The 241,523-nt window shown below is 47.5% G+C and overlaps 9 protein-coding genes and 1 long non-coding RNA gene across 13 annotated transcripts; 4 read left to right on the top strand and 6 right to left on the bottom strand.

Annotated features, from left to right (window-relative positions):
- Positions 1-11,384: 11,384 nt before the first annotated feature.
- On the top strand, positions 11,385-15,540 carry LOC125323874 (visual system homeobox 1-like). The gene is given in 7 exon segments (XM_048299242.1): positions 11,385-11,640; positions 11,642-11,709; positions 11,711-11,760; positions 12,127-12,205; positions 12,468-12,591; positions 13,503-13,683; positions 14,310-15,540. Coding segments are annotated over 7 exon segments (1,020 nt in total). The 5' UTR covers positions 11,385-11,388; the 3' UTR covers positions 14,576-15,540.
- Positions 15,541-18,516: 2,976 nt separating this feature from the next.
- On the top strand, positions 18,517-33,007 carry PEX6 (peroxisomal biogenesis factor 6). The gene is given in 18 exon segments (XM_048299211.1): positions 18,517-19,365; positions 19,367-19,396; positions 19,473-19,633; positions 20,319-20,402; positions 21,058-21,160; positions 21,333-21,469; positions 21,547-21,658; positions 24,640-24,848; positions 25,005-25,197; positions 25,551-25,627; positions 25,736-25,868; positions 28,069-28,274; positions 28,358-28,419; positions 28,851-28,959; positions 29,681-29,797; positions 30,396-30,473; positions 31,924-32,063; positions 32,378-33,007. Coding segments are annotated over 18 exon segments (2,922 nt in total). The 5' UTR covers positions 18,517-18,531; the 3' UTR covers positions 32,515-33,007.
- Positions 33,008-34,320: 1,313 nt separating this feature from the next.
- On the bottom strand, positions 34,321-36,645 carry GNMT (glycine N-methyltransferase). The gene is made up of 6 exons (XM_048299248.1): positions 36,366-36,645; positions 36,074-36,201; positions 35,646-35,759; positions 34,990-35,132; positions 34,716-34,837; positions 34,321-34,626 (listed from the first exon to the last, which is right to left on the bottom strand). Exons 1-6 carry the CDS (start codon positions 36,569-36,571, stop codon positions 34,455-34,457), a joined length of 885 nt encoding a protein of 294 aa, XP_048155205.1. The 5' UTR covers positions 36,572-36,645; the 3' UTR covers positions 34,321-34,454.
- Positions 36,646-37,003: 358 nt separating this feature from the next.
- CNPY3 (canopy FGF signaling regulator 3) lies at positions 37,004-42,325 on the bottom strand. 2 transcript variants are annotated; one of them, XM_048299263.1, is made up of 8 exons: positions 42,259-42,325; positions 41,809-42,126; positions 41,531-41,566; positions 38,686-38,809; positions 38,452-38,548; positions 37,904-38,026; positions 37,603-37,720; positions 37,004-37,487 (listed from the first exon to the last, which is right to left on the bottom strand). In XM_048299263.1, exons 1-8 carry the CDS (start codon positions 42,308-42,310, stop codon positions 37,282-37,284), a joined length of 1,074 nt encoding a protein of 357 aa, XP_048155220.1. In that variant the 5' UTR covers positions 42,311-42,325; the 3' UTR covers positions 37,004-37,281. The 2 variants fall into 2 exon arrangements, with proteins under 2 accessions (XP_048155220.1, XP_048155219.1); XM_048299262.1 differs by lacking the exons at positions 41,531-41,566; positions 41,809-42,126; positions 42,259-42,325 and adding an exon at positions 40,521-40,648.
- A 488-nt stretch (positions 42,326-42,813) lies between these two features.
- Positions 42,814-56,886, bottom strand: POLR1B (RNA polymerase I subunit B). The gene is made up of 15 exons (XM_048299207.1): positions 56,749-56,886; positions 56,508-56,675; positions 54,496-54,642; positions 53,520-53,652; positions 52,368-52,504; positions 51,684-51,907; positions 50,788-50,959; positions 49,721-49,892; positions 48,641-48,922; positions 47,924-48,057; positions 47,313-47,483; positions 46,558-46,714; positions 45,745-45,941; positions 45,101-45,354; positions 42,814-44,284 (listed from the first exon to the last, which is right to left on the bottom strand). Exons 3-15 carry the CDS (start codon positions 54,613-54,615, stop codon positions 43,405-43,407), a joined length of 3,033 nt encoding a protein of 1,010 aa, XP_048155164.1. The 5' UTR covers positions 54,616-54,642; positions 56,508-56,675; positions 56,749-56,886; the 3' UTR covers positions 42,814-43,404.
- A 529-nt stretch (positions 56,887-57,415) lies between these two features.
- TTL (tubulin tyrosine ligase) lies at positions 57,416-73,379 on the bottom strand. The gene is made up of 7 exons (XM_048299241.1): positions 73,125-73,379; positions 69,325-69,403; positions 67,404-67,636; positions 64,167-64,302; positions 63,805-64,074; positions 62,763-62,906; positions 57,416-60,506 (listed from the first exon to the last, which is right to left on the bottom strand). Exons 1-7 carry the CDS (start codon positions 73,279-73,281, stop codon positions 60,389-60,391), a joined length of 1,137 nt encoding a protein of 378 aa, XP_048155198.1. The 5' UTR covers positions 73,282-73,379; the 3' UTR covers positions 57,416-60,388.
- Positions 73,380-73,611: 232 nt separating this feature from the next.
- LOC125323911 lies at positions 73,612-75,116 on the top strand. Its single transcript, XR_007202697.1, has 3 exons — positions 73,612-74,018; positions 74,093-74,242; positions 74,959-75,116. It is a non-coding gene; the product is annotated as an uncharacterized LOC125323911 (long non-coding RNA).
- Positions 75,117-75,292: 176 nt separating this feature from the next.
- On the bottom strand, positions 75,293-89,139 carry SLC22A7 (solute carrier family 22 member 7). The gene is made up of 10 exons (XM_048299272.1): positions 88,603-89,139; positions 86,062-86,165; positions 82,867-83,021; positions 81,323-81,491; positions 78,897-79,014; positions 78,200-78,309; positions 77,899-78,113; positions 77,313-77,421; positions 75,756-75,962; positions 75,293-75,579 (listed from the first exon to the last, which is right to left on the bottom strand). Exons 1-10 carry the CDS (start codon positions 88,978-88,980, stop codon positions 75,516-75,518), a joined length of 1,629 nt encoding a protein of 542 aa, XP_048155229.1. The 5' UTR covers positions 88,981-89,139; the 3' UTR covers positions 75,293-75,515.
- A 6,134-nt stretch (positions 89,140-95,273) lies between these two features.
- TTBK1 (tau tubulin kinase 1) lies at positions 95,274-204,333 on the bottom strand. Of its 3 annotated transcripts, none has more exons than XM_048299205.1 (15): positions 204,161-204,333; positions 187,584-187,742; positions 179,935-180,082; positions 165,671-165,744; positions 162,711-162,851; positions 161,334-161,438; positions 145,973-146,038; positions 144,407-144,499; positions 143,601-143,726; positions 137,828-137,982; positions 136,875-137,094; positions 133,291-133,466; positions 132,081-132,639; positions 103,396-104,999; positions 95,274-102,643 (listed from the first exon to the last, which is right to left on the bottom strand). In XM_048299205.1, exons 2-15 carry the CDS (start codon positions 187,689-187,691, stop codon positions 102,217-102,219), a joined length of 4,002 nt encoding a protein of 1,333 aa, XP_048155162.1. In that variant the 5' UTR covers positions 187,692-187,742; positions 204,161-204,333; the 3' UTR covers positions 95,274-102,216. The 3 variants fall into 3 exon arrangements, with proteins under 3 accessions (XP_048155162.1, XP_048155161.1, XP_048155163.1); XM_048299204.1 differs by lacking the exon at positions 204,161-204,333 and adding an exon at positions 203,745-203,808; XM_048299206.1 differs by lacking the exons at positions 161,334-161,438; positions 162,711-162,851; positions 165,671-165,744; ... (1 more) ...; positions 187,584-187,742; positions 204,161-204,333 and adding exons at positions 150,098-150,178; positions 159,777-159,925.
- A 6,074-nt stretch (positions 204,334-210,407) lies between these two features.
- Positions 210,408-240,924, top strand: ACSS1 (acyl-CoA synthetase short chain family member 1). The gene is made up of 14 exons (XM_048299218.1): positions 210,408-210,702; positions 213,817-213,913; positions 222,352-222,551; positions 223,658-223,833; positions 225,780-225,932; positions 227,566-227,713; positions 228,023-228,160; positions 228,746-228,838; positions 232,629-232,741; positions 233,128-233,254; positions 234,918-235,045; positions 236,515-236,578; positions 237,144-237,262; positions 238,650-240,924. Exons 1-14 carry the CDS (start codon positions 210,408-210,410, stop codon positions 238,821-238,823), a joined length of 2,025 nt encoding a protein of 674 aa, XP_048155175.1. The 3' UTR covers positions 238,824-240,924.
- Positions 240,925-241,523: the final 599 nt, after the last annotated feature.

The raw sequence follows: 241,523 nt of genomic DNA, 5'->3' as shown, positions 1-241,523 counted from the left end.
ACAAGCCCACTAAACACAGTATTTGGGCAGTATTTGTTCAGAAACAATAGCGTTAATTCCACTTTAACAAGTATTATCTGGAAAATCAATAATTAATGGTAACCCATTATCAACTTGTAATTTACCACAGAGATTAAGTTGGGGGAGAAGTGAAAGCGAGTGGGCAACCTGCTTTTACTTGACCTGTCAGGCTGATGGATTAGCAAGTAACAACAGGGCTTCATATTTTTTTAAAGGAGAGGTGGTAGAAATAAGTCAATTTTGGCCTCTTGCTGTTTGGCACCATCTTGCCCTCCTGCCTCCTCAAGCTTTGCAGAAGAGCTGCCTTGTGCAGCCAGGTCGCTGCAGCCGGGGGGGTGACATCTTCAGTGGCACTTGGTCCTGGAACAAAGCGGGGGGACATCACCCCCAAATCCACAGGATGCACAGAGAGAGGTGAACTGAGGAGGGGAGAAGGTGCTGTTTGTAGGTGGTGGGAGCATGTGCAGCAGCATCCCCTTGGCTTGGATTCCTACATGGGCATCCCACTCTTTGACATCTTTATGCAACTCCCAGCTTGCCAAAGTGCCCCTTACCACATTTCCTTCCTTGACTGACAGGACTTGTAGCAACATGTGGGAATGCACGTGAGCAGCTGGATTTTCCTCAGCCAGCTCCTCCCTCCCCCCTACCACATCAGCTCTGTTTGGGGAAAAAACCTTATTTGTCATCTGTGCAGCGCTGAGACTCAGATGCCGCCTGTATGTGTGTGGGTTGGAAGTGGTGTGCACGACTTGTCTCTGCAGTAGGTCATTGCAACAGATGCCAAAGAGATGATGGTTTTGTGAAGACAACATTCTTCCAGAGGATACAGATGTCCTGATCAAGGATCTGCGTATGTGCACATGTGCATCATTCTCTCAGGGCATCTCTGTGTGTGTTTGCTGAGGCCAGAGCAGGCTTTTAGAAGAGGGACAGTGCTAAATTTCAGGTGGACAGCGGTGAGCCACCACTTCCACCTTGCTGGTCTTCCCATCTTCTCCTTCTGGGCAGAGGCTTTTTCTTCCCAGAGTTGAGTTACCTGCCTGGTTTTGGGCAGAGTGGGATGCAGTCTGTGGGCTGTAGTTGTTTAAGAGAGTACAGGGAGGTGGGTTGAGGACAGTGGAAAGCAAGTAAGCCAGTGCTAGAGGGCTTGTGGAGGCCCTGGTGCAGCTGGACATGGCTGTGTAGCCACCCGCCGGTGGGATGCTCTCTGCCTTGCTCAAAGGCAATGGTCACAAATGACAAGCAGTGGCCTATGCATAGAAGAGAGGCAAGTGTGCAGGAACATATCACCTCTTTTAGCAGAGCTATAGCTGGAAATAGTGACCTCTTGGACTGGCCTCATGTTTCCCACCAAACCCACCCTCACCTTTTGTGTGGGTAAGGAACACCATGGCAGGATGAGAAGCCCCAGAGCTATACTTGTCCCTCTGTTTCCACTGGCTGCATCCTCTGTTTCTGAGCAGCCCTGACAGGGCAACTGGAAGGCTGATGTCCGGACACTGGCTGGACACAGCTGGCTCTGGGGCATAGTGTGCAGCAGGGTGGTGATGGGGGTTTCTTGAAGTCAGCAGGGCAGGATGCTCTCAGCAAAGGGAACAGATTGAAGGCAGATTGTGTGGCTGAAGTAGCACCGTGCTACATAGATAGGGAGTGGCTTCAGAAATGGCATTTAATCATTCAACATTAACACAAGACATCTGTCACCACCCTTGGCAGTGATGGTGCTACACAGCAAAACAATATGTTCTGGTGCTCCTAATCACAGGAAAAACACTACTTTTTTTGCAGAGAGTTCTTTTAGTGCCCGGCACAAATCCTTCTATTTTATTATAGCAATCCCAGCCAAATCCTCCAATAAATGGAGTTTTTATTAATGTGCAGCTGTTGAATGAGAAAAAAATAAAACTCAGAAATAAAAATGAATCCCTGAATAATCAGGCTGATCCCATGCAGTAAGAACAAACAGGCCGACCACATACTTACAGCTTTTTGGTATTATTTAAAAATATGGTCAGGGCTTTCCTTTCCCACTCTGTTTTTTTTTTTTTTACACAGACCTGATTAGATTTTGCTCGGGAAGATCCAAGCCACTTCTGTGAGCGAGAAATGCAGCAAGGAGTGAGAAGAGCTGGGATGAGGGTCACATCCAGTATATGTTTCTGATATTTGCCTGCTGCCATGGTCAGGAATTTGCTTTGGCTGGGGAAGAGAGTGGCAGGGTGGCATGGTGCCCAGGGCAGCTGGGGTTTGACTTCGCAATGAGGGATGTGTTTGCAAAAGAGAACTGACGAGAGTGTCAAAAAAAGCAGGGTGGAAAAAACTAAGCGACAAAAATCCTCTGACCATGGCAGCTCTCAGCAGAGGATGGTGTGGTTTCCTTTAACTAGCTTCAGTTTGGTGCCCTTTGCTTTGAATTCAAGCTTGCCAGGTGAAATGCCAATCAAAAGTGCTATTTTGCAGCTAAAAACAAAGGAAGACTGATCCCATGGTGATGTGGTGGGTGAGGCAGGTGCTGAGTTGAGGGAAAGAGCATTGCCCACCTTGCATTTAGCCCCAGGTCCTTTCCCTGTGCACATGTCCTGCCCTGCCAAAGCATCTGCAAGCTCTGTGTGATGAGTGGAGTGGCCTACCAGGAACAGAACAAATCTCCTTCCTTTATGCTCGCTCTTGCTGCTGGGAAATCTGGTTCAACCCTGCTCCACCCACGGCCCAGCCATGCAACCGCACGCGCGATGGAAGCTGGGCTAAAGCAGGTCCCAGGCTCCAGTCCAGCTGGCAATACAGCAACCTTCGAGGGCTGTTCCCTGATGGCTCCAGCTCAAAGGAGAGTGCTGAGTGAGCAGAGATGTAGGAGAATTGCTGGAGCTGCCATCAGGTGTGTGCAGGTGTATCCAGGTGGCTGAGATCTCTGACAGCTCCATGGGGGCCCACCTAGAGCTAAACCTCCAACAGGAGGGCAAAGCCAGCCTGGAAAGCACCCCCAGAGCCAACAGGGCTTTCATGCTACCCAAGACACTCTGAGGTTAGCTGTGGCCCTTGGAACAGTGCCTGTCACCAGAGCCAGACCCTGATCACCCAGGGGTGCAGCCTGGCTGATGTGAGGCAGGAGGGAATGTCCTGAGCAGATAGCACCCTGCCTACGAAATGGCACGACCATCTCTGCTATTCATTCTGATTAAATTCGAGCCAAAGTAAAGCCCTAATTCTTCTGATTAAAGCTTAGAAGTTAAGCTCTTTGGACAGGATGTGTGCCTTGCCCTGTGCTCTCCTAAACCACTTTGTCCATTCCACCACAAGACACTAATAATACACTCCTATATGTTTCTTCTCAAACACTCATGATGCCCAGCCCAGAGGGTGTATGATGTGCTGAGTCAGCCCACCACTTCTGTCTGAGTAGTGGTATTTATATGTGGTCACCTGGGTATTTTTGGAAGCAGGGAAGTAGAAGGAACTGCTCCAAGCAAAGCAGAGGTCCAGGTCTGCCAGGGTTCATCCTCTATGGATTGGGCTTTTCCTAGAGGAATTGCCCTGGGAGAGATGCCCCAACCCAGGCATGAGTTGGGGTGTTACACAAATGCTGTCTTACCTCAGGTGCTCTACAAGCACAGGATCAGCCCGCTGTCACCGCCCTGCAGAGAGTGTGTAAAAGGATACTAACGCGGTGAGTTATGGTGTCAGGGACAGGAGCAGATTTGTCACTGTTTTAGCCTCCATGAGTCGGTAGTTTACCCAGGGTAGCTCTGTTATGAAGCTTTACTTGAGTGCTCCGCTTGTCTGCTCTGCAGGACTTTCTGAGGATGTGGGATAGGGCTGTGGATGAGGCTCACCTGCATCGCACTTGCCTTTAAGGAGAAACTCCTGGCACCTGCTGGGAAGTCTGGTCCTGGACAAGACCTGGGCTGCTGTGATGTCAGCAGGGTCTGGGGACATATCCTTAGGGGCTCATACTTCACAGATGTTCAGCTTCTTGCGGGGAATCTAGGGAACTTCTATCTTGAACATCTTGCGTGGGGAAGCTCTCCCATCCTTTCCTCCTCTGCACCACAGCCAGAGGCACAGCCTGGTATTGTTTGTCACAGATCAATGCATTTACCCATGTGGAAAAATGTCATTACCACCAGGGCTCGGCTTTTCTTTCCCCTTGAACCGCCCCTGCTGTGCTGGTGAGAGGCTGGCTAATTGCCTCTTTTCTCAGGTTGCCCCTGGGGATGGCTGCCCCACAGCCTGCCACACAGCTCAGCTGCACTCTCAGGGCTTCCCCCAGCCACAAGGGCTGCTTTGCCAAACAAATGAACACTCAGACACTGTGCAGGACCATGGGGCTCTTTGTTACATCTCCTCCTGTGAGCTGAAGAAACAGAGAGGGTGTCACTTAAAAAGAGAGGGAAGGATGGTCCATGGGCTCCCAGCTAGGAGGGGAGATGCAGGTAACCTGCTTGTGTGTGCATCCTGCCGGGATGGCCCCCAAAATGGGACTGAGGCACAAATTTCCTGCCCTGGGCAGACAAGAGCAGAGGGAAGGGTATTGCCCAGGGTTTCTGCTGCCACTGCTGCGTGTTCACCTCTCAGGAGTCTGGGGAGTGCTTTGGCTGGAAGAGCTCTGCAGCAGCAGCAAAGGAGGCTGAGTTGGGAGATGCTGAAGGAAACCAGTGACCAGGCATCTTTTCCCCAGAGAAATTGGAAATTTTCTAGGTATCAAGCAACAGGAAATGAGAGCCTTCACTGCCATTTCCAAATAGGAAGAAAATACATTTGTTCTACCTTCAAAATCCATCGTAACCTCAAGCCAAAAGGGAAGACTGTAGACAATAATCCCACAAGGGAGAGGTTTATTTCTTCCTCTTATTACTTTTCCTCCTCTTTTTTTCCCCAGACTGTGACAATACCAATAATGTAAGTCCTATCTGAGATGATTAAATAATTATTCATTGTCAGCAACATTCAATCTGTTCATTTCATACAGCATGTTCCCTTTTGGCATCAAGGCCCACCTTGACTGTGAGGAATCCTGTCAAAGTGAAACCCAGGAGCTGGTAGAAAAGCTGGAATGTCCTCTGTGCTAAAATCTGTCCTTTATTATAGGAAAAATTAGTCCCACAAGAAAATTTTATGAGATTTACAACTAGGTGCTGCCAGTGTAAGAGAATAGAGAAGATGGTGTAGGAGTGATATCGATGAGAGCAAGGCTGAGCTATAAAAGGAGAACCAGGCAGGGGAAGTCCCCACGTGTTGAAAGCTGCCCTTTCTGCATCCAAAAAGAAAATTGCAGAATACAGTGTCAGAGCACAGAAAACACATCCCTGAGTGTGTGGAGGAAAGCTGGGCAGGAACAGCGTTCCTTCAGGGTCAAGTAAAATGGGTGAAGTGAGGTACAGGAACTCTATCTGTATTTCTCACACCAAATAATGTGGTTGCCTACAAAGATGAGATAGACAAGGACATGTATCTTCACTCTTCTGAGAAGGAGGACCCATGCACATGGATATATTTATGTTATTTTTCTCTTATTTCTGTAGGTCCTTTAGATGGTCTGTTTGGGACAAGATAGCTTGAGTAAAGGGTCATTTGCTTGTATGATGTCAGATGGGATCTGTGAGACTGCCACATGAGTCTTCAGGTGAAAGACCCTAGTTTAGGTCTCTTAGGAGTCCAGTTGTTAATGGGGGAGAGGGAGGACACTGTGAAACTCATTAATGACTTGTCTGGTCTGTCTGAAAATAAATGGAGACATTGGTTCGTGTTGGGAAGCCATGCTTCAAAATCTCCCTGCTCAGCTGCGGAGTGGAGATAGCTGGGAAAGCCCAGGTGCCATTTGTCACAGAAAGCCCAGGCCAGTGCTGAGAAAGGGATCTGGACCTCTTTGCACAGCCATAACCTCTGCATTCACCTGCAAGTAGAGGTGCCCCATTTGAGCACCTGTTTGCACTCAGGAGAGCCAGTCTAAAAAGCTGTATTAAGGGGAAGAGTGAGAGTAGTTGCCTGTTTGCTGGTGTCCCCTGCTTTAATTAGGTTAGTTTCTTTCATGGCAAGTGCTGTCATACCAAGCTGAAAAATCAATACCATATGGCACAGCGCTCAGATAGCAAACTTGGAGATTAATTAAAGGAGAAGTGCTTCTGTTGGGTCTCAGAGCATAGCAGCTATGATTAGGCATGGCTGAACTGGTTTGGAAATGCAAAGGCTGGGCAGCATCAGAGCTGAGCTGGATGCTCTGCCACTCTGGGGTCAGAACAAACTAAGATCTCCCTTTCTTTCCTCGCTGAAATCTCTGGTTTACATGTTTTCCTGGATTTTCCTGTGTCTTGCTTCCAGGCCAGGGGAGGTACGTGCGAAGGGAAGCATTGTTCTGGAAGGCTTCTGCTTGGTGAGGTGCTGGGTGTGAATGTGGAGAAGGTGCTGCCTGGGGGCTCACTGTACTCCTCGGCTGGGAGCTGCGAAAGCCATGGGAAGGAGAGGAGAGGAGAGGAGAGGAGAGGAGAGGAGAGGAGAGGAGAGGAGAGGAGAGGAGAGGAGAGGAGAAGAAGAAGGAGAGGAGAGGAGAGGAATCAGACTCCATCGCCTGGGAAGTTTCATTTCCAGGGCATGGACCAGAGTGGGACAATGTCTACATCTCTTTTGGGAGTTGCTGATTTAATGAGTGTGGCAGCTATTGTGTGTGTTTGGGACCCTCACAGCCGTTTTTCTTCTGCCGATACTTTCTTTTCTTTTCGGCTTTAATGAGTGTTTCTCTAATTGACTTGATGATTTCTGTTTAATTAGCACATTTTGGAGGAATGATCAAAAAATAATAAGATAAATTAATCAGACAAGCATAGTGCAAAGGAATAATAGTTCCTTTGTGGGGCTAATTGGAATGGACAGTCCATCGGCTAGTTTGGGGCTCCTCACAGTTGGATATTCCCAGCCTAGTTGTGCCTTGTGCCCAGAGCTTCCAAACACCCACATAGACCCAGCTTTGGTAGTCATTTCAATTAGCTTTAATGAGCTATGAATGAGCACCAAGGAGAACCGAGTCTGGGCCTGACCTGTTTTGCCATTGCTCAGATTTTGCTTAAGGCTGTGGAAGCGGAGTTCACCCAGAACCTACATTAGGTGCCAGGCCCTGGATAGCACCAGGCAGAGCATCTCCAGGGAGGGCTGTGTCCCAGCTCACACATCCTGTGTAGGACAGGAGGGGATTGCCCACAGGGATTTGAGATGGGCAGATAAATGGTACTAGAAAGCAACAAGTTTGGCAGAAGCAAGAAGGAGTGGAAGCAAGAAGCAGCAGTTGAAGGAGCAACCAGAATTCAGAGCTACAGCTGCTGTGATGTTCCATCTGGGTTTCTCCCTGAACACTCTGTCCCTCCTGTTCCCACCCATGCATACACCTCTGGAACAAGCCCCAGTCTCCTCTCTAGGAGCAGGAACACGGCTTTCCATGGGCTACATCACCTATAGCTCCTTGGAGATATACAGGGTGAGCTCTGCTTGCCCACTGACTGCCAGCCATGCCTCTAGTTGAGGATGTAGGTGTAGCACCTTGATGGCCATTTGTTTGCCCTGTGTTGGCTAGGAATTAATTAGGAGATGGGCTCCAGGCCGCTGTGACAGCTGTCTGCGTGCGGCACTTCCCAGCAGTTTGATTAAATCTGCGACACTCCAGATGTGAGCACCCTGTGCAGCGGCACATGGCTTGCTCTTAAACTCCACTTAAACCGTGACTGCTCTTCTGGTTTTAATCAAAGGCAAATGCCTTAAGACAGAAATCTGTGCAGAGGAATTAGTAAGGATGTCTCTGGGGTGTGTGGAGTGGGACATGGAAAGGACCCCCTGTGCCAAATTAGGGCTGACAACACTTGCAGTGAGCTGGGCTGGCGATGCTGCAGCACTGAGCAGGTGGTGCGTGGCCAGCTGCGGCTGCACTCACCCTGCAAACCCTCTGCTTCACCCACATCCAGTAGAGCTACAAACGAAGCACTTCCCACAGCCTGACAGCGCAGGGAGCACAGGTTCCCTGGTTCATTTAACCCGTTCATGCCACCTGTCTCTGCAAATCCGTCACCCCAAAATGGAGGGTACTTGGTCGCTACATATACCTATTCCCACCTGGCCAGGAGTGCACACACAATCCACCACCGAGCCCTGCTGCAGCCGGAGGAAAGTTTCACTGACTGCATTTCAAGGAGGAGGCTCATCTGTCACTTAGAGGTGGGGATTTAGCCTTGCAAAATACAGGTGTGACTGGCTGCAACACCTCCTCTTTGCTGCCTTCTCCCCTAGCTATGGCCTGTTTCCCAGTTCCTTTTCACCCACGCGTCAGAGGCAATGCTTTCTCAACAGCCATCACCTCCCCATATTCCCAGCAGGATGTAGAAGAGGTGGAAGAAAAGCCCTTTTTCTTCTGTCCACGCTTATTGAGGTTCCCACCCTTGCCAAATTGCCTGTGTTGCCATCAGCTGGCTGCTCACCCCGCTGCACTTCTGTGTCACCCTACACCTGTGCAAGGCCTGCCATGGCCACCAACAGGCTGGCTGAGCTTGCCATAAACAGCAAGGTGCCCAAGGGCTGTGGTGTCAGCATCATCCCTGGGGAGCAGGCTCCAACCTGTTCCCATGCCGGTGTGCCAGGAGCTGCTGCAGGTGCGGGGTGTGGAGCTGGGGGGGAGTACCAGCCTGTGACTGCTGGTGCAGGTACAATGGGTGGGTGTGCAGTAAGAGCTGGGCTTTTGGAAATGGGCTCTCCATCCAGCGTGGGGCACAGGAGCCTCTTCCACCCTGAGCTGCCTGAAACTGTCAGATGGTCCTTTATTATTGACCTGATTCATATCTAAACCAGGGAGGTGAAAGCTGTCTTATCCCATTAGTAATCCCCTAAACCAGGCCCTTCAATACCTTCTCCTTGCTACCCCCTCCTCATTGCTACAGCAGGTGGTTACAGGGTGAGTGCACATCCTTCGAGGGCTTTCCCTGAGCCCCAGGGTGAAGACAGGGACTCCAAAAACCCACCAAATGCTGGCTCTGGAGCAATCATTGGCTGAGGAGGGTCTGCCAAAATGCTGCACATATCTGTAATTCCCCAAGGACTTGCAAGGCTTGTTCCTGGGCTCTGAGTGGGACAGCTCCAGGCACTCATCCCATCACACATGCCCTCCATCCTGTAGGTCATGGCGGATGTCTGACATGGTGGTGGAACAGCCATGGGGAGGAGGGGACAACCTGGGGACTGTCCGACCTCGCTGTGTCTGTAGTCGTGCAAAGTGCAGCAGGGATGGGAGTGCTCCAGCATCAGCTGCAGGCACCACTCACCCCTCTCACCCCTGGGACATGGGACTGCACCGAGGCCGGGGTCTTGTGGCCTTGGGCTGCTCTGGTAGAGCCCCATGGAGATTCTGGCTGCTGGGGCACCTTGAGGCTGCTGGGCCGGCTGGCACAGGCACCCTGCCCATGGAGAGGGGGGGCAAACGCCAGGGAAATTAGAGCAAGGGGCGATGTTTGATGTTCTGCTCTTTAAGCGATTAATAATCTTTCGGCGTCGGAGAATCAGCTGAAAATCTTCCTTGGAAAATAATGAGCAGAGAAACATTTACTGATTAGTCTAATCCCAGCTAATCCTATCTGATGAGCATATATCAAGATATCCTTTAACTGATTTATTGTCCAAAGGACCGGTGGAGATGCCCCTCTTCACCATGGCTGAGGGAGCTGGGTGTGGCAGCAGGTGTGTCCCCACACCCCACTGTCCTGTCCCGGGAGCGGGTGTGTCCCCATTCCCCAGGGCACGGCCTCGGTCACCCTCCGCCCTGGGCAGCAGCGCCATATCCAGGCCACCTTGCCAGCATGGGGAGATTTAATCGCTATTTCCATTTCTGCATCTATCGGCTTTCTCTTGGGTTTGAGCTTTTATGTTTCATAAACTGATTAGGAGCAATTATACGTGCTTTATCCCCAAACTTTCCAAATGCCTAGGCCATATGCATATTTAAGGCTTCATCATCTCTCCCAACAGCTCAGCCTCAATGTAAACTGCTGAAATCAAGCTGATTCTGGGACAACATCAAAAATTAGGGTTTTAACCACTAATATCTGCTCGAACAGGAAATTTGTTGTGGGTGGTGGCCGGATTATGACTTCTAATTACTGTGGCAGATCCTCCCTGCCTAGCAGTGAAAGTCTCCTATTCCAGCAAAACTGCAGCACAACCACTCCGGAGAAGCGAAGATGCCCAAGGGGATCCCAGGGTGTTCTGTGCCTGGGCAGGGGCCAGCCCTGGGTGGGGATGCCCCAAGCATCCCTGCATCCTGAGCACAAGAGTACCCCGAGTTGGTGGCTTTGGAAGTGTGACCATCCTTCCACACCTCCCATTCCCCTCACACCCAGTTGCCTTTTTTGGTGCGAAGCACGATGGTCCAGAGGGTCCCCCCCGCCAGCCCCCAGCGCCGGCCACGGCAATTATCCTAAATGAAAGTTATTGTTCTGCTAATCCCGGGAACAGCTTGCGATGGGAGATTTGGGTCTTTCTTTAATAATGCAAAGTTAATGCGGAGTCCCCTTGTAATTATCTTTATCAGAAGGACCCTCGGTTAATCTGACTGTCCAATGAAGGCCTGGATCAGGCGGCCCGTGTAAGCCGGTTGTAAATCATTTCCATCAACAGATGAAGCGAAGGGGGAAAAAAATTGCAGCCCAGGTGCAAGAATCTGGGAGCAAAAGGAAGCACAGAGGCCAGGCACCTCGACATGGCCCCGGCCCCGGTGACAAGACACCTGGGGAGTCCTGCACAACAGCCCCTGCCTGTTCCCGTCCCTGTCTCTAGGGTGCTGAGCCCAGTGGCATGTCCCGTCTGGGATGTGGGGCTGAAGGGTCTTGGGCTGAAACGGGGGTCCTGGGGAGTGCACTGCCGGCCACCGGCAGAGGGGATATGGGGACACAGGGACATAGCAGGGGGTTCCTGGGAGGAGACCCAGAGGGGGAACCCGAGGGGATGTGAGGGGGATTTATGGGGGGGGAGGGGGGGGAGAACTGGGTGACCGGGCCGGGGCGGGACAAGCAGAGAGGGGGTCCTGGAGAGGATCTGAGCGAAACCGCAGGGGACCCGGCGGGGGGGGTGGTGAGGACCGAGGGGCGGGGGCCGAGGGGAACGGGGGGAGGGACGGCGAGAGGGGGTGGCGGGGGGACGGGCGGTGGCCTGGGAGGGCCGGGGGAGGGGCGCGGGGCCGGTGTGGGGGGGGGGGGGAATGACAGGGGCCGTTAATCCAGGGATTGGGAGCGCCCCCCCCGCCGGCCTGGAGTGTGATTGGAGCCGGGACCGGCGGCGGGACGATAAAAAGGGCGGCGGGCGGTGGTGGCCGGGCCGGGCCAGGCGGCGGCGGCGGCGGCGGCGATGCCGGGCCGGGCGGAGCCGTCGGGGGGACGCGCGGCGGCGGGGCCGGTGGCGGTGCCCGTACCGGTGACACCCGGGGCGGCGGCGCGGCCGGGAGGCGCGGGGCTGCGGGCCAAGGGCTTCGCCATCACCGACCTGCTGGGGCTGGAAGCCGAGCTGCAGCCGCCCCCCGGGCCCCCCCCGGCCGCCACTGCCGGTGGCTACGAGGGCGGCGGGGCGCTGGGGCTGGGGCTGGGGCTGCTGTGCGGCCTGGGGGGGGGCGGGCGCCCCGTGCCTGCTGCCCGCCCCGCTGCCGCTCCTGCCCGCCCGCGGCCCCCCGCCCGCCTCCCGGGCCGCCTCCGGCCGCCCGCCGCCACAAGGAGAACATCTCCGGTGAGCGGGGTCGGGGTCGAGGGTGGCCACTCAGGCGCGCACCGGGACCCCCGTGCGGAGCCGCTGCCGGGGCTGCCTCGCACTTGCGGCCGCGGCCAGCATCCTCCCGCCGGTGCGCGATCGGCTCCCGTGCTGCCCGTCCCGCCGGGATGCCGAGCCTCCGACCCTCCGGCAAGTGTGGGCTCCCACCCCCTGTCCCGGGATGGCATCAGCGGTGCGGCGCCTCGGGCTCGGCTGTGGGAGGGGATCCCTCCCTGCCCCGGGCCCGCTCCCCGCGGGCGGCTGGAACCGTGTTTGGGGAGCTGGGTTCGATTGCCCCGCTCTCGACGGGAACGTGACTCTTCCCCTCCCGCATGCTGCTGCCAGATGAGGACAGCCTGTCTGGGGACGCCAGCGACCTGAAGATGTCCACCGCCCAGATCAAGAGGAAGAAACGCCGGCACAGGTAGAGCCCGGGAGTCCGGCTGTCCCCGTTCTCACCTCCTCGCTGCTGCCACCATCCTCCCGCGCTGTTCCTCTGATCCCCAGGCTGGGGCGGTCGGGATCCCCAATGGGGATAAAGGGAGGAAAAGGAGGAAAGAGGAGGGCTGCAGCTGGGGTGGGGGGAGGATTTTCCGGAGGAAAACTTCAGCGTGGGGGATGCTGCCAGCCTCGCTGTTTGCCCAAGGGTCCGGACGGTGTGACAGGATGCTCTCTCCTCTCGGCAGGACGGTATTCACAGCTCACCAGCTGGAGGAGCTGGAGAAGGCTTTCAATGAAGCGCACTACCCCGACGTCTATGCCCGGGAGATGCTGGCTGTGAAGACGGAGCTGCCGGAGGACAGGATACAGGTAGGTGGCTGCAGCGGTCCTCTCTTCCGTAGAGTCTGCGGGCTGCCAGCATCCGGCCGTCTCCTCTGCTCTGTGGCAGTGAGTGCAGGTGGTGGGAACGTGGTTGCACTGAAAGGCTGCAGGGCGCCTGCCGGGAGGCTCAGCTTCTGCCCGCTGACATTGAACAGCCTCCAAATGGACATGCAGAACCAGGGGACTGAGCTGGCCCCAGCAGCTGCTCACTGCTGGCAACTTGGCTCTGGCCTCCCACCCAGGCAGGAGCTGGGAGCAATTCTGAGCTGCTGGGCCAAGCTGTGACACACGAGCTTGCTCGGTAGCTTGCCTCTTTGAGGGACACATGGCATTTTAGGGCCTGATCCTGCTCCCCTGTGGAACAGCTCAGTGGCTTAAGAATGAGGTGGTACTCTGGGAAGCAGCCTGGTTGTATCTACACCCCTCAAACCTTCAAATACAGAAAGGGGGTGGGAAGAGGGACCTGAGCACCTTCTGTCATCATTGGTCACTACATTATGGAGCCCTTTTCCTGGAGAGGTTGGTGCTTCATGGATCAGGCAGAGGCCCTGCGGGCAGGCAGGGCATAGGGTGACTTTGGCTGGGATCATCCTCCTGTGTCAGGATCAGCCTCATGTTAACATGTGCTCCCTCTCCCTCCCTTCCTCCCCTCTCTGACACCCACGTGTGTGCCCTCCCTCACACCCCTCCCCACACGCCACCCTGGCTGCCCTCCCGGTGCCGCCTGCGTGTCCACACCCTGTGTCCGCACACCCAAACCCCTCCACGCACCCCCACGGCCCACCTTTTGCCCTGGATGCACATTCCCCTGTTCCTGATGGGCCCTGGACACCCGGCCACGGGGGCTGTCCCCTCCCCAATCCCACCCGTCCGTGCTCTCCTGGCTGTTACCCCTGAAGGTTTGGTTTCAGAACCGAAGAGCCAAGTGGCGGAAGCGGGAGAAGTGCTGGGGCCGGAGCAGCGTGATGGCCGAGTATGGCCTCTATGGGGCCATGGTGAGGCATTCCATCCCTCTGCCCGAGTCCATCATCAACTCCGCCAAGAGTGGGCTCGTGGGATCCTGCGCCCCGTGGCTGCTGGGTGAGTGGGAACTTGGGGTGCTGCTGGGAGGATCACGGCTCAGCTTCTTTTTTCCATATGGCTGCCCTTGCCTTTTTCCAGAAAGGAATAGGGCCTCCCTGGCCCTGAGCTGTACACAGGCTGCCAAGTGCCCTGGGTTTTCCATTTCCTCCTTGAAAAGAACAGCTAGGAAAAGGAAATCCTTTTACTTCTGTGTCAGACAGGTGCCTGCACGTGGGTGGGTATTGCTCTGTAGTGCTAGCAGGCAGCCTGGGAGTTGCAAGGCATCTAAGAAGTCACCACCACCTGCCCCCAAACTGAAGGCAACATTAATGCTACCTCAGAGCTGCCCTCTGCTCATACACAGTCAAAATCCAGGTTGGAATGGGTCATTACAGCACACCTCTCCCTGTGAGCCGTCCCTGCTACAGGGGAGGTATGGACTAATTTTGCCACAAGCCATCCCCTCGAGCTGCAGAGAGCAGGTGGCAGGAGTCTGGGTCGGGAAAGGCTGGTAGCTAGAGAGTTTTCCTTGGGATGCAGGCAAGAACTGGAGGAAGCAGCAGTAATGCAGGAGGTGATTCTGAGCAGTCCCAGGCAGAAATAATCAACCAGTGCCCTTGGCTTTGCTCTCTCCCCTCTGCAAGGTATGCACAAAAAGTCCATGGAGGTAAGCAGGAAGGCAGAGAGCCAAGAGAAGCTGGCAGATGGCTGGCGAATGGAGCAGGAGGAGGAGGAACTCAAAGGGAAGCAGGCCAGTTCCCAGAAGGGCTCTGACAAGCTTGGGCCTGCAAAAGACTCGGAGGACACAGCCATCGACCTCTCCAGGACAGCCAAGCACGAGAAGAGGGGTGTGCTGAGGCAGTACATCAACGGGGACCCCCCCACAGAGCAGAACGACAGGGACCACTGAGCTTGGGCTGCCCCAGAGGAGGCCAGACCTCACAGTGTCCTGGCGAGATCATAATATTTATTGATTTATTGATATATATAATTTTTTTTTCTTAAATAACAGAACTTTTATCTGAATTCAGGGCATTTTAAAACTGGGCACACACATCCCCTTGTCCCCTCACTTTCAAGCTGTTCACTTCTCAGCAGAGCCAGGGTGGGCGGTGGCAGAGGAGTCCCAGCAGGGCCAAGAGCAGTGTGAGGATGGGAGCGCATTGTGGTCAGCACCGACTGCTGCTGGGGAGGAGCCTCCTTCCCCTCCGTGCTGGGACCACTTCCCCGGCTAGCCAGGAGCACAAAGAGGAGCAACACAATGCAAGTTGCTCTCTCCTCCAACACGCAGGTGCAAGGATGGTGCAGGAGTTTACAGACGCCTTCTCTGAGCGCTTCCGCCCCTGTGCAGCGCCTGTGTGCGAGTCCTTCCATGCTGAGCACACAATTCTTCCACCTCGAGGAGCAGCAGGGTTTTTAAACATGGTAGGGTTCATCCTCAAGCTGGTGTAACCTGACAGACAGGCAGGTTTATATTTCCTGAGGATCTGGCCTGCCGAAGCAGCCTTATCACTGGATTTACACTGTGTATCTTCCTTAACTCGTATTTGGGAGAAGGGGGTAAGGACGTTTTTGTTTATGCAATGATTTTGTACACTCTTGAATGTCACTTGCCACACTATGCATGAACAGATCTTTTTGAAAAGCAAGCCATAGTACCCTGGAGCAATTAAACAATTTTGTGAATTGACATAAGAAGATATTTTGTAATTGTCTGTAAAAAGTGTTAATGTCAGCGCTGTTTCTCAGTCGCCCTATATTTATGTCTAAAAGCACTTTAGTAATCTGGTTTTTTGAATGTGGCTCTTCCTGTATTGTCCACCATTTATTTATTACATATCCATAAATAAAATCGTGGTGTATCTTTGGTTTTCATGCTCTGCATTGCAATTTATACCTTCCTTTGACACCTCTCGTGGCAGTTGCTGAACTGGCCCACGCAGATGCCTCGACAGCTCTCCTGGAACACCTCCAGTTTCATCTACCAGCCAAAACATAACGGAAAATTATCAAAAGGTTTTATTAAAATCTGAGTAATTCCAATTTGGAAAGTTTCCTAATACAGCTCAGGGGGTGTGTGGCCAGGTACTGATGCTGTCACCTGGTCCTGCCTCTGCTGCTGGGCCTGGCTGCTTGCACAGAGGCAGCCACAGGCTGTGCTGGACAGGGGGAGAGTGGGGGGACAGTTCCTGGGAAGAGCAGAGCAGTAAGTGGCAGATTTCCTGCCTTTCCCCTCCTTTGCTCATCCAGACCCCCACCAGGCAGCCAGGGGGAGGGCTAGCATATGCATGGCAAATACAAGCTTTGAGCAAAAAAAAAAAAAAGTTTGCTGGGAGGGCTGTGGGGAGCACGGTTCAGGAAAGGACCAGCCAGGGCTTATTGCAGCAGCAATTAGGCTCACTGAGAGCCGAGACTTAGCACATTGGAGGTATAATCCTGCCTGAGCAGCATCTGCAAACCTTTTATTTGGGCTGTGCCACGCTGGCACTGGATGCTTGCAATCCTTTTTTTTTTGCTTTGGTCTGCCTGTGTGCAGATGGCCTGGCTCTTTGCCTTGTGCTGGCTGCAGTGCTGTGAGAGCGGGCACGTCCCCACCCCAAGTGCTACAAGGGGAGACACTGTAGTTCCAGCACGCACAGGGCGCCGACCACTGGCGCTCCTGGTAGTGCCTGGTGGGCTCCCAGCTCTCACCACACGCTGGGAAGGAGGAGCCAAGACGAGGGCTACTGGCCGGAGGCACTTTTCGCGTGCTAGGAAGTGACTGTGGGGTACAGATGCTGCCCAGGTTCAGCTCCTGGTGGCAGGGTCTGGTGATGCCCTCTCTGGAGTAGGGAGTCACTCGACTCTTGGCTACCTGCACTAACCCTGGCACAGAAGTGTTCGCTGTCCTCCAATGTCACTGCTTAGAGCAGCAATAGGAGTAGGGCAGCACGTTCTTGTTGTTGCTTCAGGTTTGATCCATCCTGAGATCAGTGGCAGCCAAACCCAGCCACGGCTCCTGCCAGTGCTGGCTCAGGCCTGGGCCAGTCACGAGAGTGTGAGAGGAGAAACCCTGATGTAAGGCACTGGCTGCCACCTGTGCACAACTCCGCTGCTGCCCATGTGAGACCCCACAGCCGTCCTGGTGACCACATCAGGGCCTGGCTGTCATGAGCTTCCCTCTATAAGGAGCCTTGGGGGTCCCTCAGCCACAAGTGCTGGGCTTGCTGAAGCAGGAGATTGCTTCTATGTGGCCCAGGCAAGAGAAGTCAGTAAATTCAAAGCCAGTGTTCAGCACATGCAGATCTTTTCACTCACTGGAAGCTGACTGTCAGGCACCCGTGGGTTGTGAGGAAGTGTTCCAGTGATGGGCCCAGAACAGAACTTGCAATGCGGGGCTGCATTGGCGGAAGCATCTCCGTGGTGCCATTTCTGTAGAGCTTTAGCAACATTAATTTCTAACTGTGTCATTTTGTTCTGGCCAAGCCTCCCAACCCGCAGGCGGGATTTTCAGACTGGGAGCTCAAGGAGCGAGTCCGAACGCTTTGTAAGCGCTCCCTCGTGTGGAGCGGGGCGATGGGACACGGTGAGCAGCCCAGGAACGAGAGAGGCCGGCTGGAGCCCTAGAGGCAACAAGCCTCACTCCTTCCCCTTACTCCCACAGACCCCGGCCGGGGCGTGTCTGGACGTCTGCTGCGGATAGAGAATTAAAGAATCCTGCGGGGTTTGTGTTTCATTACTCCCGTCTTGCATTCCCAACAGGCACTTGGTACAACGAGCAGTCTCTGGCAGAGGGCACCGGCGCTGACCGGAGCCTCTGACTTTCTCCAGACTGCACCAGGTACGGGCCAAGCTGTCCTGTGGTTCATCAAGCACAGCAGTGCCTGCTGGTTGAGGAACGGGATTGCTCCGCTCTGCACTGCGGCGGCCCCTCAAGCCCTGGGGGCAGTTTTGGGCACTGCAATGTAAGACAGATATTAAAACTATTAGAGAGCTTCCAAAGGAGGGTATCACGAAGATGGTGAAGGGTCCGGAGGGAAGCCGTGTGAGGAGCAGCTGAGGTCACTTGGTCTGTTCAGCCTGGAGGAGACTGAGGGGAGACCCCATCGCAGTCTGCAGCTTCCTCACGAGGTAAAAGCAGAGGGGCAGGCACTGATCTCTTCTCTCTGGTGACCAGTGACAGGACCCGAGGGAATGGCTGGAGTTGTGTCAGGGGAGGCTGAGGTTGGATATCAGGAAAAGGTTCTTCACCCAGAGGGTGCTTGGGCACTGGAACAGGCTCCCCAGGGCAGTGGTCACAGCACCAAGCCTGACAGGGCCCAACGAGGGTTTGGACAACGCTCTCGGGCATTCTCTGCGATTACTGGGGTTGTCCTGTGCAAAGACAGAAGTTGGACTTTGATGATCCTATGTGTCCCTTCCAACTCAGACTATTCTATGATTTCCTAGGTTAGTTCAGCACTAACACCAGTACAAGTCCATGCTTATAAACCAGGTGTACGTGTTCAGCCCACAAAAACTCCTCAGGCTGCCACTGGCGAGGGCACCGGTTCTGCTCCGAGTGCCACTTCCCAGCGATCCCACACTCTGCTGCGGTGAGGCTCGCGAGGCTCGCCGAGCAGCAAAAGCCTCGCCCGCCTTTCTTGTCCCGTTCCCCCTCTTTCCCACCTTCCGCAGGCTCTGGCTGCAGACTGCTGGAGCCTGGAGAGGACGGGGCGGGCGTCACCGGGGGCCGCTGCCGCCGGCACGGCTCGGAACGCGCGCCGGAGCGCAGCCTCTCGCGCACGGTCCGGGGCCGCTCTGCGCCGCCGCTCTGCGGCCACGGCGGGGCGGGGCGGCCACCGCGCTCCGCCCCGGCCCGCCCCCGCTCCCTGTGCCGGCGGCGCGATGGCGGTGGCCGTGGTGCGGCCGCTGGACGCGCCGCCGGCCGAGCTGTCGCCGGCCACGGCGCTGCTGCTGGCGCCGGCGGGGCTGTGCGCGGCGCTGCGCGGGCGGGGCGGCGCGCTGGTGCTGGCGGTGCGGCCGGCGGGGCGCGGCGGGGCGCAGCCGGTGCTGCTGAGCGCCGTGGCGCTGGAGGCGGGCGGGCGGCGCGGCGCGGAGCTGTGGCTGCGCGGGGCGCTGCTGCGGCGGCTGGGGCTGGCGGCCGGCCGGAGGGTGGCCGTGTGGCCCGTGCGGCGCCCGCCGGCGCTCGCCTGGGTGCTGCTGGGGGCGGCGGGCCGGGCGGGGAGGCTGGCGGGCGGCGCGGTGCTGGCGCGGCGGGGCGAGGCGCTGCCGGGGCCGGGCCCCGGGCCGGGCCCGCTGGTGCTGGAGGCGCGCCCGGCGCTCCAGGGGTTGCTGGGCAGCGGGACGCGCACCGCCCTCGCGCCCCCGCCGCCCGCCCCGCCGGGCGCCGCCCGCGGCCGCCCCCCGCCCGCCGCCGCGCCGCCCCTCGTCTCCCGCTTCGCCGCCGCCGCCGCCGGCCCGCGGCTGCGGGCGGTGCCCGGAGGGGCGGGCGGCGGCGGCGGCGGGGCGGAGGTGTGGGTGAGCCGGCGCGGGCTGCTGGCGCTGGGGCTGTTCCAGGGCGAGTGGGTGCGGGTGGGCGCGGAGGGGGCGGCCCGCGAGCACCTGGCGGCGCTGCTGGCCCGGCCGCCGCCCTGGGAGTACCCGCGGGCCGCCCGCCGCGGCCTGGCCGACGGCACCGCGCTGCTGGCCCCGGCCCTGGCCTTCAACCTGGGCTGCGACCCCCGCCGCCGCCGCCCAGCTCCGCCTGCAGGTGAGCCGGGGCCGGGCACCTTGGGCACCGGGCCGGCGGCAGCCGCGGCTCACGGTGCGCCCCGTGCCCTCCGCAGAGGTACGAAAGGACCGGCGCCGCGGATGGGAAGGGCAGCCGGTCCGTGCTGTCTGTGCCCCCGTTCGCCAAGGAGCTGCACCTGGAGATCGTCTGCTCGCCGGCCTACAGCACCCGGGGAAGTTACGACTGCGTGCTCTACAGGCACTTCGAAACACCGCGGTGAGCTGTGCGGGACGGACACTCGGGGCGGGCTCGTGAGATACACAGTGCGTGTGTGCCACATGCTGGGGATGCGCACATCCACACCCCCCGTGCAGGTGCTGTGTAGTTTTAGAATATCGTCTTGCATTATCCTATCACGAGTGTGCTCTGCTTGGACACAACGCTTTTTGTCCTGTCCTTCAGAAGACATCTTCAAGTCTCCTGCCTCATGATCCACCATCCAGTGCTGAGGGCTTGCAAGTGCTGCCCACAAGCCTCTATTGTGGGCCGTGTTTATAATCCCAGTTTTCAATTGAGTAGTCAGGAAACTGGATGCGTTGCCATCTCTTCTGACACCTGTGCCTGAGCATCTTTCATATGTCTGTCAAGGCTGTCTTTTGGAATTATCCCCAGCTGTTCCATAGATAAGGTGGAGATTTTGTCTGAATGAGACACTCTAATGACACTCCTCTTCTGTACCATTCCCAGAAGGCTTCCCTTAGTAGTCTGGATACGCCTGGTTCCATCCAGTGCATGCCAAATCTTTCAGTGGCTATTGATGGTTTTATTTACAGGCAGGGAGTGAGTCACTGCAAACAGTTACATTCTTTTTTTTGTAAAAACACTTGTGATGCAGGGTAGGGAGGGCACACCAGAAGGATTTACTGTCTTTGACTGGTGAAACTCTCTGGTTTTTTTGTAGGCTAGTCCAGGAGGGAGACATCCTGTGTGTTCCAACATTTGGAAATGCTGAATTTATAGAACTAAACGCAGACAAGTTCCTAAGGTAGGTGTCAACAAACTGTGGCTCTATTACTTGATACTTTTCCATGATTGACTGTCTTGAAATCAGACAGTTTATTCCATTCTGATCTGTCCCTGGATTTTAGTGTTTTATCTGTCTCTTAATATACTGGGTAGAGAGAAGTGTTTTTGTTGAATTATGGAGGGCTGCAGCTAAAAGGGAGGCCTCTGTTAGCTCAGTCGAATAGTCAGGAAGGCAAGAAAGGAAAAAAAGAGGCAGAGCAACTGATGGGGATAAAGAGTGAAGAGGAAGGGGTGGCCTGAGGACAGGCAGAGCCACATAAAGAAAGCAAAGTGGGAGCTGGACTTCTCAACTTACGACAAAAACCAAAACGTGAATGCAAGCCCTAGGTGTTCAGGTTAGAATAACTTTCTGTTTGGCCTCCAATTCTGCCTTTCCTGGTTTTGCTCATGTGGCTTTGGAACAGTTGTGCTAAATGGGAGAAGGTCCCCTTTGTACCAGGGTAAGGGTGTTCACAGTGGCATTCCCAACATTCACTCTGGCTGATCTTTGTAGATACTGCAAGAGGACAAGACTGTCTCTGCTTACGTGTGCTTTTCAGCTGTCTTCTTGTTGCCATTTATATTGCCTTCGAGATCTTGGCTCAGCAGTTTAGAGTGCTTGTTTTTTCCCTTAGGTGGCCAGAGCTTTATTTCAAGGTGAAGAAGATCGTAGGCGTGGTGGAAGGCGAGCAGTCTGAGGGTTACCTGGTGGACACCCAGAACACGTCTCTCTATCTGGTGAGATGTCGGCAGAGAGCAGAGAGAGGAGATTTGAGGCTGAGCTTGCACTGTGGATGATGGATGTACCTGTGGAGGCTCGTGCCTCCTGCCATTGGAAAATGACATTTCAGGACAGATTTTGTCACTTGACACCTGTCTTTACTTGGACGGTGTTTTTCCTTTCTCACAGGTGGGTTCAGCAAACAGCACTGTGCCATCTGCCCCAGCCTATAACAGCAGTGAGTTCTGGAGCAGTTTGTCTCCTGCGGGACTTTCCGATGTCGTGAAACAGCTCTGTGATGCTCTTCGGCCTCACCTGAACCGTCGGTGAGTTAGAATTCCTTGGAGTGTGCCCTGGAAGAGGTGGGACCATGGCCACAGGGAGAACTCCCTGTCTGTTACAGGGCCAGTGCACTGAGCGGCGTGGGCAGCGTTCTCCTCTCGGGGCCGAGCGGCAGCGGGAAGCTGATGGCTGTCAGAGCTGTGTGTAGCTGCCTCAACCTCCACCTCTTCAAGGTAATTCCTCCTGTGGCCAGTGGATTGGTGGATTTACAACAGAGAATTATGGAAATGTTTCTTAAGTCAGCCCTGCCAGCGTCCCTGCTGCAGCCGTGAGCCTACCCAGGAGCTGCTTCCATGTGCACATGCAGACAAAAGGAGTCTGAGTATGCTGAGTTTAGCAGCTCAAATATAAGCTTGAAGAGATATTTCCTCTGGAGTGTCCCCTCCAGTGCTCCAGAATCAGTAATTTAGAGATCTCGTTGTCCAGGGGGTTCATTTGTACCTTTCTTTGCTGCAAGTTGCTATTATTGCTGTCAGGCTGATGTACTTTACATGTACCACAACATGCAGTTGTGTTTCAGCAGACTAATGTTCTGTCATTGAGTTGATGCTATACCCTGGAGGATGGCAGGAACTAAAATATACTGAGGTAAATTGGAGAGGTGATGAGGGCAGGAATTGCTGTGGCATTGGGTGTTTGTTTTCAATTGTCCCTACATAGGGTGGGCAAAAGGCATGTTGGAAAGTGAGGCACAGATGATGCTGAGATCTTCTTCAGCTGAGTGGGAAAAGAAAAGAAGCCCTCGATTTCATGCTAGCACATGTACCAGACCTGGCTCAAAATCTCTTGGCATGTGAAAGAACTGCCTTTTAACTGTGTTTACATTCACCACCATCCCCCTGCCAAGAGTGGTGAAGTGGCAGGTGAAATTCACTGGAGCTGGGTTTATGTGGATGATTATATATTTCAAGCTGACTGTCAGTATTAAGAATTCAGTTTTATGTCAATGGCTCCACGAAAACTTGTGCTCTGCTCTCCATATGTGAAAAAAATCAGATCACATTTTATGAAACAAACTTGAGAGTAGGTGCCGTTGCTGTGCAAATCTGTGTCTTGACACAAGTTGAATATCATGCACAGTTCTGGTCTCCCCATCACAAAAGCATAAAACTGAGCTGGAAAAATTCAGAGAAGGACACTGGGGAAGATCAGGGTAGACCAGTTTCTGTGTGGAGATAAGCTGAATAAGTTCTTCAGCTTGAAAAATAAAGAATTTAGGGAGAGTTTGATGCAAGTTTTTACAAGATTTTTTTGAAAGAGTTTTTTCACAAGAGCTTGAGTGGCTGGCAGAGCATGGAAGGTGTTTGCATTTCTCTGTGCCAGCATGAGGCTTGGGACTGTCAGATGAAGCTAGTGGGAGCAGGCAGGCTAAAGGAGATGCTTCTCTGTGTAGGTAAGAGTATTTGGATGAGAAATCTACTGTTATTTCCACCTGACTGGAAAAATCCCTTTCATGGGAATTGTAGGTGCGTGGATGGCCCAAGTGAGGTCTAGCACCTGTCTCTGTCCAGCACAGACGATTCTGGGAACCAAGACAGTCTTCACTGACTTGTTAAAATTGCTATTTTCCTCCAGTATACCTCTCTTGTTCACTCTGATGGTCTGGGAGTATCCCACAAATGCTTTTATTTCCTTGAATCTGTAGAGTTACGTTTGCAAAAGTGAGAGGAGGTCATGTGTTGACTTTCCTAGGAAGACTTTCTGAAATTCTGAAAGGACATGGAAGAGGAAGAAAAATTGAAAGAATAGGGCTGGAAGGTTCCTCTTTTTGTGGAAGGAAATTGTGGGCTTGCTCCTTTTTTTGGTGGATATTTTTAGAGTAAACTCTTTTCCTATTATTTTCTCTCAAGTAAAGCTGTAACACTGGGTCAGTGGAGGAGGCAGATACTTGGCTCACTGCTGTGCAGCTCATCTGGACCCGATCCTTTGTGGTGCTGAGCTCTGACTTTCCTGCAGATGTGCCACAACTCTTGGGATCCAATGCACGATTGTAGGGATTTCACAGGACCTCCAGATCCATGTTTAGGATGTGTTTGAGAGCACTCTGTCAGGTGGCCTCGGGTTCTGGTGGGGTGTGTGTGCACAGCTACAGCTCTGGTTTCAGCGCTGTGTGCTGCTTTTAAAGACTAACACACTATTGAAGACAGCTATACTCTGTCCATCTTACTGCCCTACCCCACCTTAACACTCTCCCCTCCCTTTCTCACTGACTGCAGTGCTTACACTGCCACTGCACCTGCTGTTCCCTTTCTCAGGCTGTTGTGTCTGCCATCCCACCAGGACACAGTAATTCTTTCCCACTCTAATCTCCACCACTTGATGATAAACAGTTTTTTGTCCTTTCTCTCTGCCTTTTGGTACTTGCATACAGGTACTGCTGCCATTAGGCCTGCCACAACCCTAACTCCTGTTTTTTTTCTATAGTGCATGGAGCACAGGAGTTCCTCTGCTCTGTGTCCCTGTCCTTACCCTTTATGTCAGATCTTGAGCTGTTCTCCATGCTCCAGGCTACCTTTTCTGAGGATGAAACTCAGGGAATCCCGGAGATGGTTTGGCTCTCCCTGGACAACCTCAGCACCAGGAGGCAGCACTGCCTGTTCCCAGGCTGCTGTTCAAGGCTCACCAGTCACCCCTCCCCTTGGGTGACTTCATCAAGTGTTTGCTTTGTAAACAGTGTCTGGGCCTTCCGCCACCTATAACTTCCCCCCAAACACCCGTCACGTTTACCTTCCTCCTGCACTTTGAGCTTGTCCAGCACTGGTTGAGCAGTTTCCTGGGCCTCCTCCTCTACTCATTGCACTGTTCTGCAAGATATTTTGTTCTCCCTCTCTTCCACAGCTCTCACCTCCCTTCCAGCTTAGGTTGCTGAGCTGTGATATCCACGGTATCGATTCCTCTGGTCCCTCTGCCTCACCTTTTTCAGATAAGACCCTCCTGCCCACCTCACCTCTTGCAGAGAAGCAAGAAGCAGCCATTTATCCATGCCAAGGCATCCTGAATGTGCTTGTTTTTAATACGACCTGAATGTGTCTCTGGGAAATACCGAGTCTGATCTCCTCTGAGCTGTGAATTGCCTGTGGAAAGCTTTGTGGAATGTTGTCCTAGGCCCCCCAGCTGTCCATGTTGCAACTGTGTTGTGTGGTGTGTCTGGCAGGTGGATTGCGTCAGTTTGTGCAGTGACACCAGTGCAGCCACAGAGGAGAAAGTACAGGTGGCCTTCAGCCAGGCCCAGCAGTACCAGCCCTGTGTGCTCCTGCTGAAAGACATCGAGGTGCTTGGCAGAGACCGAGACGGGCTCAGAGAGGATGCCAGGGTCATTGCTACTCTGAGGCAGCTGCTCCTGGACAGAGACCCAGCACTGAGGTATGGACCCTGCACGTTTGCTGTGGGCATCTGAGGTAATTGCTTGCTTCTGCCAAAGGCCTAGCCATGGCAGAGTGAGTTGGCATTATGTGATGGCAATGCAAGAGGGTCCTTCCAGAGAGCTGAGACCGTGCACTGTCCCCTTTCTCTCAACAGCCACCCTGTCCTGGTGGTTGGCACAACCTGCAAGCCCCAGGATGTCCCGACAGACGTGCAGACTGCTTTCCTTCATGAGGTGAAGATCGAAGCCCCTTCAGAGGAGCAGAGGAGGTTGATGCTGAGCATGCTGACTGCCAGCCTGCCTCTGGGCAAAGAAGTGAGCCTGTCCAAGCTGGCCCGCAGGACTGCCGTGAGTGAAACCACAGCAGCATGTGGAGATGTGCAGGCTGGGACTGCTGGGCCAATCTCTCCTAGCTGGCCTTAGAGAAAGGGGGTAATTCCTACAGCCCTGTCAACTTATTCAGTGGTTAATCCTGGTGCTCAGACACCAGCTTTTAAATGCAGATTTCAGTGCCTACAGACTCCACACCTTTTGCAGAGGTGTTGGCTGATGTTCAGCTCTGTTGATAAAAAATAAAGCTAGAGCTTCTAACTAGAGGCTCAAGGAACAGCTCTGCAAGGAATTTTTCCCCATACTTTTTATGGCCTAGGTGTAGCTATGTTCAGGGACTGAACTGATGCTCTTTGTTTCCACATTCACAGGGATTTGTGCTGGGAGATTTCTGTGCCTTGCTGTCCCACAGCAGCCGGGCTGCTTGCACCCGTATCCAGGCCTTGAGGTAGCACAGGCAACAGGGCAAGGGGCAGGGAGGGCAGGGGCTGCAGCCAGCTTGATCATGCCAGTAGTGGGGCAGAGCCTGACTCCTTTCCTTTTCTTTCCTCACCAGTTTTCCAGGTGGACTGAGCGAAGAAGTGGAGAGGGATTTTTGCTCTGCTGGGTTCCCGGTGCTCGAGGAGGATTTTAGTGCTGCACTGGACCAGCTACATGATGCCCACTCGCAGGCAGTGGGAGCCCCAAAGGTGGGATGCTGGGGCACAAGGAGGGGGTGGGTTCTGCAGAACTCTTGGCTCAAGATGCCTGTTGCAGTTCTTGCAGGGCTATGCTCTGACATGTTGTTTCCTGCTCTGTCCTTCCATTTATTCCTCCAGCTTTCAGTGGGAAGCAGTCCTCTGGGCTTTCCGCCATTAATTTTCACCCTCTTGGCTTTTGAATTTGTCAGGGAAGCCCTTGCAGTGCTAATTGCAGACCAGTTAATTGGGTGGGGTGCAGCATTTTGAGGGGCAGAGGCTGCCTCACTGAGCTCTCCCCAGCCACCTGGCCTGAGGGAACAGAGAGGCTGTGGCACAGCCTGGTGAGGGAGTTTCTTCCTCACTTGATCCCTGGCCTTGGATGCTGCACTGATGCTGCTGAGCTGGCATGGCCTTTTGTGACAGGCAGTTTGAAGAGCTTGGGGGTTCTACAGGGAAAGTGACATGGAGAGTCTGAGAAAACCAGCAGTCAGCTTCTCAGGAGGGGTGGGATCTGTCTCTGGCAGCTTGGCACCCAAGGAAGCAGCTTTTGGGATGATGGGTTTGGCTGGGTAATGTGGTGTTGGGACCAAGCAAAGTGATCAGAACCTCTTTTCCGTGCCCATGAGTGCACACGCGCTCATCACAGGACAGGAAGCCTTGGCCTTGGAGCAGTTCCACTGGCACCTTCCCCAGCTGCCCACTTAATTCATGAAGTGAGCTCTGCTTTAAGGTGTTTGCCAAGTTTGCTGTAAGACAAATAACCTCAGAGCATGCTCAGCAGTGGGCTGTGTGAATGGGAGCTAATTTTATTTGTATTTCACATTCCTTTATTGATAGTAATTGGTTGTGGTCAGGAAGCCCATTAGCAGACCTGGATACTCTCAACATACATCGCTTTCAGTTCCCTGCTTGCACTTTCTGGTTAGTCACACATTTGTCTGCAGTTGCAGCCTGAGCCTTCTGGAGAGGATTGATTCCAAGCCTCCACTTGTTAACAGTGTCTGCACTGTGTCTTAGACTTACAATGTGCTCCCCTGAAAACAACCTTGCTGCAGTTTTCCAGCTCCTGTGCTGTCTGTAGAGCTCTTTCTAGCGAGGCAGGATAAGCAAAAGTGCAGAGGAGAGGGCAGTTCTTCCATTCATTGTCACTGCAGAAGGGCCTGTGACCTTTTGCTTTAAAAGTTCAGGGTTTTTTTCTGAAAATCCTTGTTTTGTTTGACCTGATTTTTCTGGTGATCTTGCTGGACAGCTAAAGAAATAAAATGAGGTAACATTGTCTCAAGTAGTGAAGGAAGGAGAGGCAAATTGGCTGAGGGGGAAGGAATTTTGCCCTAGCTTATTTTTAAACTCCCCACTTGTGCTGGCACCAGCAGCTGGGGGGAAGTGTTGTGGGGCTTTGCTTTCTCTGCATGTTCCCAGGAGAGCTGCTCTGACTCTCAGGAGGTTGTCATGCAGGCTGTGGCATTCCAGCTGTTCCTAAAGCCATGAGCAGAGCAGCAGCGTGCTCTGGGATAGTTTTTCTTAGCACAAAATAACCCAAGAGGCATTGGCTCACCCATCTCAGGTTTGGTGTCTTCTCTCTGTTCTCTGTGACCCCTCACATGTCTGCAGCTGACCCCATCCCTATCTATTTCTCGTGAGCATACATGGACTTTGTTCTTGCATCCCCCCATGCAGAAGCGGAGAGTGTTCCATACGCTGTCCCACAGGATGTCTGTCCCTCACATCCTCCTTGCCGTCACAGAGGTCCTGGCAGCCCAGGTTCTGTCCCTCTGCAAGGTGTGGAGCTCTTGCACCGTCTCACCCCCCAGGGGGACAAGGTGCCCTGAACACAAGTCACTCATAGTTGCAAGATCCAGATTTCTTTTTTTTTTTTAAATTTGTTGTTCTTTTGTATTTTTGCCTTCCCTCATGCATCCCAAAGGCTGTCTGCAGCAGGACTCTCTCCCCTCAAATCTGCAGGGAACCCTGGCAGATACTTCCCCTGGGGTGTTTTTGCTGACAGATGATATGAGGTGCAGTGGAGGATTGGAGACGAGGTGCACACTGTGAGTGCAGCATGCTTGGGGACGTGTTTGTACAGTTTGTTTTCTCCATTGCAAAGCTCAGAAGATGACAAATGTGGGTACTGGATACTAGAGCAAGAGCTGCCCAGACACGCTCGGGGCTCAGGGAGAAGTGCTGACAAGGGTTCTCGCTCTCTTGGCAGATCCCCTCAGTGTCCTGGCAGGATGTTGGTGGGCTGCAGGAGGTGAAGAAGGAGATCCTGGACACTATCCAGTTGCCCCTGGAGCACCCAGAGCTGCTGTCACTGGGTCTGTGCCGCTCTGGTCTGCTGCTGTACGGGCCTCCAGGGACAGGGAAGACCTTGCTGGCAAAAGCTGTGGCAACAACGTGCGCCATGACATTCCTTAGGTGAGAAGTGTGTGTGGGACTGACTTCCTCCTGGCAGGGGATGGGTGTCCTCTAACTGGCTTCCTCTTCTCCCTGCCCCACAGTGTGAAAGGGCCGGAGCTCATCAACATGTATGTTGGGCAAAGTGAGGAGAACGTGCGCAATGGTGAGGATGTGCATGCTGCTCCTGCAAGTGGGGAGATGGGGCTTTTCTGTAGTGCTGCAGGGAAGGAGGTAGTGCTTAAACCCCCCTTCCCAACTCCCACCCACAGCTCTCAGCAAGGGCTTGAACCCAGCTGTCTCCTACAGTGCCTTGCAGCAGCTTCCCTTCCTGCTCTCTCTGCTCCTGTTGCTCCTGTCCCTGGTGTTCCTGATGGGGCAGCAGCCCCTCAGAGATGCAGCTGAGCCTTGGGCCCCATCCTGCTAGGTGCTGCCTGTCCCTGTTCTGTTGGGCTGCTCAGGCAGGAGCAGTTGGTGGTGGTGATACAGTGGGCACGTGGTTTCCATCCACAGCTCTTCCCTGCTGGGAATGTAGCAGGTCCTGTTGCTGTTGACTGCTCCTGCAGGTCTTTCACCTTTTGTGCTGTCTCCTCACAGTGTTTGCCAGAGCCAGGGCAGCTGCTCCCTGCATTATCTTCTTTGATGAGCTGGATTCCCTGGCCCCGAGTCGTGGGAGAAGTGGAGATTCAGGGGGTGTCATGGACAGGTGAGTGAGCATCAGGCGTCCTTGGGAGAGCAGCATTCCTGCCTCAGCTGCAGGCAGTGCATGAGATTGCAGTGAAAGGCAGAGTCCATTCCACCCCTCATTTCTCTGTTTTCTCCCCTCTCTGCTCCCCTAAGCTCTCAGCACGGCCTGTCTCTTCTCTCTGAGCTTTAGTACTGCTGTTTGCATTGCCTCAGGTTCCCGATTGCCCAAGCTTGTTGTGCAAACATTTGGTTAAGACAGTCTCCTCCATCTGCTTCTGTGGCTGCCAAGTTGCCTTTGGCCTCTCCAAGGTCATCCTTCACACCCCTGCTGTGCTATCCTCCTATTAGCTGCCATTTCCCTGTGGTGGGAAACCTTTCAGCTGCTTCTGGTAGAAGCAAAGTATGTACAGCTCAGAGATACCCAGAAACAGGGTTATTTTCCCTAGGCCTCTACTGCTAAGCTGGCAGTCCCCATCCAGTCTTCCTCTTCTGAAGGACTGTCTGGGGTTTGGACTACTGTGCAGTGATCCCACGTGCTCACTGGCTGTACTAATGGAGAAGTCTGGATGGCTGTGTAAGGTGTGTGTGTAAGGGCTCTTCAGGGAAGAGAAATAGGAGCTGAAGTCCAAGAAATGGACCTGCCACTGGCCTCACTTCTTCATCTTTTCATTGGTGGCTGAGGGAGACACTGGGTGACTTGCCAAGGCCTAGTTGTAAGCATCCTGTCTTGCTCTCTGCAGAGTTGTCTCACAGCTCCTTGCAGAGCTCGATGGCCTTCATTCCTCCAGAGAGGTGTTCGTCATTGGAGCCACGAACAGGCCTGACCTCCTGGACCCAGCTCTGCTACGGCCAGGCAGGTATGTCACATCCTACCCTGCCTCACTCCAGGAGTTTCCCAGAGCTCGTCAGGCCATGGTGAGCAGGAATATGTCCCTACCATGTTACCCCTACAGAAATTGTTCATGAAGCCCCCTGGCCCTGGCTCAAAGGAAGCCAAGAGGTGGCTGGTGCCTGTGGCTGTAGCAGCAGCATAAGATACCACAGCTTGTTGCCCCCAGCACTGTGGTTACTGCCCCAGCAGCACACCAGGGCAATGAGGGACCTGCTGTTGCACCAAACTGGCAACAGGAATTGGTGCCCCGGGACCTCTTTTGCACAGCTGCCCCCCAGCCAGTCCTCAAGCCTGTGACTTGCTTGTCCTGGGGCAGGACTTTGTATCTGCTGTGTTTGGACCCTGTGTGGTTCCCGTCAGCCCGTTTCCCCAGCCTGCCACTGTCCCTCTGAAGAGCAGCCCTGCCCTCCAGCACATCAACTGCCTCAGGCTCCGTATCATCCACAAACTGGACAGCAAAAGGAGCTGTCCCAGGGCCACCCTTCAGCTCCTGGTGCACAGGGCTGAGCACTTGTGGCAGGTTTGCTGTGGCCTGTTCTCAGCTGTCTTCTCTCTGCTGACAGGTTTGACAAGCTGGTCTACGTGGGCATCAGCGAGGACCGGGAGTCGCAGCTGCAGGTGCTGAGCGCCGTCACCAGGAAGTGAGTGACCCTGTGCTCTTGCAGCAGCCTCCCACCACCCTCCAGGGGGTCACAGCCTTCCTGGGGCTGATGCTTAGTGTGCTCCCTCTTGGCTTCATGTCTGAGCTGTGGGGAGCACCTGAGGTCACTGAGCCACAGCCAATGGGTAGGGGAGGAGGACAGAGCAATTTCCAGAAGCAGAACTAGGACTGTTTTTTCTACAAGATGGGAGAAGCTCAGCCTGCCTGTCCAAGTGGAGGGATTGGTAGAGTTTTCCAGTCACTGTGCCCATATGCTCTTCTTAAGGAGCTCAGACAGATGCTAATGGTGCAGTGAGACCGCAGTGCAGCTGCAGGACAGGAAGCTCCCATTTGATTCCTGCAAGAATCAAATCAAACACCCCTGCTGTTTGCCAATCCAAGCGTGAAGGCAACTCCATTCATCTCATTGCCTCTCCTCCTATGGTGCTCAGGGGTGTTCAGGCTGTGATCTGTGTGTCTTCCCAATCACTGGTTGTGTGGGATCACTGAGCAGCAGGGTTTGGCTGCTTTTCCAGCTGCTCTGAGCTCCTGAGAGCATCTCTGGAGGGAGAAGAGCAGGCCCTGCAGTTCAGGTGCAGAGGTGCCACCCCCCACAGCTAGGTGAGTAGCTGAGACTGCCTGTGCAGGGACTCAGTCATGGATAGATGTGATCACCTCTGCCTGTGGCTGCAAGTTAGTAGGAGAGGTGAGTGTGTGGGCTGGCTGCAGGCAGCTTGTCACACCCTGTGTCTTGGCCACCATGCCCTCCAGCAGCTGCAGTCATGCTGAAGGAGGCTCGCTGTCTGCAGCGTGGCTCTGATGGGATGGTTTGGTGTTACAGTGGTTTGTACTGTCTGTCATTAAACATGCTCTCATCCAGCCCTGGCTGTAGTTTGTTCCCAGGCATGTGGAGCACTTAATTTATCTAGGTGAGAAGTCAAACACCAATTGCATAAACAGATGGTGTTCTAGAGAGTTCATCCTGCACCATGGCTCCAAGATTACTCCCTGCATCCTTTGTGCTTCCTAGCCTGCAACCAGAGAGGCCCAGAGAAGTTGTGGATGCCCTGTTCCTGGACATGTTCAAGGCCAGGCTGGATGGGGCTTGCAGCACCTTGTGGAAGGTGTCCCTGCATATGGCATGGGAGTTGAAACTGGATGACCTTTAAGATCCCTTCCAACCCAGACCATGCTGTGATTCAAAGTTTCCTTTGATCCTGCTTAGCAGGAGAGAGGATCTTGCTGCAGGGATGTTTCAAAGAAAGATGACTGTTGAATAAAACAATAAAGCAAACTCGTTAATTTTTTTTTTTTTTGAGCGTGCAGAGCACATTCCGGAAGTGGTTAAACATGGGTACTCTGCTTGTTCCTGCCCAGTCACACTGGCTGCCACAGCTCTCCTGGTCTGTTTTTTCTGTGGCTTTTACATCTGCATTTTTCTCTCTTGGCAGGTTTAAACTGGATCCTTCTGTGAATCTCACCACCATCCTAGAAAAATGCCCAGCTCAGCTGACAGGAGCAGACATCTACGCCCTGTGTTCAGATGCCATGATGTGTGCTGTCAAACGGAAGGTGGAGTGGATTGAGGAAGGTAGGAGCCCTGCCCTTACCTGTCCCAGGTGTTGGAGCAGCCCAGCACAGGGGCAGAGAGGAGAGTTACCACTGCTGGTAGCTGGGCTGTGTGAGAAGATCCTCAGCAGCTTTGGGACCACAGTGCTGGGCTCTGGGTTATTGGCAGGCAGGCAATTTCTGCAGATGTGGTCATCTCCACCTCCAGTGCTTGGCCCCAGGGGGAAGGAGAGAGAGACAGATTTTCCTCACAGTCTCTGATGGCTGGAGAGTGGGCTTTTGGATCTTGCCAGCTGCCCCTGTTCTCAGCCTTTTCCTGTTCTTTCCCTCATGCAGGGCTGGATACTGAGAAGTCTGCTCTGATCCTGACCATGGAAGACTTTCTGCAGGCTGCTGCCAGGTTGCAGCCATCAGTCTCTGAGCAGGAGCTGCTCAGGTACAGACTCATCCAGCAGAAGTTTGCAGCCTGCTAATGCTCAACAGAGCTGGGACTGGAGAACAGGCACAAACAGGCACCTGCCTGCTCCTCTCTGATGCCTCCCAGGCCCCCTTCCTTGGAGCTTGGGTGGAAATAGTGTCAGTGCAGTTTCCCAAGCCAAAGCCTGGTGGAACTGCTACTCTGTTCAGCCAGGAGGGTGGTGGGTTCTGTAAGGGTCCCTCACATGTCAGCGGTGCGTTGTGGCTGCCGGGAACATAGCAGGGTTCCTTGCAGGGACAAAGCCGAATCCCATGGTTGTGGGCAGTGTAGCAGTGTCTCCATGGGTGACAGGCCATTCATTGGTGGGGGAGCAAGGCTCAAACTGCACCTGTTTTGGCAGCAAGTGCAGGGCTGGAGGCTGCTGCTTGTTGGGTTGTCAGCCCCCAGTGAGAGGTGCTGGCCAGAGGGCAGCAGGACACAGGGCACTGCTGTTCCAGCTGGCCTGGGCTTGACATAGTCTCCGAATAAATACAGGTTTTCTAGCTCTAGGTGTTCACTGCCTGACCTCAAGTTGTTGCTTGCTGATGGTGTCTGTCAGCTCAGGAAGGTCTCTGCAAATATCTCTGTGGGCTGGGTGGTGCAGAGAAATCATTGTCCAGCAGGTAGAGAGGTGAGCACACCTGTGACCCAGGCTGGGGCCACTCTCATCCCGCCAGAATGGCTGGAGCCCATGGTGGATGAGGAGAGCCTGAGGGAGTGGGGCTTGCATAGCTGGGAGCTGAGCTCCCTCCGCAGAAGTAGCCCAGTTCTTGCTGGAGGCACTGGGTGACAGGACATGAGGCAATGGGAGCAAGTGGCAGCAAAGAAATTCCCATCGGATAAGAGGAAAAACTTGTCATGGGGAGAAGCTTCAGCCTTGGAAATACTCAAACCTTGCCTGGAGCAGCCTGGAGCTGCCCTGTCTGCACTAATTTGTGCTGAGCACTACTTGGCCCAGACCCACGGAGGTCCTGTCTCACCTCCCTCCGCAGCCTCACCACAGCTGTTGGTGGCATAGCGTATCCCCCGCTTCCCAGCCTTTTCCAAGGGTGCCAGACAAATAGCACTTGAGCTGTGTGTGGCAGCTCTTGTGGCCAGGTGCCTGCAGCTGCCCTCAGCCTCTGGCCAGCCCGAGAGATTGCTGGTGCCAGGTTTTGCCCCACCTGCTGTAGGCACTGAGCCTGCTGACAGCTGGATCCCTGGGCCAAGCGAGGCTGTGAGGGCCTGTTCCCCCCCAAGCTCCTCTGCTAAGGGCTGGTTCCACAGCAGCTTCTGGCATCCACGTGTGAATCCCCAGCTGGTGCATGCCTGGAGCCCTGTGGCTCTGGCGCTGGCGCCTGAGCGTGTTCAGGCAGGGCTATCCCTGACCGCACTGCTCCGTGCTGCTCGATCTGGGCACCACATCTTCCCCACTGCAGCCACTGCTGGAGCCTCCAGTGTGGAGCCTCCCCAGTCTGAAAGCCCCACTGTGGGGGTGGGTACCCCTGTGTGGGGCTGAGGAGTGTCAAGGAGTCAGCACCTGTTTGGGACGTGCATGTGAGAAAAGAAGTTCCAGCACACTCGCAGGAGCAGTGCTGCAGGGGTATGGCTGGGGTGTGCAGCCACCTGGGAGCCAGCTCATGCCTCCTCCTGCTTCAGGGGGGCCCCCAAGCCCCACACTGCTGGCACATCTGGCACCTGCAGCTGGGGACTTGGCAGGGAAGCTGTGCCTGCACCCATCCTGTGCTGCCCCCAGGCTGAGCACCTCCTTCCACAGAGTCCTGAGGAGGCTGTGGCTGTCCCCCTTGCCCCGTACCCATACAGGGACACACGGACCATGATCGCAGGTAGCTCTCACAAGTGTTCTTAATTAGGGGAGAGGACTCCCAGGTGCCTCTCAGCCATGTCCCCACCCCCTGCTTGGACCCACAGCTGCTTGCAGCTCTCAGCCACCACAGTCCCATCTCCGTAGCCTCCTCAGCCTGTCTTCTTCACAACGTGGATGAAGTAGCAGGGCACGTGGGCCTGTCCCGGTGTGTAGGGCTGGAAGTCGCCCAGGACGCTGTGCTGGCACTTTCCCTGGAAGGCACCTTTCAGCAGAGCTGTGAAGGCCTCCAGCCGGTGCGGGTAGTACGAGAGCCGAAACTTGCTGCAAGGAGGCAACGCTGGTGAGGCAGGGGGACAGTGGGGCACAGTGCCACCCCCCATGCCGGGAGCCACCTCTGCAGCCCTTCTCACCTCAGCTCCGGGTCTGCCCCTGCCTCAGTGGGGGGCACCTGCACCGTGTAGTCCAGGGTCACCATGTGTGCCTTGTTGTTTACCAGCAGCACTGAGGTGGTGATGTCCTTGGTCAAGTCGCTCTGGGAGACCACAGGAGGACATCTGTGTCCTGCAGGGACTCAGTGGCCCCCAGCCTGGGCACGATCCTGCTGCCTGCCCTGCCTGGCCGCCTTTGGGCCATGGGGCTGGGGCAAAGGGGATCAGGATGGGGCAGGGCCTGCCAGCCACCGACCTTGTAGTAGATGTTCTTGCCGGGTGGCGCGCAGCCCGTGGCCAGGATGTGATCGTAGTTGCGGTGGTCAATGACCAGGACACCCCCGGGCCGCACCATGCTGGCAATGTTCCTCAGGGCCAGCTTGTGGTCACTCTGGTCCCCTGGAGAGGAAACTATGGGGTCTCCAGGCACTGGCTGTACCCCATGGCACAGCCCATATGGCCTTATCTTACCCACACACATACTCACGCATACACAGAGACTTGCCCCCACCATCTTCCCCCGAATCTCAGCTTGGAGAACCCACAGCCCCACCCACGGCATGAGCTCAGGCATGTTCTCAGCCTCACTGGAGCAGAGCATGCCACGTGGGAGACCCACCACCCGACATTGTGGCACAACTCTGGGTGTGCCTCCAGCCTTGCCAGAGCTGTGACATTGATGCACACACCTCCACCATGACCATGGAACCCAGTGGGCCCGCTCATGTCACAGACTGGGGCAGTGGGGGCTCAGCTCCAGCCTCCCTGGAGATGTGCCATGAAACAGCAGCTCCATTGTGTGTAATCCCATCCCACTAATGACATGAGTTAGGACACGTTCTCAAGCCTGCTGGAAGACACTATGCACACGTGCATAGGTGCTCCCCCTCCTCTCTCCTGCCCCCAACTCACCTTTGAAGTCAGGCAGGTGTGCAAAGGAGTTCCCGAGGCAGATGACTGCATCAAAACCATCCCCTGGCTTCTCCAGGTCCTTCTCCAGCGTGAGCCAGTTGGCCTCCTCGATGACTGCAGCATATGGAAATGGATGAGGGCAGGGACACCCAACAGCCTCCCCTGCCCGCAAGACCCCATCCCAGCATCACCCAGCCCTTCCCAGGCCCCTGTGGGTGCTGGCTCTGGCCTCTAGCCAGCAGTCAGACAGGCCAGGACCATGGCTTGCCTTTGCCGAGCAGCTGGCACTGGCAGGTCCCCGCAGCAAGGCCACCTGGCCAGCAGCAGCCCCAGGTGAGGGGCCTGAGCACTGCGAGGGGCCGTGGACAGTACGCTGGGGTGGGGTGTCAGTGTTCGCAGGCCCCTCCCGGCCCCCACAGCCCCCGCACCCCATCGGTCGAAGGGCTCCTCCTTGCGCCGCTCCCAGCGCTCCTTCAGCGCGTACTTGAGCATCTTGTCGCTGGCGTCGACGCTGGTCACCTGGAAGCCCTCCTCGAGCAGCATGATGGAGTCCACCCTGGGGACACGGCTGTCAGCGGGGCCGGGGGCAGCTGAGGGGGCCGGGGAGGCTTGGAGGGAGGGGGGCACTGGGGACGGCCGGGGACAGCGAGGCCCCGAGTAGCCCCGGGCAGGGGGAAGGGACACCTGGGAGGCGGGCGGGAGCGGGGCGCGGGGCCTCACCCGGTGCCGCAGGCCACGTCGAGGACGGAGCGGCAGCGGTGCTGGCGGAGCAGCGCCAGGAGCCAGCTGCGGTACTCGGCGGTGCGGCCCCGCGTGTCCCCGATGTACAGCTGCCACACGCGGGCCGCCCGCCCGTCCGCGTACTGGTCCGGCAGCCCCTCCGCCGCCACCCCCAGCGACCGCGTCCGGTACACGCTGTCCACCATCCCGCCGCCGCCGCCGCCGCCGCCGCCACGGACACGGAGACCGACACGGAGACCGACACCGCCGCGGCGCCTCAGCCTCGCTGCGCCGCGCCCCCGCCGCGCCCCGCCCCCACGCCCCGCCCCCCGCTCCCACCAATCCCCGCCGCGTCCGCCCCCGCCGCCCCGCCAATCGCCGCTCGCGCCGCGCCCCTCCCGCCCCCGCGCCAGGCCACGCCCCCGGCGCGGCCCCGCCAATCCGCGGCGCCCGTCAGCGCTCGCGCCGCGCCCCTCACGGCCCCGGCCTTTGCCTCGGCGGGGTCAGGCCCCGGCCCGGCCCCCGGGCCCGCCCGCCCCTCACCGGCTTCCCCGGGGCGCGGGGCCGGGCCGGGCCGCAGCAGTGCTGGTCCCGCGCCCAGCAGCAGCAGAAGCAGGGCCGGCAGCGGTGGCGGCGACTCTGGGGAAAACGTCTTTATTTACAGTGCCGGCGGCGTGCGAGGAGCCGGCGGCGGGGCAGCACTCGCGGCCTCCCGGAGCTGGAGCCCCCGGCAGGGATGCGGCAGGGCTGGGTCCGCGGCTCCGTGACACTTAGTCACGGGATGGCACCCAGGCTGGCAAGGCGGGGCTAGGCGCTCCGGTCTCCGCCGGGTCACAAGTCCCTTTTCCTTTGGTACCCATAGGCACAGCGGGGTAAAACCCCGGAGCGGGCGGCCCCGGGGGCAGGGGCTGCGTGCCTACAGCTCATCAGCTGGGCTGTGGGTGAGCGGAGCCTGCTCCTGGACCCCCTCCAGGGCCTCCCCTGTGTCCGGAAGGCTGGCAGCTCCCTCACTCTCATCTTTCCGGCCTTTTTTCTTCTTCTTCCCGCTCTTTTTTTTGCTTTTCTTCTCCCCCACGCTTGCCAAGTCACCCTTCTTGCCAGTCCACTTCTCTGCCAGGCAGCCTAGGGAAGAGAGGGCTCTGATGGAGAGGTAGGGCTCCCCATGCTTTCGCAAGGCTCCCCTGCCCTCCCCAGCATTCCTGCATTATTTCAGCCCCTGGCAGCAGCCAGGACTTACTTGTGTCCTTTCCTTTTAGCACGTGGTTGGCACAGAGAAACTGGGAGAGATCCTCCGTCTGGTGGTGCCTGTACCAGTCCTCAATCACATCTTCATACTCCTCTACCAGCACGTCGCACTAGGGCAGAGAGGAGAGCCCAGCTCCAGATGTGCTGGTGTGGCAGGACCAGGGCCAGGCTCCTGCCACAGGTCCTGCCAACATCCTGCTCCCAGCAGTGCACCCCTGGACCCTCTCCCCTCCTCCACTCCAGCCCACAAGGTCATAGCAGCCACTGAGGGCCAATCCCGTGGGGCAGGGTACCTGCTTTTTGAGGTCAGCCACCTCAGCGGAGGTCTCGTTCCACAGCTCATAGGGGATATCCATCACCACCTTGACACCCTTGTGCACCAGGTTGTGCAGGGTTTCGAATGTCTCTGACATGCCCTGAGGGAGGGAGCAGCACTGCCCGGTGAGGTGGTGCTCCTCCTGCCGGGCTCCTACTCTCCCCTCCCAGTGTCAGCCACACAACCCTGCCCAGCAATGCAGGAACATGCAAGCCAGACAAAATCAGGATCCCATGGGCATCAGCGTTACCAGGGGGAAGTTCAAGTGGCAGCGAGTCCCCCTCTGCAAACGTGGTCCCAAACCCCAGAGGGAGACAGCCCCTCATTCCCTCCATGCAGGTGGGGGCCAGCTCACTGCCACCAGCAACAGCACCCCACATCTGGCTTGGGGGGCAGCGTGGCCTTGCATGCCAGGCACTGGCAGGGGATCCAGAGGATGGGAAGAATGAACCTGGTTTGTCTCTCTGGCAGTGCAGGGATGGGTGAGGCACATTTGGGAGCAGGAACTGTAGGAACGGCCCTCACCTTTGCGAATCTGTTACTGCCGCTCCGCTCCTTGTGCAGGTTGTAATCCAACAGCCGCTTGCAGATGTTCTCTGTCACCTCAATTAACCGGATGTCCCTGCATGGAGAGGGGGAAGGGCTCAGGCTTGGGCATGTCCCCCCCAGCAAGAGCCAGGGCACAGGGTGAGCCTTCCAAAGCCCCCAGCGCTGGGAGCAGCGACAGCAGCAGGAGACTCCTGTCCCACTCCCACTTACGACTGTGTGTACTTGACAGCAGAGCCCTTCCTGTCCAGGAAGCCGTACTTGGTGTCGATCACCTCCTTGGTCTTGCCGGTCTCCTCAAAGGCAGATTTCAGCTCCACGGCTACGTACTTGCACACTGTGAAAAGGAGAGAGCACAGGCGGCTTAGGGGGTGTCACTGTTCTGAGAGGCAGCATGACAGAACACCTGGGACAGCAGCAAGAATCCGCCCCAGGAACTGGGCACACCAAAGATGCTGCGAGCACAAAACACACCTTGGCCAAAGAAATAACCAGGAATGGCTCAGCTGCTTCCACTGGAGAACCCTTGAAGCAGGAACACCCAAACCAATGCTGCAGTGTAAACCAGCTGCTATGGCACAGCTGGGAAGTCAGACAGGCTCAGTTCGGCCTGCAGGTTTCCCCCCCCAGAAGCCTCTACCTCCCTGCCACAAGCTGCCACAAGCTGCTCTCTTTCTTTTGGAAGAGGACGGGGTCTTTTCGCAATGCAAGTCCCAGTGTGGCTCAGAGCTTCTCCTCATGATGACAGCACATCCCACCTGGTACTGGTTCTGTGCTCTCGGTGCTCTGGGGACACTGGGGCTGTGCTAGGGACCAAGCAGCTGGCAGGGCTCAGTGGGCTAGGTGACAGGACAAGGTGCTGGCTGCGAGCTCCAGCAGCACAACCTGGGGCTCTGCCTGCAGCAGAGACCACATCATCGACAGATTTAGAACACAGTGCATGGTTATTTTTATAAAACTAAAAAAAAAAAAGGCTTTATTTCTTCAGTAAAAAGAGCCCAACAGAGCTATAGAAACAGCAGGAGAAATATCTCAGGGGTTTACAAATGGGAATGTGGAGGGATGGCAGCCAAGCATGGTGTGGCATTCCTCCCCCAAAGATAAGGTCTCAGGAGGCTGGAGAAAGCTTTGTCCTGTGCTGTGGGGTCCTGTTTGTCTTCTTTGAGCTCCACTTCAGGAGAAGGGCGAAGCTCCAGCAGGAATGGTCTGACAGCAATGAGCCACTGTCTTCTCCCAGGCAATTATGTGAGTGGAGAGATGCCCCAGGCAGGAAGAGAGCGAGGTGGCTTCTCCAGAGCTCCCATGCACGTGTTGAGAAGCCCTGTGCACACCTCCTGCACAATCCTTCCTCCGCTGGCACCAGGGGCTGGAGGCGGCTGTGGCCATTTCTCAGGTGGGATGATGGTTCCTTCCTGCAGCCCCTTGGAACTCGGGCCTCAAGTCTGTCACCCTCCACACCACACCTGCTGCAGTGTCCCCACACATGCCAGGAGTGCTCACTGCCGAGTCCAGTTATCCAGATGCTTCCTGCAACTTTTGCTGTGCACTGACACAGGTTCCAAGCCTGGGCAGGAAGAGGAGCAGAGTGTGGTCAGTGCTTGCTCTGATGCTTCTCTGAGGTTACACTGGTGCCACAGCAGAGCTCGGACATCAGCATCTCCAGATCTGCTTCCCCGGCAGGGAAAGCTTTGCAAAGAGCTCCCTATTTCTTTATTTTCTCTTTGCTCTCCAGCTCCACACGTGCCTGCATAGCAAAGACAGAGGAAACCGCACCAGGCAGCAAATGTCCGTCGTGACCTACCCCGGACTGCCTGTGAACCAAGGGGATACTCAGGAAGCATCACGGAGACCGAACTGTAACGAGCATACACGACCAGTCCCAGCTACGAACCGGCAGGCGATCGGTGACTGCCGGGAACAGCGGTGCCCGCGGGCAGGAGGCGGGCAGAGGGGCAGCCCGTGGGGGCGCAGCCCCACACCAGCAACCCTCGACCCGAGCAGACAGCGGGCGGCGGCCGATCACCCCGGTCCCCCGAGGCCCCGCTTACCCTCGCACTTGCTGGGCAGTCGCACCCAGTCCGAGTCGTCGCCCCCCGCCAGCGCCGCCGCCATCAGCAGCATCAGCAACGCTGCCCCCGCCGCCGCCGCCATGACTCCGCTTCCGGGGCGCGCTCCCGCCCCGCCACGCCCGGTTACCATGGCGACCCCGCCGCGCCGGCCAATGCCGGAGGCGCGCGTGGCCGCGTGACCAATCCCCGCCGGCCGCCGCCAGCCAATCCCAGCAGCGCGCGGTGCCCGTAGCGCCGCCCCCGGGCGGTCCCGCCGAGCGCCCACGTGGGAAGGGCCCCACACGTGGCCGCGGCCGCCCCTCGGATTGCCCACACAGCACTCGGGGCCCCTCCCTTGCCTCGGGAATTCTGGAGACTTTCCCGCCCGAGGTACCTTGGGGTCCCTTCCCACCCAAACCAAGATTCCCATCCTGTACCTCCCCCAACCACCACTGGGTCTCCTCCCTCCTGCATCTGAGGGTCCTCTCTCCAGTCTCCAGAATATTTCCAGTGACTTCCACAACCCTAGGCCAAAACAGGAGGACTTACCCTTCGGGCAGGGGGATTTGCCCATGCCCTCAGCTCTGGGCAAGGAGGATGGAGGTGAAGACAGCATCAGAGAGCAAGACCTTCAGCAACACCACACGGACACCCATAAGCAGGGCTGCCAAGGCATGGGCTGGCGACACTGCAATGGAAGGGTGAGGTGATGCCTGCCACAGACACCCCACTGCTCCCCACATCCTCTCCAGGCCTGCCATGGGGCCATGTTCGGGCAGACTTGGGATCCTTACACATCCCAGAGACACCTCCTGTCACCCTCATGCTGTCCCTGAGGGCAGGCTGGCTCTGACCCAGTTTCCCCATTCTTCCCAGCAAGGTGAAGCTTCCCTTCCTCTTCCCCTGTCCCACTACACTGTGGAAAAGCCCATCCCAACCACCACATAGCCACTGCCAGGGCTTTCACCCTGGTACCTGATATTCCCACCAGGCAGGGGCCAGAGACTCACCAGCTGTGCTACACAGCTCTGCTGCCTCCTCGTTGCCTGTGGGATGAAAAGAGCAGCTGGGGAGGTGCTGGCAGCCCAGCACCAGGTGCATGGCAGGGCTGCCCACAAACCCCTTCCTGTGATCAGGAGAGCAACGTTTTCCTCTAGAGCCTCACACCTGCTCCCTGCTGGCCCAGAGGTCCTGCCGACCTCCCTCCTCGGGGACGACCAGTGCACCCACTAGGCTGGGCAGCAGTGGCCAAGGCAGGCAGAGGGGGTGGCAGCAGGGTCATTCATACCCGTGATGCGGATGGGGCTGGAGCTGTGGGATGGGGAGGTCCTGTTGGCCCCCACATGGCAGGCAAGTTCCCTCTCGCGTGGGGGGTCACTGTCACTGGAAAGGAGGGAGACGGAGCAGACGGTGCCACCATCCTCCTGGGAGGCCCCATAGGCAAAGGACTGCAGGACGCTACCATTCCCACCGGAGATCCAGACACCGTGGCCAGAGCTGGGGGCCAGGTCGCTCACCACACACACCACCAGCTGCCGGCGCTGCCCAGCCAGTACCATGCTCAGCGGCCGCGTCAGGGTAGGCAGCGGCACAGCTGCCCTGCCAGCTGAGGGAGACAGGGTTTAGGGGCACTGCATCCCCCACACATCCCAACCAGCACGGCTGTGCTCAGCCTTTCCCTCCAGCCTGGACGGCACCCGACCTTTCCACCTCCTGGGGCTGTCCCGGGGGTACTCACGGGGCAGGAGCGGTAGCAGAGCAGCAGCCAGCAGCACCGGGAGCAGCTCCATGGCGGCTGCAGCGTGTGGAGCTGCCAAGGGCTCAGTCCCCACCCGCAGCTCCACCTGCACCGCCCACCGCCGGGGCTGCGGGGCTGGAGCTGGCGCGGCGCTCCCCCGCCGGTGGTACGGCCCCGCTCCGCCCCGCCGGGGCCGCCGCTCCTTCCCGGCCGCGCCACGGAGCGAGTCCCGGCGCCGGGGGTGCTGCGGCCGGTGCGGGAACTGCCGGGGCCCCCGGGGACACCCCCACGGCCTCCCGCCCGCCGAGCCCCGGGAGCAGCCCCCGGCCCAGCACGGCGCTGCCGGCAGGTGAAGAAGAAACTACGAAAGAACTCTGGAGCCGCAGGGTACGGCTGCGCCCGGGGCACACGCTCTGCCCCCGCGCTGGCTGCGGTGGGCAGAGGGGAACGGAGGACGTCCGGAGAGGGCTGGCTCTGAGCGGGGCGGCAGCTGCTGGGGACTCAGGGGGAGGACGAACTCCAGTCTCACAGTATCCATGCTGCACATGCATGAGCCAGGCTGGAAATGCCTCTGCTTTATTCTTCTTCAGCCAAACAACCAACACAACCCCCAAACCCCAACACTGCTCGGCTTGGTGACACAACACTTCCAGGACACACCTGGCAGGCAACTTTGGTTACTTGCAGTCAAGGCTGCTGCTTCAGGCAGAACTTTGTGCCACCTTCTTTATGACTCAAGGCACATGTATTGAAATAAAAAAACCCAGAACATGTACAATAACTTTAACACAAACCCATCATTAAGGTATACGTTTTTCAAACAAAAAAAATCTTATCTTTTTGTGATTTCCAGCATTCACCTCATGCTGTTTTTTATGACCTCTTCATCCCTGCAGCAATATTACCTGATTTTCATACACATCTCAATAGCTGGTGATCCTTTAGGAAGTCCAAACAAAGTTCAACAGAGCCAAAATTTTTCCTTGCCCTACAGCTTGGCAACCACGCTGTTGCAATACAAACATCAAATTAATCTTGAATTCTTTTGAAGAACCTGAGAACTGACTTAACACCTGAAACTCGAGGACAAGGACAAGACTTGGTATGTGCCTCCTCCCTCCAAGCATCACCATGCCAAGGACCAAGCTACTCCACGCTGAGCTTTGTTTTTATGTTCATGGCTGCCAGCTCAGCCACAAAGTAGCGGAAGACATGGGGCACAGGGACAACCTCGATGGCATCCACCTCACTGCAGATGGAGCAGGAGTATCTCCTGCTGCTGGTCATGGAGGATTGGGACAGTTTCTCCAGCACAGGGGACATCATGCTGCCGCAGCTTGTGCACACGTAGGCTACAGAGCCATCGGAGCAGTTGAACAGGCGGTCCTGCAGCAGGAAGGATGTGCCGTGGGCCAGCAGAGCATCCCTCTCCATCTCGCCAAAGCGGATCCCACCTTCCACATTCCTCCCCTTGACAGGCTGGTTGGTGACAGCATCTCGGGGCCCCGTGGTCCTCACCTGGAACTTGTCGGAGACCATGTGGCGCAGGCGCTGGTAGTACACCACCCCCACGAAGATCTCTGCCTCCAGCTCCACCCCGCTGATGCCGCTGTACATCTTCTCCGTCCCAAAGAAGTTGTAGCCTGCGCTCACTAAAGTCTCACCAAAGTATTTCAGAGCAGACTTCTTCTCTGTGAAGGTGAAGGGAGTGGCATCATAGCAGACCCCGTGCAGGGCTGCCGACTTCCCTGCCATGCTCTCGATTAACATCCCAATGGTCATACGGGAGGGAAAGCCGTGCGGGTTGAAGAGGATGTCTGGAACCATCCCGTTCTCTGTGAAGGGCATGTCCTCGACAGGCCAGAGCTGGCTCAGGATACCTTTCTGTCCGTGACGGCTGGCAAATTTGTCTCCAACAGTGGGATTTCGGGGCACCCTCACAGTGATGCAAACCTTCTTGAACTTCCCGGTGCCACGGTCGTTGCTGCACACTCTAACGTTGTCCACAATGCCCACTTCCTTACTCCTGTGTAGGCGGACAATCACAGCAAAGGTGTCAGGTGTGCTAATAATTTTTAGTTTCAAAAGGAAAATGAAGCAAAAAACCTAAACCACTTATAAAGTGTCTTGGGACAGCTGAGAAACACCATTCTTCAAAGTACTACTCAGTAGTGAGGGAATTCAGACTATAATTAGGGCAAAGAAGTACAGACCCATCTTGCAACTGCTATTCAGCTGCCACTTTCAGATGATCAGCTAATGTGCCACCCATGGCTTAAAAATAAGATCATTTCAACCTGGTTCATCTGTATCACACTTTCTATCTGACAAACTGCATCCCACTGCCATTTCCTTTGTGTTAAGGCAGCAGCCCCTTTTCCTACCACCAATAAATTCACACCACACTGATGCGATCCCAAAATAAAGAATCCTCTTCAGTTCTTTAGTAGAGAGTGAAGTTGAGAGCAGACAGGGAAGGCAAAGACAAACTTTGCTAACAAGCGCCTTGCTCAGGTGTGTGCTCCTTCTCCAAATGAGCCCTCAGCCTGATATTCCATGTGCCAGGCATCTGCTGCAAGCTTAACTGTTATTGTGTCCACATGCAACCAGCACAGGCAATCACCAAAAAAAAAAAAATCCTCCTGGGATAAGCCAGCTCTGCAGCACACACTGGCTTAGAGAAGATGTGATACATGCCTGGGAGTCATCTACAGCATGAACTTCATGCTCTCTGTCAAGCCATGGACAGTATTACATGATAGGAAAAGGGAACATGTGCAGGAAAAGGGCCAACTCTCTCCCCACGGGGTGAGCAGAGCCAGGAGCAGCCAGCTGTACTTACGGATAGTACACAGTGAAGGTCTCCCCTGTGCTGAGGTTCATGAAGCTGTAGAAGGGGTCCCCAGGCTGCAGGATAGACCCAACAAAAGGCAGTCCATCAGCATCCAGCTTCTCCCCAACATTTGGATCACTAGGCCTGATGCCAAATACTAAATTATCGCCTGCCCTGCTGGCTTTAAGGGAAAGGTCAATGCTCTCCACCTTGATAACACTTCCATAAGCAAACCCTCTCTGCCAGGAAGATTTATTTACAATCTGAAAAGGAGAAACAAAAGCCTGTTAAAGACTTGCTAATAACTTCAAAAAAGAAAACATTTACAAAGGTAAGCATCAGATCAAATTGTCTTTTTGAAGCCTCCCAGTAGGTCATGGTTCCAAAAAGCTCAAGGTTCCTGTAACCCCAGTGTTTTTCAAAGCTGGAAGGCCACTGCCTTGGACAAAAGGAAGCTCTGCTCTACTCCCAGTACCTCCAGCATTGCCTGCTGTAACAACATTTAACCACTGTGCTGCTGAATCTGCCGAAAAAGTGTGAGGACCAGCAGAGGCAGAAAGTGGGGTTTTCTCAGCTGGGTACCACCCTTACTCCCAGTGCCCCACTCAAATTCCTTCACACGACAGCAGGACTTTTCCCTTCTGGTGGCTTACCATTGCATCTTCCATGTCATAGCCACTGTAGGAGATGACAGCCACGATGGAGTTGGTGCCGACAGGATAGCTGTCCATCCCATAATAGTCATACATGCTGGGCCTCACCAGAGGGCTCTGGGGGGTGTGCAGGTGGTACAGCTTGTTATCCGAGCGATCCTTGTAGTTGTAAACTGGAAACCCCATGGTCTGCTTTCCTGGAGGGAAGGAGGGAAACTTGGATTTATTCCTCCATGTATCTCATTAAGAAAAAAGCTGGAAATACTTAAAAATTTAGAGGGATTATCAATCTTAAACTCCTTGGAATTTAATAATTGCCCTAAGCCAGGCTATAATTTTTCTATGAACCACAATACTCAATTCCTTTCACAGCATTTCATAAGGACTACACCCAATTTTGTTTTGTTTTCTGCAGCTTTGTTTTCTTTTCTGCAATTTCAAAATCCCCAATAAGGTTGGTGTGGTGTTTCTGGTTTTGCTTACTTGGAGATTTTTTTTGTTTGTGGCTTTTTGTTTTGGTTTGGTTTTTTTTGGGGGGATATGTATGTCTTCTCCCCAGCGTCTCCCATAGGGAGGCACATGTTACATATTTCCAGGCCAAAAAGCATTTGCTTCTGCAGCATCAATATCCTGGCAAGGAAATTGAGTTTTGAACATATTCATTTTGCTACTTGCAGAAAAGTATGAGAAAGAGGTATTGTTTTAAGGATATCTTTCTGATAATACTGTCAGAAATTCAATATACTAGAGGTGTTAATGAGGTGTTAATCCCCTTGCCCAGGGACTTGCAGCATTGGGTACTACAGCACTTACCCATCTGGCACTGGTACATGTTCCGTGGGCTTTGGTTGTGGTCGGAGAAGGGAATGAGATTGGCCACCACGCTCAAAATGCTGTGAGGGAAGAGTTCCTGGTGAGTGGTCACTCCAGGCACCACCTCTGACTCCAGCGTGGCCACGTTCATGAAGATCTGCAAACATCAAATTGGATAATGCCTGTTCACTTCTTTCTTTTAAAGGGAAGGAAACAAAACAAAGTTGTCTCTGATGGCCTTCTATCCAGTCTATCAGTTTTAGCTGTGGTTGTTGTCTGCACCTTAGTGTATTAGCAGGGCAAATCAGACAGCTGATAAACCACCTCTCACAGATTAGCTGCAAGGAAAGAAAGCCTGAAATACAGAACTGCAGTAATGTGTCCTCCTTTCTGTCTCCCACTTTAATAGCTGCAAGTGGATGAGCTCCCTCCAGCATTCCACTGCTTGGCTGCCCATTTGGCGAACATGAGGTAACACAAGGTGACACAGCAGGCACAACACAGCAATCCTTGGCCTCCAATCTTCACAAAGTTAATACTGAGAGCAGATTTCAAGATGTCAAAAAGATCTCTGCTGCCCAGCTAAGACATTTACCAGAAATCAGTTTGCAGGAGTGAAAAACCCCCTTTTGTCACCTATTCCAGCTCTTCAACACAAGCTCCTTATGCCCCATCCTCAGCTCCTTTCACAAACATTTTCCAAACCCATTTGTGATGCCAGCTACCTCTGTAACAAGGAAATATGCAAATCCCACCTGTTCCAGAGTCCCAATCCATTCATTCCTTCCATAGGACAGGTTTCTGACAGGCCGCACCATCCGGCAAGGGTTAGTGAAAATGAACAACCCCGGATACAGGCTGGGTTTTCCTGTCATTGGGATAAGGACCACTTCTGCCCGTGCAGGGAATCTCTTCTCTTGTGTTATCTGTTGGTGCAAAGAAATAACAATCTAGAAACACAAACGAAGTTTAACTAAACTGCATCCACCTGGTCACACCATGAAAATGTCAACCACAAGTGTAGCCACCAATAAAAAGCCACAGAGGAAAGATCTTAGAAATACTTTTAGAAAAACCTCCACCAAAAAAAAGACAGAGTATGTCTTATCTTACTTTTTCCAAGAAAATGTTCCTTCAAAAATTATAACTTCATAAACCAACATGTGAAACATATGGATTAAAAAAAAAAAAACCAAACAGAAAAGCACACTCCAATACCAGTATACAGCCAAAGATAACTTACTGGGTCAGATTAAAAAAAAAAATAGAATAAATGTAAGCCTAAGAAGTTCCAAACATGCCTGCTTTTGACTGCTGCACGTTGAGGATGTTTAGCTAAGAAACAATTTCAAACAAGACAACAAACCTTGAAACGGCGGAGGGTTTGCGCAATCTCGGGAGCCAACTCCCGCTCTACCCAGCCCACCATGGAGCCATCCAACACAACTCTGTAGCACTCTGAGTAAGGCTGGCTTGGAGCTGCATCAACCGGGGTGACACCTGTGGGAAGAGGGGGTTGATGGAAGGAACAGGCAAAAAAAGCAAACAAAACGCAGAAGTTATTTCTGCTCAGTTCACACCAAGGAACTTTCTGAGACATCAAAAAATTCTTGGCAAAGTCGTAGACAGTTCAACAGGAAATAAAAAACATTTACAACTTAGAATGTCATTGCCCTCCCCATTTTTCTGACTGAAATAAGGATTCTCATTGTTGGGGTAATCACAAGCGAACTGCAGTGCAATCCAAGTCATTACAAAGTTACTGCTTAGTCCAGTTTCTCAGAGTTTGTGCTGTGCAATTCCTCATGCTTCAGTGAACATCCTCACTCTACAGCACACAGCTGAGAGATGCTGACATTGAATTCTGCAGTCCCCAAAAGGCTGACTGATGTGCCTGTACAAGCAGTGTGCTATTTATCACTAGGCAGAAGCACAGTAAGTACAGGTCAAACTTGATTTCACTTTCTCAAACGAACAGTGTGCTGAAATGCTGTGTGGAGAACCTTTCCCAGACATGGGGCTGCAGGGCAGGGAGGTAAGAAAGGAGAACACTTCACTAAACCACCAGGCCACTGAAACATACCCAGGGAACATAACAAAGGTGGAATGTCTGTCATGGGCACCATCTCTGTCACGATTTCACACAGAGCTGTCATGTGGTTCATCAGCCCGCAGGGCTCTCCGTCTGGCGTGTCCACAGGGCACAGGAAGCCCCAGGATTCGGGCAGCAGCTTGCGGACAGTCGTGGTTCTCATCTGGGAAAACGCTGCCCCTCTGTGTATGCAGCGGAAGTGGGAGAGGTAGCGGATGAAATTCAGCTTGTCCCCTACCACACAGAGACCACTGTCCTGCAACATGCCCAGCCCTAGGGAACAAAGGTGAGATTTATGTCAGGACCTCATCCAGCTTTAACAAATACAGGATGATGTTAGAAGACAGTTTCTTACTCTCCACTGACAAGCCCTAAAGATGCTCACACTGCATCCCAACAAGGGAGGTGCATGTGCACAGGCAACTCAGTGACCTGCAAGAGACCTAGAGACTTTAAATTCCAAGCTGTTCGTTTTACAAACACGTGGAAGTAACTGCCAGTAAATCAACTTGGAATTTGCTGCTGGTATGTTTTACCAAAATTCTGTAGGTTTTTAATCTAATTTCATTTTCTAGTGGGCACTCCATTACAATGCTGCCAGACCAGACACTTCAGGGAAGCATCAGATAAATCTGAATATACATCAGCAAAGCAGTTTCTCTCCATTTAAGCTCACACGACTAATGGGGCAGTTCTGATTAAAAAATGCCCCTTCTCTGTCTTACATTGTAGCTTCTAAGAAGAAATAAGCTTTGGGAAAACAAATCAAAATATAGTTGCTGTTTTGGACAATGCTAAATTTCATTTCAACTGTTTATCTGGGTAGAGGTTTTGCTTTCATAACTAACCTGTTCTATACCATGCACAATGCCTATGCTTGTGGAGGAATCTCATCTTTTTCCTCAACCACCCCTTTCTTCAAACCCCTTTTAGTAATTCAGTTACAGTGTGCAGTGTCTGCCTGCAAGCAGTTGTTTTCAGTTTTATAAAAGGAGCTGAGTTTTATGTTGATCCTCATTCTGTTTTACAGGAAAAAAAAAGAAAAAAGGCATCTTAAGCCTGCAGATTTACCTGTTTTAGACCGCAGGTTACCGGTTGCAAGCAGATACTCAAATGGCTTGGTGAAGTCTGGGGCCAGGCTGAATGCCTTCACCAGGCTGTCTGTATTTAGGCTGATATCTGCCTTTTCTGCTCTTTTCTCCAACACAAACCTAACAGATTGCAGCCAGGTTTCAAGCCTCTCCTACGGTTTAAAAGTGAGAGATTTAAAATTAAAACAGGAAAGGAAAGGCTCAGATTAGAACTTCAGTTCTAATCTAGCACATCAGTTGCACATGCTACAGAACTCCTCTGAAATTAGCAGGATGCACAACTTTTCAGGAACCGACAGTTCTTCAGTTTTATTTCCAACACTGACTTCATTCTATCAAGATGCTGATGGTAACATGTCAACACAGAACTGCAAGGAAAACACCCACCCAGCAGCTTGGCAACCACTTCCATCCAGAGCGGTGATGAGTCTGGCAAATGAAGTCCAATAACAGAATTTCATAAAGCACAAACAAAACCCAAAGCAGAAACTGCACCTATAAGCTGACCACAAGGATATATATATATATATATATATATATATATATATATATATACTGTGTCTACTGTATGCTTTTGACTATTTAGGATCTTAGAATTCAAAGAAAGGGATGGCTAACTCACTCTCCTGCTGATCTGACAGGCGAGGCAGGAAAGCAACTTTTTCTGGTTCCTGGTAGCTGTTCTACACAGCACTAAAATGCTTCCCCAAATTCACTTTCAAACCACTCACATAGTAGAGAGTTTATGACAGTCTTTCAACAAAACAATGCTAAAGAAAATTTTGGCTGAAGGGGAAAAGAAAGATTAAAGAATTATATAATAACTCAGGAAAGTATCTTATTTGGGGATGAGAACTACTATTCCACAGTGAATTTCATGGGACAGTCAAGCTTCTGAACAGGACTACTCTCCTCCCAGCATCCTAAAATAAGGTATTCCTATAAATTGAATTGGAATAGATTAGAAGTTAGCTGTTTAAGTCAGAAGCGTGTTACCAACTTTCTGATCCGTAAAGAAATTTAAAGATGCGGGAGCCATGACCTTACCTTTAAGAACATAAGGAAAAGCTGTCCTGGGGTGAGCACCTCGTGATTCATGAGACTGTCTGGGTTATCCTCCATGCACTCCCCTTTGGCAAAAGCATAGAGCTTCTGGGTCATCATACAGAGCTGGTAGAACTTTTCAGTTCTATTGGTCAGGTGAATGCAGATACAATTGCTGAAGTAAGAGAAAGAAGGAGGACAACTACTATGATCTCGTTGTGCTAGCTTCATGTTCTTCAAGTTTCTCCTAAATAACCGTAAACCTTTTTCTTTTTTTGATAAAAATCCTAACAGGGCAAGTAGAAGTAAACAACAAAACATTTCTGTTAACTCTATCAGTGTCCTGCCACAGAAACTCCAAATCTCCACTACTACCAAGCCATGTATGGAAAACTGTGGGCTGAGCAACACTCTAGCACAAACAAAAAAGGAAAACAGCACCTAATTCCTAAAGCTGGAGGAAAAGGAAACACCTACTTTACCAGAAAAATAAATTCTTTAGTTGAATGTCTGCCACACTGATAGCCTTAACACCAATTCTTCCATTGCTTTCTAACTTATTTTATGGAAGATTATTTTAAAGCATGTACTTTTCACCATTTTAAAAGATAAAAGTTATTCAGAGCTGACAGATTGTGTGAAACTGATAATAAACTTCAGTATTTCTGTTCAACAAATGGTGCCTCAAGCAGTCACAGAGCCAGATTTAACTTTCTCTTCCTCAAACTTCGTGTTCTTCATCACTGACATCACAAAAATCCCACCTAAATACTCACACCCTCTTGTCAAACCATTTTGGGACTATTTGTGTCAATCCATTAAAATACATTCCATCACAATACTCTCACATAAGCCTATAAATTCAACACAGTGACACTGGATCACACCCACATACAGACCTCAGAATGAAATCTGCAGCCTGTTCGTTGCTGTACCACTCAGGCAGGTTGAGTTTCACTCGGAAGCTCTTTCCCAGGTACTCCAGGACGTTTTGCTGTGTCAAGCAGCCGGCATCCACCACCGCTCTCATCATCTCAGTAACACAGTTCACATAAAAGGTGTCATCTTCCCTTCCTTTTACCAACTCTTCAAAAATCTGGTAGTCTGGGAAATTAACTAATGCCTGAGAGACAGAAGCGTATCAGATCAGAAGAATAAGGTCATAACAACATCTGTCTATAAAATACAGGTAAAGAACTAAGGCACCCCATGATTTAGGTTTTCAGTGCTCTGGAAATGCCCTTCCACAGTACAAACTGGAAAATGCTGTGGGGTTGAAATGCTTAGAGAGTAATGCAGGGGATATTCACACCCCGGTAATGATCTCCATCCAGACCATTCATTAGCAAAACCCCACAAAACCGTGAGAGTTTGACTTTCCCCTCATCTCGTCCCTGCAGACACTTCCTCTGCTGCAGACTGAGTGTTCCATTTCAGTGTTACACACTTTGGATGTCCTTTCTCCAACAGGAAAGCTGACTGAAAATACTTCAAGTGGAATTAGCTTCTTCTCATTACTTAAAAATACTTTGCAAAACTTCTGTATTTATTTAGTATAGAAAGCATAAACATTCACTGCTTACCTTCAGAGCAAATCCCAAGGGGAGGAAGAACAATTCTTTGTGAAAAATGAAATTCACCATGACACAGCCATTTTCCAAGTAGTGAAGGTTCATATTTATTGCAGTGTGCTCATCCTTGACACAGTGCATCACCACCCCTGCAAAAATCACAACACCAGCATGAGCTGCACAAAACCAAGTGGCTGCACCAGTGTGATGTGTCCAAGCAGGTGTGAGACAATTAATGAGAGAAACTTTGGCACTTGATGGCTGAGAACATGAGGCAGATGGCTCGCTTCAGTGCCACTTCAAATAAACACACCAGCTCAACTCAGCTCCTAGCCAAAAAGGGCAGTGTCTCAGGACAGCCAGCACACTTGCTGAGAGGCTTGGAAGATGCAGAAAGTTTTTTAGGAAAGGAAAGACCCAGGCCTCAACTATTGTTTGTAACCTCTGGTTGTAGGATAGAGTAACACACAAGTACTCTTCCTAACTGAGCTCCTATCTCTGTGTTTGGGTGGCAGTGCTGCAGCAGTTTTTCCTGGTCCTGCTCCACGCTATCCACTGCAAGACAAAGAAAAATAAAACAAAAAAAGGACTATCTAATCTGGCACTGCCTTGAAATAAACTAGTGTGGAACTACAGTGTGTGCTCAAGCACCATGTCCAGTCAAATCAGCAACTGGCAACACCTGACTTTAAAATGCTATTTAACATTTTCTGGCTTAATTCAATTTTAAACTGGTTTTGCTGAGTATACGAAGGGAAGATGCAGCCAAGAACCTAGTTTACTCTGCTTCATGTAAATTAAATCTGCCACCATGAAGTATGGACAAAATCAGTGAAACGAGTTCAGGGGATTACACTGACTTGTACTGAAGGTGGGGTTTTAGCTACACCTTCCACAGAACAAAAGGTGACAAGTACTGCAAGGCCTGGAATAAAACCTCCTCGCTCCCCATGGGCAGCTCAGACAGCTCCCACACGGCAAGCCCCTGCTTCTTGCTTGTACCATCATGCTGTGTTTACCCTTCATGCTTACATGCAGCAAAAAATATTAACATTAAACAAGAACTGTGACAAAACAAACTACCAAAATTCAGCTACAGATGGTCACTCCTGTTTGTCCTCAAGCAGGTGTCACCAGGATGCTGCAGGAAACTGCTGAGCTTACCGTACTCTGTGAAACCAGGGCCTCTGTTTTTCCACTTGTGTCTTGTCATCGCAAGAGGAAAGTTTCGCCTGGGCATAATCAGCATCCTGATTACTTTTTCTAAGCCATTGATTATAAAGTAGCCTCCCATTTCCTGGCAGGAGAATAAATATCATTTTAATATGCTTAGAAACTCAGAACCAGCATTTGGAGAAAAGAAAAAAATGCCTGTATTATCCAAGGAAACCAAACATTGAATGGGAAATAGCAAGACATGGTTCAGCACTGCTTTTGGAAAGGCTGCACTCCTTACCAGGGACTTAGGAAGTCTAAATGTAGCAGAGTGCAAGGAAAGTGATGTTCCACAATTTAAAGGAAGAAAAAATACCCCAAAAACCTTTGTGGTCAATGGAACATCTTTGAGTAACTGACATTAACTTTTTAAAATAAATGTTCTGAAGTTCTCATTTTGAGTTTATAAACCAGAGGGATCTTCAGAGCAAAAGATCTCTTTCTGGTCACATACAAGCTTACTTTTCTGATTTGCTTTTGTAGTTTGCTCTCTCTTTTTTAGTGAGTGCAAAATGCAGCACTAAATAATTCTGTATTCAATTATAGATAGCTAACATGCTACTGGGGAAAAAAAGCTGCAGAAGACAACAGGAAATGAAAATGTCTCTTTCAAAGCCTGTTCTCCAAATCTTTCTCTCCACAGAGTCCCCTTCACAGCACCCTCAGTTGCTGGGTAGCAGCTGACAGGTTCTATACCAAAGCTGTAGGTATTGGCACCAAACAGATCTCTGTATTCAACAACAGCCACGGCTGCAAACTTCTCAAGCTGCTTCATGGAGCCACCATAAACAGGGTGCATTCAGAGAAAATGGGAAGTCAAACTTGAAACAAAATATAAATGACCAAGCCCTGCAAAAAGAGGAGATGACCTGACAGACTGCTCAGGTGAAACACGGACTTTCCTGACCCACAAAATCCCCGTTACCTCTTCCTCCTCATGATGTTGCATAAGGTCTTGTGGAGAAAAACCATAGAGGTTGCACAATTTAGACTTCACCATGATTGGAATATGCCCTAGGGGCTGTTTGATAGTCCCTTGTGGCATGTCATTCACTGACCAGCTGATGTCAGCCTAAAACGATACAACACGAACAGGAAACAAGTTAAGTTACCCTTTTAATATTTCCTGCTAGATTAACCGTACCTTTCCCATAACCACAAGCAGTTGAACAGACTTCTATCAGTGTAAAATGGTAGCAATAATAAAAAGAAGAACCAGTAGACACATGCATAAAGATTACACTCTGGGAAACAGTCAACATGGGCTTACAGAATATCACACAAGTCTAGGGCTAGGTAAAGAAGCTGCTGGGTGAGTGAACAAGGTTGGTTTGGTCTCCTTTGCCTTTCAGACCCTTCAACAGAGCAGCCTAAATAAAAAAAAGCAGCCACAGGATAGGAAAGGAAACCTCAGAAGGTAACAGTTGAAAGTAGAAGAGAGCAAGTGCCCACTGAAAGGACATCCACACCACAGGCCTGACAAAATCTTTCCTAAGGTTTCTTCATTTAACACGTTCATGAGTGATCTGAAAACTGAGAAAGAAAATTTGTTAAGAAGTTCTGGCAGTGGGTCTGCAGGAAAACTGCGGGAGCAAACTAACTTTACATGCAGAATGACGGGCTTTGAAAGAGCTGCTGTCCTGCAGGAAAGAAACACCGGCACTGCAATATGAGAACGTGGGTTCAACACCTGGCAACAGCTAAAATGAGTAAATTGAGTCTTAGAAATTACTGGAAAAGGGAAGGGAAATGCTACTGTGCCCCTTTAAATCCACGGGGCATCCTTACACAGAGACTGCTGCAGTCTGGTCTGCACCTGAAGTGATGACTAAGGGTCTACAGCTGCTCAGCAGACTGGGGCTCACTTCTTACCCTGGGCCAGTAGGAACTGAGGGATGAAACTGAGGGAGGGATATGGAGCTAAAGCAGCACGGTGGAAACAGGGAATGATTACTCACTGTTTTCTGCTGTGCATGGGCAGGGAATGGGAGAGGTTAACCTGTCTCAGCACAAGGCACAGCAAACTGTTCTGTCCAACTGCTCCAAACATTCCAAAAATAATTAAAGACTGACAGTGGGGGAAAAAAAGAGATGGGAAATAATTCAGGTAAGAAAAATAAAAACATCCCTAGCTCAGGGAAATCTACGATCCACTGGGAATACAGCTATGAACAACCTGCACAGCCCCACTTTCATTTTCAGATAAGGTACTGCACTTAAGAGTGGCTTTTATCACGGTAAGGTGTGCAGCTTCAGACTAATAAACAAACAAACAAACAGAAAAAAGCAAGCGAGCAAAAAGCTGAAATTCCAAGCAAGCATTCCCTTGCACCAGGTGCCTGATGTAAGCAATCAGCTCAGATGCAACTACACAATTTTAGTAGAAAATAGCAATGTGCAATCTTTTCACAGTGCAAAGGAAAATATCTGCTGGGGATGCTTCCTCTCTAGGCAAATTTCAAAGCACTTCAGAAAATCCATGAACCTGTGAACAAGAGGGATTTATAGCTCTGGACTTCTATATGTGAGCAACGCTGCTTTTGGAACCTGGATTCCTGCAGAAACAAGATCTGGATGATGCTGCTGCCTGGGATGACATGGGTCTCCATCCATGGTCTTCCAAGTTGGCTGGCTGCTTGCAGGGAGAAATGTGACACGGAAAGAAGGGCAGTGGGGCCGGAACCACGACAAGCTTGATGTGTGGGGAAAAACAGTGAGGCCACACATCACCAACACCCCAGAACCCACGCGGGGCAGCGCTCCCTGAACCCCCCGTGAGACCGGCGAGCCGAGAAGCGGCCTTTAACTACAGCACAGGGCTCGGCCGGCTCCGCGGTCCGCGGCGTGGGGCCGCCCCGCCGGACGGGGACACGCGTGAGCGGGGCTCAGCCGGGGCAGGGACACGCGTGTGCGGGGCGGTGGGCCGCGGGCACTTACGGTGATCCTGCCGCGGTAGGTGCTGCGGAGCCCGCGGCACTCAGCCGGGAACACCCTCCTCTCCTGGCACACCGTCCCGGCCGGCACGGCGGGAGGGGCGATGGACACCCCAACCAGCGCCAGCGCCAGCCGGGTGTCCTTCAGCGCGAACTCCACCGGGGGCACATCCTGCAATGGCACCGGGTCAGCGCGGCGGGGACGCGGGAGGGCCCGGCCCCGCGCCTCCCGCCGCTCCCCGCACCTGCACGGCGCGATAGACGCCCTCGCTGACGGCGTAGTTGAAGGACTCGATGTGGGCGCTGGTGAGGTCGCGCTGGGTCGCGCCGCGCCGCGGCGGCCGCAGGCGGTGCGGGGCCGGGTGCGGGTCCAGCGCGGTGCCCGCCATGCCGCGCGCTCCTCCTCACGGCCAGCGGCGCGCACGGACCGCCGCGTGCCGGGCTCGCGCCGCCTCCCGCCGCGCCCCGCGCGTGCGCAGCGCGCCCGGCCCCGCCCCTTCCCGGCCGCTCCGGGGGCGCTTCCCCGCCGCCCCGAACCGCGCCCCGCCGCCACCCCGCTGCCCTGTCCCCCGGAGCTGCGCTCCTCCCGACGGGCACTCCCAGCACCGGGTGGCCCTCTGCATCCGTGTCACCCGTGTTCCTCCCTCCCTCCGCCCAGCCACGTGCGCCCCAAGAACAGGAGCCTGAACACCCGCCCAGCCCCATCACTCTCTGCCACTTCCGCACGCCTGGAATCCCGAACAACCCCGCTATTCCACAGCTCCCACCAGTGCCAGGACAGCCCAGGGGGCGAGGCCATTCCCGGGGTCCCGCACGGTGAGAGAGGGGGAACGCACCACAGGCACCCACGAGAAGCGTTCCCTGGGGACTTGGCACCCCAGGGACCCGCTGCGCCAAGGAAACACCACAGGCTGGGGGGTTTGCATGTTTTAATGATGGTTTAGGAGAGATGTGGATAGATGTGAGCTCACCGGAGAGCCGGGAGCTCAGGCATTCGGCAGCCCCACATGCACATGCTGACGTGAGAGCAGCTGGGCACACGACCCCGAGCCCGACGGGCAGCCAGCCGGCCAGTGCCCCGTGCACCCCACATCCTCCCAACACCAGGGTTTCCCAAGGGCTGCCACAGCAGACGCTGTCATGGAGCATGGTTATGAACGGCACAGAGTTGCTCTCCTGGGAGAGAGCTGCCCGTGTAGAACAAGAAATGCTGGGAGCAGGGACATGCAAGCAGTCCTGAAGGGCACTGGTCACAGTCACCTGGATGAAACCAGGGTTTGAGCCTTTCTTAAGACTTCTCCGGCATTCTCCATGGACTGTGGGCAGCCACCAGATTTCAGCAGAAGCACAACATGACTAACTTGTATGGAACAAGCCACGTGGGAGTTACCTGAAACCCAGAGTCCAGTGGGACCAGACCCTGCTGGACAACGCAGCCAGAACACCTGGGCCAGAAATTCTTCATGGATGACATGAAGGGATACAACTAAGACTAGAGACATTCTGCAATATGGTAGGTGTCTTCTGGAAACCCAGCAGTATCCTGGGTGAAAGCTCAGGAAAGAGAGTAAGACCTTTTCTATTGACCTTTTAGCTGAAATAAACTAGAAAACATTTATTGTTGTATATTCCTAAAAAAAGAAACAACCAAAAGTCTCACAGGGGCTTGTGAGCATCACTTGCAAGGTGCACCCATGGCTGCAATGCCCAGGCCTCAGCCACACACACATCCTCTACTCCACCTCACAGCTAATATTTTGGGCAAAACTTTAGGCACCGTGCTCTCTGTCCTTTATCATTTACCTTCTGTGCTTTACTTTGAGGGGCACTTTGAGAGAAGGTGGAAATTACACATTTTCCTCCAGAGGATGTTGCTTATTCCTGAAAAATTCAGCAGAGGATTAAAGTGTCCCTGAAACACTACCTCCCCCAAGCCCAGCTGGAAAGGCAGGGTATGAATAGCTGCATCGTCTGTGGTTGTGGCTCTACCACCAAGCATTATCTAAATTTCCCTTTTGAGGAGAAGGATGGGTCTAGCACCCCAGAAAACGAGCGTTTCTCAATTCACTGTGATGGGGAAAATCTTCTGTTCTCGTCTGCCTCGGAGCTTATGAGAGCCCAGCTGTGATCTCAGACACATCCTGGATGAGAGCAATTGCTCTGAGATCTTCCCACTGCTGGGCAAAAAAGGTGCGGTTTTTAAGCTCACCTAAGCTAACATGAAAATGTCAGTGGAGAGATGTGATGAACTTTGCAAGCTGAGTAACAACTCTAAACAGCCCACATTTTACCTTGGTGTGTTACCACCACACTTTACCTGGACTGCAGTGAAATTCTGACACCTCTGTGCTATCATAAGGTTAGAAAACACAACCAGTCCTTCCCCCCACACCCTTCTCCCTGCTTATCACCCAGTCCTTCCTGTTAGGATTGTTTGCTGCATGAAGAACTCTGAAACCTCCATCACAAGCAGAGGTGAGTACGCCAAAGTGCTAGGTTCTTCTGAGGAAGGCAGAAATTCCATTGCTTAATTCACTTCCCATTACATACAGGCAGCTTGTAATCTCCACAATGTCTTCTTGTTAGTTAGTTACAGGGAACAGGAACCAGTTTCTTTCCATGACCATCTCTCCCTGCCAGAGGGATGTGCTGGGCTCACACTGGAAATTCAGATACACTTCACAAGGTAGGAAACATGACAGGGATTTAGGTTATACTTGCAGCAGACGTTAGCTCTGAAATTCAGAGACCTCAAGGAATTTAACCTCTCCTTCCCCCCAAAGCACCTGATTTCCCAGATGTGTGGCAAACAGGAATCTCTCTCCTGGTCTACAAAACCTCACCCACCTTCCCCCTAGCTAAGATCAAGTTGTGGACTGTGTTCAGTGCAGAAGATTGCAGTATTTGTCAGACGGAGGAGAGTAAAATTGGCTGGATCAAATGGGATTTGGGTAGAAAGGTTTCAGGTTCAAGCCTCAAGTAAAATATGAAGGTGAAAGCTGAGAGAAGAGCCTAAATTCACTGCAGTGCCTCAGAAGAAACTGGGATCAGGTTTCTGCTACTTGAAACACTCAGCACAAAGTGATGCTGGAAATCCTACAGCCTGCCGGTGAGCTCCGAGGGGGTGTCTCTACCTCTTTTAAGCAGAATCCAACTGCCTCAGACTGGGACAGACATTGATTCAAATCTCAATACGAAAAGGGATAGCTATAAATAAAGAAAATCACCTTCCTTGCTTGGGTTAATTCACCACCTGCAGTTCAGCACCCTTTTGCCAGCCACTGCCTGGGTGTTCAGCCCACCAACTTGGAAAATAACCTAAGGAAACTGACTTCTTGGTGTTCCCAGTTTTAGGCACCCTGCGATGCCAGAGAGCTTGCTCCTTTCTATGTAACAGAGCAGGAACAAAGGAAAGGAGTCACCTATTTGGAGCCAAGCTAAGGCACTAATGATGCAGTAGGTGAGGAAAGAATAAACACAGCGGGAGGAGGACAACTCCATCGTTCTCTTCACTCGATTCCCTTAAAAAACCCAATGTTATCTCTATAGAAAAGGAGGAGCTAATCCAGCATTACAGTATCCCTGCTGGGGTTTCATATTAAGGTTGTTTTGTTGTTCTCCCAGAGAGATTTGTTTCAGGTATCAAAGTCACAGGAGCTGTTTCTAAAGTGGATTTTGGTGAATGCAGGCAGAGTTATCTGAGCAGCTCTGGCTCATCGCAGCTCTGTGAGGATGCCTGTTTTGTTGTTTTTCCCTGTGGTCTCCCAGAAAATATGAAGCCTGTCTCTATCACTTTTTGGCATGTTACTGAGATAAGCCACCAAACTGTGCTGACCCGGGGGGTGCAGTCTGTCCCTGTTCACAGCAGTGGCAGTTGTGTTGTCATCACAGCTTGATGAAGATCGATGATGACTGGCTCATCTTCTGCCCAGTGTCGTTGAGGGGGAAAACGCTGGAGATGGCTACATCCACAATTCCTTGGCAGAGCTCTGCATACAGCTTCCTAAGAGATGAGAGAGAGAGAGAGAATCAGATACCCAGGCAGGACAAACCAGCAGACCCCCGGCCAATTTTTATGTAGGAATGCATTTTCCCAGCAGGATCTACAAGATCCTATTCCCATTACAAGGAGTTTCAGGGTGGCAAACAGGAGGAGAGCAGTATCTATTCCACCTCCTCCCTGTTTACACCAAAAACTATCTTCTTTTTCCATGGTGATAATTCCCAATATTCACAAAGGACCACAAAACCCATTATCTATGTTTACAGTCAGGTCAGGCTTCTGAGCAGAGGCTCCACACCCTCAGGCCCCAGACTTGAGTCTCCACAAGATGCACAGGGGCAGAAAACATCTCAGGGCTCCCTGTACCAGTCTTCCAACTCAGGGAGTTAGGATTTACTGCACCAGACCCTGTTCACAAGGGAATGTCCCCAGAGGGGCTGCTCTGATGCATTCCTGGTTTGATGAAATGTGCTGGGGTGCAGCTGTACACATCAGCTTGTGACCAGGCACAGGGGCTTCACAGGACCCTCAGACATGTGGGATGTGTTTCACCATGGCACAGCTCGTGCACAGCAGGATTAGGGAGAAGAGAGACAAGGTGTTTGAGATGAGTTAACAACAGCTTCATTTTCTGCTGGAGGAAATACACGTGTAACCTCCCTGAATGCGCTGGCATCTGGGACATATTTAGTACCACAGGTGTTTTTCCCAGGATTAACAATGTCTTTTACTCCATGGCACTGGGGCTATGTGACAGTAAAATGTTTTTTCAGCTCCTGGGAATGTTATTGCTTTCAGCAGCCATTTTTTTCCCCTCTTTAAATGGAAGCTGCGTGATATGAGTGCTATAAATTAGAGTAACCCTGAACAGGAGAAGTCACAAATAGCCAAAATCTACCTCAGCTGCTTTCAATCTTCCAAGTGCCCAACAAAGCCCTTGCTCTTCCAAGAGGCACAAAACAAACAGGGCACTGCTGCAATCCAAATCCAGGAACAGCCAAATTCTACCCATACAGCAACACAGGGAGGTGCAAGGCAGTATTGCACCCTGATGCACACTGTGAACAGGGCATCCTGGACACAGAAAGCTCCCCAAGCTGTAGCCCTGAAAAGGCTGCTGAACAGGCTGCCTGGTAGGTTTGACCTGCATTTTTTGTCTCCTGCTAGTGATGATTTAATCTAATTTAATCAAATCTAATCTGATCAAATTCTAATGCAGTGGTGTATGGCCTGTTCTGTTTTGCTGGGGTTTTTTTTAATATGATACAGATGCTCACTTAGCAAAAATGTCTGGTCTCCTGCAGTCGTCTCAATCATGTAATACAGCACCTCCCACTGTGCCTACACAGAGATGTTCATGGCCAGGGCTGTTTGGCTGTTCCAGCTTCCCTGTGGCTGCTGGAAGAAGCTATAATCCAATCTCTGCGATACCAAAAGGGTTAATTCAATTTTTACTGTGCCTCTGAACTCTTAGCAGAGAAACAAAGCATGCAAAATCTGCTTTTCCACCAAGGACGGCTGGAAGATAAGAAGACATCTGGCTCAGGAATGCAGGCACAGCCAAAACAAGGACTGAATCTGGGAACCTGGGGAGGGTTTTTTGGTAATGGGCAAATTGTAATACATATGTAGTGACTGTATATAAGCAACCCACTTGTAAAATCACGTGAGCACATAAGGTCAGGAGTTATCCCTCGTGTGACCTGAATAAATGATGCCCTTCTTAACACTAAATTGGTGTTAAGGAGTCTTTATTCCAGTTTTCAGAGATTTGGTAACATCTGCAGCATCCACAGTGGGCACTGGGGTCCTACTGCCTGCAAATTTAGTCACTCACTTCCAGCTGCTGCCCTTAATGCTACCTACTCATTTAACACGTGTTCATACAAAGAGCAGCCACCAGTGGCTCCACAGGAGAGACTGAGAAACAATCTGACTCCCAAAGCATTGAATCTGCAAACATAACTTCAACCCAAGAGTAATAAAAATGACCCAAGTTGTATTCAAACCCATTTGTTAAAAACCCAGGTTAGTGCCCCATCTCATGTGGGAAAGAAGCTGGGGGATACCAAACACTGAGACAGGAGCAAAGAACCCAAACTGGCACTTGGAGCAGTGTCCAGTGTTAGCCTGAAAAACTCCCTTGCCGTTCACTTTCTTTCACCTTTTTCACTTGGAGCTGGGACATAGCCACATTTTGGGTGACACATGTGAATGGTAGCATCACAAGGGTATTCCAGAAGCTGATTTACTCACTGGGCACATGCTGGGGCCCCGTTGACTTCTATTAGCCAGACCTTCAGCTCCTCATCCACCATGAAGTCGAAGCCAAAGAGCTGGAAGCTCTGGTAGTGAAGATGCTTCGTGCTGATTGCAGGCTCTATACACATAAGGCAGCTTCTGTGAAGGGAAAAGCAGAAACTCAGGGTTAAGGCTGCTGTGGACACGTGCATTGCACAGTTAAGTGACAGGGGCTGCCCTGGAACTGCCCCAAATTACAAGTTATGTCCAACACATGCCATGGTAACCAGGTCTGTGCAAGTGAGATCCCATGACCACGTAAATCCACGTGGGGACACCCCTGAGTTTACTCACAAAGAGCTGGAGAGCAGCATCCTCCCTCACTACTGGGTCAGGCAAGCTGAGAAACACGATATGCAATGCCACAGAGGGCTGCAGCAGGTCCCCAGGGAATTGCCACTGCATGCTCATTTGCCTCCAAGTCCCTCAAAGGTTATGCCATGTCTTTTTAGTGCAATCAACAGCAATGGGGTACTTGCAAAGCAAGTTCCTTCAGGAAGGACTGCTTTGTCAAGACCTGGAATCTCTGCAGCACCAAGACCTCTCTCCAGGCACTTTCTATGCCCAGGAGGGAACTGGCATCGTGTGGACTGAGTAAGATGACCTAGGCAAAAGCCATGTGCTGCTGCTTGCTGATGGTGGGCGAAGAAGCATCCAGAGTCCAGACTTGAGTCCAGCTTTACTTCCCCTGTAGCCCCTTTTTTTAATCTCAACCTCTCCCAGCCCTGTCTTTTGACCTGCTCTCTTCCCTTTTCATTCCATCCTTCTCCAGCCACAGCTGGCAAAACACAGAGACATGGACACATACCATTGGGGCAACTGCACTCACGGAGGTGCCTTTTCATTGAGCAGTGACATGGGCGTATTTATGGCCTTATCTTAAATTTATGCAATTGAAACCCTTCCCTTCTTGGTCTGCCTGCTTCCCCAGCTGTGTCCACACACAATCCCTGTCCCTGAAGGGTTATGTTCTCCTTGGCAGCAGGCAGCTGGCTACCTTATTATGTGTTTGATTTGCAGTAAGATGCTATTCTCAAGAGTTGTGTTCAGGGCATCCATCAGATACTGGTTGAACTCCTCGAAGAACATTTCATTCCCTTCCTCATACCGCCCGTAGTTTTTGGAATATTCCTTCTGAATGCAGTGATTGGTCAAGTGGCAGGTTTTGTCCTGGAAATTAGCACTGTTATACGGTTCGGAAGAGGTCCGCAGGACACCCTCTCTGTAGAGGTAGATATTATATTGATGATCCACGAGAACCCAGCTCCTGGGGGACAGGAGAACAAACTCTAGTCTCAGTGGCTCAAAAACAAACAGCAATAAAAAGAAACCTGGTATTGCAAAGGCAGAAAGGGTTACCTGATGTCAAACTTGCGATGCCCTGGCTCTAAAAGTAGAGGATTCTCCAGGTATTTCTGAATCACATGCACTTGTCCCTGCTCATCGATGAAGTCCAGGAGCTCTGCAGCCTCCGAAGAAATCAGGATCCCTTCCCCTGGCACAGAAAGTTGAAGACAAAATTATGTAGAGGATCCTTCCACCTTTGTTGGAGTTTTTCAGGCCCCAAGTGGACTGTGGCTCATCAGCCCAAAAAGCAACATGCAAGAGCCTATGGCCCCAGGGTTGGCCTAAGCAATGTCACATTCACTCTGTGGGAACGAATCTGTGGAGGCATCTCTTTCTTACCATGCCACGGCTCTTTGGCTCCCCAGAAACCAGGCCTAATGCAAATGGGAATCAAGGGGATCTGATATGGCACGGCCTGCCCAGGGCACATCTGTAGGGGGGTGGCTGCTGAGGTGTGAGGAGATGCACAGCAGACAGAGACCTGGGCAAGCAGTGAGGCAGCTGCTTGGTTTGAGGGCATTTTGTTTTCTTTTATGTCTTTTTTTTCTTCCTATCTAGCTTGGCAGGAGTAGGAAAGTGTGGTGGTGTTTGTATGTAGCACTTGATGAATTCGGTTTTGTTTTTCTGTGGTTTTCAGCAGTTTATAGAGAACAGGGGGGTTGGCACATTTTCTGTAAAGATTTTTGCCTTTCTTTTTTATCTGGGGAGGAAAGTTTGTGGGTTTTTTTAACCTAGACTCAAGACTTTCTTTCCCTGTCTGGCTTCTCTGGCTGCCAGAGGCAGTCACACATGCACACTTGTGCAGTGTTGCCCTGCTCACTGAGTTCATTTATGTTATTATTAAAATCATTGCTGAATAAGGAAAAGTACTATTTTAAATTGTTCATCCATGTAGTCAGTGATCCTGCTGTGGAAGCTCTTCATTAAAAAAATGAACTGCACCTTTTAAATACTCCCACATTTTGGCTGAAGCTGTCACTGTTCATTTCTTGCAAGAGTCCCAATAGGAAAATTCTGTTGCAGAGCACTGAAGAGAGACCATTTTCCTTCTGGGATTTCATAAAGGAATAGCATGGTGCCATGAGGGATAAGCCAGCTCAGGTAGAGTTATCAAACACTCCTCTGGCACTATGCGCCTTGTTGAGGCACTCGTTAACTTTTTGGACCAAACTTGATGACTTAAGTCTTAATTTTGTGCTGAATGTTTTTGAGAAAAGACTGTGCAAAAAACCCCCACTCTTCGAGTGGGAACTGAAGGGATAATAGAGGTTTGGAGCACAGGCAGAGTTTGACAGGACCATCCCATGAAAAATGCTCCTAGCTATGACTTCTGAAGGTCGCTGCCAGCACGGCCCTGCAGGAACTCCCACTGCTCCATTCTCTGCTCAGCTTTCCAGCCCTACTGACCTCCCATTCATCCCAGTAGCCTCCACTGACAGGAAGTCTGTCCTCAAGGTCTTTTTCTCACCCATGCTCTATGCAGGGGGCAAGATTTTTTAGTCTCCTGATCAGAGCGGAGCAAGGCAGAACCTTGCACTGGCACAGCTTCAGGCTGTGTCCTGGGGGAAGGAGGGAAACAACATCCCTAAGGCAGTAAAGCCTCTGCAGTGGGGAGATCAGCAGGCACCAATTCCACGCTGGACAGATGGCAAACCAAGGGGAGGGTCAGTCTAACTGGGCACCCAGGCAGCAACCCAGTGAGGCAGCAAAGCAGCTTATGTGGGGCAGCTGTCCCTGCTCTCAAAGACAACACCAAAACCTCCAGCCACAGTTGCAAACTCTTAAAACGTTTGAGTCAGGGCATCCAAAACCTTTAAATTTCCTGTTACTGATGGATAACCAAGCCTCTCTTAGACCTGTCCCAAGACAGGGGCTGTGCCTGAGCTGTATATTTCTTGGAAATTAGCACCAACAAGCTTTCTTCATCAGAAGTAATCCCCAGACATGTAAAACTTCCCTCTAGAAGATATTACCATGAGACTCTGCTTTCCACTTCAATTTGCAGCAGCACACTGATGAATACAAAAGGCCACTCTGCTTAGTGCAGAAAAGATGAGATCACACTTGCATAAAGTATCTGAAGAGTCTGAACCTCCTCAGCCTGGAGCAGACCACAGCAACTGCCTTTTCAAATGCCCAGATGGGTTTTTTGCCAGTTTACCACACAGAAACACATTCCCAAACTGGCATAACAAAAGGACTCATCTGTCCTTTGTTCCTGATGAAAATACTCTTCCAATACTTCTTGGTGACTCAGCCAAGAGAGCAGAACAGAGAGAGAAGCCAGTGTGAAGGACAGTTTTATCACACAGCCTCCCTGCAACCAGTTCTGGCTTTCACATTCTCTTTTTGCAAGACTGTATCCAAAGTGACTCTGCAAATATGAGTAATACATGTGGACTTGTTCCCTTTGAAAAGACCAGGTCCTTCCTCAGGCTGGGCTCTGCTGCACACATGGCAAGGTAAGTTTTTAAATACCACCATTCTCATAATGTGCCCATGGTAACACCGTAACTGACAGAGAGCACACAGTTATCAAAGTACTGCCTCTATAGCTGTGTCCAGCTATCTCATAGCTCATTACTTCTGTAAAGTGAGTGATGGAATGATCCTGGAACAAGGAAGAACATATTACCACTTGGGTATCTATTGTCCTATTCAGATTAAATGGACAGACAGACACTGCATCGCTGGTCTTCGCTCTGGTACACTCCCCTGAGGTTTGGCTGCAATTTTGATGCACTGAGCTCGTGGCTGCTCAGCCAGTCTCTCGGTGTGACCATGGGCAGGCCACTGGCACCAGGCATCTGAGTCTGGTTGAAAGACAAGCAGGATTTCCACCCAGGAGAAGGCAAGCTTAGCTGCAGCATGGGGAGTTGGGCTCCTTGCCCTTGAAGGTTGCTGTCCTGCCTGTTGACCGCCTCCTTATATCCTGTTCTGCTCCCTCTAACCTGCTCTCCACATTCCCCTCACTTACTGGTCCCTGCTGCCTTCTTCCTGCAGCACTTTCCCACATTTTGAGGTGTATGTGTAGAGGAGCGCAGGCCCTTTCACTGCCATGCATGTTCTAGGTAGCACGTGCACACCACACTGCTTGTCGGGAACCCCGTGCTGGCTTGACTGGCATGCAGTTGGCGGGTGAAGCCCTTTACAGACAGACCAGCTTGGCTCAGCCAAACCCTGGGACTCTATGGATCATGTAAAGAATGAGGAATAAAGAGAAATAGCTCCTGATGCTGGAGAATGAACCTTTGGCACCAGCTGAAGACTTGGCGATCCACACGTTGCCTTCTTTGCCTTCCCGCCGCCTGTTGTAAGCTGCCAGGAACACTTCCCGCTCATCCGTCCTCGAGTTGTTTATGAGATGGTGAATTCCATTCTGTGCTGGAGCCACGGGGGTCTTCAAGTTTGTTGGGTAAATCACGTATGACTCAGGGAACCACGTGCAGGACTCCGATAGCTCAGGGCTTGTCTTGATTAGCCTGGGTAAAGAGAGAGAGGCTGTTAATCTGCAGAGTGTCCCCACATGCACGGGGATTGTTTAATAAGGAAAGATCATCATTAACTGGGCTCTTTTGCTCAATGATGAATGGCAGCTTACAGATAGTCTGTGCTAAACTATCCTATTTTCCTTAGACCCCTGAAATTAGGGTTTCCCTAAAGATATCACGGCAACCCCAGCCCACAGCGAAGCACTACTCTTAGAACCAGAACCTGCATGCTTTCATTGAACATTTTATTGATAGCATGGATATCATGAAACTAACAGCTGAGACGTTTTCATGCAACTAGAGCTTGTGGTGCATTCCCTGCATCATCTCTGCACAAGGGAATTGAGGAGGGGTGTTTGCTGACACGGCTCGGGGCAGGAAGGATGGTGTGATCATGACTGGCAAAAGGAAAGCCAGAGCAGTAATGCTCTGTGCTGGTGCTTAGCCCTTGATCCCATTCCCACTGGGAATGTCCCAGTTGTGTATGAAGACCACTGGGAACCCACAAACAGCTACATGTTTCACATCCCAAGGTGTCTGGGATCCCTCTGGCACATCTCTCCTACCAGTAATGTGTGGAGATGCCAGCAAATTCCTGTTAGCAGAGCGCAGGCCTGTTTTCTTTCAGAGCCAAGGGAGCTGCCTGCCTCTCCAAATGCCCGTGCTTTGCTTAAGGCCAGAAGTAGAGTTCATGAGGTGCCGACTCTTTCTGTGCATTTGTGCCTCTCTGCTGAGGTGGCAGTGAGTCAGTGGCACTCTGGGAGCTCTGGGGAATGTCATTTGTTGTCCTCTGGGTTCCTAAGTAGCTTGATGCACGGTTGACCCTTCAGTTAGAAAGGTCAGCCAAGCTGCAGGGTATAAAAACAGGTGTGCAAGTGCTTTTAGCACTCTAGGTAACAGGCTAAAGAGAAATCCAGCTGAGGAGCTCTGTAAGTGCTTGTTTAAAAATACTCCTCCACTTTCTGACAAACACCATCACCACGGCCAGGAAAGCAATTGGGAAGAGGCTCTTTGCAGGGGGAGGAGAGGCCTTGGATCAGCACATGCTGTCTGCAGGACTGCATCAGTGAGAGGCAGCACAGACTCTAATGGGCAATCAAATTGCTGAAGGAGACCAAGAGCTCTGACATGAAGATATTCTAGTGGGAGCAGAGTTTGCACAGGGACGAGGGTTATTTACAATGAAAGTTCATCCACATTTCCTCAGGAGATCCTGGCATGGCAGGTCATGCAGAAATAACTCCCAGACCTCTTCCTGGAGATGTCTCCAAGCATTTGTTTGACCAACAAATCTGATTAGCTAAAGGCACATTAGTGTCTCTTCTCTCTATGAAATAGAGAATAAAAGGAGAAGGTTTTAATTAAATGTCTACAAGGAAAAAGAGCAGCTATGTTTGGGTTTCTTTTTCCTCTAGACTTTGCTCCAATCTGATTCAATACACTCTGTGGTTTCAAGTAGATACAACTCAGTGGAAATGGCATTTCCCCTGAAGTCACAGAGAGGCCTTTGTGCACACAAACAGCTCTAGAGACCAGCCCGGGAGTCTGAAGGCAGCACATGCTAGGACACTCCCAGGGCAGCTGCTCTGTGAAATACCCTCCAAACAGGTTCGGCACTTGACAAGGGTTAGAAGAGAAGCTTCTGCCATGCCCATCTAACATTTCAGTGAATTTCTTACTTCACCAGAGATGCTTTGCGGCACAGCTTGTCTGCTCCCCTGTAGTAATTCACCAGCTGCACAAGTCCAGGTTCATGGCCTACGAAGGGGAAACAGAGGTCAGACAAACTCCTCAGTGAATAAAGGGAAAACAGCTGCTTGGTACAAAGGACCTGTGCAGTAGGGGAAAAAAAATGGAGGCTTGTTCCTTGCCCTGCATTACAGAAACAGGCTGTAAACTGGTACTGGCTCCTGTGGTTTCTTTCATTCAGTTACAAAAAGCCAGGTAGTTACCCATTTGTTTTTAATCTGACACATCCATATTGCAAAGGAAAATAATTCTTTCCTAATTCACACTGGGAACTGGCAGCACCACCCAGAAGCGTTCTCCATCTGCTGGTGTAAGTTTTTAAGAACCAAGATTTCAGTAACTCTTAAATACAAGTGGAGGATGCAGGGAAACACACCATGACACAAAGATCACAGCTTAGCAAAGGGCTTCTTTTTCTTTGTCACGTACAGCAAGATTCCCTCTTGGACCTGGTATCACAAAACACTGGGAAACCTTGAAAGACTTGGAGTCTTGCTTCTTTCTAGCAGTTTGCAACAAGACCCACTGGACACCTGGGGTGGGAAGGAACCTCTGGGAATCTCTGGTCCAACCTCTTGTTCAGTCAAAGTCTGAGTATCTCTAAAGATGGAGATCCTACTGCTTCTCTAAGTCCTTGTCCCAGTGCTTGGCTGCCAACCTGTGTCCCCTTGACTATCCTGATGGCCCCTGCTATAGTCACTCCTGGGTGTTTAAGCCTTTCTTGCACTGGGAAGTCCCAAACTGGCCCCAGTATCCCACTGTGGCCTCAGCAGTGCCACAAAGAGTGCTAAACAGATGGGTACCTCCTTACCAACACTGGACTTCACACCACAGTCTTCCTGCCTTCACCTTTTCACACTACAGAAACACTTGTGCTCAGCTGGAAGCTCTCTGGGAGGGACCAGAATCCTGAAAAAGGATTCAGAGTTTTACTTATCCTCCTTGGTGCTTGCCTGGGATAAAAGGCCTGGAGCAAACATCACCTTAAATACCAGGCAGCTGCAAGATCATAGAGAGTGAATATCTATTTTCAGCCTGAAAGTCACTTCCCTGACCTGGGTCACTTTTATTCACAGATCTTTAAATACAAGATAGCTGAAAACCATCCTGCAGAAAAGATCTGTAACTTCAGGCACTTCAATGTGCAGCCAGCATGGCTAGGTTTGTTTTTTTTTTTTTTTTTTTTTTTCCTGAAAAGAAAATAATAAAACCCCTCATATTTTCTTCTGTTTCCAGTTTATCCTGGGGAGACACATCCTCACTGGTTTCCTGAGCATCACCACGGAGCAGTGGGCTGCAATGTAGAGTCGGGTGGCCAGCAAACAGGGAGCACGAGGCAGGAAGGGAAACTTCTGGGGCATGTTGTAAGGTCTGTGCCATGCATTTAGTGGGGATTAAAAAGCTGCCAAGGCACTGACCAAAGTGGCAATCTTCTCCTGGCCAGCACAGCATAGAGCCCAGCACCCCCTGCTACATGAGGCCTCTGCAGCCTCTTCCTCCTTTCCATCCCCTCAGCACAAACTGCTTTTCTTCTGGACCCAGACACATCTTAAGGGTGCAATCCCCCAGGAATTAGGTTATCAGTGAGAGCTACAGAGGTCCCTGCAGCTAGGCAGAGACAGTGGTGCATGCTTAGAGTCCCCACTTCTCTCCGTGATCCAGCTTAGGCCCTAAGTAATGCAAATCCCTACAGTTCCCCGAATTAATGTCTGCTTCCACTGAGTAGAGCCCTTAGGAAAACCAAGCCAGCTTTGATGCAACAGTTGCTCAGGAAGACAAACCAGAGAAGATACAGCTTTTTGGAAAATGTACCAAAATAACCATGTTATTTTTGGTCTGAATCTACTGATTTCAGGCAACCAGTTCCTGCAATCGGAGGATGGTTTAAAGAAGCCAGAGCCAAAGCATGGTCCCTTCTCCACAGGTTATAGATGTGTCTTGGCTCTGAGAAATGGTTTGAGTTTTTGGGCATCCCATGGCAACACATGCTGAAAGGCTCAGTGAAGCCCTTCTATCACCCCAGGACACTTTTGGAGGATGGAAGGGGTTAGTTAGAGATGGCCACAAGACCACCATGGCTGGATGTGCTGTGCATGTTCATCAAAGAACTGCACTCGTTCTGCAGTGAGGCCTGATGCTCACAGGTCCTGCATGCTGGGCATGTTAAAGCACAGGTCTGCCTGCTGTGCCTGCTGCCAGCCCATGTGAGCATCCTCACTGCCTGAGCCTCTCCTGGCGCTTCCCTGCCTGCTGCAGACACCCCAGTGCTGGGAGGTGACCAGATGGCATTGCCATGTGATGGGGACTTTCCACTCACAAATGTGGAGGAGACAAGGGAGAGGTGCTGGAGCTGGTGACTTGCAAATCTGAAAGAGCAGCCAGAGATGAGTCTCTGCTGCAAGAAAGGGGCTGCAAAGCCATCCTGCACCAGAGCTGCTGGAGTGAGGGGGCTCGGCCTGTTCTGATGTTTCTCCAGCCAGAAGCAGTGCTGCAAAATCACCCCAGAAAGAAAGAAACCAGGACCGAGATGACAGTGCATCCCTGCTCCCCGCCACACCCTGCAACACTGCCAGTGCCTGGCTCGGCTCCCCCTGCTTATGGGCACTCTCCCTCCCTGCTCCTGGGCTCTGCACCATCCAGCGGGGCAGAGGGCCAGGGTGGCTGTGCCATGGGACAGGCTGTGCCGTGGGACAAACCTGCACAGGGCAGCTCCCAGAACCCTGCGTGTTGGCAGGGCGACAGTGGGGGCCAGGTAGCAGGGGAAAAGGTGGTAGGGCAGGGGGTGTATGGGGCCCTACATACACAGGGCCTCTGGAATTACCCACACCTTGCTCCAGGCAGGGACTAGTGCCATCACCCTCACCAAGCCCTGCAGAGGCACATCCCCACCAGCCTCAGCTCTGGAGTGAAGGTTTGAGCGTGCCCGGCTCAGTCCTGTTCTGCCTCCTGTGTCAAACAGCAGAAACACCCCCATAACACATAAGCTCAGCACCGCAGTGTCCCTGCTCAGCACCCGGCAGGGAATGACACTGGAACCACCGCGACCCCACAAGCGCACGCTGTTTGTCGGAAGCCCCCTGCAGTGGTGCAAACAGCCCCAAGGGCACTGCCGCAGGGCAAGGAAGGCACTCCGGGAAGCAGGGGCTCCACCCGGACGAGGGGCCGGGATCCTGAGGTCTGAAACTTGTCACAGGGGGGTCTCCGGGTGCCCCTTTCCCATCCCCGCCCCTCCCACTGCTGCACCACCGCTCAGGCCTCAAGCTGGGCGCGGGTGTTTTGGGGAGCACCGGTGAAATCACTCTCCGGGAGCTGGGGAAGGGGATCCTTCGAGGCCTGGCTGCCGTCAGCAGGGCCCGCAGAGAGCCCTGCCGGGCGTCAGGAGGCGGCTGCACAGAGATCCCGCAGTGCCTGAGCTTTGTTCGGGCGCCGGAGGTCGGGGTGGCCGCCGAGCCGCAGTGCCAAGGAGCCGCGGGTCGGGGAGTCCCGGGGACAGGGAGCCGCGGGGACAGCGGCAGGGCGGCGAGCGGGGCTGGCGGGCACCGCCTCCCGAACCGCGGGGGCTTTGCCGGGGCGCGCCCCGCCCGTGCCCACAGCGGTGGCGGAAGGCTGCGGCGACCCGCGGCGGGGGACACCGGGGACGGCAGGGCACAGTGGCAGCCACAGACCGAAGAGGACCAGGGAGAAGCCGGGCCCTGCTGCCGGCGGGGGCGGGCGCGGGGAGGACCCTTACCGAGCCTGCCGAAGGGGAGCCGGTTCCTCTCGCCCAGCATCAGGTTGAAGCGGGGGTTGTCCCTGCGGAGGCGCCGCCACTGCCCGCTGGCCAGCAGCAGCCGGCTCACCTCGGTGTACACGCTGCTGCCCTCGTCCCGCACCACGAAGGTGTACATGGTGGCGGGGCAGGGGGGAAGGGGCTCCCCGCCCTACCCCCGGCGGCTCATGGGGCCCCGCCGCAGCCCAGGCAGGGCCCTGCGCGGCCGCCGCCGCCGCCCGGCCCGGCTCCGCATGGCCGGGGCCGCCGCCCCCGCTCACCGCCCGACAGCCTGCCCAGGCGGGGACTGACCCGGAACCAGAACCGCCCTCCTGATCCCGGTCCTGATCCTGATCCGATTCCTGCTGCTCCTCCTCCCCGCCCCGTTACGCCGTGCAGCCGCCGGGGGCGGGGCCATGCGCGCCGGGCGCCCGCAGCGGGCCGGGCCTGCCGCCGCTCCCCGGTGCGGCACCGGCCGGGGTGTCCCCTGTCCCCCAGCCCAGGCTTGGTCCCTGCAGTGCTGCCCCCACCGCTCCCCTCCGGTGCTCAAGACCCGCGGGGGATGCTCACCCTCCCTCCCCGTGGGTCGCCGCCGCCGGGCTCGGACCGCCAGCCGTGGGTGTCGGTGCTGTGCACACGAGTCCCGGGGCTGCAGCTCAGCTCTGAGCCAGTCGATCTTCTTCTTCCTAACCCATTTGACTCTTCACTTCTTGTCTTCTCATACGTTACAACCCAATTTGGTCTTTCTGGATGTGAAAAGGTCTTCTTGTTTGTTACCATCACTTCTGTCTTCCTCACAAACAAACCTGCAGCAGACCAAAGATACCTCACAAATTGAAAACTTGGAAGTCAGATTTCGTCCCCACCACAAATCAGGTTTGTCTTAACAAACCTATCAGTAATGAAAATTCTTAGGTTTTGAGTTGGTTAATGTTCTGTTTTTCCTACAGTTACTGTATGAGTAATGACATCAGCATTGCATGCTCTAGCTGGTTGCAGTAAATCGTGATATATTTCCAAGAAATAAAGACCCTTTTGCTGAAGGAAACATAGATCGGTCACGACCTGCACATTGCCTTTTCTTTTTTTGACAGCACAAGGTAAGGTGTTAAGTGATTCATGGATGGAAAAAATTAATTTAAAAAATAGCTACTCTCTTATAGCAGCTAAAAAAATTCTCCAGGCAGCTTGTTTCTGCTAGGAGGTGCTCTTGAACCTGGGATTGGATGTGCCTCTGCATCTGTTTTCAGATGCATCCTCAGTGTGTGTTCTCACGGTGTTGTGCATGGTTTAGCTTAAAACACCTCACAGCCCAGGGAATCACAGAGCACCTGGGACTCAGATCCTGAAGCCATTCCCTCTTCCCAATTTGGGCACGTGCTGTTTATCAGGATTCCAAATTTATAGGAATTCCAGTTGATAGATAATTTGGTGGTTCATCTCTGTTGTTTACGTAATTAAGTGGAAGAGGCAAAGATATTCCATAAAGTTAAGATCAATGTATCAGACCAGTAAGCAGAATGGAGTCCAGTAATGAACTGCTCAATATTCCATGCAAAGTTTCCTGTAGCAAGGTGGATTTTGTGTTTGGGGTTTGGGGTTTTTTTTTGCTTTTGGGGTTTTTTTTTTGTGTTTTGTTTGGTTTTGTTTCTTTTTGTTTGTTTGTTTGTTTGGGTTTTTTTTTCTTGTTGGTTGGTTGGTTTTTTGGGTTTTTGGTTGTTATGTTTCATTTTGGTTTTTTCTATACCTTAAAGTATAGCTCTTGCATACACACTAGATTTAAATGGAAAACCTTTTTTCTTCTTTGTGTCTGTAGGGAAAATGCTTGCAGTTAACCCATTCTCAGTGGGATTCCTGCATGTCCTTTTTGCTGGCTTTGAGCTTCAGCGTGAAAATTGTCCGGACCTTTTCTAAAGACAAGAAATATTTGTAGCTACAGTTTATGGTTTAAAATAAACCATAAATTACCACCCAGCTGGATTTATTACAGCTTATTTGGGTTTGCATGATTCACACTCAGTATTTTTCTTGCTGCACTGTTTCTCGAGGTGTATAAACCAATGGACTGTAGTTTTTGGAAGGCTGTGCAGTGACATGAAAGGTCAAAATCCAACAAGGCCAAAGACTGGAAGAGCTTAGCACAAGGTGCCTTTATTTCCATACCCTGTTAGACCTCTGCATCCTTGCTGCTGGCCACACTCCAGAGTGGGTTAGCTCCTGCCAGCTGGTGTCCTGACCTGCCTCCTTCCTCCAGTGTCCTCAGTCCTACTTCCCTTGGGAGTGAGATTGGCGGGCAGTAAAGGCTCTTTCCCTGGCAGCTCAGAGCATGGCTCAGTTGTGCAGTCCTACACGGTGGCTGTCCCACGGGGTCCCTCACTTCAGCAGAGCCTGCAGTGGCACGCCCTCGGGAGCGCTGGCTTCTGGCGGCACTTTTACTCTGGAAGGGAAAGAATCATGTTTGGGCTGATGGACAGAAAAGCAGGAAGGCTGACAGCTGCACCGGGCTGTCCCTCCTTCCCCTGCCACCCACAGACGGGGAATGGCAGGCGGCAGAGAGGGATGTCCCCTCTCCTCGGCAGAATCCACGTGCAGGGCAGGACGGAGGTGACTCACTGTGGCTTCTCGATGTCCTCGATGCCCTCGGGAAGGCGCACGTTGAGCGTCTCCGGGAGCAGAAAGGCCACGGCGCCGCTGCACACCGCGACACCGCAGTATGTCACCTCGGGCAGGGACCGCCACGCCTCGTCCAGCAGGAACACCAGCGGGGCCAGGGCCCCTCCCAGCCGTGCCATGAAGGAGGTGTACCCCATCCCATTCTGCCTGGAAAGGTGCAGACCACCACGGGAAAGAGAGCGCTGCTTGTGTCATGTCAGACCTCTGCCCTTTCCCCCGCAATTCTCTCTAAGTGCTGAGGCTTTTTTCCCCCCCGGGTCTTTCCTCTGCCATTTTTTCCTTTTCTTTCTTAATATCTTCCTAAAATCATAATATTTCCCAGAGAGCAACTGTAGCTGCTGTGAGAAATAGATTCATGTCTATTATGAGAAAGGAACTGCAGTTCCACACTAAAAATACCTGCAGTAAAGTTGTTTCCCCCTTGAATATCAAAACCCTGGGAGCATTTTCTAATAGTAAGACTAGTGAGTCCTCTGACCTGCTTAGAGCAAATCTGAGTTCCTCCTTCTCCCAGGTACTTCTAGGCAGGTTGCATACACCAGAGATACCTGTGAGCACTTTTGGTCCAAGGAAGGAGACCTTGGAGAGGAGACCAGAAATAAGACCTGATTTTTGAGGGGATGGGTGGCATTTCACACTGATGACAAGGATCCCAGGACCTGCTTGTGCATATGCACAATGACTACTGCAGAAGGAACCAACAATTTTGTCTTTATCAATGTCTTTGAGCACGAAAGATACAAACTGATCCGGTATAAAAAGTAGCAGATCAGTGTGACCACTTTGGTTTAAATGTGAATCCTTCCCCACATGCAACAGACCTTTGAAAGCTAAAGGACTAAATGGCAGAGGAGGGTACTCCGGGCAGGGAGGGACAGAAGTGAAGTAAGCCACAAGGCCTGCTGTGATTCATGAGGGATTTTTCAGACTTGCACAGAGAAATCCCTCCACCAGACTCAGCTACATCCCAAACTATGCAGATGCTAAATCTGGTTTTGTGTTACCATTACCCAGGTATGTCAAGTAAGTTCTGGTTTTCCTCCCAAAAGGCTAGTTAATCCCTGCTTTAATATCATCTGATGTCCAAAAGACTATCAAACATGTGGTAGTATGTGTCCCTTGTAAAACTTGGTATTTCAAGTTATTATTTTCAGGTTCTTTTAACAGTTCCTGACAGATTATCACAGGGAATGAAGACTTTACTAAGCACAGGTGCTTTATGGAGTGCAAAGATCTTCCCACACAGAATGCTCCTCACCTTTCCATTCATCTTCCTGTCAGCACAACCTAGCCACCCACAACCCAGGTGAAAAAAAGGGTGGCTTTCTGCCGCTCTCTTGTGAGTATATAAGATCCCTAGAACCTGCTAGTTCCAGAGGCAAGGGGCCGCTGCTGCAATGTAGTCAACAGCACATCCTGCTGTGCTGATGTCCAAGGCCTGAGGGCAGCACCCCAGCCAGGCCCTGGGTGTGTGCTCAGGTGGGTGGCCTCTCTTACCTCAGAATGGTGGGGTAGAGCTCCGAGGTGTACAAGTAGACAGTGGTGAAGGCAGCTTCTGAGAAACCCTTGGCCATAATGGCCACTGCGGAACGCAGGGAGGTGAAGGCTGGGGGAAAGAAAAGGCATTCATGGCAATGAGCTGCCTCTAGGAAGAAGCTTCCAGGCGTAAGAAGGGAGAAGGTTCAGTGCTCTCACAAAACTGAGAGCTTCATAGCCCTGGAGCTGCTGTCTCCAAAGCCTGGATGTGTAAGTTTAGTAAGTATTAGCCCAAGTGGGAGCTGAAGTGATGATAGGATAGTCCTGACAGTTCCTGTTGGACAAGGTCTATAATTAAGACAGGCACTGTGCTTTGCCATCACTGGACCCTTTACCAGTCACTTCACAGTGACTGGACACCATCTCCTGTGACAAGATATTAAGGTTTGCTCACATTAGTGACCTTGTCTCATAGACACCCTTCAGGTGGAGGACTTCTCTACACAGAACTGCCTGTGGACAGATCTCTGGCTCTCCTTCTCCAGCATGGCACAAAATGGACCCCCCCACTTTAGCGAGTGCTGTGTAGAGCAGAAGAGCTTCTCACACTTAGGAATGACAATGTTGGCTCCTATGCAGAGTCCGGTCAGGATGAGCGTCCATGCCTGGCTCTGCCGCCGTCCAACTCGGTTCACCAGCACGTACATGACCATCTTGGCTGGGATCTCAATGATGCCGAAGACAAACTGGGAGAGGTAGATGTTGAGCCCAAAGCCAGTCAGGTTCATGCTCATGCCGTAATAAGAGAAGGCAACACCAAACCTGCAAGGAGCGGGTGGAGATGGGACTGAGGGAAATCCCTCTGGGAGCTGCAGGATGAATCCCCCCTGTGAAGTGACACCGCTTACCACACCACACCAGAACACAGAGAGATCTTCCTCAGGACTGGGGTCCTGAACAGGCTGATGTAGGAGTAACTCCCTCCCATGTTCTTGTCTGTTGCCATCCTTGTGAGGGTCTGGGAGAGATGGAAAGAAAGAAATAGCTCAGCTGCTGTACTTTTAGGATCCAGACATGAAACCCCGGACAGGCTGGGGCCTTTGCCTTCCCAGCTTCAGATCCACCTTGGATTTTCCATATATTCCCTTCGCAGAACAATTCCCTGAGCATACATTGTCAGAGGCATGTCTTCCCACAACTTTACAGGTTGCCTGCTATTTCAGACCTCTTTTTCTTCTCATGGCCCCTTCTTCCCTCTCACCCATGTGCCCCGTGTGGCAGAAAGGGCTGTAGAGAAATGGCAGATCATGGCACTGGGCAAGTCAGTGTTGGCCAGTTCACCCTCTTCCCCATGTGGCTGCCTGCTGTTGTATGAGGAGCTAACAGCGAGATGCATGCTTTGTTCTTAGGAGTGCATTCATTTAAAGGGTACTGAGCTGGTTCTTTATCTTTAGGAGTGAATTTCTGCTTTCTAGAGCAAAATGCCCACAGTGCCCCACAGACCACACTGCAGGCTAAGCATTGCTCCAGGTATCAAATAGAAGAAAAATAGAGAGAGACAAAGTGGGAAAAGAAGAACATGTGTCTGGATCTTCAGTTCCTTACCTCTGGTGAGACATCAAAGTCCTTCCTTCCATTTATTCTTGCACATCTGAGCAGGTGCCTGTGCACTTGCTTCACTTTGCCTTTGGCTATGAGCCACCGGGCAGACTCTGGGACCCACCTGCAGGTGAAGGAGATGAGACGACTCCTGTTGGAGCTGCATGGTTTCTGTCCCATGTACATGGCTCTGGAATCTTCTCCATGAGACTTCAACCTCAGCTAATGGTGCATGGGAAGAGTAGTGGGACGCTCTTTTGACATGTACGTGTTCTTCTACCCCTGAAGGCTGAGCTGGTTGAAGTTTCAAACTCTTATCAATTAAAACTGGCCCCAGGGAGTTTGTATTTACACATTTGTGCTTTCTGAGACTCTTTAAACATTGAAATTGTCAGATATTAAAAACTACAATGCAGAAAGGATTCAGTGAACTCTATACGTACTTTGTTAGTTGCTGAAATGATTTGGTTTTCACATTAATCAAAGCCTTACGCACATTGGAGTCTCCCACTGGAATAGTCTGAGACTAGATCCCTACAATCCAGTGTTTGTGATTCATGTGCCCTAAATCAGATTACAGTAAAACTAATGAGCAACTGTTGTCACTATTCAAGCAGGAATTGAAAATGATGTGTAGAGCAAAAATGTTTGGAGAACTGGTCTTGTTGAGAGTTTTCGTCTCCTTCCCACAAGCTTACAACCTTGGGAAGTATAAAGAAGGAAAAGTGGCATTTTGCACTTACTGCCTCTGTCTCTAGAGAGTAATTCCATGTCTTTTGGTTGTCTAATGCCTCCACTAAGTTCTGACATTGTGTCAATAATATCTACAGAGTGCTAAATTAGATTTTAATTCCGTACTTCAGAGACTTTCAATTTTCTGCAATCACTGACCTTATGAGTGCTTGAAGACTAGAGTATAATTTGTTGGAGAACTAATCTCCATGAAAGATATTAACATAAGAACAAAAATCAAACAGTTATGATGGAAAGGGTGGGTCCAAATGCATGTGTGAATTTCAGCACTTCCAAGGACTCCGTTTTTTATGGCTGGTTGTCCTAGAAAGAGAGCAAAACAACTGGAACTAAAAAAGTCAGCAGAACATGTATTTTAGTTGTGTTGGGCTTCATCAGTGAAATACCAGCAGTTACTCTTTGCCAGAAAGCTCTCATCACCAGTGGAAATGTACATTTTTCTTTAGCCATTGATTAACAACAGCACCGGTTCATATCCCATTTTTGTAAGGGTTGCTTGAGATTTTCCTGCTAGATCTGTGCAGGTATTTAACTTACTGCTTCATGCTGATGGACAGACACAGTAGGCAAGCAAATCAAAGTCTCCAGAAGCCTCTTTGACAGCAGCTGAAAGGCACTTTAGCATTTGGATATCACTCTTTCTGTGCAGTGATTATGCATGTAATTTTTGGACATATGTATCTAACAGATCAGAATTTATTCTGCAAGGTTTCCAGCTGCAGCTGCCTGTTACCCTGAGGGACATGTGTGTGGTTTCTGCAGTGGGATCCAGCACTGCTCTGGAGGAACAAAACAACCACCCTAAGGTGAAGAAGACACAGCCCCCCATTTCTGAATGTTCTCAGAGGGGCAGTTGTGGGAATACCTGATTACTTATATCAGCAGAAGACCTTTTTTCCCAGCCAGGAAATGGAGCTGCTTATTCAAAGGATGGTTTTAGACCATCAATAAATTGATGCAATTCACATTGCAGTCACACTGCCAGTGAATCAACTCTGTATTCTAGTTTGTATTACTATATGAAAAAAAAGAAGGAAAAAAAAATCAAAGTTTCTTTGATTAAATGAACCATCTCCCATTTTAAGGCTTAGGAGATGTCAAGTATTTCTTAAATAAGGCTACAGGGGGGAAATTGCCTATAGAAAGCAGGTGGTTTTTGTCCATCAGGATGGTTACACAGCTGGGAAAAGCCATGAGAAGTGCAGAGATAAATGAATCTGGCCTAGCCTGAAGGTGTCAGTGGCTTTCATGGAAAATTTGGTGCCCAAAGAATCCTTCCCAGTGAGGTGAGGACAGAGAATGGATAATTTTTTTATCTTGGGTTTACTAGGGATTGAAGCCTGGATCTGGTTGTGTGTTCCTTTATTGGAATCTCTTTTCTTGACTCTGAGCAGGGTCTGACAGAGCTGGCAGCACCAAATCCTGCTTCCTTGTGCTGCCACCTGTCATCCAAATGCCTCAGCCCTAGCCCTGCCTCCTCATTGTCCCGAAAACTGTGATGTGACCTTGGCTCCTGGCCTTGCTGGAGAGATGAAACCCAGGCCACTCCAGTTTTCCAGAGCTGCCATGGTTGGGCAATCCAGGTACAGGACACGGATGAGTCCTGCTCACCCTGAGGTTGCTGAGTGAAGCCTAAGATCAGCAGAGGAGGTAAATCCCCTCCTGGTGGCTGCACTCACCACAGGCAGACGATGCTCAGGAGACAAGGTCCTGTCACGGCCACCAGCAGCCAGTGCCACTCCCGCACCAGGTACGCTGCCAGGGCCAGCAGCATGTTCCCAACGCTCCAGAAAATGCTGGTCAGGATCCCGGTGAAGGTGCGGTGCTGGACATCCACCCACTCCATCCCTGGAAGAGGGAGGCAGCATTCAGCTGGGACACGCAGGACTTCTCCAGGAAGGGAGGGCCTGCAGGGCTGTTCAACAAGGGCAAAGCAAGGTAACGTCCCTGGTCTTCTCCTTCACAAAGTTCCCCTGTTTGGCCGATATTTGGAACATTTAAAATATTCAGCCACAGTTCTTGACCTCTTGCAAAGCCGTGAGCAACTAAAAGAAAACTTTAAGAAAGAAATACTGGACGTGTGTTAAGGAACAGTGCTAAAACCACTCTTGGTGATAGAGATTTTTTTTTTTATCCCGTTCAATAGCATTCAATTGGCCTTCACCAACCAGATTTTTCCCCCCCCAGCCATCTTGTCAGCACAATTTCCCATTTGTCCACTCGTTATTTCAGATTAAAGAAATACATTGAGAAGAATTGTTGTTCACATGGAATCCACCCAGAGTAGACAGTAGCACACGTGTAAAGCCAGATGGAAGTCTCCTTGTTTGTGTGTGTGAACTAAAAGCCAGTTTTCCTCCCAAGGTTTGGACATCTTGCTACGGTCTCTAACAATCAGAAAGCTCTGAGCTCTACTATGTCTTGCAGGAATCAACGTTTATAACAATAAACAAACACAGCAGGCCTTGGGATTTGTCAGGTCTTGTGTGGGCTTTTGCAGTATTGAAGCCATTTAAGCTTCATTTTGGCTAGATCTGCAAAAATCCCAGAAATTTCTGCTGCACCTGTAATGTGTTCTTGGGTACAACACTTCTTGCCCAGTATGTCCCAGCTCTATCTACAAAATCATCCAGTGGTTTACTGGATATCCTGTAATTTGGAGCTTGTTTTTGTTATATAATTACCTAAATCCTTCAGCTTCAGTTTTGCCTAGCTCTGTGTGATTTTTTTTTTTTTTTCTTCTTATTGTAAAATACACATTGGCAACTTAGGACAACTGTGAGCAAACTCGAACCTGGGGAAGTAGAAACACCCTGTAAATGACACACCATCCTCTCATGCTGAGGAGAGGGCAATGCTGCTGAATTGTCCTGACAGCGTGTGCTTGAAAGGTGGGAACTCTGTATCAGAGGAAAGGGGTGGAGACTTTGGAATGTGGCTTTTATTGTGTTACTGATGGTACTTAACAGGAATGGGGCATCTTGTTGCAACAGAAGTACTAACAAGTGGTTGTTGTGTTTTGAGTAGACTGTTGGAATATTAATTAGACTAACAGCAAATTGTAATTCTTGGATCCTTGCAAGAGGGGATATTCTGTAATTCGCACACGCAGCGATTTCCAGAGCCCTGTTCCTACTAACTCTGCCCTGCCTGGCAGACAAGTCCCTTCCCAACCACTGCCTGCCAGGAGTCCCTCTGGCAGCCACAAGCCCCCCACACTCACCCAAAGGCACGACAATCAGGGAGATGCCGCTCAGGGCCACCCCGGTGAGGGTCCGTGTGATGGCCAGCATTGTGTAGGACACGGAGGCGGCGCTCAGCATCCCAAAAACCACGGAGCACACGAGAGACAGCTGGAGCATGGTTTTCCGTCCGAACCTGCCACGAGCACAGGCTGGGTTACAGTGGCTGGAATCCTGGCACGGGAGCACGGTTTGAAATGGGCAAACCAGAGATTTTAGAGGAAAAATTAAAGGCTGCAACAGCCTGGAGAGGAGGAAATGGCTCTGGATCAAGCTGGTGCTACAGTGGTGCAAGCCCATTCAGAGCCTGCCCCATGAACGTTGGGTGTGGAAAGAGCAGCACTGCTCAGAACAACAAATCCGGCTCTCCTGGACAGCACCTGTTTAGGGCAGCTATTTAAGGACCCATTACTGGACTCTCTCAGCAAATGCACTCTACCTGCTAGGAAAACCAGGAGTGAGCTGGCAGGATTGAACTGCAGGATACAGGGAGGCTCCTAGAAATAATGCCATTAACATGGTGTTCAAAGAGAGTTGTAGGAGAGCACAATCTCTGAAAGACTGTACAATAAAAGGAGCAGACTGCACAAGCATAAAAATTAATAAAAAAGCCATTTTCATAAAAAAAACCCCAGTCTGGAAGTCTGCCAAAGCATCATTGAACCAATTCAGTACAAGGACAAGGTACAAAAAGAGTCTTTGGAGAAGAGCAGACAATACCAGAAACAATATATATGTATTTTTGCATACACATGTTCACAGTGAAAGGTTGCTGGAGGGTTTACCTGAGTAAAATTTGTCAGTAGAGTAGTTCTCAAATCCAAATATCTGTAATGGCTTAGAAAGATCTGAACCTGAACAGTAGCAAAATTCCAGGACCAGATGTTTTTTCCCCTGGACCACCAGAGATGAAATCTCTGCCTCACTGTCAGCACAAAGAAGGGGGATCTCATCTCTGTCAGAGAAAAGGAAGGTTGCTAATGGGAAGTCAACTTTAAAGAGGTGATAGGGGAGGTGTGGGGGGCGACATCTGAGGTTTAACCTAATGATTCCTAATTTTCCTCTTGCTTTCCTAGCCACTACTCATTGCTGTGTGGATGTTTGCCTAGAGCAAAACTGTGTTTATCAGTCATAATGCCAAAATCTTCCTAATGAGTAGCTGTGGTCAGCTCAGAGCCTCCATTTTAAATGAGAAGTTTAAATTGTTTCTCTACTTTAGACTAATCTGCCCTGAAATTTTGTTTTCTGATTCTCTTATCCAGTCACAGAGTCCTTTAGCTCCTTCTGCAAAGTCTCCACACTGGGACCTCATCTCTGCCAGATTCAGCATCACCTCCCCACTTGCTTCCTTCCCAGATTATTTATAAATGTGCTGAAAAGCACACAAGTCCAAGCACAGGCCCCTCCCTTGTCATAATGGAGCACTTGCATCTCCTCTCTCTTTCCTGGCTTTTAATTGATTATTTAGTCATGCTGAGAGCTTTCTTCTTCCCCTGGGGCAGCTCAGTTTCTTCAGGAGTGTTTGAGAAGGAGACTGAGACGGTCTCTCCTCTGCTGACATGCCTGTTGGTGAATGCACGGTCTCTCCTCTGCTGACATGCCTGTTGGTGAATGCAAAGAAATCCAGTACATTTGTAACTCTTGGATCTTTTGAAAACACCTGGCTGGTTCTTCACTGGTGCGTCCTACCTCCCCCTGGGGCTCTGGCTCCACCTTTCAGAGGAGTTTCTGCCAGTTTGGCTGGTGCAGACAGAGGTCAGGCTGCCTGGCATTCCTGAGATCTTATCTGGAGACCAGCTTAAAGCTTTTCTATCCCAAAGATGCTCCAGGATAACCACTCCCTGCTCCTGGGATTTAACTGGCATTCCTCTGGTTTATTTCTCTCTGCCGCCTTCAGTCAGCTTATTTCAAAGCTCCAGCTCCAACACCTGCCTCTACACATCCTCCCACTGTAAGCACAGACTCATTTATGTCTCACACTACAGTCTTTTGATTTCCAGATGCTCCTCTTATGCCTTGATCCTCTACTGGCTCTTCTCCCTCACAATCCATTTGTGAAACAGAATATTTTTCATCTTGATTGCTACCTTGTGAGACCATGTTTTCTGCCATGTTTTATCCTGCTCCTTTTCTTGATTCTGAATTTCTCTCCCTCCAGCTGTGCTATAAAACTATTGTAGATACAAAGCCAAGGCACACAGTTCGAAAATCAGCCAGGTGTCTTGGATCCTTGTAACAGTGTACCCAAACACCCCTGGGTAAAGATATGGATGTAAAAAATCCCATCTGCAGCACTAAAGTCTCTGGGTCCTTCACACCTCAGGTTCCCCTCCACAGTGATTTTGTAGCTTGCTGTACTCTAATTCCTCCCAGAGGAAGGAAATCAGGAGGCAGTTTCCCAAAAATGAATATTGTCCAGGGCATAGCACATCCCAATTGCGTGCCTGGACTCTCTATCCTCTGGTGGGATTCCTGGTCCTGCTGTTTGCAAAAATACTTAGTTTCTTAACTGATGCTCTTTCTAGGTTAGTACTTGGATTTCTTTTTTTTTGGGTTTATATTGTCACATCCCAACGTTTAACCAGAGAGAGCAGATTTGTTCCTGTTTTCTTCATTGCTTCTGCTTTTCCTTGAGGAATAAATACCTCCCTGCTTGTAAAGAACCTCCTTTACCCTGATTCTCTAGGAATGACAGAGTCAGATTTTGCTTGCTGGAGACTCTTGAACTATGGCAAACATTTGCTCTGAGCCCCTTTCTTGGGTGTCATTAGCCAATTTGTGTATAATTTGCAAGGAGTTAACTCTTTCAGGCTTTTTGTTCAGCTTTGTTCCAATCAGCTTTCTCCTTTTTTAGACAGTTTTTTTTCCTGAAACTGGTCTTTCAGGCTGGATTCTTTTGTTTTTCATTGTTCCTGCAGCAATTCTGACCACAGTCAGCAGTGCATCTGACTCCTAACCAAGGCCAGAGCTGCTTCTCTGATCCAGGAAGCATTTACTCCCTGCATTGCTTCCCAGTATGACTTGAATCCGATTTTCAATTGAGCGGCTGGATTCTCCCTTTACCATTGCCTTTTCTCCTTCCCCCACCTCTCTGATTGCCTACTGAAGGCCACATATTTGTGGAATTCTTTTTGTGAAACTGAGGCCCCAGAGGAGCAGCCTGGGAGGGGTCAAACCTGTCGGAAAGGTACCCAAACACCATGGCCCCCATCGTGACGCCGATGAAGAAGAAGGTTGCTGTTGCCTGGTTCAGCCCACGCTGCTCGCACACGAGGTCCCACTGAAACACAAGGTCAGAAGGACACTTAATGCCCTGCCCAGTCTCTGCTGCCTTCTCACACTCCTTCACTCCAGTGGTCAGACATTGTGTCTTGCAGTTTGTATCTGCCAAGTCTAATGGAGGGGTGAAATTCTGCACTAAACTGCACGTCCGACAGTGCCGGAGTCCTGGAAAATGGAAAGCTGCATCTTACAAAAGTCCCAGTTATCCCTCCCCACTGTGACAGCCTCTCTGTGAACACTTCATAGAATCACAGAGCTGTAGAATATGCTGAGTTGGAAGGGGCCCACCAAGATCATCGAGTCCAACTCCTGGCCCTGCACAAAACACCCCAAGGGTCACACCATGTGCCTGAGAGCATTGTCCAAAGGCTTCCTGAACTCTCTCAGGCTTGGTGCTGTGACCAGTGCCCTGGGGAGCCTGTTCCAGTGCCCAGCCACCCTCTGGGTGAAAAACCTTTTCCTGATATCCAACCTCAGCCTCCCCTGACACAACTCCAGCCATTCCCTCGGGTCCTGTCACTGGTCACCAGAGAGAAGAGATCAGTGCCTGCCCCTCTGCTTTTACCTCGTGAGGAAGCTGCAGACTGTGATGGGGTCTCCCCTCAGTCTCCTCCAGGCTGAACAGACCAAGTGACCTCAGCTGCTCCCCATACAGCTTCCTCTCCAGACCCTTCACCATCCTCATGGCCCTCCTTTGAATGCTATCCAACAGCTCAATGTCTTTTTCATATTGTGGTGCCCAAAAATGCCCCCAGGACTCGAGCTGAGGCCACCCCAGTGCAGAGCAGTGTGGGATAATCCCCTCCTTTGACTGGTTGGTGATGCTGTGCCTGATGTCTCCCGGGACACAGCTGGGCATCAGAAAACTTTCCTGGGTACCGCCCATGGAGAGCTCCCCTTTTTCTTCTCCTGACCTCTGCAAGATGTGCCCATCTGCAAGTCTCCCCCAGCTCCCTCTGTTGTGCCCCTGAGACTGCCCTGGTAAGCTGGGCATTTGCAGGGTGTCCCACTGCAGTGAGCTGTCACACCCCTCGGTGTGCACTAGGGAATGTTGTGTTGATAACCACTTTCTGTTGCCCTGACCAGTTTCCTTGGAAGTTGTCTGTGCAGGGAAGAAGCAGGGCAGAGGGGAAGTGAGGTCAAATACTTACTCTTAATGCTAACCTATTGATTTCTTACTGAGAAGTTGGTTTGGACATTCATCCTAGTTAAGTAAAATGAACATAATTTTACTTTCTTGGGAGCGCAAATATCACCAATCACTGCAGGATTAACAGAGTTATTTTTCTCTGTGTGCAAATGTGTCAAAATTTAATTTAATCATCAACCTGGACTAGCAGCCTCTCTGATGAGGCCAGACAGACCTTGAGCAACCTTTTGTGCTACAAAAGCAGGATTCCAGAGAAAGCCCTGGTCCCTTGAACAGGTCACAAGGCCACTGGCCCATGGGAGCAGCGCCATGGGGCTCCATGCTGCAGAGTACCTCCTCCTGGCCTTTCTCTTAGGACTGCTTCACATCTTTCTCCCTGAACCAGTGCAGAAATGAGGTACAGATGCAGTGCACACACAACCCTCACCTCTGTGCCTGATGAAAGCAGGAGTGGTTGGGAGGTGGGGAGGAAGCACTAAGACTTGTCCCTGCTCTCACTGAGACAGTCGGCTCTATCCAACCCAACTGTGCCCCTTTTGCCTGACCAAATTTTCCCTTCCCTGAGACCTTGTGTGATTTGGACTGTTTTCCAAGGAAAGTAAAGCATTAACACCCAGAGGTATCACTGCTAGCCCTGGAAAAGTGTTTCAGAAGGCGGGTGGTTAATATTTGATGGGCAGGGACTTTTTGCAGGTGCAAGGTTATGGCTGATTACGATCTCCATCTCAGTGGAAGACCCTCGGAGAGAATATTTGATTAGGCAGAGAGATATTGGTGGTAAGAGAAGAGCGGCAGCACAACCCTGGGGAGAAGAGGTGAAGATCAGTGAGGAGGGGTGGCCAAGGGAACAGAAGTTATAAAGTGTTTGGAAAACCAAGAAAGGAAGTCAAGAGCTCATATGAAACCCTGACAGGATGCAATCCTGTTCAAATGCCATGTGGCCCACACAGAGAAAATCTTATATCTGTGTCTTTCCCCTGTCACCTGACCCCCTCCTGAATCTCTCAATCATCTGGAGAAATTAAGATGATTACAATGAGAAATGTTGGCATCAATCTCAGCAAGATGAGATGCTCACAAAAATAATATTAATAAATGTTAGCTCCTAACAATGAGCTTCAGAGAGCTTCCCCCTCCCAGGACATCTTCTCTAAACAGGTCACGGCCACTGGTTTCAATGCACAGAGTCCTCTTTCATTCTGTGCACTCAGCAAACACCTCTCCATCTGCTCCTCAAAGCACAGAGCTAATTTCATTTTTGTCTGGATGACAGGCCAGGAATTACCTGGGTGGAGATGGTGGAGGTGAATTGTGAGTGGTCATAGACCCATCCGTGCTGGCAGTGCTGGATGATGGATTTGTTTTCTGGTTGCAGAGAGGAGTTGAGCAGCAGGTGAAACTGAGGCTGTGAGAACATCTCACAGGAGCTGAAAGTGCCATCAGGCTTCCGAGGGATGCTGATGAGCAGAACTTCCTCCATGGTGAGATTAACAAATGCCTCTTGGTGTGGAATTGCGCAGTGATGAGAGGGGGTAGCAGCAAGAAAATTGTGCAGCAGGAAATGCATGGGAAGGTTGATTCTTAGGAGGCAGAGGACAGCCAAAATCAAAATCTGGAACCTGCCAAAGCCCCCAATTTCCAGCAAGAGATCCTCAACTCTCATCTTTCCTGTGGAGTTTGCTCATTCAGAGCAGCTGTGTACCAAGGAGCAGCAACATGAGCTTGAAGAGCAGCCTCTATTCTTGGAGCTCAACTTCCCATGGCTTTTCATACAGCCACTTCTTTGGACTTTGAGACCTTGATGAAAGGTGTCAAAAGTCACAGTGAAATTCTCCACTTGGGGTATAGCCAAAGAAATTATCCTGTGTGCCCACAACACATCTCTTTCAAATGGATCCAGCACAAGGCACCTGCTCTTTTTGGAGTCCTTTCTTCCTGTTGTGGTTTTGGAGAGGGATATTAGGAAGGGAGGCTGTGTGGAGAGTACTGTGAGAGCACTCTCATTTCTCATGTGAAGGTCCCAGGTGCTGCACCAAACTCTGCCTGGTGTGAGCTGGTCACCAGCCAGACCTGCCAGACCATGACAGAGGCCTCCAGAAGAGCGAGGGTTTCCCACTGTGTCAGGACATCCAAGGACACCAAGCCTGGCTGCTGAGCACCAGCTAAGTGTGTTTTGGTGTGGTCTGTGTCAAGTCACGCCCTTGGAGCAGGGAGTGTAGAGAGGCTGAGAGGATGCCTGGAAGGGAGGTGTGTCTCAGGATGGATGCAAACAGGGAGGTGCCCTTTGGAGTGAAAAGGTGGGTGAAGGCCATCTGCTCACCCGTGCCCTGCAAAGAATGGAAAAAGTGAAAATGTTTCCCCACAAAGTCCCTTTCTCCATCTGGAAAGGTGTTTTCCCAGGACACAGGCAAGGAGTTGACGAGAGCTGCAGTGGTGGCACGCAGAGAGGCTGCACCTGTCACACTGGGGGCCATGACATACTCTGCAGGGTCCAGCCCTGTGCTGGGGTGCTCTGGGCACCGATGTGACAGCCAAAGGAGTGAATGTGCAGCCCCTGACAGGGCCACAGGTGCTGCTGGCACTGCTGCACAGGCTGGGGATGAGATTGGGGCAGTTAAATACAAAGCAGTGGGAGAAGGGGCTGAGTCCCTTCACACCCTCCTCGCACTTGGGGACAAGATATGAGCCTGCTTCCCTTGCAGCGAGTGCTCTGGACAGACCAGGCCCATGAGGATAACACATCCCAGAAGGTTGTGTCCTAAGCTCAGGGGGCAGAGCATCACCCAGCAGGCAGGGGCAGCACCCTCCAAAGGCTGCAGCTGAAGAAGTAGAGCAGTAGAGCTTCTGAGAGCTTGCTCTAAGTTGCCTCCCACTGCATTTTCGCACTCTGTACCTCTCTCCTCGCCATCTGTGCCCTCCCTCCTCCACCAGCCCTGCAAGTCTTGAGTGTTGGAAGGTGCTGATGCATCACCTCCAACCTTTCTCCAGGCTGTTGCCCCGGGACATGCTCTGCATTCAAGCAGCTCCAGTTTGGCCATTCACCATGAAAGCAGGGCAGTTTGGCATTGGGATGCAGGCACAGCAAGAGTCTGGGCACAGGGAAAGTTGGAAGTGGTGCTGGCTGCTGGGAGCTGCCTGTCTGCATTGCCTTGCCCTGCAGCCAAGGCCTGGGGAGAAGGGGTTGTAGAGCAGCAGGTAGGATGAGGAGATCCAAAAAAAGCTTTTCACAGGGCTCCTGCTGTGGCTGATGGCCCAGACCGGACATTGCTGAGATGTTAAGTGCTGTGAGGGCACTGAGCAGAAGAACACCACGACCTGTGACCTTAAGAGACCTTTCCCCTTTTCAGCAGCATACCTGGCCACCCATGTTTCACTAATGTGCTGCCCCAGTGCTTGGTATGAGCCATTTCAGTGCTCATCCCGGGACAGGCATGAAGGAAGCACACAGGAGTGAAGTAGGGACACCTGACAATGCTGTGCCTCCAGGGTTACAGTTTAAGCTGAAGTTGAACTAAAGGACAAATTATTTTTCTTCACCGCCAGTCTTGTAAGAGCAAGGAGAAGAAACTCTAACTGATGTGCTGCTGCATATTTAAACTGTAAACAGATCCAGCCTCCCCATCAGAAATGAGATTACAGATCATTGTTCTGCAACTCCTGGGGCTCTGCTGCTCATACTGCAGTGCTTAAAATGTACTTTGCTGTATTTCTTTTACCCAAATGTGCTCCTTTAACCAGTCACCAGCTGTAGTTAATGACCAACACATGTGCAAAGGCTGTGACTGACTTGACTGAATTAACAACTTGGTTAATTAGACCTGACTCAAACAGCTCGAGCATGCCTGGTGAGAGAAGTCAGACTCCTCTGCTGCTGCTGTCACACATAATGCTGGAAATAAGAGTCTATTTTTTACTTCACACGTGTACCCCTTTCTTTTGCAATCTTTCCTTCTCCTCCTTTTCAGGATGCCACCTACTTGTTGAGAGGGTTGGATTATTAAATTACTTGGTCACTAATGTGTTAGATTTTCTGTTTCCAGCAGTAATTTCCTAACACCTTCTATGGAGCTGTAACAGCCTGGATAGTGGAAGGACCAAAGGAACTGATTTGCTCCTTTAGCAACTGGAGCCACCCCACAGGTGTCTCAACTGCTGCAGAGTAGCTGGAGATCCAATCAGTTCTTGCAGGCTGGTGTTTAAATGATAATTTTCTCCTATGGGAAAGCTGCAGATCCTGAGATCCTCCCTTCTCTTCAAGTTACGCCTAAGTGCCATGAAAATCCATGTCCATCAGAGCCACTGAGATGGACTTGCTCCCAGAGAGCAGACGTGTCCCCTTCTCACTGCAGCTCAGTGCAGGCTCTGATGCCTGCAGGAGGGAGATGTGGCACACACGGGGAGGCTCCATTTTTTCTGTGATTTGTAAAGGCAGTTTAGACAGGGAGATCCTACAGAGCTGGTAGTGTCAGCTCAGGATTCCTGCAGTGTCAGTCTAAGGTGCACTGTGCTGCAGCAGCGCGTCCAAATGCTCTTGGCAGGATGTGTGCGCTCCAGATTTCGTAGCTCAGTTGAAGAAAGAGAGGGTGCAGCCAACAAAGAGGTCCTGGGGCTCCTGAAGGTCTTTGTTTAGTTACAGAAGAAAGTGAGTTTACGCCATTCTGACTTGGTGCCACATTAACAAGACTCTGCCTTCCATTGCTTGCAGTTTGCTTGAGTGCAGCTGTTTCACTTGACTGCACAAATGACAACTGTTTTGTAAGTAAACTGGTTCTGGCCAAAGCTTCTTTTCTTGCCTGTCATAAATACAAACACTGATTCTACCTTAGTGTGAAAGGACACAAGCCACTTCCATGTCTTTTGCTGTGTGTGATCATGGATCCACAGCCAGCACTTGCATGCTCCCTGCTTCCCAGACAGATCCCTCAGACCTGTCTCATGCCCCTTCTTACCGCTTCCACTATCTCATGGATCTATTTTCACCTCATTTTCTTCTAACCAGTGCTGTTGGGAAACTGTAGCAGGGCAGAGATTCAGCCCAAATTATTTGGCTGCATTTTACTGAGGAAAGGCAAATCCAAACTCCTCCTTCAGTCAGGGAAAGAAAGACACAGTGGGAATAGGAAGTCCAGGATCAAATGTTTTCAGGGTGAGATTCCATTTGATTAAATCAACTCTCACTTAGATGGGATAATCCTGTGTGAAGTAAAACATTGCCAGGGAACTCAAAACAAACCCACTGGTTCAGGGAGCAGCATGAGCAGGGAAGGATGACCCAGGAGCTGGGAAGACTCCAGCATTGGCCACGCCCTCCTCGACTGGGCACAGACCCAGAGTCTCAGCATGGCTGGCAGAGCCAGGGGTGGGACAGAGCTGATCAACAGCCCCAGACACAGCAAGAGGATGAACCAAGACCAGAGCCCCTCTAGAGAACCTGGTCTGGAGCAGGAGAAGGGCTGGAGAGAAAGCTACAAGGCAGGTGTAAGATCCATGCAGCACCCAGGGCAGGAGGCAGGAAGACGTCTAACACAGCTCAGATGGATGAGAGACACAGGCCTGAGCAGAAATGAGGTCCTGGGCCACAAGCAGAAGGTGCTTGGTGGCAGGTGCAGGGCAGCAACAGCCATTAGTGCCCTTGGGGCCCTGATGCCCTGAAGGGCCAGGGCTTTACATCAAAAACTCATGGAATGCTGCATGGCAAGCTCGGAGCAGGCTTTAGCACTGGCTGGAAGAGTGTTTTTGGAAAGCCTGTGCAGACAGTAAAGGTGTGGGAGTGAAAATACACACAGTCACACGCACTGAAAGTACAGACGGGGAGACGGTGAGAGTGGTTTGTAGGGAATTATTGAGTGGGTAAAGCGAGGTCCAATGCTCACCCTGACAGTGTTTCTCTGCCAATGTGCTTGTTAGGTCCCAACAGCTCCACAGCTCTATCCTGCATTTCCTCCCCTTCCCAATGAATTCCTCCCCAGAAGGAGTAAAGAAAAGCTGTGGAGTGTCCAGGGAAGCTGCTTTCACCATACAGCACCACACCTTCAGTGTTTGAACTTCTCTGCCTGCCTTCACTGATCACCTTCCTCCACTAATTACCTTGTTCCACCATTTTTCTCATTTAATCTAAGCATCTCCTATCTCCTATCTTGGGTGATCAAGACTACAGCTTTGATTTTTCTGCCCTGGGTTTGAATGGGGATCCTTTGCATTTTGCAGTTTCACCAATAACTGCAACTGACTCAGGTTTCCCTTGAATCAATAAGGAACTCACCCAATACTGCATCTCCAGTGTTAGCAAGAAACATGGGAAAGAGAGTAGGGCAGCTGGTGTTACTTTCCAGATGGTCTTGACTCCAACCTATTCCTTGTTTGAGGATGCAGTTTTTGTGATTACTCCTATGAGATGCACTGTCCCAAACTGGTTGCTTACTGACAGATTTCAAACTACATTTATGCTTTGGGTTAAAATGCCAGTGTAATATTAGAGGTCTCTTCCAGCCTGAATTATCCTATGAGCCTATGGACACTACGCCACAAGGTTTTGGGCTCCTTTAGCCTATTATCTTAAATCTGAGGCTTTACCTCACTGTTTCAAACATGAATTAGTGAATTTGAACAGCTGGACTCAATTGCATTATTTTCTTTCGACATTTTTTGTACATGATGAAACCTGTGTGGATGCTGTAAGTGTCTCGTGGTCTGCAGGTGCTCTCTGCAACCTGACACATTTTGGCAGATTCCTTGAAGTTACAGGCTTGAAGGACTTCTCACTGGCATGAGAAAGCATCCTTGGGTCCAGCTGACTCCAGAGCCCCACGGTGAGAGTCCATGGCAGCCTCCCTCTAACATTAGAAGGGTAGATGAATGTAAGGTTGGGAATAATAAGCATTTCCTTGCAGTGCAGGCTTCCACTGCAGTGCTGAGGCACTCTTGTGGCTTGCATTGTCTGCACTGGGGCTTTTCTTGTCTTGAAATACCTCAAGATGACTGCAGAAGAAACACCTCTGAGCCTAACAGTCTCTTTGGCTTTTCCAGATATAACAAAAGCTGCTCCGAGTAAAGATTCCGCCTTCTCCTGCAAACCTGTCTTTTCCTATTTTGTGAGGCTCTTCCAACATGAGCTATCTGTTTTAGTTTCTTCCTCCACTTGCCTTCTCACTTGACAAAGGCAGAGGCTGCACCCAGCACATTGTTCCTGACAAACCTGCCTTCCAGAGAACCTCTCATTTCACCATCCAGAAGTGGTGATGAAGCCCCTCTGGCAACCCCTCCTGCTGGCAGCTGATCCATGCAGCTCTGAAATACTTCTCAACTGCCCAGTTTATGCTGCTCAGTTTTAATTTTCATCTGCCTCTTCCTGACATAGGCTTTTAGGAGCTTTTACGTCCCAGTGTTTACTTTTATGATTTTGGATTCTATACTGGAGTCAAATGTGTTTTCTTTTGGCTATAGGAGAAAGAATAAAATCTGTCATCACAAGAACATCTTTCCAAGGGAGCAGTTATCTTTTATTCTTATCTGTTCCCTCTTCCACCACCCCATCCCAAAGCTGGATAATAAACTCTTATTACACACCCCTAGATGTGGTCAGCACACCATAGGCATGAGGTAACTTGAGCGTGGTAAAAGGAATGTTGTAAAAACTGTCCTCAGCTTAAACGTCACATGGTCGAAGAGTATTAAAAGTCAAACTATGCCAAGTTACTGGTTTGCTTTTGCTCCACTTCCCACATATTCATGTGCAGGTCCAGCATCTCTACAAATGTTACCTAAGTGTGGCATCTAGACTTTGCAATGCATATTTTTAAATTTTGTTGTTGTTGTTAGAAAATCAGGCTTTTCTCTCTGAGAAATGCTGTTTTGGGAATGGATGGCTGAGCCTGCTGCCTGCAGTGAGGTTGTAAACAAGGTTCATGGTGAAGGAATATGTCTTGCAACACCAATAAACGGGAGAAGACACCAATAAAAAGGTAGACAGGCTTTTAATGGCATGATCCAGAATCCCCTTTTAATAACAAATCTAATGACAACTGTGTCTGATATGAACAAGAAATGGCATAATAGTTTATTTTTTTTTGAGATGTGATCTGAAATTAAGACAAATGCCAGGTGGGTCTGTACACAGACAGGGCTTCTGTGATGCATGCCAGATTTTATGGCCAAGAAATTTGCCATGCAGTTGAACCAGACTGTGGTTCCTCAGTCGGAGTCCTACATTCTGTTTGCAGTGTGTAAACATTCTCCAGCTGCTTTCCTAAAGAATGCAAAGAAGATATGTAGAGAGATTTAGCCTTGGGATTCAGTCACATTTCCAGGCAGGCAGTACCACGGAGCGGAAGTCCTGTCTCCAGAGTGCGCCAGAGGCGAAGGAAAACATCGGTGCGCCAGGTACAACGTCTGAGTGTAGAGTCACATGCTATTGTGTTAAAAGGAGATATATAAAATTATCTGTGTTTCCAGCTCCGATTCCTGTCTGGAGAAGAAGCAGCAGGTCCCATAGCACAGCAGTCCTGCTGACACTGGTTTCACACGGGGTACCCCCACATCCTGCAGAGCTCATCCCACCCTTTGCAGGGATGGTCCCAAGCCTGTGCCATGCATTCCCAAGGAAACATCAGCTCCAGCCTCCTCCAGGGAACCTGTGCCAGAGCTCCCTGCGCTCCAGGCAGGGCAGGATGGGCCAAGCCAGAGGCAGAGCAGCCACTGAGGAGCACTGCGCTAACACCAGTCCCGCAGTATCCTCGCCAAAGCAGAGCTCTTGCCCCTGAGGCCCCTCTGGTTCAGGAGCTAAGAGCAGGAGGAGTTATTTTTTTGGTCCCTACCGGGAACCCAGCTCTGCTTTGGTAGCTCCCATCCTCCTTCAGAAGCACAGAGGGCATAGTGTTTACTTAAAATCTGCTCTCCAGCCATTTGCAGCTCCAGAAATAAAAGGGAAAATGTTCCTCCTTATGACCCAGAGCACTGGCCTGCATGGGGCATGGCCTGCTGCACAGGTTGGTGGCCAAGTCTGCCCCAGGCTCTGCAGAATCCAGGAGGGCTTCAACCCCCCAAGCAGAGAGGGACTGACCTGGAGGGAACAGACAGTGATTCTGAAGACAAGATTTACTAGAGGAGCTACATTAGGAATGAAGTGACAGGAGAGTGATGGTGTATAAATCACTGTCATTTCATGGGATTCTGGCTGTACTCGGGATCACAGCTCATCTCAGCCTGGAGGCAGAGCTAGTCCCTGACCTCACAAAGCTACCAACTCCAATGCTCATGGAGGTCTTAATGTCAGCTGGCTCTGCTGCCACTGCCAGCAGTGTCCCAGCCCCTTGGAATGCAGCACCTGCTGCTGCTGAAGAGCACAAGCACTGGAAGCTCTGCAGAGGACATCAGGAGCCAGCACAGTGAGCCACGGGCTCGCACCCAGCAGCCCAGTTACAGGCACACACCGCACGAGGAAAGGGCCTGAACAGCAGCCCAAGCTCTCTTCCTCATGTGGAGGTACAGGAGTAGCTGGCAAACAGGTGGAACCAAAGGTGCTTGCAAACTCTCAGGTGGTCCCCATGGGCTTTGGCAAACCAGCCTAACACTGCTGGAGCATGGGCATGTTTCAGTTCAGCCAGAAGAAACTCATTTGATATCGAACTCATTATGTCCACAATGGGACTTTTACTGTGTTCACAGGATTAATTTAACTGCAGGTGACCGATGTGTGGGGCAAGGCCTTATGTGGGCATTGGTGTCTGTGCACGTGGAATAGTGGTGGGATCATGCCACGGGTCGATAAACTATACAGAGAAGAAAGAAGTGTGCTGAGGGACCACTGAGCTGCTGCTGGAGCTACCCAGGCTATCAGTGATCATCTTCTTACATAGGATCTACAGTGAGAAAACACCTCTGTATTGGAAAGGAGAAATGTGAAAGATTTTCTTGCCCCAACACAACCTGCTTTGGATCAAAACATTTCACTGCCAAACTCTCAATGCTCGTGTTAGCCGGGCAGCCACATGAACAGCGATGCTCCAGATCCTGATCCGTGCCCCACAGAGCTGTGTGTCAGTCTGGCAGGTGTTGCAGGTCTGGTGGCAAGCAGGACAGCTGTCAGCCACCCAGGCTGGTGTCTTTTTGGCCCTGGCTCGTGCTCAGGCAGGTGGAGCTTCACAGCTGACATGCACTTTGGTAGAGTGGTACCCTGTTCCCCCATCCACATTCACTGCACACAGCAGTTAGCCCTGCACACATCAGAAGTCACAGATGAGACTTCTCTGAAGGTAGCAGGATCCTTTTAAACCTTTAGTCACTATATATAATGGTCACTACTTATATTGTTATAATAATATATATATATTATAATATTCTTTACTTAGAAAGGGCAAGCAAAGTCTCCTGCCTCTCACTGATTCCAAGCACAACTGACCCAGAGATATTTGCCACCGAAACACCTTCTGCACCAAGGCAAGCAGAAGTGCCTGTGCTGCCAACCAGACAAATCAGTTAAGCAGCTCCATCCGTATGTTTGAGCCTCTCCACAGTATCAGTCTGACTGGTGCCATCTGTCCTTTTTCTCCCTCTGCTCATATAATCCATTGCCACACTGGCTTAGTGCTGAGACCTGCCTTTCAGATTCCCCACTTGGCACATCCCTCCTGTATCCACGTTTCTTTGCAGGCAGCTCCTGGCCAGACAGCAACCATTGGCTCCTTTTCACCAGCCAGGGTGACATCTTCTTGGCTGGTGGGCAAGGCCCCTGCAGAGTGAGGACTCAGCACTACACCAGGCAGTCCCAAAGACTCTTGTAGTCCCAACACAGGTGAAAAAGACCTGTCTGTCCCTACCTGTGCAGATGAATGCACAGATGAAGGAACAGTGGCAGCCTGTCCCAGGAGTTCCCTCAAAATACACATGGGCACAACTCCCTACAGCTGGCCTGGACAGACCCTGCAGCAGACACTGATGGGGAAACACATAGTATCAGGCTGCTCGTAGAAACGCCCACAAACCCAAGAAAGTGCTGGGAAACCTGCTTCTCTTCCCCTGACCCCACACAGTTTTTTCATTCTTCCTAGGCATTTCATCTGCTCTGGTCAGCTCCCTCTTCTTCTCGATCTTCTCTTTGCAGTGAAGCAAGGACACAGCCACACACCCCCAGCAGTGTTCGAGCAGTCCTGTGTGTCCTCAAGGCTTGACAGAGCTTGCACATGACTCATAGCAGACAACAGCAGGGTCTTGCCTCTCCCACTTTTCTGGGATGTGACAGCCCACCATGTCCTGTGATGCCAGACTAGATCCTCTGGCGTTCCTCAACCACCTAACTTCTCCCTAACATCACAGGCCTCATTCCCTCTTGTCCTCAGACATGACCTCCCCTGTTTGCTCCAACTATGGCAGGTGCCTTTCCAACCTTCCTACAGGGCAGCAGAAGAAGAGAGGACCCAGAGGGGCTGTTGACCCTTCTGAGGGATTGTTTTCTCAGTAACACTAGCAGAGAGCACCCCTGCTGCCAGAAAATGCATCAAGAGACACACACGAGGAATGTGAAATTCTGTGTGTGCTGCTCCCCAGGATGGGAGCACCTCCATCCCAGAGGACATGACCCGGGAGCACCATGCTGTTGACACACTCTCCTGCTGCTCTCCATGCCAGGGACAGCCGGGAAGCAGGGCTGTGCAGGGGCAGGGAGTCTGGTAGCACAACCACGAGGAGAGATGACTCATGCTGGTCTCCCTCCGATCTCTGTGGACCCAGCTGCACCCTCAGTCCAGCCCTGTCAAACAACACTGTGAACAGAACAGCTGTATTTTCCACACTGGCCATCTTTCCCTGGCTTTCTGGAACCTGTGGGACCTGTCAGGTGGCTCTCCAGTATCTACCAGCTTTGGCATGTGGGTGGTACCAGGAACCTACTGCACCACAGAGATGATACCTTGGTGTCACCAGCATCCTGCCTGCTTCTTGTGGTTGGGTCATGGCAGAAAGACCTCTTAGAAGACAGCTTGGTTTCACAGAAACCTTTTAATAAGAAAAAGTCCCCACAGTCCCATGAAAGATTTCACTGGATGGTTGCTTCACAATTAAAAGCCTGCCCAATTTCTTCATCTGCTGTTCTCAGCTGCTCTGTCTTCCCAGCTTTCATGTGCCAGATGAAGACCACAGAACCACAGAATGGCTTGGGTTGGAAGGGACGTTAAAGATCATCCAGTTTTAGCCCCCCTGCCATGGGCAGGGACACCTTCCACTAGACCAGGAAGCTCAGGGCCCTGTCCAACCCGGCCTTGTCTCTGCCCTGGAGCTTCCTTCCTGACATAGGGCCACACAAAACTGTCCTTTAAACTTTTTCCTGAATAAGTACACTGATTGTGCTTTATTGGCTTCCCATGATGAGGCAGGTTTGCTAACCCTGTTAATAGTCCTGTAGTCCTTTTTCCAAGCTCTTTCAATGTAATTTTTGGCATGTGCATCTAAGACCTGGATAGAGCAGCTGGTAAAGGCTTCACAACCAAGTCTTATCATCTGAGCACTCTAAAATTAGTAGCCCTCCAATAAACTAAGAGGAGTCCCATTATGATTTATATTTCTGGAAAGAATCTGTCTTTGGGTTTAATCTGTTTTCTAGTTTCTAAACCTGCAGCACATACTTAGGTTCTAGTCTGACCCACACTTCAAACTCACAGAAAGTTATATTGCCACCAGAAGAAGTCATCACACTCTCTATCCTCTCCTTTTCCTGCAAATGGTGAACCAGAGTGATGAAATGAACCAGATGAAAACCAAACTGGCGAATCAGAGTGGTTCGTGTTGTGCTGGATCAGCATTTCCAGCCACTTTCTCCAACAGCTGCTGCAGTGTGAATGTGGTGGAACTGTGCAATGAAGCAGATGGAACTTGGAGGGATGTTGCTTTTGATGGCAACACTAGCTCAGTCCATCAGACCACAGCTGAGTTCCCTCTGAGTTCCCAGTGCTGCTCTGCAAAGATGAGGGCATGTTTTCAGGCTAGGCTGTGCTGCTTACTCGACCAGGGTGAACCACATCAATGGAAAACACTTTAAGCTAGGTGAAATAAATTCTTAGTGCTGGCAACACTGAGACTGTCATATAAAGAGGTAATTCCTTCCTCCTGTTTCTACACACTTCCCTGTTCAGGTGTGCAAGGAGTACCCTCTTCTCCCAGCCACCCTGTCACAGCTCTCATACTCCTTTCCAGGACTCCTGTAGATATGAACAACTTCAGGATTCCTTGAACTCGATGGCCATCAGTGTGACTGTTTGCATTCATATTCAAACAAATCAAGGTTATTACTGTTCAGATTCTGCTGTCAAGCTTTGTTGCCTGCAAACAGTAAATATTTGCAGGTAGTTGCAACTGCAGGAATGGGTGTACAGAGCAGCTGAGTTTTTGTTCTGCCTCATGCAAAGCCTCTTTTAGGCATGACAGTGGTTTGAAGCGCAAAGTATTTGGGTCTGGAGTGTATTCTCCTGTGAGGTGTGGGGAAAATTTTGCCTACTTCAAGATCTCATCAAGATTAGACAGGTATCAGTCCTTGCTCTCACTTTTAAGCCTTCCTAATTAGTCTGGGGGCTAAACAGCTGGTTGATTTAGCTCTAGCTGAGTGCTAAGCTTCTGCTCAGATAATATTACTTGAAGAGCACAGCCCTTGCTTTTATGTTCACATTGTCTGTCCTCAACGTGTGGCAGAGGTGAGCACCAAGGAAAAGACATAAACCCCACCTCTGCCACTCAGCCCACTGTCCCCTCAGAGAGAAATGCACAAGGTACCCATGGCATGGCAGCAAACCTCTCACTGCAAAGCAGCAGGTTTTGGGTATACTACAGGATAATAATTTCCCACCCTGCCATGTAGGGGAACATTAAACCACAGTGTCAAAATTCACAAACACCAAGAGCGTGACAATAAAACACAAGGAATTCAGGTGCAAGGGGCACCCAGGCTAAAGGCATCCAGTGACTATTCACATCTTCACAATGGAGCTGTGTTTGGTGGACTGTAGGTCTGTGGCACCAATCACACTCAGGCTGAGAGGACCCACCCTTGCTGGGAGATGTGGTGTCCACAGATCAGTTTGGTATTTGTGACAGAAGTGGCTGTACTGTGCTCCCTTCTACATTAAGTAGCAAGAGCTCTTGATTTCCCAGCAAGCTGCCAACACATCCCTACTTCCATGTAAGTACCCACCACGCAGGCACCTGCTGAAACAGCAGCAGTGTCTGAACAGCAATGCTAGACAGCCCCCTCTGTGGGACATACCAGAGCAGGTAGGAGCATCCAGCAAGACCTGCCTGACTCCTAATTCCCACCCGTAGAGACATCTCTGGAAAGAAGAGCCCTCTTCTCCTTGTCCCTTCTCTTATCTCAGCACACAAGGATGCATCCATCCTTCTTGAACAAGCTAGTGGCAATCCCTTGCTCACACAGGTGGTGGGAGGTGAGCCAACACTCGGTGATGGTGGTGACCAAGGCTGGTGTTTTCCCAGCAAGGAGAACGGAGGCAGCTGCCTGAAGGACAGGAGCCTCCCTCTTTAGCAAGCCTTGCTCTCATCACCTCTGCTCCTCTTTCCACAGCTGGACTCGGTGTTGAGGACTGGTATTGCTAACAGAGAGGGGAATCCCTGGGGAGGGAGGCAGGTCAGGCACTGGGCAGGCTGCCTGGGTCACGGATTGGTGCTGTGCGTTAGCAAGCGTGAGCTGCGGGCTGGGTGTCTCCCTTGAAAAGGCTCCGTGGCTCAGAGGCTGCCAGGCCCGTGGGAGCTGATTGCGGTGTGGGGTGAGAGTGAGTGAAGCATTCAAGTACAGCTACTGCTATACACTCGTGGGTCCAGCATGGAAGGCTGTGCTGCAGCATCTCAAGTGTATACTATATGCAGAAGTTACCCAGTCTGTTGGGCTCGCAGAAGAAGGTCATTATCTGGCAGCTGCCTTACTTTCCAGGGACACCTGCTTTCCTTTGGTTGCTGGACTTTGAGTCTGGGTTTTTCCTCTTTGTCGTTTTTTGGCCACGCCAGGAGATGGCAGGGAATCTCCTGTAGGCCCCGGGGCCTGAGCTGAGGGCTGAGGTCGGGGGGAAAGAGGAACTCTCTGAGGAGCAGTCCCTGGTTTATGCTGTCGGCAGGGAGAAGGACTTTCCCTCCGAGGCAGCAGCTGGCTTCTGGGGGAAGTACTGGGGTTCCTGGAAGGAAGGACAGGGCTCCGAGGGGATGCACCGCTGGACCTCTGCGAGCTGCTCCGCGGAGGAAGAGAAGTGGAACTTGGTGATGAAGGAAGCCGACTTTGTACCTGTGTTGTTCGGCCCTCGTATGGGACACTTCCAGCTGGTCTCTGTGTCTGAAGCCTGTAGGGGAAGAAAAGAGGGAGGATGAAGGGGAGTTTTGCAAGGGGCTTTTGGACTCCTGGCAGGATTGGCGTGAGTGCTGCCAGGCAGTTACAAGGAGTCTCCAGCACCAGGATAGCAGAACCTATGCTGTGAACCAGATGGGGCACTGGTTTTAACACCATCCTGTAATTCAATGCAGTTAACTGGTAAGTGTTTGCCCTGGTTCTCCAACACCCTCTGAGTCAATATGCAGGCAGGTATCTGGGACTCTTCTTAACATGCAGAATGGATGCAGCAACCTCTTCCAAGGCAGGAGATACAATTTGGGAATGTGGGCATGAGTTGGATTGCACCAGTTGGCCTCTGATGGTAACTGTGATGGGAGATAAACCAACTGAGGCAATCCCAGCTGGCAGTCGTGCTGCCCTTGCAGCTCTAATTGCAATAGTCAGGCCAGGTCCCCCTGCCGAGTCCTGGCTGTGCTGCAAAACTGGGAGCTCAACACTGGGGGCATCTGCTACTATCAGACCAAGTGAAAGGGCCTGTAAAAGGAAAGGTCTCAAAGCCAGGGCAAGCGAAGAGAGGCTTCAAAAAAAGAAGACAGAGAGGTGAGTATTTCACACACCTGCGAGCTGAAATGACTGTAGGAAACAAGGATGGACTATGCATTCAAGCTGAGTACAGGATGAAGTCATGGGAGGTGAGCAAAGGCCTGGCTGTGTCTCCTCAATAAACCCAGCTCTTTGCATTTCTCATCATTTTGGTCTTACCTGCAGGCAGCAGCTGCATCCTGCGGGGAGCCACACAGCCCTGCCATTGCAGTGGCCACGGAGCTCTCTGACCTCGCCACCTCCAGTGGCGTTTTCACCGGCACGATGGGACGAGGGATTCTGCTCCTTGTGCTTATGGCTCTCTCTTCTCTCCCCAGCAGTGCAACCTTTTTCTCTCCCTTCCGTGGGATGGAGTCGTCAGAGTCGTGGGTGTCCTCCTCAGAACCGGTGGCTGATAGGGTTTCGGAGGCTCGCCGCCGCTCGTCGCTGGAGGAGGCTGAGGAGGAGGCACCTGAGGCCAGCCGGAGGAGGCGGTTCTGTCTCTTCTCCATCACCAGGCGAGCCAGGTCGGGTTGCTTTGCCCTCTTATAAAGCCTTTCTTTGGCTGAGAGTGAAGTTGAAAGGTCTGAGCCAGTGTCCTCCTCAGAGAACAAAATGGGTATCCGACTTCTATACCTGGAGCCCAGCGGCCTCCTGGGGCCCTGCTGCGGCGTCTCAAGGAGGGTCTCTGCTCGCTTCAGGTGTTCTGTCGCTGATGCCGCCTTCTCGAGACCGGGCTCCCTTGTAGCCACCTTCTCAGGCTCTTCCAAATCCAGCGAGAGCGCTGCCTTGCCGGAGAGCTCCGGCTTGTCCTCAGGAAGTTTTGGCACGCCGTTGGGAAGGGCCGGCTGCTCCCCCACAGTCTCTGAGGTGGTCTCGACGTGATTGGCCGAAAGCGCGCAGCTCTCCGTCTCTGCCCCTTCCAGCCCGGAATGGATGCTTCCATTCTCCACCAGCACCAGGTTGTCCTCCAGCTCCTCCTCGATGATGACCTCCTCGAACTGCCCCAGGGGGCAGTACTCCTCGTGCCGCATCAGCTGCCCGCTGGAAGACATCACGTTTAGGTGGGTCTTCTCAGCAATGTGAACAAATGTGCGCTCAACTTTGGTAAACGGGGAGGAAGCTGTAGCCACTGCCATGGGAGGCTTTGGTTCAGATTTAAGGACTGAGGACAGGGTCCCTGGCTCAGACACATCCAACTGGCTCCCCATGGGCTGTGGCCGCTCGCTCTGAGGTGTCAGTGCAGCGAGAGTGCCCAGATCAACTTCTGGAGGTAAGTCTGTGGCCACTGGAGACTTTTTCAGATCACCTGGTGAAAACAGCACTAATGTTTTTGAGCCTTCCTCCAGCTCCAGGTCCCCGTCAGCAGTGGATGCTCGACCCTTGGACCCCTTCTGGTCATCAGCCAGGAGCGTGGATGGTGCACACTCCTGGCTGCGCTCCGTGCTCTTCTGACTCAGGTCGCTGCTGGAATCACTGTGCATGTCAATCTCATTGCCTTCCTCCTCCTCCTCCCCCTCATCTTGCTCATCTTCCTCCTCCTCGTAGTCTTCCTCATCTTCTTCCTCCTCCTCCTCCTCTTTTCCATTCATTTCCAGATAAGGTTCCAGAGGTTTGCAAGGAGCAGTCAAGACAATGTTTGAGAAATCAACTTTCTTTATCCGCTGGGATAACTTAGGCTTTTCCCAGTAGTTGCACATATCTTTTCTGAAGTCTTGGTAAGGCAAACTTAAAGGGACTGCCTTGGGCAGGCCATTCATTTCAAATGACTTCAGCATGTATGCCTGCAGGAAGACAAATGTGACATAAGAAGAGGGTGAGTTAGCATTCAGACACAGCATTGGCACAGAAGACATCAGGATCAACAGCAGCAGGAAGAATCCACGGAAAGCATCTAGTCCATCACACTTCCAAAATACATGCCTGAGCATCACTCCATCATCTGATTCATACAAACCTTAGGAAGGAGAGATTCACAGATACTTATGAATGAAGGAAAAAAAACGTGCCAAAGAAGTTCCTTTGTTAGCCGTCTTTAACCCAGACCTAAAAGAACCATTTTCAAGTAATTCCTCAGGATTTTTTCACATTTCCCAATCTTCTTCATATGTATTTATTTCAGTATTTATATATTTACACAGTTACTCCTTCCTTACTGGAACCACTTAGCAACTCTCTTTCATGCCCAGTGAACTCAAGGGGCACCTCTGGGCTAGATAAATTTCCTGATCACTTTCCATTACCACCCACCACTGTCCCTGGGGCAGTAACACTTGGAGCGCTTCTGTGTTCTCCTGGTGCATCATCCATCCCCCCTTCTGCCCCCACATCCCTTTAGCAACTCCTCATTCTGTCTCCTACAGGCTTCTGCTTCCACTAAAATCATCATCAAGTCATGAAAGATGGGACATAAAGTGTCATAACCAGACCCTGGGGTATCCAACCAGGAGAAGTGAAGGGCAGACAGGACAGGTGGTCGGGGCACTGTTTCTCCAGCAGCAGCCTGTGGCAGTAGCAGGCTGTGAAATGATTGCAAATGATCCTACAGAAAACCAGCAGCTCACATGCACACACTTGACCAAACAAGGCCAAAATAAATAGGAAATGCCTGTCAAGCATGGCCTGATTAACAATCAGTTGCAAATGAAAATCACATCAGTGGCACTCTGCAGAATGGATTTAAAACCAAATCATTTATAGCAAGCTTCTATTAGGGCTTGCAAACTGTAACCTCTCCGTAAACTCAACCAGTCAATAATGCATCACATGTTACCCTTGGAAAGTCCTAATCATGAACAGCAGGGCTCCAAACATCTGCATTTTCCAGAGGCATTTGACAGTGCCAGAGGATATTTAGGCTACACAACTAAATGTGCACGCACTTAACCACGTGAGCTCCAGAGCTGCCAACAGCTACCACATTCACCTGGCCATGGGAATGCATCTGTTTGTCTCTACTGGGGAGAAAAAGCCCTCAGTGGCTTTTCAGTCCAATGGCAAAATTAAAAATTGCGGTGAAAATCTGCATGTGCTGAGCCTGAAAAATGTAATATTTTTATGCTCCTGTACAACAGAGATATTTCAAATAGGTTGGTGGGCAGCAGCAAGCTGTTCTGCGTGGTGGTGAGTCGTTATCCAGTTAATATTTCTTTTTATGTCTTATAAATTAAAACACAGGCTGGTTTTGGCAATAGCTCTGGAATCTGAAGCTGCTTCTATTCTTTCATTAAAGAGAAGCCTGGCCCTGAAGATGGCCCTGTATTAGCCTGGTTTGGGTTTCCACTGATCCACTCTACCTTTTGTATCAGGATGGCAGGCGTGGAACATGGACTAGTAAGAGGTGCTTATCACCCTTTGCAAAGGAAATTACCCACTTGGCTTCCTCCCTCAGGCATTTCTTGGAAATAAGTCCATTCAACAGCGTAGGACTGGATTAGGCATGTTGGCTGAGTTTGGTTTTCCCAAGAAATACCTCCACAGTGTCCTAAACAAACAGATGCACTTCCCCAGTGGGACTGGGACCCGACCAAGATCTTGCCTTGTGCTGAGTCTCCCACTGGAAAGAGTTCCAGAACACCAACAACAGTTCCTCTGCCACTCTACCTCACCTCATTTTCTACATGCTGTGTTTGATGATGTAGATGGACAATTGCTGTTTTTCTTTGCATAGTGAAATATGCACCTGTGTAGACCTTCATATCTCTTCCCAGCCCTTGGCTTGTGTCATCTCTTCTGCTTTGTGGTCAAGGCAAGCTGAATCCTGTCCTGCAGAGTGCATCCTATACAGGCCAGAGACAGGTTTCTGTGCCCTGCAGTCTGCCTCACCAGCAGCCCTGTCTCCAGTAAACCCTCTTTCCTCAATAGCTTTTCCCTTGCAAGACATTGAAAGGTTTTCTGAGATGAGGTTGCACTAAGCAATATTGTATGACACGGAGATGGACCGCAGGATGTTGCTGTAAGGAAAATAGTAGTTCTTTATTTCTTTATTTCTTGGGCTCTGGTACCCCTTTGCTACCAGTGAGTCACGCTGTAGATAACTTTCTAACCCCCACATACTTCCACTCCTACAAATTCCTTGCAGTATTTAGTAAATGGACTGCCTTTCTGTCTGTCATTTCAATTTCTCCACGTATTTTCTACTTCCCTGTATGGACACTGCACCCTAAGCACAACAGTGACTGCTTTACTTCTACCTACCTTTGGGAGACTTGGACTGCTTAACCTGCTGCATGCAGTACCCCAAAACTACCAGAACACATTCCTTAAAGCAGCCCAAGACAGTCACTGCTTTGCCACTGTAAATGCACCATGGAGAAAGTCCAAATATCCAACTACAGGAAATTCTGCTGAACAAGGTGTTCCCAGTTTGAACCCCTCACTAGAGAAACTTGGGTCCTGTCTTGACAGTCATTATGTGTCTTTTGTACTACATCACACTCAGCTGCTCTAGGACTATTCCCCAAAGGCCAGAGAAGAACTTTTCTGTTCTGCTGTACTAATAGGGAGGAACTGAGGGAAGATGTCAGAAGATCAGAAGTGGAGAGGCTTAGCCTGTATCTTAAAACTGTAGAATAGAAAAGGTATAAGGAATCTCTGGAGGTCTCTGCTCCAACCACTCCTCAAAGCAGGACTAACTTAGAGCTGGCTGTGCTGGGCCATGTCCAGCTGAGTTTTAAGTATCTCCAAGGATGGAAATCCCACAACCTCTTTGGGGCCCTCTCATAGAGTTTGAAGCATGGTGAAAGAAGTGGGGGCTTGAGGATCTAATTCCTATAGCTAACTTTCCTTTCATGCAACTTTTATCCATAACATCTCATCCTTTCACTGTGCACCTCTGAGAAGAGTATGGCCTCTCCCTCCATCAGGCAGTTCAAGGAATAAATAAGGTGCTACACCAATCCTCTTTTAAAGGCAGAACAAACCCAGCTGTCCAAACCTCTCATGTCAGGTGTTTCTAGTTCCTGGTCATCTTGGCAGCCCTCTGTCAGGTTCACTCTGCTGTGAGCAGGAACTATGCCATGAGCTAAGGCAGCCACATTTTCCTGCCTCAGATCTCCACTCCTGACTCTCTCTCGACTTGTTGGTCACTTGTCCAGGAATGCCTGTGGCATTACATGTGTCTGAGCATGTGCTCCCCACAAAGTCTGCAAGTTTCACCTCTTTAACACTCTGTCTCTTAATAAAACCTGTCTTAGATCATTAACTAAGGTCAAACAGCTTGTGGGTGCTGTCCAAACAAACACTTTAGGACTTTACCTACTCTATGGTCAAACCTGGAAACTCCCAGATGGAACTCTGCGGAGTTTCACGACAGAAGGCAACAGGGTTACCAGAGATAGAAATAAAATCTGAAAGAATGTGGGACAGTTCAGGGTCTGCAAAACTTATCAACCCATTAGAAACATCAATACCACTGCCCTCTTCCAAGTCCATTAATGTCAAGGAGTGGCCCCCTACCAACAGCAGCACTCATGAGGACTGGTGATGAAAGATTTGGAAAAAAGAGGCATCACTTGCCTTATAATTCACCAGTGTGGCCAGTAAACAAACCAACAGTGGTATTTCATCATGGATTGTCAATAGTTTTTTGCCAATGCTGCAACTTTAACTGATGCAGTTCCAAACATTGTCAAGATGGTGACATTGCCACAGAGGTTGCTCATACTTGAATGGCTGCCCTAGATGTGAAGGACAAGCTTTTCATAATTCCCCTCCTCGACTATGTTTCCTTATCATTATTGCTTGACCTCTTTATGGACTACTGAGGAAAGGAAAATCATGGGAACGACGTAACTGCACATGAATGTACTGGAACTGTTAATAAGTGAACTGAGATTGTTCCAACAACTGTCACATACACCCAACTGACCTTACTCACATAGAATGGGGATTCAGTGGGCATGGGTCTCATTGTAATCTATGGCAAAAGGGGCCAGAACAGGTGGAGACACCACTGGAGTTTAGCTCCCACTCTTTCAGTGATATCAAAATGAGGTGCACCGATCTTGGAAAGGGTTGGTCTCCCTGTGAAACAGGCAGAACAGACAAAGAGAGGATAGAGTGTGATCAGGACCTTCCCACCTCCCAGATGTAGTTCATAAGGGTACAGTGTCACCTGCAGGCACTGCTTAGAAACTTACAGTGGTCTGTCTGTCTGGGAGCTATCAGGGGAACTATGAAAGAATGGTTCAGCACACGCCCCCTCCCACGGGAAATTCAGAGTTGCAATGGCTCACATTTCACAGCCATGATGGTTCAAGACTGGTCTAAAGAGGAAGAAATCTGATGGATATTCCACATTCCATGATATTCCCAAGCTAATGGTCCTGTCGAATGCTCCAAGGGGTTATGTTACTAGATGGAAGTTCAGGTCTTGCTTCAAATCTTAGGCTGCAGTTAATCCAAACTTTTGTATGGATACACACTATTAGTCAAAGCCCTGAGTGTTCACCTCCCTCAGTCTTCCAACTCACCAGTAACTTGGGAAATATTAACCATGGATTTGATCAAAACTTGGGAGATAATGTGAAAAACCCACACAAATCTGACTTGGGGAACCGAGGAAGGAAAATACATTGTGAAGTCGCCCAAGAACAATACACCCACACGGAACTGCAACACCACTAAGCCACCATTAATATTTGTGGTCCTAGGGAAGTGATTGATACGATTTATCATCATCCCCAGGACACACGTACTAATATACCATGAGGAATGCATATTCCAAGGGTACAGGGAGTGGCACAATGTGGTGTCTGGTCTTTTTTGACTAACAATGATACCAGGTCTGACATGATTTGTTCAGAGCTAAGCATACTCTTCTGAGGCATACCAAGTGGGTCAGCAGTGATGGAATATGGTCTGCTGAGGGACAGTGATGCCAACATGCACTGGGACTATTGACACTTTGTCCCCTTTGGAGGAAGCAGCCTCTTACAACAGTGGTGTGTGTGGACAAACCAAAAGGGAGTCACAAGACCAATGACAACACGTGTGTCCTGGATAACCCAAAAAATGTGTCTTGTATTCCGTATCTTTCCTATGCCAACCTGCTCAAGATTATCACTGTCCCTTTAAAAGACAGGGACAGGCACACTGTGCTCACTTTCTTGATTCTCTCCGGGCTGCCAAGAAAGTTGTCTGGGGCAGGTTCTCAAAGCCAGCACAAGGCAGAAGCCCTCTTTTGTTTTCTCTCTGGGTTTTAGAGAATTTCCTAACACCATTTTGGCTGCTCTTGCTGGAAGCAATAGCTGTTTCTGGAGCTGGGGAGGACGTTTTCCTTGGACCTTTTCACTGCTGCTGCCCAGGACGTCCTGGAAAGCCAGACCCCTTCTCTCTCCACGAGTTCCAGCTGCTGCCCCACTTCCAGTCGCCACTGCTGATGGAACTGCCACTGCCAGGAGCCCCTGTCGGGTGGTGTGGAGCTGACAACCTGGCAGCACTGACTCTTGGTTCTGAACTATATGAAATAGTCCTTCCAGGTTTTTTTTTGTTTTGTCCCTGTTCCCCGTTGGTCGATTTTTGGGGGAAGAGGGAGTTCTGTAAACACAAAGGCTCAGTTGTGTTGGGTTTTTTCTTTTCTTTGTCCTCTCCCTCAGCCATGTGGTTGGGAGAAGGAGGCTTCTCCACCAGCTTGTCTTTACCAACAAGATGTTTGTGACAACTGGACTTGTGGTGGGGTGGGCCCTGGAATCTATTTTTACACCCCAGCTGACAGCATTCCAAGACTGACTGATGTTATATAACCTTACCAGACAAATTAAAGCATTGACTAATGCAATTCGAGTGGGACTGGAGGAACTAAAGGAACAATTGGAGGCAACATCAAAAATGGCTTTGCAAAACAGACTAAAATTAGACTTTTATTATGGCCTGAAAATGGAATGTGTGGATGTGTGAGTCTGTCGAATGATACCTGCTCCATTCACATACCAAATGTAACTAAAGACCCGTATGAACAACTAGATCATATGAAGTATACAGCAAGAGCAAGCAGAGTTCTTGGAAGTAGTATGGAAAATGGACATTTAACGAGCTGCTGCATGGGTTAGGATTTTCACTTACTGGCTGGTTACAGAGCTTATCACTGTCTTTGTTATTAGTTTTTGTTGTAATTATTACATTTCGTGAATTATTATCAATGATAACTGAGGTAATGATCTGTCAGGTATGCATAAGATCTGTATAGATGGAAATGAAAGACGTGGAAGAGGAGGAAAAGGAATCACCCTAGAGAGATACCCCAAAAATCAATTATATGAAGTTAAATGAACCTTATGATGTCCCCTGTGGTCAAGAAAAAGAAATACACAGTCCATGATGTCCCTTAGTGTGAGACAATGTTATGGCTGTTGTTTGTGTGCCTGTGGCCATGGGGTGAATAACGTGATGAGTGCTAAGTGTTGGTTTAAGTCGGTGACAAACTGATGATGCTCATTGAAAAAAATGTGAGCTGGGCTCCTCACTGACCTTGCACATGGGTGGAGCAAGGTCAAACCACTGGATGTTGTCTGCAGTGAAGTGGAGGCCTCACAGCCCGATATTGTTTCAGTACCAGCCATAAGCCTCACTCCCCCTTCCCCCTCCACAAGAAGCTGTGTTATAACTCTGGTCCATTAAGAAGATTAGGATCCAGATTCTCTGGAGAAGGGCAGACAGCCCTGATTGCTGCCTCAGTAGGTGGAGGAGGACCAAAGTGATTATTTTACCTTTTGTATCAACTTTAAATTCTGACTGAAAGTAACCAAGACCCTCATTAAGCCTTATTTGCTTATTAACATTCACACCCCTCAGAACGCAAATGAAGAGAAAAGAGAACATGCCTTACATATATGACAACAGTGACCAAAATCCCACCTACGCCATGTGATTGTTCCACCCCTTTGGGAAAATTATTGTATAAAAGAAGGGGTGTATTGGGGCAAAGAAAAACCACCATGCATGAATCTGAATGGTGGAAGTCCTTACTTCACTTGGCCAAATCTATAGTATTGATACGTTGCGTTATTTGTGAATCTGTGATCTGTGAATTTGTGATGAAGTTCTTACTGAACACAATCAGACCCATAGTGTCAAGAACCACATTCTTTGTAAATCTGTGCTTGTTAAAGTTCTTCTTGAACACAGCTACACTCACACTGCTGAATTGGGAATAATCAGCAATTAAGCCCAGCCACACCCAGCCCCTCTGATCTCTGACGAGCTGCTGGACCTGGGGACAAGTGGGTTAATTTTCTGTCAAAATTGCTATACCATTCATGCCACATACAGTACAGAGTGGGCTCAGTGCCCTCCAGAAAAGCCTGCTCTCCTAAGCAGCTCTGTGCTGATATGGGGAGAAGGGAACAGTTTCCTGTGTGAGCCTAATCAATTTTCCCTTTTACTTTAGAATTTGGGATTTTTTTCTCTCCCATCTCCTGTAAGCAAAAACCAACCAGGTACAGGAAAAACCCCCTCACAATATTTATTTCATATAAATTCAGGAAATGATGCACTTTTATCTACTGTTCTGTTTCAGACTGTGCTCTAAACCATGGCATCACTGGATCCTTCTGCAGAGCTTGACAGATGTACATACCTGCCCCATACCAGCAGCCTGTCAGGGGCAAACCAAAACACACTTTGAAGCATGGAGAAGATGGGCTTTGGACCTTGCTAAAGGCAGATTCAGAAGAATCCCGCCTAGCCTTCCACAGAATTCCCAGGAGAAAAGGGGACTCACACACTGTACAACCCTCTGAGACCACAGCCTAATCCAGGCTCTTCCTCCCAGACCATCACCTGCCTGCACAAACTGCTCTCTGCCTTTGAGGAGCTGAAATCTTGTGATTCTTCTGCATGAGGGAAGTTTCCACCACCCTTTCCACAGGTATCCAAGCCTTCACATGCCTTGAATTGAAATCACAGTGTGGCCTTCCCAAAGTACATAAAACACACCTCTAACAGTCACATAACTTGGTTTCTAGTCCCAAATCTGTCTTAACTGCAAGTTTTTAGTGATCACATTTGTAAACAATAATGGACCTCTCACTGTTCTACCAGATCTCCTTCAGCTCCCTGCCCGGTGCTCCCATGTACCCAAGGATGAGCACGGGACACCTTCCCAGAGCAAAGGAAGTAGAAAAACAAAGAAAGAAATCAAATAAAAAACCCAGCCATCAACAAGATGCTGCCTTTGATTCTTTAATAAGGTTTTGGTAGTATACAAGCTTTTTTTGTTTGTTTGTTTTTTCTTTTTTTTTTTTTTTTTCCCGATTGTCTGGATTAACATACATGGATTTAAAAAAGGCACAAAATCCATTGCACAGCTTCTGTTTTGTTTGTTTTTGATGACATTGCCTGTTCATTGTGGTTTCAAGTGTAGGATTTTACAGTACTCTGCAGCATTTACAGCATGATCTACATACAGGTAATCAATGCATGCTTTTATACAGGAGACAGAATTCAAATTCTCTCTCAGTATTTCTTTATACACAATAATACAGTCTTTTTCTTCTGAAAAAAAAGCTTTAAATTGGTCTTGCATGCTTGGTATACCAGAAGAATTAGTGCAAGCATATATTACAGTGTTATTGCAGTACAAAAAGGGGTTGACCTTAGGCTCTAAAGGGATTAGATAAGGAAGAATAAAAAGACTCGAGGAAAACAAGCTTTGGATCCCTTTAGCCAACTACGTCCTTCCAAACGGATCCCTACACAGTACTGCCTTTAAAGCTACAGCAGGCTGCGTCCCCTCCATCTCCCTGCTGCCTTCCCCCTGAGACGAACTTCCACAGCTTCTGCAAACCTTCTGTCCCTAGCAGTCCATGAGGACTCCTGGCAGCTTGAGGAATCCCTCCTGCTGGACCTCTTAACACTGGAGACCTGCTTGAAAGGGACTGCACTGACATCCACTGCTTCAAGCAAACTCAAGTCCCAGCAGATGGAGTTTCTCAAGCAAACCAGGAAGCACAACAGGTTCCCTACGGCTTTTGTCTCCTCTCAGTAGCAATGACCACAGAAACCCACATTCACCTCCTACTCAAGCAGCAGCTGGTTAAATATGGTTTGGACTCTCCTGCTTAGCAGCAACAGAAGTCTAATAGGTGACAAAAGGTAATGCGAAGGAAGGATATGCTGGTCCCTGAGATTCTTCATGGGAGCTGAAAAGTCTGAGAAGCAGAAATCAAGTTCTCAACACAACGTTAATTGTTCCACTGGGAATGGGAAGAGGCCTTAGTCCTGAGAGATGCAGATGGCACACAGACAGCAAAAGCTGTAGTCCAGTCTTCCCTGTAACAGCTTTTATTTGGATACTATCAGGACCTTAGCATATCCTGGAAAGTGACATTATCCTCTGCCAACATAGACTAAGCTTGATCGGGACTGGGAGATCTGGCAGGATTGACAACAGTGAGTGGAAAAAACCCTAGAATCTGAGTTTCTGAAGCAGCTCTTCCTTCAAACCAGCATCAGATGAGGTAAAAGTAGCAGGGGCCTTAGAGCTGCCATGCTTACTTGCAGGATCTCCATGTTCCAAGAATCAGCACCATAAATGTTAGAGATGTTCTTCTATCCAGCATCTCACCATCAAATGCTCCACAGCCTTTTTCTTCATTCTTTTGACCAAGGTGAATAGGACAATCCAGTCCTGTGCTGGGTAAGTGCTCTGCTCCTCCCTGTTTGTGCTTTCATGTGTTAGGTTTGTGCCAGTTTTCCTAGCGTCTTGGATGGAAGCAAAAGCTCTGTAAAAGTGGAATGCCTGCCACTCAGCTTCCCAGCTCTGTACCCACCAGAGTCTCCAGCGAGAGCCAACGCAGAGCTCCCTGTCTGAGTGGACATGGGGACCACTTCATTTTTATCATTCATTAGAGACTCGGGAAATAGTGAGCAAGTGGAAGGAAATGATAATTCAAAAATTGTTCTAATCCCTAACTGTAAAGGCAACTTAATAGCAGCAAGAAAGAAGAAGAATATTCTGAAAGCTAAACATCTTCCTAAGTCATAAAAATAACCAGAAGTCAGCAGTGCTGAATAAGAACCTGATCTGGTGGGGGTTTTTCTAGAAAGGACCAAGCTGAAGGGGCAAGAGTCCCATGGAAATCCTCCTTATCTGACTTGTTCAGAGGAAATTTGCCATTACTGTGTTTCATGTTGCCAGATAATTAATTGCACTCATAATTAAACTGAGAAACTTGTTGGGAGTTGTTGGAGGAAACCCTGGGGATTTTTACGAGGCAAGTGCACTAGATGAGGTAACTCATTGAAACACTTTGCATATGAAAAAATAAAACCTTCGAACATAAAGCAATTTTCTTTTCAAACACTAGAAGACATGCAAGTGAATGTAAAATGGGGATTGCTTCCAATCCCCAGGTTACATGGTTAGCAGCTTGTTCAAAATGTACATTCATCATAACATCATTTTTTTCAATGGCAGGTGTGATACAAAGAAGTTGCAATACAGCAAATAACACTTAGAAACATTTCCCAGAAATTAATCTTTGCGCTGTCCCCTGGAACTACCAATGCAGGTTTGTTGTTATAGTCACCCAAACACAAAACAAATGGCATTAAAACACAACAAAAAAGCAAGGTAGTGTAGCGATGATCAGCCTTTACGTGTTTTATTTCATGTTTTAATATTACCCAAAATAGGTGTTTGCATACTATAAATTACGTCCCAAGTGCCAGCACTGTTCTCATCACCAGAATACTCTGCCACCAACTGACAGCAAAAGGAGAGATATGTATGTATGTTACAACACACTGAATTAAGAGACCTGGGCTGGGCCAGGTTGCTGAAATCTGACCTGCAGTATGCAGAGGAGGCCAGGTGTGCCACCTGAACCAGACACCATAAAGATACTTTCTGTAAGTGGTTGAGATTTGTTCTTTGCAACAGCCTTTTCAGCATTTGAGGGTGTGCAAAGTGGCCCACTACTGGCACAGAAACTCTTCTGTAAGGCAGGACCACGTGCAACCGTTCACATACCACGTGTGGGTCATGCACACACACAAACACACAGACAATCAGAAATGGAAACTCCAGCAAAAAGCATCACAACACCACCCTGGGGACAACAGTGAAATCAGGAAGCACATCTGGCTTACTTTGGTCAGCCCCTCCAGAAATTATCATCTCCTCCAGTCACTCTGGGGAGAGCTGGTAACTACAGGGAAGCAGGTCAAGAAGAAACCCCATCTTCTCAAGCTGAGAAATAATGGGGGCAATTTTTTCACCATAAACACTAACAGGATTTTAGGGGCTTGCAAATTATCCATGATTTTAAAGGCTTCAGACCTTGTCTGCTAGGAAATGCAATTTTATTTTTTTCAGCTAGCCTCTTGCAGCCCATCTGTTACTGCCAAGCAGAGCTAGACAAATACATGATAGCTATCTCCAAATTGTTCTTTCCCATTTTTACCAAAGGGAAACAAGAACAGGAAAAATAAAAATAAAAGCTTCTCTTTTGAGTAGATTGGGATAAAAGAGCCCTTTCTTATTCAATGTGAAAGTAGAAAAATGGTCTCAGCTTCAGGTAGAGTTCTGAGAGTGTCATGAATAAATTTCTAATGACAACCATTAATAAAATGTCTCATTCATATAACCCAGCAGTTGACAATACAAATAAATTCAGTCATTGACGCAGGACTGCGTCAGTTACTAAGTGCTGTAATACAAACACGACTGGATACCACAGAGACTCCGTGTAGCCTAAGGAAGAGATGCCAGACCCACTGGACAAACATGGTTGGTACCTGTCACCAATCCCTCCCGATAAGAAGTAGAAAATCTTCTATTTTCAAGAATAATCTTGTGCTGCTGTCAAGCTCTTAAAAGTTCCACATAGACATATCATGGAAGATTGATGGCGGTGTGAGAGGGAAGGACGTTAGAAAACAGGAAAAGGACTGAACACATCTTTCCGTGCTTTCTGACCTTCAGTCTCCTATTGTTGAGCTATTTTACAAGAGAGGAATGAACTAGCAATCGTTGTATTTTCTTGCCTTAATTTATTTACAAAGGATCACAGCACCAGATTCAAATAGTGCATTTTTACATGTGAGGAAGGGAAGTTCCTGGTGATCTGCAGTCAAAGAAATGCCTCCGTGATATTTGTTGTATTTGGTATATAGGTCCCACCCACTGTCCCGACGATTTACAGATCACCAAAAAACATTCAGCCTCCTGAAATTCCTTTTGTGCAACCAAACATCTGGCTTCATCCTGACATGTTCTGAAAAGGCTTTTCTTGTTCTGACTCCCCTATGTCAAACAGCAGGGAAGTGACTAATGGCAAAAATAAAGCACTTGGGAATCGTTTGGATTTAAGAGCCTATAGGAAGGTATGAAATACCACAGGTGTTTCTGAATAAACTCTGGAAAGGCTAAATTGAGGTGTTTGCTCTGGTTTCCCAGACTGCAGAAGGGTCTTTCTTACTGCAGAAGGCTTCTACTTACAAAACAAATCACCAAGACTGTTTCTGAATAAACTCTGGAAAGGCTAAATTGAGGTGTTTGCTCTGGTTTCCCAGACTGCAGAAGGGTCCTTCTGACTGCAGAAGGCTTCTACTACAAAACAAATCACCAAGACTCTCAGAAGAGGCTGCACACGTTGGGACAAAGTAGTCAGTGACAAAGATGGTACCAAAGCCTGGCAATGCTACTGAAACAAAAGACAAATGAGGTAGATAAACACTCCAAAGTAAAATCTTTGGAAGAAATGTTTGAAGCACAGAGCAGAGAAGTGTCCCAAATGACACTTGTTTTGTTTCTCATCTCAAGTGCTCACAGCCTAGGCAAGTTAGAAGAACTGTGTGTTCACTGGCTTTAGAGCCACTTTCGGAAAAGAAACAGCTGAGCTACTGAAGAGCCATTCAACCTCTGTGCCCCTGAATTGGCTGAGGAAGGTGCTGAAAACACCTCCGCTTATTATGGCTGATCAAGCAACAGGCCTCTTTCCAGAGGCTCTGTATCTAAAAAATATAGCAGAAAGGAAAGAAAGATTGTTGACTGGTTCTTAAAGGCATGCTGCTTTCTTGTGTAACACCTGGGTCTGGCTGCTCCAGAAGCAGCTGGGGAGAGTTGGGTGTCAAATGGAATTGAAGAAAAAACAAAGAGCTTGTTTAAAACAACAAGATACTTTGGCGGCCTAATGGCAGTGGCACAGGCTTGATAAGGGAAGAACAGTCATTATATGTGGCAAAGTAAAGAACACCAATCCCCAGGAAAGAATCCAGCAGTCCATGATACCTCCAGTTTAAGACAGGCAACAGGACGAAACACTGGTGTGTTGAAGTTTGCAGTTAATGAAGAGTGTCAGCTCTGTTGCACTTACAATTTCCCTCTACTGGCTGTTTGAAATACCCTATTTGATTTGAAACCTCCCCACTCTCCCAGCTCCTAGGTAGGAGAATGGGGACAGCAAATTTTGCCAGCCTAGAAAACATCCATTTGGAAGAACTTGCAGGTTTGCAACTGGAGTTGCGACGTTTTCTCACTCACAGAGACCTGGCACTGATTTAAGCAGAATTTAGAGACATGCTCACAGCAATAGAAACGGTGTTCAGCCAGCTACTTACATGGCTTGCAAACACAGATGGTACCTGTGTCTTAAGGGAAAGAGCACTGCCAGCTGTCTAAATTTAGCTGTTGATGCAGATAACGATTGGGCAGAGCTTGCTAAGTCCTAAGGATTCCCAGATTTGAAACTGTCTTGAAAATGGAAGGTATCTTCCATTCTCATTTTTGAAATCAAGCTGCCTTTAAACAGTGCGATCCTCACACAGATTCCATGTAGAGCTGAGACTGCTCCAGTTGCCAAAATGTGCCATTTTTTTCCAATTTCCTCCAAGGAAGTCAGAGGGAGGGAAGGCTCCTTTGCTGCTCAAAGTGCTATAGGGATTTTATGGCACACCACGAGCGATGCAATGCATAGGAAACCGATGCAGGAGGTATGCTCTGCAGATTCTTGGGAATGGCAAAGGCAGAAGGTAGTGCAGGTATCCAGGGATGCAATAACGATGTGAGGGATGAGATTCCATGAATGGCAATGGAGGTAAGCCACGGGGGCAGGTGAACGTGTGGAGTGGGACACACAGAGGCAACCAAGGCAGAGCAAAAAGACTTTGTCATACAGGGAAGAGATGGGAGAGGCAAATTGGAACAAAGAGGCAACTAGATCTAAGAGAACTTCTCAGTGAGGTGAAGGGGTTCTGCAGGTGAAGTCTACCAGCAGCTTGGGGCTATAGCCAACTGCTGCTGTTCTTGCATCCAGATTCAGATTTGAACAGAAGCTGGGTGGCAGCTGCTGAGCAATGTCTGTGCTTACAGAGCAATGAGGAGATCCCAATGAGCAATGAGGAGAACAATGAGGAGAACATCACCTGCCTTATCTCAATCCAGCCTGGAGGCCACTGTCCAAGTACAGCTTCTCCATCCTGGGGGGGGGGGGCGAGGGGGGGCCTGCAGCCTTGACCACCAGAATGCCCAAGTGGAGACACACAACAAGGAGGAGTGGTAGAACAAACAGGAGCAACTTCATGAAGAAGAGCTAGTGTAAGGATGGGGTTATATCACCCAATATGGCTGTTTTACAGGGCATTTCTATCTCACTTTCTCTCATCACTGCAACAAAAGAGACTTTAAATAGTGAAAGAGGTGGTGCACCACAACTCTTTCACATGCCTGCCCCCCTACAGTAGTAAAAAAGAATGGGAATGGTAGACAAGTTCAGGCTCACACCAGGGACTTTGTCATCATGGGGGTATCAAGAGGAGGCTCCTAATGCACACTGGCATCTGCAGACCTGCACCTGTGTCAGTGCAACTCATTTTCAGCCAACCCCCTCCCACCAAAACGGTCTCCCCTGAAAGTGAATGCACGCTGGCATAACCACATTTATCCAATGCTAGCTTAACCCAAGCATTTACATAACATTTGCACAGAAATCATATCTCACTAGCTCCTTCCTGAGGGAAGGAGGCTGAGGAGAGAGCAATAAATTGGAAACATCTCCCGTTCTGCATAGAAAGAAAGTGAAAGGAGCCAAGAGGCCAAGATATAAAAAGATGGCTTTTATATGTATATAAAAGTGATGAACATTTGCTCACTGAAGTAGATCATGAGATCCCAGCAACAGCTACCTGTCCTGATGCCAATGATCTCTGTGAGGGAGTGCTCATTTCCAATTTGGATTCTGAGGAGAACAAGTGCTATGTACAATGTATGTAAAAGAAGAGTACATCCCTCAGGATGCAAATCCTGTTCTTGGACCCTTCTGATGAACACAATTTGCCTAAGAGTGTGATGCTGAACGGGAATTTTATTTCACTAGTATTGATTCCCAATGGCTCATTCCATCTGAAGAACTAAAAAAACCCTACCAAACACAGAAGGACAAATAACTAGGGCAACTAACTTCTCAGCCCACAGACCCCGGACCAATTTTCATGTCAACAGCCTTCCATCAGTTGGGTTTTTTGCCAACTGATTTTGGACATATTTACATTTATAATTGCAGTCATTATAAATTAAACACAATAAATAAATGCAATATAAATGTAATCTACATAAGTTTTTTTAGAATTGCACCGCAACTAGTTTCAGTATTAATTTATTACATTTCCATATATATAAAAAAGATCTTTTCACATTTCTTTAATTTGCCAACTGTTCCTCAACAATACGTAGATTCCATAGTAATTAATACAGCATTAGATGAAGATGTTAAAAAACCCCTTCAAATTGGCTATTTTTAATACTTTTTGCATAATACTTTAACATCAGGATTCCAGCCATTAGCACCAATTAATTTTTTCAGAATTAAATTGTAAAAGACATACTGATCATGAAATAAGACCTCCCACAAAACCCAGGTGACAGCAACATGTCAAATTATTCTGGTATAGAACCCAAATTTGATGGTTTAACAGGATTGGTTTAGAAACCAGTATCCCACCTTACAGAGACTGAACAGCAAAAAATTCAGAGTCTTTTAATAATGTATTTCAGTGGTTTACCACACACACCTATGTCTTTAAAATGAGCATCTTGCTTCTAGGTTTACCTTTGCTACTTTATCTTCCAGCCCTTACACTCATTATCTTTGCCTGGCAGGTTAAAACCCCTCTTGCTCTCTTCAGGCAGGGACACCTAACAGCAATCACGTCACTTTTTAGTTTTGTATTTAATGACAGACTGCATTTCTTCCAGCTTATTCTACAAGGCAGGTTTTACAGAATCAAGCATTCTTGTACCACTTCTTCTCTTTTAGGTTTTGAAAATCTTTTACAAAAATTTCCGTACGAGACTTGGATATGATGTCTGGTAGTGATCTCACCACCACCAAATATCTCCCTCTGCTCACATCTTCCATTTTCCTGCTGACACACCAGAGAATGTATTTATTCCTTTTTGCTGTAGCAGCATAGTGAGAACTTAGATGCAGCTAATTACTTCACCTAACTCCCACCTCATTTTGGGAGACAGCACCTCCCAGGGCACAGTTTCTCTCATTCTGTACATGTGACTTACATCTTCCATACTCCAAACATGACCTTGTCCCTGGGTGCATGCAATCATTACTTTGAATGCAAGCAATTTATCAAGCAATTCAGATCCTTCTGCAGAGCCAGTCTGTCAGTAGTGTTTTATCAAACCACCCACCTTCTGTCACTGCAAACTTTCTCCTCAGTGATTTCTTTGTTCTTCTTGACAGCCACTAAAGGCATGGAATAGTGCTGAGCTAAGGGCAGGAGGTCAGGAGTCCTAATGAGAAACAGCCCCTCTTGTAAGAGATAGCAACATATAAACATATTTTGTTTGTCTAGTTGGCTTTCAATTTATTAATAATTTAAACTGGAAGAAAGTCTTATTGGAGTCTATATAAATCAACCATCTTTATAAACCAGATTTTTGAACTTACAAGAGCAGTATCAAGTTTATGTGAGCAGCATTATGATGAGTAGCATTAGATAGATCACTGACCTTTGAAATTTATGTATGGAGCTATTTATTGGCTAGTCATTGTTTTTGTCTGAACAAAGGGCTTAGAGTTTATAAATACCCAGTTATCCAGTTTGTTCCCTTTTCTGATGTGCAAAACTAAAGATTGGTTGATTTTTCTTTAAAAACAGAACAAGAGTAATTTTAATTCCTAAAATTGACCTTGAAAAATGAACATCAGTGCTTTGGATGCTATGAACAAAAATTATTAAGAGTTACTGATGTAAGTCTAGTGCTTTCACAAATTCCATTTTCTCTGGAATCTCTTGTTCCATTAAAGTCTCTATTGAAGTTGGAAAAAAATAACATCAGAGTAGAGTCTACTTAAGGAAATTATCCCTTCTCATGCCACTTTGAGAAGAGCAAAGCCTTGCTCTTTTTTGTATCTTGGTGCTTGACAAGGGAACTGCCAAATAGGATTAGGCTGCTGGTTAATTCAGCCCAAGTATTTTTGGCAACACCCAGTACCTTTTTAAAAAATAAAGCTCATGAACAAATTGCAGATAAAAATTTTGTCTGAAGAGTAAACTGTCCCATTCACACATATTCTTGGGACAAATCGAAAGAAATTGATGTCACTGATTCAAGAATGACTGTGGGAAGGGGCTGGTCATACCTGTGCCGAATCTCTCAAGGAGGGCATGTTGGCCCCTCCATCTCCATCCCTGCACCTCCCAGGATGCTCTGTCAGCGTGTCAGCCTGTCAGACCATGTCCTGCAGCATGCAGACATGCTGGGCCAGGTCCTAGGAACTTCAGGAAGCACCACTCACCCTGTCTGGGGCTGCACTATCTGGTCTTGCTTATGGGAGGGTGAATCTAATATTAAGGGAGCCTCAGGTAGGGCAGATGTACCTACAGAAAGCACTGCTTGGCAGGAATTGTTCATTGTAAGCCCACTGGAAACACCCTACCTATGCAGTGAGACCTCCATGTCACAACCTCCTTCCAACACCCACATGTACCCCAACCCATTCTCACATCTGTCTGAGCTTTCTACATGTTTTATTGCCTGTATCCTATGCTTGTATATTTTCTGCACAATGTTTTACTTTGGACTTGCACTTCCCTAGAGCCCTGAGCACCATCTGTGACCCCTTCTTCCTTAACCTTAACATCCATACTGCCTCTTCTCCCAGAAGAACAGACCAAAGGCTCATGGCAATAGAAGACAATTACTACATTCACTTAACTACAGAAAGTCTTCATACAGTCTGGTGTTTTACCCTGCAACTCTACTGAGAAGGGCAATATATTTCTGCAAACACAGGAAATAAGTCATACTTATGGCAACTTAAATTAACTTTGATCTCCCTTTTCCTTTGAGATTCACAGTTTTAGGGAAGGTTTTCATGGGCTCTCTATACCAGGAGCTGAGGCCACTTTATTTCTCAAATGAGATCTGTTATCACAGGCATTTCCAAGCAAGGCCAAGAAGCAGGACTGCTCTACCACTGAAAAGCTGCAGGTGCCTAAAATTTCTGGAATTTAAAAACAGCATAGTATATAGCTGGATCAGTAAGAAAATCTTTGCTATCCAACTTGACAGTCAGTGCCTCTGGGGGCAGGTAGGAAAATTTGGAGCAGCTTAGGAGTGGAGAGCAGACAAACAGTCTCACTGTCATGTAACAGAGGCACAGCCAGAGAGACAGAAATGTGTGGTCACTGTATGGAAACCAAACTGCAACAAAAGCAAGGGGATTTCCAAAGCCAAAGCAACAAAGAGATACATGATTGTAACTCCACAAGAGGGACAAACCTGAGGTCCTGCCTCAGGTGAGCTTTGAGTGGGAGTCTGCCTATATCTAGATGAAGTTAATCTGCCTACAGATTCGGCCCAGTGTAAGATACCAACAGAGATGCTTGAACCGCTTTGCTGAGGAAGGTAACGCTTGCTGATACCTCCACAGTCTCTCCATTCCAGTCATAACTTGACAACGTTTGCTGCTCGATTGCATGTGTTCAGTGAGGCAGCCCTGCACTTCCTACCCCGAGGCCGCAGGACACGCGAGCGAGTTTTTCAGATGAGCCCTGGCATCCACCTCTTTCACCCACCACACGTTCACCATCTGCATTCTCATCTTCGGCCTTGCTGCCGCCCCTCGCTCAGGCTGCTGGGAGGTTTAGAAAGGCAGATGTTTTCAGTCTCTGTGGGGTCTGGTTGCAGGGGCTTTGGAAGTTACAGTACCTTAGGCCAGTGTTGTCTGGGATTCAATATTGCATTAAGTGGTGACACATTTTGGGTGGGTGGGATCTATTATTGCATTATGGAGGCTGCTGCTTCCCTGAACAGGCTATGTTTTGTGTGTGAAGCGGGCCCACACCTGCTGGAGCTGGGACCTGGAAATGCGGAGGACGGAAGGCATGAGTCTGTGGTTTCCTGCCGTGAGGGGCATGTGCCTGCGGTGGGGCATGCGCACGGGGCTGCTCTCCGCCGAACGGCTGCGCTGTATGAAAGTGCCACCAACGTGAGGGTAGTGTTCTGTCTCCAGGGTTGAGGAGGAGAAAACGGAGGACGCCAGTCTTCTCAGGGGGCTGTACCTCGGGAGGGAGTGCTGAGAAGGCCTGTCCTCCTCCAACTGAAAAAGACCAAGAAGAGTGGAGGAAAAGGTGTCAGGCAAAGACTTGACTCGCCCCTGGTTTGTGATGCGCATGCTGCGGACATCTTCGCTGGCGGATGAAAAATGCTTTTGCTCTACACAGGGCCTTACTTACTGCTCTATGGATATCAGTTCCCAGGGATGCTATGGGCACCATGGAATCCTGTCATTACAGGGGGCCTGCCATGCTCTCCCCAGCCAGAGTGACACCAGGCTCTGCTACTCTGTCCCCTCCTCTGGCTCTTCAGGCCACATGCCTCACCTCTCTGTTCCACTGGCAGTGCTCATCTTGGCATGTCACTAGGCTATTCATGTATCTTGCACATAGGTAACAGTCAAACTCTGAACACATTTGGAAACCACATGGATGATAAAAGGTGAAACACCTAGCCCTAAAATGATTATGTGTATTTAAATGTGAGGGGTTCTCAGGGGCTCTTTCAACAAGTCTTATTAAAACTCACTCCAGGGATTTGAAAAAGCAAGTTTGGGGGCTGTTAGTAGACTTTTCTCACACTTACACTGCTGGCCTCCTGATACATTTTGATTGAGTGCCTGTAGGGGGAGTATTAACGCTTGCAGTTTTGGTAAGCAGTGGACAGACAGCAGCTGGAAAGGCAGGCAGAGTATAATTCTCCTTTCAGCGAGAAATTCAAAACACAGGGCCATGGGAGGACATAAGGAGAAGATGCACTCTTAGGTCCCTTTTCTGCTTCTGTAATCCTGGGATAGCCAGGAGAGGGAGGAAGTACACACACTGAGGACAGTTTGTGTCGGGATGAGATCACAGTCCCTACCTTCCCTTTATGCTCTGAATGGAAGAGAGAGGCATTACAGGAATGACTTCAGATCCTTCACCCTGAAAGTGCTAAGCCCTTCCTTCCCTTTCTACTTCTTTTATGAAACTAGCACTTTCACAAGGGTCAGCAGTCTCAATCTCCAGAACCGAACCTTTTTCCTGGAATCACTTTTTTCCTTTCAAATGCATTCCTTTCCTTGTGCTGCATTTCTTTTCAGGAAGTCTCTGCAGGTGAAATGTGGTAAGGTGATATTGGGGTTTTTTTAAGCCAAAACGGCTCTCCTTACCTTACTGGAGATGTTGCCCTTGCACTAGAGAAAGAGCTGAATGTCATCCAGTGTCATCTCTTTCCTGTCACCTTCAATATCTTTGCAGTGCTTTGAGGCAGATACCTTATCTTCAGAAGCGCCTGAGAGCTACTCAGTTCGTGGTTGGCATTAAATGTGAAAAGCAATTATTCACGGTCCTAAATGTACTGCATGTCACTGCATAGATCAGAGTCTCAGATAATAATAATGTAATGCTGTCATACAGAGTACTTGAGAGAGACAAATAAAATCTAGACAGCAGCTCTAATTTCTCATAAAGACAACCATCTCTTCTTTGCATAGATAGTGTAGAAATTCAGCCTTGGGTGTGCTATTTCCAAGCTGCACGGCTAAGCATTACTGGAATCTTTATTCCTAATTTTTGCTCCATGTTTGGGTTCAGCATATTGTATGATTTCCAAGGTATAGATCATCCCAATATGGTAAAGACTTCTCAGATCTCAAAGGATCACTCCAGCTACCCAGAGAGACCTCCTCTACAGCACAGGACCAAGGACCTTGCCCAGGCCATGAAGAAGCCATTACAACACCCCATCAGTAAGTGCACTTTGGTATTGCTGCCTCCAGGATGACGCTGAGCTTACAGATGTGCCACCTTTTTTCACTGATGCTCTAATGCTTAAATTATTCTGTCAATGCTAAAGGTGCTGCCCCCCTTCATCCCTTTGCAGCAATCAGGCTGGACCACCTACCATCAGGCCTATTCTGCTCTGTTTGGACAGGATCAGTAGGACACCTCGTATGTGAAGTCCCAGGAGAATGTGATGTAGATAGAACTCAATGTATTTTACAGATCTAAAATGTAATTAGGAATGTCTACTGAACTTAAGGTTTTGACTGCCATTACCTGATATATATCTATATCTATATATATATAAAAATATACAAAGAGCATATGTGAACATTACTTCTACTATCACCCTTTTGTGGACCCTTTATTCCTAACACATAGATGGACAGGGACACTGAATCCAAAGAGTGTAAGAGGCCAACCCTATGTTCATCCTTTTCCATCAGCTGACAAGCTCCTCTTCTCATGTGGAGTGAAGACAGAGGAGCTGACAGTCAAAGATCACATCATCTACAACAGGCATCAAATGCAGCTCAATGGGAATTAAACTGAGTGAGGAGCAGTGAGTCTTCCCCTCCTCTGCCAATGCCCATTTCTCACCATGAGAAATGGTCCCTCAGGTCCCCTCAGAGCAGCCCACAGACAATGCTGTAGAAAGGAAAGGAAACCAAGACACAAAGCACCTTTTCCCCTGCTGCCCTCTCAGGCTCAAGACACGGACAATTTAAAGCAAGTCCACTCACGGCATTCTCCTGGCTGTCAGAGAAAAGAGGCTGGAGATAGCATTGAGCAAGATGATTTTGAAGAGTGATTCTAACTACACAGCTGAATTGGTGAGGAAAAATATACTAGTGCCTCTTCACATTGGGACCTTTTCTAGCAGATGAACTCTTGGCTCTGGGAGATAAGACTGTAAGAGACAGCCTAAGCAAAATGCTCTCTGAACCCTGCAGAATATATTCAAGGATAGGTAAAGCAGAGTTAATATCATCTCCCACTTTCATTCTTCACTTCTCTTGTGGTTTTTAGATGTGACATCATTTGGACAGGCATGTTTCAGGCAGGCAAATCCCCAAACATTTTGCACAATGCCAACTGCACTAGCAGCAGGGGAGATTGAGAGTCAAGAAATACCTATGAGCACAGACCTATAGTCAGAAATAATTTCTAAAACTCACACATGTATGAACACTTGTAATTCTTGTCAGTGCAGAAGGCAGCAGTAAGTTGCCATCTCTGCCAATTATCAGGGAATTTATTCAGCGTTCTTAAGAACTTGACAGATTTTAAAATTATATTGCAAGGAATGGATTTAAATTATTTCCAGCAGTAACAGCAACCCTGTGTCAGGATTAATATGTAAACAGAAGTGCAGGTTCAATCTTTTATTCCAGTCATTCTTTATCTATTTCTATAGCTTTATCTGCACAGTAGTGCATAAAAAAAAGCTGAATCTTATTAGGACATCCCTGAAATGCATACATTAAAGTAAACCCTTAGAGCTCTGTTAAACAGATGTGCTGAGTGGTGCACATAGAGAATGGCTTGAACAGGACATAGTTTCTGTTCTCCCTTTATACCAGGTCTTCCCATGAGATCTGTGCTCCACTGCAGCCATTTTCTTGTCATCTGAAACTGGGAGATACCTAATATGTGAGAATATTTGGGTCAGAAACTCCCCCAGGCTATTCAGAGCCTCCTCTGTACTTGACTTTCCTCACAGCAGCATCTGATCATTCTGTGCTCTCTCTTACACCCAGAGAGTTTTAGTGAGGACAGCACCATCTCTCACATTTGAGCTACAATATTTGTCTTCTAAAAGACTGACATTTGAAGAAACATCTGAGTTCTAAATGAGGATAACTCAGGGAACAAAAGGCTGGTCAGCCTGGAAAGGACATGGAACAAATCCTCCTGGAAGAAGCCATTTCCAAACATGTGATGTATGAAGGGGAAATCATGTCTGATGAACCCAAGAGCTTCCTGTGCTGAGAGTCCTGGGTGGGAGGTTGTTGATCTTCACTTTACCAAGGTTTCTGACACTGTTTCCCATAACATCTTTATAGACAAAACAATGAAATATGGGCTAGATAAGTAGATAGTGAATTGGACTGAAAACTGGGTGGGCTTCTGGTCATAAAGTATCATGTTTGGAGAAAAAAATTCCAGTCATTAATGGTGTATCAAGGGGCTGATAATGCAGCCACTACTATTTAACAACTTAATCAGTGATCTGCATGACGGGACAGAGTGTACCTTCAGCAGATTCACAGATGACACAATACTGGGAGGAGTGGCTGACACACCAGAGGGTTGTGCCAACATTCAGAGGTGCTTGGATAGGCTGGTGAAATGGGAAAAAAGGAATTTCACTAAGTTCAATAAGGGGAAGTGTAAAGTCCTGCACGTGGGGAGGAACAGAACACGCTGGGGACCACCTGTTTTGGTGGCAGTTTGACAGAGAAGTACCCGGAGGTCCTGGTGGACTCTAAGCTGAACACAAGCCAGTAAGGTGCCTTTGTGGCAAAAAGGGCCAACAGCTCCTCAGGATGCATCAGGAGTGCAGCCAGCAGGCTGAGGGAGATGGTCCTTCCCCTCTGCTCAGCACTGGTGAGCCACACCTGGAGTGCTGTGCTCCAGTTGTGGGCTGCCCAGTGCAAGAGACACAGGGACACGCTGGAGATAGTCCAGCAAAGGGTCACAAAAATGATGAAGGGACTGGAAGACCTTCCATTTGAGGAAAGGCTGAGAGAGCTGGGACTGTTTAGTCTGGAGAAGGCTCAGGGGGATTCTTATCAACATTTATAAATACCTGATGGGAAGATGGATCCAGACTCTTCTTAGTGATGTCCAGTGAAAGTAAAAGAAGAAATGGACAGAAATTGAAATACAAGAAATTCCATTTAAACACAATAAGAAGTTTTTTACCATAACAGTGACTGAACACTGGAACAGGTTGCCCAGAGTGGTTGTGGAGTCTCCATCCTCAGAGATATTTTGATTGGACACTGTCCTGAGCAACCTGCTCTAGGTGATCCATCTTGGAGAAGAGGGTAGAACTAGATGATCTCTAGAGGTCTCTTCCAACCTCAGCCGTGCTGGGATTCTACGACAATCCAGAATTCACTGTCTTTCTGCCAGTTACAAGTGATGGCTCATAGACTGGAGCCAGAGATTGGAGAAACAGAAGGAAGCATTAGAGCAGGGATCCTCACTTGCTTTCAGTGAGTACTCTACTGACACCAAGGGATGATCACCAGTTTTTGGGACACCAGAATGAGGTCACAAATGGGTACAACAAAGCCTATGACTTCAGTCATGGTAGTTCAGCATTTAGTGAAATTTTTACCTATCTTATAGGCTCAGTTCATATTTAAAGATAAGGAAGATTTACTCACCTACACACACACACACACACACACATACACAACTTAATCACAGTTTTAATCAAACCCAGAGAAGCACAAGCATGAGCTACAGGAAACATCTGCCATTGCTAATGAGGCCTTCAGTATTTTCACTAGTTAAGTCCTTGGTCAACTTCTTATTAGTGTCCCAGCCATCTGTCCCTCCATATTTGCTGTACCTAAGGAAAACAGGTTTCTACTTTCCTTTAGGCACCAAGTCCCTTTGAGAGTTAATAGCTGGTTTTGTGACAGAAAATGGAAAAATATGAGTATCACTGCGCAGCTGCAGTGGCAACTGAAGGATCCAGACATCAAAGAAAGAACAACTAAATCCCAGTCAGCCAAAGAAGTCCAGTGTTGCTCTGTACGTACAAAGGTAGGCCATGGAGTTAATAGAGGGCATTTTAGAACACAGGAACAAAAAAAATGCAGTTTGCTGGAGAACAAAGGCTGCCTAAAATATTAGTAATAATCACCCCCAATCCCATTCATTTATCTTTTTTGCCTGCTTTTTAAGTATCACTGTGCAGTGATAGCAAGTCTTTGTGCTATCCAACTCCCCCAGTCATTTCACTCAGCAGTGCATGTACTCTGGCCAAAAAGGCCTTTCCAGCCTTCTTTAGCCTCACTAAATATGTCAGTGAAGTGTCCCTGCTGTTGTTTACAGCTGGTTCTTATCAGCTGGCTCTTACCATGTTCATTGCATCTTGCAGATCTTGCACTGACCAACCCCAAAAGTGTACAGACACACAAAATTCAGACATAGACCCTTCCAACTCTGCCAATCTTGCCTTATGCAATTTCTAGGTATCTGGGGCGTTCAACAAATTGGCTTTATACAGCAAACACCTCCACCTCGGAACCTTGCAACTGGAATGCAGTCTCTAAGAGAAGCATGTGCTGCCTCTGTTCCATGCTCAGCAGGACAGTCCCACTCGTGCCTGCTGTCAGCATTTCTATCCTTCCTGTAAATGCTGCAACCTCATACAACTTAGCAAGGAACACCTTGCCTGGTGATTTGCAAAGATTTGCTTTGATTCCTTTTACATAGATTCTTGTCTCATTCATGGTTTTCTTCTTGTACCTCTCTCAGGGATCCAGAGAAGAGAAGAATCTGGGCAAGACCTGAACAGAAGGATGTTCTTTTAATGTGCTCCAGTCCTGTGAACACTTCCTTGGAGAATAAGCTCAAGAGGGAAGCGGAAACAGAATTACCATCTTCCAGACAGGAACAAGCAGACTGCACAAATGTCTGTCATAGGAGGGTATCACTGTGTACACGACCCAAAACTTGCCTGCTCTTTGCTGTACTTATGGATCCCATGCGCATGAGAGATCTTCATCAACATATAAATACAAAAAACTCTTAGGGGAACAATTTGATTTTCTCTTGCACTGAACACTCTGGGACAGGCTTCTTCTGAGAAATGAAGATTAGATATGACAGGAACTCTGAGCCTGGTGTATCATATTTTTCCAGGCTAATAAATCTAATAAATCACCTCCCAGTAAGAACTGAACTGCTTTGTAGCATCAGAGGACGACAGGAAAAAAGCAAAACTGAAAGGAAAAAAGCCTTCTACAACTATATGGAAAAAACATGATAGGTAAAGAACATTTCTGTGAGTAAATACATGGTAACAGCAATGCCTCTCATTGAAGTAAGGTTGATGAGATGTATGTGCTGGCTACTCTGAGCTTTTTATTAGGTATTTAGAAGAAAGATTAATTTCAGGGAGTTATTTTATGATTTGCATTGCTGTGGGCCTGTGCAGTGCTGATGTGTGATAAGATGGCATTCTCTTGCCATACACTGCTGTTGCTGCTGAGAAGCTATGTGGAGAAGATTTGCTAACAACACCTCCATACAACTAAGCAGTTATTAACAAAATTCTGTGGGAGAGCATAAGAGGAGTGACTAGAGATACCCAGAATCACAGCTGTGCTCTCCTCTTGTCCCTGTACCAAAATGGCTGAAAGCTCTTCGTAACAGTGTGTCCTTAGAAGGACGTCACTGGCTATTGGGAACACTTCTAAAGTGTTCACAATACTTGCCAGCACTGTCAGAAGAGTTTTACAAGAGCATCCATGCTTGGAATCAAAGACTTCTCCAGCACAGCTGAGGTTTCCTAAGATGATGCTATGCTAGGCAACAAGGTACAGGGATCTTACCTGTCTCTGAGGACCAGTAGGTTCAGATTCTCGTCTCCTTTGTCGGAGAGCTGGTGCTGAATGTAAGGGGGAATGGGCTGGACTTCCTGTCTGCTGTTCATGTCTACTATCAGACACCGTTTGAGAAGGTCCTTCATGTCTATGGGAACTGTCCTCCTCAGTCACAGGCAGCATACCCCGACTTCGCCCATCATGAGTCTTCGGCCTGACTGCAGCATCTGCCCCCAGGCGCCTTCTCTCTTCCCCATCTTCAATAGGCCTTAGTTCCTCAGGCTCCTCATCCGTGGTTCCAGAGGTGCTTGGCTCAGCACCGGGGTGGAAGTCCTTCAGCTCTGTCTCCTTATCAATGATAACCCACTCCTTGCTGTCAAAGTCCTCCTCCTCTGCGAGCGGCACTGAGCGGAAAGCGTTGCTGAGGGCTTCGTGTTCCACGGACGCGGACACGTCCATCCTGCCGCTCGCCTGCCGGTCAGCCTGGCCAGTATCGATGGACAGCATCTGGGCTGGCTGCGAGGAGCACACGAGCCGTGATGGAGAGCCAGGGATATCCATTCGAGACCTAGAGACACAACAAGAAGCCATTAGAAACACATCAGGTTTGTGGTTAAAGACAGGGATCATAAGAGAAAGCCTGTATAGTCCTTCTCACTCATTTCTTGGTACACTTCAGAAAGACAGGCTTAAACAAAAATACTTCTTTAGAACCTACAATGGCATGAAGAAGTGCTTCATGATAGCCAATTCAGCATCTCTTTCCTTTGTAGACAGGATGATAGCCATTTTCCCCCAGCAACACCTTTCCCCTTTGTTAGGCTCTACTGGGTTGTGAAAAAAACCCCCAAACCATGTTCTGATCAGCGTTTCTCATTTAGCCTGCATCTGCTGCTTGCTTTGCTTCTCTGCCTATCTCAGAGGCCAGCAGCTTGCTGCAAAAGCCAGAGCGTCTGCTGCCCAGATTTTAGGACAACTGCAATGTGTTTTCAACAAGGATCATCCAAAAGCCTTGCAGACTCTTCTGGGGAAAGACCTCCATGTGTGAGACATCAAAATTTTTGACGATGAAAAGGGGAAGTAGAGGAGGAGGTGAACCAAAGGTCAATGTAGATAAAGTTGTGAGCATTGGCTCCTCATCTACTGATTAGGTTGGTCTCAATTGTCAATCCTCATGACTCTGCTAAAAGCAGCAGGAGGCTACAGAGGGTGAACAAACCTTCTTTCATGTGGATCTGCTTTTCCATCAGCTGTGGAAAGCCGTTCTGACTCGGGGCTGTTGACGCGGCGGTAGCGGAGGGAGCGCACTTGTGCGGTCGGGGACTCCGGAGGCACTCGGACAGGGGAACTGGGACACACCCCGTTTCTCTGCTCCTCTTCCACCATGCACTGAGTCTGGAGGGGGTAAACACAAAGAACTTCAAAGTTTGGCCAAAGACATTGATTTCCATCCTTCACTGTTGCCCTGGATTTTCTCCTAGGATACACTTTCAGCTGCATTTTCACAATCTACACAAGCAATGTCTGAAGGGATGCAGGGTCCCTCTGCCCTGGAAATCAGCTGGTATTAAAATAAGGTATGGATTTAAAATCAATTCAAATAGTTAAACATCTTTACGAGGTGGCCTATGCATTTCAATTACCCTGAGCATTGATCCAAAGGAGTTCTCACTGGTTAACCTAGTGTGTACACAAACCCTTACTGCCTATCCAAGATGTCTAAGAGCCTTGTTTGCCAACATTCATTTAGCAGAGTCCATGCATTACATTGCAACGTACAAACTTCTGCATCTGATACGACTAAGGCATCTCCTAATAACCAGAGTGGTTTGGTTTGTTTGTGTTTTTGTTTGTTTGTTTAAGACTTGGTCCTTTAAACAAAGTCTTCCATGACATCCAGTCAACCACAACATCTGTAAGAACTTTCCACAGACATGCAGGGAGCTGAACATGCTCATGGACACTCTATCTGTACATATTTCCTCTTTACATGGCCTTATTAAATTTGATTTTTTTAAATTTAGCAGCAGACAAAGGAGCAAAAGTAGATGACCAACACAGCTGTCCTCTGCCTTCCACAGTGCTGATTCTCCTTGGAAGAGAGGGGCAAATGCACAGAAGTAGAATGGTCCAAGGGCTACAGCAGCAGCACAAGATTTGCATTCAACACTGCGGTGTTGCCAGCCATGCAGCATCAGCTGCAACACACTGCCTCTGTGTGGGGATGTGTATGGAGAGCGCTCACCCTTCCCTGCTGCATGCCCCACATTCCCTTGTCCTCTATTAATGACAGACGGTCAGAACACAAGCAGCATCTCAGTAAAATGCTGCAGATGCAGACAGTTGCCTTTGTGCATGCAATGTAGACATGGCAAGTCAGTCAGTGCCCATAAATTAGCAGACCTAAACCACCCAAGCCGGAGATGGAATGCATAACTAAAGAGCTTTGCAGCTAGGGAGAGTGGAGGAGAACTTTCAAGCATTAGAGGAAAAGCAGAACAGATGATAATGATTTAATCTGTAATCCAGTCATGGCCAGGAGAAGGTCAGTGATACGGGAAGGTCAAAAGTGTTTGTGAATGGAGCAAAGTGCTGATGTAACTGTTGGGTAGCATCAACTTGGTAAGATTCAAGAGCAGAGAACTGGGGGATGGTGAGGGAGAACAGTGACAGCAAGCCCTGTCCTTAACAGAGAAATGGGAGAAGTGGGACAGAAGGAGGTCTGAATTGTGTACATAGAGAAGTAAGGATCATCTTAGAGAGTTATTAGAGAGAAAGAACATGACAAGATCCACTCATCCCCTAAATACAAAGAAAAAGACAGGGAGAGCCAGTTAATTCTAGTGCTACGAGACCAGAAGATGAAAGATGTGATGCTGTGGATAGCAGAAGGGTGTTTAAACACACCAGTGCCCTTGTGGTTCTGAAAGACACAACAGATGCCTCAGATTACAAGCAGAGGTAAAGATGTGCCCTCAGGTATCAAATCTGAAGCATCCTTTTTTTCTCCACGTGGTGACTGTTACTTAAATAAAAACCGATCCTCTCTCAGAGAACAGTCAGACTAAAGATAATAAGTCTAGCAAAGCAAAAGGACAGGCAAGAGACAAACTAAAGATAACAAGCCTCAGGGAGAGAAAGGACTTCAGCTTTGGAGAGCTTGCTGCCCTGGGCTTTGCTGCACAGCCTGCTGTGTAGCTACAGAACCTGTCAGAGCTGAAGTGCTGCCATGCTGAATAACTGCCTAAGCTCCTTTGGCAGCAACCTGACAACAAATAGCACAGTGCCTGGCAGGAGAGTCACCTGGCTGTCCTGTGGAGCTTCTAGAAACCTCTCCTGCCTTTAGCTGCTGTTATGACAGGACTTGTGAATGAGTTACCTAAGACATGACACACAACTAGCACGCACAAAGGACTTTCCTGTGCAAAGTCTGACTGAAGAGCATCAAGGCACCTGGTGGTAGAAATACAAAGAACAACACACTGAAGTTACTAGGATTTTTCTGTAATACTCTTTTTTTTAATGTATGCTGTGTGAACAGAACTGTCCTTCTCTATCAGGCTTTTCTTATTTCATATACCTTCAAATGAAAACTTCTGGGAATGCAGAGTTACCAGTGAGAGATGAAGAAGTAATTTGAACTTGGTTCATAATTTCTCAGCGTTGGGTAATGTCCCTACTAATGCTCCATAGCGATAACACATTGATCTGAATTATTTGCATTGGAGAATTTTAAGTAAATTAGATTAGATTATTTCTTGTCCATGCATAATGTTTTCTAATAAGACTAATGAGACTAATAAGGCTAGTGAAGATACCTCTATTGCTGAAATAAGGACTAACTTTGTACCAGTAGAGACTGAAGAGGATTCTGCCCCAGAAGACTGACAGATTTAACATGCCAATCTACAAATGACCATTAAAGACAGGTTTGTGACATCAATCTGATATGCCCTGACAACATTTTAAGTCTGACAAATGTTTCTCTGCTAACAGATTCTGTATGTATGTGATGACCTACCACTAATTTACTTGCAAAATGTAAATTAACCTGATTAATAAACTAACTGACAGATTCTTATACTTGACATTTATTATGGAATTAACCTTCACTGGGGACGCCTCCAAGAAATGAGGTAACATTTACAAGAAAGGACTGAGAAACACCTCAGAGATTATGAGGAAAATCAACTGAAGTATACATTTTATGTAAGCTAAAAAAGTTTAATATGATCTTGGAATGCAGAAATATGACAATATTAAGTAATGGTTTCTCTCACTCTTCACAGGGGTGAAACCATTGTTAGATGCTTATCATAGATTGTCCTATCCTTAGAAAGGAAAGTCAAAAAAAAGGAAGAAAAAAATGAGTGATGACTCAAGGTACAGAAATATATGTCTTATAAAGACATCTCTGATTACACTTATTTACCCTAGAAGCTGGAATACAAGAAAATTTTGGTTTATTAATTTCCAAGCCTGGGACATTTCTGATACTGTATCAGCTATGCAAGGACTAGAATTTCCTTGTTTGAAGTATCAAAATCCTAGATTGTAAAAAAGATTCACTTTAGCATTACTGGCCCCCAAAACGTCACTTGCATAAAGATCTAAATTAATCCCAATGGCCTTTACTCTGTGAAAAAATTGTTTGTAATTTCCCCTTTCCACAGGAAAATTCTTCAGTGTTTTTTGGGCTTACTACATAGGATGGTACATCAGTGGATCTGAATCCCTTCTAGCAGCCTATGAAACCATTGCCCTACATCCAACAGTCACAGGAGACAAGGAAATGTTGTTTACTTTGCTGATGCTGATCCTGAGTTTGTTGCGATTCACATCTGTCTCTTCCCAAACTTCACCCTCATTGAAAGCCGTGTTTGGAGCCTGACCAAGACCTTCCACTGGCCGACCTGACAGGATGGGAGGAGCATTCTCTTGATCACTCAAATGTTCACCCTGTAGGACATCCTCAGTGTTCTCACGGAGCAGGTCCCCAGGTACTGGAGTGACATTAACCACCCTGTGGAAGAGACAAGAAGAAAGGTAAAATTATCAGTATATAAAGAAGGAAGGCTATCACACTGCCCCACAGGAATTCCTTAGCAGCTTTTGGGGTATTAGCAAGTTGAAAAACAGGCATTCCAGCTTTATCCCAGATACGACATCCTGAATCAGAACAGGAGGATTCCATGTAACAAAAGTTACAATGACAGTGGGATGGATCAGTGAAAGCATCTTGGGACCCTTGATACACAGGTTGCAAGCTTCTTCTCAAGTGCCCCTCATACAATATTGAGCTGTGAAGAAACCTCCCCTTTTGCATGAGCAAATGAGGCTTACCAGGCCTTACAGCTTTTATCTTCTGTAACATTACTGGAGATTATTGGTAGCCCCTAACATCAGGCCCCCAAAAGCACCAAGACAGACCAGACAGACCAGTCGATCAGGCCTTATCAAGCCTTTTTTATCTGGACTCATCTCCACCTCTGAGCATCAATCAATGTACCTTTGCAGCAGCACATGAAACACACTGTAAACAGGTTGAGGAGCTGTGCTGGAGGTGTGAGCAGTGCATGCACTCAGCTGTACTCAGCTCACTATCCACCACCAAAGACATACACTAACATATAAAAAGTCAGATGAACTGGTGGCTGCCATGCAGCTCCAACTTCCGAGAATGATAATGGTCTTGAAACCTTTGAAAAAAGATCTGAGCTTGTCTACTGTCTGACTGCTGTAACTGCAACACTCACCCAAACATGGCTGCTGTTTGCCTGGTGTTCTGCTGTGGTGGAGTTGAAGTGCTAGTGGACAACAAGATATCTGTACCAGCCTTCTCCCAGTCAAAGGCTTCATTTTCAGTGATGCCCCTTTCTTTCATGCTGTTCTCAAAAACGGACATGATAAGCTGGAATAGATTTACAAGAACAATTTCTGGTAAGTAGGTGAGAGTGGCTCTCACCAAAAATATGAAGTACGTGCACAAGGACCAAGTGCATCTTATAATCTTCAGTTGAAAGCAAAACTTATAAAATTGCAACAGTTGTTTCTCAGGTTGGTTTTGGCTTCATAAGTGAAATTTCTCCAAACCTACGAAAGAAATGCATGCAACATTTTGATACTGATTGGATGAAATCTTGCAGTTAGCTTGTTACTGCAGCACTAAACCTGTAACTTCAGCTTTCCTCTAGATTAGACATACGCAGAACCGTACATTTCACATGCCGAGTTCAAGGGCTGCCAGAAGACAGAACAGGAAAAGGCAGTCCTAGGATGCAGACTCATTGCAGTGCCTGGCCCAAATATGGCTTAGTCAGGAGCCCTGCCTTGTGCTTAATGTGCACAATGTGGCCTGACACACTTGGCTGCCTAAGAAAATAAAATTCTAAAAAGGATGATACAATTTTCTTTATAAGATGGCAGGTACAAATACTCATGCTGATGTGCTTTATGCTTGTTGCTTTTCTAAGAACTGATATCCTCTAGGAGCAAATGAAACTACTGTCAATACTTCTCCATGCACCAATGCATCACCAGAGAAATCTGATGTTCTGCAGTCAAAGGGAAACTGGATGCTGTAGGCCACCAGAGCTGTGAGGTCCTGTATTTCTAATAAAATTATTCAGCTAAATAATGCAGAACTGACAGGATTCAGCCTGTCAGTTCTCCTCTACAGGAAGGGACAATGTGGTGGCAAATACATTTGGCTTATGGTATAGCATCAGCACTAAGTTATGAATAAAATTTACCATGAACAAACATTCTATTTGTATTTATATTCCAGTTCTGTTTGTCAGCATGATCAGAAGGACAGGAGAGCCTGCCATTACCTTCCACCAAACTACAGTAAAATGCCTATTTGCCGCTTTCAGGTGAGCCATCTTTTTCCTTCTTTTTGTGACCCAGAACCCTAGAATCAGGTGCTCTCCTCCTGTGGTAACACTACATTTGATTAACAGAATTCCCAGAGTTGGCTGTTAGTCAGACCAAGGCACAGGAAATTCTTAGGATTGTATTTGTTTTCTGACTGCTACTTTGGCAATGATTACTGTCAAGTATCTTTTAGAAATTAATATCCCCACATCCTCAAAGATGCCTTGCAAGAACCCCACACATTTGCAGACAGATGCCTTTATAAAAGCCAGACTGGCTTCTGTTCATTAGATCATCCTCACCCATCTGTCCACTAATCCCAGTCTTATCACAGCTTTTGATTCTTTGTGATGGACATGTCAGTGTCAGGGAGTGGTATCTTCAGCAGCTATTTAAAAATTGTTACTGCTTCTGCCATCTTCCATTCCTTTGACACTGAAAGAGTCTGAAGTAAGAAACCACATGATAAAATTAAAATTAGAAGTTCAGCTGTCTTATTTTTAGCATTCTTTCCAGGACCCACTCAGGCAAAACAACTTTTGTTACTTTCTGCTATAACTTACTCTGTAACTCTTGCACTTGACTTTGCAGGCCATTAGGGATATTACAGCCCTTCATGTACTCCCCGTAGGGTCTTTTTTCACAGGCTGAAGGATACTGGTGTCCTCATCTGCCATTATTCTCAAACTATTTAATGGACTTATTGAGTCTTCTCAGCTTTCTCTGAAACCTTTATAACTCCGATGAAAGGTCGAAGCTTTACAAGGAGAGAAGTGGAGTGGAAAACTGCACAGAAGAGTCCCTGCAATAACCACTGCTCCCAGAAAGCCATGCAAAGAATCACTGGATCCTGTCTAGGAATCCTCTACCTGCAGACCCAACATTAGGGATCAGAAGAGTTTCCACAGTCTCTGCAAGCCTTCCATACTGAGTTTCCTTCTGCTGGGCTGAGTATCAAAACTCACCAACTCTCTGAGTATCAAAATCACTAGTGGGATAAAGAAGGGGCCCAAGATGTTTCTCTATTAAAGATGTTAATGTCCATGAGGACATAAAGCTGAATTGCACATTATGTAGTAGCATGACGTGTTTTGGGCTGATGGCCCAGAGAACAAGAGAGAAGCAGCCAATGGGGCACAAATTACCCACTAAGCTGTCACAATACATCTTGTCCAATGCCTTCTCCTGGCCAAGGCTCAGGAAAGGAATCACAATCAATCCTGAAATATCACATATAAAAGGTACCCAAACAGCTACGGATTGTCCAGGCGCTCAAGCCTTGAATTCTTTGGGGCTTATCCCAGAAGATGAAATCTTTCAGCAAGTTGCTCTTGCTCAAGTTTCTAATCTGCACTGTAATCTACAACACAGTATTTAAGAATAAATACTAGGCACACCTCTTCAGTGGCAGGAGTCCCCTTTTGATAAAGGAACGATCCTGATTTGTGTTTGTAAGTCCTAGAAGAATTTCTATGGAGAAACACTAAGATTATGATGGAAGATATCCAGTAGCTTGCTGTTCTGTTTTCAACAGGAAGAGAGCTCATTTTATTCCCAATAGCTGGTGCAGTGCTGTGTTTTGCATTTAGGATGAGAACAGTGTTGATAACACGCTGATGTTTGGGCTGTTGCTCAGTTGTGCCTACCCTCATTCAAGGACTTTTCAGTGTCCCCTGCTCTGCTGGTGAGGAGCTGCACCAGAATCTGGGAGGGAGCACAGCTGGTACATCTGACCCAAACTGGCCAAAGGCATATTCCATACCACAGAATGTCATGCCCAGTATATAAACTGGGGAAAAGTTGGCTGGAAGGGACCATTTTCTCCCTGGAGACTGGCTGGGCATCAGGTAATTGTATTTTGTATCACTTTCTTTTCTTGGGTTTTATTTTTATCTCCTTTTTTTAAAGTTACAATTATGATTATTATATTCCAATTGTTTCAAATATTAAGTCACCTTTTATCTGAACCTGTGAGGTCTTTTTGTTTTTTGGTTTGCCTTTTTTTTGTTTGTTTGGGGTTTTATTGGTAGGTTTTTTTTTCCTGATTCTCCTCCCCATCCCACTGTGCAATGGGTACAGTGAGTGAGCAGCTGCCTGGTACACAGTTGCCAACTGGAAATAAACCACAACACTTGGTCAGCATGAGAGAACTCAAACCAGCACTTGTTGTTCACAGAGAGTCTTTCCCAACTGCTCTGACAATATCTGGTATTGATTGAATCTAAAGGAAGAGATCCATATAGGAAACTTACCTCCCCACACTTAGGATGTGTACAAGACAGCCATTCTCTCATATAACAACAACAGATCATCTTTCCTCGAGTGAAATGCAATTCACAATGCCCTTAGCTGAGAGAATAGGATGGGTTCCCAGGCAAAGGCACTCAAATTTCTATAATCTTCCAGGAGCAAAGATCATTATTACTTTTTGGATATTCATTGCAAAAAGTATGATCTCTGAGGAGAGAAGCCAGCCTCCTCCACAAGCACACCTGAAAGTATTCCTCTACCAGCTGTACTGTATGCAAGTGTAGTACAAAATATTTTCTACTACATCCTATCTGCACTTTTCCAGGGAAGAGGCATGTCTCTTGCTGTCAAATGAGTCAGAAAACCCCAAAATGCTGCTCTAACGCCCACATCCTCCTGCTGTGAAAGTGATAAAAGTTTGATCCTAACCTTGAACCAACACTGACAACAATCCATTAAAGAGACAGGGCTGATGTCTGAGGCCACAAGCCCAAGAAGTGCAAAACCACAGGGTATGACATCCATCATCTGACAGCTCAAGTCTATTTTCTTCTACCATCATTTTCCTCTCCTCTGCTTAGGCAAAACTTGTGCCATCTATCCATCAGAAAATAGTGATCTCTGGTCACACTTAGCTTCCAGTTACAGCCTGGTATCTCGCTCTTGTGACTTCACCTCAGGGGCCCAGAATTTGATAAAATTTCCACTCAGCATGACATGTGCTTAGGAGAATCTAAAATTTCAAATCCAATTCTGATTTTTAAATAAACTGTGACTTTATATATTAGTAAACACACTTTCCCAATTTCCTTTATTTCCCTGCGGGTCTGATACTGGTGACAATTTCAAATGGCCTCTGGTATAGTTTTTAATCTTTCAGAGTAATACATCCAGATAAGTCAACATAAAGACATCTCTGGAGCTGAGATGCCTGGAGAAGTTGCTGTCTGGAATCGGTCTGCAAGTCAAGCTAGAAGAATCAGTGTTAGGTGGCAAGCTGCAGATGCCAGACTTTTGTGGGGAGTTCCCTTTGGGAGGCTTCTTGCCCAAGCTGCACCTGCAAGGAACTGAAGGCAAAAAGGCAATTCACAGCTTCAGTCAAATGCCCTACTGTGAAAAAGCTGTTTGTGATTTGTACTGCCTGAATTCTGTCTGGAAACATCTTCCATTTCAGTCTCAAGGATGGCTTTCAGTACCATTAGGACACAATTATTTTAAACTGGAACAGAATATAGGAGCACGTAGGTTCAAAATGAGCTTTGGAAATCTCTAATCCAGCCATCTGCTCAAACCAGAGCTAATTAAAAGGCAGATCATATCTGTCATCCAGCCAATCCTTGGAAATCCCCAAGGATGGAAATTCCACAGCTTTTCTAAGTACCCATTTCGTATATAAGAACCCACACTCTGAATTGTTCCCCCCACCTTAGATTTAGTAATGATTTCCCTTACTGCCTCTATTCTCCCCACAGCTGTCCTTGAGGCAGTAAAAGACAGCAATCAGATCCCCTCTGACTTCTCTGTTCTAGAACAAACAAATCTAGCCCCCTCTGCATCTCATCAGTCCACCTCCATCCTTCTATAGCTCTCCCTCTTAGTGCCAAATGTTATTTTTCCACTGCACTATCCAGAAAGTATTTGCCTTTTCTTTTCCTTTTAATTTTTTAAAAATCTGTGGTTGCTATGCTACAATATGAACATGGCTAAACCACAAAGGCACTGTTAGAGAGAGTTTGTTGGAACACCCTCCCACCACTTTCCCACTCATTTGATGCACTATCAACAGGAGCAAGCACTCAGATAAGACTGCAGAGATCTGCTTATAAAATGTTGTTCCCATCACTCTGTCTTTAATGTACAGGGAAAACCACTGTGATTTAAAAAAAAAGCAATAGAGAATCAAGTTGCTTCAGTTCTGTTAAGTCTGAGTTACTCACATATAGGCTGATAGCAAACACTGAATGGGAGGAAAAACCCTATGTTAGACAAGTATTAAAGAAAGAGATAATAATGACCCAGGCCTACATAAGTCTGCAAGAAATCAAAGGGGTTGGTGTGCAATGGTGAGTTGTTGGTTTAGGGTCGTAGACCTTGGCACGCTGTGCTAAAATTCTGTCACATTTGGAGTATCTCAAAGTTTTTGTGTCTTAATGAAAGCCAAAAGTACTTTGTTGTTTGGGAAGAGCTATCTGGTGCAGAGCACAGGATTATTTTGGACAGGGTGGTAGAAGGAGATGAAGAAACTTTTGAGGTTTTGAAGAGTTGTACAGTCCAGCCTCTTTCTCCTGGTCCTAGGAAAAGTATTCCTCAGCCAGATATAAACACATTCATGGAAATGTTTAAAAATCTAAATGCCAATCTAGAGTGCCATGCGTCACACTGGTAACAAAGAAAGGCTCCCACCTGATAGTCTGGCTTGGTGAAGTAGTCTAGGCTTGCAATGTGATCCAGGAAAAGGTGGAACTCTGAAGGCATGTGTTTTAGCAGCATTCGGTGTTCATACTTTTCTTTTATCATGCCAACCTGCTCCTGGAAAAAAGCCAAACAAAAAAATATCTCAGAGCCAAGAATCTCTTCCATAGCTTTACATTTTTAAACATTTATCATTCCTGGAACACAGACTCTTTCTAGACCCAGCACAGTGTCTACACACTTCTCCTGTCTGCTGTCCAAAGCACAAGGAGGTTGAGCACCGCAGGCAGAGGTCAAAGGGGAATCTTGAGTCAGAAGCTTTCTGCACAGGTGACCTACTTCTTTCCAGGGATTTTATTCTTTAGCACAAAGTATTTCCAAGACAACATGAACACTTAGCTTTATTCTGTTTAACTTTCTAATTTCAAATCCCATTTGGCTTGTTTGGCACAGCAAGGCATTATCCTGCTGTCTTTCTAAAGGCTCTTTTTATTCGTCAAAAGGACAGCTTTCCACTTGTATTGTTTGCTTTGCATGAACAAAGTAAAAACCACTTGTTCAAATATGACTAACAATGTGCATAAAAAAAAAGTCTAATTACTCCAAATAGTAGGAAGCCCACCCTGTGTATCAGAACACACAAAAGTAGCTTAGCATCTTGCAGCAAGATCTGATGAAAAGGAGACTCTGGCTTTACTCCAGAAAAAAAGCCGCACTGAACTGCAGGAGGAATAATAAAGAGTCATAATAATTAAAACGTAGCACCCTCTCTTAAGCACAGACACCAGGTTTCCTACCTTATCTTTGATCTTTCTCCATGGAAGCTGACCAACGGCAAACTCCACCAACATGTAAAAGAGGGACCACAGATCATCGTGTCTACCCATCTCCTGGAGAAGAGAGAGACCAAGACTGAGGAGCAAAGTTCCACACTGCTCAGGGATCCAGGTGTACTCTCCAGATGAGCTACCTCATTTTAAAGGGCAGGAAGAGAAGTCATACTTCCCATTCAATGATTAAAGAAGTCAAATTAAAGGCTAAAGATGCATATTTATTAATGGGAAGCAGAGTAACCTAGATTAAGAAAAATCCCCAAACTGTATGTAGAACATATTTTTTATTAATATCTTTAAGCCTAAATAGCATTTGTACTCTTTTGCAAAAGACTCACCATCATGCACCACAACAATTTACAGATTTATAACATTTCCACATACAACTCTCCTCCTGGGCTAGTGAATGGGAAATTGAAAAACAGGGATAAAGGCTGAAATCGTCAAAGCACACGAATTCATTTTTGGTGCTCAACTTGCAATAGTTAGGATATGATTTCTCAAAATAGCCTGCATTATACAGCAATTTTTGTGTCTAAATATATATTCAGCTGATGCCAGCTACAGCTGGGCCTACTCAGCTCTTGCAAAAATTATACCTCAGGTTTCTTTGTGTCTCCCAAGAAACAGAAAGAATTCATGATGGCATTCAGCTGCCCTCCCCACATCACACTTTCCACCTTTTGTAGACAAAAATTTCCTCCTTTCCTAAAAAAACCTGACATTTCTCCATGTAGGTAATCCTACAATCTCATTTCAAGCAAGGCCAGAAACCTGGAGGTAATGCAGGAGGGCTCATAGTTTCCATCTGCCAGGCACTTAGCAGCAGAAACACAGAACTTAGAACCACAGAAGATGCTGAGTTGGAAGGGATCCATCAGGATCATTGACTCCAACTCCTGGCCCAGTGCAGGACACCCCAAGAATCATACCCTGTGCCTGAGAATATTGTCCAAACTTACTGTTTACTGTCTGCAAAGGAACACTACTGAAATAGGACAGAGGAGTGTTTTGAAAAGAATGTTAGATGAGCCTTCTAGAAGCATTTATAATGAAACAGGCCAGACACCATGTAAATCATGGCTCTTTTCAGGAAAAATAAACCTAGCTTTCACTAGGTGGCTCTTCACCTGATGACATGATGGTAATATTAAAAATTACAGATGAAGAATGGATTTGGGGACCTGGCACTTGGTAATTCCTGGCCAAGTTCTGCTAGAAACTATCAGCAAGCAGCCTGGCAGTTAGCCAGATTTCCCCTTCAGTGTGGTTTACTTTTGCCCTTAAAAAGTGTCTGGTAATGTAATAATTACAATTTTAAAGTCTGCCCACTAGAGAGGACCCAGTAACTGAAGCATAATTTTGATTTTACAGTCGACAGCCTTAACTACCTAATGGAAATCTTCTGATATACTAAACTTCTGTAGATAACAAACCAGAACTCACACCTCTTGCCCCTTTGCTCCTGAAAACAGATTTCTGAGGGGGAATTATCTTACTCATAACTCCTTATAACCCCAAAAGACTCACCCTGTTTTTGTGTGCATTCACGGAGGCATAGCGGACGGTTCCTCGGAAACCAGCAACATTACGAGGCTGGAGGGAGACAAGAGAAGCATCTCAGAAACAGAGCAGATGACTGAATCCCCTGTGCAGCCATCTCCTGAGAACTTCTTGTCTAAACTGCTATTTTGTATGCACCCAGGGGATACAAGGCTCTTACTGCTTCCTTGTGCTCTAGCAGCTAAACAGAGAGTGTTCTCCGATTCTGCATTTCTAGGAAAGCTCACACTACAGAGAAGGCAAGGTGGTTACAGTGCTGTGTTAGAACAGTAACAGTCCAGGCATAGAGATAAGAACATTAACCAGGATCAGATTTTCCTTTTTAAACTCCAGGTCAAGGGAAAAGCTAGTAAAGAAGTGCAAATGCAAAACCGAGTCATGAGTAACATGAGCTAAGCAAAGCCTGAAGGTGGCCTGTTCAGGATGGAAACAGGGATCACCTACTCTGACAGATGACCACACACATTTGCTGACACTGCTGGTCAGCATCAAAAAATTAGGAATCTCTGACTTCCAGAATTCTTGCTTTTTTTCCAGATTCTTCCCAGTATATCCTATCTTTATTTTCTCTTTTTCATGTCCTTGGGAAGTAAAGGCTTGATATAGTGGCTGTGGAAAGGCAGTCCTCCTGTGACTTATTTGTCCCATGTGGGGACTTTCTCTGCTTTGGAGGCTGAGCAACTGTTCCAACTCTTTCTACTGCTGCCTCCACAAGAACATTAGACCATGTGAGTTCACTTAATGCAGATGTCATTGTTCTGAAAAACTTGCATTTAAATAATGACATCCACCAAATTCTCTTAGCTGAACTAGAAGCACCAGAGTTAACGAGACTTAACAGCAGTGCTTTCAAAATTCTTGTGGTAAACCAGGTTCAGGCCCAGACTTCTTGCATCATAAGGCTAACCTTGGGTGAAGAACTAAACATACTCAAAATTAAGATCCTATTCCAGCAGAAAACCAGGCACATTAATAACAAGTTAATCAAGTAACTTGTCCCACAGAGGTCAGTGGATTCAGGTTTGTTCTTTCAGCTGTGCCTGTGCCTTCAGAACTAGACCTAAAATTCTGTACTTTTATTCTAGGGCACTCTTCTGTCACTTAATATGTACAATTCAGTTGCTTCATTTTGGATACACGGAAGTTGCTCTGAATTTCGATATTCTCAGAAAGAATAAAATTTCAAATTTTTTTTAACAAGTTCACCAACACCATGTGACATACCACACCTGCATGGTGTACAATGCAGCTCTTAAGTTACAATGACTCTAAGCAAAAAAAAAGCTGCAAGTCTATCTTACAACTCTTGTATGCTAATCAAATACTCCCCAAAGAGAACCCACATGCACATCCCATGCACTTAATGAAGCATTTAATCTTGCAGTGCACCAACTTGAGCTATAAGAGACTTATTTAGCAGCAGGTAATAGCAGAGATACTATACTTATCATCCTGTACCTCGTAGTTCTCAGAACTATGCAATTCAGGATTTCTACTGACAAAGAACTGCAAAATATTTTCCAGAATTCCAGAGAATTCACTGATGTGAGTTCCTGAAAAGCAGAGTACTGGCCACTGGAATACAGCCATCACCATAAATTGGCTCTACACACTCAAAAGCAAGAGAACATTCCTTTTTTCCATTATGAATGGATGACAGTGTGTTTGGATACTTTTCATGAGCCATAAGGGTGTATTGTGAGCAATTCTAACATGTAACCTGTAATGTTTTCAGAACAAAAATTATTCAATTTTTGCAGTCCGTGCAAGTACTGAACCAAGTACCACATGTGCTGGCTTCAGTATGTCAGCAATGTCTCTAAAAATTGTTTTAGATCAATACTTACTATTTCTAGCAGACAGGCTATCTGTGCAGTCTTTTATTAGATCTGTTCTGAAACCAAGCTGAAGCCAGGCAGCTTGCAAGTGTATTCCCCTCCTCTCTCAGAAGCAAAGCAAAAGCCCAGCTTTTGGTGCAGGCCTTTAGCATGCATCTGTCCCACAGCCAACATGACCGGCAGCTCCCGAGCAGTCCCACACCTGAACCCAGAAGATTGTCCCTCCACCCCTCTCTCATGTGGGACCTCAGGGAAGGGAGAACACTGCAATTGAGCACAACTTTGCAATTGCTTTGACAGGACCTTTAGTGTCCTTTGAACAAAACAGGCAGATGCTAACTGTGTAACACTGTCTTTTGCTCATAAAGGTTGCACCTCTTTTAACCATATTTGCCTGGCCTGCCAGTCACAAAGAATTGGTCACTGCAATCAAGTATTTTCTAGGCTGTGGAGATACCTTGTTTTCCATCCAAACAAACAGCTCCTCCCTGAGCATATGTTGTCACACATGCTGCATACCCAACTATTATTGACTTTTCTTCTGAATTCATAAACATTAGTTTTCCAGATGATTTCTTTACACACTTCATTTCTTCCAGTTAATAAACTTCATCCCACCACTGCACTGGTGAGCAGTGGAAAAGAGCCTGGATAAAGCATCCTTGTTGTCCAGACCAATCCACAATTGACACGGAATTGAAATTGCGACAGTTAGGAGCTTCAGACTGTGGAATCATATATAATCCAACTGATTTGAATACCCAAAATTATGAATATATAATAAGCTAGCAAGTTGAAATACAATTTTAAACCACAGACGTTTTTTAAATTTTTTTACACATCAGTATTTCTATAAAAAATGTTATAAAGTGTATCTCTTCTTTCATTGATACTGTGTCTACCACAAAGCTAAAGTACTTCATTACACAGCACTGCATTGTGTTAGAAGCTTGGTTTAAAATGAGTTTCAGCTTGGGAGACTGTCTTAGATCACTACCACAGAGCAAAACCTACACTCTGTGTTCCTTTCACTGCATTAGCAATGTAGACTACCTCACACACAGAGACAGAACTAGGTAACAAAATCCCATATGAAGTGGATGCATTTTCCAAACTGCATTCTTTTACACCCATCATTCTCCAGGTCAAACACTCATTTGTATTTCAAGTGCCAGCAGTGTCTCCCTCATGAGTCACACGAAGTCTGTCTTTCCTGCACACTCCCTTTTTATTTGAGGAGTGCTCATATTTCCTCATTAATTTGAATCCCTGCTCCTCACACCATGTTCACTCATAGAGATTAAAATTAATCCTTTTGCCTGACTGGCAAAAGGAAACTGGATATTTTGAACGTCCCAGTTTCCAGCTGCCTTCCTAAAAACTTGTATTTGGATGCCAGTACTTTGATCCTGCTGTTTCTTGTGACTGTGCTATTCTCATGACCATGACCATTGGTTCCTCCCCAGCTTTCTGAAAGCCTGTGCAGACACCTCATGAGATGCACCACCTTTGCCCCTGGCAGGCCAGCTGTCATCTAGGATCATTAACCCATCTCTCCTGGAATAAGGAAAAGGATTTTCAGCAGTATGAATGTAAAAAAAAAAAGTTAGCACGGATCAAAGAAAAGGTGGTAACAGGCGAGAGAAAATGCCACAGATCAAGGAAAGAATTTGGAGATATATCTTGGATAGAAATGGCTTGTTGGAAAGGTTGTGATAAGAAGGAAAAGTGAAAGAAAGCTTTAACTGAACTAAAAGGAAGTATCTCTGTGACCTCCAGGAACCTTCTGCTTCTTCAGACAGGCTCGTGAGGGAGATGCAGGAATATGTATCTTCACCTTTTCTGGTGGGGACAATATCCACACCTCTTACGTGCATTTTGACTTTTTAATTTAAACAGCAACATTTTGTAGAATCATTAATGACTGCATCATATTTTATACCCATGGAGAGTCAGAAATGAATAGAGGAAGCTGGAGACAGAAATGTAAGATGAGAAAACTTCCCTCCCCTTGCCTCTGAAACCACAGAACTGGCAAAATCACTCTGGCACCACCCAAGTATCTGCCAGCCCCTCAGGCAGAATCCCAAGTGTTCTAGGCCTTTGCATCACATTTAGGTAGCTGTCACGATCCTGCTGAAAAACAAACATATCATGAGGGGAAAAAAGAAAACCTGGTGTAATTTGGACTTCTATATATAACAAAAGCACAAACCAAAATGAAAACCCAGAAGCATGGTGATGGCTCACTCACAACTCATAGCAGAGATGGTTACGAGCAGCGGATGGGAAGCCAACGCATCAAACACAGCCTCAAAAGAAGAGCCCAAAAGAACTGTAAAACAGAGAGAAACCCAAAGAAAAACATGATAAAAAAAACAACAAAATGAGAAAAAAATTAAACAGAAATGAATTAAAAAACATTCAATATTGTATCCCAACAGAAACCTGTGTCTTGTTTAGCTGTTGCCATCTCCCATCACCCTTCCCAGGGCTGCTGGCCCGTCCTGTGCTGAGTTTCATTTAGACACGAAGGACATGAAGTGTTGCGTGACAAATCTGCGTGGTTTGTGAGTGCTCTGTAAGTGGTGAGAGGGGGCCCTCTAGGGAGAACCTTCCCCTGCCTGCATCTCACACCTAATAAGTGGAAAAACAAAGCTGAGAGCAGCCATGCAGACAGCCTTACCACAGGTCAGTTGTACACTTCTACTGTGACTTTCCTTCCTACAATTACCTGATGTGTACATCTCCCTTCTTCCCCTAAACAAACTGATCCAATAACCTGCAAGGGGATTTGCTGTCTCATCTCTTGCCCTTTTCATCCAGAGCAAGTTCTAACATCAGCATGTAAGTTCCTAAAAATCAACAGCAATGTCCCCTTTCCTATTTGAATTGTTATGGTTTCTCACCCAAAATATTTGCGTTTTTTCTGCAACCACCACCTTGCTTTCTCACAATCAATCTCCATACAAACAGTGGCTTGCCAACTTTACAGGTTTTACAGCTGCCAGCTTCAGGCATGTTCCCTTTCCCTGGTGACTGCTGCAGTGCTCCACTGCCTGTGGGGGGATGCAGAATGGTGGTTTGGGAGAGAGCAGGATGAAACTCAATGCTGCTTTTAGGCCACATAAGCAGTCATGTTATCTGTGAATGGCAAAGTAGAGAAATCTGAGGGACATCCTCATCAGAGGCAAGAACTAATATTATATTATATAACCTTAAAAGTCAATTCAGTGACCTGAGGAAAGACCCTGACTGAGAGATACTTATTCCAACAGAAATCAAGTAATCAAAAACAATCCACACAATGGAGTTTCTTATTTGAGTCTTACTGTTCCCCTTTCCTAAAAATGTGCAAATCCTAAGAATTCCATAAATTTTGCATGAAATTTAGTTCTGAGGAAGCTATTTAAGTCTCCTGCTATTCTTTCCAAAACAAAAGACATAAAGCAGTTGAGTTAAAACGCCATCGCTCCTACTTTACTTTAGGAGAGTTCAAAACTTCCAATGAATTTTAACATAATTAAAGACCACGATAATTCTGTCTTTCTAAACAGCATGCACCAACCATCTCATCACATGATTCCTGCACCTGAACTTGTGCTGAAGATGAGAGTGCCTTTCTCACAGTAGAAACAGGGCTAAGAATGAGCTTTTTTTTTAAGTCAAAAGCTTATTTCAGTTGTAATCCTATTATTCAGTTATCACGATTTTTAACAAGAGGACTTTGGCCTCAGAGCTGCACTTGTTTCTTACATGCGAGGTCCCATAAGGCAACAAGCAGCACAGAATATCCCCACAGAAAGAATGGGGAGTGCTAAGTAAGAAAGATAAGTTTTTAATCTGCTGTAACACAGCAGGGGAACTACTGAAATGGACATGTTTTGGAGTCACATCTCCTTTGGGATTTAGAGCTCAAAATGCTTTCCTGGAGCCAGATGGAGATGATGGTTGTTTTCTATCAAAAGGAAGAAGACAAAAGGCAGTTTTGGCAATCACTGAGATGCAGCACACTGAAGTTCAAACTTCCCCACCCTCTGAACAGACATGAAAGCCACACCTCCCTCCTTCCAGAGTACACTCTCATCCCTAAACCACAGGGTGTTTTGAGATGCAAGTTTAAGAACACACAGGTTGGAAAGGATACCTTTTGCACAGAAGATATGAATAATTATTACCAAGAGGGAGGAAGTGTATGACCTGGCAGCAAATGCACTTACCTGACTGAAGGGAGATCTGACCTGCAATCCAACTTGAATCCAACATTCACTTGCCTAGGGAGCAAAGCCTCTGTTCCCTCATCACTGGCCACAGTAAGAGCTTTATATTCCTCCCTTTGTTTTCCAGTGGGAAGAATAATCAGAGCTTCAAGTGGAATAGCAATGACCAGAAGGAATGACACATTCAGATGTAATGTATACCCCCCTGCAGCTTGGTAGTAAAAGCACTCAGAGATGGAAAATGGGATCTCAGTCCCCTGCAGGTATACATAAAATTTGAGCCCGAGTTGTCTTCCCTTTTCCCTCACCCCTCTAACAGCTGCTGTGTAAAATAAAACCAACAACAACCTGAGCAGATGACCTGAGGCAACCCTCATTGACTCTGGGGCTTCCAGGTGAGGAAAGCAAAGAAACAGCAACATGTAGCAAGATACCAGATTCCCTGCTTGCTAAGAGAGTTTCAAATCCATCACCTAGTCTGCTTTCCATACATTTAATTTCAAGAGCATGGGATTTCTGCAACTGTGATGTTTTAAACCAGAACATAATCTCCCTTCTCAAGTTCAAATTTGCTACTCCAAAAATGAAAGTAACAATGAGAACCTTAACGTAATTTTCATGATGATTTGTTTTATAACTAACCCATTCCCAGAGAAATTGCACTTCTATTGTATATTAAATGTGCAATATTTTTAAGACCTAGGTCCATTCTTCTTCCTTTTCCTCATGTCTGAACAAACATGACTATGCTGTGTTTTCAGCCTTTCCTGTGACTACTTTTTTACAATACAAAGGTTGAGACAAAAATTATGTTCCCTCCCAAGCTAATATAGTAATACAGCTCCACAAATCTGTTATTCTACTCCAAAATGTTAATTCCTTATGTAATACTACAGATTTACAAGTATTTCAAATACAAAGCAAGTATAAGGCTACTGGGCTTCTATGTTTGTATATTTGGGGTATTAGGATGTAGGAGTTCCTATCCTCTGTGTTATTTTACAGCTCATTTTTCAGTGGGGGAAAAACTACTCAGTAGAAAACCACATCATCATCTCCTCTTCTAATAGCTTGCTCACTGCAGCGAAGTTTATTTTTAATGCTATGCCCAGACATTTGGAAAATAAATACCTTTTTCTCAATTGGCTGACACATTTCTTAAGCCTTCCTCACGCTCTTCCGCATAGGCTGTGCACTGTCCTGCCTACACCATCGTCCCTGTGCCCACTGACTCCCAGAGCCGCCCTCGTGCATGTGCAGTCTCTCCAGCAAGGCACTGCAAACTACTGCAGTGCAGTCTGAGCCACAAGGAGATTGAGATCTAATCAATGAGCTGCAGCTGACTAAGCTAAAATAAAATGCTTGCTGAGCAGAACAGTCCCCTGTCATATCCTGCAATAAGGCTTCAGGAAAACATAGCCTCTATTTTCAAATAAATAATTAAGATCAAGCTGCTAAACCCTTGAACACTTTCAATTAATATTTGTGGAGCCACAGGGAATATGATTCTGAAGTCAAGGTGCCCCAGACAGAGGAAAGACACAATGCTTTCTGTACTGCATGTGACAAAACTGGCAGAGCTGAGCAACGATCAAGGAGCTCTTGTCCAAAACCTGACCTACATTAGCACAGAAGACCTTCATGACTCAGAACACCTCCATTACATAAGCATATGTTGTTCATCATCTGCATAATAATGTTTATGTTCATTTCCCCCTTCAAGTTCAAATTTTCTTCTCAGCCTTAGCTCTCCACATCAAACACATTCTGCTAGTCCAGCTCTCTGCTATAAAAATTAATGCAAGATGAAAAATTTGACCTGTGCACAAGCTAAAGAAGAAAATTCTACATATTTAAAAAACCAAAAATTTTTCAGTTCATTCCCTAGTTGCTTAAGTTCTGTTGTCTTAAGATATGCACTGACACTGACTGCTGATACTGCTGCATGGCAAAGGTGGGTTGTACAACCAGGATGTCACAGTGAATAAACCTGCTCACGTCTCTATCTGAACCACAGCAGAAGGTTGCAGCTAGGGGAAATAACAGTTAAAACCCTAAAAAAGATCATTGCATCCTGTAATATCAAATTTGTTACAAAAGGCCTTGGGATTCTCCACAAAATGGACTTTTTGGGTGGGAGGGAATAAGGGAAGGGGAGGAAATTGGGAACAAAAAACTGGACTTAGTTCTCAGAAGAGTATCCACCAAAACTGCAAGCACTTATTAATGGGCATTTTACAGACTTTAATAAAATTCCTTTCATTCATCTTGTGCATGTTACAGTCACAATCTTTTCAGTCCCTCAAACACGAGTTTGTCATTACTGTCTTCTGAATACTGCTTAGATCTGCAACACCTTTGAAACTGGATGGGTGGTATCTTATGCATCATCAACTGTTATCTCATCTAGATTTGTACAAAGGCACTAAAAAGGTGGTGTAGTTTTCATCGTCCTATTCCATACGGACCGTAACAATTGCATTACTGGCTCTCTTCATCTCTGGCAACCTGTCTCCAGTCCCAAAGAAGATGCTTCTGGATATCCTACAGGTAGGTCACAGAGGGGTGGGCAGATGCATTCTGTTTCATCTGGCATGTGCAGTACTCATTTTTAAAAGGCATAATGTTGGTTTAGACCCCACACACCAGAAGGAAAATCTGACACTCTCCTAAAGAACAAAATCAGCAGAAATGTAACTAGCTGGGCTAGCTACCTTTCTAATTAGGAAAAGTCTAGACAGCTTTTCTAAAGAAAAGTAGCATATCACCAACAGTGTTCTCTGCAGCATTTGTGCATACAGGCAAGGGCAAGCTAGTCCATACAGTACAGCTGAGCTTTCAAAAACATAAGCCCCTCAGAAGGTCCACACTACAAGAAATTGCACTGCAAAATACATTGCTCTCTCGTTTGAGTTGTGCCAGCTATAGTTGCCCTTTAAAAAGGCAATAAACAAGGAGTTTTGAAATCAGCCAAATTCAGAACATGATTTCCTTTATACCAAAGTTTAACTGCGAGGTTCGTTCTTGATGTTTAACAAAAACTTTGGCATGAAAAGCATGAAAATTTTGATTTAATTTTTCCTGCTCTTTATGGCATTTATAAGCAGCACAGTAAACTGCTAACTAACAGAGCTGTAGCAGCTGTGACAGCACTTAACAAAGCAAGGGTGTGAGGGAGCCCAGAAACTTTACTCAGGACCGTGTGGGTCTCACTGGACCTGCAGTAATGGTGGTGATGGGCCACAGGGCCTGGCTCCCCACATGAACAAGAGATCTACAGAATCTTCACAGAGCCTCTGGAAGGGAAAATCAAGAACCCTGCAATGCAAGGAAAAAAGGACGCTAGCAGTTAGCGCTCAAAGGAGTAACAGATGGATATTCCCAAGAGAAGGGAAAGCTGGCAGCAGAAGGGAGGCTCCTGCCCCACATGCAGATCTGCAGGTGCAGAATAGATTAAGCATCCTAGGAACTGGTGAGGAGGAACAAAACCTTGCCAGGGGAGCTATGTGAGCCTGAATCAAATGCCCATACAGGGAAGCAAAGGTGACTGATGATCACTGAAGATTCCTTCCTGCAGGAAATAGAAATCCCCATCTACTGACCTAATTCAACGTCTCAAGAGCTTTGTGGCTTGTTGGGAGCCTGGATATGGGATAATAAGGACAAATTGCCAAGTTTGTGTGGCCATCTGACTATTAACACTTGCAGCTACTTCATGGGAACACCAAAAGCACCTGGTTTTCAAGCAGCGACCTTGAGTATTCTAAGAGTGACTACAGACCTCGAGGCATGGGGATCTGCAGGTTTTCCTCCTAAATCCTGCCGGGGAGTGGGAGAAGCTTAGGTAGCAGAAGATGCATTGTGCAAGTCAACACCAGGCTGTCAAAGACAGGGCTTTGGCTTCTATGACCACCGGTCCCTCTTTGAGGAAAAAAAAACTGTTGGCACAAGAAGGGACCCATTTGACACAGTAGCAAGAGCATCTCTGCCAAGACTTTGCATCTCATCAAATGGCCCACTTCAAGTGCCTGTCCAAAACCACCAACACATGTGTAACAAACAGCAGCGGTTAGTGCTCTATGTGCCACTGCAAATCTATGATCTCACTGGGATTGTAGAGACTTGGTGGGACTGCTTGCATGGCTTGAGCGCTGCAATGAACAGCAAAAAAGGACTGGGAAGGCAAGCAGGTGCATTTTCACAGGAGTGGATTGAATGTACGAAGCTTTCCTTGGAGCAGGGGATGGGACAGTCACCACTGATGGGTAAGTGACCATTACAGGTAGCGTAATTAGTTGTAGGCACCTGTTACAGACTGCCTGACCAAGAATTAAAAATAGATGAAACATTCTTTACAAAACTGAAGGAAGCCTTGCAATTGCAAGCCCTGGGAGGCTTGAATTACTCCTATATCTACTGCTCCTGCACCTGTATGTTGCAGAGACAATACAGCAGGGTGAAGCAATACAGGAGTTTTTTGGTGAACATTGAGCAGAACCAAAAAAACAAGAAATGGAGGTTTGTAGTCATAACAGAAGGACAACACTGAAGAAAAGCAGTTTCCTGGGGGACCTGGTGGACAACAAGCTGTCCACGGGCCAGCAGTGTCCTGGGGGACAAGAAGGCCAATGGTATCCTGGGCTGCATTAGGAAGAGCATTGCCAGCCGGTTGAAGGAGGTGATCCTGCCCCTTTACCCAGCCCTGGTGAGGCACATCTGGAGTGCTGTGTCCAGTTCTGGGCTCCTCAGGACAAGAGAGACAAGGAGCTCCTGGAGAGGGTCCAGCAGAGGGTGGCAAACGATGAAGGGACTGGAGCCCCTCCCTTCTGAGGAAAGGCTGAGGGAGCTGGGCCTGTTCAGGCTGGAGAAGAGACACTGAGAGGGAACCTCATCCGTGTGTGTCAGTGTCTGCAGGGAGGGCTCAGAGGATGGACCAGGCTCTGCTCGGCGGTGCCGGGCAATGGGACAAGAGGCAGCGGGCAGGAACTGAGGCACGGGAAGTTCCACCTGACCATGAGGAAGAGGTTCCTCACTGAGCAGTGCCCGAGCACTGGGACAGATTGCCCAGAGAGGCTGTGGAGCCTCCCTCACTGGAGATGTTCAAGAACCATCTGGATGCAATCCTGGGCCATGTGCTCTGGGATGACCCTGCTTGAGCAGGAAGGCTGGATCAGATGCCCCACTGTGGTCCCTTTCAACTTTACCCACTCTGAATCTGTGCGTGATTCTTCTCTCCATGATCAGATCATGCACCCAAAGTTTGGAAGTCTCAGGTTCAAAAACTTCCTCTCCTACAGAAGTTCCTGCATTCTCACTTGATAGCAGAATACCACAAACACCATATATTTAAGCCACAGGTGGAATGTAAGCAGGCATATTGAAATCCCTCTCATTTAAGCTTTACACCTGTGCACAAAATTAAGATATATTCCATAGAGGGATGTTGGGAGACTCAGAGCACTGGAGAAGGCCCTGTTTACTGCGACTGAGTAATTTTTCCACTGTCTTTTTGTCAGAAAACGTAAGTCTTGAGCACCAAAAAATGTTACTAAGCTTAATGAACCAGGGATACTTTGTGAATTTATCACTGACAGTGCACCCTTGAGAAATGGAAAACTTCAGGTCAAACATACCTTTGTGAATACAGATGACATATCTTAACCACAATTTGCCACCTTTTAAACAGGAGAGAGTGTGGCTTAGAGAGGCAGGGAGGAGCATCAGAAATCAGCATCGCCTCTAGCAGTTCTGGCAAGCTGCCTGTCAGTTCCTTGCTCAGGAACTTGTCCTTGCAAGTGTTTGAAAACAAAACACACTGAAAAAATTATTTTTTGTCCACTAGCAGTCTATCCTGTTTTTCATAATGGCCAGAGTCCCCCTTGCTAGCCAGGATGTTGGCTGTGATCCAAATGCCAGAAATGCTGCTGGTAGCCAAAGAGCCTTTAGCCAGGCCCTAAGGAGCTCCCAGCACACCACGGACACCACATGGCTACAGGACCAATGCACATCTGCTCTGCCTGTCCAAAGGAGTAACTATCAAAGACTGACTTCTACAACCTGCAAAGAAATATCAAATAACGAGACTGTGGAGCACAACTGAGCTTCCCTGATTGCCAACAGAGGGGAAAAAAAGTTGCTAATGCTTCCTTACACACCTTCTGGCCCCAACCATCTTCTGTCTTTACAGAGCAATGTAAGTTCCTACAGACTGTTACCCAGCAGACTTTGTAACATGTGGCAATGGGCAAGCAGCAGAGGGGTGAGAGCATTCCTATGAAAGCAAATCCATATCACAACAGCTTTTCTCCAAGGACTAGCACTTGTGCTAATATTAGCATCCCACATAAGGGAGATCAGTTTTGTTTTCCTCGAAGCACAGGATAAACTCAGATTCAGAATAAATCTGGATTCAGTTACATCAAGTGGACCATAACCTTACAAATGCTGAGCTATCAAGTTAAACTGTCAAGTAGCCATCCTCCATACAGACATGGAAACCAAACCCATAACACACATCAAAGGCTCAGCAGAGTAACCTCTCCCTAGGAAAAAGCTGCTGGGATAGCCCTTAAAAGGAGGCCTGGGAAGCCAGAGTGGTGACAGCTGAGGATGGAGAAAACTAATGCTTAATGAAGATTATGCAGAGTAGAAATGATCCCCCCTCAAAGTTTTAATCAATCTCTAGAAAATTAGAGGCAAGCGGTAAGTTAAAAAAAAACCAAAAACCCAATAAATCCACAGCATCCTAAACACCTGGCTCATTATCTGTATTACTAGAAAGTCATTCAGAGTCTTTCTGAAATGGTGATAAATAAGATTGAAGCTCTGAATTTCAGAGGATATGAAAACAACTAATACTTTCATGGTATTATTCATAAAGTATGACAATGCTTCTGAAACTGTAGGAAACTGCAGAGAACCTACGTGAGCAGAAAACTTCCATTAAAAAACTGAGTATGACTGAAAGCAAAATCCAGACATGCTTCCAAAAAAGAGAGTGAGCCCCTTCCCTCACCTATCTTGTGTATTGTACCTCAGAACCAAACCACAGAAATACTAGGCTCAGGATGATTATGTTATAAATGTATTCTTCATGGATAAATGAATGGAAAGAGAATGGAGAGAAAAGAATTTACCTTACTGGCTTGAAATAGTCTCTTTGGTGAAATAAGTGATAAAGTTCTTATTTAAAAAAAACCAAACACAAAACCACCACAAAATTTCTCATTTCTCTTGCCTTCATACCACCCTACACCTCCATCTCCTTCCTAATCCTCAGTGCATTACTTGGGCAGCAATCACACTGTGCTTCTCCAGACAAATGCCTCGGTCCGATAAGTGGGACTCAAAGTGGTATCAGGCAGCAGGGACACAAAAGGACCAAACAGCCCAGTGACTACTGCATAATGTTAAAAGGCATTGAAGTGAATATTTATGAGGTTTTTTGCTGTATCATTTCTGTCAAAAAGCTTGACCCCCTGAAGTGTGGCATGGGAAAATAGGTACATTAGGTATATGAGACTTTACCCTGTATGATCCTCCCATATCCCAAACAAACGGAGACTTTTCACTACTTTCACGAGAGCATACTCCCACCCCCTGGGGATTGTATATATCTTTTTAGGAAAAGATCATATGTCATTCATCCTTCTATGAGACACATCTGTGGCAAGCAAGCAATCAACCACCAGATTGACCAGAACGAAGACCAACCTTCTCAGAGTCCTGCACTCTGACAAAGCCCCCGCTCACCCACACCAACCCAAGCAGGACATGGCTTGTATGACACAGCTGAAGAATCTTTTCCCCTGGAAAATGTCAAGGCTGGATGTAGAGCTGTTTCTAAAAACAGGGCCTGGGAGCAAAATAAAAGTGAAGTAATTTAAATTATGGTAAGAAAGGAACAAAATAGAGGATACAAAAGAAAAGACACTGGGAAAAATTAATTTCTTTAATTGTAAAGAAAGAACAATGTTCAAACAATGGGACTTGAAATACAGATGTAAACTATAATTACTTCATTAAGAAATGAAGAAATTTTGCAGAAAAACAACTGCCAGTTTCAGTCTGTAATGGACTTGAATTCTGACTGCAGAAAGAGGAACGGAGGGGGGCCACATTTTGTAAAGGGCAATATGGAGAAGGGTTATCCCCAAACTATAAAGCATTGATGAGGAAGTCCAGTAGTATGTAATGAGTGTCTTTCTAAGAATAAGATGCAGGCACAACCTTTGGAGCTGCTCCCAACTACAGGGAAAAAGAAAACTGAAAAGACTTACAAAAGAACAAAAAAAAAAAAAAAGAAGAAAAGAAAAAAAGAAAAATTCCTCAGCTATATTAATCTACTAAGGACACAAAATCTGCTCAGTAGCCTTTGCTTTTTTCCCACTGCCCAGCAATACCCGGCACCACAGAGTCTCTGTATTTAGCTAGCACATTATCAACATTTTCCAGAGCAACAATTATCTTGCAGATGGAAAAGGTGTGCAGACCAAAAGCTGTAAGCCTAGGATGATAAACAGAGAGATTGTATGAGCACTCTCTGCTTGCACTGTGTTCTAAAATACATCTAGGAACTCTCTGACAGATCCCAGAATATCTGAAGCTTTACACATCCTTATGAGTGACCCCAGATAACATTGTGCTGATAAAAGAACTGAAGATAAAACCCATATTACATGGCACAGAGAATGCCCCCTGCCCATACTTCCCCTCCAGGCAGGCACACTGAAATATCCCTGCTAGGAAATCTGGACAGAGTCAATAGACATAAAACCAAAGCCACAAAGGGTGAGAACAGCATTACAGGTTGCAGCTCACAGTAAGTTCAGCCTCAGAGATCAGGTCAGCCTCTAACTTCTAGGACACTTTTTTATAAAAAGCTTTAAGAATATACCAACCTGTTTCCCCAGATCACAGAGAACTGAACTAGACCAGTCCTCTGAGGCTACAGAAGTTACATGGCCAGCATTGGGCTCACCCTCTTTGTTAGTCAATATTGTACTCAGTAAGTATTGCAAGCCTGTGGAAAACATGATAATCCTAAAGGAAATAAAAAAAAAAAAAGCCACACATCTGGTAAGACAAAATCAAGCATCCCTTCTCAGATCCCCAACTCAGCTGAAGTCACCTGCTGCTTCTCACCTGGCAGAAAATGTAGCCCAGTATAAAGACCATGCACAACAACAACAAAACAAACAGAACCACAAAACCTTTCCATTCCTAATCAGTTGCAGAAATGGAAAAAAAACCTCCTTGAAATGTACTTACTGGTCGGACTTCCCCAGTAGTGTTGGTGTACTGCCGGGCCAGACCAAAGTCTAACATGTAGCACTTCCTGTATGTTGAAGGTAAGCGGCCCATGGCAAAGTTGGACTGGACAAAGAAGCAAAGAAAGAAAGTCAAATTGATGCCAGCAGCTTGGGTAAGGTGGCCATTTGTTGGCAAAACTTTATCATGCAGCTCCACATGCCTCTGGTGGAAACAAGTCAAAGAGATTAATTTTAAGATGCACCTTAAACATCATGATTAGAGAACCACTGCCTTGATGAAAAGTTCACTTCACAGATAAGAGACTGTGGAGTCTCAAAATTGCTAGAATTCACATTAGCTGAGCTAAATTTCAGCTGCTCTGAGAAAGAGCTACATTTAACACCACTAGCTCTGCAGTGAGAGCTCCATGACTTGCATAACAGGCTGGAGTTATTGTAGACAAATGCTTCTGTTCATGGTTTAGCTGCTAGCATGAATTATTCTGCCCTAACTCCCAGAATCTCCATTTACTGTATTGTATTGCCTAGATCTATCTGAACGTTCAGGCATATAGAAACCACCAGGCTTGGTTCTTAGTAAATAAACCAATAAAAAGCAAATGGAGCAGCTCATTTTTTTTTACCTCAATCTTAAAGTTCTATCCTTTACCATAATGGATGTCCACTAAAGGATTTGTAGCCAACCACATCAGTTACTGGTTTTCAGCTGAATCTGGTCAGCCAAAAGCAGCTGATTTTAAAAGGAGCAATGAGTTTGCTAGAAGGAAGCTGGTATCAGCTATGATGTAGCAACATATGTTCAGGTCAAGTAGTGAAGAGCTGTAGGAACAAGACTGGCTTCTACAACGAGACTTGGAATTACTGTGCTTTGCCCAAGCAGATGACCAACAACGTGACTGTGTTTCTGACAGCGGAAACTGTGCTCCAATTCTTTTGGCAATCACTCATACAGGATTAAGAGTATGATTTAGCTTAGTCAAACACATGAATTAGCATTTATTCAAGTGATGCATCACAGAACAAGACTTCCTTTCTGAACAACTTTTACGGTGATAATTGGCTGGACTCCAAAGGACCATTCAGAACTAGATTGCTTCATCATGGGATCTTGACTGGTGCAAGCACGACTGACAGCTACCAACCCACCATGGAGCAGCCTCTGCCAATAAAAGCTGGTTTGCTAAGCACTTAAAGGAAGGACAATACTATATTACTATTCTGTACCTCTAGGAAGTAGCCAGCATATCAGACAGTGGGAGTGTGCAAGGAGGCCTAAACGTATCTGCTGAGACCTGCCCATACTCAGACTGTCTTTACTGACTCAAGCAAAACAGACAGACATACAACCAAAAGGAAAATTTCCAAAACCACATACAGGCTTGATGTCACGATGCAGGAATCCCACAGAGTGAATGGCTTCTATTGATTCCAGAATCTGTTTGCCCAATCGCAGCGTTGTGCTCAGTGTGAAAGTCCCTCGAGGCTGACTCCTTCTGAGATCTGCAAGATTTCGGCCCTGAAACAGTCAATAAAACACTTAAACCATCACACAAAAGCAGAGCCTTTCACAGCTGTGAGTTCTAACATGTAACCCCAAAAAAGCAGACATGCTACTCAGAGCGGTGCTCACCTCATGTCTGCTTTATTTCTTGCATAAGATCTTCCAGCAGTCCATTTTAGCTTTTAAGTGATGCATTTGCTGATAAGATACCAGACTGTTATCTTGGGAAATCAGCTGGTCACTATTTGTGCAATAGGCACAGCATGGACAGCAAGCAGTGCCTCAGATTGTAGAGACCAGCATCTCCTTACTGTTAAACTCAGACCATACAGAAGCTGATTTAAGAACAACCTCTGACTGTTCTCTGAGCCATCCAGAGATTAAAGCAGTACAAATTCGATAAGCAGGTCATGATGCTGCAGTTTCATCAGAAACTTCCTAGCACACATTGTCTGGTTCACGCTCAAGCCAGCATTGTTGTGGCAACACCACAATGGGGAAAGTTGTCTATCAAGAGAATCATACCCAAAATCAGAAGAGGAGGATTTTTCCACTGACTTAATACTTATCAAAACAAATTGCTAATTTACCTCCAGTTAATTAAATTTCTGAGGAAAAACAAAAAGGCTACCAGCTATGCATGGAAATAAAGACAACTTAGGAAAGAAAAAGGAAAAAAGGGCAGAGTAAATGCAAGAAAAATCCCAGTCTTCTTTGATGTCTGTCATCTCAGTTTTGTCTATACGTCTTTAGCATTGTAAAGAGAAGCTACTAAAATGATTGTATTCCATGGCAAAGTGCTCTTCTAATCCACAGAACGAATGCATTTAGCAACTCATTAAAAACATTAGGAATAAGAGTCTGCTGTTTCAGAGAACATGCATCAAGAACAAAAGCTACAGGGACATGCTGTTCATTACTATGCTTTAGAGTCTCCTGATTCTGCTTCTGTGAAGACATCTATAGAAGACATCTATCATCTATAGAAGACCTATGCTTATAATATAAGTCCACATGAATTTGAACAAAATTCCCAACAGCAAATATATAAAAGATTCCAAACAGTTGAGGAGAAAACAGAGATTGCTCTCCAAATGCCATCTCTTCATCCACCCATTTCCAGTTCTCAAGTTATTTACAGACATTAAAGTGCCAGCTGGCTCATGTAGCATATGACAAGTCTCTCAAATTGTTTTGAGCCATGTTTCACTTCAGGCTCTGGACCCTTGAAGAATCACACCTGATACAGGCCAGCTCATAGATACAGTTCAGGCACAGCAGCCCACCCAGGTTTGCTCCTTAACATGAACAAAATCAAGCTAAATCACCTCTCTAGTGCTTAACTTCTTGAATTTCTGTGACACTTCACTAGAGGCAGCACAGCTTTGTCATCGCTATCCTGAAACATCCAAGTTACTGAACTGACAGCAGATCTTGCTTTCCACTGTAAAGCTGTTCCTTGAACACCAGCTCTCTTATCCAATGGTAACATGGAAAGCAAGACTCGTTTTTTTCAGGGCTGCACACTGAAATGTGCCATAAGTTTCCCCAGCTGCTACTGCTACCAGGAAAAGACACAAAATGAGCACTATTTTCCAAATAAACACTGTCAGGCTGATTACAGAACAGAGCAGATGCAATGAGTTGCAAAGCTTAAGAGTAGAAGCTGGTGACTGAAGAGAAATGGAGAACTGCAGTACACAACAGTCGAGGGACACATGATAAACCATGTCTCAGCAGGTCTTGAAGGAGAATTTTAGCCTGAAGAGTGATGGTGCAAAACTAGCTAAAAACTAGCTAATTTGCCTTGTATATCAGTGTCTTCATCTGCAAATAATGAAATTATTTTTAGCTCTGCCTACTCTACGAGCTCAGTTACATAGTCAAGAACAAACTAGAAAGAGAATCCATGCAGAAAAATTTTTTTCCAAGGTTAAGTCCCTTCTATCAGGCTTGGTAAGGACAGGATTGGGTAGAAGCCTTGTTCTTCCATGAGGTCCAGGCCAGCCCCTTCACGATTCATATTCACACTCACACTGCAGCAGCAGCAATAGCCAGGGTTGTTTAGAGAGCAAAAGGATTTTTTCTATCCATAACAGTAGTTGGGATGCCAACGGTACATAAAAGGCAAACCCAAGCACCAGGAGTTTACTGGTTTTATACAACTGTCTTGCAAAGCAGAACTACAAAAGAATCATAAGATTATTTTAAAGAAGTACTTGGATCTGCTGGTACCTGCTTTACTTCATCTACCCTGTCTAGCAGTGCAGTCACCGTGTAGTAGCTACCCAAGTATTTGCCCTTATTGACTTGGTATCAGCAGCGTTCAAACAGGAGTAAACACTTCCACAGCAGAAGCTGAGTTACTGCTGAGCTTGGGAGAGACAGAGGAGCCAGAGATCACGGCCTTTCACAGAGAAACTGTGCTGCTGCTGTGACACCGCTGCTCTCACTCTGAGCTCTGATACAAGACATATTTTGAATGCTGCATCACAGCTCAGCAGGAGGTATTTCAAAGAGCTGCCACTGCTGCACAACGCTGTGGGTTGCTCCTGGGAGCATTCTGAACTGAGTGCTTTCCCTCAGAAAACTGACAGAAAGGCATCTTAAACAGAAAAGCAGAGCTATGAAATATTTTAGCACATACTGACGACTGGAGCCATCCCAAGGGTTATCAGAGCAACACCACCCCTTCTCACTGTCTTCCATTCCATCCTCTTTCCGTGTCCAACCAAGTCTTTACACCACTGCTTGGCCTTATTCTCTCAGTGTAAATCCTTCTCAGTGATGCCATCTCTACTGGACAGATGGGAGAGGCGAAGAACAGAACTCACCTGAAGCTGCATGACCACATAATTAAACTTTTCATTTCTTCCACAGCCAATAAATCTGCAAACATGATCCTTCCCTGAAAAGAAACAGAAATGAAGAGAATAGAACATAAGATAACGACCTGTGATCATGATGTTCAGAAAAATGGTTTCTGATTCAGGGCTGGTACCCATAAAGTGGTATCAAGTAAGAAGTTTTGCATAACAAATTGAGCTCAGCTCATTACACCAACTTTATTCAGTACAAGCTGACTTGTACACACAACCACCACACTCACCTACTAGCACTGCTTACCCTGAAAGAGCTAATCTAATACTACCTTGACATGAACAAACCCTGACTTTAATAGTCAGAGACACCTGGAAAAGAAAGATGCTTATGGAAATACTCCATTGAAACATTAAAGCAATTTTGTAACAACAGAAGGAAAAAAATAGGGGCCATTCTGGGTCAAGTTTTGGCATGATATTAGTACAAACTACACCTGTTCAGGCAAAATCAAACTAACTCAGCTACCCCACAATACACAGCTGGTCCTCGGGGGGGGAGTGGAGGCTGTGGTTTCAGACCCTGACCTGTAATGGATTTGTGATAGTTTGCTCTCTGGATTCTCGGAAGGGGAAGGAAGAGGAATGAGTTCCCCTAATAGCAGACTGCTGATAACAGAGTAAAGGTTGATGTACATCACAATGGTGAATTCTTGGTTCCTGGTGGGGTTTCTAAGCAGGGAAGGGGGTGAGTATCATTGCATAACTTTACCCTATGTTTCTTTGTAGCACTTGAGCAAGGATGATTTGAATTAGTTTTTAAACCAAAGCTTATTATTTAATAATTAATTAATTCCCAATTTTAAACAAAAAAAGGGAAGAACGTGAACACAGAGTATTGAGTAACTGCACTGCCTGTAGCACCCTCAGTGCCCTGCTATTGCTGTCACTGTGTGCACCACAGGCCTGGGGCATCAGAAACTGCTGGGGACAGCAAGACATGACGGAATAGGGACGTGGAGAGCAGCAGGAGACAAAGGAAGGAGCAGCTTTCTCACTGGAGAACCAGAGCTTTGGCCAGAGCAGTACACATAGCTGTGGAACACGGAGCTACATCCCAGGACCCTCAGTAAGAGCATCAAGAGCCTTCAGGTCCCAGCAGCATCCCACACCAGAACAACCACACTCTCTCTCCTACCATAAGGAGATAAAAGAGCTGCTGGCAACCAGAACTGGAGGGATAGAGGCCCTAACTACTCCTTAATCCCTTTGGAAGAACAGGTTTAAAACAAACAAACAAACCAACCCCAGTTCTAGTATCCACCTGTATCTGGTTAGATGAAGAAGAAGGTTATGTATTTGCAGATCCTTCATGTCTCTGGCATGGACATTATCCAGTCTCAGGACTGAATGTGCAAGACCATGCCGAAACCATCAAGGAATGTCACAAGCCACCATACTTCAGGAAAAGATACTCAGAGATTAGGAAAGTATTCTCTTCAGTATGTGACAGAATCTTCTGAGTTGGAAGGGACCCACAAGGATCATCGAGTCCAACTCCTGGCCCTGCACAGGACGATCCTCAAGAGTCACACCATGTGCCTGAGAGCATTGTCTGAACACCTCTTCAGCCCTGTCAGGCTTGGTGCTGTGACCACTGCCCTGGGGAACCTGTTCCAGTGCCCAAGCACCCTCTGGGTGAAGAACCTTTTCCTGATATCCAACCTCAGCCTCCCCTGACACAACTCCAGCCATTCCCTTGGGTCCTGTCACTGGTCACCAGAGAGAAGAGATCAGTGCCTGCCCCTCTGCTTTTACCTCGTGAGGAAGCTGCAGACTGCGATGGGGTCTCCCCTCAGTCTCCTCCAGGCTGAACAGACCAAGCGACCTCAGCCGTTCCTCACACGGCTTCCCCTCAAGGCCCTTCACCATCTTCATTGCCTTCCTTTGGGCACTCCCGAACAGGTTTATATCTTTTTTCTATTGCAGTGCCCAAAACTGCCCCCAACACTCGAGGTGAGGCTGCCCCGGTGCAGAGCACTGGACAATCCCCTCCCTTGCCCTCCTGGCTGCCAGGGCACTGCTGACTCATGTTCAACTTGCCATGGACCAGGACTCCCAGGTCCCTCTCCAAGGCACTGCTCTCTGGCTTCTCATTCTCCAGTCTGTACATCCAGGGCTGCACCATCCCAGGTGCAGAATCTGCCACTTCCCCTTGTTGAACTTCCTATGGCTGGTGATTGCCCAGTCCTCTCATTTGTCCAGGTCTCTCTGCAGGGCCTCCCTGCCCTTGAGGGAGCCAACAGTGCCTCCCAGTTTTGTATCATTTGTGAACTTGCTTAGTATCCCCTCCAGTCCTGTGTCCAGGTCACTGATGAAGATATTGAAGAGCACAGGGCCAAGGATGGAGCCCTGTGGAAGCCCACTGGTGACAGGTCCCCAGTTTGATGTCCCCCCATTCACTGTAGACCTCTGTGCCCCACCCATGAGCCAGCTGCTCACCCATCACAGGATGTGTTTATCCAGCTGAGGAACGGACATTTTGTCCAGAGGATACTATGAGAGAAAGTATCAAAAGCTTTACTGAAACCCAAAAATATTACACCAACTATCTTCCCTTGATCAACTGGACAGGTTACCCTGTCATAAAGGAAATCAGGTTTGATAGGCAGGACTTGCCTCTCATGAAGCCATGCTGGCTGTGACCAATGATTGAGCTGTCTCTCAGGTGTTTTTCAATACCTCCCAGAACCATCTCCTCCATAACTTGACCAGGCACTGAAGTGAGACTGACAGGCCTGTAGTTTCTGGGGTCCTCCTTCTTTCCCTTCTTGAAAATCAGGACAATGTTCACCACCTTCCAGTCAACTGGGACCTCTCTGGATTCCCAAGACTATTCAAAAATTATTGAGAGAGGTTTTGCAATGACATCAGCCAGCTCTTTGAGGATTCTTAGATGAATCCGAGTAGGCCCCATAGATCTGTAGGGATCCAGCTGGAGCAGCAGATCCTGCACAATTTCAGGGTCAACTGGGAATTGATCATTCTCAAAGTCATGGTCCTCCAAGCTCAGGGCACTGAGACCCACTTGGTCCATCAGCCATGTTGAAGACAGAGGCAAAGAATGCATTAAGCACCTCTGCCTTGTCCACATCCTGTTTGTGAGGTGACTATCTCCATCCTGTAATGGGCTGATGTTATTTTTACACTGCCGACTGCCATTAATATATTTGAAAAAGCTTTTTTTCATTGTCCCCCACAATTCTGGCCAGCTTCAACTCCAGCTGAGCTTTGGCTGCATGAATTTTCTCCCTACAGTGGCAAGCAGCATCTCTGTATTTTTCCCATGTCACTGACCTTGCTCCCACTGGGCACAGGCTCTTCCTTGCTCCTGTTTCTCACATACCAGGCCCACGGCCTGTGTGTGCCTACAGATACTGGGTGCTGCTGGTTGACAAGCTCATTGCAAAATCAGTGTTGATTTTGACAGAGAGGTTTTTGGCTTTCTGAGGAAACCTCTTGAGATACTGTGTGGATATAGAACACGTCCTGGTGTGGGTATTACCAAGAAGGAACCACCAGGAAGCCTCAGCTGTCCCACCCACCTTCCTGCCACATGCCCCAATAGGGATGGCTGTGCTGCTTGCCAATGCGAAGGGACCCTCAGAGCCAGAGTTGTGGCTACGAAGTCAACACACCTGGATAACCTCAGAAAGAACCAGTTCAGTTTCTTTAGGAGCTCGTGCTACTCCTGTGCTTCAGCAAACTAGCCACCTACACAGGTTGCAAGTCCACACTCATCCCAGCCATGATTCACAGATTTGCACAGACACACTGTAGTCCCACTTTGCTTTGTTCGCCTTTCAGAGCACCAGGGGATGGATATTGAGGCAAAAGCCAAAAAGCAGTGACTGTTTCTAGTGACAGTGAGAGCTATTGTGTGGTAAAAAGGGTAAATTACTCATTTTTTGTACTTGCTTTTATTGTTTTAAATAATTGCAAAGCACGGACACCATGTGCTTTTTGTTGCTGCAAAACTACAGACAAGAACATTAAAATCCAACCCTCTGACAGGGAGAACTTGCCCACCTAAATCACTAATTTCAGTGAAACAGGAGGGGCAGTGTCTAATGATATGACTTAAGACACAACCTTGCTAATTTCTTACTGTCTCTTCTGATTTTGAGTGTATTTCTGAGATCTTTCTTTTTTTAAAATCAGTTTCCCCCATAACACTATTGTTTTCTGGATCGCAAAATTTTACAGAAAAAAAAAGCATTTTAGTTTTTATTATTTTTGAGAATTGTTTGCCTGTTTAGGATGACAGTGTGTTTCTGCTTACTATAATATTTGAAAATAATGAATTGACTGACAGTTCTTGATGACCTGCATCCCCAAACTGACTTCACTTTATACTGAATCCTCCTTTCCAGCTTAAAATGGGCTTGGACCTGACCTGTTGGTCTTGGGAATTTAGGCTCTCCCTGGAACAGCTCTGCCATGCACTGTTTTGCAACACAAGCAACACCAGGAAAACAGAAGAAAGGGGGTGAGGGAAAACTGTGCCCATTTCTGCATGAAACAAAAAGAATATAACAGAGTGTAGAGAAAGCAGGCCACAGTTAGACGTGGTCCATGTACAGCCAGCCAGTCATACAGGTGGGATAAATGCCTGCAGCACCCAACCCTCTGGGTCCTAGAGGCTTTCACTCCTTTGCCATCTAAAGGAGGCACCAGATTACAACTGTTTGCTCTCTTGGAACAGTTCATGCCATGCTGAAGTAGCAGATCGAGGCTGACAGTCAGGTGTGACTTTGGGATTCCTGCAGCTCAGTCCTGAGGCTGATCAGAATTATGAAGCACACAAGAACAATCGTGTTAATAACCTCCTGTGCAGACAGGATGATGGAACTGTCATACTTCCCTTAAAGGCAGCAGGAAATAGCCCTCTCTTCTCATACATGCCCTCCTCAAGCATGGAGATCATAGCACAGAGCAGAAAAGCATATTTTAAACCAGAAAAGAAAGAAGAGGGGAGTAGGAAAATGTTTTGTTTTTTTTTTTTTTTCAAGGTATATTTAGTATGGGAAGCCTCAGAACCATTTTACTGCACTGCCAGATGACACTTGCTCCTGTACTAGACTGCTCTGCTCAACAGCTGCCCAGATATTTCAGAGGGTCACAAGTTATACCATAGAAAATATTCTCTGTATCTGTATTTGTTTGTTACTAAAATAAAGGAAAGAACAGGGTAATAGATTTTAAAGAGTTTTGGCCTGTTAATTAACTAGCATTGGAGGAACACATCAGCCCAATGTTCATAAGCACTCACTGGAGGAAAGTTTCAGAGTATTTTATTTTATTCACAAGCATTTAGTTAAGGCAAAATTTTAATGTTCAGCCATAGAAAAACATTCTTTCTACTGTGGTCTTTTAACTACAATGAATATAATAATGTCCCATAATACAGGGTAAGAAATATTTCAGTCACTGAAATGGTCTTCATCATCCTTGTTCTGAAGAAACTTAAAAATTACAGTCAATAATTATGTTCTCATGTATAAAAACCCCTTCCACCCTTAGAGAGATATTCATCACCTTCTAGAGATACGATTAAAGTCCCCATTTGAATACTTCAAACCTTTCATTACATGAAAAGCTTTCATTACACAGCCCCTAAAAGAACCTAAATTATGATCCTTTTTTGAGTCTATTTTTTTCATATGGATCAATTTCCAACTGGCGGACACTAATATTCATTCCAATCTTCTACTCATTTAAGTTCTTAAACATTCCTAATGTATTTTCGATGCAGCAATGAAACTAATCAAATCAACACTAAGAAGGAAATATGTGAGATTATTGTTGCAACTTGAAGTTGGTTTTTTTGTAACAGATTCCATATTTCCTGTGTTTTCACCAGAAAACCATTAACCACTCTTCTCCACAAAGAAGTTAAAAAATTTATTTTTTAAATTTTATGCTAAAATTCTGTGATTCATCTCCATAGAGTAGCTGTCTCATTCCTATCAGTTCACCCAAAACACTGAAGTAACTTCTATTGCATGAATTATCATAGATCTCACAGCAATTGTTACTCTTATTACTGTTACCTTACCAATTGTTGCATTTTCTCCTGCACAAGACCAACACTGACACAACATCTCGAGTTCAGCACTGACCACCAGGATGGTGGCAGGGAAAGGAGAATGTAACACTAACAAAAAGAGCCAGACAACGGGGTTTGTTCAGCCTTTAGGAAGGCAATAGAAGGGACACTATCTGCTGGTCAGAGCTACCTAACACAAGAGTGCCAAGAAGATAGAGCCTGATGTTTCTCAGAGGTTTCAGCTGGGCTGGAGTTCATTTTACTCCTAATAGCTGGTACAGTGCTGTGTATTGTATTTAGGATGAGAATAATGTTGGTAACACAGGGATGTTTTGGCTGTTGCTTAGTAATGCCCACCCTAAGTCCAGTTTTCAGTATTCCCCTGCTCTGCCAGTGAGGAGCTGCACAAGAAGCCAGGAGAGAGCTGTGAGAGACAGCAAAGATTGATGTCTCAAGACATTTTGGGGTGCATGCCTGTGGGGAAAGGGAAGGTTGGGTCTTGCCCTGGCAGTGCACCCCTAGAGCCAGTATGCCAGCCTGGCAGAGCTGCCAGTCATTGTCACACTGGAGAAAATGCCCCACACCCCACCCCTGGAGCCCCTAACCAAGCTCCTGAGTGGCCAAATGACCAGAAGTCCCACCTGGGGGAAGGGCCCAGAAAGGCCAAGGGGTATTTAAGGCTGAACATGAGATGAGCACACGTCTTGACCCTAACTCCTCTCGGAGTTTCTATCAGCTGAACATCACTGGAACCCAGGAGTTGGTAGCTCCATGGGTCCTTTTCTATCTCTTTTCTGTCCTTCTCCTTCTTCTAATTCCCTCTTTTTGGTTAACTTAAAATCAAACGGGCTTAGAGTTTGTGAAGTTGAGTGGGCTAAGTCAATGCTTTGAGAAGTGTTTTGTGTTGATTGAATGCTGCTCTAAACCTTCTGCCAAAGTCCTCTGATTCTCTAAAGCTGCCAGTAAAATCTATTTTGTTGTTTTGACCTCTTGAGAAGATCTTGTCTGTGTTTCTCCCATGTGTCTGACACAAGAGTGCATGAACAACCCAGAGAGTTCTCTGGGGTCTTGCAGGGGCACAGCTGGAACAGCTGACCTGAATGGGCCAAAGGGATACTGCTCACCATGGAATATCACGCCTGGTATAAAAACTGGGGCAGGTTGGCCAGGAGCCACGGATGGCTGCTTGGGAATGTGGTGGGCATTGCTCAGAGGGTGGTGCATCACTTGCACTTTTTGGGTTTTATTTCTCCCTTTCATTTGTTATCTCCCTTTTCATTACTACTATTATTGTTCTTATTTCAATTAATAAACTGCTCTCATCTCACCCCATGGGTTTTACATTTTTTTCACTCCTCCCCACTCCGTAGGGGCAGGGGTGCTGAGTGAGCAGCTGTGTGGTACTTAGTGCCAGCTGGGGTTAACCCATGACAGAGGTACACAGAGAGGCACTGGGCATGAGCTGCAACGTGGGAAGTTCCTATTAGGTGTGATTTCTTCTTCCCCCACGAGGATGGTGAAGCCCTGGAACAGGGGCCCAGAGAAGCTGTAGGATCTCCATCTCTGGAGGTTATTCAAGATTTCACTGACAAAAGCCCAGAGCAACCAGATCTATTTCTTTTCTGCTTGGAGCATGAGGCTGTACTAGAGACCTCCAGAGGTCCTCCCTGCCAGCCTAAATTTTCTTCTGGATCTGTGTCACACTGACTTGGAAAAGCCCAAGTGCTTAGGTCACTAAGCACAACACAACTTGCTCAAGCACTTGGCACTGCTGGAGTCTCTATGATATGCCCAGCTGTTCACATGTAGCTGTACAATTGCTCTCACTGGTGTTCGGAAAGCTGCAGTTGTTTCTCAATGCTCTACAGTACAATGTACATTTTTGAGCTATCCTCTTCTTTATTTGCCTGTCAGTATCTGGTTTATCAGCTTATCACAGATTCTGTATTGTGGGGATATTGAATTCACTTCTGTACAAATATTGTAAAGAAATGGAGGATACATCAGGACTAGAAAATGAAATGAGAGTTATTTTCATCATCTTCTAACTTTACTTGGAAATGCTGCCTTTAGCTTGGCAGAGCTGGCTCACATGGGCTTCTTTCCTCTGCAGGTACCAAGTTTCACCTCTGGCCAGACAAACCAGCTGACTTCAGGGACTTGTCAACTCAGCTGGACAAAGGAATTTTGGACATGAAAGAAAACAAATTCTGTGCTGGAAGTAAGGCTTAAATAACTACACTACTCAATAGTCATCAGCTAGGATTTAACCAACTGGGTTAAGCTTGCTAGTGCTTCTGTAATAAATCAATGAACTACTGGACACAAAACCCCAAAGGCTTGTCACTGTCCCCTAATCAAACAGTAAAAGGTAAAACTGACTGAGCTTGCATGGCATAATTTCCTCTAGTTGTTTCCCAAGACTAACAACTTTAAGATGAATAAGTGATAATAGATCCCACACAGGTCAAAGCACAGTAAGTCTTAAAAAAAGTGTGGTTTAAATCCTTTTTCAGCCATCCCATGACCTTCCCCCACCGAACGGCACCACAGTTAGCACAGAAAACAAGTGTCCCAAATGCCAGTTCATTCAAACACTCCTACACATGGAAGAATGCAGTGCTGGATAGAGAAGCTCAAGTTACAGCAAGTCTGTAAATCTGCCACCCTGTGATGGCCTAAAAGCCTGCCAAGGGTAATGTACTCTGCTTTCTAGTCTTTGCATATAGCTTGCTTACATCAACCTAGCAAAATACTGTAGAAACACAAACTGTGTCCACAAAAGTAACAGAAACTGAATCACAGAGAGTTAAGACACCACTTTAACACAAAAACCTCACAAATGCAATAACAACAAAAACTAGGACTGGTGAGTAAGAAAAACAAGGTCCCTTTCCTTCCAATATTTTGCTAGGAAACTCTTATCTGTCCAACCCCTGGCAATAAAGAGGGAATGAGCAGCACAGACTTGCTTTACTATTTGCTGTAACAAAATCAGGTACTCAGAAACTACACTGCCTGTGACCAGGCTGCATCTTGCACAACTACTCAATATGCAGAAGATCTCTGCACTGCAGAATAAAATTAATCAGAGTCCTACACAATGAAACTGGTTACACTGAGAAGAAGGCATTTACAAAGAAAACACCACACTGAAGAGAGCTTAGGAACACCTGGCAGCCGAGTGAGATCAAACGCAAATACTTAGGGCCTTGTAGCCTCACACCAGGGCAACATTGCCACTGCAGATGAACAGAAAACAGTGCTCAGCACCAGAATAATCTGGCCATTTTAAATTACAATCTGCTAGGCTGCTCCAAAGAGAATCCCATCACAGGAGACTGAATGTTGTGGCCATATCCATATTTTAGAGAGCCTATGAACCAGAAGGCATACAAAGTGCACTGCTTGTGAGAGATCCTTTTGCAGTGCCCTGGTCTCACAAGACCCCAGGGTGCTCCCAGAGACACCTATCAAGAAGTGGGTAAGGACAGGGAGGATACTTTTGAATTCAAAGCATCTGCTTCTGAGCCTCACACAGCCCCAGCTGAGCATTAAGAGAGAACACAATTCCTGGTTTGCCACCTAAGATAGTTTCTATACCCCTCTCTGCAGAAGTCCACTGGATTTCATCACAGATACTGGTTTACAGTTTCTGCAATTAAGGTTGCTGTTAGAAAGGCAGACTGACAGACAGCCCAAGCCAAGCACCTCAAAAGCTATGCCAGAGCTGTTCTCACAGAGATGTAGCATTTTGATTAACCTCAAAGATCTCATAGACAGGAAACTGAGTCCAGACAGTACTAATGCTCCTTTGCCACCTGAATATTGCTCCACAGCAAATTCAGGGTTGGGGAAAAAATCACAGACAGAACAAGCAGGTTGCTGTCCGTTGGTATTTCAAAGGGTTAGAAAAGCATTGAAGAGATGGAAAAACATCTGCTCATCCAGACATGATAGTACTCTTCCTTCCATGTGTTCAATGATAGGAAGCCATCCTATTTTTTCTCCTCCTGATTCAAAAAACCAGGAGCCTCAGAGTCCTGGTTTATAAAAGCAATGAGGTTTTAAAGAAAGCCCCCATATTGCCTTAAATCATTACAACTACCACGTGTCACTGTTCCAAGAGTGGCTCTGGGTCATGTAAGGTTTTCTGAGCAAACAGACCATGAAGTTCTGTTTCAGGTGCACACCAAGTAATCCCCAAATCCTAAAGCAGAGTGAAAACTAACAAATGGACCCTCGGACAGGAGGGCAGATTAAAAAACCCAAAGCAAACTAATCCAAAGCAAAATGGCCTGAATCCATGAAGTTTATAATGTAAAACCCCCAAGCCATATCTGCTGGAGATGTATAGGCCTGAACAGCTGCTGCTACCCACTGATCTGCAGGTACTGTACTGCTCACTAATGGAGACATTGCTTAAGAGGCTGAGACACAGAAAACCCAACCAAAGCCTTTCTTGCTCTCTGAATATGCAAGTTACTAATTCACTTAGCCACACAGATCTTACTTCCATTTACTTTTTAATGCACATGACCCAAAGGCTTGTCTACACAGCAAAACACTGGTGAGTACAACTACACCAGCAACCTCCTCTGCTGGAAACAATCTGCAGGAAGTGTTTTGCCAGTGCAGCTTAGACTTGGTTTCAAAATCCTTGCCTGCAAAGTAGAAAATTCCAATAGGTTAAAATTGTGTGCAAATGGTACCATCACACACATCTTGCTTAAAGATAGTTTTACAGTAGTGACTAAGGTAATAAAATGAGGGCTTGGCACTAAAATAGAATTCTGTCGGAGAAGCTGTATTCATGCACAAGTTCACTGTGCAGATGTGCCCAAACTATCCCTGAAACAGTTTCTGAATTTGTTATTGGTTAAGATTTTCAACCCTAGTAGTGTAATTCTCTACTAGCTTCTCTAGGAGCAACAAGACAATGTAAGCCAAATAGTGCTTCACAAGGATTAAAATAAAAAGCTATCTTGTGATGCTCTGATTAGAATTGGCCAGAAAGAGTAGCACCAGACAGAATGTCTTGAGCCCTGCAAGTTCAGCCTGAACAAGGAAATATTCTACAGCAACTTTGTGAGACCAAAAGGTTTTGATTTTGACTAACACAGTCCACGGAAGGCGAGAAAAAGACAAAAATGTTGCTAAAACTTTTTGGGCAAAGATGCAACAACAGGACAACAGAGAGCTCCAGCTCATCACCTGCTTGAGCAAGAAACTCCATAAGGTGACTTCTCAATTGTGTTTTGCCCAAAGCATAAAAGGGCACCATTGCTGGTGTTTCACACATCCAAGACAATTAACAGATTTGGAAGTTTGGTCAGAAGATGATTTACGATCCCTCCAAGTAACGATGCAAGTTAGAAAGAACTTTGCCTTTGGGAAACATATTAATAACTAAACAGATACAGAAAAGGCACTATACAGCTAGAAAAATCAAATCAAGTATGAGCAGAACAGAATGACTCTACAGAGCAGGGGAGAGATACTGAAGTGGTAGTGATCTCACATAGCCAAGCTCAAGTATCTCAGAACCACTTGTATTGGAAGGGACCTCTTGAGACCATCTAGTCCATGCCCCTGTTCAAGCAGAGACAGCTAGAGCATGTTGTCCAGGATCACATCCAGCTGGGTTTTCAGTACATCCACGGACAGAGATACCATAATCTCTCTAGGTAACCTGTTCCAGCACGCGACCACCCTCACAGCAGAAAACTACACGTGGTGTTTATTAGAAAGTACAGAGACTCTATAGAAGAGTCAGTACCTGACTGTTACTCCAGCTGTTCTGTGTGGATTGCTGGTGCAGGAAGGACATTGTGAGGGACCTACCTGCAGCTATGTTCCCTATGTGGCTATCCCACAAACTGTCCAAGAAAGCCGAACTGTTGGCAACAGCCTGCAGTCCACACCAACCAGGAGCTACTGCACTCTAAGGTCAGGCTGTACCCAAACCAGGTCTGCAGTATGGGCCAATGGCCAACCTTCTCTATCCCAAACTCTGCCGAACTCCAGCAACTTGCAAGACTCTGTTCACAACCTCTGGAGAGAGCAGCAGCTCATTAGTGCTTTGAGGCTGGTGTGACACCTAAATAGAAAACAATAAAGCTGGACTATTTAAGAGGGACTGCAATTTTCAATTCTACCAGAAAAGTACAGAGGAATTTTAGACAACACTGTTCCCTTGATTTTCATCTGGAAATCCATGAACTGACTGTATCACCTATGGTAATACCACCAACTTACCCCACCCTCCAACTGCTGGAAAAAGACAGTATCTCCCTTTCTGAAATGTTTCTCACCTCTTTGCAACACTCACAGTGAAAACATACACAATACACGATTCCCCATGCTCTCAACCCAATTTCTTAATTTAACTTTATCATTTATTTCAGTAAAGCATTTGGGGATTAACCTTCAAACAAAAAAAGCTAAATTCCTCACAGAACAGCTTGATTTGTAAAAACATGGCTGAAGTAATGTGTCATTCTTACATGCAAGATAGCTGATGCACAGCCAATTCTGATTCTTCTGTCTTTTCTGTCCCTTCCCTGAATATTTACTAATTGCTTTGCCAAGGGGCTTTTCCTAGTTCCACACACCACCAGACCCTCTCCCCAGTTACCAGCATCATGCTATGCACAAATGTGGGTGTTTTTTCAAGCATTTGGTATTCTCAACAATCTTCCAGAAATAAACACATGTATCAGTCAACACCTTGTACATTTTCTGATGCTAGTCCTGGTTTGGTGATTTCAGGTCATGCTTTTCAAGCACTCCCTGCCCTGGATGCAGCACCTATTGGCAGTGGCCAGCATGACAGCACTGGCCAGCATGACAGCACTGTCTTTTGGTACTCTAAAATCTGTCATTCCACACAGTCATAACCTCACTCAATTCAGAGTAGTTTCAAATGCAACAACAAAATAAAAAAATCTCATTCACAGCCTTGCTTGCCCTCACTGCAGTGTTTTCAGACCTCAGACACCTGCTCTGCTGTCCTCTCGGAGTTTGTGTATCCAGGCCTTTCACAGATCAACAAGAGTCTCTATAATGACCTGGGCTGATTTCTCCTTTACAGAGCTCAGCTGCATTTATTACAACCCAGAGTATTCAAAAGAGGCCTTATCAGTCCTCCTCTTGGGAGAGCAGAAATGTGGAAAACAATTTGACCTTCAAAAATAATTCACTGGCTTTTACCTAGAGGCGATCTGTCACAAACATCGTGTAGCTCATTTCACAAGGCTTGCAACAGTCTCACCCTCAAATACAATCATCTCTCTGGAGATTTTGTACAAAGGCAAAGGTATAGACACAAGCATAGGGCCACAACACTATCTCTCAAGCATGAGCCCTAGTGATAAAGATATTACTCACTGCTTCAGCAGAAGGCATTTCCTCAGCCCAAGAAGGAATCCTGCAGAAAGGAACATCCCTTCAAATGTGTATTATACTACAAAACAGAAACTATACCTGGCAATAGCTGGCTTTGCCTTAACAAGGAAATCCATGCACAATGCCCTTCAGCCAACAGCAGTTCTCAACTCCTCGAAGGCAGATTTGGAAATTCCTTGCTTACATCCCTCCACAGCAATCTGTTTGGTAGAAGCCCCCGTCCTTCAGCCAGGAACAGCTGCATCAAGACACCTCCCTTGCACTCTAATTAAGAACAGGCACATCACTTCACACCTTGCCTTCAGGACAGTGAGGTACATGAAAAATTATCTAATAGTCAGTTTCCCTATACTTCCTATTATCCACTTTTTGCACTCCTCTACTAGACAACCACTTTACTTGGAGCCTCTGTCATGCTTACAGTGCTCCAGGTCCTCTGGGAGGCAACCTCATTTCTTAGCCAGATGCTGCTTCCTCTATTCCTTATTTTCTAATCAGTATCACTAGATTGCACAGACCAGTGTACCAATAGTTCAGTGTAAGTCTCCCCACTGTCCTTATACCCTGGCAGACAAAACAGTCCCTGTTGCTGGACCTCACTTGAATCGCAGAACATAACAACTTTCTCAGCTGGATGACTTAACATGACATCACATATAGATGGAAGTTGAAGAGAAAACTATAAAAACCACTTGCAACTTTGGATTCTGATTGTTAACATGCACAGTGACTTGAATCACTTCCAAAGGGCTTTTTGCCTTACCTTGCAGCTTTTTCAGGACAGCCACTTCCATCTTGAGAACCTGCTTGGGCTGCTGAGCTGATTCTACCTTCAAGGCCACATTCTCACGGGTCAGCAAATCCATCGCCTCATAGATCTCCCCAAAGCCACCTCCACCAATCTTCTTCAGCTGGAAAAGTACAAAGTGGTTTGGTACAACGTACACAAGAGGAAATATCAAGCTGCCTCTCAAAAAGCCAGCTCCTCGACTGTGTAGGGAGAACAAGCTCAGCTCCCAATCTGTGCTGTGCCTGAATCCCTTCACTGCACAGCCTGGCAAAAGTCCAGCTACCCACTTGACTGTGCTATGTATAAATTCTTTGCTGTTACAACAAAGAACAAGCCTACCAAGCAATGACAGGTGATACTTTTAAAAGCAAATGATAATGCCTATTGACTCCATGATGTTCTTGCCAAAATTCAAGGAAAGACCCTTCAAGGAGATAGCAGAACCACTGTCCAGAACATGGCAGATGCAAACTGTCATTCCCTCCTAACAAATACATCTCTGCAGTAAAACATAACCATGGTAGTTAAAACTAACCTTTCAAGAAATAAGTTAAATGAAGTTTGCATCACATTCAAAGGATTTTAAAAACAGAACAAAACATCCACTGGAATCTTTTACAAGATGCTTTACCTGCTCTGGTGGTAAAGTTACTTCAGTGTCACATCTCAAAGAACTGCCAACTGCATTACCTCAAAACTGGTGTACAAGCCACCAGTACAGCTTCATTTGCTCTCAGTCTCTTCTTCTTTTTAGTTTGAAACTCAACCAAATTATGCTTTTTGTGTCTCTAAGCAAAATTAAAGACTGTTTCACAATAGGATTCCACCACTTCAGTTGACATAAACTCAAAGCTAGAGATGTCTAAGTTTCATCATATTTGATATGTACCTTCTAGAGATAGATTGTCGGCCTGCCTGCTCTAGAGGAGCCACCCATTCAGGGGGCAAGTCAGGATCCTCTGCCTTTCCTGGAAGGTGATTCCTTGATCCTCCTCCTGCTGAGACTTGACAGCATATGTGCATATAGTTATATATAATCATGTATAATACAGACTCCTCATGTGTTGCAAGTGTAAATGTCTATGCAAGGACAATTATTTTATATTTGTTTCTCTTAGATATATTTAAAGCCTACTGTGCTGCCCCAGGAGGAAATTCAGGTTTACAGCAGAGATAGATATGGGCTCCCTTGATTTGCTTAGAACTTGTTCATTGAACCAAGCTGCAGCGCTTCCCTTAAGCATTTTTTGTTCCCTCTCAACAACTGCCCTGGAAGTCCTGAGTGCCGCTTCTTTCCAACAACAGCAGTAACACTTAGAGAGGAAATGAAGTTTTGGTCAGACAGATAGTTAAACATGGATTGTACACAATGTTTAATGAGGTTTAGATGATATTTTAGTGTCTTCTGTACCACCAAAGGCCAGTCCTGTGCATCTGTCCAGTTTGCTGAACAAAGGGCCCTGCCGACCAAGAGCAGGGTTTTTTCCTCCCAAAGGTGACCCACATAATTTGCTCTTCTGGCTCCCAGGTCAAGAAAAACAGGTCCACATGAAGAAGGCAGTTTTTTCCATATTAACAGCCTGACAGCCAGCCTTGTCTCTGAAGCTATTACTTGATAACCCTTTGAAAGTTGCTGTCCAGAGCAACCTCTTGTCATTTTTCCTCATGACCTTCCACAGGGCCAAACAGGCATATTCCCATAGTAAACAGCCCAATAACTAGGTCAGCACAGATTATTAATAAGTTATTACTGTGCAGCCCTACTTCCAGTTGGAAATTCACACTTAGCGAGCTGGCTATTAAAAATCTTTCTTTCAAAACAGTGCTGCATTCAGCATAGCAACAACACGTCAGCTAATACTTCAGGATTCATCACACAAGATCATCTGTTGTCTGATACACTCATGAGAAAGGAAAAGGGACAGTAAAAGCTACAGAAGGCAGAAAGGTAAGCTGGGATCTGGAGGGACTTTAAGGAAGATTAAAAAACTCCCAGTTAGAAAATGAGTAAGATAACAAGCAAAAGTCAACAGCAAAAAATACAACACAGCATAGGTGGGATGGAGAAAAAAATATAGGCTACCCAAACATCTCACTGGGTAGATTAATTCAAGAAATAGATCTGGGGAGAAATATTGCTGAGCCAGCACAGACACACACAACGATCCTTTTCCACTTATTTGCCCCAACAAATGCTCTGATGGTCCCACACAGTTGTCAAAATGCAAAGGTACTACAATATAAATGGAACAACACAGTGATATGACTAGGATAGGATCTGTAGGAAGGTCCAGTTGTGCATGATGCACAGTATAGAACACCTTGCTCTAGAGGCTCTCACTGAATTAGTTGGTTGTTCATTTTAGGAGTAAAAAAATGATCAGGAGTCTGGAAAAACTAAGGACAGGCTAGGACTGCTACCTCAGAAAAAGCAAAGGAATGTGTGCATCAGACAAGCAGGTTCAGGAAAAAAAGTACAATACTGGGACTGCACACCTGGCAAAACAGCCAAACTGGAGGACACATAAAAGCCTACAGAGAAACAAATGGGAGATAACACAAGATCAAGATTGGAGCTTCTGCTGAATCAGAAAACTGACTTTATATACACATTCCAGCCAATGGAGTGCTGTCAAAGCTGCCTTTGCTTCCTTGCATCCTTGCTCACACTCTTATGGAAATTATTCTCTGGTATACTTTTCCTGGCACACCAGATGGTACCATCTATTCAACATTACCACTAGCACCGCCATACTTCTTGATTTTTCGGCAACATCCAGAGGCCATCAGCAGCCATTTCCTTTCCTTTGTTCCAGAGCAAGTTGTTGTAAGTCAAGGTCTTGGCTGAGTTCAGGGGCTTATGACACATCCATTGCCTCACTGTCTGAGTGCTCTGTGGGAGTTCACTTTCTAAGGTGAACTCAGCACAGCCTTCTGTTGGACACAAAGGAGAGACGGGCACATACCACCCAAAAACCCCCAAGCCAGTAATGAAACTGCAAACACAAATTCAAGAAAGAGAATGAAACATCTAACTAGAATCACCTAAGTGGTAATCATGAGTCATTAGCCCATGTTAAGCCTCACTGCCCTGGGAATATTCTCTTCTGGTCCTGTTTCCTACCTTCTACCAGCCCACTTACTGTTAAGATTGGGATACAGACTGACAACACCAGCAGGATTCATTCCACCCAGCTGCACGAGCCTGTGTGTCAGCTGGGTGTCCACGCTGTGGAATCAAGTGAACAGTTCATCTGATCAAACAGGGAGGTATCTGGACTTGCACACAGACAATCAGTAGTTACACAGAACACAGATGGCTCCCTTTCAAGTCTCCTTTAAATATTCTGAAATATTTTGGATTTATCCTGAAAAAGAGTCTTGTAGCTCAATCTTTCAAAGCCTACTAAAAAAAACCCCAAAACAACAACAGCAACACACAGCCTTCTCACTAAGCAAAAATCAGTACTTTCAGACACAGTTCAAAAAACCAAGGCAACACACAACCCCAGTCAAAAATAGGCTTGAATACAAATTTAATCTTTTATTCCAGAAGCATATATGCCACCACTGCTCTAAACAAAATCTGCCTTCCAAGGATATTATATAAAGACTAGACCTTCCCAGGATAACATTCCAGGACCAAGGCAGGAGTGGTTCAGTGTCAGGATCGGTGGCAATACCAAGGAACAGGAATGTGTGCTCTAAATCCAGAGCAAAGGACCAAATGAAAAGCCAACAACCTTTAGTGAACTCAGCCAGGATCAAGGCTGTCATCCACAGGCTTCAAAGGTTTCACACGGTCAAACAGTGACACTGTGGCTGTCTTCTAGGAACACTTGTATAGCCAAGCCTGCAGCCCAACTCAATGGGCTACTTGATCCAGAAATGGCCAGTAGACCTCATCTGACTTAACAGCTGAGGAAGAGCTGACCTACGTTCACCAAACTCTCCAGAGCCCACTCAACTTGCTTAGGAGGATCTGATCTCAAAGGAAACGAACTCAGGTAAAACAGGCATGAACTGAGAAGCCAATCAAGAACTCAACCAGCCACATTCTGAATCATCTGAAGACCTGTCAAAGCCCACTTAAAGCAACTCAGAGTGAGACCAAAACAGGCCCCAAGTCTGACAAAGAACCTTCCTTATCCCAGGTTCCCTCTTGGAATCATAAATGGCCTTTGTGAGCACGACAAGGTAAAGAATCCATGGAAGTTTTGTGCAGTTTCCAGCAAGGTTTCCAAAATAAACAGGAGAGCTTCAGATCAAGAAGCTCAGAAACCTGAAAGAAAACAAAACATGGATTGCATCTAGCAAAAGAACATACACATGTACTCGAGTCATCACTTGTGTTTAAAGCTCAGTGCAGGAGCTGCCAGCTCTGTCTTGCTAATAAGTGTCAGTTGTGAATCCCCAGTAAAAGGCATTAATGTGAAATAAAGAGACACATCAATTCAGCTTTGACATCCATACCTAGTTCAAAGCAAGTACAAGTTACGTTTGACTTTGTTCCCTCCCCTGAACAAAGCTGTTCACATCATTCAGAGCACACGTGCATCAAGATCCTCTGAGGTCTCAGCAGAAGTCATGAGGTTCCAGTACTGTCTAAGTTTCATCTAGTCAAAGCATCAAAAACATCTGCAAGTAAAGAATGATGACTAAAAAGAATACTTCTAAATCTACAAATTTTGATAAAAACCATAAGCACACCCTGTCCATGTCTTTTTTCACAAAGAACAAAAATATTACTGCTGTCAGACAGCCAAACTTTACTGACTTCAAGTGACAGGAAAATGAACTACCAGCAGGCTAACTGCAGAGAACTAGCATCTCCATTTGTCAAAGCTTTGTCAGCCAGCAGAAAGGAGGAAAGGAGGAAAGGAATTCAAGGAATACATTACAGCAATCTAAAATTAGAAATCGGCTCAATAATGGAAGTATGCCAGCACTAAGAGCTACAAGGTTCAAGCTGATGCCCAGCCAGAGACAGTCAGAGACACTGGGAGGACAAATTACACAAAAGACCTTCTGGCAGTTGCACCCCAGCATCCCATAAATATGCCACACACCTGCTTGAGCAGGATCCATCACCCACAGCAAAGCTTGGACAATACAGCAGGCATGTTCTGGGTTAGATTCAGTAAGGTCTGTGACAAGAGGAAAAAATGCTACTCCTGACATTACAGCTGTATGTATGCTCACTTTAAGGTACAGTCCCCTTCTCCTCTGTCACTTGATCCTACGCTATTTCCTTGGGCCACCAGAAGTATTTTCAGTTTTTCCAGATTACTCCAAGCCCCTCACAGCTCGTGGTTCTGACTAGTCCCACACCAACTTAAAGCAAGGGGAAGGCACAGAAGGCCTGCCTGAAAGGAAAGGGTCTGCATTTTGCACTTTTTTGGGGGGGAGTGGGGGGGAAATGACTGTTCAATGAAGGCTCACAGTGCACAAGTCAGCTAGCGCATGGTCAAATTCCCAGCTCTACTCAGAGCTGCGGAAAAGGATTTCTCATTGCTATTTACAGCCTTTAGCAAGGCATTTCTCAGAGCCTTCAAGTGGGGCAATGACCTCACTGGAGTATTTAAGGCTACTGTGAGACATTATGAAACATAAAAGGTTATTCCTCTAGTTAGAGGTAGTTGTTGTTGACAATGCAGCTGCATATTTCTATCTTTTCTAAGGCAGAGTTAGTAGGTAGAGCTTCTAGCAGGCCCCAGTCACAGATTCCTGCAACAATGAAGCACTGAATCCCACACTTAGTGCCTCTACGAACTTCAAAATTGGTTTAAAATGTTCCCCTGAGAGCATCACTGAGCATATTTGAGACTTTATTTGGAGTTTTTGGTGCTTTTAAGAGCTCTGCTGTTGCCAAGAACAAAGTTACCTTGTTTAGACTTTGTTACAAAAATACTCCTATCATTTACAGAAGTTTTAGCACTCCTGTCAATGAACGAGAAACTTCAAGATTGACGAATAGGGAATGGTACGAGCCAAAGTTAGCCAAGGTAAAGGAGAACAGAGAATCCCAGAATCACAGAATTGTTAGGGTTGGAAGAGACCTCTGGAGATCACCTAGCCCAACCCCTCTGCCAAGACAGGGTCACCTAGAGCAGGTGACACAGGAACCCATCCAGGTGGGTTTGGAACATCTCCAGAGAGGGAGACTCCACTATCTCCCTGGGCAGCCTGTTCCAGGGCTCAGCCATCCTCAATATAAACGAGTTCTTCCTCATGTTAAGGAAGAACCAGTATTTAGCAATCATGCACCTGAAACAAAGGCATCAAGGAGAGCATAGAAATTCATCTTGGCAAAGAACATGCACCAATCTAACCAAATTTTAGGCTCTGGGAGAATTTCCATTTGTGCAAGGAGAGACAGATAAAAGCTGCAAACATTATTTTCTGAGACACTGGTGAGCACAGGGCACATTTCAAGTCCTATATGTCAGTTAACCTGCCCATGGATCATCTCTCCAAAACAGGTATATGTGCTCCAGTCCAGAGCTGCAGGAGCACAGCAAAGCTTTCCTTCAGCGTGACAGAAAGCTTTGGGAGGGGTAAAGGAGTTGTCTCCATTTTGGTGTCTAATCACAGAGAAAACTGAGCTTCTCCATCTGCTCTCAAGAAGCAAGGAGAATGAAGAACAGTTTGAATTGCTAAAATATAAATAGGCTGTTCAGCAAAAGGCCAGACAGAAAAGTGAAGGCTGTGGAGAAAGCTGGAACAAAGTGAAGAGAGACAGGCAGTGGGGAGCAACAAGAACAGAGCTCAGCTGAACTGCCTACGTCAACACAGAGATAAGGCACAAGCCAAGTCTAATGAAAGGATAAGGTTTTGTCTGAAGTGGGCCATTGAAAAATAACCTATCCACAGCCTGGAACTGAAGTGAATTCAGAGTCCCAAATTTGTTTAGTCCTCTGCTCTCCACATTCCACTGCAAAACTCACAGGGCCACTGTACCACAGCCAGTCAGCATAAAGAACAACTCAGCACTACTACTGCAAATCACTTATAGTTCAGACTAGTGAGGCTTCTGCTGCGAGTTTAATGATTCAGAGAGTGCTGATAATCCCAGTTAAAAATTGAGGCAATGGCACACATGGGATTTAAATGTTTTTTCAGCATTTGAAATGCAAATGCCAGTCCAGCTTGCACAACAGATGAGGTAAGAACTAAAACTCAACATATGATGATATCATTTTAAGTATCCTAATAAATTTACACAGAAGTTGAACCAGCTGGTTAATCATGGACTTTCTGACTCTTGAAGTAGCTGACATTCCAACCTGAAACATTTGGTTTTACCTTATTTTATTGTAATGCAATTTATTTATAGTCATGTCTGTAGTATTCTTTGCCACAGTAATTTGAAATCTAAGTTTCTTACTAAAAAAATTATTTGAGTGTGCTGCAACATTTCAATACTACCTAAAAATTCTTGGCAGGTTTAGTCTTCTGAAAATACCAGTCTAAAACCCTTCTTTCTGCAGTATCTTGCTAACATATCAAATCATACCACTCCGCTGTTGCTTGCCAGAGGCCAGGATTAAGTAGGGAAGTTGCTGTACTACTGCAGGAGGAGGAGGGAGTCTCTTTGGGCCATTAAAGCCAGAGCTACTCACCACTTTCCAGCGATCTTTGACCACATAGTTGGTCGGGAGAATGTCGACCTGTTCCCCTCCACCACTCATGTTTGGTTCGTCCTTGATGACTGCTGCTAGGCACTGCATTTGCCAGCCAGAGAGTATTTCAGTAGCTCCCAGTTTAAATGAGCCATTTATCTGGGGAAATAAAAGGGGCAGGGGGAATGAATGACAAAATTATTACAGGTCGCAGTATAAGTACATGCTGCATTTCCACAGGTTTTGTTTATGACTAAATCAGAACCACCCTCTTAGGAGAGAAGGCAAACTCACCTTGCAAACACCAGAGCTCATTCCATGCGTAACCTGACAGACACAACCGTACTCCAAGTCAGCAGCACAAACTGAAGGGTGACAATCACCAGCTACACCATGCAGGATTCCACTGCTCTTGGGCTTGACAGTCAAGAAGGCAAAGAGAACCTAACACCAAAATGTTGCAAAGGCTCTTATTGTTACCAAGCAAAGACGTCTTGCTTTAGCAGAGCAGCTGCTACCTCGGCAGCTTTTATGGCTTGCACTGGATGACATCCAACACAAATCAGAAAGGTTTGCCAGGTATTGCACTCAATAAGCCTAAAAAGTCTGAATAGGGTAGAAGGCCAGGGTTACAGACACATCACTGTAATGAAGAGCCAAGCAGAGAAGATGGGGATGGTTAGAAAAGGCTTCAGCCAGGTATAACTTAGTCATCCTCATACCCTACACGCAGTGCTAAAGATGATCAAATTAAAATACAGAGAGATAAGTTGTGCTTGTGGTGTTCATCTTGCTCCTTTTTCCTGCCTTTATATGGAGGTCCAGATAGCCTATGCTGATATTAATTTTAAGGGGTTTTTGTTATAAATGTTCTACAAGTACTTTCAGAAACACATTAACTCGGCTTTCCTAGAAGAAAATGAATGAGACAGGCCTAATAAAAGATCTTCTTTAGATATTCTACTGGCTTTAGAAGTAGGCCAGATCTTGGCAATCCTATTTTCCTTCCCCCAAAATATGAATATTTTCCTTTCTAAAACTGAGTGTTACTGTAGCACTCTGGTTGCAGACTTAGATTAACAACATAAATTCCAAATTTTTTAAAAAGGGTAGAGCTGGTCACTCAACCATCACACTTCTTCAGGTTCAAAAAAGGGAAAAAAGTTACCAGTTAATTATGAGCTCAAGTAGAGAAAAGAACTCATTCCCTAGCAATAAAAGGGCTGAGAGGGAAGGCTAGGAAGTGGCCAGCATGTAGTGTGCACAAGGAAGCAGCAGACAGAAGTATGTCAAAAGTGCAAGACAAAGGACGATCAAACAAAACATGAACAAAAGATCTCAAAGAGACCTTATAAAAATCTTCACAAAAGATGATTTCACTCCAGATATAGAAGATAACTACATGAAAAAAAAGAGCAGCAGACTAACTCAGCAAGAGGGCTGCTGAGAAATGTTCAATCCAACATCTGCTAAAGGACAATCAAAACGATAGAAGAGAAATAAGAAAAAACTGGGTATTAAAGAGATTCAGAAGAAAGGTGCTGCAAAATGTTCTGAATTCTCACTGAACGAGTCCTGCATCTGTATGGGGTAGCTGTGCTTTCAATCATCGGGTACTGAAGTAAGAAATTGGAAAGAGAAAATACCTGCTGTGTTTGGCAGCACAACATTTGTGCTGCTTCTTCTAATGAGCAGTGGAATGCCATTCCCAGGCTCCCTCATGCTCACCAGAACACCTGAACTGGCCATCTCTAAGCTATCAGTGGGTACTGAGCACACAACCTCCCCGCACATCACCGCAGGAGGCACAGGACAGAGAATGCCTGCAAAAATCTCCCTTAAAGTTGGCTTTTTGTCTGGTATTTAAAGAAAAATTAGCTAACTATAGACTGTCCCAAACTTCCAACATTACGAAAATACAAAACCCCCCGACATAAACACACAGAAATAAGTATCCCCTGCCTACTCTTGAAGGTCTCTTCACATCACTTTAGTGTAAGATTTCAGTCTGGTGACTCGTGCAGGAAAAGTTAATTCCAAGGAATAATTTTAGAGGAGAGACAGAGCATGAAAGCCCATGAGCACTCAAAGCCAGGCAAGGTACGATCGCTTTCCTTGGTGCACTATTCCACTTCCCTTTATCAAAATTTTAATACATATGTACAAAGATATCATGTCTGTTATTTAAAGGAATCTGGCTTTGAAATAGAATAAAATCCTCCTGGGCAGTACCACGAATAGCAGCCATTTGGCAATACGGAATTACAGAACTAAGTTTACAGATATGCTCTGGTATCGCCAGAGTAATTCTGCCAAGGCAAATGCCAATTTAATTATAGTCCAAAACAAATTCCAAGCTGTTTACGATCACAGTAGCAGCGCAAATCCATACTTTATTCCTGAGGCAGTATAAATACTGCAGAAACATGCTCAAGCCTAAGGGCCAAGCATTACCTACATCCATAGCCAGACCTAACATGTTAACCTAAGAACCCAGGAGCATCACAAGGGGCAAAAGAAGGAATGAAGCTGCCTTTGTGCAGAAACCATCAGCACATCTAAATTATGCTTTTAATTTATGCATTATTATAATCCCTTCTAAATTAATAAAATGTCATGTAAATATTGTTTGTCCACCATGAAAACCTGCAGCCAGCACTATGCCAGAGCTGACTTTGCTAACAGAAGGGAAGAGGCAAGAGATGGTCTGTGGAAGAGTGGTAAGGCACTACTTCTCCTCCCCAATATACAGCAGTGAGCATCATTTCTGCATGTTAAATGTTACCCAAGTGTCTTAAACCCAGACACTATACCACTCTCCTTACCTCTAAAATGTGTCAACCACTGAATGTCAAGAGACATAATTTAAAGTACAGTGACTGTGAAAACAAGAACTTTCAGTTTGTCTTTTCCTATAGGAAATGGACAGGATGTCAAGAAAGTCTTGTACCCCTGTCCCCACTTAAGTCATGCAAGGGAGTTGAGCAAGCCCAAGATACTCTAAAACTGCCTTCCTAGAAATAGCAAGTGAAGCACAAAAGAAAGCAGCTGAGAAATAAACAGTGACAACAGTAGGACCAAATTCCATCTCTTGGCCAACCTCAGCATGAAGAAGTGTGAAATCAGCTCTTCCATACTGCCATCTCCTTCAGCCAACTATATAAACTCCACAAACACATAAACTTTATAGTTTTATAAATTTAGTTTTGGCCTTCATAACAAAAGAAATGCAAAGCACCCCATGTTCACCAGTTCACTGGAAGTGGCATGAGCAGTCTGAAGAGTCATTTTATATGCTTTTCCAGCTTTTATTCTCTATCCTAGATATCCATTCTTTGCCAGCTTAGGTTGGGATACTGGCCTAGATGGACCTGTGGTATGACTCAGTATGGACCAAAGTGTGTTTTGGTGAGGTACTTTCAGCAGAAGGAGTGTATATATAATAAATAGGTCTCCTTTAGCCCTTCAAGGAGGTCAGAGAACAAAAAATAAAGAACTGATAGAAGAAGTCTCATATACACAGCCCAATCACCTATCTTACAAGGTTCTCTTTCATGCAAGCAAAATTTTAAACAGCTTTATTGGAAAAATTATTTCTTCATTTTACAGGATTATAGCACTCTTAAAATTAAACTTATAAATACCAAGCATGCCCTGTGGGAATTCCTAGTGAATAGATGAGATCTTTCCTATGTTGGCTTGCTTCAGTTTCAGCATACTATGGCTGGAGTGCTCAAAGTACAGCCACACTCACAAACATCAAGCTCAAAACCCATCAGACATGGGGTGGTTATTAAACAGCAGAACAAAGCTACGGAATTCTGTCTCTCACCACCTTACTAAGGGTCCTGGATAATCTTAAGTGTCTTAATCTCACTGTGGAGGAATTGCAATATCCCACTTTATTTCAGGACACATCCTTACCTCTGGAAGTCTACAAATTAGAGCAATTTAGACTGCTGTAACCCATGACCCTCTTTACTTGACCAAATTCCCTACCATGAACCACATCAGGAGCATGATCCACCTTAAGAGCAGACCCCAGAAGTGTTATGGAACGTTGATGTAAACTACAGCATTTTTTTGGGTGAGACAAAGTTGGATATCTGCAAAACCAAAAGAAGTAACCCAATGAATTGCAGTCTAGAAATCAGATCAATCTCCCTGTCCAATACCTGCATGGGAGGAACAATTTAAAAAACAGTTGTAAGAAGAATTTAAGCATAATTCAGCTGTTCCCAACAGGAACATGAATGAAACAGATGGGGTGGGGAATAAGATGAGAACATAAAAAGTAGGACTGAGAATGCTTAGAAGTAAGAAAACAAAAATGAGTGGAGTTTCCAAGTGCCAGTGCCCAGCAGCACTAGGGCTCAGTTAATGGCAGCAGTAGCTGCATGGACTCAGTGTCCCTCACTGCTTTTCCAACATCATCTCCTTCCAACACACAATACCAACTATAAAAATTAAATCACTCACATTGAAGCAAACAAAAAAACCCTTAAATCTTTGTATATATAAGTTGTACCATGCGCTAGCATTCTGCTATCAGGGTAGGAATGCGTATGACAGTACAGGAAAGAAGTTGATTTAAAAAAAAATGCAGTGCACTGGACTAAGAGCCCCTCAGCCCTGGAATACACCATACTCCCTGCTGAATTTGAAACAGCAATGAAAAACAAGCCATACACTGTTAAGGTAGCTCTCACAGCAGGAGCTTGTAGGGTTCTGAATTGTTCCTTGAAGACTCGTCTTCCTTCACTGGCTGCCCCTGCTGCAGCAAACCCTGCTTAGAGAGTAGGCTCAACTCCTGTCAGCTGCAGCCTAAAGTCTCCTCTGTGACATATTCTTCTCATAGGCACGGAAGGGCATCAGCCTTAGAAACTCTGGACTTGCTTTTCATAGCATTTCACTTCTGTAAAAATCGAAACATCTAAAGGTGAGGTTGCAAGATGCTGGGACTGTTTTTCATCTTTGAATGGTTTATGACCATTAAGGAGTGACTGGGAAAAACAAACAAAAAAAACTGCAATCAAGGCAGACTGCAATCAATCAAGGTCCAGATTCTCTCCTAACACGAGGCTGCACTGAGCAGAACATACATATTAAACATGATAACAGATGCACCTTGACAGCATTATTATGGCTACCCAGTTGCACAGCCAACTGAACTATCACTGCCTGCACAGTGAAAGTAACAGCACAGGACTTGAGGAAATCAAACAAAACCCCCAAACAAACAATACCACACTGCCAGAGACTGCATTCACACACATTACAGAGCAGTCAGACATACCAGTAATTTCTGTGCCAAACCCACCTATCTGCAGGGAGAATCAGCACAGGTAATTATGACAACAAATCATTAGGAACGCACACCAGATAAGCACGCCTACGCTGCCAGGGGTTTATGTGATCCTAATCCTCCCCAAACACAGCTCAGCAGTAAAGTAAAACAATGGGGAGCAGGAGAATTTGAAAGGAAAGTCTATTATCTTCCACCAATCTCCTTGACAGAGTTGCTCCAAATTTGAAACAAGCAGAACATTAAATCCAACACCAGGAAATCCCTCTGATATCATAACCAGCTCAACCTCTACTAATTTAACAGGCAAACATTATGGTTTGCCTACAATGAACATTTAACTGCAGCTTAAGTATATGTACCTGCAAAATCAATATAAATCACTACTGAAAAGCTTGAATAGTCTGCTGGCAGCCAAAACAAATATATCTGAATAAAAGCAAGTACTAAACAGAGGTTGTACTTATGATATCAGATTCAGCCTACACCTGACACACAGGGCTATGTTGTCATCACCTGATCCTGGACCAGAGTGCGACCAAATCCTCAGGTAATGCAAAATGTCCCATCAGGAATGTCCTCTCCCTTCTCTCTGCTTTTGTGCAGAGCCTGTTATTCCTGTTCCACCAAATGTAGCCATTCCAAGTCAGTTTTCAGAGTGGTCAACAGGACCTTCCTTGAGTCCTTATTCTTGGAGAACAGGATTTTATCTTGAAAAAACAACTCAGGCACACAGCAAACTGATAACATCTGTTGCTCAACGGTCTTGTTATAACCTATTATATCAGGTTATTAAAAGGCCCACAGCCTGAGATCAATCATTTTAAACCTCCATTCCAGAGAAAGCTGTGTTCATCTTACCCATTCAGAAATTTTTGATAGATGCAGTCACCATAATTACCAAGTATTAAATAAACTTGTCAAAAAGTTATTTAGAGTTTATGAACCTAACAGTAAGTTCTTGATGAGAGATTTCATAATATGATTCAAATTCTGGAAGACAGGATATTTTGCTAGGAAAATTCATGTATTTATAGATTTGCCATGCAGACTTCGTATTACCAAGCACTTTCATAATAAAAATTAGCCTAAGTGGGGCAACTGCCACTTGCTGCACTGATGTCATATCAGACTAAATGACACTAAATGGGACATTTTTTCAGTCTTCAAGCCCAGTGCTGATCACAACAGAGATTCTATTTGTTATTACACAGAATAGGTTTCCTGAGACTGACAAAAACATGACAAATCATGCCAACTGTTAGCCACTTAAATCATCCCCCTACAGCCCTTCTGTAACCATTTTCCCATTTATGTAAGGAACTCTTCCCTCTAGCTGGTGCATGCTCAGGGGAGCAGATTCATCCTTCCTCTGCTGCCTGCAAATCTACAGTTTCATTCTCTAATCTTCTATCTCATCCCTTTTTAGTTTACAGACAGCTTACCAAGGAAAATTTCCTGTCTGACCATTCAGGAACCACTCTGGGAGTCACACTGGCACCACTGGACTTTTGTGCCCTTACAGGCTGTGTTCCTCTTGTGCTCTTCATGCCCCTTGCACGTGCCTCTCAGTAAATGGGGATATTTGGTCTGGGGTCTTATCCGGTTTTATTTGAGTTCTACAGAGTCTCTGGATGAACCAGCCAGCCAGCCCTACATGTCCCCATGGCCTTTGATTGGCAAAGGGGTGGCACCAGTTCATGGCCCCTTGCCTGGGCCTCCAGACATTTCCTTCCTTCCAAGGCATTTCCTGCAGCTCCCACTGCAGCTGCACACCCAGCTACCCGCACCAGGTGTGTTCCTCAACAACTCTTCCTTTCTCTTAATTAAGTATACCTGCTAATGTAGTAAAAGGAAAAACAAAACAATTTTGAGGTGTTGAACCCCTGTCCTTCTACAACATTATTACAAATAACAAACTTAACAGAATTAAAACTTAACAAGATAGCCATAGGGTAGAGTCCAAGGTTATACATTCCCATGCACAAATACTTAAATGATTCCCAACACAAAATCATGAAGGATTCTCAGAAGCCAGTCATTTATCAACTGGTTGATCATCACTACTTGTTTGATGTGAGAATGGCATCTTCAATTTTCCTTACCAAAATCTTTAGCAGCAAACTAGGAACACAATAAAACAGTACATGGACCGCCCCACACAGGTTGTAATTTGGATTTCCTAAAGAATGCCTTAACTAACACTTCCCCTCCAGGCTGTATATAATATACCTGCATTTCAGGTGGAGTGGATGGATACCACTGAGCACACTTACTCTGCTCTTTGAACTCTTTGTACATATAGAAAACATACTGGGTCAAGTGTTCACATCCATCCAGTAAACTGGTCTTCACTGGGATTTAAGTTCCTGGTATAGCTAAACACCTTCCAAAGAGAGTTTGTGATTCTTTTTATGTTGCTACATAAATTCCTGGAGCCATCCGTACCCTTTGTACTTTGTTAGCCATTGCCTCTGTTCCCCCTTGGGCTTTATCTAAACCATCCAGGCAGAGGGATTAAATATTTCTTTGGCAGAATCGGTTTTACCTCAATTGTCCCTATTCCATCACCATTTTGGGTTGCTTCCCACTTTTCCCACTGTCTCTCTTCTTCTGTTGAGCAGTCCTTCTTACACAGTCCTGGGGTCTATCAAATTTGTCCTTTGCCTCTGGTCACTGCCGCAACAGCGCCATGTCCCAGAGGCTGCCTGGCCACAGCCTTTACAGCTGCTCTGGGGAGGGTAATTCCTACAGATTGCTGTAGTGCCTCTGGTGTGGGCTGGGAATGCATCCCAGCAATTTCTGCAGGTAACTGTACTGATTCTAGCAAATTGCGTATTTCCTCTCCACCACACACTCTCTTCCTTGCTGATATGAAAAATTCCCATTCTTTCCATAAGACTCTTGCTGCATGACCCAACCCAAAAGCACACCAAGAGTCCACACAGATGTCAACTCATTTTCCTCTGAAAATTGTTGGTGCAGCAACGCCGTAACAGCTCAAGCTGGTGCTTCTGAGGAAGAGCCTCCAACAAAGGAGTGTCTGGGATATTGCACCCTCACAGTCTGTGCACTGCTTCCCGTGGTGATATTTAGTCTATGCAAGAACATCCTAGAAAAACACACAAAAATATACAATAATTCTTGTACATGCAAGCATGGTCTGTTTAATTTCTTTCTGCACTGCTGTGTGAGTCAGTTTCCAAGGAACTAGGGTGTTGCCAAGATTATGGAGAGCTTTACAAGCTGGTCTGGACTGCCTCTATAAAAGCTATTTCCACGTGTGTCAAGGATGCCATCTATTCCACAACTGAGAGTACCTGCCTGCACTCTCCCAGAACATGCCAATAATTGCTTCCCATCCAGGAGTTTTCCTATCTGTGGAGTTAAGCAGCTCTATGACTGAGGCATGTGCCTTCTCATTCTGCAATTGGATTTTACACCAGCTTGTTGTGTCAGGGAAAAAAACCCTAAAAACCAACAAAATCCCCAATGCAAACAAACAAAAAACACACCAATAAAACCCCCAACAAAACTCTAAAATGTGATCTTCTGGACAGATTCATTGTCATAAACCACATTTATACTTTGATCCTTAACTCTCCAGTGCTATGCCAAGTAACTGGATTCTGAGAATTTCCTCTTACAGAACACATATGGTCAGAACTTGTTTCTATAAAAAAGTATCATGAACCTTATGCCGTATTTTAATGTAAAAATAACTTTCTATTCATAGCTGTAGTAACGTACTGGAAAAGTAAATTTTGTACATTACTTGGTCAATGCTCACAGCAATTTTTCAAACCTATCTCAACCTGCAATGAGTAATTGTGCATTCTGTGCTCAGCTTGCCAGAGTAAGCTGGCTCCTGGTGAATGCTTCTAATAATAAATACTCCACAGACAGAACAATTACTGGTTCAAGTCCAGCCTGGGATGTTTGGAAGGGGAAAAACCTATATAATCTCATCCCAATCAGAAATACAGGCAGCAAGGTTAAAGAAAATCTGTTTTGCAAAAGAAGCAACAAGCACACCAGAAATGCCAGCTTCTGAACTGCCACCAGACTTGAAAAGAGGCTGCAGGACCTATGCAACCAGATAGCTCTGAGCCCTGGGAACCAAATGGCTCCTGACATTTCCCTCACATAACTGTCACAAGAGTGACAAACTACTTGACTACCTGCCCTTTGCATTTTCACCTTTTACATTTTCTCTTTTGTCCTGTTGGCTCAATGGACAAAGCCCCATAAGCCTTGTCTCTGCTTGAGAAGCAACCACTCCTTATTTCTTCATAGAAATGGGGAACAGCAGAAAGGAAAAGTGCATCTTCAACAAAATGCTTCTGAATACAACCAAACTCACGCTCAGACATCTATGAATAAGCCACAGAGGTCATGCATACAGAGCAGAGCATTGCTGCAGAGAGAAGCACAAAAAAAAGGGAGGCAATTCTGTCCTTGCCTACTGGTGAGAGACAGTAGAGTCCAGTAATCCATGCCTCATGCCTACTAAAAATCCTGGATCAGAAAAAAAGGCTGGAAGGTGCCTTCCACTTGAAAACTAAACTCTCTAAAATGCACGGAACTTAGCCCACAGAAATCCCAAAAAGCAAGGAAATGTAGTGGAGAAGTACCTCCCCTCCCTATCATGAAAATTTAAGAAACTGAAGGGTTCTGCCTTTCCAGCTCATCTTCTGCTAGAAGGTGAAGCCTGACAACTACAAATTAGTTTTTCATTGGTATTTTTCTTAAGGACAGGATCTGAAACAAGAAAGATGGTGGATTTTCTTTTCAGACCAAGGTTGAGCACCTCTAAAAAGGCATGCTTTAGCTACTGTTAATTTTACTAAAAGCAAAAACACACCAAAAAAACCAAAAAAACCCAAAAGACCCCAACAAAAAAACCCCCAACAACAACAAAACAAAACAAACCCCAACAACAACAAAAAAAGCCAACACCCACCCCAAAATCATATTTTAGGTGCTTAGGTGCTAATGAATGAAAGGTGAGACTTTAATGGGAGCACTGTTACACTATTACCTACATTACCCCATAAATCCTACAAACCCCAGTGCTGGATCCACAGCTCCAGGTTCCTAATTAGCCAATCTAAAAATCTGCCTCAAATGAAAAGAAGCAGTTCCCCTTTCTCCTCCCAGCTTTGAACTGGGGTATGTAAGATTCCACCATGGGCTAGTCAGCCACCATGGGTTCAAGTGGTGACCTGTACTAGCAGAAAAACTATTCCTCTTCCTAATAAACAAGGGCATTTCCTTGGCTTAGAGCTTCCTGAATTGGTTCATTGTAGGCTCAGTCAAATGCAAGTGGCAGCACAATGGAGGAGCAGTACCTCAGATCCATTTCAGCCTCAGTCAAGCTGTGCTCTGTGTTTGTCTCCACAGCAGGAAGCTCTTGGCCTTCTGTGAGATCAAAGGATTCAGTCCCTTCTGCTTAAGAACACTGGAGTAACTCTGCCTGAGGCCACCTTTTTTTTCCCAAGGAAAACAAAACTTAAAAGAAACCAGTTAGTTTTGATTAAATTACTAGCACAACTCTGAGACTAGTAAATTTTAGAAGTCTAATGCAGCTAGATTCTGTTTAAATAATTCAAGCCATAATTAGACCACAAAGTCTAAGTCTCCTAATACAATGTCACCACAAAGGTGACTTCTGTTCTCTGGCTGAGGTGGTACAGGAAGCAAACAACAAGCAACTTTCATAAAATGAGGGAAACAAGCCAGACAATTTATTAGAGCGTCCAATCAAGAGGAGCACTGTGCTGATGCCTCTGAGAAGGTGAAAGTATCAGACAGCTACACCATACCCATATCCTTGTTTCAGTGAGCAGAATAGGTATCAAGAATTTAAACTGCATGTCGAGAAGCTATGGACCAGCCAGGGGCAGGAGTGGCAGAGCAGGTGCTGGGAGGCAGATTCTCACAAAGAACCACAGCTTCAGGGAAAAATGGGCTGAATTTTAGAAAAAAACACCACACACACACACACACACGCAGAGAAAGAGCAGTTTCAGGATTATAAGGTATTTAAATGAAACCCAGAAAACCAAAGAGATGCAACAGGTTTCAGAGGTAAGGTAGGGAATGAGGACGCATGGATTCAAGGGTGAACACGGAGCTACCCAGGCACGTTCTCCAGTGCTCCATGGAAAAGGTACACAGAAAAATGCCAGGTCACTCCAGGAGAGAAAGAGTACTACACACTACAAAATAAACAGACAGACTCATAGGAGATAAAGAAGTAATTTTGTATCAAGGCTAAATGGAAAAATGTAATAGTAAAGCTACCCCGTAAGACCAGATTAAAGCAGCAACAGTGATGTGCCATGTGAGAACAGATGGCCTGTGCCTTTAGGAAACAGGAGGCAATGGGGAACTTCAGTTTCCTCATGCAGATCAGCATTACCAAGATGAAATTTTAAATATAACTTACAAATAATTCCACTTTGTTGAACAGAAATGTATCACCTTTAAAAAAAACCAAAAGAACAAAAATTCTTTGGCCAGTGCAACTTCTACTTCGTTTTATTTCTGACTTACTGTGCCAACAGAAGGTTTTTAGAATAGATGTGTGCAAAAGAAGAAAACAGTACAAATGATTCCAAGTGATGATGTTTTTTCCCGATGATGTAAAAGAGATTAAGTAAATTCTTACAGATAAAATCTAGATATTTTCTACCCATATCTGACCAGCGGCCAGCCAGCCAGTCTGCTAAATGATGGACAGATAAGAAATTGAAAGACTGTTTGAAAGGAAGATCAGAAAGAAGATGCCAAGGATTTTTGGCTGCTGTTTATTTTGAAGAGCTCTGCAGAGGATCTAGAAAATCAGTCTTCCACAACAGACATGTTTAGAAAACTGAAGATTAAAAATTAAACTCAGTGGCAGGCAGAAGGGAGAAGCCCTGATTTATAGATCTATTAGGAAAGGCTAGGTGCTTTTAGGAAGACTCAACAAGCACACAGATATGTGTGGTATCAGGCCAAAGGCCTTAGAAATTAAGATGTTCCAGGATAAAACTAAAGTTCCTCTAAAACTAATAACTGGCTACAAGAGAGGAAAACACATAGGAATGCAGAGCTAGGTTTCACAACAGAGTGCTCTTAGCACACAGGTCACACCTTGTGTACATAGAAAATTATTCAGGCCAACAAATAAAAAGGCTGAAAAGCTGCATCCTGCACCACCACGGTGGTAAGGGGTGTAACCAGGGCAAGCACAGTGCGCCTGTCTTCTTAGCCTTTCCTTGAGCATCAGCTCTTGGTCACTGGTAGAGAAACGACTGGAGTGATCCGGGGGTTTGGCCTGAGCAGTCAAGTTTATGATCCTATAATCTAAACCTTTTCACCAGACATCAATGTCTCCTCATCTCTTTGTCTTTTCCCATGACTGGGAGGACACCAAAGCTTTGGACCCAGGCAGCTCCTGGGCTGACAGTGGCCTCACAACATCTCCTACTGCACAGACAGAGAGGAATCCACTTCCATCTGCCACAGCTGACACCAGCTCTCTTTCAGAAGGCTGGGATGCCTCATTTCTTCCAAGAGGAGATCTCTGCCCACAGGCATTCTCTGCTCTCCACTGCACCTATCCAGCTGGGGCCAGTGCAGGATCCAGTTTGTTCCTTTCATACTGCTCACCAAATTAAAGATGACACAGCTTGACACCAAAAGGAAAGGGCTTCCAAACACATCTTATTTGATCAGCTCTACAGTCCATCACGCTGTCAACATCTTCCTTCTCAACTACAAAAAAAAGCCTCTCCCATGTGTGCAACTCTTGAGTAGTGGAGAAGGCCCAACAGAAAACTCTGTGGAAGTGGGTAAGACCAAAAGGGGCCAAGGGACCGTGAATCCCATGAAAAAACCTACTGTGGCAGTTTTCTATTTTGCCCGTTGAGCCTAATATGTTGATGTACCCACCAGTCTCCAGAAAACCAGAACAGTTCACATGAAAAACCACTTGATACAATAATGTCCAAGCCACGTTGCTACTGCTAGCTTATTTTCCATATTTTTGGGGAGAACTGTTGTGGCCCTCAACAATGTGATATGCAGGTGCTGGGCACTGTTGTGGAGAAGACCATGGACTGGCCTGACCAACAAGGATTGCCACTGTCCAGTTTGGCCTGACCAACAAGGATTGCCACTGTCCAGTTCATAGCTGGGGAAACTCTCACATGCAAGGGAGTCTCCGTTTTCAGACGCACCACGTAAAAGTCACATCATCTCCCCCACTTCTCAAGTCTCATTCCTAAAGCTTCAATAAATACCCAACAGATTCTCCCACTCTTCCTCTGGACTAGGGAGGGAGGTCTCATAGCTGGTCTTCCTTATTCCTCCCTCTCAAAGCAATCTTAACATTTATTCCAATGGGATGGCGGCCCACAGTGACATTTAAGGGGATTTCATGACGTTTCAGAGGAATACACACTTTTTGGTTATTTTTACTGGAAGAAGGGGAGGGAAGCACTGGTTGTGTCCACTCTGTATCTTGCTCAGTAAACTAGCAGAGCTAGAACAGGTTTTTAGCAAATGCTTCCACAATCACACCAGCAAATATTGGGCTGTGCCTTGCAACGTTCAAAGTAGAAGATACCAACAAAGCCAACACGTCCTTAAAAATTAAGGAAGTTTACAAAGCTCTTGAGGATTTTATAAACACCTATTCCTCTATAAGGACCTATTTTCTGTCGTCTGCTCTGTTTTCAAAGTGAATCAATGTTACTGGAAGGTCACTATGGAGCTCTGGCAAACAAATCTAACCTAGGAACTTCCCAAGAAGAGGAGCCGCTCCCGAAGCATTTTTCTGGACCCTGCACATTAAGACTAAGGCAAAAAACTGAAAGGACACAATTGAAGAGGTGAGCACACAACAAGACCCACATGATAGGAGTGGGCTATCTGATAAGCTCTGATGTGTCAATCTTTCCATAAGAGAGAGCAAGAAATAGCATGAAGGGATTCCCACACTAAAGATATAGAAGAAAGTGGGATTTGGCTCTTCCTGGATCTGTCTGATCATTCCTGCTTTGAAAAACAAGTGTCACCCACTTCCCTTGGAGGAGAGCTCCAGGCTGCCTGATGCAGCATGGAAATACACCTGCCTTCACCAACAAACACTGGGAACGGAGAGGGAAGGAAATCCCCACACGGGCCACAAGCACCACTGCATTAGCACCAACCCTGGGGGATGATGGAATAGATTTCCTAGCACTGGAGCCACTCCCTTATGGAGGACCAACAGCATTGACAGGGATCTGGCTTTTTCCTTGAAGACTATTCCAAGAAAGAAAAAGTTAGGCAGGTGTCTCCAAGACTGACCCTGATAAAAGTGTCCTACAAGAGATTCCAGTGCTTTATTTCACCCAAGAAGAGGAACTTAGCCTGCTCCTGAAGGAATGAGATTACCACAAAGCACACAAAAGCACACAGCAGTAACAGCAGTGGATACCACGTACACCATTCATGAGCACAGCATCTCAAAAGTTTCTGATTCCACCTATATCACCACGAGGATGCTCCTTATGAGCTGGATGATCACTGGCACACAAAGGAAAAAAAGCCGAAACATTAAGACATCGTTCCTATTCTGGCCCTCTTTATACTCTCAGAAGAAGGCAGCACACTAAAATGTGGTGACACACTGACACTCATGAGACTGAACTGACGCTTTTTAGTCGGAGCACCTGTACAGGCACAGCACCTACAAACACTGCTGCTGAAGGAGCATTAGCACATCCTGTGGCACAACACAACACGAGGCTAGATTTCACTCACAGAAAGTCCCCAGGTTGAAAATCTCTGTTGTGACTCACTGAGAAGTTTGTTGCTAAAAGGCAACATTTTTAGTGACACTACAAAAAATCCGTATGAAATGGCAGAATTAGCAAACCTCTCCTTCTATCAATCAAACTACCTTGCAAGCCTAAGAAAATTCAAAGTAGATTTGGTTTGAACTGCTCAGAAACATGATACCAACAGGTATTGAAGTCCCCAGCCCCAAAACCCACTGTGGGTCTTGAACTTGTCATGCAAGTAGCTGTCAGAGTGACCAGGTCATTCTAGTGCTTCGTACAGCATTCTAGTTCCCTGTTAAATCCCAGATGCACGTCAAGGTCATGGTGTTCATCTCGAGAGTCCTCAGAGGGCCAGACCCTGGTCACCGGATACCTCCTCTCCCAGAATGCAGGGAAAGCACAATGACTATGGACGCATCCAGCGATGTCAACTTGGGCGCCACGAGCAGTACCGACACCACGGCAGGAGACTCTGAGCCCCAAAGCTTCAGGAGACATGACCACGCACACAGGAGCACCATTTCCACCCCGCCAAAGAGGAGGAACTCTCAGCCTCCTGCCTCAAACCCGAGCACCACGGAGTTATCCCAATGTAACGCGATAGAAGCGCTCCCTCCCCAGAGACCTCTATGGAGCGGGCTGGCTTTCCACATGCGGCTGGACAGGCAGCCGGTGGCCCCGGGCAGGGTGCCGTGCCCAGCCCCGAGCGGCACCTGGCCCCACTGAGGTGGCCGACACCCTCCGTGGGTTTCCCTGGAGCCCGGCCCGGCACAAGGCCGCGGGAGCCTTCGCACCTCGGTCCCCGCCCGGCACCGGGACCAGCGGCGGCGGCCCCCGGTACCACCCGACGGGGCCAATCCCTCCGGCGGAGCCTCCCAGGGCTCAGGGCGCCCCCGCCCCTGCCGTGCAGAGCGCAGGGAGGCCACGGCCCGCCCATCTCGCGGCGGCACCCCCGGGCATCGCCGCGACCCCCGGCCCGGGCAGGAGCGGCGCTGAGGGGCGGCCGCCGCCCGGGCCCCCGCCCTGCCCTGCCCTCACCTCGGGCCGTCCCGCCTCCCCCCGCCGAGGAGGTGGCCGCGTCCGCCCCTGCACTGCAGCTGCCGGCACGCCGCCCCCCCACTCCCCGCCGCCCCTCTCGGCAGTTGGTTCGCCCCACCCGGCCAACCTTCTCATTGGTGGCGCCGGGCCGTCACTCCGCCGCTGGCCCGCCCACCCCCGCGGGCACGCTGGGAACCCGAGTCCCGCGTGCGGGACTCTCTCCCTTCGGTGGAGACGCCGGGTGGGGCGGTAAACTACATCTCCCGCAGTGCCCCGCGCGCAGCCCCGGCGCGGCACGGCCCGGTGCGGTCCCCGCTCCCGCATCTCGCAGGCCGCCGGCGGGACGGTCCCTCCCTTCCTCCCTTCCCCGCCCGTGCCCGCCGCGGCCCGTCCTGGCCCGGTCCGGCCCGGCTCACCTGGCCCCGCCGCCGCCGGCGCTTCCCGCTGCGGCCGGCGCAGGCAGCGCATGCCCCACGCCCTTCAGTGCGGCTCCTCGGGCGCGGTGCCGCCGGCCCGGCGCGCTGCGGCTGCGGCTGTGGGACGGGCCGGCCCGGAGCGCATCCTCCCCCTCGGAGCCGCGGCGGGCGGCGGGATTCGCCCACAATGCACCGCGCGCCGCACCGACAGCATCAGCCTGACATCACCCGCGGGCCGTCCCCGCCCGGCCGGGCCCGCCCCGGGCCCGCCCCTCCTCCACCGGCACCGGGCACCGACTGGCGGCACATGCGGCTGGGCACCGCAACGCGCCGCGACTCCGGGTGCTGGGACTCGGCGTGGGACGGGGAACAGGACCGGCACGGCACTGCCCCGCCCTGGGACCGGGAACGGGACCGGCATCGGCCCTGCCAACGCGATCACGGGCCCTGCCAGGACGGGGATTGGTGCTCGTCTCTGCGCTGGTGGCATCAGCTCTGGCATCAGCAGCATGGCCCTGGGCACTGCACTGCCCTGGGACTGGGGCCAGCGCTGGCACAGTCTGCACAGGGCCGGGTGACTGCACTGTTGGGACCAAGGCCGGAGCCAGCACATCTGCCTGAGGCTGGGCATTGCATTGCACAGGGACTGGCAGCGTCACCACTATGGGCCTAGCACTGCCCTGAGCTGGCAGTGGAGTCAGCCCCAGCAGTGCTGGCCTGCAGCTTTTTACTCCAGTCCTCTGGGGCCAGGGCCAACAAGGGACTGGTGCACTCTGCTGCACTGCAAGTGGCAGCATCAGCAGAGTCTGGGCAGGACACTACACTGGGACCAGGACCAGCACCACCAGCACTGGCCTGGACACTGCACCATCAGGATCAGAATCATTCCCCATCCATACAGGGCCAGATCTTGCCCTGCCAGGGCTGGGAACAAGCCCAGCAGCTCATCAGCAGCACCCAGAAATGGCTCAGACAAGTGAGCCTGTCCCTGCATGCAGCTGAGCAGTGTGCCTGTCCCTGGGCAGTTTCCCTGTTCCCCTAACCTGAGGGGCACAGCTATGCCCCTGCTCCAGAGAGGTGCCATTCTTTCTCCCTGCTCCAGCTTGCTGCCAATCACATTGTACTTGAAGCACAGATAAACGTGGCTCCTACAGATGTGCTGTGCAATGCTCATGGCTGTGCCTTCTTGTCCCCTTTTCACTGCAAATCGCCCATATTCCAGCTGGTCCTCACACCTCTGTCCCAAACCCTGGATGGGCGCTGTTCTGTGCCTTATACACCTTCACAAAACACACTGCAAGAGACACTGCTGCCAGACCCTCCCTGCAACACACTGGTGCCTTCTCCCTGTGCCCATCAGAGTGGCCCAACCTGGTGTTGATCTATAGACGGAGGTTGCCATATGTCTCATGAGTGGGATGTCACACCAGCTTCCACAGGGCTGCAGTGCTCCCCAATCCCTTGTGGGACATATCTCCTAGCCAAGACTTTTCCCCACCACCAAAGCAGCCCCTTGGGGCCAGAGTGGTAACACAGGAGATGTTATGAAGATTAACAAACCTGCAGACATGCTTGTGCCCACCACAACCATGGCCACCCCCAGCTACTCAGATCAGGGTGAACAGGCCCCCACAATGTTCCTCCACTGGCTGGAGCCCCCTGCATTGAGGACTTGCTCAGTGGAAGCTTTCCACAGAGACTCCAGGGAATCTCCAGCCCTGTAGCAGCTCATCCTGGAGGTCCTAGGCTGTAAGACACTGGTAGTTGCACCCCATGCTGAGGTTCCTGTCATTCCAGGTATGTGACAGAGAGATGATTGGCAGTTGCCATGTGGGCTCTCCGTGCTGCCAGTCAAGACCCCATCACTTGTATTCCCAAGCACTGGTTCATGGTGCTGAGTCTGAGAGGAAAAGGAAGCGGGCAAACCAAGCTGAGGTGAGGGAACTGTTATTCCCCAAGAGGTCATCTTACTTCTCAGTATCCTTCAGATCTCTCTTTCACAGTGCTGGTGGAGCACCAAGCACAGACCCAGCAGCAGAATTGGATTGAGCAACAGTACCAGTCTGGAAGGGATAAAGGGTCTAATGCTGCAGCCTTCAGTCCACCCTCAGGTTGGGCAGCCCCAAATGCTGCCCAAGAGGAAGTCAGTGTGATGTGGAGATTCATCAGCAAGGACTTTCTGGAACAAAGCACATAGCAGACCCAGTGTGGGCTGCTGATGCAGGAGAGCAGCCAAATGGGGAAGGAAGTTCTGTGTTGATCAGTATCAGCAGCAGCACTGAATCCCCTTGCTTTGAAATACAGCCTTGAGCAGAAAACTCCTCAGAATGGGACAGCTGATGGCCTGGCCTGTATAAAAGCAGTCTAGTTTTCTGGATATTTTTAAGTATCGCTTTTCTCCCTTGTCACTCACTGGGAATTTATTTTTTTATTATAAATTCATAAGTGGAAGTGCAGCAAATCTATATTTTTCACACAGTTTTGACCTTTGTTTCAGGTGTGACCAGATGTGATCAGATCTGACAAAGATTCACGTCCCAGATTAGCTCAGGTACTCAGCTCCTTCAAACCTGCTGCAGTTCCCATTGCTTTGGACACAAGGTCCGTGCTGATCTGTCAAAGTGGCACCTGAAGAACTGCATTTTAGCTTTATTTCATCCTTGGTCTGAACTTCCCTCTAAGCCTGCTTTTCTGCCGATGGAGCTGAATGGGCTTAGAAACCTGCTGGAACAGTGTCTTGGTTTGAGACAAGTTTAGGAGGAAACGTCCTGTAATGAACATCTCCTTGTAAGAAGGCAGGTTTCAGCACTCCCTCCCCCACCAATACTAAAGGAATTTCCTGGATGAAAGTGAAAAAACCTGTTTATTTAACAAGCAGAGTGCTGGCAGGGCAAAGACAAAAAAGGAGTAATGTTAGATAATAAACCTCCTCGATGTGGAGAAAGCTGGTGGTTTTAGAGTTCTGTCTGTAGCTGGCTCGGCCCCTAAAGAGGTCTGAGGCTGGGATGCGACGTCCCCGCAGCCTCCCTGCTGATCCACGGGGTCCAATGATCTGGTTCTCTGATCGCAGATGGGGCGAACAGTTCCAGAAGAAGAAGTTCCAGAGGATTTCAGTATGCAGTCCTGGGAAAATTTCTTGCCTCAGCTAAGAGGCTGGCTAAAAGCAGGAAGGTGCTCCCTCGGCTCTGCAGCGGTGAGAATGCGGGGGAGTCTGTGTGAGTCCTTGAACACAAACCACGCTGAAGAATTCGCCTGGCTTCTCTCCCCCCTCTCCTGGACCCAGCTTAAAGCTATGGGACCCATTTCTGGGCATAAAGCAGATATAGGGAAATACAGAATTATCATAAAATCACCCCAAGACAAACAGCCACCTGGGAACATGTCCAATTTAATCTGCAGGCACAAATGTAGCTGAAAATGATCAAAAGATTTTATTAAAATCTGGGTTAATTGTGACTTGGGAGGATTTCTAACACAGACCAGCATGTACTTAGCTCTGTGGTGGTGTTTCTGCCTGGCCCTGGCTTTCTTTGTGGAGTCAGATATCAACTGTGTGCATACCATGTGAGAAGACCATTGGAAAGGACAGGAGCAGAACAGTGATAACCAAGAGACTGTCCTAGACTTCACAACCTTACTATTCTTCTTTTAGATCATTAAGGGACAAACAGAGGGATGAGCAATTGAGAAACATAACACCTCATTGGGTAAGTCTTTTCTATATTGACAGGAATCAAAGATGAGGCCAATAAGTAACTGCTGGTAGCAGTTAAGAATAAGAGTAGAAAGATGTGGAGTTGGTGGGGTTTGGTTCTGGTTTTGATTTTTTAATTTTTTTTTTTTTTGCTATAGCTCTGTCAGCAGACATCTGCAGCCAAACTCAGCCCCTACTCAACCCACTACTGGCATTGCTCATCAGTGCCTGCCATGATACCAGCACAGAAGACCCTTAATTCAGGCCAAGATCTGCAGCTATTCAGCAGCTGTGCCTATTACTTACTAAAATCTCCTGCAGGGCAGTGAGATCGCCTGGCTGGTCTGGGAGATTGTGCCAGGGGACTTGGCTGCATCAGGGAATGACTTCTTCTGCCCTGGCAGCCACAAGCCTTTGGAAGCTGCCACACAGAGGTGGCATTTTCAGATCACAGTCACCAGATTTCTCCAGAGCTGGGACTCCATAATGCCAGAGAGCCCTAAGAATGGAGAGAGATGCAGTGAATGCAGGAAGCAATTCTGTGACCTGTCTTCTATCCGGCACCAGCCTTTCCTGGCACACTCAAAATACTTAAGAACGAGAATTGCTGTAACAGCCCTTGGTTCTCAAAAAGTCAACAGCCTGATGCCAGCCTTCATTCACTTGTTCAGAAAGTCAGAGCTAGAACAAGTAGGCATTGCAAAATCTCAAGGACTCTTTCCCCCTCTCCTCAGCTCTTCTGGAGGCAAGAAAGGATATTTGGGATTGTGCTTGTTCTGCCCAGCAACCCATCTGAATGGGGTGATCAGGTGGCCTCCAGACTGGATTTGGGTTGTGTTGCTGCTGACCATGGTTATCTCTGAGGAAAAAGGCAGCCAAAACTTGAGAGTGGGGGATGTTTTGGTGAGTCATGAGCAAAACGGAACTTGCTGGTAGAAAAGGAAAATGAGTCTTGGTGGAAGAAAACCAGAGAAGGGCATCATTCCCAGATCTCAAGATCCACAAATGAAGCAGGTAAGCTTTAAGGCCAAATAATTTAAATTCTTGTTTTATTTTTTTGAGAACTCATTTGTTTGTTTTGTGAAAAGCATTCCTCAGAAATCCTGAAAGGGGTGGGATTTGCATATAATTCATCTTTGATAAAAAACTTTTGAGCAATCCTTGGGCAAACCAAGTGAAAGCTGAAGTGCTCTCCATGCCCCTGTCTGGCACCAGGTGGCACACCTGCTGCTGCTTGGAATTTAGGGCTTGGGCAAAGCAAAAAGCAACAGTCAAAACACAAGGAAGCAATATCGAACTACAGCAGCCATGTGCTAATGCCAGCTTTACAAGGAAATTAAAAGTGTATTTATTCTTGTTACCTATAAAACACAGTAGAAAAGTTCAGCCGTGTCAGAAAATCACACAAAAATCACACACAAAAAAGTGCCTGGTGATATTTTTAGAACAGAAAAACACTCTTTGTCTCTACCACAGCCAGAAGAAGTTTCATAGCATATAGAGTTATTTCAAGTTTTTAATTCTGAACATGAAATGTGCTTTGCCTACCCAAATCCTGGGAGTGAGTAGATTTGGTGCTCAGGTAGTTTGGCGCTTCTTAAGGATGCCCAGACCATGCCCCTCTGAGCTTTCAAACTCTGTGCTGGGAGGCTGGACCAAGCTGTCTAACAGAATTAGTTTATTCATGCCAGGAAAGAGCATGTCCCTGCTATGCACAATGAATAAGCTCTGCTACCTGCTGTAAAACCTCGCTACTCACTGTTGAGGGTTGCACCATGAAGCTGGGGTGAAATCTGGTCCCTAGATTAATATGGAGGAAGAAGTGTTGTGATACTAAAGCCAGGACTTCCATGCTGGGGTAATGATGGTGCTCGCAGGGCTGCCAAGCAACACGTGGATGTGTAGCCCACTTAGAGACACCCCATTTTGAGCAGAGGGGACAGGGTTATGACATCCGTGTTTATGGTGGTGTACGAAGGCAAAATGTGTTTGCCACCTGCCCACAAGCACAAGGACTGTCTGTGCATGAGGACCGTGCCACTGGCCATGTTCATTTTGTGCTCAGTGTCCGGGTGAGTGGTGATGGACACCGGCTGGAGGTAGGACAGGGTGCGTGTGTGTCGAGAGTTGCTTTTTATGTTTAAACGCCTGGCTGTACCTGGGCACCCGTGCTGTGGTGGCGAGGGTGTGAACAGGGGTGCAGGTGATATCCCCATAGAGGGAAGTGCTGGGTCTATCTCTCCAGGTGCAGGCGTATCTCTCGCGGTTTCTCCCGGGAGGGGCAGGATGTCCCTGGGTGCGGGGTGCCTGAGGGTGCGGGGTGCTCCCGTATGCGGGGAGTCCCTGGGCGCGGGATGCTCCCGGGGGTGCGGGGTGCGGAGTGTGCGGGGTGCGCGGGGTGTGCGGGGTGCGGCGCTCCCGGAGCCGCCCCGCCGGGGCAGCCCCTCCCCGCAGGCGGTCTCTCGCTCGCTCGCTCGCTCGCTCGCTCGGTCCCTCTCGCTCTCCCCGGTCCGGGCGGGCGCGGCGGGGACAGGGGCGCAGCGCTGTGTCCCCATGGCGCTGGCGGCCGCCCGAGCGCGGGCTCTGCGCGCCCTCAGCCGCCCGCGCCCCCCGGGCCGGCTGCCGGTGGCGGCCCGGTGCTGCTGCAGCCAGGCGGGGGCTCCCGGGGCGCTGCCGCCCGGCGGGTACCGGGCCTGGTGGGAGCGGGCGGCCCGCGACCCCGCCGGGTTCTGGGCGGACGTGGCGCGGGGGTGGCTGCTCTGGGACAGTCCCTTCCACACGGCCTGCCAGCCCGGCGACCCCGCTGGTTCCGCCCGCTGGTTCCTCGGCGGCCGCCTCAACGTCTCGGGTAAGGCGCCCCGGCGGGACCGCCCGCTGCTGCCTCCGGGATGCGCGGGAGGCGTCCCGCGGGGCAGAGTTTTCGCCAGCGCCCGACTTTGGGGGAGAAAGCGAGGATTTCGGTTGGGCGGCGCTGGGAGGAAACAAGCCAGGAGTTGCGAAATGCTGGAAACGGGGAGAAAATGCGAAGCCGGGATAACCCTGGCTAAGCCTCTTGCCCGGGCGCTGCCTCGCGGGCGGCAGCCTTTCGACCTGCGGAGATCGGCTGGGATGGCCAAGCTTGGGCTCTGCAGGCGGCGGGCGCGGGTGCTGCCCGGTCCCGGGGTGGCTCAGGATGCTCCACAGGTGGGGAACGGTCCCAGGCTTTCACGGCAGAAGGGAGTTTTTTTTTTTAAACGAAGATCTTGTTCTTTTCCTCCAACTTCACCACTCAACATGAAGCAAGAGTAAAATTTGCCGTGGCTGCCCTGACTGCTTTTGAGTTTTGTCCGGCCATATCTGCCTTAAAGGCTCTTGAGTGCTGCAGTTGTGCTTCATCCAGTGGGAGCGAGCTCCAGCCCCATCCACGGTGCCACTCAGCGGTGATGTCTTTTAACAGGGATGAATATTTCTGTCCTTCATTTCCCATTCCTGGAGAAGGCACCAGTTCAGAAGTGCAGTAACTGTAATATCTCTGGCCACTTTTTTTTTGACAGCAAAAGTGGAAACCCTCCCCAGGTCTTCCAGAGAACATAAGGAGTGTCTCCTCCCAAGGAATGATGCCCAGCAGTGGATCTCAAGCTTATGGACATGTATATACAGCCCTGCGTCCAGCACCCAGCAATCAGAGGATTTTGGCCAGGGTTTTGTTTTCATTATTTCCTGTTGAAAGGAAGATCTTGTCTGAGCACAGACTTTAGGGATCTATTTCCTCTGTAGAGTGGGATCAACACCTTCTTCTGGATCCCATGTCAGGTCTTTGACATCCAGATCTTGCTCAGCCTTGGGTCTGGTTCTTCAACAGACACTAAATGCCACTTAGTTTTCTTTGCATACGTAAAAGGAAGTCATAGGCCTTTGAAATGGACAGAATTAAACGGGTTTGCTGTTGCTGGTTTTCTTTTCAAGCATGGTGAAGGCAGTGCTTGGCCGCAGCCAAGTGGCTGTTTTTCTGTTATGAGGCTCTGGTTTTCTCCTTTCACCTCTTGATTCGACACTGGCTGCAGAAACATGGCAACAGTTCAGGTCCCTGATCCAGAACATCCTGTGTGCACGTCTCCCAGCACAGCTAAACCATGAGCAACTGAGTCATCTGATGCTTTTTGCTTGAGGCCCCTTGCAGTAGGATTTTGGGGACCTGTGAGCTTCAATGCTTTTGGATTTATTGCACTGTAACACTTGCTCAGGAGAATAACCTGGCAAACTACTGCATTTCCCACCAGGACACGTTCTCAGGAGCATGTCATACTGAGATGAATTGTTTCTGAGCATTGTCAAGGAAGAAAGAAAATGTATGGAGAAACCATTAGGGTGTAGTAGTAAGGGGAAGGTCACTAAATTCTATTTTGTAAAATGAGCAAAAGGCTCTTGTAAGCCTAAGATCAGGAAGGAAATAATAGCATTTGGCTCTAGTTCACCTGCCGGTTTGTACTGAGCTAAAGCTCCCCCTTGGCTCAGCCGGGGCTTTCTGCAGCAGAAATTCCCTCTGAAGGCCAGTGTGGCTGCTCACGAGTAAGAAAAGTTGCTTGAGCAACTTCATGTGATTCGATGTAGCATGGCACATTATGTGAGGGTGTAGCTGCCAGGAGCTTGGAGGTGGGAGTTGCTACTTGTTGTGGACCGAGCCACAGCAATGGACACAGGTAGAGGAAAGCAGTGCGTAACTGCTTAAAGCCTTCCCCATTAGAGCTTTTGTCCTCTTGTATCACATTAGGATGGCTTAAGAAATGGCTTTGTTTCCTTTATTTTTTATAGTACTGCTGCAGGGTTTTACATTAAAAGACTTTAAACAGCTGAAGAACGCTTTTTCAAATTTTCGAGACTAACACTTGGTCTTGTAATGAGGTGTGTTAAATTGTGAGGGATTTCTTTCTCTGTGCACCTTTAGGGGCTCATTCCCACACTGTGTGGTGGTGAGATGGTGTAATCACAGAACAGCCAAAACTACTACAGCACACAGCTTTTGTTGCACTTAATTTATCTGGAAAAATGAAATCCTTTCCCATCAGTATTAATATTTCCAGGAAATATGGTCTGAAATCCAGCAATTTTAAAAAAGGTTTTCTCTTGAGTTATACAGCAGTGTCCCTGACTAGTTGCCTATTGAAATAAAGTAATTGAAAGATTACAATGCAATAAGTAAGTGTCATATAGGCTTGGAATTAATACTTTACAAGGATGCTCTCTAACTATCAGGCAGGTTGCTATGGGACATGCAGGCAGGTTTCTTTTGTGGATTCTATAAATTTCTTCAGGTTGGTTGCTCTCCCTAAGTCCTCTACTTTAAGTTGTTGAGGGGGAGATGTGCACCTTTAAAAGGTAATTTTATACCTTTAAATTTTAGGAGGTGGAGTACACAGCCTGAGACATATTAGTCTTTCCCAGGAGTCTGGTAATTTGTAGATGTCTGAACTTTGGGTTTGCTGTTTTAGATATTTTCAGTTAGCTGAGATTCAGTTCTTTGTTATACCCTGGAATAAAAATGTTTCACATGAGCTTTAATTAGAAAATCCAAATGGTGCAGTGCTAAATATGCCAGCTGGGGAGAACTGTCCGAGTTCTGTAGTGAAATGCTGCTCTGGGGAGCAAAAACATCAAAAGGGTGTCTTGTCTTTGTGCTGCTGGGAGCAGGGGAAAGATTTGGGCTGGCTTAAGCTCAGCCAGTGGAGCTAAGCTGAGCTGAATTGGCCATGGCTTCTCATGAGTATCCATCTCTAAGGCAGCTGTGCCAGTTAAGTGCAGAATTTGTTGTATAGCTTTACTAGAGCTGCAGATGCTCTCAGTTCCTCTGTTATACATGTGCCTAGCAAATTAAACCTGATGTTTCATCTTCCACTTGCTTGCTGTTGCTCTCAGCCAAGCTAAGTTTACAAAGCACCTTTCATATGATCAGGCTTTGTTTAAACCTGTGGGGTTTTTTTTACAGTAAACTGCTTGGATCAGCACGTTGAAAAGTCTCCGAACAGAGTGGCTTTGATTTGGGAGAGAGATGAACCTGGGACTGCGGTGCATGTCACATACAGGTATGGCACCTTTTCACAATGCCTGGCAGTGTGGGGGAACAGGAAATGGGATTTTTTCACCTGACAGTTTCCTTTTTGCTTGTGGAAGATATGCATGGGAGAATTTCTGCGAGCAGCTTCTGGTTTCAGCAGAGCAGCAAATGTCTTGGTGCAAACATCTCGTGTCAACAGTTTGATACTGAGCCCTGGCTGAAGGAGATTTTAAGCTCCCCATGTTCCTCTTCCCCATCCTCAGCAGTTTAGAACAACCTTGAGGTTGCTCTGAGTGACACTGACTTGTAATTGATGCTACAGATTGTAGGGTTTGTTAGAATATGGCAGGTTTAAGCATATTTCTCTTCTCCTTGCTATATGCCCTCATTTAGGAGACAGTCCTGCCTTTTACATCACCTCTGTCTCTAGTGAGAGTTAAATGTTTCCCAGACTTGTATGTTCCTCAGTGCATGTTTTAGGGAGCCAAATGTTTGAGCTGCTGAATCTCTGGGAGCCAGATGTTTGATCTGCTGGATCAGAAAGCAGAGGAGATGTAGGAAGTCCTAGTATCAGACCTTTATAGAATGTTTTCTGGAACTTGTTGGGATTCCTAGAGCTCCTTGGGTCTGAATAGGTTCTGGTGGTCTGATTTCATCTCCAGAATCTGTTAAAGCTCCTGGAAACATTATTCATTGGAGTGAGGAAAGTGGTCAGCAGGGAGGAGTGGGTGTAAAAATAGCTTTGAAAGGTTAGTGCTCCATGCAACAGAAATAAACACTATCTGATATAAATCTGTGAAAGGAGTGCATTGGTTTTAACCTTGGTATTGTTACCTGACAGGGTGTTTAGGCCTGTTATGATATAAATATGGTTGTAATGAACTGGGTAGCTTGGCTAAGTGCTTTTGCTTTTTGCCATTCTGGTGGCAAACATGGAGATGGAACCAAAGGTTTCTACCAGAGTTTATGTATGGTGTGTTTTCCTCCCAGGTTTGTGCACTTTTACCTCTCTCTTTATGCCTCAGGCATGAAAACTAGGGGTAGGAGAGAGGTGACAATTGTGCTCAGATTATCCTGATAAGGGGAGCAGCCAAACAGATAGCACAGCCTCATTCAAGGCAACTCCAGCCTCCCCCTTAGGCTGCTATTTGAAATGTACTGAGCTGCTCCAGACACTCAAACATCTTATCTGCGATCTCTGGAGATAAGGGATGGCCCTTTTGAACAGCAACAGAACTGGTTTTTTTTCCTGGCCATGCCAAAATGCATTTGAAAGGTAGTGTATTTTCAGCCTGTGGAATTGTGATTGCTGTGACACAAAGACATGTAAACCACGTCTGAAAACTGAACCCTTCTTTGTGCAGCCTTACAGAGATACAGTACTTGGTACCAGAAGGGAGAACATCCAAGTGAAGGATGAGTTGGCAGCCTCTATTTTCAAACTTCTGCCTATCTTTGAGAGCCGTGTTTCTGTTTCTGCCTGATACTCTGGGTGAGATGTGACTGCATTTGAGTTGAGACTTTGGTCCTACCACGTGGTAAAACAGGTCACTTGGTTTTCTGCTTATCTCATTAAGCCAGGAATAGCTTTGTTGAAAACAGAAATACTGTATGAGTATTTTGCCTTTTCTGTGGTCTTTGGGCTGCATTTTTACAGGTTTTAAATGGGACAGGAAGCTTTCTCCACAGTGTGTTGGCAGTGACTTCTCTTTGAGACAGAGCTTAGTTGAAAACCTTTTGCAGTAGTCCTTATCTGAGCTAGAAATTTTGTGAGGGAAAGCATATCAGAGAAGGAAGTGGCCCAGGAGCTGGGATGCTGGTTGAGTAGTCCTTGGTGAGCCTCCTGTAGCACATCAGCCTCAGCATAAAGAGGGAATGAGAAGGATGCTGGACATAGCTGTGGCAGAAGAGAGATGCTCCTTTCCTTAGGATCTGGATGCGCTGTTAATGGATAGAAGCCTTAGAGTAAGGACTTGGCACTCTAGGAAGCCAAAGACTTTTTTTTGGGCACTGCTTTGGACCAGCTTTGAGTAAGGTTGTGGATTCTCAGCTGGGAGAGGGCTCTGCGGGACTTATGTGCAATGTACTGCAAGGCACCAGTTTTTTGCATTATCTACTTTGCAAAGCTTGCTGCTGTGAGCTGCTTCTCCTCAGAGATAAGTGACACAAGGAAAGATGCAGCTGCTGGCCTGGGTCCTCTGCCTTCTCCTCTGGGGAGTTGTCAGGGACAAGAAAACAGCTGAGTGCTGGCCTTGTTCCCATCACATCCTGCCAAGGAAGAAGATGGCTGTGCAGGAAAAGGGCTGGATCAGGCTTTCTCCTCCCTGAGGAAGGGAAAAGCCTTCATCAGTGGACATCCTCCATGCATTGGCAAGAAGCACAGCTGCACTGCAAAGTGCTGTCCCAGCTAGCTCATCCTTGGCAGAAATTAAAGCCTCAATTTGCCTCTGCTGTGGGCAAAGAGCTGGTGGGCTGTGCCACCATGTGCCTACATCCCTGTGCACGTGTGTCAGCAAGGTGGGTTCTGTCTGTGCAGCAGAGTTCAAGTGCTCTGTGCTGAGGGAAGAATCCAAACATCTGCTGATTGGCAAAGATACACAAAGCCATAGGTGAAACATTTCATTTTTTCACCAAGAGATGATGGCTGCTCTTAAAGCTCAGTTGTGATGATCTTTTTCACTGCTGAGTTTTGTCCTGTCTCTCTAGCAACTCAGCCTTTCAAGAAAAAAATTCCCTGGCCATTCTTGCTTTTTCCTCCATCTGGATTTCATTTCTATCAAGTAGAAATTTAGCTAAATTTAAAATTATCTCTGTTTTTGAATGGGAAGCCAAGAGACTTGTTTTTTTACTGCTTTATGACAACAGGGAATACAACCCTCCTGGGCTTTGGTGGCTGCAGTCAGCAAAGTGGGGACAGATCATGCAAATCCATTATCAAGAGGCTCTCTGGCTCTGCAGAGGCTAAACCACCAAACACTCCTTGATAGGGCCGTGGCTTAGGAGCAGGACTGTGCTGCTGTGAGCTGACAGCTGAATTTATTGTCAGAAGGGTCCAACCTGACTGGGAGTGTTTTGTCCTGCTCTGTGGATATCGTCAGGGCCCAGAGCCTTTGAAACCTTGCAGAGGAATTCCCCAGTGCACTGCTGAGCCTGGGTTTTTAAAGGCACTGTGTCTTATAAAAGCAGGTGGAGTTGGTGGCTGGAGCTGTTGGGTTGCAGCCTCTGTAAGTTCAACCACAGTAAGTGTTGAAGACAGCAGCTAAAGTTATGCCAGCCCTCCCCTTCTCTGACATGGAGTTATTCTCTCTGATGTTCCTTGGTTTTCCATGGTCTCTACAAGTCACCCACCTGTGACCCAGTGGATCTGCAAAATCTCATGGCTGTTGTCAATGGCAGCTATGGGAAGTGGGCAGCAGAATGCATTAGCTAACCTGTTTTTCAAAAGGGCTGCAGGTCTCAAAAGAAGGGTGATCACTTTGGTGCAGAAAACGTTGCTGTCAGAGGGAAAGTTCAAAATGCAAAGTAGAAAGTAGGGAGAGAGGAAAGCTAAAGGACCAGAAATTAGGGTCCTAGGTAGGTGGGAGAGAAGTGGTTGGACATCTTCATGAGCAGCATGACAGCCATGCCTTTAAAAAACCAACGGATTCCTCAGGCTGAGCTAAAATAGTTCAAATTATATCAGAGATCACAGTGAAGACTGTAGCTGGAAGCCATGATGGTACTTACCATTGGCAGCAAAACTCTTTTCCATCTTTCCAGAGTTGCCTTTTTAAGTTGAAGTTGCAAGTAAATCTTGCCCAGGCTTTCAGCTTTCCTCATCCAAGACAGCTCATGGATTTTTCACTTTCTCACCTGAAAAAGGTTGCAAGGGGTGTCCCTTGCCTTTAGTTCAGGATGTCTGCAGGAAGGCTGGGCAGTTGTGCTCTAATGCCCAGTTTGGTCACTTGACCTGAATTTTCAAACACTTTCAGCCTAATCCAAACTATAGTTCCAGGAAATAAACTGATTGCTGCAAGAAATACTCAACCCAGCATTTGTGCCATGACAGCAGAAGAACATGGCTTGGGCTAAGTCTCTAAAACAGATAGCTAAGTACCTAAAACAGGTACTGTCAAAGCCTGTATATGGCATTGAATGTAGTAAGAAAAACTTTAGAATAACTTTGCAAAATCCTGCTCCCCAAAGAAGGTCTTGATGCAATTTTTTTTTAATGTAAAAGGAACTGTCTTCCTTTGTTTAGAAAGCTGCAGGCTGTCTTGCTGTGGCAAAAGGTAACATCAGACTTACTGGAAAGCTGTTTCTGCAAAGCATCCCTGAAATGCGTCAGAGAAGTGCCACGTGGTGCTGATGGGTTTTACAGAAGTCGTTCCAGACACTGCACTGAGTGATGGGCTCTGGAAACACAGGCACAGCTTTATCTGGGGAGGGCTCTGGGAGAAATACGGTCTGTCAGTTCCTGAACAGAGATGTAAGGACAGGGAGAGGAGTGCTGTGTCTGTTAGATTAAACAGAAGGACTGGCCTGAACAATGATCTGCTGGCTCTGTTGGAGAGCCGGCCTTGTAGGTCTTGTGCTTAGAAGTGATGCTGTGGTAGCTGAGGAGATGCCTGCATAGAGAGTGATGAGTCTGGAAGACAACAGGCCCCAAGCCTTATTCATGGGCAGAATGAAAACACACCTTATATAGAGAGACACAAGAGTTAATTATTAGTTTTACCCTTAACACTCTAATCTTCTTACTCAAGTTCTAAATAATACAGAAAAAGAAAGAAATAGGTCCTGTTGGTTACCACTGATACCACATTTGTCCAGCAGCAGGACATTTTTCTGTGTTCATTAATGCACCTGCCATCTTCCTGGCTTGCTTTGTTTTAAATGCACAGACTGGATGTATTGCTCTTTCTCCTTTGCAAATGGTCTCCCCTTCTGGGTCCAGCTGGTTGCTGCTTCCCTGTTTCTCAGCTCTTGTCTGACACTTTACCCACTGGAGCAGTGTTCTGCTGTCCAGTTTGTTCTCTGACTTGCTCTCAGCTCTTACAGTTTGCTTTTGCAGAGGATCCTCAGACTGTTGTGCCATGAACTGACTCTGCGGTTTCTCATCTGTCTCTGTCAAGAGGGCTTGGGCACTTCCTTCTGCTTGCAGCACATTTCCTTCTCCTGCAGTGGCTCTGCTGAGATCCTCCTGCTGTCTGCCCTGCTTGCACAGAGGCAGCTGGGTGCCCTGGGACCCTCTGTGTGCCCCGTGGCTTTGTTCCTCTCCAGTGGCTATTCCTGCCCGCCTCTGCTGAGTGCAGTGCCCTGCTCTGAGGGGCTGCACTGAAATCCTTGGGAGTGCAGGCAGCTGGTGGATGTGCCTTGCTACCAACACACCTCACAGCCAACATTCCATGGCATTGCCCCTGTGTCAGGGGTGGGGCACTGCTGGGTTTGAGGGTTTCAGTTACTCTTGTGTGATGGAGGAACTACAATGCCAAGCTTGGCAGCAGTAGCACATGGGGAGGGCGATGATGGTTGTGGTTACCTCCTGCTCAGTTTGTTTAGGTGCAGTGACTCTGCAGGGTGCTTGTTCCTCCCCAGGATGTGTTTGGGTTAAGAACTGGCAATGTGTGACCTGCTGGCATGTACCAACTGCTCTGCCACTCTGGGGTCAGAACAAACTAAGATCTCCCTTTCTTTCCTCGCTGAAATCTCTGGTTTACATGTTTTCCTGGATTTTCCTGTGTCTTGCTTCCAGGCCAGGGGGGGGAGGTGCAAAGGGAAGCATTGTTCTGGAAGGCTTCTGCTTGGTGAGGTGGTGGGTGTGAATGTGGAGAAGGTGCTGCCTGGGGGCTCACTGTACTCCTCGGCTGGGAGCTGCGAAAGCCATGGGAAGGAGAGGAGAGGAGTTAGATAACAAAATGTGTTTGAAGGAGTGAGGGAGTCAAGGGAAGGCTTCCTGATGCAGCATTTCTGCTAACTCCCTTTCTTGAACTGGAGGGGAAGCCTGACTTGCTGCCACAGGAGCCAAGAGACATACCTGATGCTCAGGCATTCGTGGATTTCTTTGTTGGAATTCTTGGCTTCACCTTCTCCTTGCCTTTGTGTCCATTCCCTCATATGCTGCACCTCCAAGGCCTTTCTATCCCAGCATTTCAGCATACAAAGAAGAGGCAAATAGATCTGTGGGTAAAGACTGATCCATGCTGTCTGTCACCTTACTTATACACTCTCATTGAGCAAATGTTAAATTGGGGTTAATCATAAAAACCAATGAGAGCTTCTGCCACTGTGGTCACTGAGTCCTGAATAAGCAAGAGGAACAAGAAGAATCATGGAGTTGCTCAGAAAACACACTGGCATTTCTGTATAGGAGAAAGAGGCTGCAGCTCTGAAAGTACTTGAGTATTTCCCATTGCAGATAAGTAGTTTTCATTTTACTTTATCACAGCTGTCTCTCCGGGGCTTGTTTCCCTTTATGTGCTCTGCAGTTGAGCAGCTTAGTTTTGTTTTGCCTCTTTGTTATTTATCCACATTAAGATTTTTATTTAATGCAGCATCAGATGAATTCCAGGCCAGAAAATGTGGCCTTTTAGGACACGGCACCAAACCAATGGTTGGGTGGGAATTTGTTATTGCACAGAGTTGCTCAGTTCATGAACTCAGTAAAAGCAAAATAATAAATCTGACTGACTGTGCACTTCCATGGTCATGAGGGGCTTGGGAAGAGGTGTTCGATGCTGTGCTTTAGAGTTTAGGCTGATCTCTAACTATAAGGCATTAGGGGGAGTTCAGTCTGGGATGCAGCTGCTCCATCCCTGCTTTCTGCAGGCCTGTGGTCACTCTGCAGGGGCAGCTGTTACCAGCTACTGCCAGAGAGCAGGCACTGAACATGTCTGGCCACCTCTCCGAGTTCAGAAATAGACTGTTTACTTGATACTACAGGAAAAGTCTTAGAATAAATAATATTAAGTGCCGTCCCTTGGATTTGAGGCTCTTTTTCCTTGTCTTCTCTCTTGGTTTAAGACAAGTTAAGGGGTGGACACTCCAAAAATTAGTTATTCTCAGCCCATAGTTTTGGTAAGACATTTCCAAAGCAGAGCACTTCAGCTTTGCCTATTTCCAACTTGCAAGGGTTTAAAAAAAGGAACAAAATAATTTTTGATGAACCAGAAATAACTTTTCATTTTATTTGCAGCTCAGCCACCAGTTGAAAATTGGGGTTGTTTTGTAGCTATGGGCAGTTCTGGGAGAAAAGGACACATAAGATAAGGATTCATTCTTTACAGCTTATTAGGGAATACAGCCCACCAAAATTAATTTCTTTGTTAACAGTTATGGTGGTATAGTTTTCAGCCCCTAAGGGTTTGCAGGTTGCAGGTTGATGATGAACATGCTGGAGAGCAGAAGATGTCTCTCTTCTCTGGGCCTTGGTACTCAGAGAGTTGGTGAACACAGAGGACAATTGTAATTTCTGGCAGACTCTGCCAGTCTGCTCCTCGGAGCTGATGATTGGCACCAGAAGGAGTGCTCTGCTGCCCCTTGTGAGCACCTTGTGCTGCACCTCCTCCTTTGGCATGAGACCACTCCTCACCTGACACAGTACCCCTTGTTCCCAAAGCCCTTCTACTGCAGGAATACAGAGCTGTTCATGGCAGCATCTTGGTGCCAGGTGTACCTGCAATTGTGTTATCCCCTGTGCAGGCATCAGAATAAGGATATATGCAAGCACTTGCCCACAAAGTGCTTTTTCATTCCTTAGAGAAACGTTTTTGCTATTGTCACCATGTCACAGCAGTGAGTCCCGTGAAAAGAGCCTTTGTTCCTGTTCTCAGTGTTCCTTTCTCTGCAAGAGTGGCAGCAAGGCTGTTGGGCTGCAGGTGATCCAGCTTTGATGAGAATCTTGTAAAATCTGCCCCTTACACAAGTGTCTCCAGACTTCTCCTTTTCTTTCTTGTGCATGCAAATGTGTTGCTTACCCTTGCAATTTAAAGAGAAGCTCCTGGTTGCAGAGCACTTCCAGCTCTTGCCCGATGTAAACAGTGCTGGGAGTCCTTGGACAACACTTCCATTTAATCTTGTGTTTATCCCACTTGTGTTCCCAGTAGCTTCTGACTGAGCCTTGTGGGTAAAAAAGGCATCAGGTGTGGCTGAAATGAACCCTGACTCCTGGAGGCAGCACAACAGCCCCTGTCTTGCTGGCTGCTGTGGCCACATCACAGGCTGGCAGCTCCGGGCAGTGCCTGCAGCACTCTCACCTGTCCTTCTGCAGCAATCACCACTCCACCCTTTTCTCTCCTCTCCACAATAGCAGGAGCAGCCTGGCTACCACCATGCCCCAGGCCACCCTTCTTTAAGATGCCCTGTACTGCTGAGATGAGGTCCAGAGGTGATCATGATGCCTCACTCTGTCCAAGTTCCTCTTTTCTTTGCTCACCCCATGTAAAGCAGGTTGTGGAGTCACATGACAGCATTCCTTCTGTGCCGCAGGGAACTTCTGGATCTGACTTGCCGCCTTGCCAACACCCTGAAGAAATATGGGATCCAGAAAGGGGACAGGGTGGCCATCTATATGTCTGTGTCCCCTTTGTCGGTGGCAGCCATGCTGGCTTGTGCCAGGATCGGTGCTGTTCACACCGTGGTCTTCGCTGGATTCAGCGCTGAGTCCTTGGCTGGGAGAATCCTGGACTGTGAGTAGATGCAGACTGGGGAACAAACGCCTCTGTGACAGTGCTCCAAGGCATATCCCAACCCTTGATTTCTTGGTTCCTTCTCACCTAGCAGGACAGTTGACTCTCCCCTGCAGAGTGCAGTGAGGAGCCTTTTCCTGAGTGACATATGCAGTGTCCTCTGGCCTTAGAATACTTAATAAATTGCTTAACATTCAGTGTGCACCAGGTTATTGCTTGAGAGCGGTGAAGCTGGAAAGAAAACCAGAGCTTAGGGATAGGGCCTGATTTGTTCTTTTGCAGTATAATTGCAGTGTTTCTTTGATACTCTTGCACAGTACTAATTCTGCATTCTCAATTGTGATGCTGTGATTTATGTGTAGTACTGGAAGTGCTGGCAGCCTGCCCCGCTCTCTGAGCTCTTGTACCAGCAGACAGAGCTGTTCTCAGCCCCAAAGTACTTGTATAGTGTGATTAGGTAAAAAGTGGTGCTAAAAATAGCAACAGAAGAGAGAAATAGCCAGTGGCTCATGTCCTAGCAGTCACATCAGTTTCTTTGTGGCTAGTGTGAGGGAGTAAGTCTTACAGAAATTTTCATGCTTTTTTCTTCTTTCTAGTGGAATTAATCTGCAGAGAGCAAGTACACGGTTCAGTTATCCCTCACACAGGGAACTAGGAAGAAGCTGTTCTCCATGTCAGCTTTGCAAGGCAGGGATGGATGATTTCATTGCAGTGAGTGACACATAGGCTGGATGTTGGGAAAGACTTCCTCATGTTTGTGATAGACATTGGAGTGGACTGCTGGGGAAAGAGTAGAGTAGATGCAATTGGAGTGTTTTAGGAAGGTTGAAGGGATAGCTGTCAGAAGTGGTTTAGCTGAAGTGGACCCTGCCTTGAGGTGGGGGAGATAAACAACTTATGGAGGTCCCAGTTACCCTTAATCTCTTTGTGTCTCTGTGGGTTTTAAAGTATTTTCATCAGGGACACTGACTGGTTTTGACTGACAGCAGTTCTGAGTATTTGTCACACGTGTTGTCCTATACACCACCCCCAAAGTAATGAAAGTTGGGTGTGCTTACTGGCCTGGAAGACAGGCTGGCATGTCTGCTAATTCTTTCTCTTTTTAGCTGGATGCAAAGCAGTTATCACATACAACCAGGGAGTCAGGGGAGGCCGAATCATAGAGCTGAAGACAACTGTGGATGAAGCTGTGAAGAACTGTCCAAGCATCAAACATGTGTTTGTGGCTCAGAGGACAGATAACAAAGTCCAGATGGGTGACCGTGATATTCCCCTTGAAGAGGTATGTTGTTGTTGGATAACTGCTTTTAGGTCTGCATGTTGGCTAGGATAATCTTTCTCTCCATATGTGCCTTTGGGGCCTGAGTTCTGCTCCTTACAGCATCTGGATCTTCATCTTCAAATGGACTGCCTGTATTTACAGTCTGCTAGGATTGTGACTCAGAGCAGCTGAGTCTATGTCTGGTTTATCTCAATATGGGCAGGGCTATGCTGCTCCATTTCAGTAGTCCTGCAAACAGTGCTGAGATTTAGGAAGTGTTTCCTGAGACCCAGAGGTCACTGAGACCATTGTGGCCGTTGTTATTTCACCGTGTTCCGACGCTGTGTTATGGATTGCATGTGCACTCAGACTGGACACTGTTGAAAGGCAGTGCAGAAATGATGAAGTTCCTAGAGAGGCTTCATCCAGCCCGTGAACAGCGTTGTGGTTGCCCCATGGTGGGAGAACAGTGATGGCTTGGGACTATTTAGAGCCTGTGCTTCCTGGGGAAGAAAACAGCCATTGTTTTTATGTGTTTAGCTGGCGCACATGGGACTCCAGGCTAATGCAGAAGTAGTTTTATCAGTTTGCTGGCAATAGTAAACAGGAACTACTCATGCTAATAATGCCTGGAAAAAGCTAATTGCTGGCAAGATGATTGCTCAAGAGCCTCTGTGCTGGTCACATGAGATAGAAAGAAGTACTAGTGTTAGTTAAACAGAGAAGACAGGTTTTATTCAGAAATTGTCTTACTCCTTACTCCACAAAGGATGTTGTGATTATTTTGCTTAGTCTGCAAACAGCTTGACGTGCTTTAGTGATCCAAGAGCTGAGCTCATCCCACTGTCAGTTGTAGGGTCTGAAACAAAACAAGAATTAACTAGTTAATATTGTTAAAGATCCTTACTGTTCTTTACAGCAGCTGTACTTTCCAGCTCCTGTGCAATGGCTTATTGCAAAATTTAAGCTCATGTTGTAATGGAGCATATGAGGATTCCATCTTTGTTTCAAAAACTGGCAAGTCAGCCTGAATTGGCAGTGCTGAAATGTCATGAGAAATACCTGAGATGAGCAGCAGTGCTGTAACTCAGCGGCTAAGAATTACACCAGACTTTGTGAACTCTTTGTATTTTATTAAGCTTTGTTTGTCAGACACTTTTAAACAACTGGACCTACTGATGGTAGTGTTCACTTGTAAATACAGTGCGTTTACAGTGTATACTCATAAAAAGGCAGTACCAAGAAACTCCTCCAAGGAGCCGCCTAATAACTCTTGCAAGAAATCATTATTCATCAAGACACTACAGAGCTCGAGAGAAGCTCTGACCAAGCAGGACATTGCATCCTTCACTCCTGTGGTTCTGACTGTAGGGGTGAGGAGAGGATCTCACCCAGCTGGCCAAACAAGGGAGTATGAAGAGAGTGACAGAGGCAGGAGAATAAAGCACTCTTCTTCTCCTCGGTAGAAGAAATTAGAATTTGAGGATCACATGGACAGGACAGTCATCCATTGCTGGGGCCAGGGAAGGGAGATGAACACACAGTTTAACTGTAGCACTACAGATTTTAGAGGAAAAGGAAGGTACTAAGCAGTACCCAGTCAGCCTTGCTGCTGCTGTCAAGTGTTTGCAGCCACATTTTGGATTTCCACCAGCACCTTGCAAAGGCTTCAAATGTAAACAGCTATGACTTACCATTTTTTTTTCCTGAAATGTTATTTTATCTGGCCTGTTCTCCTTGACTTCTCTGCCCAGCAGAGGTACTGGTGGAAAGGTTAGATGCTATGCACCCACAGGAACCTTTTCACTAGGTGAGCCCATATAAGCTATGATAAATCCATGGACATTTATGAAGGGTGACAGCAATGGTGGCTCTTGTCTCTGGACACTGTTGCCATGCCTACAGAGTGTGATGGTTGGCTCTGTACAGCCAAAGTCTTTCTGTCATTGCCACCTTTTCTTTCTTAGGAGATGACCAAGGCAGATTCCGTCTGCACTCCAGAGAGCATGGACAGTGAAGACATGCTCTTCATGCTGTATACATCGGGCAGCACTGGGAAACCCAAAGGAATTGTTCACACCCAGGCTGGATACCTGCTGTACGCTGCTCTCACACACAAGGTAACTCAGCTGCCTCCTCTGGGAAAGGTTCACTTACCTTCCAGCAGTGCTAACAAGAGAGACCTGGATCAGGGAAAAGTGCTGTATTCTCTGCTTGCTGCCCAGTTGGCTTATTGGTTGTAAATAAGCTGGAAAATGCCTGAACTATGTAATTAATCTTCAGGATTTGTTCTGAGGAATATGATACTATGCAAACCTGAACCTAGAGTTATGAAAGCAAGGAAATGGCAGTGCTGCTCTTGCATTTAAAATGTGCCAATGCTGGCTGCCCAGAATTTGCAGCTGAGGAGATTCTGGTAAGTATCTTACTGGCATTGGTAATGTGGATATTATTGTAGTATTTTGCGTTGGGATGCTGGACTTTTTTATTTCAGAGAGGATCTGGACTCTTAAAACAGCCTCTTTGCATAGTACTTTTTGTGCGAAGAAAAAGAATTGTATTTCCTTATGGTTGCACTGCTGTTCTGCTTTTCTGGGTGATCAAGAGAAAATCTTTTAACCTCCTTTCTCTTGAAATGGAAAGAGTCAAGGCACTGCTTCTTGAAGCTTGTGGTCTGAGCTCTGGATATTAAAAGGTAACAGTGAAAAGAGGAGAGGACTGCGGTGAAAGATTTCCACCTGGCTTTAGTGGTATCACCCTGTTGGTAATCACACACAATTCATGTGAAGGTTTTCTTTCTTTAGGCTGACATGGTTGAATTTTTACAAGATTTGAATGTTTAAGTGTCAGACTTCTCTGTATGAAGAGCATTTGTTACGTCAGCTTTTCTAAGTGACAGCGTAAACTCCAAGGCATCTCTTTGTTAGTCCAGAAGGTAGATCTGCACCCTGGTGCATTTTCTCCACATGCAGAGTGCATGAGAGGGAAAGGCACTTGGAAAAGTAAGGTGGGAATTGTCTTTTCTAGGTGGAGGGATTAGCTGACCTGTGTGATCTCTGTGGTCTTTGCACATTCACCTGGGACACCCTTGTCACACACTCATGGGGTTTTTTTTTAGTTCTGATCCATACACTTGACTCCTTATGAGTCAGGACATCTTCACCGTATGGTAGAGGAGTTAGATTTCCATATCCAAGACAAGATAATGAGATCTCCAAGATCTTTATCTTGAATTTGATGAGCAAGGAGAGGGTAGCCTCTGGAAAGCAATGCACTTGTATAGAGAAGCTGATCAGCTAAGAATATTTCTCAGAAAATGTTTTATGGGCACCCATCAGTTCCTCCAGATCTCTCATGGAAATCTGTTGATATTGGTGAAGGGTCTGAGACTCTGTAGTCTGCAGTTTCCCTGTGACTCAGAATCAGCTCTCCCATGTGAACCACCTGGAGTAGGAAACCATAGGTATCTAAGGCTCTGAGCTTTGGTTGTAGCTTTGTTGCTCCAGCTGAGCAGCTGCTGGTACAGCTGTGCTTCCTGTATGTTTGCAAATGTGCTGGGAGCCTGGGGGCCCTGGTGCTGGTCCCTCTGACTCACTTCCTCACCTTGGGCTGGTCTTCGTGTGGCCGTGTCCCACACGCCTGGCGCCACTTGCCTCATGTGCTCTCCTGCTCCCATCTGGATGCCCAGTCCAGCACCTTTCCTTTGAGCACCTGCCAACAGGAAATCAGCTGGCCTTACGTTTATCTTTGCAGTATGTGTTTGACTACCAGCAAGGCGATGTTTTTGGCTGTGTGGCCGACATTGGCTGGATCACAGGACATAGCTATGTTGTGTATGGACCACTCTGCAATGGAGCCACCTCTGTCCTGTTTGAAAGCACTCCAGTGTACCCTGACCCAGGTGAGGAGGTGGTGGGAAAAGGTTTGGCTAGACATGGCAATGTGGCAGAAGAGGTTCAGAAACCTGTACAGTATGACCTGTCTGCTCAGGAGAGGTAAGCTCCATTGCTTTGGAACATGTGTATACAACACTCAGGAACATCTGTGAATCCGGGGTAGGGAAAAAAAAGCTGTCATTTCTTTTCCTCTGTACTCACAGTAGCAGCAGCTCCAGCTTTGGCTGTTAACCTTTCAGCTGAGTGTTTGCAGCGGTATGTCCGTGCTGGAAGGGTAAAAAGCCTTCCAGCTTTTTAAAAGTGTGATTTTGCAGGTCGTTACTGGGAAGTGGTGCAAAGGTTGAAAATTAATCAGTTTTATGGAGCACCTACAGCGATACGCCTGCTGCTGAATTATGGAGAAGAGTGGGTGAAGAAATATGACAGATCTTCCTTGAAGGTTTTGGGTTCAGGTAAGGGGCATGAAATCTTCATCTGAAAAAGACAAGGGGTTCTAGCTGGTGAAATGAAGATGCCCGAGGAGCTCAGCTGACCACATGGGATGTGGTTAGAAATAAGATGATAAAGCGGGCTCTGTGTCTGGCTATTCAAATATTTTCTCAGTGGAAGAAGCAACAAAATGACGTTTTGGGTCCATTGAACTTTTGTGTGATTGCCTGTTTCCTAGCTTATTTTGCAGGATCACATTCTTGGCTAAAAAGATTTATCTAATGGTAAAGGGCATCACTTTGAATTTTACTGGCATAGGTGACCCAAGCAGCATTTTCCTGCATTATTTTCTGTTCTGGAGGTTCTTACTACATGACCTGCATTGATTAGTTACTTTCAGTGATATTCATTGCTTGCCTTTTGGTCCTTCTGGAAAAAGTCAGTCCTCAGTTACATGAGTGCATCACAGTCCTTTGTGCATCACAGCAAAAGTGCTGGAAGCATTCTGCCTGGAGATCATGCGTTCAGCTTGTTGTACACCAAGAGGGAGAATGAACTGCCCGCAGTCTCTTGGGTCTCAGGTTGTTTTCTTTCTTGTTTTGGTCTAGTGGGAGAGCCCATCAACAAGGAAGCTTGGCAGTGGTTCTACCAGGTGGTGGGAGAAGGGCGCTGTACCCTTGTGGACACATGGTGGCAGACAGGTAAGAGGCAGCTTTGGGGGGCATGGGGGACCCTGGTCATTAACAGGTTGCTGGTAGGGAGAGAGGGATTAGCACATTTCAGTTTGATCTAACAAGTCTGTCAAAAAAACCCTCCTGGCATTTGGACCAGCTTTGAAAAGTCACTGGGGAGTTTCTGCACATAACAGCAATGTAACAATGTGTAAAAGCAATGGCAATGTTGGGTTTTTTGTTTTCCTCTAAATGTTCTTTGATATTTTGAGTGCTGGTAAATGCCAGTTGCTGCTAGAAATATGAGGCAGGGATTGAATTTCTGGGCAAAGCTGGCAATAGTAAGCTTGAATTGCAAAAATCATTTTCAGTTTATCCAGCTATACTGACCTTGTCATTGTCTTGTCATGCAAAAGCACTGAAAGCACCACATAGCCACAATCTATACTTAGGTGTGCTTTGTCTTCCTTCCTGGGAATGGTCAGAGGAGGATGGAAAACTAAGCTGTGTAGTCAAAGGGACCTTGTGCAACTGCTCTGGAAGATTGGAAAGGACAGAGTGAGAGAGACTTGCTGGCTGCCCATCAGGTGGCTGGAGGACAGTGGCTGTCACCCAGCAGGGCTGCTGGGGAGCACCTTCTCCCATGATTGAATTGATATTCCGTAGTTGCTTTGGCCCTGGACCTTTGATGCCTCAAAAAGGATGCACTTGTGTATTGGCAACATGCTTGGCCCATCTGTGTGCATTAGTTAAGGCTTGTTTGCCGTGTACAAGCTGCTGGACACAGTGACTGGCTGTCTCAGATCCCAGTCCAGCTGGAGCAGAGCTGGCCTCTGCCTCCTGGCCTCCCTAGCCAGCAACAGAGAGAGGCCACGTGCTGTACCCAGACTGGGGTTGTGCTGCCTGGTGGGGCCCTCTGCTAGAAGGAGTCCTGCAGCTCCTTCCTGGCTCCTTCCTCAGCACCCAGTCTTCTCTTTTCTGAGCACCAACACCCAGGAGTTGCTAAAGGTGCCTTGCAATATGTCCTTCTGAAGTTGTGAGATCCAGTTTGCCATGGAGACAGGAGCACAGCTGCTGGCATTCTGCCTCTGCTGAAAAATAGTCTTAAACTGCTATTGAGCAGAATATTCATTCCCTTTCCAGTCAAGCTGCTCCTGATTTCTTCCTTATTCCTGCTAGCAGGCTCTCTATCTCAGTGTGATGAATTTTCTTCTGGCACACAACCAAGTTCCATTTAATCCAGACCAGGCTTGCAGGCTCTTTTTTTCATTTTCAGATTTGAAATAAAACCACCTCAGAATTCAGAGCAGCAATGTTAACTGCTATCTACTTCAGCTACTGATCTCTTAAATCTTCTGGGTTCCTACATGCTGAGCAGAAGGAAAGCTGGCTGGCTAGGTCTTTCCTCATCATGCTTTCCTCCTCTCTGCTCTGAAAGAAAACACCATGGAGAAACAGTTGATTGCCGCACATTGACATAATTGAGAAGAATCCAGTTTTGCCCTAACATTTTTTGGTTGGTTTGTTAACCGGTGCATGTAGTGTTTGTGCTGTGTTGTCTATTTCCACCAAAGTACAGGGTTAGATGTTGTATTAAATTGTATTTCTCCTGGGATTTTGGAGCAACAACTGTCAGGTAAGAGGTAAAAAAACATTCCCTGTACAGTCTGCTAGAGCAGAGTGCTTGGTCTTACCTTGAACCAGGCATAGCTTTACAGGTAAACAGTCACCAGCTCCTGGAAGCATAATATAATGATAAATATTAATGACATTGATTTTAGTAGAAAGTGGAATCAATCTTTTTCCACAGTTGATGCTTTAATAAAGAGGAAGCCAAGTTAATCTTGGAAAGATTATATATGCCATTTGAACGTAAAAGGAGCGTGGGAAGAGATCACAGGAACAATGTGATGGATGCTGGCTGTGGTCCTGCAGTGTCACCTTTCCTATGCAATTTCAGTATAGCTGGTTAATTGTGCTGCTGTGTGCCGTGTCCTCCACGGGACACTGCTCTCTGGAGCAGCAACCTGTTGCCAGCTAATAAAGCCTGGCAGGCATCAGCTAATGGTGATTTAAGAATCTACTTTAAAGTTTTTGGATGAGGCAAATGAGTGAGAGAGCAATTATGAGAAACAATTGAAATAGTGTGGTGTGTGCAGATGAAAAATTCCTATGGCTCTTGCTGTTGAGACACCAGATTGTGATTGACAGTAACAGAACCAAAGCTGTGTTTGAGTTTTAGGTGTAGTTCTTCACGATGCAGAAAAGACACTAGGTATTTTCACTTTTGTCACTGATTTCACAAACAAAAGAACAGCCATGAACAGAAGCTGGTTTTGAAAGACATCTCTGAACAGACCCTGGAAGCTTTTGTTGTTTGCATCATCTCACATCAATTTAGACTGGCCTGGTGCTTCTGAAACAGATTCCCCCCAAAACAGGCACTCCAATCAGTCTGTGGTGGCAGAGAGCACTTGCTCTACTCTGCTGCCAGATGGGATCTCTGCATGGCAGAGGGGAGCCTGGTTCAAAGCACCCATCCCCTGCTCAGACTTTGCTGTCCTTGCCTGAGGTCTTGGTGGGTTTGCGCTGTGTTGACAGCGTGGGCGCAGGTAATGTGGAAGCACACCTTTCTCTGCCAGCTCTGCCTCTGAAGAGAAAGGCTTCATAAGGGCAGGGTAGAGCCTAGATGTTTTTGCTTGATATCATCTGTCAGTGGCTAAAATTTGTACTTCTAAACCAATTTATAATAGGTGTTCACCATGCAAATAATTTTTAAGGCACCTTTGCTACCATGCAGCTCCCTCAGGAGTGAGACTTTGCGTGCAGCTGGCTTCAGGATGTGTAGGATGTGGCAAACACCATGTTGAAACACAGCTCTCAGTGCTGTATTCAGGATGAGTACTAGCTTAGGAAGAGCAACCTTCAGTTTAATCACAGTCCCTGTTCTGATGCAGATTTTGTCTGTGCAAATAGAGAACAGCAGGTGTCTGGGGTGCTTTTTCCTGAAGAAATTCAAGCTCCCCTTTTCAAAATTAACAGAAACATGAAGTGAATGCACGCCCATCAATGAAATGGGAAATATTTCTATGTGTAAGCCACATGTGAAACCATTTGCTGCAGATCTAAAGCTTAGAGTCCATTAAAGACCCTTCTTTGTAGCTGGATGCAAATTCAGGGTCAAATTCAGCCTTTCCAACCCCTGGTTTCAGTTTTCACAACCTGAGTAAAGCCAGTAGAGGAATGCACTCTTCATGTGGCAGAACATATCTTTATTTATAGAGCTGTATTTTTAAAGGCCTTATTCTCCTTTGTTTTAGTTTCTCTCTTGTATTTCTGAATTAGATTTAGAATACAAAAGACCTCATTAAGGTCAGAGTCTGATTGAATGTTCATCCCAGCAGGAATGAAAAAGGATGATTAAAAGGTTCAATTTTGACTAGAAGATAAGCTCAACCTGCCTGTAAGGGGTGGGTTAATCTCATACTCTGTAATAACAGTAATTCAGACTCCTGAAGTACTTTTCCTGCTAACCTTAGACAGCTATAGAAACACTAGTGGGAGATAAATCCCCTGACATGCTTATGCTTTCCCTGTAAAAGCACTTCTGTGGTAGGAAATGGGGCTGCTGAGTACTGCCCATGCCAGGCCTGTGCTGCTTTCAGATGTCTGTGCTTCTTGGTCCTGCAGAAGCCTTTCCCAGGGGCTCTTTCTTGCAAGGTGGCTTCACTGTTTTCTTCTTGACCTAAGAACAGCTGGAATTTGCTTTCATCCAGCACTGGATGGACTACCTATGTTTTGGTTTTCATTTTTCTTCCAGAAACTGGTGGCATCTGCATTGCCCCACGGCCCTCAGAGGAGAAAGCTGAGATAATTCCAGCTATGGCTATGAGACCTTTCTTTGGGATTGTGCCTGTGCTGATGGATGAGAATGTGAGTTGGAGCTGTGCTGGGTGCCCAAATGAGAAGCTGGCGTGTGTTTCTGCTTCAATCATCTTTTGGACAGCAAAGGAACAAGATCCAGAAGGATGCTTGTTTCTCCATTAAAATGGTAGAATAGATGAGCAATTTAGATATACATATATATAGAGAGAGAGAAAGAGAGAGAGCGAGCACCTATCTCAGTTATCCATACAGACTGCCAACAAGGCACTGCAAGTGTCTAGAAGAGCTGTTTACATTTATTTTCTCCACTTGTGACTCTCCACTGGCAGTCTGTAGTGAGCAACAGGGTGACTCTTGCCAGACCAATGACACAGAAGCTCTTCACTATTCGTCTTTCGTTCACCTGTTCATCCTTCCTGTGCTTGAACCTGCAGGGAGAGGTTATAGAGGGCAATGATGTGTCTGGTGCGCTCTGCATTGCCCAGCCATGGCCTGGCATGGCAAGGACGATCTATGGAGATCACCAGCGCTTTATTGATGCCTATTTCAAAGCCTACCCAGGTAAGAAAAGTGCAAAGGGAAGACAGTTTCACTGCGGTATAAGCACACTGAATATTTTCAGCATTACTTTCTGATATTTCTGGACCATCCAGATTGTGGTTTGGGGGGTGTGTCACATGTTGCAAGCATGCCCTGATGGTTTTAGGTAGTGTTGACCTTTCTAGCTGTCAAAAAGGATGTATTTTCTAGAAAACTTTAATGCCTAAGCTTTAAAGTCCAAATACCTTTTCTTTGGAGCTTTGTGTCTCAGTTGGAAAAAGGATAGGAAAGGATGGGAAATACCTCCTGCATCACTGAATCTCAACCCTGTGTTACAACCTTCCTTTTTAAAATGTGGTCAAGTTGTGTCTGGTAAGTAACTAGAAGTGGCAGGGAAACATTTTTTGTAGGACATTGGACATGACAACTGTCTTCACTCAGGAGAGCAACTGAAAGGGATTTGAAAGCTACAGGGGTAGGCAAGAATTAGGCAATCCTGAAAACTGTACAAAATGGGCTGGATAATAAGAATGAGAAACTGGTACTAGAAATTGAATGACCTCATAGTCCCTTATTACTCACTACATTTACATCTGATGTCTTGTTGATATTTAGTTGATAGTTGTTTAATTGATCTGGAAAGGCAGAAAACATGACTGAAAGTCCATGAATAGGGCAATAATGGGTCCTGGCAAGAACCACCTTCAGATTTCACAGCAGTAGCTGCCTGCTGCTTCTCAGATGTGCCACTGGAACAATTCAGATGCAGACATGGCCTTGGTGAAGAGCCAACACGATCTGTGTTACTGGATGCGTCTTCAGTGACACTGGAGTTTCTAGGAAACCCTGGGTCTTTTTCAGTTTCCATCAGATTTTAGACACTCCATGCTTATCATGGGGTGGTTTGGGGCTTTTTTAGCTAATCTGATAGCAGTTTTTCTCCCACACTCATACACTAGAGAGTTACTGTTATCTGATATCTAAATCTTTGTTAGCTGGGAGGGAAAATGGCTTTTCATCCATCCTAGTGTAAGTGATTAAAAAAATTGGCAGTGTTCCCATATACAAAGTGTAATAGAACTGCTCCTTTTCAGCTGAACAGTTGTAGTTTTCCATGCGTGCTGAGGTGTAGCCAGCAGCAGTTCTGAGCTTGACCAGTAGCCTGTGGCAAATGGCATTTGAAGTGGTTTTATCTTAGTGCTGTGTGCACCAAGAGGCCTGAGCACACAGCTGCTGTGCAGATGTAGGAATGCGAAGCCTAGGGAGATCAGAAAGCCCCCCTTGGTTCTGTAAATCCAACTGAGCATCGCTGGGTTGTGTTGCTGGGCTTGGTTTTACTGTAGGAACGTCAGCCTCTGGTTGCTGCTGATTGCCTACAGTGATTTGTCCGTCTTGGCAGAGATCTGAGCTCCACTGCCTTGGTGCTATTCAGGGGCTTATTAGGAGCCAGCACAGCCCAGGTAGAGCAGAGGAGGGTCAGGGATGGCAGAGGCAAGTGAAAGGTGTGAGGAAATGGCGTGAGGAAATGGCGTGAGGCAGGTCACACAGCTGTGAGCTTGTGAAGGCCTCCAAGCTGCCCGATCCACCCTGCCCTGCTTGCCATCCTGTGGCATGGTCTGTCCTGCACCAGAGCCCAAAACTGGTACACTTGCTGCTGCTGATCAGCCCTGTGTCTTTGCTGCAGGTTACTACTTCACAGGGGATGGTGCTTACAGGAGCCAGAAAGGCTATTACCAGATAACAGGGCGCATGGATGATATCATTAACATAAGTGGACACAGGCTGGGGACAGCAGAAATAGAAGATGCAATGGTAAGTTCCAAGCAGGTAGAGGTCCCTTGACAGGGCATATCTGTGGGGTAGGGTGACCCTTTCAAAGCAGCTTTGTCTCTTGCCTTCAAACCCTTGCCCCTGCATAGACACAGCTTGGTGCACAATGAATAGCAGAGGAGCAAGAGGAAACAGCTCCCTTGTGGAGGAGACAAAAAATGAGCAAGTGAGAGGAGCCACACTGTGGACACTCCCTGCAATTGAGCTGTCAGAGCTGTGTTTCCTCTCAGTGATGTTGTGCTGTTGCAGTTGTCGTTCTGGATGCTGGTGGACCCTCCATAAGTGTCTCTCCTATTTCTTCCTTCTCTTTTGCTAAAACCTGACCTCTCCTTCCTAAACCTGTGGTTCTTGCTCATCTGCACAAGCTGAGTATGCCTGAGAATTTGGCAGTGTTTAACATAAAGCAACCTTAATTTATATCAGCTGCAAAGCTAGCCTGTCATTTTGAGAGAAAATAGTATCTCAGGGAATTGAAAACAAAAGGTCCTCAGAGTGTTTATATTTAAAGCTTGACCTGTATATTTATCTCTATATTATATGCCTTGCCTGCAAATGGCACTTAAATGCAACATCTGATGAACCTGAGCTGTGTTCACATGGAACACAGGATCCTACTTTGTCCTCTGTGAGTAATTCTTTTGTCTGTGCAGGTTTCTGATCATAGCTATAGGATCCAGTTCCTCTCACAATCTGTGTATGTGTATGCATGTGGAAATGCAAATATATTATGTGCCTAGATTGCTCTGTGATGTTTACTTTCATATTTTAATCTAATTTAAGATAACATAATCCATTCTTTGGTGTGGGATGCAGGTATGTTGTTTCTTCTGGTCCGTGCGCCCAAACTGTCATCTTACTGCAGAAGAATGTTAAATTAAACTCTGCAGTGCAACAGAAGTAATCATTGTTGTGTAGCGTAATAACAAAAGTGCGTTTGGGTCAGGGAATGAAGAAATCTGATTCTTTCTGCCTTCTGATGTGCTTTGGGCACTTATAAACACCGGGCCAGTGTGGACTGTGATGTTGGCGGCTTCACTTTCTACCTCTGCTGGCCACAGTTCTCTGTAGCACTGAGCACTGCAAGACTGCTTTTCCTTGTGATTTGGCAGTGGCCAGTCACCACTTGGATCCACAGTCATGCACAAAGAAAGAGAAAGAGGGTTTCCAGCTGTTGCAAATTCAGCTTGGTGTGCAGTGGGCTTAGCAGTGGATGTAGGGGTACTTACTTGTGTGTATAAAAGCAGGGCCAGTACAGGGCTAGTCCCTGAGACGTCACCAGCTGACCCTGCAGTAGGAAGTTGGCATCCAGTTTTCCTGTTGTGCTTTCAGCAGGATCTGGCAAGCGGAGAGCAAGATATGGCAAGGTGTTTTGTTTGTAGAGCAACTGCCACAAACTCTGTAGGGCTTGAAGCAGTTATGATTTGTGTATTTTTGTTTGACTTTTTGTGAAGGCTGATCACCCTGAGGTCCCCGAGACGGCTGTGGTTGGGTATCCACATAAAATCAAAGGAGAAGGTATGTGAAAAGCAGTGTCCTGACATGACATCTGCATATATTTCCCTTAAATTCTAACCCAGGCTGCATGTTAGGAGATGCTGAGGGATTGGGAGGGCAGTTATTCTTAGGCTGACTGGCACTGCAGCCCCAAGAGACAAAGACAGATATGAAAATAGCTACATCTTCCTAGCCTGGGTATTACTCCCTAAACTGTTTTTATACACAGTGTTTATGTATATGGTAGAGCTTCCTTTTACAGGATTGTGCTTAGAAGTGTCCCTTGAACAAAATGGGAATAGCTGATTTGCACTGGCCAACTTTTGATCCCAGTAACACTTTGGTAATTTATGTTCTCTTGTCATTGTCACTGACAGCAGTCACAGATACTGAGAAAAGGCTGGGCCATCATTTGAGGGCTGGAGTTTGACTCACTTTTGTAAAAAGGATCAATGGTTTTCTTGTCAGTCCCTAGATGGTGCATAGGAGTTATTTGAAACCTTCCCTGGCATTCGAATGAGCGTCCTTGGTCTTTCCAGACAGTATCTAATATGAGGTTTGTGGCTTCTGCTCATTTGTCTTCCAGGTGCCTTTGCTTTCATAGTGCTAAAGGAGCAGACAGCTCATGTAGACCATATCAAAGAAGAGCTCAAAACCATAGTGGCTTCCAAGATAGCAAAGTATGCTGTGCCTGACCACATTCTGGTAAGTGGGAGACTGAAACTGGTACCAGCAACAGGAAATGGTCACATCAAGCAACCCTCACTGTCCTACCTGCAGTGCTGCTGTTGTCCTCCTCTGGCAGGATAAAGAGGCAGGGAAACAGAACTGGCTGGAGGGATCCAGGCAGGGGGAGGACAGGTGCAGGTCTGTCTGCATGGGAGAGAGGCACTGAGAGGCAGTGACACTGCCCAGCTAGCTTGCAATGATAATTAGCATCAACATCAGATCTCAAAGCACTGGCTGTGTTTCTGTTGCACAGCAGGCCTGGCCCTGGAAGTATTGATGAGCTCCAGGCTCTGTCTCAAGCATCCTCCTTTCAGCAGATCCCTTTGTATGTTAGGGGGTAGTTCACAAAGCTGCTCCTTAGCTGTCCCCCAAGGTCTGCCTGCATCCATTTCTCTCTTCTTGAAGACAGTGACCAGACACTTCTTTGAGGGGCTCTGCTTTAGCCACATGCATGTAAGGTGGACACCAAGGCCCAGGTAACAGAATACAACAGGAGCAGGCAAGGGTGGCTCCTTCAACTTGGAACAGCCCAGGATATCCTCAGTGGATTGGAGAAGCTTTCAGAACTTGCAGGTGTGCAAGGGAATGCCTCCATTTCCCTATGTTTCGGGGTAGTCCTGCAGAGAAGTCCTCTAACGTTTTCCTTGTGTGTCAGTTAATGCTATAGAGTTTTGTAGCCTACTGGCCTGATTATGTAGCAAAATGTGAGACCTGTTGGTGTCTCTGCTCAGTGTCTGAGAACTCTTCATCAGCCTCAGATTTATGCTAAAGCCTTTGAATTTGCTGCTAAGTCCTTCCCAGGAGGCATAGTCAAGGCACTTAAGATTGTTCTGGTTATGAAGGAAGGTGTGTAGGCTGACAGATACCAGGCAGAGAGAAACATCAGCAGACAGGAGATATCCCTTGAGTAGACCATGCAGCTGGTGTGCAGAATTGTGTTGCTTTATATTCCTGCCCTGTAAAGCTGAATATATATATTTCTGTCTGTTCTGGTAATGTATTGAGATTTGTGTCACCATTGATGCCTAAGTTTTCATGTGCAATTATATTTCAATAGTTAACAGCATATTCAGGACCTGATTCCCAAAAGAGCTTTGCATCCAGCAGCACCTAGCCTGGACATGGCAATGGGGAACAAAGTTCACTTAAAATAAGAATAAAATGTATAGCACAAGGAATTGATGCTTGTGACACTCCTTTCCTTGGACATAATCTAGTGTGCTCAATGGGCTGTTTCCCAGGAGCCTCAAAGGAGCTGTGGCGATGAAAAGTGTGCCAGGCTTAGGATAGTCCAGACAAATTTCCTTGTGGTTTCCAGCAGGACTCAAATTCTATGAAAGGTGTGTCTTTCCCTTCTTTGCAGGTGGTAAAGCGCCTCCCTAAGACCCGATCAGGGAAGATCATGAGAAGGCTGCTGAGGAAAGTAGTCACTGAACAATCAAGCAACATGGGAGATGTCACCACACTTGATGATCCAAGTGTTGTCAAGGAGATATTGGATGCTTACCAGAAATACAAGGAGAAGAGTTCCTCATAACAGGCGGCTCTGGAATTTCTCTCCTTCTGAAATGTGGAAGGTCTCAAATAACCAGGCAAACAGCATAGTTCTCTTTTTAAAAACTGTTTCCTTCTAGGGGAACAAGATTTTCCACTCCGTAACATACTTGGAAATGCACAGAGCTAGGAGCAGTCTGCAGTCTTACACAGTCAGTGAACTCCTTTTCCTTGCTCTCAGGGCTGTTGTAGAGCAGCCATTGGTGGTTTCCATGAGCTATGCTGAAATTTAACACGAGCTGAAGCAAGATGCAGATGTTACTGTTCCTCATTTTAATGTCATTGTACAGGGAAATGTTTTTTATACAATGCCTCTTGCTGTTTTAAAAGAAGCCCTGGAAAGCACTTCTTCCATTTTTCCTTCAGCTTGGCTGTCTGAGTCCAAGCAGCTGTATTTCACTGCAACTGTGGTGCCTTTTCAGCAATTCTGGATATTCTAGTAAGTGTTTCATATGCATTACTAGGGACATGAAAAGGACGTGGCTAGTCCAATAATTCTTCCTTGACTTTACCTATTATTCTAATACCTCCTTTGGCTTTCCTCATATGGATTTTCCTACCACAGTGTGTCCTGGGACTTCCCAGAGATGGGGAGCCTGTGACCCTTCCTGTCCCACCTAGGTAACCCAGCACCAGCACTTGCCAGCTGCAAAAAGGAGCCACAAAGCCCATGACTGGACTTCCGACAGGTCCTCAGTGCATTGCTGCCATGCTGATTTACCAAAGAGTTAAGTGCCTTGTGGGTACCCACAAACTGCACAGTCCACTAAAAAAAGTGCCTCTTAGATGCCTTGGGGAAAGCAATAGCAGCATTCCAGACCAGCAACCTCAGAATAGTAGGGAAGAATAGCCTTTGTATTTCCCATGCTTTCAAAATTGTAACTAACATAGTCAGTGTTTTATTTCTGGATTCGTTTTATCATGAACACATTCCAGTTGAAGCACTCCTTATATTTGGGCTGTACAGAAGAATTTGCTAGTAGGGTTACTTACTCCTGAATTTAATTGGAGTAACACTGCTTTTTCTAGTGGGACTATGTACTGGAAAGACAATTCGTGCACCTAACTGGAGGCAGGAAAGGCAGGAGGGAAATGGGTAGGTGATCTGTAGGACTGGGAAAGGAGTGGTAAATTTTTTGGCCAGCAGAGATTCTGGTACCACAATGGGAAGCAGGCTTCTTGAAGTATGATGTGTTCTCAAAGACAGGTGTGTTGTCTTAGGTCCCAGAATTCCTCTGAGGACACCAGCTGCATTTGCTTTTTTAAAAAAATATTTTAAACATCTCTAGGGACTGAATAATACAGTAAGGAATACATGCTTTGTTAAATATTCCATCCTTCTGACTGAAATGCGTTTTTACATAAGGTAAGTAGACAACCTGAGGACTTTTTGGGAAGTTGAAGATCAGAAGGTTTGAAGGTTTTATAGAGTTGACAGGATGTTAATATTTTAGGAGATAGACACTACTTTATTGCCATTGCAATAGGAAAAAACCCAACCTGCTTCATTAAGTAATTTTCAAGTGGGAAGCAAACAAGAGTTAATTTTTTTGACAGAAAAAGTAGACTCCCTTGTGTAAACAAGTTGTCTCCATGCAGTCTGAAATAACAGTGTGGAGGAAGAAAAATTACTTTTGAACAAGGTTACACACTTTCCTTTTAGTCAAGAAAGCATTTCTTACATTATGGACATAGAATTTCCTTGTCTTAGTGACCTGAAATTTCCATGCGTGTTGTGCCAGTGGTCACAGACCCATGGTTTAATTCATCTGAACTGTATCACAAACACTGTCTGTGTGAGGAGCAATGTGCTTTGGTGCATTGGGACATTTGTCATCCAATTCCTCTGCTCAGGGAAAATGAGAGATGGGTGCCCTCCCTCACCTGCATCCCTGTTGTCTCAGCTTGCATGGCCTTAGAGACCATGGCTGCCAGGGAAGTTCCAGGCTGACCAGGAAGCTGCAGAAGCACAGTAAATTCACAGCTGTACCAGCTGTGGTGTGGACGGGAAGTTGTGGATGCCCCATCCCTGAAACTGTTCAAGGCCAGGCTGGATGGGGCTCTGAGCAACCTGGTCTAGTGGAAGGTGTCCCTGCCCATGGCAGGGGGGTTGTAACTAGATGGTCTTTGAGGTCCTTTCCATGCAAACCTCATTTCCACAGCTGAGCTGTGTGGTGCTTGGGATGTCCATCTGTTCAGAAGCCCCCTTGGCATATTCCAAGAAAGCACATGGTACTCCTGTGCTGCCCACACAGTGTTCTGCAGTGGACATGGCTTGTGCTGGGCAGCCTCAGTTTCTTAGTAAAACTGCACTTCTGCAATTGGCTCTTGCAGCTGACATCCCGTGCCCAGCCCATGTAATGGCACCCTGGGTCTGGTAAAAACAGAGCTAGGCAGGGCTTGGAAAGAGCACTTCTTATGAAAAGAAGGATACCGTGCTTTACTGAGCAGGCTACTCATAGAAAGCTTTAAATTAAAATCGAAACTTTAAATTTTCCTTCCAGAGTTGAAATTTTCAGTCCACAGAGGTCCCCATTTCTTTTTTCTACCCACTACCTCTGCTAACTGCAGTAATTGCCTCTTCACTACGAGCTTGAGCTTTGCATTTTTCATCAACAACAGCACTGGTGTGCAGTGACAGTGCTTTCTACTTCACGTGCAGCAAGCTTGTGGCTCAGGGAGC

The sequence above is a fragment of the Corvus hawaiiensis genome, chromosome 3, assembly GCF_020740725.1.
Source record: "Corvus hawaiiensis isolate bCorHaw1 chromosome 3, bCorHaw1.pri.cur, whole genome shotgun sequence".
Classification (NCBI taxonomy): domain Eukaryota; kingdom Metazoa; phylum Chordata; class Aves; order Passeriformes; family Corvidae; genus Corvus; species Corvus hawaiiensis.
This window is presented reverse-complemented; position numbering and strand designations above follow the sequence as displayed.

Excerpts from the sequence above, each read along its gene's own strand:
- GNMT (XM_048299248.1), bottom strand. The coding sequence starts at position 36,571 with ATGGTGGACAGCGTGTACCGGACGCGGTCGCTGGGGGTGGCGGCGGAG. Across the intron at positions 36,202-36,365 it reads GACGTGGCCTGCGGCACCGG|GGTGGACTCCATCATGCTGC; the intron begins GTGAGGCCCCGC and ends CCGTGTCCCCAG. Across the intron at positions 34,838-34,989 it reads GCAAGAACATCTACTACAAG|AGCGACTTGACCAAGGACAT; the intron begins GTCGGTGGCTGG and ends GTGGTCTCCCAG.
- CNPY3 (XM_048299263.1), bottom strand. The coding sequence starts at position 42,310 with ATGGAGCTGCTCCCGGTGCTGCTGGCTGCTGCTCTGCTACCGCTCCTG. Across the intron at positions 38,549-38,685 it reads GCTGTCAAGTACACACAGTC|GGACATCCGGTTAATTGAGG; the intron begins GTAAGTGGGAGT and ends CTCTCCATGCAG. Across the intron at positions 38,027-38,451 it reads GCAGTAACAGATTCGCAAAG|GGCATGTCAGAGACATTCGA; the intron begins GTGAGGGCCGTT and ends TCCCTCCCTCAG.
- POLR1B (XM_048299207.1), bottom strand. The coding sequence starts at position 54,615 with ATGCCACAAGGGACTATCAAACAGCCCCTAGGGCATATTCCAATCATG. Across the intron at positions 50,960-51,683 it reads GCTGCAGATTTCATTCTGAG|CAATTGTATCTGCATTCACC; the intron begins GTCTGTATGTGG and ends CTCTTACTTCAG. Across the intron at positions 48,058-48,640 it reads ACCTTTGTTATGTTCCCTGG|GTGTCACCCCGGTTGATGCA; the intron begins GTATGTTTCAGT and ends CTCTTCCCACAG.
- TTL (XM_048299241.1), bottom strand. The coding sequence starts at position 73,281 with ATGTACACCTTCGTGGTGCGGGACGAGGGCAGCAGCGTGTACACCGAG. Across the intron at positions 67,637-69,324 it reads CGCAAAGCATCTCTGGTGAA|GCTAATCAAGACAAGCCCTG; the intron begins GTAAGAAATTCA and ends CTCTTTACCCAG. Across the intron at positions 64,303-67,403 it reads GTCTTCAGCTGGTGCCAAAG|GGGAAGGGATCCTGATTTCT; the intron begins GTTCATTCTCCA and ends TTTCTGTGCCAG.
- SLC22A7 (XM_048299272.1), bottom strand. The coding sequence starts at position 88,980 with ATGAGAGTTGAGGATCTCTTGCTGGAAATTGGGGGCTTTGGCAGGTTC. Across the intron at positions 83,022-86,061 it reads TTTGGGTACCTTTCCGACAG|GTTCGGACGGAAAACCATGC; the intron begins GTTTGACCCCTC and ends TGCTCGTGGCAG. Across the intron at positions 77,422-77,898 it reads CAACATTGTCATTCCTAAGT|CCTTCACCTCCCTGCGTTCC; the intron begins GTGAGAAGCTCT and ends TCTTTCCCCCAG.
- TTBK1 (XM_048299205.1), bottom strand. The coding sequence starts at position 187,691 with ATGCAGTGCCTAGCAGCAGTCATCAAGGACGAACCAAACATGAGTGGT. Across the intron at positions 165,745-179,934 it reads TGTCCTGAAAAAGCTGCAAG|GGAAGGATCATGTTTGCAGA; the intron begins GTAAGGCAAAAA and ends GTTTCTTTTCAG. Across the intron at positions 146,039-161,333 it reads CTACTGGGGAAGTCCGACCA|CCTCGTAATGTTGCTGGTTT; the intron begins GTAAGTACATTT and ends GTCTCCCTCCAG.
- ACSS1 (XM_048299218.1), top strand. The coding sequence starts at position 210,408 with ATGGCGCTGGCGGCCGCCCGAGCGCGGGCTCTGCGCGCCCTCAGCCGC. Across the intron at positions 223,834-225,779 it reads GTGATATTCCCCTTGAAGAG|GAGATGACCAAGGCAGATTC; the intron begins GTATGTTGTTGT and ends TTTCTTTCTTAG. Across the intron at positions 228,839-232,628 it reads GGACACATGGTGGCAGACAG|AAACTGGTGGCATCTGCATT; the intron begins GTAAGAGGCAGC and ends TTTTTCTTCCAG.